The following is a 243,129-nucleotide window of genomic DNA, read 5'->3' as shown; positions in this document are numbered from 1 at the left end:
AAAGCTTATTAAAGCAACAGAATAAAATAAACTGACTTTGTTGAATAACAACTGTGGGACACAAAGTGTTGAATAATAGTTGACTCAATGTATTATTGGAATAATGAGACAAAAATTAAACACAACAAAATAAGCCTTTTGAAGTAAACCTGACAGAACATTAAAACACAGAAAATTGAAGCTGAGGAAAATTTTTATTGAAAAAAAGCATTGAAGGGACCATCATAAGTCAGTTTAATCTGTAGAGGTGATCAACTTTTCCATCGGTGAACTCACTCAGCTCCGTTGAGATATTCTTTTGTCTGATGACAATTATCTCAAACAATGTGACACAACAGCCAGAAATGACAAACCACTGTTTTGCAAGCTGAACAGCATACATTCTTATATTTTTCCACTATTTGCTACCGTAACACCTACATTTACTGTCTCTGAGATAAGTGAGACATGTCCACGTGGCTCAGAGGGAGCTAACAGAGCATCACTAGATGATCTCGTGCATGCAAACAATGCAGCGCATGCCTGCGAGTGCTCTGGAGATTACGGATGGTCACAATTTAATTTAGTTTAAACATCTTTAAGGTTAATGATACTAATTAGCAGACAATTGACAACATAATTTTCCATGTATAATCTTATCAAGGTTGAATAAAGTATCTTTCATTTCATTTAAATGGATTTCTTTTCATAAAATCCAGTTATCATGTTAAAATACACAAATAAAAACAGACCAACAATTAACCACAGGTCCTTTGCATTTCATATCTTGAAATTTAATTTAACAAATCATATTTCTTATGGTACTGTAAATATAAAAGCACATGCACAAATATAAGATAGTAAAATAAATTAGATAACTCATAACACCAATTGTCTGAATGTGTGTCTTTTGGTTAGTTGTATAAATGCTTATTATGAGGAAGGGAATTCCCATTTGCTGAATCATGGTGTTATATTTCCTTTTATCCTTTGCTCGATGTAATGCAACACTACTTCCAGAAATAGGAACATGTGAAACTCTATAGCAAAATTGAAATTGGAAGTAGTTCAGTGGATTGACAATATGCTCTGAGACAAAATATTTACAGGATCACAGTCTGAGATTAGATCATTTAACACCAGCATGTCAGCTGTAATGTATGAGTAAATTATGTAAGGAGTCTTTATTACTCTCTATTGGGATGTGGGAAGTAGCACAAAAAGCAGCCGCCCATTTCTGATGAAATAGTGATGTTGTATTTAAACAAAATGTCTTACAAAAGAACTACAAAAAAAAAAAAAAAAAAAAAAAATTATATGCACTGCTTCTAGCACTACATGACAGCACCTGGGTCCAACTGGACTCAAAGGAGTCTGACTGTCACTCAATTATGATGTCCCATCTTGTTTGAATTCTTGCTTGTGTTCTTACTCTCAAATGTAAGTCGCTTTGGATAAAAGCATCTGCTAAATGACTGTAGAATAGAATAGAATAGAATAGAATAGAACAGAATAAACACATGTCAAGGAAACCCAGAAATCAGGCTTCTGTTTACTTCACTGATCACCAACACAACAGAGATCAGAAGGATCCAGCTGCTCTTCAGCTGAGATGATGATCCGCTGAAGTCACAGGTGCATTTCTTTGGGTTGTGAGGAATTGTTGGCGTTGGGGTCGAAGAGGATGCTGGACATCTGAGCCAGTCCACTGCGATGGATTTGGGAGTGATGTCTTGGGTCAGTCCTCCACTCGTGATCCAGTAGAGGCTGTCCTTGAAGAAATATGCATCTCCTGAAGAAGATCAGCACATTTAGCACATAAAACGCTGCTCATAATGTTAATTTAGACCTAATATTTTAACGATTTCTGCATAATTATGAGAAATTAATTATTTGGGTGTATTTTTAACTTGTTGGAGGATGCAAAAGGAAAGGAAAACTTGTAACCTTGATCAGAATACGCAAAATACATATTGTGTATTTTTTTTTTACATTAACTGACTATGTCTACTCTATTTTTTACATTTTAGTAAAGACTTTAATTTTATTGTTCACCCCACTGGTAGAGTTTCATTACCTGACCACCATCAGGAGCTTTGCTAGGGAGTGGCCTGTACATAATAAGTCCTTTGTCTTCTAAGATCTTATCCTGAGGAACCCCCTAAAGAGTTGAAGTGTTAATTTAAGCAGAATACACATGGAGACAGAGTGCAACACTTTTTTTTTTATCTTACAGCTATTTTCTCCCTTCAAGATTAAATAATTTGGGTAAATCTTTCATTTTACACTTGATCACTCAAGTGCATCGGTATGCCGGGGTATCTCTTTGTCACATGTGTGCCACGCGCTACCCTTATCTTCATTTTCAACCTCTATTGTCTGGTTCCACAGGTGAAAAATTTCATCTAGCCTTTCTGGTTTAGTTTATCGCTCTACAACACGCGTCAGACATTCTTTGCATATTTATTTATCTATAGACAACACTACCTTCTCCCCAGCTGATAATGTCATCCATATGGGTGGGCATTCCTTCCCAGATGCCGTTGTCCCGTGGGTAGCCTTGTTCTGGCTGCCTGGTCACCTGCTCACTCTTGCGGCTCTCATCAAACCGCCAAAACTGACCCCCACTGAACATGTAGGTCTTGCCGTTGTGGGCCCAGATGAAGGCTGCCTCCACCCTGTCCACTAGCGCCCCATTTTTTGTCTTTATGCCCCAGTCAGAGAGGGGCCGTGGGTACCCACTCATGGCCACTGTGTCTTTGAAAACCCAGTACTGAGAACCTGGACAGAGGACAATATTACTGTGTTAAAATGGTTCTCTGGTTTGGGAAGTTTGTTAAATACTGGTATCTTTTTTTATTATTATTATTTTAGTTTTGCTGAATTGACTTGTTTATTTTTAAAGAGAAATATATATAGTAAATCAATCATACTATAATAGCAACAATGTTTTTAGAATTAAAGTACAATCAGAGTGAAAGAAAAGTCGGCCTTCAGTCACAGTCTAATATCTATCTGGTGATTATTATTAAAACAGAATATGTCTTGTACATAGATTATTTTTTGCACAGTTTCAACTATGAACATTATTTCAGTAGTGCTCTTTTTCTGCGAAAATGTTTAATCCTTTCTCAAAATAACCACACACACACATAGACACATACACACACAAAAATACCACCAAACATATTCAAACCTTTTCGTTCTAACTCACAGGTATGAAAACCAATTAACCAGAGCAACACCGTGACCATAAGGTTTTTTTTCTTACCAATAAAAAAAATGATCTTGCTGTCACTCCTTCTCTCATAAACTGCATCAATTTTTTTTGCTTCTCGTGGAAGGCCAATCCAGAATTTGTTGATCTGTGCAGGTTTTAAGGAAACCAAAGATCCGTCTCGCTTTGTTCTCCAGAAATGTGCACCTTTCCAAGAAAAGAGAGCACGCATGACACCAGTATGAATTATTCATTCAGAAAGAGTACAGCTGATAAAGACGATCACCAAGAGTAGTTTGTTCAAATTCACAGGAATTTAAATAATTTATTTTCTGTGTGCGTGTCCTGAAAGTTTTCTAACCTCTAAAGAAGAAGACCTCTCCTCGAATATTTGCTATTGCATCAAAGCCTCCGTGACACCGCTCATGGAATGAAGGATCAGAACTGGGACAGAAAAAAGTTTTTTTTTAAACCTGGTCAAACTATAGTCAGTATTATTATTGGATGTAGTTGGATAAAAAAACCACTAGAGGGTGCAACAAGTCCCAACAAGACCACACTGAGTCTTCAGGGCTCTTAACACCTTTTTAGTCATTTGACCATGAGTGGATGTAATTAGTGAGAGCTTATTGTCTGTGTAGAGGTGCACAATTGTTTTATTGGGTTAACTCACAACAGTGTGGGTCTTGGGGGCGGTGGGGTCGGAAGGCGTGGGACGTCAGGATTAACACCACCTGGTTGCCCAGCATTTCTCATTCCTGTAAAAGAATAATAATCACAAACAACACAATGCTGAGGAGGAACTGAAAGCTGATGACAGCTTAAGACAAATTTGGAACAAACCACAACCTTATCAGAAGTGGAGATGAGTGGCTTTTCTTTCATTGTCGGTGACACCTCAGTGGAAGTTTTTCAGTCATCGTTCCTACACATGTGCACACCTTTACACCTTTTATTAAAGAGTAGTAACTGTTTTAATGAGCTTTGACTTTTTTTAATGGATCTCTTGATAAGACATAGATATTAGTATTAGCATGAAGAAAATAAAGTAATTTATGAGAAAGGCTTTAACTTATATCTTCAAAAGGATTTTGAAAACAAAACCTCCGATCTGATTGGGTGAAGACAAAAACTGGAATGTTTAACCTTTCTAATATTAGTACATGTTAATCCATACTAATACACTTTAAAACCAATAAAATATCACTTCTTTCCCATAGCCTCAGTGACCTAGTAGCATAGTTTTAGCTTAAGAAGTTAGTTTTTCCACTTTTTTCAGCAATTGCTTCCAGTCAACTTTGGTTTTTGAATACATCACCTCCAAATTTCACATTTGTCAACACTTTGACATTGACATGCTGACAGCAGAGTAGTTTAAGCAAAACCAATACTGAAGCAGAGTTTTAAAAACATGGTTAACACAACATTTTTTACCAAAGTTATCAAAAGTCCCCCCAAATAATAGCCGTGGAAATGATCAGTGTTACACGTAAATATAAATGAAAAGTTCATCCTGACAAATACAAGGAATCACTACAGCCCAACAGGTCATGGATCTAGTCATTTCACAGGTTTTTTTTAACTTTTATTTGAAAGAGCTACTTTCCCACTGTGGACTGATGCACCCATTACAAGTTATGGAGTAAAACTACTTTAAGTTAAAATAAGGGGTCCTTCCGTAGCAAATGTTGAATGTCGATACATGCTTGAGGATGTGGCTTTTCTTTTCTATCAATAATAGTATATAAGGTGAGTAATGGAAAAGAGTTGTCATGATGCCATTTCCTGATCTGTATTGTTTTTAGCTCTAATCAGCTCATGGTAAAATACTACAGCAATGACAATAGTTCAGTCTTTGAATGTTTAGCTGTTTGGCTCTTATGCAAAAAAACTGGGACTGGACCATTTTTTTGCCTGTCTTCCCTACTTGTTGCTTCTACTAGCTTTTCCCAGCTTGCTTACCCACGCGTTTCCTCAATTTTGGCTTTCCTGATTGAATTTTTTGTTCATGTTGAGTTGCTGCTGTATTTCTTGTTACCTTTTCAAAGTTCAATTAAAAACAAACAAACAAACAAACAAAAAAAACCAACACCACATTTTAGTTTTTTTCCTTGTCTTTTTTAACGTCTGCATTCAAACCAGTCTTTTACTGTTTTGGGCCCTATCAATTCACCTTTACCCTGTTATTTCCTTAAACTTAAAATCTTAATTCATGAGAAGATTTCTTACTAGACAAACAGAAAGAGAAAATTTGTCAACAAACTTGAAATAAATAAATGACAATAACTGACCGTACAGCTGTTGGATGGCTAATATGTCATCTAGGGCCAGTTTGAATGTGGTAACATCTCCTACAGATCCCTGGTAATATGGTCTCATGATGGATGGATTAGATGAAGAATGAGACAGGCCCAATGCATGGCCGAACTCATGCACTGCCACTGTGAACAAGTCTGTGCTGCTACTGTCACCTGTGGAAGTTGGATACAAAAAAGCTACTGGGTCAAAACATGCATGGGAATTTTTTTCCCACTAGGTCACTTTGAATCATCCATCTGCCCATCATCATTACAATCAATAAGTACCTCCATAGCTCCAGATCTCATGATCATCAAAGTGTGTGTCACCAGAAACTTCATCCCTGCCAGGAAAAAAGGCATGAGCAAGGGTGCCCCCCTGCCCGTCGAAAGGGTACCCATCATCATGGAGCAAGCTGGCAAAAGACACTCGGATATCTCCTCCAGCTGTGGCCTCCGGGCTGTTGCGTTGCAGCTGCTGGAAATTCAAGGGGGCCACGTTACCCCATGCGTTTAAGGCGAGAGCCAGAAGGCTGTCCACCAAGTTGTTAGGGAGGCCAGGTGAGCTGGAGGGTGTTGGGTAACTATGGACGCTGCAGATATCACAACAAACCCAAAGTTTCAGTTAGCCTCTCTTTTGTTTATTAAGAAACTGGTCTGAGTTTTATTCATTTTTAGGATTTTTATTTTTTATTATTTACAGTTTTTAATCTTTAACATAACAATTTCTGCTCTTAATAGGAATATTTAATCCTAACATAATATTAAAATCAGCAACGGTTCTTGTACATTTGTCTGACATACAAGGATGATGGAAAAACCCTGAGCCAATGATTCATATGCAGTAAGGTAGTGGTAAAGCCACAATAGCATGACAGGAAACATACCTCCATGTGAGGTCTGTCTTATGCCACTTAAGGCCTGACAGGGCATATCTTTTTCTCCGCCTCCTCCTTCTCATGTCCTCCCCTCCAACAATATCAGGGAGAGAGCATCGTGGCGTAGACATGAGTTTTAGGGTTGTACTGTCTGTAGGAGAAGTTGATTACACACTTGAATGTTGAAACTGAAGAACAGATTAAAGGGAAGTAGCTGTCTTCATGACAGCAGACATGGGAATGTAATATACACATGATCTGCTGAATCAAGCGGCATAAATTATGAGGTTGTTACCAATCAACCCAGTTTCAGGGACCCCTCCGAATCTCTGCATGACACGGATGGCGTTCTCAATGCCCTCTTTGGTCTGCAGTTTGCTGGTGCGTGGGTCAGGAGGAGGGAGGTAGCCATATCTGCTCAGAAAGTCCTGGACAGAAAACAAAGAAAGGAAAAGAAATTAGGCAATTTCCCAGAAATAATTACAACATAAGCCATAGGACAAAAAAAAAAAAAAAAAAAAAAAAAAAAAGAAAGAAAGAAAGAAAGAAAGAAAGAAAGCCTTATTTTCTTTGCTGGTGAATTACTTCATTATCAAACCCAAAATCTAATTTAACCAACAACCCACTTTGATGACACAGAGGTTAATATTGCTCCAATCATGAACATAAACCATCGGCTTTCAGCCATACCCAGCACTTCCCTTAAAATGCAGCCTGTTGTAAACTTGTTTCATGTCAATATTACTAAATCACATCCTTTTTTGTCAGTTGCAGAAGGAAATCAAACAAAGTCAGCTTTTTCACAGTTCTTCCGAAACTTGAACTTTTCAGTCCCTCCCATTTTCAAACCATCTTACTACAATCAAAAGGAAAAGGTGTTGGCCGACTGTCAACTGTGTTTTTGTGGGTTTGACAAACAGCAGATATTGCGTGCTGTGATTTGTATATGACCATTATTGTAATTTCCTATTGGGGACCAGTACAGTTTTTGTTCTCTTTTTATCTCATTACATCTTAAAATACTTGAAATTTCCCTTGCAGAAGTGAAACAATACCCTTTACATATAAAAGCCACACTGATGCTCGGAAATAAAATGAATGTAGGTTTTGATACTAATTCTGAGGAAAAATGAGAGTGAACTTCAGCTGTCAGATTTCCAAATTGCATTGCCCTGTATTTTTTAAACACAGTCAATAATAATAATAATAATAATAATAATAATAATATTAATAATAAAAGAAATTCCTTTTGTTATACAATTAAAAGTAATATATAAAAGGCCAAAGGCAGTTTTCTCCTTAAAAAAAGTCCTAAAAAGTGTTTGCGTGCTAAACAAAATGTGCCTGTGAACCTCAGGAGTCATGTAGAAGCTGCCCTGCTTCACCATATGTTTCCGTTACATTACTCAACCCTGTCATGCCAGTCAGACGGAAGCCTGCATGTCTGACACAGACCTACAAATCCTCACATTTGCAACATAGCCTAAATATATGCAATTAAGCGCATTACTCCATAAAAATGCCAGTGAATGCATAAGATATAACTGATAGACACATGAGGAAGTAAAAGCTTTACTGGCACACGCGCAAAGAAAAAAAATCGTTCTCATTGAAAGTGATGTATCCTTCATTAATTCGAGAAATCTGTATTTCTTTCTAAATTTAAAATAGAAAATGATTAGCTATGCTGGTTAAACTTTTTATTCAGTTTACACAGCCATGCAAAAATGTAAAGCTGATATAAAGTATTTAAATTGTTGATATATCTCCACTCACCACCGCTCTGCTGTACTGGTTGGGCACTGCTGATGTGCTTCCCGTTAAGTTCCAAATCATCCACAGAAGAAGAGCAAACTCCATCCCTGTCGATGCAAATAAAGCACTCATTTACAAACATTTCTATGTTCTGTACATTTTTTTTCCAAACAGCAATCATGTCAAACTATAAAGCACCGACACAAAGCTCACCGTTGTTTCCCCCCTGAAGCTTCGCTGTCTCTTGAGACTAGGATGGGCTGATCAATAACCAACTCTCAGTCTGTGCGCTCAGTATAGCTCAAGAAGGGTTCGCGGTTTTCTTTTTTTCCTCCTCTTTCATGTGCCGTATATGGAGCTTTGTGCACCTTGCACGAATCAAAACGCCTCATTACTCGCATAAAATCATCCAAAGACCAAGAAACAACCGAAGAAGCAATAGACTGTAAATGCATTTGAATTAGTTTTTTATAGCTTCTAAAAACGGATTTAAATTGTTCCTTTAAAACTTTCTCTACCAGCCATCAATCAGCAAACACTAAAAATATGTATATTTCTTTTTTTTTTATTAGAAATACATATGTCAGATGATTTTATTAGAGATTCTTTCACATTATTTTTCGTTACTTTTTATGTTTCCGTTTGAACCATTAAAGAGATTTAGGATTTAATATGAAAACTTTGCCCTGTGCAGGTTGGCTCATGGTTAGTTGTAGTTCTTTATGATGAAGATGATAATGATGATGATTATTATTAGTATTACACAGTTATATTTCAAAATAACTGTGTAAAAATATAACATTTTAACTGAATTTCAGATATGTTTGATAGATATTATGCAAAGAATTTTGTCTGATTCCTGTTGCAGTTTGGTAACCTTTTCCAAACTTTTTGTTCCCAAAATGTTCCTACCATCTTTCCTTAACCTCCTTCTAGCAAGATAAAAGAGAGGTTTTTGGGGGAAAGAGTTCAAAGGAGGAAATCTTGGACAACTCACAGTGCCCTACTGTTTCTCTAAAGTGCTTGCATCTATCCCATTCTCATGAATGATGCCTCAGGAATTCTTCAATCTGGGACAAACATTCAGTGAAGAAATGATTAGATCTCACTCAAGTTCAAAGGTGAAAGGCTGCAGTCACTATGTCCTCACAAAACCAGCTTTTTGCCATCGCTCCCTAATTATGACAACTACCATACAAGTGTCTAATAGATTAAAAGATGCCACTTTATATCCAAAATGCTAAAGGCCAGTTTCTGTGACATCATAATGTCTTTTTGTAGTCATAATTCAACACTATCACCCAGAAACAGAAGGAAACGGCATTTGTGATGAAGGTTAAGCCTTCAACATTTACATTTTTATAATTTTTACTGCAACTATTTAGATAAATATTAAAAAATACTTTCAAAATTAATACTAATTTTCAACACAATCATCTGTGCTGCTCAAAGTAAAACACATTTGAAATGAACTGATGGTGCTGCATTAAGCTGGAGTGCTCTGGCATCTCAGAGTCCCATTATGTTTTGCTGGTGTGCATTTTCATTCTTGTTGCAAAGCATCACTGGTATTATCTTTCTACCTCCCTCCCCCTCTTCCTCTCCTCTCGTCTTTAATTTCTATTCATCCTCCAGGGCCCATATGAGTCACGCCATTAGCACAAAACAGAGCCCTGCTAATGGCTGGCCATTTTCTGACATGTCCAGTTCATGTCGCTGCCCTATGGAAAGTAAACAGTCTTTTCACTGCTCAGCGCTGATAATGTACCGTGTGATCCAGTCATACCGTTACCCTTTTGAAGGTGTGCATAACAATTCTAGGAAACTGAATCATTACCAAACAACCTTCTTGCAGAGTATGTTATTTGTGTTAAATCTAGACACTCACAACTGTAAGCCTTCATGATGTCATCCAGCATTTTTTCATTCTCTGTTCAGTTTCTTCAATTTATGGTATAAACTTTGCTCAAAATCCTGTTGAACACAATCTGATACTTGTGTTCTGTCCCCTAAAAAATTCCCAGAAGCAGAAAACCACATTATAATATTTTTCATGTATCACATGATAATAAATGGTAGAAACCCCCCCCCCCCCCCCCCCCCCCCCCCCCCCAAAAAAAACGTTATTTTCTTTGTTACATTTTGTTAAAGGGCCAAATTAAAAAACTGGACTTTTCTTGCCATTTTTTCATGGGTCAGGCCTTAATGGGTTAAATCTCTATAAGCAGAAGCATGCTGCACTGCAGTACAAAATTATTAATGTTTATTTATATGGTGGCTTTCTTTTACAAACAGATTCACACACTTAACAAAAATAAGTTAAATTTAATTTCTTTTTACAAGGTTTTACTGTAAAAAGCTCCTAAATAAAGCATCATATTTTTTTTTGTAAAATGCAGCATTTCAGATACTCCGCTGCATTAATGCAAAAAAATTTTTTTATTATTATTATTTATTTATTTATTTTATTTTTTTGAGAAAAGTTCAGATAATAACATTTTATTGCTCTAATTTCGCTGCTTTCTTGTCATAATCTGTTTTCTGTCTCATTCATTGTGTTATCCTCCTATTAAATGCCTGAGTTTAAACGTTGTGTTTATAGACAGTAACGACTATTCTTACATTCATGTGAATATTAAACCTGGATGATTGAGACATAAAGGGGCCTTTTCAAGGGATTAAGATTTCTGCCCCCAGAATATTGTTAGCTTACAGATCCTGCAGGTAAAATGCAGGTAAAATGGACAAAACCAGGGAAAGAATCCCTTAAAGGACCTTGGTTCCTGAAAAATGCTCCAGGGTTGTATTGCAGATTTAGCTTTTCTAGCTTGTGAACAACTTTCTGGTGTTTGGTAAATTGTTCTTCAACATCTTTACAATCTTTTTACTAAAAACAGCAGCCTGCTTTGAGTATAAACAGTTGCTGCTGCAGGAAAGCTAAAATTGCCCAAAGGTCTTCAAAATTGGCAGCTTGTCACAGTTTGGCACCATCTATTATTAAAGGGTTAGGTCTTAAAATGTTAGGAGGCACTAAAAGCAATAGTGTACACAGATCATATTGGACATAAATAGAAAATTAAATAAAAATACATTTAATTTTACTTGAGTACCTGTAATTACACTGTTTTATAATAGCCAAACATTGCTATCTTTTCTTTCCATAAGGAGATGGTAGTCACATTTTTTTTAAATATCACAAACACAGACCTTATAACTGAAGTCATTACACACAATTTTTATTTTCATTAAAGGGATCCAAGGCCTTCACAAAAGGGTTGACTCTTGGTATCTATACAGTACTAACACAACACGAGACAACAACAAAAACAACAACACAAATGACATGTGAACAAGTGAAAAGACAGTTAAATAAGAGCTGAAAGACATTTTATATGAGATGCATCAACAGAACCAATAGTCAGAGGAAAGTGAGCAGAGCTTAAAGCTCTGCAAAGTACAATAACGGCAGCTGTACAACATTTGATTCATTTCTGCAAGTAGCTGATTGTCAATAGCGCCTTCTTTTGGTCATGCACCATTAAAGGTCATGGCTGTTGTGTGGACAGTGTTGCAGTAATTTCACAGTTTTATTCATTTGTAACTCCTCTTCCTCCAGCTTTGATTGTCAGTCTCAAGAGTGCTTGCATTTGGTGGTTTTTGTTTGGTGTGAAAGGATGCGTGATTGTCATTGGTATAAAAGTTTCATTAGTGATGTACAAATTAAACTTGACAAATAAGTATAAGAAATCCCTGTCAGTCTCATTATGTATCATTTCTCATCCTGTTACAAAGCTGCTTTTGTTTTTTGTGTTAGTTTTTTTTTCTTCTTGTTTTGGATTGACTGGATAAAACATTTGTCCACATGTATATAAAATATAGGGTAGAGGAAATAAGCTGCTTTACTGTAGTTGTCAAAAATCTGCAATGTATGTAAATCTGTAACATTTGATCAACGTTTATTTTTCATGATTAGCTGAGTGTTAGTCGTTATATGCTATCAAAGTTGCCAGGGCAACAGCTTTATTCTGACAAATTCAACTTGTGCTTTGATCGGAGTCCACAGTGTGCTACATTCTTCCCTCTAATAACATCTGACAATAATCCACAGATATCTTCATCATACAACAGATGTCTGTACAAAAATATGAGGCTTCAGTGCTGGCAGGATAGACAGGATTTACACTTTTTTATGGTAAGTTTTTAGAGTTTTAGTACAAGTGATAGCCATAAGCGAGTCTAAAATCTTCACAGTAGCCTCACACAGCTTATGCTTAGGGAACAAGCTAGTCATCACAATATCACTGAGCTGCTCAAGTAACAAGAAACTATGGTTACACTTCACAATACTCCTGACATCTGCTGGCATTTACTTAGTACTGCTGAACTGCATTTTTCTGCACAATGATTAGAAATAATTTGCTCTGCATGCACGAGTAAAAATGTTGCGTTCAATCTGGATTTCTGAAATTGGATTCTGGATTTCTCAAAGCTAAGAGAAATGTCTGATGAACTTACTGAATACTCTATAGTTCAAACCTAAAAGCACTAGTTTGTCACTAAGAACTTGCCTGACAAAATAATGAAAACAAAAAAGTCTTTTCACCTCATGATACATGGATTTGTAACAGATGTGTCCGGTCTTATTCCCATAGATTTGTTTTGAGTAAGGAAATGTACAAAAATAAAAACAAAAATGTGAATTAAACATGTTAAAAATAACAGAATTAAACATGGTTAAATTTTAAAAGTTTCAGTCCTGAACTTATTTTAATCTTTCACCTAATTTAGATGGATCCCATTCCTAATCTCAGCTGTAACATTAACACAGCACCCAGAAAGTTGTGCAACCTGTTAATACTTAGATAATACCAGTATGACCAGAATACTGTTAAGTGCAACCAAAGCTGCTCTTGGCTGGAATTGTAAACATTTAATGCATTTCAAGGTCTGCAACCCATCGAGGCTTCTTCACAGTTCAACCCCCTGCTTCCTTAATACCCGTGTCCAAATATTATTTTTATGACACTTTTTTTTTTTACATGCCCTCACCCCCGCAAACCCCCATCCCTTTTTCTTCATTTACTAGTCAGCGATTGTCTAGAGCTCACTGTAATCTAGCCCAGTATTGACCCAGGTTCTGACTCATGCTTTGCGGCTCAGTTCCTGGGACCTGGACTGGCACTGAAACCCCGGGCGATATGAGCCCTGCATGAAGAGGAAGGACAGAAAAAAAAAAAGTCAGTTTTTGGGCTCAGCTCATCTCTACCACCTTTCTTTAATTGGATAACAGACAAAGCATACAGCAGGTGAGTCCAAATATGTCAAAATGATCACCCACCTGTATTGGAGTTGGCGGAAGGTGGGGTCTGCAGGTGGGGGGAGGAGTATGCCGATGAGTCAAAACTGCGCGGTGCAGAGGGGGATGGAGGTAACATGCAGGAGTAGGAGGAGGCCGACTGGGGAGGAATTGACTGAGAGTGGACACAGGAGTAGAGACATACTGATTAGACTGATATGAAGCAAGATTACATCATCATCTAAGATTAAATATGTAGCTGTGTGTGTAGGTGTATATGTGTGTGTTATGAGTACCACACCACATGACATAAAGGAAGTTTAAAGCAGTACCAGCAGTGTTACTGTTTAACCACATGGAGGTGCTAGAGTATTACAACACACAGTCTTTCTTTAACATAAGCAACAAATCCAACAAATTCTTGAGTTTCTACAGAATAAAATATCACATTAAATCATATTTTCTCAATGAGTAAGTGTTTAGTTTCTTTACAGCTCTGTTATAACACTCATTCATGACAATGAACGCAAACAGCAGAGTTGCATGCATATTTTAAGGCCTAAATGGGGGTAAAAATAGAAGCGATAGAAGCACACACCAATAATCTTTTTTCATTAAGAAATGTCAGAAAAAATCCTGTTATTCTGAGGACGCCGATTTTTAACACTAATGTCATATTGGCTTTTATTTCTGTTTCGATAAAATAGAAGCCAATATGAAATCATCCTTTCAAGTGGTACAAAACTCCCCCAAAACAAAGCCTGCCAATCTAACAGATCCTCCAGATATATGTTACAGTGAGTATAATGAACATTAAAATGCTGTCTGATAACATAATGACCATGGGAACAAGCAATCTCTACAAATAACCTGAAAAGGTGAAGTTTCATATCTTTGGTAAAATCTCTAAACCAAAGACATTATGAGGCCATATCACAGTTCAAGTGTGTAAATCTTTTTATTCTTGAGCTGGTTGTTTCTCAAACAGCTGTTTGAAGAAGCAAATTTACACAGCAGAAGGTTGGACTGTCAATGGTAGAATTTTCCTTCTTAAAAATAAATGAATTCAGTCTATCATCAAAACCATTTTTATTTTCTGATAAACCAAATCTTTTAGGGTTAACATATTTTTTTTAACATTTTTTTTTATCTCATTCATGAATAAATGGGTTTCTGTTTCTCAGTTTTTTTCTTTGTGTTTCTCATCCAAGCTTTTTACAAGTTGAATGAGCAGTGGTTTTATTTAGTTATGTATATGTTTTGGGAATAGGGTCTTCTTCTTCATGATTCTTTCACAGAAGTATCCTCAGTAGACTTCATTCTGTTCATGAGCAGAGCCCAAGTCACCACTGCTGCTGTCACAGGTGACGTCACAGTTTAGATAATATATCAATTTTGATAAATGTTGTGACCTCGTAATGATTCCTCACTATGACTCACTCATTAAAAGGTCACTAAATGTGACATGTACCTTTGCTGATGCTAAAACGCTTTAGATATTATTTAAATGATAATTATTGTGATAGCACCATTAAGTATATTGAATAATAGATTGTAATAGTAATTTGCAGTAATTTGACTCAGACAGCAGCGATAGTTGTACGAATAGATGTGGAAATAGTAAAAATAATTAATGTGATACTATTAAAGAGTTTGTTAGTAGTACTGGAAACTCTGTGCTGCTGATTTGCTTTGGTGTAGTTTGGAAGGTGGTGATGAATGATGAATGACGATGATGAATGTCCAACCTGGACTCCGGATGAGAAAACCGACAGCGAGCTGTAGCTGGGCAGGGACGACTCAGCCTGACTCAACATGGACCCTGGAGAGAGAAACAGAGCGCAGCCAGACAGTGAGCATCCACCTACCCACACACACAGAAATTTCCACAAATGTGTTGAGAGCATCTTGAGGTGGAAATGTTTAATATAGATGCACTCTAATGGAGGAACTCTAATGGTTTGCATGGCTGCAAATGTCAAGCAGCCCCACTCTAAGGTTTGTAATTATGAACTACTAAAATATTCCTGTCACCAAATGTATAAATCATGGAGAGCAAATGTAAACTCTTGCTTCTCGTATCACCAATGTGCTGTTTGAACAAGCTAATAAGTACATATGCTGTGATAACAGACGGTGATTAGGACTCTAAGTGAGCAGCCTGTGGTGATTGTGTTTACCTGAACTGCTGCCATGCTGCTGATGATAGACAGACGTGTTGAAGGAAGTGCTCAGAGGGGCTTGGCTCTGTGAACAGGAAGTCACACCGCCTGACCTCCTTTGGTTGCGCAGCTTCTCCTCCCTCCTCCATTTAGCTCTCCGGTTCGAAAACCACACCTGTCAGTCAGAGTCTTGTCAGACCTTCTTTATCATTTCATAATATAAACTACAAACCCTTATCATCTATTACAGGTTACATATCAGGGCTAAACAAGTCAAAGGTGATTGGAGGGTTGACAGCGAGCCCCCTTACCTGTATCCTGGCTTCAGGTAAATCAATCTTATTTGCCAGTCTCTCCCGTGCAAAAACATCTGGGTAATGTGTCCTTTCAAACTCTGTGGAAGATATTACCTCATGTCAAACACACAATGTAACTCCTGATTAAGGATGACAGGACTACTAGACAGCATAGTGCCCAACAGCTCTTCCTGCATGTGCTCACATACTTTGAATTCACTTCAAAGAATAAATGAGAAATAGATTTATAGATTTTCACTCAATCAAATGCAAACCTACATATCAGGTAATAACTACTTAATATCAGCATTACTAATGATCTTATCATGGAATATATAAATCCAGGAAGCTGAGCTGTATCCTTACAACCCTATTTGAAATATTTATCTGTTGCACTTTGTATAAATTATTTATCATTATGGAACACACAGAAAGTTCAAATGAAAGGATTCAAGTTGAGAAGCTGCCTAAGCACTTTATTTCAGAGGGTTGGTGAAAACCAAACAGCAGAAGACTCCTCACAGGCTTAAATGTTTCCATCTTGTATCATTTGTTTTAATCTGATCAGGTTTTGTGTTTCTCTTACTAGCATAAGTAAAAGTATGATTTCTACCTGATCACACATACACAATGACTCGATATGACGTATGAACTTTTTATCCTGGCGTTGGCTGAGCTGTACTAAGTTCACATCAACAACTCTTTCTGTTTCAGATAATCGTTTCTCATCATGGCAGTTAATTTAAAGTTGACAAACTGCTGACATTTTTCTTGTTGACAAGTTGAAACATGAATATGCCTCTTCTAAGTGGCAGTGTGAGTCATCCTCATGAACTCTGAAGTTTCAGGGCCTTCCTTGTACATCGAACATCTGCAATAGTTAAGTTAAACCCCAGCAAAAAGTCATGTTTTATTACTGGATATTATGCTATATCTAACAAGACAGCATAATTTATGATTGTGTTTGTCTCTATATATAGCTGTCAGATTATCATTACTGTAAATAACTATTTTTTAAGGTTCTACAGTGGTAACACATGGCTAACAAAAAGATAACAATGGATCTGTAAATTAATTTTGTCTTACAAATTGTTATAATTGGTTAAGTTATAATTGGCATCTGTGTCAACACGATTGTTTTTGTGTCTTGGCTGTGCACTGAGGTCAGTGTACCTCATTAATGTCATTTGCACAGAGTGACCACAGTGATACGTTTCCACTTGGCTGCACAGTGGACACTGCGTTCTTATTTAGCTCAAGGGCCTTCTGCAGCCACATCCAGTCAAGGGTGGCTCTCTGATCCCTCCCAGTGGATACGAGGCTATGAGAGCCAGATCCCACTGCATAATGCAGCCACAATAATGATGCATTATCAAAACTATGTTGTGCACATAGCCAGAGGCTTTTTTGGAGCACATCAGGAATATTTGTAGAGTTAAGATTGTGGATAATCTGCATTTGGAAGTGATCAAGGCAATAAATTTTACCCTGAAGGGAGTGATAAAGATCCAGTTCTGCCAAAATATGCACAGTCTGATCTAGTTTGTAGCCTAATTGTTTGTTTGCAATTTAACAAAAAGCCATAAACAATGTGTAAAGATTATGTTCTGATAACAAAAGGTGTTGGCAGGGGGGAAAAGCAGCAGGACAAGCTGCGTCATGCACACTGCTGTCTGGATTGTGCCCAATGGAGGGCAGCGATTGGCTGAAAAGCAAAAGCAGAGCTGTGCGTGCTTGCATGGCCTGACCTTTCTCCAGCGCCTCGATCTGCTCCTGTGTGAAGCTGGTCCTGTTCCTCTGCAGCTTCCTCTTGAGCTGCAACCTCAGCTGAGACTCCTCACCCTCGTCCCGCTCCACGGGGACTCCTCCCCCCCTGCCCGAACCTCCTCCCCCTGCCTCACCCCCCATGCTGCCCTCTGTGTCCAGTAGACAGCCCTCAGACACTGGCAGAGAGGAAGGTGACAAAAAAGATGGGTATGTGTCACAAAAATTCCTACAACCAAGTAGCACATTAGAGAATATAAGATGTATATAAATAGAAATTTCATTTTTTTTCGCCACAAGAATGTTGGTGAAACAGCCACAAGTGTCTTTTCATTTCTCTGCTGTTTAAAACTGGTGACATTTACCTGCTGATCTGTGTGCGTTGTGTTAAAAAATGTCATCTCACCTGTGCTGTGTTGCGTCTGAACGCCGGTGGGGTCATGGTACCAGTTGTTAGGCCCGCTCCAGTTTGAGCCACTCTGCAGGTTCAGCATGGTTAACTTCTCATACATACTATGAGTGTCCAAACCACCATGAAGAGAAATAAAAGAGTCCTGTCCTGTGTGTGTTTGCTCCTGTTTACTGTCACTTCGGCTCCTCTCTGCCTCTTTGAAACCTCCTATCCGTTTGGAGGCAGGAGCAAAAGGAAGAAGAAGAAGGAGGGGTTCATATCGCATGAGTTCACACATGGTTGGCATTGTGGTGAATTAGCTTCATGATGACAGACATAAATGGAGTTAGTAACATGCTCGCTGTCGTAACGTGTGTGTGTTATACATTGCTATGCTAGTATACCATGGGGAGAAAAGGTACATTAGAACCCACTCTGAAAGCCATAACATTTGACTTGCTTTTAGCTACCCAAGCATACATGCACACACATACTTATACACAAAAAAAACAAAGTATTTATACCCAGTCACAATCTGACATTGCACACAGTCACACACAGAGAGCGGCTACATGAGCGAGATTTCCCATAAAACATCCAGACCAAGCTCCCATACGAGCTCCCATATAAGCAGTACAAAGTGCTAAAATAAGCATAAAATATCATTATGAGCCAAAATTCATCTTTACCCAACTCTCCTGTTATCTTGTGTAAATTTAGGGTGGGGGGGTATTCTTTCCTCTGTGAAAAGCAAAGGTGGGCAGATATATATCTATACATACATATATAGTCAAAATCTTTCAAACTTCTGCAGCAACAAGATGTCAAAGGTCAAACTAAATTGATCTGGACAAGTCAGAATGACTAATTGATCAACTAAACTGCGGAAAATATTAATAGTGTTGACGAGGTTCCTCCTAAAGCCAGCACTAAAGTCTGTCTTGAAAATCAGCACCCAATAAAACATTCAGAAGTACCCCAAAGATCAGTTTTTTGCAAACTTACCAAGTGTCCAGGTGAATCGATGGAGGGGTCCTGTGTGTTACTCTCCTCCTCTGTGGACCTTGATTTCCCCAACGTCCCTTGTTCTCTAGCTTTGTTGACAATACTGTGTGTGTGTAAAGGAGAGAGTAGGAGAGAGATGAAGAGAGTTAGACAGGGTGAGATAGAGTGAAAGAGGAAGGCGGGGTGGAGGGTGGGGGTGGGGGGTGGGGGCTCTGGAGAGAAATGCGTCTGCGGGCACTCGTGTCCTCCGAGCGATGGGGAGAGAGGGAGAGAGAGAAAGAGAAAGAGAGGAAGGGAGAGGGAGCCACCGAGGGGTGACAAAGTGAGTCAACATCAGTGTCAAGTTTGAACTTAATGCCAGCGAGAGGAGGAGGGGAGGCCGAGAGAGTGGAGCATAAAGCACAGATAATGGAAAGATAGTGGATGATAAATAGATGATGGAGTTCAATTTTAGCAATAAATTACACATAGATACGGGCAAACAAGTGTTTTGCAACCAAAAGTTATATGATTTGTTCGCAGTTACAAAAACTCATTTCTCATTTTCATTTATTCTCTGGTGTATTCTTAAAATATATCTTTAAAACTTTCACAAAGCAGTGGACTTTTCACACTCACCTGCTATTCAGTTCTACTTCATATATGGTTATGCATGTAAGTGATGTTTATATATAACACCATTTCTAAGTTTTAAGGATGGGTATTTGGTTGGTATACAGTCCAGGTCAGAATTACTGGCACAGAATTTTAAATATCTTCCAAAATAAATGTTAATAAATCTAATTTTCTTAGCTCAGAAAATTCTAAGAAAATATTCAAAATTATGGGGAAACAATAATAAAAAGTATAAGTTGATTTAAACAGACTCAGTAATTTGCAGCTCATCAACCAGCTTAAACATTGGCCTGAATTCAAAGATTGGACAAGAAGAGAATGAACAAACAGGTCAGGAGGGCCAGCTCAGTCCTACAATGTCCTGTGGACTTCAAAGAGTAAGTGGTGGAGAGGAGGATGTTAGCAAAGCTAAAATCCATCATGGACACAACCTCTCATTCCTTATATTACACTGTGGGGGCGCCTTCAGAAACTGCATCCACAATGAAAAGAGGAACACCTTCACATGTCATATCAGACTCTTTGAAACCTGCACAACATAAGCTTTTCACTTCTTTTCTGTGATTTACCTCTGCTATGCTTGGACATCTTCTCCATATTTATTTATTTACACAACATGTGCCTCTGAGTGTTTGTTTTACAATTTATACCTCAAACTAGACACTAAAAGATACCTCTTGTTTATAGTGTGCATATAGCCTATTATAAGCCTAAGTATAAGTTACTATTATTATAATAACAAGAGACAGGAGAAGAAAAGGTTGACTGTTTTCACCTTAATGGGTAAACATATAAAATACACAAAAATACACAATTCCACGGTCTTCAAGGTAGATCTTTTTTTTCCATTAATTGGTAACATTATCAACTTTTTTCTAAGAACAAAGCAGCCATTAGGATGCATCTAAGAGGAAATCCACAACATAAAATGTCGATGTCTCCATAACTTGTATTAGGTGTCATCTTGGTCTGTTGATATCAAAATGTGATGAAGAGGACTGCTTAAATACAAACTGTCATTGAACCAGACCATTTAAACTTGATAATAAAAAAAGAAAAGAAAACTATTTAATTCTGACCAGCAATGAAATTCATACTTTTACTCATTTTTATACCTGCTTGAAACAATAATATACAGTAAAATGTTTTTAAACATGTCACATAGTAAAAGTCCTTTTCCCCTCACACAGGTGATACACAGGAGCTAGTTTGGGATTCAGGACCATCAAGCTTCCAGCTAATGGGTGGCTCGCTTTATCTGCTTAGCCACATCTTGTGAATTTCTTTTCACCCATGTTGTAATATGATGAAATGATGAGACTTCTCGTGTGATTAATAAAAAGGAAAATGTTCATATACAGGACACTAAATAGAATTGTTTCATTTGATATTATGGCAGCTAGAATGTCTTGTGGATTGTTTATCGCTTCATCTAGTTGTTAAAAAGGTAATTGTTGTTCAGTGATAGTTACACACTCTTCATCTCTCTGATGTTGTAAATTGGTGTGAATAATTTGGCAAGACACCAAAGATAATAAAACCTTTAAGATTAATTTAGAAGAAAAGATGTCATTGTTCATATTTTCTACTTATATGTGTATGGATATTATAATAATGTGAATAACAACAATAGTGTTAATAATTATAAGATAATCATCATTTTAGAAAAACGTAAAACATGCTGGTTTTTTTCTTTTCTTTTCTTTTCTTTTCTTTTCTTTCTTTTTTTTTTTTTTTTTTTTAGTAAAACCCTAAATCTTCAGCTTTTTAATAATTTATTAAAGAATAAATGTATTCTCTAAAATACAACAGGGCCTGTCAAGGGCACTTCTGTCATATTAACACAATTACTAACATCATTATTAGTTTTTTTATTTAGGTTTAAAAAAATTAGCAATGACAAAAATGGGATTTTTAACTAAGCTGCAGATGCATTTAAGATTTTCAAATAACAAAATAATTTCAAAATGCCACTCCAAGGGTGCGTACATTTTTTTAAAGCTAATTTTATGTTAAGGGCTGTATTAATTAAATATACTTTTTTTTTTTATCAAACCCATAGTCTGCATGTATTTGTTGGAATAAATGAAGATGTTTAAATTTTTTTGACTAATTGATGAATCTGTTGGTCCATAAAAATGCCAGATAATTGTGTGTCAAAAACCATTCAATCAGAAACATTTAAGACAAGAAAAAACAACAAATGTTCTCATATTCTCAGAAGCATTCAGGGTTTGTTAATAAATGACTGAGAAAGTATTCAAACTGACCTATTTGATCATTTTCTTTTGTGAACTGAGCAACACTGTTTTAATCCCTGTACTTAAGGCCTGTGAAGACTCAGATGCAACCTTTCTGAGACCAGACAGGTACTGTTTCTTGAACACAGAGGTATTGTTCTTTGACTTAAAGCTATGGTACAGTAAACAAAGGCATTGTCAGGCCCAGATCAGGTTACAGGAGCACCTAAAGAAACTCTTAGCAATGGACACATGAGGTCTGATGTGAGGAGTAAGTCATGACGCAGGTATGTATGGTGGAGTGAAAGAGCGACAGCAGAGAAGAACCATGGTTTAAATATATCTCTTTGCAGCGGAAGGGAGAGATGGAAGATGGAAGCAGGGAGGCAGAGGGGAGAAAAAGAGAGAGTGAGGAGGAAGTATGTGACTTTGGGGTGGGTGTAGGGGCTTGGGGATGGGGAGGGTGCCAGCTTGTTTTATTTCCGGTTGACAAGACTTTGCGCTCCCTTTCTCTCTGTCGCTCCCTCTCTTTTTCATACTCTGCTATTCTTTCTCTGCTGCCCCCATTGCACCCCCCCAACCCACCCCCCTCTTTCTCTGTTACTTTCCTCTGAGACGTGCCTTGGAGAAAGGAAAGGACTTGACAAGTTCAAAGGTAAAAACTAGTAAGAACATCGGTGGAAAATGCACGTAGACACTACATTTAGGTCAATGAATTATAATACTCAATTAAAAGAATATTTCCTGCGTTCAGAAGTTCACTTGTAAAAGTCAAAATTTTGAAAGAGCTGAATGTAATGCAAGACTTTAAATTTAATATGTTATTGTACTGCAATTACTTATGCATAAACAGTAACTACTTGAATGGGCGCTTAGTTAAACTACTTTCCAAGCTGCTGGGTAGGTCATCCTATTCAGCCTGAGGCTATTCTCTGAAACTTGAAAGGACAAATTTTAAAATTCAGAAAGTTAGTGTCTCACCACTTCAAGTCCAGACTTAACAGATTTGGGTTCTATGGATCAGATCAGCAAAAATACAGTGTGAATATATATATATATATATACATATATATATATATATGTATATATATATATAAACTCCAGCTAAAGTCTCTGACTCTGAAAACGAGAGTAAACAGACTCATTATTTTGTTAAATGTATGTTGCAAAAAATCCCAGCTACAGGCCTTCCAAATTTCCAATAAGAACAAAGCACAATGAATGACATATCCATTTTTCATAATTCAGCTTCCCTGTTACATTTTAATGTTTACTTATGCATACTGAGATTCTTGTGCTTGTCTAAAATGTGTGTAGTATAAAGTACCAAAAATTGAAAAAGATCATGTAGAGAACCTAAATATCACATATATTTGAGTACTTGAGCAAGTGTAGTTCAAACCCAGAAGTTGGGGGGTCACATCAGGGAAAGTTGAGTTTGATTATTCTATAAGGAAAAAACCTTAGAACATGTTTTTTTTACACAGCATGCAGCAATCCACCCCACCCCCTTGGTTTTAAGCTGCTAACCCTTTTGTTTTTCAAAAATTGTGGTTGCATCTTATTGTGTTCCAGTTGTTGGAATGTTGTTTAACCTATGTGATCCCTGTGTGCTGCATTCAGTAATACATGTGTGTGTGTGTGTGAGAGAGAGAGAGAGCGTGTGTGTGTGTGCGTATGTGTGTGAGGCGGCGCGTGCTTCACTGCAAAGATTCATGTAGCTCCAGGACATGCATTTTTTTAGTGCATCTTGTTAGTTCATTCCTGTCACCTCTCTCTCCCTCTTCCTCCCACCATCCCTTGCTTTTTCAGCGCTGAAGGGGGGATGGGGAAGGGAGAGGTGGACGAGGGCTGGGAAAGGAGGCGAGGGGGGAGGCAGTGGCGGTGGAGGCAGTCACCATGGTTACAATGCCATGACAAATATTCATCAAGTCGTTATAATAAAAACAAACGGGAGTGCATTATAATTGCTCTTACTGACTGGATCCAATAATGTGTTCATATATTATGAGTGAGCGGAGCAGAGTGGGAGGCCCGCACGCACAGAAATGCTGCTAGTGATAAAAAGTGAATATTTGCTGACCTCCAGGTGAACACACGAGACACGCATATCAGCACACATTTCAACTCTTTTGGTGCAACTTTATTTTCCCTTTACCTGCTCATGGAATTTCCTATGAGTACTTTCGTGAGTCTCTCCTCTCTTTTCTCTTTGTCCCTCCATCTCTCGCTCTTCCTGTACTGTTGTGTAGCCTCAGGCGATACTGTGATGTGTCCTCCCTCTGTCCCTCCCTCCCTCTCCCTTTCTCTCTGTCCCTGTCACCTTCAATTGCTCTGTGAAACTAGACACACTGCCTGGGGCAGGGAGGGAAGGGGGGAGGCAGGGAAGGAGAGATGTAGGGAGAGAAGGAAAAAAAAAGGGAGACAGACAGCTTTATAGACAGACAGAAGGAATAAGCATTTGGTGACATGTAGAAAAAAATAGGATTACCGAAGCCCAGATGTGTGGCACATAAAAACAATCAAGTCAGTTTTTTTTTCTTTCCCATCTAATCAAACAGTTTAACCATCACACAATGTGGTGCTTGAAAGACCAGAAATGTACATTTCCAGCCAATTTAGGCCAGTGTTTGACCCTTGACCTGGTTGTTTGTCAAAGTATTGCATTAGGATGCTGTTTACCTTGTGTTGTGTTAGTTGGCTTCTCTCATTTAGAGGCCTGTTAAACAGGTTTCTATCTGTAGTCATTGGCCATGGTTATATGATGTTTCTTTTTTTTAAATTAGAATTAAATAATTGAAATGAAAGTGTTCTTCTTCACGTTTACATGGAAATATTAATTCCAAAGTGAGGTTTACATTGCTTATGCTTAAGATCTGGGGGTTGGGAAGAGTTCTGATTGGACAGGGGGTGGATGTGACATATTTATGTTTACCTGCAGAAAACAAACTCCAGCTCCTGCTTCTTTTCTTTTCAGCTACAACATGGCAGACCACATAATAGGAACCATTTTCACTTTCATTTTGATTCCAGGTTGAAGCAGCAGCTCAACACTGACATAATATTTCACTTTGGTCAGCTGAGAAGGAAAAGGGAGATAGAGTACGGTATTGTCATCATGACAGGACAAAATCATGCCAAACACGACCTATCATGCAAAAAAAAAAAATAAATAAATAAATGAATGAAAATAAAAAATAAAAGAAATGCGCAGAATGACCGGCATTAATATAAAGTGGAAAGAACATATACATGATCGAGGACTTATTCACTTTGCAGTTCAAATCAGAATAAACCAGCCACTATAGATTCAAATTTAATTTGGAATAGTAATTTTCATTTGGAATTAGGTGTTTCCAAGGTCATCTTTAATCTTATTAAAGAGATTTCATTTTTATTCTGAATTAAAGGGGAATTAAAACTCATGGAAACATGTCCATTGTCCTTTAAACACATAGGGCACCAATGCAATCTCAAAGCTAATCAAAGTAAACAACTGGACCTCAGACAGGCCCTCTTTTTATTATAACTTCTGAGCTATAGATAATCAGTTTCACAATGCCCTTGTGTCCATACCTATTTGAAAATCAACAAGTCAGTATGAAAACTAAAAAAACTGGCTTTTAATTACTGAAATTCACACAGACCAGAAATAAATGTAAGTTCTGGATATGCTCATTTCTTCACATTTATTGGATTTCTGAAAGAGGAATTTTGTTAAATACAAAGCAAAACAGTTAATAGTTGTTGTTGTCTGATACTGTCTTAAAAATGTGAAATTTTCTTTAGGAAACCAGTTTGTACCACAAGCAGGCCAGACAAATGAAAACAGTCTCTGAGTCTATGAATCCATGCAGTTGTAAGTTATGTAGAATGAAGTCTACCAGACCAGGGTGAGAGACATTGGCTTTTCAAGGTACTACTGAACCCATGTGGAATATTGGCTTTTTTTTTTTTAAGTCAGTGCTTGTTGAGAACTCACAGATCACATGCATCAGTGTTTTTTTTTTGTCTTGGCCTTTAATCACTGAGACTTAACCACATTTTATACCAAATATTGACACCCCTACCATCACCAGTTGTTCTTCTAATTACACAATCTCTGCAGAAAGACCGTGATATTATATCTTTTGGACTTTGATTGCGTTTCTGGAATTATAGTTCAGATTTGTTTAGTGTTTGTAAATAGAATAAACAATTCCCAGTCATCGAAGAGAGTGAAAATAATTTCCTTTGAAATAAAAAAAACAAACAAAAAATATTTCAGAATTGCTAGCCTCATTGCCACAAATCCCTACAAGTGCAAGTTGTAGCTCAAATAACAGAAAAAATGCATTACAAAAATATTAGACTAATATAACTAGTAGTTGAATACAAGTAAGTGGCCGAATGCAACTCATGGATTTACTGTTACCACTGCAACAGTATTAAACATAAATGCAATGAGTGTCCTTTGAGATGCCAAAATTCTGTGTAGATAACCATGCTTCTTTTCTTTCTTCTACCAAGGCAAGTGACATCCAGCTTGTAAGTGTATTTCCACCACCCACTTCTCCAGATTGACTCTAAACTGCAAATTGTGGGATGACAGATTATCATCCCACAAGTTATCTTCTTACACATAAATTCAATTTCATGGAAACAAACTTACAGCTAAATGTTACATGTATGTATATTCTTTTTTTAAATATAAAAAAAATCTGCACTGATTTGCAGGTTATCAATATATCCATGCACACCTGACACAAATAATGGTTAAGCCCGTTAAGCCCGTTAAGCCCGGCCACCACCTGCTTTCACTGTGTCCAGAGTTAGCAATACCCGGTCTAGGGGGTGCACCGGTCCACACCTAAAATATAACTGATCGTTCAGGTGCCACTCAAGAAGTAACAATCAAATTCTAACAAAGATTTAATGTAGACCGGTCTTTACCTAAGTAAACTTGAGATGCTCAAGTGCAAGTGAATGCAGCATATGTCCTTTTATATAGTGATCTTCATCAACACTACAACACTCTTGATTGTTGCATTTACACAACATCATCTCACCATCGGCCTTTGCAGATGATAATATGTCTTTCCAAATATTTTAGATTTTATGAAGAGGATATAAAAGTCATAGCCACAAGATGTGAATACTGCAAATTTAAACAGCTAATAATTCTGCAGAAACACTGACTAAAAAAAAAAAAAAAAAAAAAAAAAAAAAAAAGTCTAGACCCGTTTTAGAAAGGTCTCATTCACATGTGCCACTATTTTCCTGGTTTTTATCCTATGGAGGACCGGGAGGGTCTTTGAGATAGCAATACAGCATTTTGATGAGTACTAAATTGCGAAATAAAAATATAGATTACTAAATATAATTTTAAATTCAACAAATAATTAATACAAAAATAAATCACATTACAAAGTGTTTTGCAGTTACACATTTTAAATTGAAATATTAGAGGAATTGAATATTGAAGAATGAATTCATTAATAAATACTGTGATCTAAATATTGTGTAATTCTAAAAGGAGAAATAAAAAACACAATACGTAAATTTGGTTATAAATATCTTTCCTACATACATTTACTAAGGTAATTCCCTTCTCCATATCCATTTTCTTTTATATTATATTTAGTTATATATATATATATATATATATACTGTATATATTTAACAATTAATTAGTCATTATCAAAATGCTGTGTTGCTATTTCAGAGACCCTCCTGGTCCTCCATAGTATACCTGCCTGGTCCCCCATAAAAAATGTTTTAGACCTTGAAAAATAAATAAAATAATCCAAACTAATCTCTTGTTCTCCCCTTTTGTTGAGATGAATTTCTCTGTTTTACAGTGTTGACATCCCGGTCCTGGAAGGTGCTGTCATGTGAAGTCTTGTGTAGACGACCTTATTCTTTAACCTAACCACACTTTGAGTGGGAAGGACCTTTCTATTAAGAAAATCCAACACACATGCAGGAAAATGTGATTTGTGCTTATTACATTCCTACAATTTCATTGGCTCAGGTAGTCTTTGGGGGCGGGACTAGAGGTTTGATTGGGCGTCGTTCACAGGTAATCAGCAGTTCGAAGAAACGTTTACCCGGAGTTCCCAGATATTTCGTGTTATCGCCGAAAACCTTGAATTTAAAAAGAGATGTAAAGAGGCTTCAATATAGCGATGTAACTTTTATAACTCAATGAACTACTGGATTTACTGCAGTTAGACATAAGAAATAAGAGGATAAATGTAGTTTTTAAAATATTTTATCAAATACTTTTTAGAAATATTAGCTTAAAGAGTAGTTAATACATTTTTGAACCACGAAAAAGCGCAAGATGTCGATGAATTTGTCGTTTACTGCCATTTTCTGCTTACTAGGTGAGTTTCGACCGTTACGCTATCTGTGTGCTCTCGCCATTTCGGTTTCATTGTCTACCTGAAAAACATGCACAGTGTACTCTAAGCTTATTATAACAAACTTATTTTTGTGTGTTACAATTAAAAAAAGTTAGCTTTGCTTGTTCAGATTGGGTCATAAATGCAATGTTTGCGTTTATTTAGGTATTTTGTGTTGTTACGCCCAAGAATGTGGTCGTCCCCCGTTAACGGAGAACAGGATTGTAGGAGGCATAAACGCCCAAGATGGGGCATGGCCATGGCAGGTGGACATACAGGTTTGAAATCCCTCTTCTTACACTGTCACCCACCGAGTATAATTGTATTTTGGTATAAGCGGCGCCGCGGTATAAACTATATGCGTGTATTAGTTTGGGTTTTGTTTATCCAACTGACCCGCTGAGAGGGATTTGCTCCGATGTTGAGGTGACTCATTGTTTTTCTCCCCCTCGGCCTCCAGAATTCTGCTGGTCATATCTGTGGAGGCTCCATCATCTCGGAAAACTGGGTCCTGTCGGCTGCACATTGTTTCCCAAAGTAAGAAATCTCTCCTCAGTCAAAAATCAGCAGGTAAACTAACAGCTGGTTTTGGACGTCTTTGGGTTATTATACCTGAATTTGGGCAAAATCCATTAATATTTGCTCAGGTCTTAAAGGAAACAAAGTTTTTTTTTTCAGGCTGGAATTTATTTTATATTATCACTTATTCAGAAGATTTTGGGTTCATACATTTGCTTTCCTACAGCTGCCATTTTTAATGAAAAGTTGAATATTTTTGTCCACATATAACTAAAATACTTGTGTCCTGCACACACCTGCTCATTCATTTGATTAACCATATTTTTTTCCTTCTAGTTTTCCTTAGAACATCACACCCATTGTCCTTGTCACTACACGTTTCACATTTCCGCTCTCCTTAGATTTCCCGTTTAGCAGGTTTAATTCGGTGTCCATCTGTTCCTTTTTAGTCCTTCTGATTTGAGCTCTTACCGCATCTACATTGGGCAGTACCAGTTGAATGGCTTCAGTCCATACCAGAGCACACATTCTGTAAGCCGGGTGGTGATCCCATATGGTTACGACCAGCCTCAAAATGGGAAAGATGTGGCTCTGGTACAGCTGTCCAGCCCAGTACCCTGGTCAGATCGTGCCCATCCCGTGTGCTTACCTGCTTCTGGCACCCTGTTCCCAGCTGGCATGATGTGCTACGTCACTGGCTGGGGCAACATCCGGGAAGATGGTAAAAACTTGTTAAATCTCTCATGATTTGTTTCAGCCTGAATATTTTACCAGTTGGTGGTTGTATGTGCTATTTCTATAATTAAATAAAAAATAAATCAGCTTTCTGTTAATGGAAAAGGTAAATCGTTTAATAAAACTATGCATTATTTTACAATTTGTGTTGCCTACGAATGCAAGCTGATTTATAAGTGTACGTATATGGGTCAGAATGAATAAATAAAACCCCAAAGGGAAAATATAATATGAATAAAGAAAGATTAGCAGGTTTTTCAGTAAAGTTTTACAGATAACTTTTTTTTTTTATTTTTGTTCTCCTCACACACCTGTCTATATCCACCTCAGTCGCTCTGACAGGAGTTGGGACTCTGCAGCAAGTGCAAGTGCCAATCATCTCCCAGAGTTCATGTCAGGAGATGTACCAAACGGACCCAACAGAGCAGGTGGACATCAAGTATGACATGGTCTGTGCTGGATACCAAGAAGGTGGCAAGGACTCCTGCCAGGTACTGTTAAGCAATTTATGTGTTTTACTTTCACATACCTTGGATTCTTTCTTTCTCTTTAATCATACATTACATAATTTGTAAGACCTCTGCTCTATAGTCTTGGTTACCCCCTAAGAGGATAATCTGAATAAGCGTGCATGTTTGTGTTGTCTCCTAAGGGGGATTCAGGAGGGCCTCTTGTCTGCCAGATGGTAAATGGGACCTGGGTGCAAGCTGGAGTGGTGAGTTTTGGACAAGGCTGTGCTGCCCAAAACAAACCGGGTGTGTATGCCAGGCTAACCAGCTACTCAGATTTCATCAGTAACACAATACCGGAAATCCAACTGTATGGCCGAGCTCATCACAGCTGGTGTGGGAGTTATGTTGTGTTGGTCAGCTGTCTGTCCACTTTGCTGATGCTGCTTCAGAGATGAACAGGAGGCAGAAAACATGGAGATATAACTTTAAATGTCTGGCTCAGTGGTCCCAAATATCTGACAGAAAATCTATTACTTGTATCTGATGTGCACATGAAGCCATATTCTTAGAACTTTAACTGTTATTAGCTGTGGTTCAGCATAGATTTAATAGTTTTGTCATTTTAAATCAAAATTATGAGATTGTCTTTTGTATTCCAAATAAATTAATTTGATTATTAAAATTTGATCTTTGGTCTGAGTTTGTATAACACTTGCACAGAATCTTTGTTCTTAAACTTAAAAAAAAATCACTTATACCACTAATGCGCCAATTTTAGCTGAAATTATACAATTTAAACCTGTAAAGGTTAAAAGTTCTGTTTTTGGTGGACAAACCACATGCTCTCATTTGACTTGTTTTCCCTATAAATAAATAAATAAATATTGTCTTCAAAGTGTAATTTAGACTTGTTATAGCTCATTAAACATCAGGACGCAAAGACTGTTAATGTTAAATGGTTTTATTAAAAAGCGCAGCATGTCATGATGGCTGGGGGAGGAAAAAGGGTCTGTAGTGCCTGTAGTGGACATTTGGAGTTAAAAAAAAAGTGCACACATCAGTGTTGTCTTAGAGGAGAGGGTAAGTCAGGCATCAGGCGGGGTGGTATCAGAGAGGATCATGGGAGAGCCGAGTTGTAGCTCCTGCTGCAGCGACTCCAGGTCCGCTGGCGTCATGTGGTGAACCTCGCTCCAATCAGATAAGAGGGAGGCCGAGAGGGGGGCTGAGTCGAAGCTGATGAAGACAAAATGAACGATGAAAGGATGTTTTACTGTCCCGAAGCATGTCAAATCCAGTCCATTTGGTAGTATTTTAAGAAAAGCTGGTAGAAATTTAACCCAGATGCTCAAACATTAAATATAGTTTCATATTAAATGCCTGAATAGTTTCGGGAAATCCCTGTAGTGGCGCTGGTAATGACATCCAAGCCGACAAGCCCTTATTAGCCAAAAGAGTAACTGGAAGTAGATTAAAAAAACTGGTTGTTCACACATGATGCCCAACTTCCATTCCCGAACTCTGCACCTTTAGTGTGTTTTAACAGCTGTCTAAAATACATGAGTAAAAGAAAATGATGTAACCTATATGCCATGTCCTTTAACAGTCACCAGAAAGAATAGGGTCAGTCACTGACTGAAATCCTACAAAATCTAGACTCTAAACTGGACTGATGCACCCAGATAGCTCATGTATGTTATGTGCTCAACCAGACTCAAAGAGGCCAGGGTGGCTGCAAAACTTTCAAGCATCTGTCTTTTTTCTTTTTGCATTTTTATTTAAAAACATAACAATTTATTACTAAGAAACAGACCTTTTTGCCAACTTGGAGTCATGCAAAGCAGTTCCAGACTGCTGGTTTTCTCTTGTAAAAATTGTGATTTTAGAACTGCAGCATCTCACAACTAAAAAATGATGTCTGCCCAATGAATTTGGCTGTACGTGCATGTACGATGATCTCTCTAAGAGAAAGTTAGAATATCTTCAACATCTTCTTTCACAGCCCACAGCATTGTGGCACTGAACGTACTGTGCTGAATAACTCAATTACCCTCTGTGCATGAACACTGGGCTAAGGAAGGTGGCCCATTTAAGCTGCCAGCTCAAACTCTTGCCATAGCTCAAATTAACTGCACATAAACACACAGAGTCAGTTACAAAGTGCATCAAATGTCTTACTAAGATACTCCCGTTAGCATTTCTTTCAATTTTCATTATTTTGTAGCTTCTTATAAAGAGATGGGTATTAATTTGTTTTACTTTGGCCCTTAAGTGAATGTTACTGGTGCTCAGATATTATTGGATATCATTAAATGCAGAGATACTTTGATAAGACTGTAGAGAATGGTTATATAACACAATCTTGATTTAACACAACAGAATATTGGCTTATATTTTGTGTCAATGTTGTTTGTTAGTTTTCCCCTCCCAATACTTTTATTAAATAGATAATATAGATAATAATGAATGGTGTACATATGAAGTTATAGTACCCCCCCAAAAATAAAATAAATAATTGCATTGCAAATAATATGGTGGGTTAGACTCTGGCAGAAAACATTTTTCTTTCTTTCCCATACAAACGGTCGTAGACCTCACCTGTCCCGGTCACAGTGTTGCAGGTCTGTCAGAGATTGGTTGAGAAGGTCATCCAGATCAAAGCCCACACCGTACCCTGCCCCGCTGCCCTTAGGGGTGACTGAGAACACAGGAGGTAAGACATCCTCTACCTGACAGAGGAAAAGTGAAAAAAACATTGGGTCAGCTGAACTTTGAATTTTTTAAGTCAGTTCAAGGCCAATAGAAGGTTGTGACTTTTAAACATGGTATGTGGACATGAAAATAATATTTTTTGAAGGCAGTGACGGTGCTATGTATAAATGTGCGACTGCCTGAGAATAAAAAAACAAATCACAATGCACACCTGGGACTTTGAGAGCTGAAGTGTCACCATATGGATGTCAGGGGCAATGGAGGGTCCTTGTTGCCCAGTATCTGTGAATCCAAGGCTGGGATGAGGCTGAGAGGGAACCCCCAAGGACCCACAGAGAGGGTTTGTGGTCTGTGCTGCTGTTTTCTCACCTCCAGAGGGACAAAGCTTCTCCATCGGTCCTGTACTGGCAGGCAAAGAGTTGAGATTATTTTGAGCTCTGAGATCCACACTGCCATTGGTCTCTCTGGTGATCAGTGTTTGAGCTTTGGACAAAAAACTCTCCAGCGGGAGCAGCTGAGACTGCGTCTGAGGGTCAGGTTGTGTTTGACTTTGAGGTTGGAGCTGGGGCTGAAGAAAGCTTGACGGTAGCGTCTGTGATGTCCTGTTTGGTAGTTGTTGTGGCCTCGTCTCTAACTGCTGGCCGCTCCAGTTCCCCAAACAGGTGAACCCACTTTGCCCATTGCTCTCAGCATGAGGTTTAAGTATGTTGTTTTTAACAAATCCACTTGTGATGGTCATTATGTCCATCCCTCCACTTACAGCAACTACAAAATCTGCAGGGGACTTTGCCTGGCTCATGGAGAAAGATAATGCTGGATTTTGGGTGCTAGGAGGCGGAAACAAGCTGGGCTGGTTTGGTTTTACTTGAGAAACTAACTGCTCATGAGACTGAATCTTCCTCAGTTCCTTGTCTGTTTTATTGTTCAGTGCTCCTTGAGTGTTATCACTGATAACAAAACCTCTGTGAGAGTTGAGGTTACAATCCTTGTTCTTTGATCCATCATTATTGGTGGTCTGAGATTTCTCATTGCAGCTGTCCATCATCTTTGTCCAGCGCTGCAACAGGCTTTTGTCGTCATCACTCAGCAAAACCCCACCCAGCGAATCTCCTTGTTTTCCCTCTCTTCTTTCCTTTTCCTTCATTTTTCTCTCCCTCTCCCTTGCTCTTTCCTGCCTCTTTCTTCTTTTCTCCTCTCTTTCTCGTTGACGCTCCTGGGCTGTGACAGGCCGACGCGACTCTGGAACAGAAGACAGCGAGGACGACGCACCACCTCCTGTACCAATGTCACTACCCAGAGCTAAAACACCACCATCTGCAATGAAGACAGCAAGTTAGTTCATTGCTGGTTCACAGGATGACATGTCAGTAAAACACCTACATATGGAAAATAATTAACTTACCACTCTTGGTTTTTTGTCTGAAAGATTTCATTAAAGCTGCTTTAAGGGCAGCTTTAGTATCTTCTGAAATGGCGCCTTCTTTTCTGGTTCCCTCTGCTACACACGGAGGAGGCCTCACATTCTTGGATAGTGACTCTGAAAGGGACTGAGAAAGTGAATGGGCCTGTGCCGCAGAGAGAGAAAGGGAAGGCACAGTGGTGGGTAAGGGTGTCATAGTCTGTGCTGGTGTAGCAGGGATGGAGGGGGGAGCCTGGGCTATGGGCTTGGCCTGGGTATTCTGAGCCTGTAGAGTCTGAGTGCTCGTTAGAGGCTCCTGTGCCTCCCTGTCTCTCATTGTTTCTAATGGAGCCTCCTGACTAGATACTGGTGTTGTTAAATCTATTGTCTCTGGCTGACCGCTGTCAGAGTTGGCACTGGGCATGTCTACATCAAGTGGACCACTTTCACTTTTACTAAGGAGTGGCAAATTATGGTTCACATGTGGTGGAGCAACTTCTAAAAGGTCTGTAGGCTTATTAAAGGTCTTCATATGGTTTGTAAAGGGATGGTTCGCTTCTGCTGGTGGGTGTTCTTGTTGCTGTTGAGACTTCACTTCTCTCATTTGCTGTTGTGTTTGTGGGTGCTGGGCCATGGGAATCAACAATGATTTAGTCAGGTTGACAGTTGCAGGCTGAACATTACGCTGGTTACTGTTTTGTGCTGTAGCTCCACTGTTCACCCTGGGCAGAGGTCTGAATTGCAGTCTTTGACGAGTGATTTGTTTCTTTCTATGAAAGTCCTGAATTTCCATCAGAATTGCTTCTTTAATTTGTTCCTTATTCATTGGAAACTTGTCAAACTCAAAGTCAAACGCTGGCACACAAATTGGCTCATCATCTGGGTCGTGATACTTGGCCAGGTAAGGATGCGCCAGTGCTTCCGTCACACAGATTCGTTCCCGAGGATCAAAGCGCAACATGGCACCAAGCAGATCTAAAGCCTCTGGTTCAGCTTGTGGGTACAGTCTGGCTAAAGGCATAGCTATCCGTGATGGAAGGCTCTGAACATAGGAGCGCACCCTGTCAGCCCTAATAGCACCAATTAAACCCTCAGGAGGAGTGCCTAACACGCTCAAAATGAGCTGAAGCTGGTGTACGTAGTGTTTTCCAGGAAAAAGCTGCTTACGTCCCAACATTTCAGCAAAGATGCAGCCCACAGACCACAAATCAATGGCCAAACTATAATGATTAAGAGACAGCAGGAGTTCAGGGGCACGGTACCATCGAGTTGCCACATACTCAGTCATGAAGGAATAAGACTCCTCAGGGTGTGAACTCAGACCCCTTGCCATGCCAAAGTCACCAATTTTTAGCTCACAGTTTTCATTCACCAACAGGTTGGAGGGTTTGAGGTCACGGTGGATGACGTTGGCAGAGTGCACATACTTAAGGCCACGAAGCAGCTGGTACAAAAAATAACGTGTATGCTCTGGGGTTAATGTCTGGGCAGAGTGTATGATCTGATGCAGGTCACTCTCCATCAGGTCCAACACGACATACCTGCACACACAGGAGTGGAGAGGTGAGGTGAGTGAGGCGCACAAACTGCCCACTTGAGTAATTTTGTTTTATTTACATATAAAAAAATATTCAAGACGTTATGTTTAGAGATCAACTTTAGAGTAGCATACTGAAAATAATTAGTGTTCTTATTATGAATGTCCTAAATAAGCATCTTTTGGTCAAATAAATTAACACATTGACTGTATTACGATAACAGAGCAGTAATACATTTAGTATTCAGTTAAAACTACAACATTTACACTTTAAATGGAAAATATAACTAGTCAAAGAATTGAGTATGGACTAAATGTACCTGTTAAATTAAATTTAATCAGTTAATAAAAAGGACAACACAATGAAGTGGCATCTAATTAGTAAATGTGCGAGTAAGATTCCAGATTTTAATGTTTTTCTTATAACTTAGGATTTGCAAATGCAACTTCCTGCTGGGATTAATAAAGTATTTCTTATTTCATTATCTGGCTTGAGGTGTTGGATGTATTATTTTCCATCTAAATTGCAATAAAAATTACAAGTACATACACAGACTTGAAAGCAGAGTGAGGGAGGTTTGGCTGAAGGATGTCCTTGATGGCAATAATGTTGTCATGTTTGAAGTGCTTGAGAATCTTCAGTTCTCTCAATGTGCGTTTGGCATTTGTGACCACTTCAAAAGCATTGGAGATCTTCTTTATTGCCACCTGCTGGCCTGCAGAGAGTAAATGTAGAGCAGAGTTAGAGGGTCAGTCTCAAACTATAATTGATTTCCACATTCAGTCATGACTTGTACAAAGAGTACATTTTCTCTCCTCTCTTTAATACATCAGACCTACCATTGTCCCTTCTTCTGGCAGAGGAAACAACACCATAGGCCCCAGTGCCGATGGTTTCTATGATGTCATACTCATCTCCAACATCGAACTTCACATCTAGAGAGTGTGCTTTAAGCAAAGCTAAGTTTTTTGCCGCTGTGCTGGTGTCTGTGTTGCTGCCTGTTGCCTCAACTTCACGCCGGTTCTGGTTTTCTCTGCTTTTGTCAGTGGACATCCTTTCAGGAGAAGCCACACCTTGGCCATTTTTACCATCTCCATCTTCTTTAGTTGACATTATTCTGTAAAGGTAAAATATCAAATTTAGAGGCATCCAGTGATTTAATCTAACAGGCTGTTCACTGCATTAGATATTACATTGCTGTACTGTTTGTTTGCTAGAACTACAGTTCTAACATCATGTAGAATATCCACACACCATTAACACTGGTCTCATAAAACTTACATAAACAACTTTATCTGTGATGTGTTTATTTCTACAGCTAATATTTGGTCCATTTGAGGGTTTTACATATGTGCTTGACCCGAGAGAAACTAAGCGGTTTCAGCTATACAACATAAACAGAGATGCTGACAAGCATGATCCTAAATGCGGGGCTGTCGAATTTAAAGAAATAGCCGCACAACTCTCCTTTTCTTTTTTTTTTGTAAACAAGTAGAAGCTTAGTTTCTGGATAGATAAGTTAAATTGAAACACAGATGTAAATGGAAAATGTGGCTATATATTAATGTTAACTGACAGATGGGCTCTGAAAATACAGTATTAAAAATGTTTTTTAAATACATTATGAAGACATCAAATATTTAAATTATGTCCTGAAATAACAGTTATTTCACTCGTAATTTTTTTTTCATCATCTGAGAGAAAATAATATATGGTAAATATTAATGAGTGGTGTAGCAGCATTTAGTGAGAACACCAAAACCATTAATGACTAATAGATTACAAACTGGAACAAGGACAGTCTTATATGCTGCTTTGATTGAAGCAATATGGACTTAATTGGTAAACTGAAGAAGAGTTGTGTTGTATTTTAATCTAGCTGTATCAAACAAGTAGCACAGGCCACCTAAATAATTGGAAAATCCATTTGTTCAGTAATCATTTCCAGGAGCCCCAAAGAGCGAGCAACCACATGTTGGGTCAGTCAGTGGTTTTTAAGTTGCACTAGTCACACATGTAAAATATGTTTAACATAGAAGAAAAGAGACAAAGAAACAACAACAACAACAAAATAAAATAAAATAATAATAATACAACTTATAATACCCTTCACTGTAAAGGCAGGCACATCCATTTTGAATGCCGATACACTTGATAATGAACCAAACAACTGAGATAAGGCGAGACCAATTAGCTGTTCAGCAACTTCACGCCGACAGGCCTGAAGTGCACATAACCTGTAGCTTTAAATTAAATGTCTTAAGCAGAATAGTAAGAGGGTGAGCTCACGAGTAGCTGTTGGAGGGGACATGTTTTTGTACTACACAGTCATTATGAGCTAGCTAGATGATAAAGACAAAACCTTACCCACTTCTTAACGCAGGGGCGTATGCTAGTTAACGTTACCTGAAGCTTTGGCTTTTAACAAGCTGTTAAACCACGTATTTTTCAGCTATATAACGAAAATGTACCGTATAAGTACGTGTTCTGAAAAAGCGTAACATACTTTCAACTTATACGGCAACCACAACATCCGTATAAATAATTTTTAATGCCGAACCAGCACGATTATCTCTTGTTTTGTCTGCCGCTTCCTCATAGAGTTCCGTGATTGGGTTTGAGTGCCATATGATGGACCAATTAGATGAGGGGACATAGGAGAGGCTATCCAATAGGGTTAGAGGACGTGTTGATAGGCGGGACATTAAGGTACACAGCAAGGTCTCTGTGATTTTATTTATTTATTTTTGGGTGGTGACGTCGTTTTAGACAATTTAATTGCTTTAGGAAGGCCCACATTTGGTAAAAAAAAAATTACGTAAAAGTTACTGTTTTTTTTTATTGCAAGATGAAAAGAAACCCACAAAAGAGGTTTAAAGTTAGAAAAGTGATATAGTATTTTCCACATAAAGCACTGTAGCATAAAGAAAATTACGTTAAAGTGTTAAAGTCTTTGAATGCTTCATTTTAAGCTGTGAATTGGGGAATCGTGGAAGTGCCTTAAAAACGCCCACATTAGTTGATACTGTTTTCTGTTGGTGCACATCCTTAAAACAATGACAGTAGCACAAAAGTAAATACCATAAATTAATAGTATAAAAATTCTCCTCTAATATAAATGAGCTATAACCTTTTTCAACTGGATTTCAATGCCACAACAGTTCCAGTATAAAGGCTCGTTAATTCACTTGCTTAACTGGCTGATAGTTACTTTACTAAATTGCTCTCATTAGTTAATTACGCTAATTGATTCATTTCTGAATATAGGATTTGTTCTTAAAATATATATTACTGTTTTTATTTGAGAAAAAGATATTCGTGTGTAATCATAATTCAGTCACATAATATGCTGCTGTAGCGCCCATGAGCTGTGGGGGAGTTGTTCCCGTTCTCCCAAAAGAAAATAGACTGAAGTCCACAGTGTAGACGCCCCTCTGTCTGGCTTAACATCTGGACTCCAGCGTCCAATGAGAACCAGGTACAAAACTCACCCAGACCAATCAGAAATGCCACACTGACTTTCAACACGTCAACTTCAGTGGGAGGACCATTCGATGAGAATCCTAAATAGATTGTGGAAGTTTTAGGATTTTTTTCAGTGCCCAGCGTTGCAAATTTTAGTGTTCACATGGCTGCGACTCAGGGTTTGCCGAGGTGGGAAAGAAAAGTGCGCGTTTTTTTGTGCCTTTTCGGCTTGGTTTTGTCCATCTATGCTCTCCATGTCGAGCTCTCCCGCGAGAGAGATCCAGATTACAGGGCAATGTGCGACCTGGGGGAGTCTGTGAGCTGCTCCAAGGTTTTCACTTCCAGGTATGAGTCCACTCCTCCGTTTGTTTTGGCAGGCCGCACATACCTGCAGAGTCCACAAACCAAAAGAGACACCTGGTGCATATTTTAGTGCAAATCTTTTCTTGCAAACTGATAACTTGGTAGTATATTTTATAGTTTTCCAACCCCCATTTATTGTTGCCACGTGTTACAAATTCCTTTAGAAATACACTCTGTGAGAAAAAGTGTAATCTGATATTTTCTCTGAGATTGCCTCCCCAACCCTGAATGTTGCTTTTTTTCTTGTTGGCAGATGGGGACGAGGTTTTGGTTTGATCCAGTTCTTTGTGGCCAAAGATAGCCCTCTGAACCAGCCCAACAGCGTGCTTGGCATCATATTTTACACACTGCAGCTGGGCCTTGGTTAGTCTGATTTGCCCTTTGAAAGTTACCATGTTTTTTAGACCGTATATCTTCAGTTTTTCATAGTTTGGCTTACATGTCAGCTATTTGAGATTTATATGGTGATGTTTTCATTTTTATTGAGAGTGAAATCTTCCATTTATTCTTAATTTCAGGATTCTCCCTGTCTAAAAAGGCAGCACTGGCTTTGGTCCTTTCTTCCTGGGTGTCCATGGCTGGTTCACTTTATCTTGCATCTATACTCGCCTTTGTTCTGGGAGATTTCTGTATGGTTTGTGTGTCAACATATATTGTCAATTTTGCACTGCTCTACACCAACCTGAAGCGAAGGAGAGCAATCGAAGAAATGAAGGAAAAGACTGGGTAGAAAATGCATCTTGTAAAATTCAACATGTTCTTTTTAGGGTAACCTGGGGCTACACTGGAAATAAAAAGTAAAGACTCTACTAAAGTTTTGTTTAGCTATTTCACAGTAGAAAAAATGTGAGGATCTCAGTTCAGACACTTGGGAAAATAACAGCTAGTTTTCTTTTTTATAATGTGTTTTTATGATACAGATTTCACATTTTTAGTGCTGCCTCTTGTCTGATGTGATTTAATTATGCCATACTAGAAATCCTTTAAGCCAGAGCTGTATTAGAGATGCAATTACTCAGACCTACCAGCAGATGGAGCTAAATGCTCAGTTTTGAGTTCAGTTAAATTCAAACCAGCCTTTCTTGTATGGATTTTAAAGTTTCAGTATTTGCAGTGCTGAATTATTATATTAAAGAATGAGCAAATAATGAGCTTTGCATTTATTCAAATTACACAGTAAATCCACAAATTATTAAACAAAACAGCACAGAAGTTTCCTGTTTTGTCTTATGTGTCACAGTTATAATTAACATTAAATGCATGATGAATCTGTTTGCAGGTTAAGTTTGATGTCTTTTCTAACATTTATAAATGACAGAAAATATATATAGACTTTAAAAAAAGTGGTAATTTTTTACAAATAACAATAGTAACACCTTTTGTACGTCCTCCAGTATAGAGTAAAATAAATCCAAACTCACAAGCTCACTTAATTTTTTTTTCATAAAGTAGCAACTGTTAATCAACCTTTTGTTCAGTAAGACACATGCTACTCTGCATCAGAGACCCTTTCATCATTTATCTAAGTTAAGTTTGGAGTGGAGCCATTACTGCAGCTTTATATACACCTCAATGTAACTACAAAGCAGCAAAAGTACGTAGTTCACAGTCACATAGAGAAGTGTAAACATTTTATAGAATGTAGAAGAAACACCTATAAAATGCATAAGTGTGGACACTCTACACTCTATGGGTAGGCTAGTTCAGTCCTAGAGAATGGCAGTCCTGCATGTTTCTCAGTTTCAACACACCTGAATCAAATGAATGAGTCACTGAGCAGAACTTGATAAGCTTTGAATTTGAATCAAAGGTGTTGTAGGAAGCTGGGAAACACTGAAACCTGCAAGACTGCTGCCCTCTAGGACCAAACTTGCCTACTCCTGTTGTAGTGAACATAAATTATACTTAATACACTTACGTGTGCTATGCGCATTGTCCTGCAGCATCCTGGAGCTGAGAAACTGCACCATGTCCCCGTTTGGGGCATCATGTGATAGTTGTGTTTTGCTTCATGGCACTGCATCACATGCCACCAACTGGATATCAACACAATAAAAGCATTATAGCGATGGACTGGTGACCTGTCCAGGGTGTACCCTGCCTCTCACCTGCTAAAATGCTGGGATAGACTCCAGCTTACACGCAACCCGTAATGGACTAAGTGGTACAGATAATAATGAATGAATAATTTAACTTGTTTTTCTCCCTTACCGGTGCTGGGGGGGGGGGGGGGGGGGGGGCTTGTGAAAGTTGGAGGGCAGGAGGGAGCACAAGCTGAAGGACAGGAAGTGCCACAGGCCTGTTCCAAGACAGCTTCCTCCAGAGGGGAGATCATTAGTTTATATTCTTTAAATCTTTAGATATGTTCTTTTTTATTTTGAGTAGTTTGCTTTATTATTTCTTTTTATTACTTCTTTTGTTTGGGTAATTATTAAATGGTTAGGTTCTGTTTCTTTGTTGTTTTGTTTATTTGTTAGTATTTGCTAACCCCCTCATGTGTTTAGACTGGTCAGATCAGCCAGCACTTTAGTTCCCCGCTTTGTTTCCTGTTTGTTCCTGCAATCTGCAGCTCATCCAGAACGCTGCTGCTAGAGTTTTAACCAGGACTAAGAGATCTGAACACATCACGCCAGTTTTGAAATCTTTATACTGGCTTCCTGTCAGTCACAGAATAGATGTTGAAACCCTTCTGATTGTTTACAAATCCCAGAATGGTTTAGGCCCAGAACCTAGCAGAGCTCTTAGATCCAAAGACTCTGGTCAACTAGTCCAGACCAGAGTCCAGACTAAACATGGAGAAGCAGCATTTAGCTGTTTTGCTGCAAACAAGTGGAACAAACTGCCAGTGGAGATTAAACTTTCCCCAAATGTAGACATTTTTAAATCCAGGTTAAAAACATTTCTTTTCTCATGTGCCTATGCATGAAATCTGCACAGTAACTTTTTAAACTTATCTTGCTTTTAATCATTTTAATGTAATTTATAATTTTATTGTGATTATGTGTTGATGCCTTTTACTATTCTAAATGTCTGTAATGTCTTTGCTTTATGTAAAGCACTTTGAATTGTCCTGTACATGAAATGTGCTATACAAATAAACTGCCTTGTTGTTAGGTCAGTTTGGTTCGTTGTTAGGTTAGTTGGGGTTCTTTTTCGTTACTTTTTATTTAAACAGTTTAAGTCATTTGACCTCTTTTAAGGGCCCTGATATTTTGTTGAACATTTTTTGGGTGAATAAAACTCATTCCTTTTGAAGCCACCAGCGTTCCTCCTTCTTCATCTGCTCAATTCCTCACTCCAGTGTTCCTGTTGCCAAATTAATAATTGCCATATATTACTCAAAGAATAACAACATTTTCAGTCTTAAACAAGTTTTCAATAAAGTCTGGAAGTCTGGGCTTCCCTGCTGCTTCCTCCGCAACCTGACCAAGGAAGTATGGATTAATGAATGGATGTTTATAATCACCTTTCTCTAAACTGGGCTGAACAGTGGAAAGAATATCCCTAATTTGATATGTATGTGGTGTCATGTGATTGAAATTAATCAGCAAATGTGGGCACTCTTCAAACACACATTGTTTCAGTCTTTTTACCTGTGATAAAGAAAAATGCAGCCATAAGTCAGGTCTGTACATAATATCAACCAAAAGTGTATTTAAAAGTCAATTTCTGGTAACTCTGCTACACTTTTAATGCAACACCTCCAACATTGACTAATAATGATGACAGAAAAATGACACTTCTCCATCTGTTTAACCACAAAGTTACTTGAGGAAGTAAACTATCATTTGAATCTGGTGTCAACTGTTTAAAATGATGGCATTCAGCTTGGTGACTAAAAAACATGAGAAAATAGTGTTTTATTGCACAAGAATTTCTGGCATGAATAATCAGAATGACTAATAATGACTATCAGGCTATTGCTTCAGGGTTTGCTGTTCAGGATGGATGGCTCAGTTGCAATGATGATCTTACACACCACCAAACATTTCAAAATACACTATTTGCTGAAACAGTTCCTGCATCATTTTTTACATCACAGTTCATCACTGATAAAGTTCTGCTAATGTCTTGCAAACACATAGTAAGTTTAACCAGGATTACAAACAGTTCTTCCTGTCACATACAAACATACTTTATGTGACCTAACAACAAAAGTTATACAAATATTCAGGAACTAACACTTCATAATCATTTCCTGTAATATACATTTTGAAACAAAGATAAGAGACCTTTTTAAAATGCTGTTAAGTGATTGTAATTTAACATTTCAAAACAACATAACGAGACATTTTTCTGTCTTTGTTTGTAACATGATCAATCTTTCTATCCACTGTCTTACTGTAAATAGAAAATACTTCTGTCTTGTGTAGCCTGTTCCTTTATAATTTGAGTTATTTCTTAATTATTAATTTCTTAAGTGGCACATTATTGGTTACTCATGTTTTTGTGGGTGAACAATTTTTTATTTTTTAAATAAGAAAGAAAATGAGACTCATCATGAGTGGTGGCTTGTCTCGCCTGATAATAGCTGGGATAGGCTGCTATCATATGATAACATCCTGCTACATCATGGAAGCTTGTCAACAAGTATGAGTAACATGGTTTTCAGGTTTTTTTTTTTTTTTTTTTGTTTTGTTTTTTAAATCCCATCCTGTCCAGCATACAACAGTCCACAGTGGGCAAGCGCCCACCCCAATGCAATGTGTGTGTGTGTATAGCAGTGGGAAGGAGCCTCACCTCATTGCCAGGAACAGTCCAAGTGGGCCAGAAGTCATCAAACCCCAGACCCAGTCCTGACGATAGGCCGCCAAGTACATGCACTGATGCACACAAATACCCCCCCAACACACACACACACACACACACACACACACACACACACACACACACACACACACACACACACACACACACACACACACACACACACACACACACACACGCACACACTCACACAAACGCACTATGCTACTCAACACAAAAGCCCATAAACCTAAAAATACACTTTTTCACAGATTCTGGCTCACACACTGAATCACACATACACACCCACTCAAATACTGGATAGCGGCTGGGATGGGCTGTTCAACAAATCACAACATCCTGTTATATCATAGCAACATTATGAAAGCGTGTCAACTAGCATGACTGACAGTCAGGAGGTGTTTTGTCTGTGAAAGATAATTTTATTAATTCATCTTTTAATAATAGGCCAAAATGCAAAACCATGCAGCTTACCCACAACCTATGACATCAAGCATCTTTGTAATATTTCTTAAAGTATCCTTCATGTTACGTTCTAGTATTGCAGATGTGACTGTTCAGGCTTTGAACATTTGTATCGGTGCAACTATTGTTTAAAATAGTGAAAAGGGCAGAATTCATGAAAACAATGTGATGAAGCAGACAATCTTTGTTAAAAATATTTTTAAAAAGGAAATGTTTAATCCAAAAATGTCTCTTAAACTTTCCTTTTCCAGTTGTGTGTTTGTTTCACCAGCTTCCTACAACCTGTCTTGGGCTCCTTGTGCAGCAATGACCCCTAAGTTTTGAACATTTAAAGTAAAATCTTAGGAAAAAGAAATTGTTAAGGAGCTTGGTTGTGAAGTATCTTTTGGGAGGAGCATGCATGGGGCAGGTGACTGGTAAAACCAAATATATAAATAGTGAGACACAAAGGATTCTGCAGTCACACAATGGCTTTGAGGAAAATGATACACCTACTGGTTCTTGTCAGCCTTCTGTCTGCAGGTATGTCACTCTGTAGGTCATGCATGAGATGATAAGATACTTAACTAGTTCATTTCTAAACTAATAGTGTTTGGTAAAACGTCACAAGTTAGCAGCTTTTTTCCCTTAAGGGTTTATAGTCATATTCTATTTAATGAAAAACTATGGTGTTATTTATAGGGCCATCTATTGTAAAAGATTATCACAGTTTTTTGTTCTTCACTCCTCATCCTCATCTTCATCCTACAGTGAAAACCATTTCTATATGACTGTTAATTTATATAATTATCAAAACTTTTTCCAATTATATCATTATATTGTGAAAACAAAACACAAAAGTCTTATCTCACCAAATAAAACCCTGAGGCCTGCACACGATTTGGTTAAAAAATAATGTGTACCAGATTTGTGGAGCATTTTTTGCAAACATCTTACTTAAAAGAATCACACTGATTTATTTGATCTTGTCTCTTTCCCAGAATCTAAAGCACAGCTTGAAGGTAGGTTTATGATTAAATCTCTGCTTTTCATTTAACTAATTTACATGCAGCTGTTTGAAAAAAGGGATTTGTTTACCATACCTTTTTCAAAGTTGTTCAAACTATTTTCTGTTACAGTATGTGGGACCACACTGCTTAACTCCAGAATAGTTGGAGGTGAAGATGCTGCTCTTGGAAGCTGGCCATGGCAGGTCAGTCTTCAGAGATATGACAGCCATTTTTGTGGTGGTTCCCTAATCAGCAAAGAGTGGGTGATGAGCGCTGCTCACTGCCTTTATGGGTAAGAAAGCAGAACTCTGTATATTTGTCTACGGTGGTTATTAGATGCTGGGCTGAACACTGAAATAGATTGCATCCTTGAAATGCTTTGCACACAAATATCAACATATTGCCTGTAACATTTTTTCCTTTAAGTTAAAACCCAAATGTTTGTACTTCCATGGGAAGTCAACAAAATCTTTTCCCAGAAGTTCATTATTATTTCTTCTGTCTTGTCTATGTTGAGGCACCATATCATCAGATGGTGTTGTCCTGGGTGGAGCCACAGTCATGTGCGTACTGGGTAAAAAGTTTAGGACTGAGACAGCAGACCTGTGATTATCCTGTGCTGACTGTTAGCTCTGCAGACACCCTCCCTCCTATTCTTACCACCTGCAGTCTTCCAGTCAGGAACTCCAATATCCAGTTACAGATGGGAGTCAGGATGCTGAGGTCTGCCAGCTTCTCAGTCCCCCTGCCTGGGTGGATGGTATTAAAAGTGGAGCTGTAATCCAGAAGAAGAGTCCTGACATATGTTCCTCTGCTGTCCAGATGTTGCAGAATGTGGTGTAAAGCAATGGCCACCACATCATGTACAGCAAATTGAAGGGAATCAGTTGTGTATGGAACCATGTGGTTGATGTGTATGGAAACCAGTTTTTTAAACACTTCATGGCAACTGGCATGTGTGCCACTGGCCTGAAGTCGTTCAGGGTGGAAGGATTTGTTTTTTGTTTTTGAAACTGGTACATTGATGGAGGATTTAAAAATTCGGGGACTACTGCTTGGCTTAAAGACAGGTTGAAAATGTTTACATACACACCTGTGAGTTGTTCTGCACAGGCTTTCAGGACTCTGAGAAGGACACCGTCTGGGCTCACAGCCTTGTGGGGGTTCACCTGCCTTAGAGCCTTAAGGACTTGTGTGGGTTTCACCTGAAAGGCAGTATCCATGGGGTTGCAGGGGGCTTTTGTAGGGTGTCAATTTTAAATGAAATGCCAAAAAATGTTGCAGAAATAATATTGTATTTTAAAATGAATGAGTTTTGTCTTTTTCCCCCCCAGAGCTACAACAAAAGAGTTGCAAGTTTCTCTCGGTATTCAGAACCTGCAGGGTGAAAATCCCAATGAAGTGTCCAGAGGTGTTGCCACAATCATTACACACCCAGACTATGACAACAGCTTCAACAATGACATTGCTTTACTTCAACTCTCCTCACCTGTTGAGTTCACCGACTACATTAGACCTGTGTGTGTGGCAGCAAGCGGCAGTGTGTTCAACAATGGCACCGAGAGCTGGGTCACTGGCTGGGGTAAAATCAAAGAAGAAGGTGGGTTTTGGTTAAATTCAGCTTTAATGTGTCGTGTTTTTGGTATGTTTTTCTTTGGATTGCCGCTAATGTTGGTCGTTTTGTTCCTTTATTTTTCATCCAAGTGTCGTTACCATCCCCTGAAACTCTTCAGGAGGTGAAGGTGCCAGTTATAGGAAACAGACAGTGTAACTGTCTGTATGGAGTCGGTACAATCACAGACAATATGATCTGTGCTGGTGTTCTGGCAGGAGGCAAAGGCCCATGTTGGGTAGGCTGCTTCGTTCCATTTGTCAGTTTTATGGTATAAACAGTTTCTACATTTCCAGACTGTCCTCTCTTTCATTTCAGGGGGACTCAGGGGGACTGATGATGAGTAAGCAGGGCTCCGTCTGGGTCCAGTCAGGAATTGTTAGTTTTGGTCGTGGCTGTGCTCAGCCCAATCTGCCAGGAGTCTACGCCAGAGTGTCCCGTTATCAGTCCTGGATCAGCTCTCACATTAGCTCTGACAAGCCAGGCTTTGTCCAGTTCGCCTCCAGTGGAGTGGATCCTGATAGCAGCTACACCTGTCCAGATCTGCCATCTACATAGCAAGACCCAGAACTACAAGGGCAACAACTCCTTCAAGAAATCTTTTTAAAATGCAGTAAAATAGAAAATTCTCTAAAGTTATTCACATCTTTCTCTGTCTTTTAACCTCAGTATTTCTGTTCTTGTGATCTGTTAATGAGGTGACTGAAGTAGTTTATCACTACAGGTAAAATTGATTCTGACTCCTAATAAAGACTTTAATGTTCAAGTGATGGAAATCTTCTTTAACTTTAACTTCTTTGAGGAAGGAAATGGAAAATTGCACTTCATTGCATTATTTTCCATGAACTCATTTTCCAGGAAAGTATCTTTCAAAATGTGCTCTGTTGAATCTTTTGAAGTGAAAAAATAACCCTTTATATTTTAATATTTACACATTTTTGTCTTTTTATGGTGCAAGATTATATGACACATGAAATATTTTTCTTGCTATTTTTAACCAAAATCATACCAGAGCAGCTTAACCTTAATGTCCATTTTATTTATATTCAGAACAAATAGCTCAGAATTACATATCACAATTTATTCTTTAAGTATTCCATGTTTAAAATAATAAAATAAAATAAAATAAAATAAAGAATGTTTTGAGCACATAAGCAGCTTCAAGCACATTACATTGCATCGCAGAGGTTTTACATTATAGTTTTAGAGGTGAAAACTACTGTGCAACCTATTAGACAGTATTGTATTTTACACAAATTTATCTATTCTCAGGTAAAATTAAAACAAGATTTTTGAAGAAATTTAAATGCAGGAACCCAAATCAAAATATGGTCCAAGACAAGTTTTATAAAATGAAAAAACATATTTTTACTAAGATCTTTTCTTTTCCTTTGCTTTATCAACTGGATAACATGCTCTGTACAATACATTACCTGAGCTATGCAACGCTTGACCATCCAAATTTCTCTATCTAAAAATTCAAATTTACTGTCAACTTAAAAAACACTAAGTAGTTTAATGAGTGTACACTGAGTGTTTAGTCATCAGTGCTTCACTTTTGTTTGATTTTGTTAAAATGTTCGTCCTAGTTTCACTGATAACTGAAAAGAGTGTTGCTATAGATATTTCTATCATAAAAACTTCCAGAAATGGTAAGATGGGCTGGTTTTGTTTGGTGTTCAGCTGCAGCAACAGGCCAATATTACAAATGTCCAGTACTGGATTCAGGAAACAGCTGGTGTCACTTAAATCTAGAATTAGTTAGATTTTTATTCTCCTGTGGGTGCACCTCCAACAGCTTGTCCATCTGCTGCTCCATCTGTATTTTCATTAATCATGTCCTTGTATTTGCTCTAAAAAAATCCAGCCTATGAATAAAAAAGATAAAAACAAGGAAGTAACATAAAAACACTGTTATCCTGGATGACTGTGGTATCATCAGTACATGGAAAGGAGCCAAAGAGGTGACTGAGAATGAACACAGAATAAAACAAAGAATAAAATATCTCTGGTCATGAAAGCAGTTTATTTTTCTTTTGAAATCTGTGTAATTTACTGAAGGTGAACAAAAAAGAAAGAAAATCACGTGTCCCACCTTATACAGACCAGCAGTGAGTAAAGCTAGAAAAGCCAACCCTCCCAGAGAACCTCCTACAATCTCTTTGGTGAAATCTGGTACAGGAAACACTTCTACCTCTGTCTCAATCTGGGAGGTGAGGAGACAGAGTTTTGGTTAATTCAAGCAGTTTAATTAATATAAATCTTAAAAAAAGAGTAATGTTTAATCACTTTGTGAACAGGTGGGTTGTTATTAGTTGCTACTGAGAAGAAGATGTACTGGTCTCTGTCGTACTCCAGACTGGCCGAGCTGGTTAAGAGGAATTTGGCAGATGGAAGTCCAATCTGTGAGAATAAATAAATAAATAAATAAACTAAAACAGCTGGATGAGATGTTTAATCAGAGAATAAGACTGAAATGATGCTGTTCAGGTCCAACAGCACTAGCAGGAAGCACTGCATCAACCTTTCCTCTCCAGATCTTAATGAGAAATCTATACTTACACAAGTAAAATTGGACCTGAGTCTAAAACTTAATAGTCATGTCCTGTTTTTTTTTCTTTTTTTTCAGTTGAGGGAGTTATCTAAAATTAAGCTGGTTTTGTCCAAATATAACCTTGAAACAGTGACACATGCTGTTATAATCTCTTGACTCGACCTTTGCAATGTGCTTCTTTTTCCAGGCCTCCATTGCTTTTCTACATCTAGTACAAAATGCTACTGCCAGATTTTTAACTAATACAAGCAGACAAAAGCATATATTCAATGTTTTTTTTTACTGAATCCAAAACCATGTAATGATTGACCATCTGGAAGACCATAATGTTAAATGTTGACTGTGATATTACTAGACTTTAATCTACCCTTTTATTATCATTTCTCATTCTTGTAGCATTATTTTTACTATCTTTGTTTTAAATGTTTTTAAAATTTGGTCCATGTGTCTGTTAGGTTTTAAAAATATCCTGGAGCACTTAGGTCATCCTCACAGTTGTTTTAAAAGTGCTTTAGAAATAAATTGGTATTGATTGATAATTAGATTTTTAGTGTCTAAAATTTCATGAACAGTCTACTGGTTCTGTAATCAGGACCAGTTGCACTTACCACATCCAGTTCATATTTACCTGCTCTATCCATGCTGAACTAAGGTTGGCAGAGATTGTATACGTCTTACTCTCCTTTCTTCCCATGAACCGGCTGCACCTAAACACTCTGCACTTGGCTACAGAGCAGTCCTGTGGTGGACACATGCATAGAAAGCTGCAGTGAAGTGGACAGTAATGTGCATTTATTAACATATACATTTAAACAAGCACATTATAAAAACATACTTACCACTAATTTCTTTTCCTTTGTCTGAGCAACAATATCAGTGACAACAGGTTCTTCATCTTTGTCTCGTTGACAGTCTGCAATCTGACAATAAAGTTGATTTATGTCACTTTACTGGAACTGCTCCTCATTTCACCACATACTGCCATGTCTAAGGTACATTTAAGGCTTTTTTAAGGTTAGTAATTAAAGGTTTCTCTATATTTACCTGCAGACTGCTCAAATCCACCCAAATATCTTTGTTACCGAGCTTTACAGGAACCCTGATCACCACAGTGAAATTAAATGCTCTGATGCTATTTGTAACCTGAGAAGGTGAGAAAGAAAAGTTTCAGAGTGTAATAAAGCATCAGGTCTGAAACATAGCAGTAAACTAGAAGATAGTACTGATACTACTGGAAGAAGTAATCTTTCACCTTGATTGATTGTTGGACTGGTTTCTGCAAATTATTTGTTCCAAAAGTGAAATTGCAGTAGTTGAAGGAGCTAAAGAGACATTTTAAACATTAAATTAATGTTATACAACAAACCAAAAAAAACAGTATTAACTTTAAGTTATATTATTTATATTTAACTATGAAACACAGACCTTTCAACTGAAACAAAAATGTTGTATTTCACATCGATCTCTTTCCTCTTGTAGAGTTCGCTTGAAGGGGAGTGCTCCTGATTCCCACTGAAAGATAAAGATGAAAATATTATTATTATTTTTTTTATTTGGTTCTTTCTCTCATAAAAAAAAAAAATGTTGTCTCGCCCTTCGTGGGCTGTCTCTCATCCATCCAAGCTCGGGTTCTCTACCAGAGGCCTGGGAGCTTGAGGGTTCTGCGCAGTATCTTTGCTGTTCCTAGGACTGCACTCTTCTGGACCGAGATGTCTGAGGTTTGTTCTGGGATCTGCTGTAGCCACTCTTCCAGTTTGAGGGTTACTGCCCCGAGTGCTCCAATGACCACGGGCACCACTGTTGCCTTCACTTTCCAGGCCTTCTCAAGTTCTTCTTTCAGGCCTTGGTATTTCTCCAGTTTCCCATGTTCCTTTTTCCTGATGTTGCAATCTCTTGGTATTCTGATGTCAACCACAACGGCTTTCCTCTGCTGTTTGTCCATCACCACAATGTCTGGCTGGTTTGCCATTACCATTTTGTCGGTCTGGATCTGGAAGTCCCACAGGATCTTAGCTCGGTTATTCTCTACCACCTTCGGAGGTGTTTCCCACCTTGACCTCGGGGCTTCCAGTCTGTACTCCGCACATATGTTCCAGTACACTGTACCAGCCACTTGGTTATGACGCTCCTTGTAAGCTTTTCCTGCCAGCATCTTACACCCTGCAGTTATGTGCTGGATTGTCTCAGGAGCCTCTTTGCACAGTCTGCACCTGGGGCTTGTCTTTTATGGTAGATCTGAGCCTCTATTGCTTTGGTGCTCAAGGCCTGCTCCTGTGCAGCTATGATCAGAGCCTCTGTGCTGCCTTTCAGTCCAGCCCTTTCTAGCCATTGGTAGGATTTCTCGATCTCACCCACTTCAGTTATCTGTCGGTGGTACATCCCATGGAGGGGCTTTTCCTCCCATGATGGTTCCTCCATCACCACATGATGTCATGGTTATGGACTTTATGTTTATGGATTTCTGGTCATGTTCAGTTTTTCCCTTGTGTGCTGTGGTTTTCTGTTCCTGCCTTATTAGTTCACCTGGTCTGATTAGTCATCCACTTCACCTGTGTCTTGTTACTCCCTCAGTGTATAAGTACCCCTGGTTTTCTGTTGTTCCTTGTCGGATCCTCATCATTCATCATCATTTTACCCTTGCCTGTTCCCTCTGGTTTTTGTTATGTTTTACCTGTTCTGGATCCTGGGAAATAAACCTTTTCCCTTGCACCGAATCTGCCTCCTGCCTGACTGCCTGCAATTGGGTCCTCACCTCCTCCGACGCCCGCCATTCGTGACAACATGATCTGTTTTCCACTGCCTGAGACATTTACCGAGCACTTTGTCTGTTGAGGCCATCTTCCTGATGTATTCAAGGATGTTGGATGTTTCATCCAGGATAGCGGTTCTGACACTCACTATTCCTCTGCCTTCTTCCTTGTGCTTAGTGTACAGTCTCAGGGTGCTGGATTTGGGGTGGAACCCTCCATGCATAGTCAGGAGCTTTTGTGTTTTCAGAACTGTGGTCTGAATCTCTTCCTTTGGCCCGCAGGGTATCTGATGACCGGCAGGGCATAGCCATTTGCTTGTGGGATTCCAAGGTACTTGTAGCTGTCCTCAATGTCTGCTATTCTGCTGTCTATATGTGAGAGATACAGATATTGCCGGAGTCAGATTACATTAGAAAATATAAGCTGTTATATTGTTATTGGTTCAAAGGTACCCCACATGTATTTTTTTGGGTGTATATTTTATTTGAACTGTTTATTTTTCATAGTACTCATAGTTACAAGATGGCATTGAACGCCCCGTTTGTGTATCAGAAATTTGATTTGACGTATGTTCCTTGAACGTGACTTCAGTTGAGTTATACCGCAGCATTAGGCACGGTGTCAGAGAAGAGCCGTTTGTATGTCAGTTTTAAATGTTTTTTGCCGAAATAAAGCATTTTGGACAAAAGGCTACTCCAGTGATCATCTCTGCCAAAAAGCTGCAACATATACATATATATATACATGACATATATATAAAGCTACACCTGTAGCTGAAGAACTGCACCTGTCGAAGTGGGCCAGAAGTCACCAAACCCCAGACCCAGTCCTGACGATAGGCCGCCAAGTACATGCACTGATGCACACAAATACCCCCCAACACACACACACACACACACACACACACGCACGCATGCACGCACACACACACACACACAAACGCACAATACTACGCAACACAAAAGCACATAAACCTAAAAATACACTTTTTCACAGATTCTGGCTCACACACTGAGTCACACATACACACCCACTCAAATACTGGATAGCGGCTGGGATGCGTTGTTCAACAAATCACATAATCCTGTTATATCATAGCAGCATTATGTTAGCGTGTCAACTAGCATGACTGACAGTCAGGAGGTGTTTTGTCTGTGAAAGATAATTTTATTATTTCATCTTTTAATAATAGGCCAAAATGCAAAACCATGCAGCTTACCCACAACCTATGACATCAAGCATCTTTGTAATATTTCTTAAAGTATCCTTCATGTTCCGTTCTAGTATTGCAGATGTGACTGTTCAGGCTCTGAACATTTGTACTGGTGCAACTATTGTTTAAAATAGTGAAAAGGGCAGAATTCATGAAAACAAAGTGATGAAGCAGACAATCTTTATTAAAAATATTTTTTAAAAGGAAATGTTTAATCCAAAAATGTCTCTTAAACTTTCCTTTTCCAGTTGTGTGTTTGTTTCACCAGCTTCCTTCAACCTGTCTTGGGCTCCTTGTGCAGCAGTGACCCCTAAGTTTTGAACATTTAAAGTAAAATCTTAGGAAAAAGAAATTGTTAAGGAGCTTGGTTGTGAAGTATCTTTTGGGAGGAGCATGCATGGGGCAGGTGACTGGTAAAACCAAATATATAAATAGTGAGACACAAAGGATTCTGCAGTCACACAATGGCTTTGAGGAAAATGATACACCTACTGGTTCTTGTGAGCCTTCTGTCTGCAGGTATGTCACTCTGTAGGTCATGCATGAGATGATAAGATACTTAACTAGTTCATTTCTAAACTAATAGTGTTTGGTAAAACGTCACAAGTTAGCAGCTTTTTTCCCTTAAGGGTTTATAGTCATATTCTATTTAATGAAAAACTATGGTGTTATTTATAGGGCCATCTATTGTAAAAGATTATCACAGTTTTTTGTTCTTCACTCCTCATCCTCATCTTCATCCTACAGTGAAAACCATTTCTATATGACTGTTAATTTATATAATTATCAAAACTTTTTCCAATTATATCATTATATTGTGAAAACAAAACACAAAAGTCTTATCTCACCAAATAAAACCCTGAGGCCTGCACACGATTTGGTTAAAAAAATAATGTGTACCAGATTTGTGGAGCATTTTTTGCAAACATCTTACTTAAAAGAATCACACTGATTTATTTGATCTTGTCTCTTTCCCAGAATCTAAAGCACAGCTTGAAGGTAGGTTTATGATTAAATCTCTGCTTTTCATTTAACTAATTTACATGCAGCTGTTTGAAAAAAGGGATTTGTTTACCATACCTTTTTCAAAGTTGTTCAAACTATTTTCTGTTACAGTATGTGGGACCACACTGCCTAACCCCAGAATAGTTGGAGGTGAAGATGCTGCTCCTGGAAGCTGGCCATGGCAGGTCAGCCTTCAGAGAAATGGCAGCCATTTTTGTGGTGGTTCCCTAATCAGCAAAGAGTGGGTGATGAGCGCTGCTCACTGCCTTTATGGGTAAGAAAGCAGAACTCTGTATATTTGTCTACGGTGGTTATTAGATGCTGTGCTGAACACTGAAATAGATTGCATCCTTGAAATGCTTTGCACACAAATATCAACATATTGCCTGTAACATTTTTTCCTTTAAGTTAAAACCCAAATGTTTGTACTTCCACGGGAAGTCAACAAAATCTTTTCCCAGAAGTTCATTATTATTTCTTCTGTCTTGTCTATGTTGAGGCACCATATCATCAGATGGTGTTGTCCTGGGTGGAGCCACAGGCATGTGCGTACTGGGTAAAAAGTTTAGGACTGAGACAGCAGACCTGTGATGCTCCTGTGCTGACTGTTAGCTCTGCAGACACCCTCCCTCCTATTCTTACCACCTGCAGTCTTCCAGTCAGGAACTCCAATATCCAGTTACAGATGGGAGTCAGGATGCTGAGGTCTGCCAGCTTCTCAGTCCCCCTGCCTGGGTGGATGGTATTAAAAGTGGAGCTGTAATCCAGAAGAAGAGTCCTGACATATGTTCCTCTGCTGTCCAGATGTTGCAGAATGTGGTGTAAAGCAATGGCCACCACATCATGTACAGCAAATTGAAGGGAATCAGTTGTGTATGGAACCATGTGGTTGATGTGTATGGAAACCAGTTTTTTAAACACTTCATGGCAACTGGCATGAGTGCCACTGGCCTGAAATCATTCAGGGTGGAAGGATTTGTTTTTTGTTTTTGAAACTGGTACATTGATGGAGGATTTAAAAATTCGGGGGACTACTGCTTGGCTTAAAGACGGGTTGTAAATGTCTACATACACACCTGTGAGTTGTTCTGCACAGGCTTTCAGGACTCTGAGAATGACACCGTCTGGGCTCACAGCCTTGTGGGGGTTCACCTGCCTTAGAGCCTTAAGGACTTGTGTGGGTTTCACCTGAAAGGCGGTATCCATGGGGTTGCAGGGGGCTTTTGTAGGGTGTCAATTTTAAATGAAATGCCAAAAAATGTTGCAGAAATAATATTGTATTTTAAAATGAATGAGTTTTGTCTTTTTTCCCCCCCAGAACTACAACAAAAGGGTGGCAGGTTTCTCTCGGTAGTCAGAACCTGCAGGGTGAAAATCCCAATGAAGTGTCCAGAGGTGTTGCCACAATCATTACACACCCAGACTATGACAACAGCTTCAACAATGACATTGCTTTACTTCAACTCTCCTCACCTGTTGAGTTCACCGACTACATTAGACCTGTGTGTGTGGCAGCGAGCGGCAGTGTGTTCAACAATGGCACCGAGAGCTGGGTCACTGGCTGGGGTAAAATCAAAGAAGGAGGTGGGTTTTGGTTAAATTCGGCTTTAATGTGTCGTGTTTTTGGGTATGTTTTTCTTTGGATTGCCCCTAATGTTGGTCGTTTTGTTCCTTTATTTTTCATCCAAGAATCGTTACCATCGCCTGAAACTCTTCAAGAGGTGACGGTGCCAGTTATAGGAAACAGACAGTGTGACTGTCTGTATGGAGTCGGTACAATCACAGACAATATGATCTGTGCTGGTGTTCTGGCAGGAGGCAAAGACTCATGTTGGGTAGGCTGCTTCGTTCCATTTGTCAGTTTTATGGTATAAACAGTTTCTACATTTCCAGACTGTCCTCTCTTTCATTTCAGGGGGACTCAGGGGGACCGATGATGAGTAAGCAGGGCTCCGTCTGGGTCCAGTCAGGAATTGTTAGTTTTGGTCGTGGCTGTGCTCAGCCCAATCTGCCAGGAGTCTACGCCAGAGTGTCCCGTTATCAGTCCTGGATCAGCTCTCACATTAGCTCTGACAAGCCAGGCTTTGTCCAGTTCGCCTCCAGTGGAGTGGATCCTGATAGCAGCTACACCTGTCCAGATCTGCCATCTACATAGCAAGACCCAGAACTACAAGGGCAACAACTCCTTCAAGAAATCTTTTTAAAATGCAGTAAAATAGAAAATTCTCTAAAGTTATTCACATCTTTCTCTGTCTTTTAACCTCAGTATTTCTGTTCTTGTGATCTGTTAATGAGGTGACTGAAGTAGTTTATCACAAAATTGATTCTGACTCCTAATAAAGACTTTAATGTTCAAGTGATGGAAATCTTCTTTAACTTTAACTTCTTTGTGGAAGGAAATGGAAAATTGCACTTCATTGCATTATTTTCCATGAACTCATTTTCCAGGAAAGTATCTTTCAAAATGTGCTCTGTTGAATCTTTTGAAGTGAAAAAATAACCTTTTACGTTTTAATATTTACACATTTTTGTCTTTTTATGGTGCAAGATTATATGACACATGAAATATTTTTCTTGCTATTTTTAACCAAAATCATACCAGCGCAGCTTAACCTTAATGTCCATTTTATTTATATTCAGAACAAATAGCTCAGAATTACATATCACAATTTATTCTTAAAGTATTCCATGTTTAAAATAATAAAATAAAATAAAATAAAGAATGTTTTGAGCACATAAGCAGCTTCAAGCACATTACATTGCATTGCAGAGGTTTTACATTATAGTTTTAGAGGTGAAAACTACTGTGCAACCTATTAGACAGTATTGTATTTTACACAAATTTGCTATAGATATTTCTATCATAAAAACTTCCAGAAATGGTAAGATGGGCTGGTTTTGTTTGGTGTTCAGCTGCAGCAACAGGCCAATATTACAAATGTCCAGTACTGGATTTAGGAAACAGCTGGTGTCACTTAAATCTAGAATTAGTTAGATTTTTATTCTCCTGTGGGTGCACCTCCAACAGCTTCTCCATCTGCTGCTCCATCTGCATTTTCGTTAATCATGTGCTTGTATTTGCTCTTAAAAAATCCAGCCTATGAATAAAAAAGATAAAAACAAGGAAGTAACATAAAAACACTGTTATCCTGGATCACTGTGGTATCATCAGTACATGGAAAGGAGCCAAACAGGTGACTGAGAATGAACACAGAATAAAACAAAGAATAAAATATTGCATTTATCTCTGGTCATGATAGCAGTTTATTTTTCTTTTGAAATCTGTGTAATTTACTGAAGGTGAACAAAAAAGAAAGAAAATCACGTGTCTCACCTTATACAGACCAGCAGTGAGTAAAGCTAGAAAAGCCAACCCTCCCAGAGAACCTCCTACAATCTCTTTGGTGAAATCTGGTACAGGAAACACTTCTACCTCTGTCTCAATCTGGGAGGTGAGGAGACAGAGTTTTGGTTAATTCAAGCAGTTTAATTAATATAAATCTTAAAAAAAGAGTAATGTTTAATCACTTTGTGAACAGGTGGGTTGTTATTAGTTGCTACTGAGAAGAAGATGTACTGGTCTCTGTCATACTCCAGACTGGCCGTGCTGGTTAAGAGGAATTTGGCAGATGAAAGTCCAATCTGTGAGAATAAATAAATAAATAAATAAACTAAAACAGCTGGATGAGATGTTTAATCAGAGAATAAGACTGAAATGATGCTGTTCAGGTCCAACAGCACTAGCAGGAAGCACTGCATCAACCTTTCCTCTCCAGATCTTAATGAGAAATCTATACTTACACAAGTAAAATTGGACCTGAGTCTAAAACTTAATAGTCATGTCCTGTTTTTTTTTCTTTTTTTTCAGTTGAGGGAGTTATCTAAAATTAAGCTGGTTTTGTCCAAATATAACCTTGAAAAGTGACACATGCTGTTATAATCTCTTGACTCGACCATTGCAATGTGCTTTTTTTTCCAGGCCTCCATTGCTTTTCTACATCTGGTACAAAATGCTACTGCCAGATTTTTAACTAATACAAGCAGACAAAAGCATATATTCAATGTTTTTTTTATTGAATCCAAAACCATGTTATGACTGACCATCTCTCATTTGGAAGACCATAATGTTAAATGTTGACTGTGATATTACTAGATATTACTAATCTACCCTTTTATTATCATGTCTAATTCTTATTAAAAATATCCTGGAGTACTTAGGTCATCCTTACAGTTGTTTTAAATTGCTTTAGAAATAAATTGGTATTGATTGATAATTAGATTTTTAGTGTCTATAATTTCATGAACAGTCTACTGGTTCTGTAATCAGGACCAATTACACTTACCACATCCAGTTCATATTTACCTGCTCTATCCATGCTGAACTAAGGTTGGCAGAGATTGTATACGTCTTACTCTCCTTTCTTCCCATGAACCGGCTGCACCTAAACACTCTGCACTTGGCTACAGAGCAGTCCTGTGGTGGACACATGCATAGAAAGCTGCAGTGAAGTGGACAGTAATGTGCATTTATTAACATATACATTTAAACAGGCACATTATAAAAACATACTTACCACTATTTTATTTTCCTTTATCTGAGCAACAATATCAGAGACAACAGGTTCTTCATCTTTGTCTCGTTGACAGTCTGCAATCTGACAATAAAGTTGATTTATGTCACTTTACTGGAACTGCTCCTCATTTTACCACATACTGCCATGTCTAAGATACATTTAAGGCTTTTTTAAGGTTAGTAATTAAAGGTTTCTCTATATTTACCTGCAGACTGCTCAAATCCACCCAAATATCTTTGTTACCGAGCTTTACAGGAACCCTGATCACCACAGAGAAATTAAATGCTCTGATGCTATTTGTAACCTGAGAAGGTGAGAAAGAAAAGTTTCAGAGTGTAATGAAGCATCAGGTCTGAAACATAGCAGTAAACTAGAAGATAGTACTGATACTACTGGAAGAAGTAATCTTTCACCTTGATTGATTGTTGGACTGGTTTCTGCAAATTATTTGTTCCAAACGTGAAATTGCAGTAGTTGAGGGAGCTAAAGAGACATTGTAAACATTAAAATAATGTTAGATAACAAACCAAAAAGATATTATTAACTTCAAGTTATATTATTTATATTTAACAATGAAACACAGACCTTTCAACTGAAACAAAAATGTTGTATTTCACATCGATCTCTTTCCTCTTGTAGAGTTCGCTTGAAGGGGAGTGCTCCTGATTCCCACTGAAAGATAAAGATGAAAATATTATTTTCTTTTTTTATTTGGTTCTTTCTCTCATAAAAAAAAAAAAATGTTGTCTCGCCCTCTGTGGGCGGTCTCTCATCCATCCAAGCTCGGGTCCTCTACCAGAGGCCTGGGAGCTTGAGGGTTCTACGCAGTATCTTTGCTGTTCCCAAGACTGCACTCTTCTGGACCGAGATGTCTGAGGTTTGTCCTGGGATCTGCTGTAGCTACTCTTCCAGTTTGAGGGTTACTGCCCCGAGTGCTCCGATGACCACGGGCACCACTGTTGCCTTCACTTTCCAGGCCTTCTCAAGTTCTTCTTTCAGGCCTTGGTATTTCTCCAGTTTCCCATGTTCCTTTTTCCTGATGTTGCAATCTCTTGGTATTCTGATGTCAACCACAATGGCTTACCTCTGCTGTTTGTCCATCACCACAATGTCCGGCTGGTTTGCCATTACCATTTTGTCGGTCTGGATCTGGAAGTCCCACAGGATCATAGGTCAGTTATACTCTACCACCTTCGGAGGTGTTTTCCACCTTGACCTCTGGGCTTCCAGTCTGTACTCCGCACATATGTTCCTGTACACTATACCAGCCACTTGGTTATGACGCTCCTTGTAAGCTTTCTCTGCCAGCATCTTACACCCTGCAGTTATGTGCTGGATTGTCTCAGGGGCCTCTTTGCACAGTCTGCACCTGGGGTCTTGTCTTGTATGGTAGATCTGAGCCTCTATTGCTCTGGTGCTCAAGGCCTGCTCCTGTGCAGCTATGATCAGAGCCTCTGTGCTGTCTTTCAGTCCAGCCCTTTCTAGCCATTGGTAGGATTTCTCGATATCAGCCACTTCAGTTATCTGTCGGTGGTACATCCCATTGGAGGGGCTTTTCCTCCCATGATGGTTCCTCCATCACCACATGATCTGTTTTCCACTGCCTGAGACATTCACCGAGCACTTCGTCTGTTGAGGCCATCTTCCTGATGTATTCAAAGATGTTGGATGTTTCATCCTGGATAGTGCTTCTGACACTCACTAGTCCTCTGCCTCCTTCCTTGTGCTTAGTGTACAGTCTCAGGGTGCTGGATTTGGGGTGGAACCCTTCATGCATAGTCAGGAGCTTTTGTGTTTTCACATCTGAGGTCTGAATCTCTTCCTTTGGTCCGCAGGGTATCTGATGACCGGCAGGGCATAGCCATTTGCCTGTGGAATTTCAGGGTACTTGTAGTTGTCCTCAGTGTCTGCTATTCTGCCATCTATACATATATATACATGACATATATATAAAGCTACATGTGCAGCTGAAGAACTGTACCTGGTGGCATTTGTAGTGACAAAGATCTTCCTGTCAAGTTGACTATTGGCTCCAATCCCATAGGAGACAATGAAGACAGCCTGGAAATGAAAGAAACCAGAGATCAGACGCCTCCTCTTCTGACTCAACAGTCTGCAGCAGTGCAACAAACCAACCTTGGAGTTGCTTTTGAAAACTGGTTTGTCAATAGTGCAGTCTGTCTTTCCTCGAGTTACTCCATCTTCACTGTCCAAAGAGTTGCACTGAATTCTTCCCTGTATTAAAAGACAAAGCATTGATGTGACTTGGAGAGCAGCTGATCAGAGAGGAAACAGACTTGATCCTGACGTCTGACCTGCAGAGCTGAAAACTTCCTGTAGGAGAGCCCAGCTGGGTATGTGAGAATAATAAGACTGTTGTATGAGTTTTCCTCCCTGTTCTCCACAGAGACCGTCACATCCAAAAGCTCATCAATGCCAACCACAATCAACGAGGACCTGAGAGTTTATGAGGATGAACAAAAATTAAAGAGAGCGGAAAAAAAACCCAAAAAACAGTATATACGTTTCAACTGATCATTGATTTGCTTAAGAGGATATCTTTTCCATTTGATGGTGTAGTGGTTAGCATAGTAGTCTCATAGTTAGAGTCCATGGTTCGAGCTTTGGCTGTGTGGGTCATTGGGTCGAATGTACACACATGTTTCTTGTAATGTGCTGGGCAGGCAGATGTGGCCCACATCAGGCGATGATATGGAAAAGATTCGGCAGCAATGCCCACATGTCAGCACCAAATATGGGTCATATGGTAATGCAGCCAAGTGTCCGTAGCCATGCTCACATAATGTCAGCAGTGCAAGTCAATGCTAAATAGGGGCCAAAACCACATTTCCGATGTGCACCACATCAGGTGCTGATGTGGCTGAGTTTTGGCAGCTACAGTCACATAGTGTCAATGCCATCAGTCAAGGCCAAATATGGGCCAAACCAAAACTGCAGCTATGGGTTAAATTTGGTCCAAACATGGTTTTCTATCGGGGTTCTACTTAAAGAGAAAGATAAAACTTCACTAAACACACATGCAAAGTTTCCTTTTTTAAACTTATCCTCACCTGGTGAAGTTGAAGTCCACTTTCAGATTATCAACACATTTCTCATCAGCACCACAGTTGATCTCAAACCTCAACTGTGAAAAAAACAAGAACAAAAAATAAGAGCATTGTGAAGCTCTTCAACTGGTTTAATGTCACATGGTCAATTATGCTGAGGGTTGACTTTTAAAAAAAGTAAGGACAAAAGCAAAGCTGTTTATATAAATGTGAAGTTAAAGAGGTGTGTTTAAAGGTTACTCACTGGATGAAAGGTTGTTGTTTGAGCCTGCTGGGCCAGACTTGGTTTAAGATTTGTGTCAGAAGGTAAACCTTCGAAGGTGAATCTGAGCTCGTTCATAAGTGGATTGTGAATATCTTCTGGACAGGCCTGCAACGAGAATAAGGAGACATAATTAATTCTGACTGTAAGAGAAATTATTTTTGCCAAATGAAGTTTGTTTTAATTGATACTGAGTACTCTAATCTTATTAGTCCCTACCTTAATAAAGAATTTCACCCTGCTGCACTTTTGATTACTTAAATCAACAAGAAGTGATCCAGATTCCTCTCGTAGTTTCTCAGTGATGTAAGCTCGGTTGTTTGGGGTCTTCCTGGTAGCATCCAGCGTAAAAGTGTAATTAATCTGTGCTTGAGCTGAAACAGACCAGAATTTCTCTCATACAGGAATGCACAAAAATACAAGGATATCAGTGTATGGGGGTATTAATAAGTATAAATAAGTAAGAATATATGCTATAGAACTATATAAATTTCAATAAGGATGTGCAAAATTAAATGTAAGAAAAACAAGTGGAAGGAAAGAGTTGCTGTATCTGTCTGTACGACAGCGGTGCGTGTCAGTCAGTTAGAGAAGGAGCTCCGCTGATGAAACCAGTGTGTGGTGGAGACGATGGTCGGGGTTATCCATGATGGAAACCAGTTTATTCAGCTATCTCCTCTCCACCACAGTTTCAAAGTTGTCCAGTTTGCTTGCTTGCTGAATGAGCTGTCTGTCAAACATCCTCCAGCCAGTAGAGTACGAGATAAAATGCTGACTAAGCAAATCGTCACCGCCTTCTTCAGGTTGCTAAATCCAACACATAATCAGCCACTTTATGTGCTTACATAAAGTCATCTTAACTGAGGCAGCAGCTGGTCACATAGATTTGCTAGAGACCCAATGAGCTGAAATATTGCTGACAATTAAGTGTCTACTTTAAAAAGTAAAGAGGAATATGATTAAATTATTATAATAAGCAAACTTTGGAAAAAGTTGAAAAAAAAAATGTTGTCCGGTGTCACAGTGTCAAGTAAAACAAGCGCATCTTGAAGAAGACAGTGATGATTTCCTTAGTTAGCATTTTATCTAATATTCTATTGGCTGGAGGATGTTTGACAGACAGCTCATCCAGCAACCCAAGAGAGGGGAAAAAGTAAGAGCAGAAGCTCTGAGAGCAGAGAATGTGTCCCAGTGTGAGGGAAAGAGACCAAGCTGAACCTGCAACACTAAACTTGAGAAAAGGAGCAGAGCTTTGAAAGGTAGAACAACATATCTGAGTAAGTGTGAAAGCTGAGTTTTGAGAGAGAGCAAAATGATATTTGAACATAAAAAAAGAAATCTTGCTCCCAAATCTAACAATTTCATTCTCGATTAAACATAGGGAAATACTCATATATCAGTGAATAAAAATGAGAAGGATGAACCTGTGTTCACTTCAGAGCGTCTGCTCATAATAAAGCAGATTTCAGCTTGGTTCTCCAGGGGATTTGAACAGTCCACATTTTGAGTTGGGATTTCATTTGGGTTGAAGGACACAGTTGCTTCCACCATCACTATAGGCCTTGACCTGGAAAGGACATCATTATGAGACGTGTCAACATCTTGTGGTTTTGTGATCAAATCAATGAGAATGAAAACTGACAACTAGTTTATCTACTACAACTTTATTTTTCTAAATAAGATTAGTAAGTAAAAAACATAAATTACCATAAATTATACATGCCCATACTACGTATGACTCACCTCAGTAAGACAACTGTGCCCTTTGAACCCACCGCTAAGTCAGGCAGACCATCACCACTCTGATCGAAACTCCACTGACTGATCGACATGCCAAAGAACTTTAGTCCTGACTGAACCTCAGAAGCAGCAATTCTCTGTGCAACAGTAGATTATTTAATTAATAAAAGTAGAAAATGGAAGAAATGTTATCAGTTTTTATTAACTTTTACACTTGCTCACCTGTGAGTAAGCAGGATTGATTCTTTGGCCTCCTTCAGCATGGAATATGTAGATGCTGCCTTGACCATCGTTCTCCAAAGGTGCTCCAACTGCCAAATCACTAAATCCATCTTTGTTTAGATCAGGCAGAACAGCGAGAGAAGACCCAAACCTTCCTCTGTCAGCAGCCCCTTTTAATACTAATGGAGACTCAAAATGGCAGTCGACATTCTGGTGAACATGTCAGGAAGAGGGAGAGTTTCAGCTTATTAAAAAGAAGAAAATATAACAACAACAATATATATATATATATATATAGACTGAATGGCTCTAGATGTGGCTGGCAGTTACCAAATGGGTCAATGTGCAAACGTAAACTCGTCCCTCTCGATCAGAGTCCTTGTACATCGGAGCAGATATGATGATTAGATCAGTGTTGCTGTCAAGATTCACGTCCACGGTACAAACCTCTGCCCCAAAATATTCACCAGCCTGGACCTGAGAGGGATTTTTTTTTAAATAAAATAAAATGTTTTAATGTGTTTCAGGTCTTTCAGGACCATCTTAGTGGTAAATACTCACCTCACGTTGATTTGGCTCAAGCATTTGCCAGAATGTGTCTCTGAAAACCACCATCACAACTCCTCTGTGTTGATATCTTGGAGCACCAATGATGGTCAGTTGTCCATCTGCAGTTGTAACCACAGCCATGGAGTAACCTAAAGTTTAACGATTACATAGTGAAAGGTAATGGTGAATATCCCAGTTCAGCCAGTGCAGACAAAGTGTTTTTATCCTGCAGAATCTTCTGTACATAATAACATTTTTATTACCTATAATAAGAACAAAATGGTCAATTTTTTAAAATGACCTATTAGCTTAAAAAATACCTACATGTTGGTTTTCTCCAACAAAATTCTGTGGAGTTTTTCATGTGTTTTACTGTAACATTCTCACCAAGATAACTGTCAGGCTCGATAGTCATGGGTTCATATGACACTCTTTGTATGCGTCCTATGTACCGCTTGTAGCCTCCCCTCCACTGATTAGCACCAACCATAGCCATCTGGATTCCCTGCAGGATTGACAGAAAAAAAGTATAAATGTGTGATTTATTTATTTATTTTACTTTGTATGAAAGTGTTAGTCCAGTTGAGATCCAGTAATTTTACCCCAGGCACAATAGCTGCTCTGAATCCTTCTTGAGACATTTCCAGTTTCAGTGACTCTCCACTTGTTTGAGATCCTGCAATAGCAAAATAAACAAGAGCTCAAGTTATTTAATGCTACACGATGCCATGTGCTGCAAGTAATTAATCTCATAAAATGCTTTTATATAGCAAGTTAATAGTGGCTTATAAAATAACTCTCGCAAGGCCAGCTACTTACAAGTTTTCACTTTCAAATCAAATACATGGGTTTTAGCTGAAAATGCAACAACTGATATGAATTTGTTTTGGTAAGATAACACCTGTACCTTCAATAGAAAAAATATTGTCTTGCAAATTCTGCTGAATCTTGTCAAGTGCTTCAAAGGTTTCCACTTCAAACACGTGGTTTTTTTGGGGTTGAGATGCAATAGTTCTCAGTTCTTGTAATGCACCAGGGTTTGAAGGGCTAAATGCACTCCCAACCTATGGATGTAAAAAAATACATGTGCAAAGGACTTCAGGGATTTATTTTAAAACAAATTGAAAATAAATATTAATTAAAATGTGATAAAGACTTTCATCTTCATTTTTGCCATTTTCATTGAACTCCTAGCAGCAGCTATACAGCAAAGCTGAAAAATACAAGGAATTAGTCTGCACACACAGACCACAAAATCAGTTGTGATTGACTTGTTACTTTATTCATAGAACCCATATGAAAGATTCAATAACATTAATACATTTTCAATTATATTTCATTACACTTTAAACTGGAACTAATCAACCATAATACCTCTTTTAGAAAATATTCTGGATCTCATGGCTCCACCATTCCTGTACACTAGCAACATCAAAAACCTAGCTTTCAATATTTCCCACAGGCTGTCAGAGTTGTTTAATCTTACACACAAGAAAATAGAAGATGACTATAAAAACACTGGACCAAACTCCCACTCAGAAGACTTGCTGCAGTCAAAATGAAAACCTTACCCCAGATTAATTAACTGTTCTTCCCCTTTACCCCCACAGATAACAAGTTTAAATCACTCAACTCATGCAACCCAATTTCATTTGAAAAATTTAAAACCTAGAATTTCACTTTCAATGCTAAAAAACAAGAGGTCACAAGAGAGACTGCTTCTATCAGATAATAAGTTTTGTGAGTAAAAAATAAGACAGAAGCTGTAAATTTGTAGAACTTACAGTAATTGTATTTCTAGACTTGGAGAAATGAACCATACTAGATTAGATAAAAGTAGAGGCAGAGCAGCAGGTAGACATAATAGTAAAACCTCTCATTTTTTTTAAATACATATACAGTACCAGTAAAAAGTTTGGATGCACTTTTCCACTGGAGTTAAGGGGAGAATGTGTCCAAACTTTTGACTGGTGCTGTATATTTACTTGTATAGAAACAACTTACCCCAATAGCGAATCGAACAATATTTTTGGATTCCGCTTTTTGTATTGCTTCTGCTAAGTTATTGCGGTCATTAGACGCTCCATCTGTAATGACTATTAAAATTTTCTTCACCTCTGACCTGGAACCTTTGGATGTTAGGAAGACATTGTCTCTGGGGGGAAAACAATTAACCTTCAATAAATGTTCTGACACAATGTTCTTACAATTTACAATGTTAAGGATGTCTACGCCAAATATGAGAAAAAAAAAATCCTTGTTTGTTTAAATCCTAACTAAAATACTTACTTGTCTCTAGGAGTACTTATGCTTAAAGTAGCTTATTTTTATTTTGTATTTGAGACTTCAGAATGACATGGACATATTTGTAAACTTATGTTAACGACAAAAGAAATCTGGCCAAATATGGTCCATGTGACTAAAAGACTTGTCCTGCTGCCACTTCAAAATATACAGACTCAAACTGAACTTAGATATGCTGTTTAAGCATTCTTTGTTTGAGTGTATCTTAGGAACTGAGACAATCTTTGAAATTATTTTACTGAAATCAATTTCCAGGTCACAGGAGATAAAGCAGATAAAGTAGAGAAGAGGTGAAATATAAGTTATAAAGGTCCTTGGAAACAAGTGCACTAAACAGTTCATGGTTGCATGTTGATGTGGTGATTAGCACATCATCTCATAGATTAAAACCTTTTGTTATGCTAGGGCCTTTCTGTGTGAAGTTCATATGTCCTCCCTATGAATCCACAGGTTCTCTGAGCACTCCAGCTTCCTGCATGTTGATCAGTGTTTCTAAATTTTTCCAAGGAGAGTGTGAGTGGTTGTGTCTCTCTGTGTTGGCCTGATGATGAACTGACAACCTTTCAAGAGTGTACCCTGCCTCTAGGGTTTAGACTCAAGCCCCCTTGTGACCTTGCATTGGAATAAGCAAACAGACAATGGATGGATAGAAGCAAAATAGTTCAGCCAAAGAAAGAGAGTACAGAAAAACTGGAAGACGAATCCCAGATACTTTAGGTAACAACAAACTGACCAAGCAAGACAAGCCCTAACAGTAAAATTTAGCTGTGGAAACTTTTTTAAACAGATTAAAAAACATTGTTCACTTCCTCTCTATACATTTTCAGCATACAGTTGATACTAAACATTGCTGACTAGAAATAATGAAGGCACTTACACAACATGTGTAATAGCTTTAGCAGTGAAGGTTGGTCCTCCGAACCGCGTTATTATCCTTATTTGATCTCGCCATCTATTAGTGTTAAACTCATTAAAGTTGTAATGGATTCTGGGGTTATTGGAGAACTGGGCAATGGCGAACTGAAAAAGAAAACATATTAACTGGAACTAGCTGGACGTGTGTATTAAAATGGCAGAATATCAGGTAAAAATAATGTAGAAAAGAAATCCCAAAAATACAAGTCGGTATTTAGAAGATGTTTGACTTAATTGAGTAAATAGTGATTGTAACATCAATATTTCTTCTGATAAGAAAATCTAAGTTCTTTATGTGCTTGCAGTTGCTATATTTGTATAATGTTATGAAAACATCTCACAGAAGTGGTGAAATCTGACAGAATGGAACTATTAGTTCATCCTGATGAATTGCAGAATGTTTCTTTTTTGTGTAATTTCCGTTAATAAAAGGATGTAAACGTAATCTTACTTGCGTATCTCTTCCCAAGAGTGACTCAATCAGTTTAGTAACAAAAGTCTTCATTTTGTCAAAATCAGGGAAAGTCACACTTCCTGAGCCATCTAACAGAAATGCAATGTCAGCTTGTGCTCGGCACTCTGTTAAGAAAAAAATAGAGATCCACATTTAAACAGGAGAATACAGTGTTTCCTCTAAATGGCTTGTACTTGTACGTCTACATGTTCATCTGTACTGTCATGATTTTCCACATGAAAATAGCTAATATTACATCCCCTGGCAACAAATATAGAATCACCATTCATGGAGGATGTACTTACATTTTATTTATTATGAAAATAAAATCCCAGATTTAACACAAAACTACTTTAACAGCTAAGATTTTTCTGCTAGAAGTTATATAATTTGAGCACTTGTGCTGATTTTAGACTGTGTGTGTTTGAAGTGGGATGTCACTGCTTTGTATTTACCTTCAATAGAAGACGGGATAGGTGGTCCAATTTCATTATTTTTGTCTATCTGAAAACAAACACCACTGTACGTGGTAATACTTTTGCAGTCTTTAGGAATGGTTGGACCACATGCCTAAAAACAATGAGAGAATCACATTTTTTGTACATTAGTTATTGTCTGGTCCTTTGAGCAATAGTCAATGATTTTCAAACTGCAGAGAAATGTTTCAGATGTTTTTTAATCTCTGCAGTTCCTCAACTCACCGCAGTTTTCTCTGAGCTAGGATCACTCATCATTGTCAAACCAAGGGACATGTTTACCGCAAACTCTGGAACTGTGAAAACATTCCACAATCCTTAATTCAGTCAGTCAAAACCCCTCTAGCAATTACAAAAGACTACAGCAATCACAACCCCATGTTAGGGAGTTGTTAGCAGCATTGTCTGTGTCGTATTTAAGACTCCATAACAGAGGCTGTTTACATACTACATTGTTTGTGGTGTCCTTAAAACAAGGTGGAATGAAAAACACAACTTAGTTAAAATTTTATTCATCATCTGATGCATAAGGTTCTGTACCAAGATCTGTTGAGACACTCCCTGGTGGAAAAATGCCTTTAAAATGTTAGGTTATTCTGTCAATAATTGAAGAAAATAATTGTTTCTTACCTGAAACTTTCAAATTTTGGCATGCTTGAGTGGTGCACCTAAATATTTGACCCCTTTGATTTCCTGCATACTGTTCAAGAGGGGCACTGACGAGTAAGCTAGGGTAATAAACCAGACAAACATTAGATAGCAGCAGCAGTGTTGTGCTTGTTACTGAAATAAAATAACAGTTACTTCATTAAAAAAGTAACTCAGGTGCTTTGTTGATTAATTACTTCAAAAACTTTTTAGTTAATTTTGTAAAACATTCTTAAAAATTCTCATTTTAATGTCCCTATAACTAAATTACAGTGTTGTACAAAATATAAAACAAAATCAAACACAAAGTAATTTTGCAACACTAATTTATTTAAGTCAGACCAGCAGATTAAAAAAAAAAAGAAAGAAAAAGAAATAATAAGTTATAACAGCTGCTCAAAAATTAAATTTTTGCTGCATGTTCAGACCTTAAATGCACCATCTTTCTCCTACTTTATATTATATATTTTTTTATTTATATGCATATATATTTAGTTATTCGTGGGCATTGTTCATGTCTTTCTGTCAAGTTAAAGGGGGGTATTCCAAAAAGCAGGTGTACTGGCTATGCTTACTTAGACTTAATGGTAATCTTGGGTTTTCTGTTCCAAAATAGCAAATCTAGGTAAGTTAATAAGGAAACATATGCTGTGAACATTGTAAGTTTTGTTCAGGCTATGCCCAACTTATGTATCTCCAACATAATAATTTTTATGGAAGGTCACAAGTGCACATACTGGCTACCGGAGGATTTTTTTCCTAAGATGCAGATGAGAAATTCTTATGAACCCTCGTATGAAGAATGTTTTTATAGTTTGCTCTCACGTGGACCCAGGTGGCTAACCCAAGATAGGTTACAACTGCTTGTAATATAATATAATATAATATAATATAATATAATATAATATAATATAATATAATATGCTCATTAGGTTTAGTAATTAGATGACACATGCTAACTGTAGGCTACCATGCGTTTTAAAATCAAATAATATAGCATCATGATTTTAGGGCTCAGTGAGTGATGCCTTTTATAGTTATTAACAAACACAGGTTTGTGATAGCTACTTCATAACACAGGTTAAGATGTCAGAGGATTTAACAACCTCAAGCACAGGCTTTATCCCAGGATTTGTTAAACCTCCTTTCTGGTGTACCACCCCCGCTGTGAGAGAATCAGGAGGGTTTCTCAAGGCAACTACACTTAAGAAAACAAGCCCAAAATCCCACATCAGATGATATTTACAAGCAGTGTCACAGAAAAACAAATGGACTTTGCAACACTACCCATAGCATGCTACATCACTGCTGCAAGCAGGAAGAAGCTCACAGCTGCTGGAAGAAATGTATTAATTTAACAAGTAACGGACAAACACACCATAGGGTGACACTAACTGTGTTAGAGTAGCACGTATATCGCGTCAAATTTTTGTCAAAACCAGGGAGAGCAAAATAAACATGCTCGCGCGCAGATTACACTACCATCGCGCAGAAATTCATTTACCGAGAGGACAAAAGATCCTCTCGCGTGACAGACGACCAACTCCCGCGCGCGTGTGGAAGGCCTCGCGCGCGCATTTTACGTTCCGAGCGCGCGAAGCTGGATCAGACGCGCGCGCGTTTCTGTCATGCCGCCCCCGCTTGAGGATGGCTGCGCTCTCGCCAGCGTCTCTGCCCTCGCGGTGACGTTTTCCTCGCGCGGATCAAAATGTGTTTTGACACATGGGGCGGGACAAATCTCCATTCTATAAGCCTTCTCCTGATTGGTCCGCGTACACAGGAAGTTGTGTCAGGAAGACCTTGACTGACAAGACGGCTGGAGCCGGGACAGTTGCGGTGGTTTTGGCATTTTGGCAACGATACTTTGCTTGAGGTAAGTGGAATTCACAGCAGTTCTTCCCGAAAAGTACGGATACTCCTCAGTAAACTATGCCGTTTTCGAATTAACAATTCTACAAGGACAAAAATCAATTCGATAACTTAGAATTATCTAAAAAACCAGTCTGTTTTTGGTTTCTGCAAGTGCCTTTTATACCAGGAAAACAAACTGTCAAAAAGTACCTTGGTCTATTGACATATTTTACTCGTGCTAACTACATATTCCTAAGCAATTCTAAGTTATCGAATTGATTTTTGTCCTTGTAGAATTGTTAATTCGAAAACGGCATAGTTTACTGAGGAGTATCCGTACTTTTCGGGAAGAACTGCTGTGAATTCCACTTACCTCAAGCAAAGTATCGTTGCCAAAATGCCAAAACCACCGCAACTGTCCCGGCTCCAGCCGTCTTGTCAGTCAAGGTCTTCCTGACACAACTTCCTGTGTACGCGGACCAATCAGGAGAAGGCTTATAGAATGGAGATTTGTCCCGCCCCATGTGTCAAAACACATTTTGATCCGCGCGAGGAAAACGTCACCGCGAGGGCAGAGACGCTGGCGAGAGCGCAGCCATCCTCAAGCGGGGGCGGCATGACAGAAACGCGCGCGCGTCTGATCCAGCTTCGCGCGCTCGGAACGTAAAATGCGCGCGCGAGGCCTTCCACACGCGCGCGGGAGTTGGTCGTCTGTCACGCGAGAGGATCTTTTGTCCTCTCGGTAAATGAATTTCTGCGCGATGGTAGTGTAATCTGCGCGCGAGCATGTTTATTTTGCTCTCCCTGGTTTTGACAAAAATTTGACGCGATACACGTATACTACCGAACACTGGTGAACAGTGAGCCATATTTTTCTGTTAAGAAACATGGTTATCTGCTTACTATTCTGAAATATTTATAGAGTTGTAAGTTGGTGGTGGGGAGACAAAGAAGCAGACAAGGCAGCCGTTATACTATGATGTATGTTCTGACTCACTCTGATCGTCTTTGCACCACCTGGTAGCCAAAACCTGCAGCAGGATTCTGCAGGGACTTCCAAGCCAGAGGGTCAATGTTGAAACAAAGTGCAGCTTTTAACACTGAGGAATGAAGAAGAAACATCCACACGATTTATCTAATCTAAAGTCATGATGTGGGTTTTGGCGAATGTTATTGTATAAATTTCAAATCTAATATTTATTATTTCAGACGTGTAAATTAACTGTTGGTTTTGGGTGTTTCTGGTGGAAAGATTGTTTCATTGTTTCATAATTGGAAAATACCAAATTATAAAAATAATATGGTTAAAGAAACTGGATTAATTAATAAAAATAAAAGAAAGAAAGAAATCGAAAATATCCCTGGCCCAAAATGAACAGAGCTGAAGTTTAAGTGTCTTTTTAAATACTTTAACTAACAGCTCTGGCTGTTCTCTGATTAAGAGTCTACAACATGTTACAGCTCTTAACTTTTTTAAATTTTTTCATCGGAACATATTTATCTGACTGGAGTTTGTATTTTTATCAAACTGCTTTATTTTACTTTACAATTCAGTCTCAGATTATCTTCTATCCCTGTTATTATCAAGCCTATATCACCTTTACACTCACTGCTGGATGGTTAATTCCTCTGTGAGATATGTTAACATCACCAACAATTGATGGACAGTCATATTTTAACATTAGTTAAAATATAGACATAGAAAGCATAATTATAGATAAAATCATTGTTGGATGTTGTTGGATGTTGTTGGATGTTGTTGGACGGTACACCACAGCAGCTCCAACAGTTGCAACTCAGAACTAAAGAAGGATTCAGAGAATAACTAAAGTCTAATTTAAAAGCAGAAGCTAGCCTCCATCTTTCCCCGTAGTTCCAGGATAAGTGTACACAGTCTGGAGAAAGAAGCTCAGAAAACGTGTCAGACTCACCAACAAGAAGCAGAGTTTCAATCACCAACTTATAGCTTATATGTCATAAATCTTAAGAACTTTTTTTTCGAACAGTTTACCACTTATTGTTATTTTTAATGAATGTATTTTTGCTTTTGGCAGGATGCAAATACAAATGACAGCTGAAAAATATTGACTTACCTGACATGGAAAGTATAGCTGTGATCATCCAATCCATTGTGTTGTTCTCGTGGAAGATATCCAAAAGTGTGTCTTTTCCTCATCTGCAAACTGTAAAAAGCTGCTGAAAGTGTCAAGAGAAAAATGTTGAAATCAGAATGCAGAACTCACATTGCTCAAATATAAGGCAATCATAGAGTCGAACCCTTGAGTAAGAGAAGTTACAGTGCTGCTTTTTTACCGGTTTTTTTTTGTCTGGGAAACCAAGATAAGGAGACGGAGCAGATATAATTAAAATAGAGAATTCTAGCCTAACCTAACCCTATTGGTAGGTGCAGAGCTGAAGTTTGGCTGAGACAAAATGAAGTACAAGAGTGAGAATTAAATTATAGATATTATCCATTATAACAGGACCGTTTGTTGCATAATGCTGATAAATCCAAACAAATGATTAAATGGTTCTCCTTTTTAGGAGTGCCCTTCCAAATCATCCTACCTTCAACAAGGATGTAGTACTCTTGCCCGATCCTGCATGGGATAAAGTGTGCAAACATAAAACAAAGAGAAAACTTCATGAAAGTGGCTACATTTTAAGTGCCTTTGAAATGAGAAAAGCATGGGACTGCAAGACAGAGATAAATAAAGCATTCAAGGATAGAATTCCTGAGGATTTCAGGTATGATATTGGTAGTTTACTAAAGATGCAACATACACTGAAGCTAATTTGTTGATGAAGACATATTTTGAAATTCTTTTTTTTCTATGTTTTTCAGTATACTGTTGATGTCATGTGGAAACAAACTTGTTTCACCAAAGTTACATGAAGGCCCGGAACTGAATGGCTTTATGATTCACAAGGTATTCAAATCGAAGGTAGTGTATATTAAGCCATCAAGTGGTCTTCCTTTTACGGTAAACTATCATAAACATTCAATTTAGACTGCAAATCACAATTTTAGTATAATAGGTTTCATGGATTGGTTTCGTGGATTCATTGATTTCATGGACACCCCAATATCTTCTAAATGCACGTTTGTTTTGCTTTAGCTTGACAGCACAGACTCGGAGGACAGCTGTGTGGAGCTTGACATGACATCTGCATCTAATGACCAGGGGACTAACACTCAAAGTCAGACAAGTGACTATATGATTACAAGGTCCAGAAGAAACCAGACTGCATCAACACAAATTTCCAGTTATCCTTTGACCAGAAGTACCACAGCTACTCCGCTTTTGGCAACACAGAAAGCAACCAGTGATCTCCAGACCAGACGTAACCAGACTCCACTGATGCACCAAGCAACTGGTGATGATCTGAGCAGACCATCCCTCTGTAGCATCACATACATCCATTGTCACTGGCTTGGAGAAGCAGTCTAGCCAATAATGGCCAGTCTCGAGAGTCATGTGTAACTGGTTACTGTGTTATAGACTCGACACAGGCAACTTTGACTGCCATTTATTTGTTGCAAACCTCACAAATCACCCTCTCCATAATATGAATTTCTGAAGTAAGCACCTAAAGATAAATAGTCAGAACCAATAAAAAATACAAGGGAAACAGTCTGCAAATGGTAAAAAATGACATGACAGTAGTGACTGAAATTATTTTTGTTTTCATTTAATTTATTTAATGGCTGCCTGTAAAAAAAAAAAAAAAAAAAAAAAAAAGACTATGAAGATCCAGTTTAAACTGCTTCTCTGCTAAGTTGTCTATTATGTGTCCAAGCAACTCTAGTTCATCCCTCTAGGATAGGTTAGGAGTCTCTTTGCAGCTTGAAAGATTCATAGGTCATAGTTGAGTGGCTTAACAAATAAAACACATTTCTCTGAAAGTGATCAGATAGGAAGACTAGAATGAAAATGTTGGAAAAAGAAAAAAAATGTTCAGAGAAAAATGACCTTCAGAAAGATGGAGAACTACAAGACCACATTAGTTTTGCAACAAAGTCTGACTTCTCTGAAGCAAAATGTAAATAAATTAGCATTGTGGCAAGACTTGCAAATTACTGTATGCTTATATCCGCACAAGACAGAAGAGCAAACATGCTCACATTTAGCATGTATTCAAACACTAACATTTTTTTTAACCTTTCAACAGGGCATCTGAACAGCCAAACATGAAGTCAGCACAGGAAGTCCTTCTCAGTCTGGCATCCCAAAATAACACTAACCAAAGATGCAGATTCAACATTAACAGGTCTTCGGTACTGGATGGTGCTCAACGAGGCTTCAAACGACTATCCTATAATCCCATGTAAGTTTTCAGATGACTTGGGAATGGACGAAGAGGCTGTGGACCTTGGTGGCCCTAGAAGAGAATTCTTGCGTTTGCTTTTGGAAGCTCTTGCACAGTCACCAATGTGTGAAGGATGAGATGGCAAACTGAACTTGGCTTTGGACAGTTTCGGTATATTTTGTTTTCATTTAAATATTTTTGTCATATTTTTTTTTCCCAACCTCAGTTTTTCTCTGGCTTTTCTACCATTCTATTGATTTCTACTATTTCTGCTGATCCTCTGTTTTGTCTTCCATGCCATGTGTGCTTTAGCTCTGAGAGAAGATCGATATTTTATTGCTGGGCGGGCTATGGCTGTAAGTCTTGTCAATGGTGGTCCTCCTCCAGGATTCATTTCACCAACGTTGTATTCTCGTCTAGTTGGTGGATGTTCCTCAGTGAAGCCTGTGTTGGAAGATATAGCTGATGCAGATCTTTATAAAAAGGTTAAAAAGGTAAAACAACAACAACAACAACAACAACAAAAAAAACACTCTCTACCATTTTATTTTTCTTCCTCTTAAATGAACCTTTTCCAGTCATGTTCATGAGCTTTTTAATATTCTGAATGTTTTACTATAGTTAACACTGTTTGGGAGTTTCTATGTTGAACAAACAAAAGACTATCCCAATTTATGGCTTAGATCCGATTTTCTGCAGTGCTGAATGATTCAGCAACACCTAACCCCCAGCTGATCTGAAAATGATGAGCAGCTCTGTTAAACAGTTTACTTTATTATATTTATTTTTACCATAAAAAATTATTTTTGCTACCATTTTCAACTATATAAATCCAGTGATTAAAAAAAAAAAAGAAAGCTTAAACTTGTCTTTGTTTTTTGTTGTAGAACAAACAAACACCATCAAAACTTGGCAAAATCCTGACTTTTGCGACGGGTGAAGTGTCATCCCACCGGTCGGCTTTTTCCCTCGGCCATCAATTGATTTCTAGCATCACTCAGTCACCCCTGGACGCCATTTGCCTATGGCAACCACTTGCATCAATTGCCTTAAGTTGCCACTGCCACATATGAGGATTTCAGAGAGAGTATGGACTTTGCATTAGGTAACTCACAAGATTTTGGAAGAGAATAATGTAAAATAATATGTACAAGTACTTGTTTTTTTTACTTTACTACAAACAGAAACATCTTGATTTTCATGCAAAATAAAATTTACCACAATGTTGCTATTTAAAGCAATAAGCAGAAGATTCATATTGTCTTTTTTGCTTTTTTATGTTTCACAATCAGTGCATTTAGATTTTGTTTTCCGTTACATACAGTGGTTCTGAAGAAATGTTTACGGAACAAACAAATGTTTGTTCCGTAATTTCTTAAGACAGATTGTTTATCAGTATGTCAGCCAAACTGTTTAAAAAAAATGCCACAATGTTTTAGTCCATTAACGACTTATTCAGTTACTGTTGTTTTAGAAAATTTACCAGGCCTAAAAATAACAATATACCATGGTTTCAGTCCTCTCTCAGTGGGTCTACAGTGTCTTGAATTCTGTTCATAACTGTTGGATTTACATTAAATTCATTAACTGGAATAACAATATTGTTTTCAGTCTCTACTTGTAGAGGTGTGTCCTCATTGATTTCCAAGTTCCCATTTCCTGCAAAAATGTCCTGAATTGCACTAGTACTGATACCGTTAAGAACCCCCCTCTGCCACAGCTGCAGAGGTGTTTGTCCTCCCTGTGTAGATAATCCATGGTGGTTCCACTGATTTCGGAATTCTGCAATTGCCCTCTGTACTCTTGGTAGGTAGATGTAGTATATGCAAAACAAATGTAGTTCATCAGTAGAATCTAGTATGCCTTCATTTTCCATGAAACTAAAGAGGTTTTTGAAGTGGAATGAAACGATTCCATTTAGCTCTGCCCACAGACGTTCAATCCTCTGGTTGTGGACACTGTGCCTCTGTTCAAGCCCCGTCTCTTCATCATATACCGAGCAACTTCTGTGTTCTCCATGCCATGGTCACAGCTTACCCCAAGGGGCAGTCCAAAACTGTCAATTCCTGTATGGAACAATTCTAGCAGAAGATTCTCTGTTGTTGTTAAGACACTGCAAGTATATGATCGTCCGACTGAAGCCATCAACACAGCTATGACAAACCATTCTCCATCCAACCAATTTGTGGTTTCCATCGATGTGCCTGTAAGGAGAAGCGTCACAATTAATTTTACTTCAATTTGCACTGTTGTCCAATGTTTGCAGACTTCAGAAAACAGGCTATTGCCCTGCAACTCTGCAAGACAAATTACAAAGCTATAATCTTATACAGCATGTTCATATCCTAGTCCATTAAAACATGGGTACAATTATTATGGGGATTTTTTTAATTTAATTTATTTATTCTTTTTTTTTTAATGCTTGATACTATGTATTCCACTCAAGTTTTTTTTTTTTTTTTTTTTTTTACTTTTCATCATTTATTTTCATTTTCATTTTGAGTCATCCCAACCTGTCTCTGAATATCAAGAGTCTAAACCTTTTGTTTACCATATTTGAAAGTAATCGCTACAATTCATTAATTCCTATTTTAATCTGGTTCTAAATGCCAGCCTTGTGCATTTTTGTAGAAATATTTTAAAGTTTCACAATTGGATTAGAAAGCATTTTAGAATATATTTGCTGTACAGTGATTTTAGGTTTAAAAAACTAAACAGTTTTGAAATGAAAAAAAAAAAAAAATACTTGGTGATTTTTCTGACCTGTGTAGTACCTGCTTTATTAACAGATGCTTGGCTCATGAGATAATCTTTCAGTCTTGTGTAGTGTGTTTATATCCTTTTGCTTGCGAGGTAAGGGTACGCAATGAAAAGTGAGAAACAGAATAAAATGTGAAAATCAGGCTAAATTTATGAAAGAAATACATGGTTCCAACTACTTTTAAGATTTAAAAGAAAGACTTTATTATTTTTGTTCTTTGTCCTTTGTGTATTTATACTAGTTTGCTGCTGTGTGTTAAATACTTGTATTAAAGTATTGCTGTTAGCACAACTTTGGTCTTTGTAGCCTACTTTTCTTAATATTCTTTTTATACTGAACATGAGTATTTTACTACTGCATAACTTGTGCTCATACCTGAGTACTTTTTTATTTTGAATTTGGATAGTGTATTTGTACATTGTGATCTTTACTTTAGTAGAACATCTGTGCCTTATTTACTACTGCCATAACAATTTATTCCATTGTCAAAGTAACAAACTTTTTGAAATATTACAAAATACTTACCATAACTGATTTGGAGTTTGAACATTGTAAATTCTTCGACGAATTGCATGGTGGCGTTGGAAGGCCCGTCCAATTGGATCAAGCTGTTACAGACAACGTCCCACACGCCGGTGCTACATTCTGATATTGCGGGATCGAAGACCTCCTAACACATACCATTCACCTGCATTTGGGGTAGTTTGAAGGATCTCTCTTACAATGTTTGCCAATTCTTCATCATCTCCGTATAGGTTAGTGGCCCAATTTGAAGTTGTTGCCTGTGCCTGTACAATGTCCTCCTGCTGATTCCAAAGCATTCAGCTATTCTTTGCCAAGTCATTCCCAGAGATAAACAGTACGTAATTTGATCATGTTCTATACCATACTCAGGATGACCCGGATGACCAGTTCTCACTGTTGGTGGTGTTCTCGAGACTATAAGATCTCTTTGTCTCATTTCCACAGGTCTTAAACTTACATATGAATTCATTATGGAACAAAAACATGCAAACAGCGCATCCAAGACGCCTACACTTTGATTGTTACCCCTTTCAAGTTGATGACTAATTGAGAGAAAGACAGAAATTGTCCTTGTATATCCAGTTAGCTCACTGAATAATCTGTCCATGAGCATGTTGTTATGTCCACCACTGTCACTGTTTCTATTCTATTCTATTCTATTCTATTCTACAGTCATTTAGCAGACGCTTTTATCCAAAGCGACTTACATTTGAGAGTAAGAACAGCACAAGTTTCCCTCACAATGTCCTGAACACATCTCCGTGCATGAGTAAAAAAAAAAAATAGTAATGTCAGCCTTGTTACAATTTACTTCCACAAAAATAAACGAACTTTGAAAAAGGAGAAAAATAAGTAACAATTTCCTTGTTATCTGTCACTGGTCAAATAAAGCTGTAAAACTGTCATTGAAAGGAGAGTTGCCTGTAGCTCAAATTTAGCTAGCAGTACTAAATGTAGGTGGAATATTTGTTTTCAGAGGTGTTAACCAATCAGGAAATGAGGATTTAAGTCATCTTCCTGAATGATTAAAATAACTTTCTATTTAATCATACTCGATCACACATAGCACCATTCCCTCCCACAAAAAACCATTAAACTTTTTTACACACACAATTATTTTCCCTTACTGAGACCATGATACTCTTTAAAAATAAATGCATATCCTGCTTTATAGAAAGCTATGAGGTATGCATGAGAGTATAATATAATTTGTAAATAAGAACAGTTGTATTTGTAAGAAAGAACAGTTGTGAGTATGCATGAACATGATTTTTAGCTCAGACAATGGAGTGTGTGAGAATATGGTTATGTATGCAAGAAACTATGCAAATACTTTTGAGAGAGTATACTATTGTTTGTATGAGACTATAGTAGCATGTGTGTATGAGTATAGTAGCATGTGTGAGAGTATAGTAGCTTGTGTGTGAGTATAATTTACTTCCTGCTTTGCTCTCCTTTCTGCTTGCATTTTTCTTCTTTTTTTTTCTTCTTTTTTCTTGTCTTTACCGGCAAGAAATTTAGGAACAAGGACTCCTGGTCACTTATAAATCAACGAACGAACGAATATATTTTTTGATAAATTTAGTTGATTGCCATCGGAGAACTAGTGGAATGATGTCTCCTTACCCTGCAGTATCAGTGAGCTGCGCTGAGTGTGAGCAACTTTCTTTGAGGATAACACAGCTGGAGAAGAGGATTGAAACACTGCAAGACATTTATGTAAATGAAGAATTTGTTGACTCTGTAGTAGCTTCTGTACATGCTACTGAGTTGTCAAATTGATTGGGTCACATCTTCATATGCGAAGGCATGTCAAATGTGGAGCCTCCCGCTACAGACCTGGCTGATACACTTCCCTGGATGTGTTCAAATGACATTGGAATAGCTGAGGAAAATCCCAAACCGGATGTTGGAGACCATCAGACTGATCTCTCCTTCTGGAACACTGTTGGTGCCATACCAAAGTCATCAAACCTGGCCAGAACCTGGTCTGATGTTGTTCATCGCAGAGGTAAATCCAGCAGGAAATTTAAAGCTCCAGCACTCACTCCACCAGCTGAAGTCTCACTGCACAATAAATATGATGTGTTGAGTCATATTAAAATGAATGATGATGAATGTAATGCAAGAATATATCAAAATTCAAGAAATAGCCCTAAAACTCAGCCCAGGGCTAACCAGACCAGGAGTAGAGGCCAAAATTCCACAAACAGGAGGACTAGAGAAGCTATCGGCACCTCCACACAAAAACAAATAGACACAATTCTGATTGGGGACTCCATAACACAGCCTGTGAGGATGGCAAAGACGGAAAATTTAACACTTTTTGATACATCAGTCAGGGAACTGACAGAGATGTTGCCGACCATTCTGTCTTCACATCCAGATGGTATGAAGATTATTGTCCACACAGGGTCTTTTGATATTCTGAGGAGGAAAATTTGCTCTGAGATCCTAAAAAAAGACTTTTCTCTGCTGTTGGAGAGACTGTGTCAGTTGGGAGCACACCATGTTTACATTTCAGGACCCATTCCTACAGCGGGTAAAGGAATTGAACTTTTCAGTAGACTTCTTGGCCTGAACACTTGGTTATCAAACCATGTATCACCCATGGGATAAAGTTCATTGATAACTTCAATATCTTTTGGAACTGTAAGGAGCGATTCAGACCTGATGGTGTGCCTCCAAATCTAACTGGATGCAGATTATTTGGTGCACACTTGCTTCATGCTGTTGGGACTGCAAACCCAAACATGAGTGTGCAGATAAGAGCGAAGGACACAGCAGAGAGGCGATCAACTCCCAGCTCTCCCCCCCCTTACCAGACCCTCTTCTCCACATCACCCAAGGTCTTCAAAGGATGTCTCTATCCCGGTCTGAACCCCAGCGACCACCATCTATCAAGAAATACAGGGCTCCTCCTCCTCATCCTCCTATTAGATCATCTGTCCTGACCGAGCAGGGCACGGGAGGATGTGCAGGAGGGTCCCAGAGCAGCAGAATTCACAACAAAGATAACATGCCATGATGCGTTCAGGGTCCTTGCTGTAGTTTTGCTACTACTGACAGCTGTTCTGAGATCAAGCCTGGACCAAGTAGGATTCCTGTGTTAGTTAGTAAAATAAGGAATCGAACACGGTCAGCTTGTGGGGTGAATCGATCTAATCTGTTAACTGTACCTTGTATAACTCAGAGTACAACAGAGACCAGTGTAAACTTCATAAAGCTAGCTGTACTTAATGTTAGATCTCTGTCCAACAAGTCACTGTTAGTTAATGACTTCATCATTTCTCACAGTTTGGATTTTGTTTTTCTGACAGAAACATGGTTAACAGAAGACGCAAGTGCTACAGTTCTTAATGAAACAGCACCCCCTCATTTTAGTTTTATGAATAAATGTCGAAACGGGAGGAAAGGGGGAGGAGAAGCTGCCTTATTTAAAGATTCATTCCGGAAAAATAAACTTCAAATTTACTATGAGCTGTACAAACAAAGTCTGCGTAACTATAACAATGAGCTGTGCAAGGCCAGAGAGCTGCATTTATCTGAAATGATTAACAGGAATGTCAACAATTCTCGCACTCTGTTTGCTATGATTGAAAAACTTACAAATCCTCCTACACAGATAAGCCCAGAGCTCCTTTCCACTGAGAAATGCAACCAATTTGCAAACTTTTTTTAGCCAAAAAATTAAAACAATCAGACAAAATAATAATTCCACACAGTCAAACAAGAAAATTAGTCTGTGTCTAAAACCTGGAAATAATTCTGATGTCATGTCGCAATGTAAAATGGTGAATTTAAAAGTCCTACAAGAAACAGTTTGGCATTTGAAATCAACAACATGCACTCTGGACATGATACCATCCGACTTTTTAAAAACTGTTTTTACCTCAGAAGAAAGTAATCTCCTACTGATAGTTAACAGCTCACTGGCATCAGGCATTTTCCCAAGTCACTAAAGATAGCTCCTATTAAGCCACTCCTAAAGAAAAGGACTCTAGACGCCTCTATAATGAACAACTATAGACCTGTCTCTAACCTCTCTTTTATTTCCAAGATTATTGAAAAAATTGTATTTCACCAGCTTCATGACTTTTTAAATGAAAGTGGAAATCTTGATAAATTTCAGTCCGGCTTCCGACCTCATCACAGCACTGAAACAGCTCTGGTCAAAGTGTTAAATGACATTAGGTTGAAAACTGATTCTGCTCAAGTATCAGTCCTGGTTCTGTTGGATCTCAGTGCTGCATTTGATACTGTAGATCACATAATCCTGTTGCACAGGCTGGAAAACTGGGTTGGACTTTCTGGAGCGGTCCTTAACTGGTTCAGGTCCTGTTTAGAAGGCCGGAGTTATTTTGTTACGATCAGCAGCTATGAATCTGAGTGAGTGGCCATGACTTGTGGAGTCCCCCAAGGGGTTAGTCCTTGGACCTCTTCTGTTTAACTTGTATATGCTCCCTTTGGGTAAAATATTACAGAACTATAGCATTAATTGTCAAAGTTATGCAGATGATACACAACTTTATGTCTCTGTCACCAGATGACTGCAGTCCAATAGACTTAATGTGTCAGTGTCTGGAACAAATAAACACCTGGATGAAGGAGAATTTCCTACAATTAAATGAAGACAAAACTAAGATTATTCTGTTTGGTAGCAAAGAGAAGAGGGTCAGCATTGGTAAACACCTGGAGACTCGGGCTCTTAAAATCACCAACCAAGTTCGTAACCTGGGAGTGTTGATAGACTCAGACCTGACTTTCAGCAGCCACATCAAAGCTGTCACTAAGACAGCTTTTTACCAGCTCAGAAACATCAACAGAATTAAAAGTCTAGTCTCCCAGAAAGACCAAGAGAAACTCATCCATGCATTCATCTCCAGTAGGCTGGATTACTGTAATGGTCTTTTAACAGGACTTCCTAAAAAGAGCATTAAACATTTGCAGCTCATCTAGAATGCTGCTGCTAGAGTTCTAACCAGGACTACGAGATCTGAACACATCACACCAGTTTTGAAATCTTTACACTGGCCTCCAGTCAGTCACAGAATAGATTTTAAAACCCTTCTGCTTGTTTACAAATCCCAGAATGGTTTAGTCCCAGAATACATCTGTGATATGTTCAGAGAATATAAACCTAGCAGAGCTCTTAGATCCAAAGACTCTGGTCAACTAGTCCAGACCAGAGTCCAGACTAAACATGGAGAAGCAGCATTTAGTTGTTATGCTGCAAACAAATGGAACAAACTGCCAGTGGAGATTAAACTTTCACCAAATGAAGACATTTTTAAATCCAGGTTAAAAACATTTCTTTTCTCATGCGCCTATGCATGAAATCTGCACGGTAACTTTTTTAACTTGTCTTGCTTTTAATCATTTTAATGTAATTTATTATTTTATTGTGATCATGTGTTGATGCCTTTTACTATTCTAAATATCTATTTTGTCTTTGTTTTATGTAAAGCACTTTGAATTGTCCTGTACATGAAATGTGCTGTACAAATAAACTGCCTTGCCTTGCCTATAATAGCACGTGTGTGAGAGTATAGTAGTATGTGTGTGAGAGTATAGTAGTGTGTGTGTGTGAGTATAGTAGCATGTATGAGAGTATAGTAGCATGTGTGTGTGTGTGTGTGTGTGAGTATAGTAGCATGTGTGTGTGAATATAGTAGCATGTGTGTGTGAGTATTGTAGTATGTGTGTGATCAAGTTTAACTTAACTCTCAAGGGGTCTCTCATAATTTGACCCTTGTTAAACACACTAACTCTTTTCCACGGGATGTGTCCTTCCACATGGTTGTTTAAGAAGTTACTCATTGCATCAGATGGGATTAAATAATTTGTTGCAGTGGAAAGATAATCACCCATGCAGTAATTATCCAACAGGAGACTCATACCTATTTGCTCAGTTATGTATGTGTGTGTGTGTGTGTATATATATATATATATATATATATATATATTAAAATGTAATTTGATGTAATTTATGGATAATTCCACACTACTCACACAAAGGGAAAATGTACATGCCACTGCAGTGAAAAAAGACAGTACAGGAAAAAAGAAGCTACGATTACTTAAAATAATCAGTATTTGCCTGTGATTCTTTCTTATTTTTTAAAAGTTAATAGGGATGGTTGTGAGAGACTTCTTCACTCAGTTTATTAATAGAACTTCCCCCAAATGTCTGAATAGGAAACTCATACTGATGTCAACGATTTATCAAGTAGCCATAATGGTTTTTCTTTAACTTCAGCAAGTGATGAGTAACAAATTTTCAGAAACTCCCTGATTCCCCCAAGTCCATTGATGGAGAAAAACCACTTAAGATCAATTCCAATTTCAGGATATTTATTTAGAAGCAAAGCGATTACATGAGCAATTTAGATATTTATCTGGAGACTCCACTCAGCACAAAGCAAGGGATGCGAAAACCAGTAAGAGTCTGAATCTATTCCCTAATGCTGTGATTTCTTATACTCTGTGTACCACCCACAACTAGAGTGTAAGCAGCTGTCCCAAGGTCGCTTCTCATGGGTGTGAGTGTGTCAGCATGACTGGTATTTCTTGTTTTGTCTGCTACTCAGCCCTTTTAAAGATAACCACTCACTCCTGCAGCCTTCATCTTTTAACAGAAATCTACTGAATGCTGACTCTTAACCATTAAGTCATTATTATACTGAAACAAATATAAAAATATAATATATATAATGGTGAAACAACCTCACAAAACACACAGGACACTAGTTTCACTAACTAAAATGTGGTAAATTGATATTCCTTTGCTGGATGCTTCCTGAAACAGAAAGATGTGTTGATCTAATCCTCTGTGGGTGCACCTCCATCAGCATCTGCTGCAGCTCTTTCTCCATTTTCATTAATCATCTCTTTGTATTTGCTCTTAAAAAATCCAGCCTATGAATGAAAAGGATAAAAAAGGAAGTTACATAAAAATGCTGTTATCCTGGATCACTGTGGTATTATCAGTACATGGAAAAGAGCCAAACCAGATGACTGAGCATGAACACAGAAGGTATTTTCAGTAAAACAAAGAATAAAACAATTGCATTTATTGATCATCTCTGGTCATAATAGCCATTTCTTTTCCTTTTAAAATCTGTGTCATATACTGAAGGTGAAAAAAAATCAAACAAAAAGAAGAAGAAGAAAAAAAATCAATCGTCTCACCTTATACAGACCAGCAGTGAGTAAAGCTAGAAAAGCCAACCCTCCCAGACAACTTCCTACAATCTCTTTGGTGAAATCTGGTACAGGATACACTTCTACCTCTGTCTCAATCTGGGAGGTGAGAAGACAGAGTTTTGATTAAGTCAAGCTGTTTAATTAAATGATATAAATCTTAAAAGAGAGTAATGTTTATTCACTTTGTGAACAGGTGGGTTGTTATTAGTTGCTGTTGAGTAGAAGATGTACTGATCTCTGTCGTACTCCAGACTGGCCGTGCTGGTTAAGAGGAATTTGGCAGATGGAAGTCCAATCTGAGACAAAACAAATGGAAGAATAATTTAATCAGATTTTTATTCTTATTAAATTACATAAGAGCTGCCTACTGGTTCTGTAATCAGGACCAGTTACACTTACCACATCCAGTTCATATTTACCTGCTCTATCCATGCTGAACTAAGGTTGGCAGAGATTGTATACGTCTTACTCTCCTTTCTTCCCATGAACCGGCTGCACCTAAACACTCTGCACTTGGCTACAGAGCAGTCCTGTGGTGGACACATGCATAGAAAGCTGCAGTGAAGTGGACAGTAATGTGCATTTATTAACATATACATTTAAACAGGCACATTATAAAAACATACTTACCACTAATTTCTTTTCCTTTATCTGAGCAACAATATCAGTGACGACAGGTTCTTCTTCTTTGTCTCGTTGACAGTCTGCAATCTGACAATAAAGTTGATTTATGTCACTTTACTGGAACTGCTCCTCATTTCACCACATACTGCCATGTCTAAGATACATTTAAGGCTTTTTTAAGGTTAGTAATTAAAAGTTTCTCTATATTTACCTGCAGACTGCTCAAATCCACCCAAATATCTTTGTTACCGAGCTTTACAGGAACCCTGATCACCACAGTGAAATTAAATGCTCTGATGCTATTTGTAACCTGAGAAGATGAGAAAGAAAAGTTTCAGAGTGTAATAAAGCATCAGGTCTGAAACATAGCAGTAAACTAGAAGATAGTACTGATACTACTGGAAGAAGTAATCTTTCACCTTGATTGATTGTTGGACTGGTTTCTGCAAATTATTTGTTCCAAAAGTAAAATTGCAGTAGTTGAAGGAGCTAAAGAGACATTGTAAACATTAGATACTGGAGCAAAAAAATAGCATCACTTTTAAATTTATTTTTATTTAACTATGAAACACAGACCTTTCAGCTGAAACAAAGATGCTGTATTTCACATCGATCTCTTTCCTCTTGTAGAGTTCACTGGAAGGGGAGTGCTGCTGATTCCCACTAAAAAATAAAGATGGAAATGTTTATAGAAAATATTCATATTCCAAATTGCTGCACCTGCAGCTGAAGAACTGTACCTGGTGGCATTTGCAGTGACAAAGATCTTCCTGTCAAGTTGACTATTGGCTCCAATCCCATAGGAGACAATGAAGACAGCCTGGAAATGAAAGAAACCAGAGATCAGATGCCTCCTCTTCTGACTCAACAGTCTGCAGCAGTGCAACAAACCAACCTTGGAGTTGCTTTTGAAAACTGGTTTGTCAATAGTGCAGTCTGTCTTTCCTCGAGTTACTCCATCTTCACTGTCCAAAGAGCTGCACTGAATTCTTCCCTGTATTAAAAGACAAAACACTGATGTGACTTGGAGAGCAGCTGATCAGAGAGGAAACAGACTTGATCCTGATGTCTGACCTGCAGAGCTGAAAACTTCCTGTAGGAGAGCCCAGCTGGGTATGTGAGAATAATAAGACTGTTGTATGAGTTTTCCTCCCTGTTCTCCACAGAGACCGTCACATCCAAAAGCTCATCAATGCCAACCGCAATCACTGAGGACCTGAGAGTTTATGAAGATGAACAAGAATGAAAGAGAAAATCAAAACGCTTGTCAATGCAGCATTGTTTCCACATGAATGCTGACAATCGTAATGCTATCATGCTGGTTAGAACTAGGTAGGGATGGGAATTGAGAACCGGTTCCCAGTTTGAGAATCGTAATTGTGCCCCTCTGAGCTAATTTACTCCTCTATCAGTACCAACATTTGGTGGTCAGCAACAATGTCGTGTTAACAGCTTTACCCGACATCTAATCAACATTGAGGTTTGGTTTAAAAGTTGAAAATTGAAAATATTTGTTTTTCTTTACTAAAGAGAATATGTTTATGAGGATGTCCACAGGTTGAAAAGACCATCCACTGTCATGGTGGCTGCCCTGCTGTGCAGCTCCGTAATCTGGCTAGCTCGCTCCACGTGGTGTCCCTGATTGCTCCCTCTTCCCCACCTGTGCTGCTTCTTACTTAACCCTCTCCAGTCTGTGTTTCCAGATGGTCAGTTTTACTAATCTTGTTCACATCCAGAGTAATTCTTATGTTTTCATACCCCTGTTATTCGATCCTGCCTTTTTTCCTGGACTTGCCTTTCCTAACCCACACCGGATGTTTCCTGCCAAGTGTCTACCCGGATATTGAACCCTGCCTGGACTGATTACAGAGTTTTGCTTTTCCTGAATAATTAGTCTGCTTTACGCCTCTGTGTATGACCCTTGCCTGCCCATGACCTCGTCTTTTGGAATATTGGACTTATTTTTGATATGTGAGTTTTTGCAGATTCTGGCGCTACACGCCTGTTGGACTCATCTTCATTCCCACGACCACATCCCTTTACTGCAATAAAACATATCCTGTTCAAACCAAAAGATTTGTGTGTGGCTGAACTTCCAGGTCTTCAGGAGTAAAACCTTACATCCACCCATTGCTCAGAATTTAAAATTTTATGTTTAATTTGTTTCACTAAAGGTGTTCAAGGAGTTTCCAGGTGTGCAGACAAGGTGCTGCCAAATCAAGGTAAGTAGGACCTTGTTTTGGTTTGACCACTCTTATAGCTTGGAGACGTTTATTATTAAGGATGGTATTTTACATCTTTTTTGAAGTCGACTAGTCAGGCCAATCAAATTCAGTTGGCTAATTAGTTGTTGCGTCATCAATAATGAAATGAAAAATACTTTATCTGCGTAAAGAAATTATACAAACAAGCATTAAAATGTAATAACATGGATTACTGAACTATGCCTACACAAAACATTGCATTTGAGTAAATTAGAACAGATTTAGAAACCATTATTACTAAAACACTAAAAGCATGCCCAACTGTTTATTTATGTTTCCAAGTTTTACTTTTTTACCTGGTGAAGTTGAAGTCCACTTTCAGATTATCAACACATTTCTCATCAGCACCACAGTTGATCTGAAACCTTAACTGTGAAAACAAGATGTTAAAAACATTAGATTGGAGGGTAATAAGAAACGAACACTGTTCAGGATTTATGATGAATCCTGGAGATGTTGGAGCCATGTGAAGCTCTTCAACTGTTTTCATGTCAACATATCAGTTATGCAGAAAATGTAGTGACAAAAAGAAAGTTGTTAATGGAAATTTAATGTTAATGAAGTGTGTTTAAAGGTTACTCACTGGATGAAAGGTTGTTGTTTGAGCCTGCTGGGCGAGACTTGGTTTAAGATTTGTGTCAGAAGGTAAACCATCGAAGGTGAATCTGAGCTCGTTCATAAGTGGATTGTGAATATCTTCTGGACAAGCCTGCAACAAGAGAAGGGAAACATTATGACGACGCAAGATAAGACTTAAAGCAAAATACTTATTTGAAATATTAAATCTGTTTTCTTTAAAATCAGTTATTCTGAACTCATTAGGCTCTACCTCAATGAAAAAATTCACACTGCTGCACTGTCGACGTTTTAAGTCCAGAACAAATGATCCAGTTTCCTCTCGTAGTTTCTCTCTGATGTAAGCTCGGTTGTTTGGGGTCTTCCTGGTAGCATCCAGCGTAAAAGTGTAATTAATCTGTGCTTGAGCTGAAACATACAAGAATTTCTTTCATTGTTAGCTTTATAGCATAAATGTCTAAGTCATATTTTGGCTAAATTACAATATCTGTCTAACTATACTCCCCTAATACTGCTGATTGACTTTCCATCATTACCAATAAAACCTTAAAATCTGACTTAGGCAATTATGCTAAGAGGCTAATGTTATATAGAAATGCACACAAATACAAGAATGCCAGTGGAAATAAAAATGAGGAGAAGGATGAACCTGTGTTCACTTCAGAGTGTCTGCTCATAGTAAAGCAGATTTCAGCTTTGTTCTTCAGGGGATTTGAACAGTCCACATTTTGAGTTGGGATTTCATTTGGGTTGAAGGACACAGTTGCTTCCACCATCACTATAGGCCTTGATCTAGAAAGGACATAATTATGAGACGTGTCAACATCTTGTGGCTTTGTGATCAATAATTAATTATAATAAAAACTGACTAGAGTGAAAATTTTATTGTTTAAAATATATTTTAAGATTGTAAAGGAAAAAACTAAAATAAATAAATTATATAAAGGCACTCTAATCCCAGATAAGTTGAGTTGAAACCTGTTGTCTTAAACCACTTTAGTTTTTAGAAATGCTGAAACTAAACATGTCAAGTTATATCAACTTAAGTGCCCATTAGACTTTACTCTAACCCATTAGTTCACCTAACTAATTTTAATTATTTATTTTCATCATAAAATTAGAATATCATAAAAAAGTTGATTTATTTCTGTAACTCCATTCAACAAGTGAAACTTGTAGTATAATGTAGACATTCATTCCTCACAGACTGACATATTTCAAATGTTCATTTCTTTTCATTTTGATGATTATAACTGGCAACTAATGAAAACCCCAAATTCAATATCCCAGAAAATTAAAATATTAAGACCGAAACAATAAAAGGATTTCTAGAGGATGAAAAGTATAAGCATGTACGGCACTCAATACTTAGTTTGGGCTCCTTTTGCCTGAATTATTGCAGCGATGTGGCGTGGCATGGAGTCCATCAGTCTGTGGCACTGCTCAGGTGTTATGAGAGCCCAGGTTGCTCTGATAGTGGCCTCCAGCTCTTCTACATTGCTGGGTCTGACGTATTGCATCTTCTTCTTCACAATACACCATAGATTTTCTATGGGGTTAAGGTCAGGCAAGTTTGCTGGCCAATTAAGAATAAGGATACCATGGTCCTTAAACCAGGTACTGGTAGCTTTGGCACTGTGTGCAGGTACCAAGTCCTGTTGAAAAATTAAATTTGCATCTCCATAAAGTTGGCCAGCAGCAGGAAGCATGAAGTGCTCTAAAACTTCCTGGTAGATGATGCGTTGATTGTGGACCTAAGAAAACACAGTGGACCAACACCAGCAGATGAGATGGCACCACAAACCATCACTGACTGTGGAATCGTTACACTGATCCTCAAGCATCATGGATTCTGTGCCTTTCCTCTTTTCCTCCAGACTCTGGGACCTTGATTTCCAAAGGACATGCAAAATTTCCTTTTATCAGAGAACATAACTTTGGACCACTTAGAAGCAGTCCAGTCCTTTTTGTCTTTAGCCCAGGCGAGACGCTTCTGACACTGTCTCTTGATCAAGAGTGGCTTGACACAAGGAAAGCGACAGCTGAAACCAAGTCTTGCATACGTGTGTGCGTGGTGGTTCCTGAAGCTCTGACTCCAGCTGCAGTCCACTCTTTGTGAATCTTCCCCACATTTTTCAGTGGTTTTGTTTCACAATCCTCTCCAGGGTGCGGTTATCCCTATTGCTTGTACACTTTTTCTACCACATCTTTTCCTTCCCTTCACCTCTCTATTAATGTGCTTGGTCACTGAGCTCTGTGTACAGCCAGCCTCTTTAGAAATGACATTTTGTGTCTTGCCCTCCTTCTGCAAGGTGTCAATGGTCGTCTTTTAGACAACTGTCAGGTCAGCAGTCTTCCCCATGATTGTGTAGCCAACAAAATTAGACTGAGACACCATTTAAAGGCCTTTGCAGGTATTTTGAGTTAACTAGCTGATTAGAGTGTGGCACCAGGTGTTTTCAGTATTGAACCTTTCCGCAATATTCTAATTGTCAGGGATACTAAATTTAGGGTTTTCATTAGTTGTTGTTACGTCCCTAGGGACGTGAGACAATTGATGATCATTGCTGACAGCTGGGGCTCGTTCATCATGAAAAGGCTGGGCCCTGGTGTCTCCTCGGACTGGCTAGATCAGATGCCCATCAATCTCCTTCCCGCTGATTGGCTCTACAACCAGCCAATCATCTTGCAGCTCAGAGGAGTCCAGGAAATAAAGGACGGCTGCAGGGATCATTCGGGAGGGAGAGGCCAGGCCAGGCGGGTTACCTCCCCTCACATTTGGAGGGAGAAGTAGACAGCGGGTGCTTCTTCCCCTCACCTTCGACCATCTGGGCAGACTTATGGTGGCGTGCTGTTGTGTGTACTTGCTGTGCTAATTGGTAGCCTTTTGTGTTGGGCTATTGTGGGTGCAGCAGGACGAGTCCTGGCTGTTCCAGTTCCCAGTGGGGGACAGTTTGATAGTCCTTTTAGGTTGGGCTTACCTTCGTGTTCCCATTGGGGAACGTTCTGGGCACAGGCTAAGTTTTGAGCAGCGCTTCCTTTTGTGTGTGTTCTGCCACTTCGTTCACTTTGTGTTAAAGTTTGGGTGTGTTGTGTTGGGCTATAGATTAGGCCATTTGTGTTGACACTTAGTTTATTGGGACTGCTGCCCTTTTGCCAATTAGTTATCACGCCAAGTTAAGAGCACCTTTTTGTTAATTGTATTTGGGATAGTTTACGTGGCGGGTTTCGTGTATAATTTCTGATTTAACTTTTGTTTGTTCTTTTCAGCAGTTCCGCTAACCCCAACACTTGAATCTCGGTTGACTTCCTGTTTTTATCCCCTTTATTTTATTCCCTCCACAATAAAATGATATGTTCCAACTTTACAACTGTCCGCAACTGTCTTCTGTGTTAAGTCCCACTCATACCTCTATAACGGGACGTAACAGTTATCAGTTATAATCATCTAAATTAATAGAAATAAATATTTGAAATATGTCAGTCTGTGAGGAATGAATGTCTACATTATACAAGTTTCACTTGTTGAATGGAATTACTGACATAAATCAACTTTCTCATGATATTTTAATTTAATGACGAGCACCTGTACAGCTCCTAGCTGTTTGAACTAACTCTTAAATCACATTTAAACAAATTGTTTGGTTCTTTCAAATAAAGAGTAAATCACATTAAATCATTATCATGGAAAGTCAACTTAAAAAACTACATATGGTTAGGAATTAAGGAGAGAACTGAGAAGGTGATTATACAATTTGAAGAAACTCGGGTTAGCGGTGTTTTTTTTTTTCTGTTTATTTCCGTCTCACTCATGGTACCAACTTTAAAATTCAAACAGGGCAGAACTTTCCAACATTCTCATAATTCAAAATTATGGCACAGCAATCAGAAAAGGTTAAATCTGCATTTCCCATAAGCCTTTGTGGTCCTGACATGTTTAGTTTTAAAAGTAGCCCCGCCCCCTCTGACATAAATGTAACATGTTCAATTATTGTTCAGTTACCATCACACTACACAATGTTGAAAACAATAAAAACAACTTATTTGTTTTAGTAATGACACACTGTTTATACATAACATCAAATTATAACTAATCACTATTAAAAAGTTTATGTTCAAACAAAATCTGGGCTAAGAGTAGGACTCACCTCAGTAAGACAACTGTGCCCTTTGAACCCACCGCTAAGTCAGGCAGACCATCACCACTCTGATCGAAACTCCACTGACTGATCGACATGCCAAAGAACTTTAGTCCTGACTGAACCTCAGAGGCAGCAATTCTCTGTGCAACAGTAGATTATTTAATTAATAAAAGTAGAAAATGGAAGAAATTCTTTCAGCTTTTACACTTGCTCACCTGTGAGTAAGCAGGATTGATTCTTTGGCCTCCTTCAGCATGGAATATGTAGATGCTGCCTTGACCATCGTTCTCCAAAGGTGCTCCAACTGCCAAATCACTAAATCCATCGTTGTTTAGATCAGGCAGAACAGCGAGAGAAGACCCAAACCTTCCTCTGTCAGCAGCCCCTTTTAATACTAATGGAGACTCAAAATGGCACTCGACATTCTAGTGAACATGTCAGGAAGAGGGAGAGTTTCAGCTTATTAAAAAGAAGAAAATATAACAAGTAAATTGACTGAATGTCTCTAGATGAAGCTGCTAATTACCAAGTAGGTCAATGTGCAAACGTAAACCCGTCCCTCTCGATCAGAGTCCTTGTACATCGGAGCAGATATGATGATTAGATCAGTGTAGCTGTCAAAATTCAAATCCATGGTACAAACCTCTGCCCCAAAATATTCACCAATCTGGATCTGTGAAAGACATTTTATATGTATAATATAGATTTTTAATGTGTTTCAGATCTTTCAGGACCATCTTAGTGGTAAATACTCACCTCAAGCTGATTTGGCTCAAGTTTTTGTTTGTCTTTGTCTCTGAAAACCACCATCACAACTCCTCTGTGTTGATATCTTGGAGCACCAATGATGGTCAGTTTGCCGGCTACAGTTGTAGCCACAGCCATGGAGTAACCTACAATTTAATGATGATGTAGTTAATAGCATTGGTGAATATCTCAGTTCAGCCAGTCAGGACAAAACATTTTTATCCTGCAGAACCTTCTGTACACAATAAAACTTTAGTACCTATAAAAAGAACAAAATGGTCAATTTCTTAAAATGACCTTTTACGTCAAAAAATACCTGCATGTTGGTTTTCTCCAACAAAATCCTGTGGAGTTTTTCATGTGTTTTACTGTAACATTCTCACCAAGATAACTGTCAGGCTCCATAACCATGGGTTCATATGACCCTGTTAGTGTGTGTCCTGTGTACCGCTTGTAGCCTCCCCTCCACTGATTAGCACCAACCATAGCCATCTGGATTCCCTGCAGGTTTGACAGAAATATGAATGAAAAATGAGACTATAAATGCATCATTCATCTAAAATATTTTGAGTTTTTAACAATGTAATCCAATTAACCCTCTAAGCATCAAATTCACAAAATTGCCACAAGCACCAGGCCATGTCTCCAGAAAGAAAGCTTAAATCTGTTACCACTTTCCACTACTAGATGGCAGATATGTAAATCAGCCATCCACAATCATTTTAACAACAACAACATAAACTCTGCTATCATAAAATATGGTTTATATTCATTTTTTTCTCATTTACAAAAATTTAAAAAACTCCTGAGCCTAAAATATTAATTTTATTTTACCTCAGGCACGTAAGCTGCTCTGAATCCCTCTTGAGACATTTCCAGTTTAAGTGACTCTCCACTTGTTTGAGATCCTGTATGAGTAAAAAAAAATAAAAATAAAAAATGGACACTTAACTTATTTAATGCAGCATTATGACATATGCTGAGTTTGAGAGTTTCATTGAGGCTTCCATGAGATTACAGATGTTTACCAAACAACTCCTACTTAGTTGTTTTGGTCCTGTGTAGACTAAAAAAATGGCACTTTGAGAAGTTGCGACTCGGAGTAAGTGGCTAGTTTTAAAAATCAGTTATGATTTAAATTTCATACATAATGTAAAAAAAGTATTAATTGTTTATGTTTTGCATGCACATCAAATACATTTTAGAAGATGGAACAACTGATTTGAATCTGTTTTGATAACACGTGTACCTTCAATAGAAAAAATTTTGTCTTGCAAATTCTGTCGAATCTTCTCAAGCGCCTCAAAGGTCTTCACTTCAAACACGTGGTTTTCTTGAGGTTCAGATGCAATGATCCTCAGTTCTTGTAATGCACTAGGATTGTAAGGGCTAAATGCATTCCCAACCTATGGATATTAAAACAAATATTTTATAAGTTAAGGGTTTAGATGCAAAGATCCTGAATCAACCCTCAGACAGGTGTATCACAATATATAAATGTTTGAAAAACGTACAAATCAAATCTGTGGATCAACTCTGCAAGACTTAGAATACAAGTAAATTTTGCAAGTGCAAACTAATGTCCTACCTTATATACATTTCAGTCAGTCTGCAATATGAAATGTTCAGTTTGACTTAACCAATCACCATCTGACTCATGGCTGCAGTATAAGTTTGGTTGTAGATACACACTGTTGCTCTCCTTCTAATCACGATTGGTTAACCATTATAAAGCTGCTATGTGAACAAAACTGATCATCTCCATCTGGTATACAGTTAAGTGTGTAAAAGGGCAAAAAGTTTGAACTTAAAGAATTTAATTGTATTTTAAGACTTGCATAATTAAACTATACACAATGATTTAATGAGTTCATATAATTACAACTTACCCCAATAGCGAATCTAACAATATTCTTAGAGTCAGCTTTTTCTATTGCTTCCTGTAAGTTGTCGTGGTCGTGAGACACTCCATCTGTAATGACTATCAAAATTTTCTTCACCTCTGACCTGGAACCTCTGGATGTTAGGAAGATTTTTTCCCTGAAAAAAGAAAGATTTTTCATTTTCAACCAAAGTTGTTGTTCAGCAGTAAATTTGCAAAGTTACAAATTAAAGAAACAAATTAAACAAACTAAAGAAACATCACTGAAAGGGTGGTTTGCTTGAATCCTAACTGAAATATCATTTTAAACTGATGTTAATCTAAAATAAATCTCTAGCTAAATACTGTCCATGTTTGTAGATGGCTTGTCTTGTCACTTCTAGACATACAGGCTCAAACTCAACTGTTCCAGATGAAAAGGTCACCACATTAATATGATTTAGTGTCATTAATATAATCTCTGTTTGAATGCATCTTAGACAGTCTTGAAATTTTTTTACTGGGATCCATTTAATGTCATAGGAACTAATGAGTTAGAAAAGAGGTGCCAAATAAAAGGAAAAAAAAGTGTCTGGAAAACAAAACCACAACAAACTGGAAGATGAAAAACTGACCAAGAGAGAAAAAAATCAACAAAGAAATTTCTAAATGTGGAAGCTTTGTCACTTACAAAAAAACACCCAAAGTTTCACCATACAAAGCAGACCAGAATAATAAAGGTACGTACACAACATGTGTAATGGCTTTAGCAGTAAAAGTCGACCCTCCGATCTGCCATATTTCTTTAATTTGTTGTCGCCAGGCATTAGGATCAAATCCTTTGAAGTCGTAATGGATTTTGGGGTCACTGGAGAACTGAGTGATGGCAAACTGCAAAAGAAAACATATTGAATAGATACAAGTTAGAAAATTGTTTTCTAAAGGCAAAATATCCAGTAGAAATAATATTTGAAATATATTCCTGATAAAGATATGAAGGTATTTAGTAGATGTGAAGCTTTCCATTTTAATACTACACCCTAATTTATATTCATTTGAACTGATTTTATTGAGTAAATGTGACTGTTACAGAAATACTTTATTTATTTTGTTAAGAAAATAATTTTGCTTTTTAGATTTTCCAAAATTATTTCCTCTTAGTTTTTTACAGTTTGATAAAATGAAGCTTTTGAAGTTTTCTGTTTTTCTGTCTATGAAAAATGTTCAAAATAAGTGTTTTCTGATGGCCTCGCTCATTAAAAGTAAACTAAAAATAAAGCATTACAGAATTTTCTTTTCTTATATTGTTTCTGCTGTTTAATAAAAATGGTAAACATAGCCTTACTTGTGTATTTTTTCCCAGCAGCGACTCGATCAGTTTAGTAACAAAAGTTTTCATTCTTCCAAAATCTTGACGACTCACACTGCCTGAGCCGTCCAACAGAAATGCGATGTCAGCTTGGGCTCTGCACTCTATTAAAAAGACAAGATAAATACACATCTGAACAGAAGTTTGCAGTTTCCCCTCAGGTGTAGGGTTAGTACTTGTATTTTTCACACACAGCAGGTGAAATAACGCAAAGTACAAGACAGCTAATGCTACAGCTCCTGGTAACAAATATGGAGGACTTTCTTCCAGCTGTTTTAATTGGTAGAAGACAAACATTAAAGATATGACACTAAACTACTTCAACAGCTTATTATTCTGGCTTTGTAAAAAATAAATAACAAATAAGTAAAATACGTAAAAAAAAAGTCTAGAAATTAATCAAATGTGTTTTAAAAACATGATCAAGTTTCAAAATGTTCGTATGTGGAACCTGCAAACGTCAGCTGGATGATTGTATGTTTGTGCAAACATACATCAGACTGTGTGTGAGAAGTGGGATGTCTTTGTGGTGACCTTCCATTAAAATGTATGTTTACCTTCAATAGAAGATGGTACAGGTGGCCCAATTCTATTAGATTTTTTTATCTCAATGCAAACACCACTGTACATGGTGATACTTTTACAGTCGTTAGGAATGGTTGAACCACATGCCTGGAGAAGAAATGAAAGGAATTTTATTGATAGATTATTTATTTTCTGTTTCTTTAAGCAATACATTTACATGCTGCAAGAAAAAGGGTTCAGAAAATTTGAAATCTCTGTAATTCACCAACTTACCGCAGTTTTCTCTGTGATGGGATCATATGTCATTGCCAAACCAAGTGACATGTTGACTGCAAATTCTGGCACTGTGAACATTTTCAAAAAGGCTTAAATAAATAAAAGCAAAAATAAATTCTAACAAAAACGACAAACCAAAGCAACCACATGTGAAAACCCTCCCTATGTAAGACAATTATTATGTTTAATCAAAGACTGTCTCTGAGGCGATTATCACATTGTTGTCCTTGTGGTATGCTTTAAAGAAAGTGGATTGAAAATGACAGTTTTCTTATTTAATTTCAGTTATATCCATCATCTCATCATTAAAGTTCTGTCCCAAGAACAGAAAGATTCATTGATGGAAAGATGTATTTGAAAATTCAGATTATTTTGTCAATACTTTTGGAAATGAATGGTTTCCTACCTGGAACTTGCAGACGTTGACATGTCTCAGTGGTGCACCTAAATATCTGACCGCTTCGATTTACTGAATACTGTTGAAGAGGGGCACTGACGAGCAAACTAGAAAAAACCAGACAAAAATTAAATAATGACAGGTTATTTATTTTTCTGTTAGGAAGCTTGATTTATTATTATGATTATGATGATTATTGTTTTTCATTTCTTTTATTTTCTTTTTTTGAGGTGATTCTATATTTAGGGTTACAGTTTAGGTCCATGGGGTGTACTTGTCCATTTGATCAAATATAATTGGTTATTATTTCAAACATTGACCAATTTTATTTTGGATATTTCTCTTTAATTTAATACAAAAGGTTACCAGGTTACATAATTTATTTAGTGAAAAATGCAAATTTTAAATCTAAATTTGCAGTTTTTGTGCTGTCCAATTTCTTAAATGTCAAGTTTGCTTTTATAACTTAACAACAGAATGCATGTTTTTATATGTAATTTCAGCATTAATTGATGAAAAAAAAAATTATTAATACATGATAAAGCTGTTTTCAGATCTATTTAAAACATTAAATTTTAAATTAAATTATTCACTTTATGTGTGTCCGAGAAATCATTGTCAGCTGTGTCACCCACTGATAAAACCCCTACAAATCAGCAATGGTTTACTCCAAAGTCACATGACTCAATTTGCTGGTGGGCACTAGTGATGGTAAGTTCGACTCTTTTCACTAACCCAGGTCTTTTACTCTCGAACAGTAAAGTGAACGAATCTTGAACGAATCATGTCGTTCATTTTTACTGCAGGTGGCGTTGTAAAAAAGTCTGCGATTCTCAAGCAGTAAATACTGAAGGCAACAAAACTATTGGTAATGCCACAAGCAATTCAAACCATGTGAAAACGTAGGGAAGCAAATACACACCACAATAAAGTGATTTGTGTCCTACATCCTCCCTGCCATTGTCTAACAGCGCAACAGTGACTCGGTAGCTATCACGTGACAAATGAACAAGAGACCGAGCCGAGAGCGAACGTACTGCTGAGCTTGATACAGCTTGAGCTGTGAACGAACGAAGGAAGACAAGTTCAGTGACCGAGTTGCCTGTCACGTGACAGAGAGAAGAACTAGAGAGACCAATCCGAGAGCGAACCTTGCTGCTCGCCACACAGCCTGAGCAGCCTGGCTGTCACGTGACAAAAGAACGAGGACCTGAGGACGGACCTGAGCGAGTCCTGAACGAATCATTTCTGTCTCCTGTCCTGACCTACTGACTGAGTTTATGCAGCTGCCTGCCATGTGGCGAGAGGAGGTACCGCATGAAAATGAACGAATCGCTCACTGAGAGGACCGGTTACTCCCGAGTTATATAAAGGATTAGTTCATACTGAACGAATCGTTTGTGACCGACACATCACTAGTGGGCACATCTTTTTGGTGGGAACTCTGGAAACAAAGTGGTAAATTTCAACCCCACTTTGTCAACATTTCATCAACATGACTGTCTAAACATGGAGCGGATTAATTGGTCATCAACTGTGTTATCAATATTTTCTTGTGTATTTACTTTAGATGTTTTAATGACAAAATATAAAGAAAGCACAAAGAAATATGAATTGATCATGGTCATGTGGTGACATCTTCAACATCTGTAGCAAGCACCAAAATGGAAAAATAGAGGAAATGTCAACTGTGTTACCCAGCAAGTGTAACAAGGGTGACAGGAAATGACATAGTTGACATTTTAGCAGGATTTATTTTTATAGTTCATGCCTTTTGAGCATAGTTGGTTTTAACACATTAACTTGATTAAATTGATATTAAACATAAATTGCATGATGAAATATATCCAAGTGTAAAAAGTTCATAATTACATAAATGCATGATTTAAAGGATACATTTTAGGAAATAACTGATCTGAAAGTATTAATTAACTATTACTGTTACATAGAAATGGCACTATGAATACATCATTGTAGATGTAATTACTTAATTAGAATAAATAAATCACGGTTGACATAAAGATGAACAGGGTGTTTATTTTGATTTGAATATTTAAAAAAACATTAGAGCTTGAGCTTGCCAATGAATGGATTTAGAATAACCCAGGGTTATAGTATGGAAACAAATAGAATAATAAGCCAAAACACACACTGATTTTTTTTTTTTTTTTACTTTTTAGTTGAACTGAAATGTACCTAAATGTATGTAAGGAGTAAAAAGAACCACAAGCAGCAAACATGGCAGCTGTTAATCTATAACAGACTATAATGTATTCTCTAACTCACTCTGATCCTCTTTGCACCACCTGGTAGCCAAAACCTGCAGCAGGATTCTGCAGGGACTTCCAAGCCAGAGGGTCAATGTTGAAACAAAGTGCAGCTTTTAACACTGAAGAATGAAGAAGAAACATTTAAAGTCATGACATGATTCTGTTTCATTTTATTGACCAAATCCAATATGGTATATTTATAATATAAATTTGAGGGTTTATGTCTGTGCTATGACTAAATACCACTAGAGAGCACTAAAGGAAGGACTTGACAAATTCAGAGCATTAAGAAATGTTGGTTTCCTTTGCATTTTGAACTGTTTGTGATCATAAAATAATGTTTTCTCATTGTTTCTAAAAGAACCACAGTGAGAGATTTTTTTTGTTCAGTGACACAGCCTTAGTTTTTATAACTTCAAACAATAGTGACGGAAACATATAGCTTTACCTCTTCAGCGCTAACTTACATTAATTGTCTTAAATTTAATAGCTGAGTACATTGGGGAAGGTGTCTAAGAATAAAAAGCAAGAAATCTCTTGGAAACTGAACTCTTGAAACTGTTTTTCTTGACACTATACATCTAATTATCGTTCATAATGGATGTGGTTTTTCTTCTGGCAAGTCACAAAAATATGACAGATAGCTGCAAAACACAAACTTACCTGAAAGGAAAAGTGTAGTTGAGATCATCCAATCCATTGTGTTCGTCTCATGGGAGACAGTCAAAGTCTAAGGTCAAAGAATTTTATCTGAAAATTCAAAAGCAATTACTTTCCCCTGCTGAAAGTGTCAAGTGGAAAAAGTTGAATCAGACTGCAGAACTCACTAATATGCAGTCATACAGAGGAACTGTGATGTAGGAGGAGTTACTATATTGATACTAGTTTTTAATGGTTTTTTTAACAATTCCATTACGAAATAAAAGTGTATGTATTTAAGATTTTAGTTAAAACTCTTCTTTTTAGGGGTTCGATGTTGCAAAATTGTTATTTTCTGGGCAATCAAGATAAAAAAAATCTAGCAGAAATGAGGATTAAAAATAGCAAGTAAATGTTACCATCTATCCTATTAAGTACTGGCCCAGCTGAAGTTTGACTGAGAAAAAGGAAGTGGGTAAAGTAGCTTTACCTAGAAAATGTATCACTTTAAATGGAAAATATTGACTGTACTATGAAAGCTTATTATAATAACATTGACAAATTATTTCAAATATTACATTTTGTTTATATATTAATATTGTTTCTTTTGTCCAAACTGTGTTGTGGCTCTTGTCTCCTTCCATGACCAGCAGGAGAGAATAAAAACTAAACTTTACGCTGTAGAAACATCTAAGTTGATTATCAGTCCTGTGTTTGCATGTGTGTGTGTGTGTGTGTGTGTGTGTTTGTGCTTAGCTTTATTATGCCCTTATTAAGTTGTGAAAACACATCTTCCTCTGTGATCATGTGACTTTGCTGGTCAATTATAGACTTTTTTTTTTACTCATTCCGCTCACTGACTTTCCTCAGGAAGTGAAGCTTTACCATTGCTACCACTCATCTGTCCTCTTCATCCTTATTCAGTACATTCATCATACTATATGTGACAGTATATATTCTGCGAACAACAACAGCTTCAAAAACCCCCTTTTTTTTAAGCAGAATCTAACAGGTGTTGGTGTGGCCAAATCTCTCTGTTGCAGTTTCACATCATCTTGAATGTGTTTTGTGCTGTGTTGCAATAAAAGTGAGAGATTTTGAAACAGATTTAAAATGTACAACTCAGTTATGTGCATGTGGAAAATTTGCCAAGCTGGCTGGCTGGTCTAAGGGCAGGTTTGCCATGTTGTTAAGTTACATTTCCTGTTAAAGTGTGTGGGCTATTAGTGCATTTGCCCCTCTGGCATTACAGTCAGAATCAAATCACATCAAATTTTATTTTTAGAGTCCTTTTCATGCACAAAGCAACATAAAGGGCTTTACATAATAAAAACAAATTATACATATTAAAAACAAAATTTAAAATTCTTCACACACCAGAGTATATGACAGGAAGTTAAAACTCACCTCATTGTAGTCTCTTTTACACACAATCTCACACATGCACTAACACACACACAAACACAGTTACACTCCCTCCACCTGCCCATACACCACTCTGTACAAACATGAACCCCCATCCCTAGTTACTGTCTCTTAACTGAATGTAAGTATAAAAAATATCAATAGAATAAAAACAACTGGTTTGATGCTGCTGTGAGGAAACTGTATCTTGGGGATGCAGACACACCGGAAGCCAGCCCACCCATGACCACAGAGTGTGTCACCACAGTAAACACCCAGATCAGTGTAGGCTGGTGTCCACACCACAGCCACAGGGCTGCAGTGCAGGACTGCAAGAGGCACCATAGGAACAACCCTGCGTGTACAAACCCACATACTCTGCATGCTGATACAGTCACTGAGTTGTCCAGTAGATTTATACAAGAGCTACTTGTTTTAATGAGTGTGTATCTGGTACTTTGGTTGTTGTTGTGATACATGGTTTTATTTATTTTTATCTTTTGTTGATTTAGTTATTTAGAAACTCATGATGGTCATCAGCTTTGTTTTTCTGTGAAAGCCGTAGGAAATATAGTTTGGACTGAAGGGTCGTTGCCTTCTATCTGTTGTGTTTTTATCTCTTTCTTCTTTCTGCTTTAGTTTTTACTTCTTTGTGCTGTCGCCCTCCTTTATCTGTCCCCTTCGGTCAGGTCCAGCAAAATTACAAAGATTTCATAATTCAAAGTAAATAAACAAAAGTGCATAAATAAATAAATAAATAAATAAATTAATAAATAAATAAATAAGTAAGTAAGTTTATCAAGAGGAGCCTTATACCCATAAAACTCCCCTTGGCAAAGCACATTTTTTCGGCACAGCAGCCAGACCATCATTCTGCTTGCTATGATGCTGGACAGGACAGGTTTAAAAAACATAAAACTTAAAATGTTTGACAATAGTGACCTTCTGGACATATTTACATCTTAGTTTACTTTCATTACCATAGCTCTGCCCACTGGTCAGTTTTTATCCCTAATTTACCTTTAAAAACTTTCACAATTGATCAAGACTGGATTAATAATATAACTGACTTCACAGAGTTTCCTGACTCTAATGGCCTTTTTTCAGATATCAGTTCTCAGCCATGAAACAAGAAGTTCCTGTAACTCTGGACTCTTTTGACTTAAGGAGCTGATATTTTTCAGTTCAAATCCCATCCTGAACATATTATCTCATAAGTACCCATCCAAAGTCAGAGCACCATCTAGTGGCTTTGTGGACTAATGTCAAAGCATTTATATAAATGTACCACAACATGTCAGAAACAAGGTTATAAACACCTCAGGTGTCATCACTGGGTTTGGTGGGGCACCGCTCGATCTTTGGGGGAGACGATGATGCAATAAACCCCTGGGGAAGTGAGGGGGTGGCTCTAGAGAAAGCTCCATTACAGGATGGTTGCTAGGAGGTGAGGGCCTTCACCACTGCTCTTATAGTAATTATCCAGCCCGTTGCTTGAGTTTTCAGTTAAGCTTACCTTCTCTTGTGTTACGTCTGTTTTATTGTTTCCTAATTCCCACACTTGCTTATTATTTAGTCATTCACCCCCTCTGTGTACACCCTGGTTCCCTTTTCTCCATGACTTGTCAATCCTGTGTGGGTTTGTTATTGTTTCTTACTATTTTTTTCTTTGTCAGTTGTTCTGAAGTCTGTAATTAGTTTTATTTTGTTTTGTTTCCAGTTCTTGTTAATCCTGCCATTGTAGCACCTTAAATTTTATTTATTTGCCTCCTGCTTCATACAACATTTAGGGCCTACTTCCTCACCAACTCTCCACAATGGCAGATAACATTGTTAGTGTTGCTTATGGCTGTACTCAGCCCAGTCTGCCAAGAGTCTACTCTATAGAGTGTTCCATTATCAGTCCTAGATCAAAACACAAGATGTCATAAACCAGGCTTTGTCCAGTTCACCACCAGTTGAGTGAATCCTGAAGGAATCCTGACAGATGTGTTACAAGCTGCAAAGTTTTATCTGAACATGACATGAAGATCACTAGTTTAGATTCCCCATGACCCTTTTTATGTAGCTGTCATAATGACCCTGGTACTGCTTGATGTCAAAACTTTATTCTGTTGTAAATGTTGCTTTTATATCTCCCATCAGCCTGCAGATAAAAACTACTGTATATCTCATTCCATATATTCCTTGGATACAGTATTTCCAACATGGGATATCCTGGTATAACCTGATAAAATATTGGTTCACATTATGTGCTGTGTTAAACTGACAGATGATTATTCTAATACTTGGGCTGTTTGGTTATACTAGTTTGTACACATATAATGTGCACAGCTGCCCTTGTTGAACTTAAGAACATTTTATTTTTATTTTATTTGCCAAGGTTAAATGTTGATGAGGGAACTTTTTGACTTAAACATTTTGTCAGTGTGTTTATGTGGCTGTGCTATAAATGATGTGGTTGCAGCTTTTTACTTGCTTGCTGGTTAATATTTTTAATGTTTGAGGTTTTGGTTCACAACTCCATTTGTTTTGTGAATTTGTTCCTTTTAATGACATGGCTTATTTTGCTGCATGAAATGTTTGGTGGGTCCTGCTGGACCAAACATACCTTCCCTACTCGAAAAAGTTTGGGAACCCCTCTTAAAGTTGCACTATGTAACTTTCTGACTTGTGTAAATGTGTTTCTGACTTGTTTGGTGGCACAGTGACATTTAGTATATAAATTTCCAAAGACATCATTTTTCAGCAGCATCCTGAAGTTGCTCAAAAAATTTTGCTTTAAGGACAGGTCACATAACAGCTAAGTTTTGCTTTACATACCAAGTTACTTGCTAGTACCAGATATCAAGATACTGGCCTTTCTAAACACACATCTCGGCTGATTCTTCAAAGAAACATAGGAGGACATTGTGGGTGAAAGAAAAATCTAGAAAGAAACAGCAAGAGATAAGACAAGAATCAACATCAGACTGACTTCTACTGGAGAGAGCTCAGAGTACAGGTAGGATGAAAGATGGATGCAGAATTAATCGTCATTAGGGAGCATGTCACTGATAAAGTCGGCAAAAGCTGCTTCTTGTTTTAACTGTTGTATGGATATTGGTGTTAGCATATTTAGCATCTAAATAAATTGCTTAAAAAATAATATATAAACATGTTTAGCTCAACATAACACCATATCATTAACATAGGACAGTGACTATTGTCACTGTAGTATTCAGCCTGTTGATGAGGGTAGGGGAGAGGGTTTATAGCAGGGGTGCCCAAACTTTTTGCATCCATGGGCCAAAGTGAAAATGTACCAGTGAACCGCAGGCCAAACACAGTGATTTTAGGGGTGAAACACAAATAAATGCATATCGTGGTTCTTTTAATTATTGTTAATGCATGCAAAAGAATTCTTGTCCTCACTGCAAATAACACACTACAAACATCAATATGGCAAAATAACAATAAAGACAAATTGCAGACAGTAAATTGTAACTAAATATAGTGCAAAATGCCATCAACAAAAGAAAAACACTGCATGTTCATCAAATCCAATTGCTAACACTAGAGAGGTGACTGACAAGGTGAGTATGTCATTGAGATGTGAGCCAATATTTCCAATTAGGCCCGCAGGCCCTACTTTGCGCACCCCTGGCTTATAGTTTTGTGTGAAAGTTGGTCGACAAAAAATAATGAGCTCTGGTGATTACTTAAGCTATATGTGTGTTTGCAAGTGTGAACTTGTGTGAGTGTAAGCATGTGTGTACAGTATATGAGTTGGGGTGGCCTGAGGGAGTTTATGCCCGACTTTAGTCCCAGTCTGCCCCAGTGAGAGATTTCACAAACACACAGGCTGGTTTCTTAAAGTGGTGGCATAGATATTTCATTTATAGAGATTTCCTGAAATAGTAAGATGGGTTGGTTTTGTAGTCAACTGCAGTCAACAGGTTAATGGTACAAATGGAAAATACTGGATGTGGGGAATGGGTGGTTTCTTTGAGATGAAGAATAATAAGATTTTTCTTCTCCTGTGGGTGCACCTCCATCAGCTGCTGTCTCTGTGGCTCCTTTTCCATCTTCATTAATCATCTCATTGTATTTGCTCTTAAAAAACCCAGCCTATGAGTAAAAAGAAGAAAATTCATTCATAAATTCATGTAAATAAAGAATGGATTTTAAAATTCAAAGATATATAGATGAATGAATCATCTCTGACAATATATACAATTTACTTTATTTGGAAATCAATGTAATTAACAAAAAAAGTAACAAACAAACAAACAAATAAATAATTGTGTCTCACCTTATACAGACCAGCAGTGAGTAAAGCTAGAAAAGCCAACCCTCCCAGAGAACCTCCTACAATCTCTTTGGTGAAATCTGGTACAGGATACACTTCTACCTCTGTCTCAATCTGGGAGGTGAGGAGACAGAGTTTTTATTAATTCAAGCTGTTTAATAAATAATATAAATCTTAAAAGAGGGTAATGTTTAATCACTTTGTGAACAGGTGGGTTGTTATTAGTTGCTGTTGAGTAGAAGATGTACTGGTCTCTGTCGTACTCCAGACTGGCCGTGCTGGTTAAGAGGAATTTGGCAGATGGAAGTGCAATCTGAGACAAAACAAGTGGAAGAATAATTTCATAAGAGCTGCCTACTGGTTCTGTAATCAGGACCAGTTGCACTTACCACATCCAGTTCATATTTACCTGCTCTATCCATGCTGAACTAAGGTTGGCAGAGATTGTATATGTCTTACTCTCCTTTCTTCCCATGAACCGGCTGCACCTAAACACTCTGCACTTGGCTACAGAGCAGTCCTGTGGTGGACACATGCATAGAAAGCTGCAGTGAAGTGGACAGTAATGTCCATTTATTAACATATACATTTAAACAGGCACATTATAAAAACATACTTACCACTATTTTATTTTCCTTTATCTGAGCAACAATATCAGTGACAACAGGTTCTTCATCTTTGTCTCGTTGACAGTCTGCAATCTGACAATAAAGTTGATTTATGTCACTTTACTGGAACTGCTCCTCATTTCACCACATACTGCCATGTCTAAGATACATTTAAGGCTTTTTTTAGAGTTAGTAATTAAAGGTTTCTCTATATTTACCTGCAGACTGCTCAAATCCACCCAAATATCTTTGTTACCGAGCTTTACAGGAACCCTGATCACCACAGTGAAATTAAATGCTCTGATGCTATTTGTAACCTGAGAAGGTGAGAAAGAAAAGTTTCAGAGTGTAATGAAGCATCAGGTCTGAAACCTAGCAGTAAACTAGAAGATAGTACTGATACTACTGGAAGAAGTAATATTTCACCTTGATTGATTGTTGGACTGGTTTCTGCAAATTATTTGTTCCAAACGTGAAATTGCAGTAGTTGAGGGAGCTAAAGAGACATTGTAAACATTAAAATAATATTAGATAACAAACCAAAAATATATTATTAACTTTAAGTTATATTATTTATATTTAACTATGAAACACAGACCTTTCAACTGAAACAAAAATGTTGTATTTCACATCGATCTCTTTCCTCTTGTAGAGTTCGCTTGAAGGGGAGTGCTCCTGATTCCCACTGAAAGATAAAGATGAAAATATTATTTTCTTTTTTTATTTGGTTCTTTCTCTCATAAAAAAAAAAAAAAAAAATGCCATCTTGCCCTCCGTGGGCGGTCTCTCATCCATCCAAGCTCGGGTCCTTTACCAGAGGCCTGGGAGCTTGAGGGTTCTTTGTATCTTTGCTGTTCCTAGGACTGCACTCTTCTGGACCGAGATGTCTGAGGTTTGCTCTGGGATCTGTTGTAGCCACTCTTCCAGTTTGAGGGTTACTGCCCCGAGTGCTCCGATGACCACGGGCACCACTGTTGCCTTCACTTTCCAGGCCTTCTCAAGTTCTTCTTTCAGGCCTTGGTATTTCTCCAGTTTCCCATGTTCCTTTTTCCTGATGTTGCAATCTCTTGGTATTCTGATGTCAACCACAATGGCTTACCTCTGCTGTTTGTCCATCACCACAATGTCCGGCTGGTTTGCCATTACCATTTTGTCGGTCTGGATCTGGAAGTCCCACAGGATTATAGGTCAGTTATACTCTACCACCTTCGGAGGTGTTTTCCACCTTGACCTCTGGGCTTCCAGTCTGTACTCCGCACATATGTTCCTGTACACTATACCAGCCACTTGGTTATGACGCTCCTTGTAAGCTTTCCCTGCCAGCATCTTACACCCTGCAGTTATGTGCTGGATTGTCTCAGGGGCCTCTTTGCACAGTCTACACCTGGGGTCTTGTCTTGTATGGTAGATCTGGGCCTCTATTGCTTTGGTGCTCAAGGCCTGCTCCTGTGCAGCTATGATCAGAGCCTCTGTGCTGTCTTTCAGTCCAGCCCTTTCTAGCCATTGGTAGGATTTCTCGATATCAGCCACTTCAGTTATCTGTCGGTGGTACAGCCCATGGAGGGGCTTTTCCTCCCATGATGGTTCCTCCATCACCACATGATCTGTTTTCCACTGCCTGAGACATTCACCGAGCACTTCGTCTGTTGAGGCCATCTTCCTGATGTATTCAAAGATGTTGGATGTTTCATCCTGGATAGTGCTTCTGACACTCACTAGTCCTCTGCCTCCTTCCTTGTGCTTAGTGTACAGTCTCAGGGTGCTGGATTTGGGGTGGAACCCTTCATGCATAGTCAGGAGCTTTTGTGTTTTCACATCTGAGGTCTGAATCTCTTCCTTTGGCCCGCAGGGTATCTGATGACCGGCAGGGCATAGCCATTTGCCTGTGGAATTCCAGGGTACTTGTAGTTGTCAGTGTCTGCTATTCTGCCATCTATACATATATATACATGACATATATATAAAGCTACACCTGCAGCTGAAGAACTCTACCTGGTGGCGTTTGCAGTGACAAAGATCTTCCTGTCAAGTTGACTATTGGCTCCAATCCCATAGGAGACAATGAAGACAGCCTGGAAATGAAAGAAACCAGAGATCAGACGCCTCCTCTTCTGACTCAACAGTCTGCAGCAGTGCAACAAACCAACCTTGGAGTTGCTTTTGAAAACTGGTTTGTCAATAGTACAGTCTGTCTTTCCTCGAGTTACTCCATTTTCACTGTCCAAAGAGCTGCACTGAATTCTTCCCTGTATTAAAAGACAAAGCATTGATGTGACTTGGAGAGCAGCTGATCAGAGAGAAAACAGACTTGATCCTGATGTCTGACCTGCAGAGCTGAAAACTTCCTGTAGGAGAGCCCAGCTGGATATGTGAGAATAATAAGACTGTTGTATGAGTTTTCCTCCCTGTTCTCCACAGAGACCGTCACATCCAAAAGCTCATCAATGCCAACGACAATCAACGAGGACCTGAGAGTTTATGAGGATGAACAAAAATTAAAGAGAGCGGAAAAAAAAACAAAAAACAGTATATACGTTTCAACTGATCATTGATTTGCTTAAGAGGATATCTTTTCCATTTGATGGTGTAGTGGTTAGCATAGTAGTCTCATAGTTAGAGTCCATGGTTCGAGCTTTGGCTGTGTGGGTCATTGGGTCGAATGTACACACATGTTTCTTGTAATGTGCTGGGCAGGCAGATGTGGCCCACATCAGGCGATGATATGGAAAAGATTCGGCAGCAATGCCCACATGTCAGCACCAAATATGGGTCATATGGTAATGCAGCTAAGTGTCCGTAGCCATGCTCACATAATGTCAGCAGTGCAAGTCAATGCTAAATAGGGGCCAAAACCACATTTCCGATGTGCACCACATCAGGTGCTGATGTGGCTGAGTTTAGGCAGCTACAGTCACATAGTGTCAATGCCATCAGTCAAGGCCAAATATGGGCCAAACCAAAACTGCAGCTATGGGTTAAATTTGGTCCAAACATGGTTTTCTATCGGGGTTCTACTTAAAGAGAAAGATAAAACTTCACTAAACACACATGCAAAGTTTCCTTTTTTAAACTTATCCTCACCTGGTGAAGTTGAAGTCCACTTTCAGATTATCAACACATTTCTCATCAGCACCACAGTTGATCTCAAACCTCAACTGTGAAAAAAACAAGAACAAAAAATAAGAGCATTGTGAAGCACTTCAACTGGTTTAATGTCACATGGTCAATTATGCTGAGGGTTGACTTTTAAAAAAAGTAAGGACAAAAGCAAAGCTGTTTATATAAATGTGAAGTTAAAGAGGTGTGTTTAAAGGTTACTCACTGGATGAAAGGTTGTTGTTTGAGCCTGCTGGGCCAGACTTGGTTTAAGATTTGTGTCAGAAGGTAAACCTTCGAAGGTGAATCTGAGCTCGTTCATAAGTGGATTGTGAATATCTTCTGGACAGGCCTGCAACGAGAATAAGGAAACATAATTAATTCTGACTGTAAGAGAAATTATTTTTGCCAAATGAAGTTTGTTTTAATTGATACTGAGTACTCTAATCTTATTAGTCCCTACCTTAATAAAGAATTTCACCCTGCTGCACTTTTGATTACTTAAATCAACAAGAAGTGATCCAGATTCCTCTCGTAGTTTCTCAGTGATGTAAGCTCGGTTGTTTGGGGTCTTCCTGGTAGCATCCAGCGTAAAAGTGTAATTAATCTGTGCTTGAGCTGAAACAGACCAGAATTTCTCTCATACAGGAATGCACAAAAATACAAGGATATCAGTGTATGGGGGTATTAATAAGTATGAATAAGTAAGAATATATGCTATAGAACTATATAAATTTCAATAAGGATGTGCAAAATTAAATGTAAGAAAAACAAGTGGAAGGAAAGAGTTGCTGTATCTGTCTGTACGACAGCGGTGCGTGTCAGTCAGTTAGAGAAGGAGCTCCGCTGATGAAACCAGTGTGTGGTGGAGACGATGGTCGGGGTTATCCATGATGGAAACCAGTTTATTCAGCTATCTCCTCTCCACCACAGTTTCAAAGTTGTCCAGTTTGCTTGCTTGCTGAATGAGCTGTCTGTCAAACATCCTCCAGCCAGTAGAGTACGAGATAAAATGCTGACTAAGCAAATCGTCACCGCCTTCTTCAGGTTGCTAAATCCAACACATAATCAGCCACTTTATTTGCTTACATAAAGTCATCTTAGCTGAGGCAGCAGCTGGTCACATAGATTTGCTAGAGACCCAATGAGCTGAAATATTGCTGACAATTAAGTGTCTACTTTAAAAAGTAAAGAGGAATATTTTATTATTGATTGATAATTAGATTTTTAGTGTCTATAATTTCATGAACAGTCTACTGGTTCTGTAATCAGGACCAGTTACACTTACCACATCCAGTTCATATTTACCTGCTCTATCCATGCTGAACTAAGGTTGGCAGAGATTGTATACGTCTTACTCTCCTTTCTTCCCATGAACCGGCTGCACCTAAACACTCTGCACTTGGCTACAGAGCAGTCCTGTGGTGGACACATGCATAGAAAGCTGCAGTGAAGTGGACAGTAATGTGTATTTATTAACATATACATTTAAACAGGCACATTATAAAAACATACTTACCACTAATTTCTTTTCCTTTATCTGAGCAACAATATCAGTGACAACAGGTTCTTCATCTTTGTCTCGTTGACAGTCTGCAATCTGACAATAAAGTTGATTTATGTCACTTTACTGGAACTGCTCCTCATTTCACCACATACTGCCATGTCTAAGATACATTTAAGGCTTTTTTAAGGTTAGTAATTAAAGGTTTCTCTATATTTACCTGCAGACTGCTCAAATCCACCCAAATATCTTTGTTACCGAGCTTTACAGGAACCCTGATCACCACAGTGAAATTAAATGCTCTGATGCTATTTGTAACCTGAGAAGATGAGAAAGAAAAGTTTCAGAGTGTAATAAAGCATCAGGTCTGAAACATAGCAGTAAACTAGAAGATAGTACTGATACTACTGGAAGAAGTAATCTTTCACCTTGATTGATTGTTGGACTGGTTTCTGCAAATTATTTGTTCCAAAAGTGAAATTGCAGTAGTTGAAGGAGCTAAAGAGACATTGTAAACATTAAAATAATGTTAGACAACATACCAAAAAATACTATTAACTTTAAGTTATATTATCTATTTTTAACTTTGAAACACAGACCTTTCAACTGAAACAAAGATGCTGTATTTCACATCGATCTCTTTCCTCTTGTAGAGTTTACTTGAAGGGGAGTGCTCCTGACTCCCACTGAAAGATAAAGATGGAAATGTTTATAGAAAATATTCATATTCCAAGTTGCTGCACAGTCAGCTGAAGAACTGTACCTGGTGGCATTTGCAGTGACAAAGATCTTTCTGTCAAGTTGACTATTGGCTCCAATCCCATAGGAGACAATGAAGACAGCCTGGAAATGAAAGAAACCAGAGATCAGACGCCTCCTCTTCTGACTCAACAGTCTGCAGCAGTGCAACAAACCAACCTTGGAGTTGCTTTTGAAAATTGGTTTGTCAATAGTGCAGTCTGTCTTTCCTCGAGTTATTCCATCTTCACTGTCCAAAGAGCTGCACTGAATTCTTCCCTGTATTAAAAGACAAAACACTGATGTGACTTGGAGAGCAGCTGATCAGAGATGAAACACACTTGATCCTGATGTCTGACCTGCAGAGCTGAAAACTTCCTGTAGGAGAGCCCAGCTGGGTATGTGAGAATAATAAGACTGTTGTATGAGTTTTCCTCCCTGTTCTCCACAGAGACCGTCACATCCAAAAGCTCATCAATGCCAACCGCAATCACTGAGGACCTGAGAGTTTATGAAGATGAACAAGAATGAAAGAGAAAATCAAAACGCTTGACAATGCAGCATTGTTTCCACATGAATGCTGACAATGGTAATGTTATCATGCTGGTTAGAACTAGGTAGGGATGGGAATTGAGAACCGGTTCCCAGTTTGAGAATCGTAATTGTGCCCCTCTGAGCTAATTTACTCCTCTATCAGTACCAACATTTGGTGGTCAGCAACAATGTTGTGTTGACAGCTTTACCCGACATCTAATCAACATTGAGGTTTGCTTGAAAAGTTGAAAAGATGTCTTTTTCTTAACAGAACAGAATATGTTTATGAAGATGTCCACAGGTTGAAAAGACCATCCACCCATTGTTTATACCCTTAAATTCCAATATAGGGTCACTGGGGGCAGAGCCTATCCCAGCAGCTACTAGGTGAGACATGGCAGGATGCACTGCTCACAGGTCCACCATGGGTCCACCACAGACATGCACACTCCTTTCCTAGGACCACCACTTATCCCAGAGAGGACCCACCCATGTGTGTCCTCTTTACACATGGGTAGAACATGCAAACACCACACATCATTGCTATGAGGCGACGCTAACCACACATCACCATGCAGCCTGACTGAAAGCTGAAAAGATTTCTTTTTCAAAATAAAGAACAGATGTCCTCTTTAGATTATTTCAGTAACTCTGTGATCAGGAATTAAAACTTCATGTTTAATTTGTTTCACTAAAGGTCTTCAAGGCATTTCCAGGTGTGCAGACAAGGTGCTGCCAAATCAAGGTAAGTAGGCCCTTGTTTTGGTTTGACCACTCTTATAGCTTGGAGACGTTTATTATTAAGGATGGTATTTTACATCTTTTTTGAAGTTGACTAGTCAGGCCAATCAAAATCAGTTGGCTAATTAGTTGTTACGTCATCAATAATGAAATGAAAAATAATTTATTTGTGTAAAGAAATTGTACAAACAAGCATTAAAATGTAATAACATGGATTACTGAACTATGCCTACACAAACATTGCATTTGAGTAAATTAGAACAGATTTAGATACCATTATTACTAAAACACTAAAAGCATGCCCAACTGTTTATTTATGTTTCCAAGTTTTACGTTTTTACCTGGTGAAGTTGAAGTCCACTTTCAGATTATCAACACATTTCTCATCAGCACCACAGTTGATCTGAAACCTTAACTGTGAAAACAAGATGTTAAAAACATTAGATCAGAGGGTAATAAGAAACGAACACTGTTCAGGATTTATGATGAATCCTGGAAATGTCGGAGCCATGTGAAGCTCTTCAACTGCTTTCATGTCAACATATCAGTCATGCAGAAAATGTAGTGACAAAAAGAAAGTTGTTAATGGAAATGTAATGTTAATGAAGTGTGTTTAAAGGTTACTCACTGGATGAAAGGTTGTTGTTTGAGCCTGTTGGGCGAGACTTGGTTTAAGATTTGTGTCAGAAGGTAAACCATCGAAGGTGAATCTGAGCTCGTTCATAAGTGGATTGTGAATATCTTCTGGACAAGCCTGCAACAAGAGAAGGGAAACATTATGACGAAGCAAGATAAGACTTAAAGCAAAATATATTTTTTAAAACATTAAATCTGTTTTCTTTAGATCAGTTATTCTGAACGCATTAGACTCTACCTCAATGAAAAAATTCACACTGCTGCACTGTCGACGTTTTAAGTCCAGAACAAGTGATCCAGTTTCCTCTCGTAGTTTCTCTCTGATGTAAGCTCGGTTGTTTGGGGTCTTCCTGGTAGCATCCAGCGTAAAAGTGTAATTAATCTGTGCTTGAGCTGAAACAGACCAGAACTTCTTTTATTGTTAGTCATATTTTAGCTAAATTACAATATCTGTCTAACTGTACTCTCCTAATACTGCTGATTGACTTTCCATCATTACCAATAAAACCTTAAAATTTGACTTAGGCAATTATGCTATGAGGCTAATGTTATATAGAAATGCACACAAATACAAGAATGTCAGTGGAAATAAAAATGAGAAGAAGGATGAACCTGTGTTCACTTCAGAGTGTCTGCTCATAGTAAAGCAGATTTCAGCTTTGTTCTCCAGGGGATTTGAACAGTCCACAGTTTGAGTTGGGATTTCATTTGGGTTGAAGGTGACAGTTGCTTTCACCATCACTATAGGCCTTGATCTAGAAAGGACATAATTATGAGACATGTCAACATCTTGTGGCTTTGCGATCAATAATTAATCATAATAAAAAAGAGTGTCTATAAAAGATTAAATGAAAAACTCTTTTTTAATCCTAAAGTTAAACTGCAAAACTTCATTTCTGAAAATTTAATTGTTCAAAATATATAATAAGATTGTAAAAGAAAAACTAAAATAATCCTAAATTATAAAAAGACACTCTAATCCTTTGCGTGAAAACCTGTTGTCTTAAACCACTTTAGTTTTTCCAAATGCTGAAACTCAACATGTCAAGTTATATCAACTTAGGCGTCCATTAGGCTTTACTTTAACACATTAGTTCACCTAACTTTAAGTTGCATAACACCGGTTCTCTGAGTAGCATGAATGAGTGTTTCACTATGGGAACACTCTGGGTGTGACCTCATCAGAAGCTTCTATTGCACTACTCCAGCCAGGATTAGCTGGAGCATGACTGTCAGTGCCAGGAATTGCGGAGACCCTTTCCATATAAAAATCAAGTTCAAAGACCACTTGACAAGCAGGTTATTTGAAAAACACTCACCTCTTCCTCTCAACGAAAGAACAAGGAGGGTGGCCTGTTGAGACACTAACTCATGCTACTCAGATAACCAGTATTACACAAGTAACCTAAAGCTCTCTTTCATAGCATTCGTTTCGTATCTCACTATAGGAAAAATACTGACTCCCGGACTGCATGAGCAGAAAGCTATGGATAACATACTGTTGAATTTATAGAACCTATCGCCCATGGCCTTGTATGGCAGGAGTCAGACTGAGCACCGAATGGGCCAGTGGTGGCACAGTGACGTCAAGCTTGTAAAAGCAAGTAAAAGTGTTGGGGAGGCCCAGCTAGCTGTGGCACAAATTTCCTGAATGAATACTCCCCTAAACAAGGCCCAGGAGGTAGTGAGGCCCCTGTCAGAGTGGGCACGCAGGCCCTCTGGGGCCTGCAGTCCCTTGGAGCTGTAGGCCAAAGAGACCACGCCCACTATCCAGTGAGACAGCCACTGTTTGGACACTGGCTTTCCCAAGTGGGCTTTAGCCCACGACACAAAAAGTTGGTTGCTTTTCCTGATGGTTTTAGTTCTATCCATAAAAACATGCAGAGCTCGGCCTGGGCAGAGCACAGCCGCTGCACCTCAGACAGGAAAGGCAGGGGATTGAAGGACACCAAATCATGGCCCCAACACTTTAGGCAAGAAAGCGGGGTTAGGGATTAAGCTCACCCTTTCACCACCCACAGAGAACTTTGTGCATGCTGGGTGTACTGAGAGAGCATGTATCTCCCCCACACACTTGGCTGAAGCAAGAGCCAACAGCCATACTGTCTTCAAAGTTGCCACCTTCAGATCCGCCTGATCCAGCGGTTCAGAAGGAGGATCCGCAAGGGCATCCAGCACCAACGGAAGGTCCCATGATGGGGCCAAGGGCTTGGAGACAGGGAGCCTGCGGCAAGCTCCCCTCATGAACCCACCCACAAACGGGTGCTGTCCCACAGTGTTTCCATCAAAACCAACGTGGCAAGCTGAGATTGCTGCCAAATACACTTTGATGGTAGAGAAAGCTTTCCCCTGATCAACCAGATCCTGGAGGAAGGCTAAAATCACAGCCGCGGAGCACTTATATAATATATACTTATACTTATATATTTTTCAAAAACTGACCATTTGCATCCATACAGAGACCTTGTGGAAGGGGCTCTTGCACCCTGGATTGTCTCAGTGACATTCTGAGAAAGTCCAACAGACTTTAAGTTGAACCATTCACGGGCCAGGCCCATAGAGCTAACCTCTCTGGGTGGAGGTGAAAAATTTCCCCCCAAACTTGAGACAACAGATCTCTGCACACTGGTAGAGGCCAGGGCTCCTCCCATAGGAGCTGGGTTATCTCCACTTAACCAGTGTTTTGATGGCCAGTGGGGTGCAGTGACAATCATTGACAGACCCCCTGCTCACACCCTGGCTAATATCGGTGAAATGAGCGCTATGGGCAAGAACACGTACAGAAGAACACATGGCCACTGGTGGGCAAGGGCATCCACTCCCAGCAGAGCACTTTATTCGTGCAGAGAGAAGAACAGGGGGCACTGAGTGTTCTCTCGATTTTCAAAAAGGTCCACCAACGGTTGACCAAAATGCTGCCAAACCTGTTTCGCCACATCTGGGTGGAGCTTCCACTCTGCGTACAGAGAACGCCACCTGGAAAGCAGGTCTGCTCCCTGGTTCAGAGCCCCTGGCACATGAGTGGCCCTCAAGGACAGAAAATTCCTGCTGGCCCAAATTATCAGCTTGTAGGCCAGCAAATGCAGGTGAAGAGATCTCAAACCCCCCTGCCTGTTGATATAATTAACACATGATGTCCCCTCAAGAAAGGGAGAAAATGCTCCAGTGTTAAGAGGACACCCAACAGTTCCAGGTACTTTATATGGGCGGAGCGCATGTGAGGGCTCCATGTCCCATTCACAGTTCTTCCCTTCAAGATGCTGCTTCTAGGACACACATCAGTTAAACCCACAAACACTGCACACTCTCCAAGACGATGTAGAAGGGATCAGCTGAGGAAAGAGACACTGCAAGCAGCAGAGATGGAGTCTACCAGGATGCAGACACTGGAGAGCTACAGACCATGAAGAGGACACCTGATGCTGGAGAGGAAAGCGTCAGCTACAGACCATGAAGAGGGCACCTGATCCTGGAGAAGATGGTTATCAGCTGATCAAAGAGGATGAGACACATGATGATGGAGATGTGTACAGTCAGACAGTTGGAAGTTTCTTTTATATTTGTGCAGCAAAAATGTGCATTTTTTTGTTTTTGTACATGACTTAAACATGAATAATAAAGTGTGTGAATGGCATTGTTGACGTATTTTGACTTTTTGTTGCCTTGTAAGCACATAAATAACTAGTGTCAGTTTTGATAATGAAAATGACATTAAAATAAATTTTATTTACATTAAAAAATCTTGTGGAGATAAACACTGAATAGAAAACATGATTGTTAACCAGATGAGAAGCTTGACAGTTTTACTTTTTCATATAAATTTCTATTGACATTTTTAGTCAGAATAAACAGTAGCAGCACAAGGGTAAACGGATAAAATTTCTATAAAAGAAAATAGAGACTATGCACATGCAATATAATAAAAACACTGAAGTTGTGGCATAATATCTTCAAGTAATGTAGTGAGAGAATTTTACATCTTTGCATGGCAATTTCAACACTGAAACAATAAAACGTGCAATTGTGTTAAAAATAGTGCAAAATATGTGCAAATTAGTCAACAAGAGGAACTCCAGGGTAGTTCATTATGCAATGTTCTGCAGCCTTACTTTAAGAAATACAGAGACAACTAAGGACAAAAGCATGAAATGGCGGTTCTCAATTCCGAGCTGGGTTTCAGCAATGTGGGACCATCAGCCCACCATTGTGTTTCAGCTGAAGTAGGTGGTAGCTCTGGTCAAGGGATGAGGGTGCAGCAGCTATGACGAGGCTTGTAGGGTACACCTCACAGGACAGATTTTCTTTTGGTACATTTTTGACAACAAACCCTAAAATGTAGACTAGAACGCTGTCCACAAGACCACTAAAGCTGACAGGCAGGTAACTGTGGTCACATATGGTGGCAGAAATGCTTGCAAATGGGGAGGGGAGCTCTTCCTGATCTGATCAGGAAACAGTCTCATCTTCTGTTGCCACATTGTCTGACCCACTTGTTGTGCCACCACAATGGACCATCAGATGGCAAAAAATGCCCTGGAACTGCCCTGCAGTGGGATTGTTATTTCAGCCACCCAAATAATTAAATAAATAAATAAAAAATAATAATAAATAAAAACATTAACACACTTAGAGAGCTGTTTGGTGGGGACAGTGAGAGTCGTAAATCATTTGAGGGTAAGTAAGGAAACTTATTATATAATGTTATATTATATGTAATACACAATAAATCAATAATTCCTAGACATGCAAAAAGAACTGACGGTTAAAAAAAAATAAAAACCTTAGCCTACTTCTAAAAGGTAATGTCACGTGAACAGCTTTTAATATTGCGCTTCTTATTGCAACTGTAGGCTGCACAAAATACGGGCATAGTTGCTAGAACTGTCATGACTCTGGTTAGTTCTGAAGCTATCGTGGAATGCGGACATCCATCCAATATGGCGGCAACACCGATCATGCCCTGTATCCTCTGCTTATTGTGTTCAGAATCCATCTCGAGTCTGTGTAGCCTTTCCACTACTCCACTCTTGAGCGACAGGGGGCTGACAGGCTGGTCTGCAATTTGTGGAGTCAGATCGCCGTCTTGTGGCGCTGTGACGCTGGACAAGACATTCTGTACTGGGCATGTGTAGGGACATTGATCCTCCGCAGTATTGTTTATATTGGGAAGAGGTCCCACTCCGCTCGGGAAATGCGAGATCAGTTCCCGTTGTGTTGAAGATTTTTTCATGTTTTGCAACATATTTAACTGCACCCTCAGCACAATGCCTGGATGCAACAGTTTGCAAACTTTTAATGTTTTGAACAAAAGTTCTTGTGAGACAAGGCTGGGGTCTCCTCTGGATCTCCTCTCCTCTGTTGAAACCAGTCTCTGCATTGTTTCGAGGCACGCTGTGCAGGCTCGAACATCCTGTCATCCATGCGCTGAACTTGGCCATCTCCACCCAGCAGCTGATGTGATGGAGAGAACGGATCCAGCACAAGCTTTCCCTCCCGACTGACTATCAGGCCAACCGTATCCTCCTCCGAACAGTCTGATTGGAGGTAGGCAGTGGCTGATCAGGGCGCAAGCCTTCAGACCTCTTCTGCCACTGGCCCTTGGTGGTGGGACCTTGTGAAGGTGTCTGGGCGACGGGCTGTGTCTACGTCAGCTTGGGGATTTTGAAGGTCGGGGGCGGATGAGCCGCTGCCTCTGCAAAGGTTTGGCGGTGGGGCGGTGCTGTGGGGGTGGGCACCTGCCTTGTGGAGGTGAAGCTCAGAATTGGAAGCGGAGGTCATCTCCTTCTCCAGCTCCGCCTGATAGGCCATAAGCAGGGATGAGGCATTGAGTATGCGGACAGTCAGCGCAGCCACCTTGAAGGATTTCTCCATCAGGTTGGATTGAAAGCGGTCCGAGCTGAGGGGTAGGGCGGGCCACCCCACCGCTGGTGAAGGTACACTGCCACTGCAGACTTGACTGGGGGCATCTGGCGAAGGCTGAACTTTTCCATTCCCTCGCAGTTGAGTACAGAGCTCCCACTCACTGGGTGTTTCTCCCTGTAGGGTTTGTTCCACCAGGAGACGGAAAACTTCTACAATAGCTCTGGGAAAAACGATAAAAACTGCTTCCCCGTTCTCTTTGCTTTTGGCAGCTTCTTCCCATCCTAACGAGACTGGCTGGCCTCAGTTTGAACTTCAGGCCACTAAATTAGTTCCGTAACAATTACCACAATCCTTGATGCAATACTAAGGAACTGGGGTTAGTGGTAACATGTTCAGTGATCTTTGTTGCTCATTATTATCACACCCATTATTATGCACAATGGTGAAAATATTAGAAACAACTTATTTGAGTAGTGAGACACTGTTAATACATAACATAAAATGGTAACTACGTAATCACTATTAAAAAGTTTATGTTCAAACAAAATCTGGGCTAAGAGTAGGACTCACCTCAGTAAGACAACTGTGCCATTTGAACCCACCGCTAAGTCAGGCAGACCATCACCACTCTGATCGAAACTCCACTGACTGATCGACATGCCAAAGAACTTTAGTCCTGACTGAACCTCAGAGGCAGCAATTCTCTGTGCAACAGTAGATTATTTAATTAATAAAAGTAGAAAATGGAAGAAATTTATTTCAGCTTTTACACTTGCTCACCTGTGAGTAAGCAGGATTGATTCTTTGGCCTCCTTCAGCATGGAATATGTAGATGCTGCCTTGACCATCGTTCTCCAAAGGTGCTCCAACTGCTAAATCACTAAATCCATCGTTGTTTAGATCAGGCAGAACAGCGAGAGAAGACCCAAACCTTCCTCTGTCAGCAGCCCCTTTTAGTACTAATGGAGACTCAAAATAGCACTCAACATTCTGGTGAACATGTCAGGAAGAAGGAGAGTTTCAGGCTTATTACAAAGAAAAAAATATAACAAGTAAATTGACTGAATGTCTCTAGATGAAGCTACTAATTACCAAGTGGGTCAATGTGCAAATGTAAACTCGTCCCTCTCGATCAGAGTCCTTGTACATCGGAGCAGATATGATGATTAGATCAGTGTAGCTGTCAAGATTCAAATCCATGGTACAAACCTCTGCCCCAAAAAATTCACCAATCTGGATCTGTGAAAGACATTTTATATGTATAATATAGAGCTTTAATGTGTTTCAGGTCTTTCATGACCATCTTAGTGGTAAATACTCACCTCATGTTTGTTTGGCTCAAGTTTTTGTTTGTCTTTGTCTCTGGAAACCACCATCACAACTCCTCTGTGTTGATATCTTGGAGCACCAATGATGGTCAGTTGGCCATCTGCAGTTGTAGCCACAGCCATGGAGTAACCTATAATTTAATGATGATGTAGTTAATAGCATTGGTGAATATCTCAGTTCAGCCAGTGCAGACAAAGCGCTTTTATCCTGCAGAATCTTCTGTACATAATAACATTTTTAGGACATATAAAAAGAACAAAATGGTCAATTTCTTAAAATAACCTATTACTTTAAAAAATTACCTACACGTTGGTTTTCTCCAACACAATCCTGTGGAGTTGTGAACACACACACAATACACATTTTTGTTGTTTTATTTTGAAGATTTTTTTTTGTTTATACAAATATTTTTATTACCTCTGCAGAGAACAAAATTACCAATTTGGTAAACTGATCAAAATGACCAGTCTTCCCTAACACGGTACTACGTGTTGAAGCTCTCCAGGTCAAAATATTACTTCAGTAGTAGAGCCATAGAGTTGTGTACATATACAGTCAAATCTAACATTCTCACCAAGATAACTGTCAGGCTCCATAACCATGGGTTCATATGACCCTGTTAGTGTGTGTCCTGTGTACCGCTTGTAGCCTCCCCTCCACTGATTAGCACCAACCATAGCCATCTGGATTCCCTGCAGGTTTGATGGAAATATGAATGAAAATTTAAACTATAAATGCATCATTTATCTAAAATATATTGTGTTTTTAACAATTCAATCCAATTAACTATGCAATCAAATTAACCCTTTAAGCATCAAATTCGCAAAATTGCGACAAGCACCAGGCCATGTCTCCAGAAAGGGTTTAAATCTGTTACCACTTTCCACCACTAGATGGCAGATATGTGAATTAACAATGAATAATCATTTTTATAAATAATAATAATAACATGTACAAAAATCACAAGTAATGAAATCTAGTACAACTGCAAACCTGTAATGCCACAATATTAAAATAAATGAGTAATTTTACTGCAAACATAAACTCTGCCATCATAAAATATGGCTCATATTAATTTTTTTCTTCTCATTTACGAAAAGTTTATACTCTTGAACCTCAAAGATTAATTTTATTTTACCTCAGGCACGTAAGCTGCTCTGAATCCCTTTTGAGACATTTCCAGTTTAAGTGACTCTCCACTTGTTTGAGATCCTGTACGAGCAAAAAAACAAACAAACAAACAAAAAAAAAAAAAAACAAGAAAACAAAAAAGAAAGCTTAACTTATTTAATGCAGCATTATGCCATAATTCTTGTATGAACAGAAAAAAATGTAATAACATGGATTACTGCTGCAGAAAATGGATGGATGATAAGCAAAAAAATGGAAGCTTAAGTCATTTAATGTGACATTATGACATACGCTGCATTTAATTTAAATTCAGAGTTTCACTGAGGCTTCAATGAGATCATAGATGTTTACAAAACAACTCTTACTTAAAAGTCCTGTGTAGACTAAAAAAATATGTCAGTTTAAGAGGTTACGACTCGAAGTATGTGGCTACTTTTAAAATTAATTTCAGACATAGTATAAAGGTATTATTGTTTACTTTTTGCACACAAATCAAATACATTTTAGAAAATGGAACAACTGATTTGAATCTGTTTTGATAACACGTGTACCTTTCATAGAAAAAATTCTGTCTTGCAAATTCTGTCGAATCTTCTCAAGCGCCTCAAAGGTCTTCACTTCAAACACGTGGTTTTCTTGAGGTTTAGATGCAATGATCCTCAGTTCTTCTAATGCACCAGGGTTTGAAGGGCTAAATGCACTCCCAACCTATGGATGTTAAAAAAATATTTTATAAGGGTTTAGATGCAAAGATCCCAAATCCTGTTTGATGGCAAAGCAACCCTCAGACAGGTGTATCACAATATATGAATGTTTGAAAAACGTACAAATCAAATCTGTGGATCAACTCTGCAAGACTTAGAACACAAGTAAATTTTACAAGTGCAAACTAATGTCCTACCTTATATACATTTCAGTCAGTCTGCAATATGAAATGTTCAGTCTGACTTAACCAATCACCATCTGACTCATGGCTGCAGTATAAGTTTGGTTGTAGATACACACTGTTGCTCTGCTTCTAATCACGACTGGTTAACCATTATAAAGCTGCTATGTGAACAAAACTGATCATCTCCCTCCGGTATACAGTTAAGTGTGTAAAAGTGCAAAAAGTTTGAACTTAAAGAATTTAATTGTATTTTAAGACTTGCATAATTAAATTATACACAATAATTAAATGAGTTTCATATAATTACAACTTACCCCAATAGCGTATCTAACAATATTCTTAGAGTCAGCTTTTTTTATTGCTCCCTGTAAGTTTTTGTGGTCATTAGACGCTCCATCTGTAATGACTATCAAAACTTTCTTCACCTCTGACCTGGAACCTCTGGATGTTAGGAAGATATTTTCCCTGAAAAAAGAAAGATTTTTCATTTTTAATTAAAGTTGTTATACAACAGTAAATTTGCAAAGTTACAAATTAAAGAAACAAATTAAACAAACTAAAGAAACATCACTGAAAGGGTGGTTTGCTTGAATCCTAACTGAAATATCATTTTAAACTGATGTTAATCTAAAATAAATCTCTAGCTAAATACTGTCCATGTTTGTAGATGGCTTGTCTTGTCACTTCTAGACATACAGGCTCAAACTCAACTGTTCCAGATGAAAAGGTCACCACATTAATATGATTTAGTGTCATTAATATAATCTCTGTTTGAATGCATCTTAGACAGTCTTGAAAATGTTTTACTGGGATCCATTTAATGTCATAGGAACTAATGAGTTAGAAAAGAGGTGCCAAATAAAAGGAAAAAAAAGTGTCTGGAAAACAAAACCACAACAAACTGGAAGATGAAAAACTGACCAAGAGAGAAAAAAGTCAACAAAGAAATTTCTAAATGTGGAAGCTTTGTCACTTACAAAAAAACACCCAAAGTTTCACCATACAAAGCAGACCAGAATAATAAAGGTACGTACACAACATGTGTAATGGCTTTAGCAGTAAAAGTCCACCCTCTGATCTGCCATATTTGTTGAATTTGTTGTCGCCAGTTATTAGGACCAAATTCTTTGAAGTCGAAATGGATTATGGGGTTTGAAGCGAACTGAGTGATGGCAAACTGCAAAAGAAAACATATTGAATAGATACAAGTTAGAAATTAAGTTTCTAAAGGCAAAATATCCAGTAGAAATAATATTTGAAATATATTCCTGATAAAGATATGAAGGTATTTAGTAGATGTGAAGCTTTCCATTTTAATACCACACCCTAATTTTTATTAATTTGAACTGATTTTATTGAGTAAATGTGACTGTTACAGAAATATTTTATTTATCTTGTTTAGAAAATAATTTTGCTTTTTAGATTTTCTAAAATTATATGCTCTTTGTTTTTACAGTTTGATAAAATGAAGCTTTTGAAGTTTTCTGTTTTTCTGTCTATGAAAATGTCCAAAATAAGTGATTTCTGACGGCCTTGCAGCAGGATTCTGCAGGGACTTCCAAGCCAGAGGGTCAATGTTGAAACAAAGTGCAGCTTTTAACACTGAGGAATGAAGAATGAAAATTTAAAGTAATGATGTGATTCTGTTTCATTTTGTTTATCAAATCCAATATGTAATATTTATAATGTTAGAAACTTAGACACTTAACAATACATGTTAGTTATGAGGATTTATGTCTGTGCTTTTTTTAAATACCACTAGAGAGCACAAAAGGAAGAACTTCTCAAATTCAGAGCACAACAACTCAAAGCCTTTATGAAAAAAAAGTAAAACATACTGCAGGTGTAATTTCAAAGCCCTCCTTTTTTTTAACAGCAGAACCCATATTTTATGTCATCTTATATTTCTATTTCTATTTTTAATTTATTTTCTTATTTCCATTTACCTTTTGTAATTTACTTATTTTTAAGAGAAAACTTTAAAAGGTTTTAAAAAAGAGAAAATCCAAAGAGGGAAAAAAAGAACTGAAAGAGGAGTCACTTCATTTTTGTTGTAGTTGAAATTTATGAAGATTTAAATCATTATGGTATGAAAAATTGTTCTCAATGTTAAAAACTTTAGGGTTAAAAATTGGTTTAAAAGACCAGTGACCTTTACATCCGCTGGACATTAAGCAATGTTGGTTTCCTTTGTATTTTGAAATGTTTGTGATCATAAAGTAATGTAATCTCATTGTTTCTATAAGAACCACGTGAGAGATTTTTTAGTTCAGGGACACAGCCTTAGTTTTTATAACTTCAAACAAGAGCGTGTGGTGGTGGCTGCACTACTGGGCCTTCAGTCCATTGATCAGGCTCATTGGCTCCACCTGGAGCTCCCTGATTGCTTCCTTGTCTCACCTGTGCTCTGCTCTACTTAAGAACCCTCCCGTCTCAGTTTCCCTGCCAGATGATCCATGTCCAAAATAAGCGATTTCTGACGGCCTTGCTCATTAAAAATGAACTAATAATAATGGATTGCAGGATTTTCCTTTCTTTTGTGTTACTTCTGCTGTTTAATAAAAAAGGTAAACATAGACTTACTTGTGTATCTTTTCCCAGCAGCGACTCGATCAGTTTAGTAACAAAAGTTTTCATTCTTTCAAAATCTTGAGGACTCACACTGCTTGAGCCGTCCAACAGAAATGCGATGTCAGCTTGGGCTCTGCACTCTGTTAAAAAGACAAGATAAATACACATCTGAACAGACGTTTGCAGTTTCCCCTCAAGTGTAGGGTTAGTACTTGTATTTTTCACACACAGCAGGTGAATCCACACAAGGTACAAGACAGCTAATGCTACAGCTCCTGGTAACAAATATGGAAACTTTCTTCCAGCTGTTTTAACTGGTAGAAGACAAACATTAAAGATATGACACTAAACTACTTTAACAGCTTAATATTCTGGCTTTGTAAAATAATAAATAACAAATTAAAAATGTAAAAAAAACAAAAAAAAAAGTCTAGAAATGAATCAAATGTGTCTTTATTTTTATTCATTTGAACTGATTTCATTGAGTAAATATGACTGTTACAGAAATATTTTATTTATCTTGTTAAGAGTAAAGATTTTTAGTTTGTCCAAAATTATAGTTTTTACAGTTTGATAACATGAAGCAAGTTTTCTGTTTCTCTCTGTCTATGAAAATATCCAAAATAAGTGATTTCTGAAAGCCTCGCTCATTAAGAACAAACTAAAATTAATGGATTGCAGAATTTTCTTTTCTTGTATTATTTTTGCTGTTTAATGAAAAAGTTAAACATAGACTTACTTGTGTATCTTTTCCCAGCAGCGACTCGACCAGTTTAGCAACAAAAGTTTTCATTCTTTCAAAATCTTGAGGACTCACACTGCCTGAGCCGTCCAACAGAAATGCGATGTCAGCTTGGGCTCTGCACTCTGTTAATAAGACAAGATAAATACACATCTGAACAGAAGTTTGCAGTTTCCCCTCAAGTGTAGGGTTAGTACTTGTATTTTTCACACACAGCAGGTGAATCCACACAAGGTACAAGACAGCTAATGCTACAGCTCCTGGTAACAAATATGGAAACTTTCTTCCAGCTGGTGGATTGGTTTAAAAGACCAGTGACCTTTACATCCGCTGGACATTAAGCAATGTTGGTTTCCTTTGTATTTTGAAGTGTTTGTGATCATAAAGTAATGTAATCTCATTGTTTCTATAAGAACCACTGTGAGAGATTTTTTAGTTCAGAGACACAGCCTTAGTTTTACTGCACTGCTGGGCCTTCAGTCCATTGATCAGGCTCATTGGCTCCACCTGGAGCTCCCTGATTGCTCCCTTGTCTCACCTGTGCTCTGCTCTACTTAAGAACCCTCCCATCTCAGTCTCCCTGCCAGATGATCAACTGTTCTTGTCTTGTTGAGATCCAGCCTTGCTTTATGTTCCAGATTCTCCGTCTCTCCCACCCAGTTACGCCATGGATTACTCTTGCCTGACCCTCATTGGATTATTTTGCCCCAAGCCTACTTGGATATCGTACCCTGTTTGGAACAACCACGGATTCTGGCCTGCCCGGGATAAGTAGTCTCATTTCTGCCACTCTGTGTATGACCTCTACCTGCCCTATATGACCACGCTGTTTGGATTTTGGATTAATGCCAAATTTTGTTTTTGCAGATTCCTGAGCGCCGCAGTCTTCCTGGACCCTCCCTCATCCTGGACCCTCCCTCATCCTGTCGGATTGTTCCAGTATTCCCCTGTGGTCAAGCCAGCCGCCACTGTAAGTGCGCATTTATTCTCAACTTTGTGGTAAAGGCAACAACCACCAATGAATACTTCTGGATTTCAAAGTAATGCATTTTTCTTCCTTTTCGGTCTTGTCTTGAAGTCCCTTACAGATAGCAATAACATGCAAATCTGTCTGGCATTAAAATAAATGAAAATATGCATTAAGTACTTCCTATACTACTTACACAATTAATATGAAACACTTTACTGTGTACTTTTCCAGTAGTATAATGCCGAAGTCCTTTACAGACAGCTAAAACAAGCATTATCATCTAAATCTGAGGTCAAATAAATTACTTTCTTCCATAAGCAGCCCCTTAAACCTATACTTTTGTACTAGGTACATTACCACTTATCACTGCAAAAATACTATGAAGTACTTCTTCTCTGTATTTTGTGGAGGAACTAATTGTAAAAAACTTTACAGATAGCTCAAAGAAGGATTCATATAAATTTGAAGTGCAATAATTTCTTCCATAAACATTCCACAATACCTATACTGCTGTTCTACATACATAGACAACTACTTACAAAAATACTATGAAGTGCTTTTACTTTATTCTTTTGGAGTAATTCATTGTAAAATTATCTTATGGACAGTAAAAAGCAATCCCTAAGGGATTTTGACAATTACTCCAAAAGTACACAGTAAAAACACTTTATAGTATTTTTGCAAGTAGTTGATGTACTTAGTGCAACAGTAGAGGTTTTGCGAACTACTTATAGAAGAAATTTTCTTCCTCTCTGAGCAGCCACCTTACCATGGTGCAGGAGTTTAAGCTTTGTGACTCTCCTAGTGTCATGGTCAGAGACCAGAGCTAGGAGGTGGACCCAAATGCAAAGACACAGGGGGAAATAAGGTGAGAAAGAAACATCTTTATTAATACTTGGGATCTGTGGGAGGCTTGGTCTGGGTGCAGATTACTCCTCCTGAGAGAGGACAGAGGATTAACAAAAGCCTTATGAAAACTCTTTATTGCAGACAGAATCAGCAGCTTACTCGGATCCTGGGGTGGCTGATTGTTGGTGGGGTTAGTTTTAAAATGTTCTCTGTCTGCAAGTGTTGAGTTAGGCGGCAGGCAGGTGGACAAGCGAGGCAAGGCTTGGTCGAGACTGGAAGACCTGATTTGGCATTCCCCTCTGCGGATCTCAAACGGCTTCTTGAGGCAACAGGGAAAACTGAGGGAAATACACAAAAGCCAAGCAAAGCTGCTTGAAACCACAAAGATAATTTACGAAGGAAGACCAGATTTCCACGCAGTCAAGAGAGATAATCCGGCAAAGACTGGCGCTCCTGCTGGTCTTTAAAAAGCAGCCTGATGAGCAGCAGGTGGCTCCAATTGTCACTCCAGACTCTGCCCAGAATCTCCCTGGAAACCTACTCACCCCAACCTGGAACACTCTCAAAACACACAGCCAGAGCACAATCATGACACCTAGGAGCTATGTTGTCGGGGGCTTTGTGCCAACTTCAACTTTTATGGACAGAATTTCTAGGCGCAGCAGAGGTATTGAGGGGATCCAATTTGAAAGCCTCAGGATTGAGTCTCTGCTCTTTGAGGATGATGCAGTTAAGTTGGCTTCATCGGGCTGTAATCTTGAACTCTCGCTGGAGCGATTCGCATCCTAGTGAAGTGGCTGGGATGACAATTGGCACCTCCAAATCCGAGACCATGGTCCTCAGCCATGTAATGGAAAAATTATACATATACCCTTATAGTTTGTAGCCTAAACTTTGTATGTCTGTGTACTTAGATAAGAATGTAGTGAGCTTCTCCCTTCCCCCTTTTTACTCCTTAACATTAGATAAGAATTTAGTGAGCTTCTCCCTTCCCCTTCCCCCTTTCACTCCTTACATTTCCCTACAATGTTATCAGCTATGTAGAAGAATTTACTACAATGACCTTTGACCTCGATGTTATCAGCTCAGGCTCTAGCTATATTAACCAAGCACCCATGTATCTCTTCAGACTCACGCAGCCAAACCTTTGACTGTGTGATTCTCATTGCTGATCAGCTCTTAATAAAATACTTTGTTTGATTCTCACTTAGTGTGTGATCTTTGATAACTAAAATTCCACAACAGCCAGAAAGGGTGGAATGCTTTCTCCGGGTTGGGAATGAAGTATCTCGGGGTCTTGTTCACGAGTGAAGGAAGGATGGAGCGGGAGGATTGGTGCAGCGTCTGTAGTGATGTGGACTCAGCATTGGTCTGTCATGGTGAAGGAGCTGAGCCAAAACGCAATGCTCTCGATTTGACTTATTGTTCTACATTCCTACCTGTGGTCACGAGCTGTGGGTAGTGACTGAAAGAATGGGATCGTGAATACATATCGTCAAAATTGGTTTTCTCCGCAGGGTGGCCGGGCTCTCTCAGAGTGAAAAGCTCTGTGATCCTGGAGGGCTCAGAGTCGAGTCACTGCTCTATCGCATCGAGAGGCACCAGATGAGGTGACTTGGGCCTCTGGTCAGGATGCCTCCTGGACGCCTCCCTGGTGAGGCGTTACAGGCATGTCCCAGTAGGAGGAGGCCCCGGGGGAAGACCCAGGACATGCTGGACAGACTACATCTCTAGGCTGGCCTGGGAACACCTTGGGATCCCCCCCAGAGTAGGCTGAATGTGGCCCGGGGGAGGGAAGTCTGGGATTCCCTGCTTAGGCAGCTGCCCCTAAGACCTGACCTCGGATATGTGAAAGAAAATGGATGGATAATGTTGTTCCACTTTAAATTTAGACGATGATGCATCTTTTAGAATAAAGACCTTGACAATGAGTTACTGTAAAACTACACAGTATCTTTTTAGTAGTTTTGTCAGTACTTGATGATGTAATTAGTACAATAGTATACATTTTGTGGACTAAAGAAGACTGGATTAATTTTATTCCACTTCAAATTTAGATGACAATGCTTGTTTTAGCTGTCTGTAAAGGACTTTGTCATTATATTACTGGAAAAGTACACAGTAAAAGTGTTTAATATTAACTGTGTAAGTAGTATAGAAAGTACTTAGTGTAGAAATACAGGTTTTATGAACTACTTATGGAAAAAAGAGATTTGAATTCCAAAGTTAGTTAGTCGATGATGCTGCTTTTTTGCTGTACATAGGCACATTGACATTGAATATCTAGAAAAAGCACACAGTAAAAGTATTTCCTATTATGTATAAGTAGTATAGGAAGTACTTAGTGCAACAGTACAGGTTTCATGAACTACTTATGGAAATAGGATTTTATTCCACTTCAAAATTGAAAGATAATGCTGCTTGTTGCTATTTATAAGGCACTTTGACTATATATATATATATATATATATATATATATATATATATATATATATATATATATATATATATATATATATATATATATATATATATATATATATATATATATATTTTAATGTCTCTTAGAGAATTTGTGTGTTATTGCTATCTGAAAGGCACTGCAAGACAGAAAGAAAAATGCTTTATTTTGAAATCCGGAAGTATTGCTTGATGCTTTACCACAAAGTTGAGAGTAAATGCACACTTGAAATGTAGTGGCGGCTGGCTTGATCACGGATACCTGAGTGGCGGCTGGCTTGACAGCAGTTGTTTCACTGCACTTCCACTCCTGTACAATAAATCATTTTTTGTTATATCATTATTCCTGTGTGTGGTCGAATTATCGGGTCTTCAGGGAAAACCTTTACAGAGCTACAAACTTAAAGCTTTACCTCTTCAGAACGAACTTACATTTATTGTCTTAAATTTAATAGCTGAGTACGTTGGGGAAAGTGTCTAAGAATAAAAAGCAAGCAATCTCTTGGAAACTGAACCCTTGAAAATGTTTGTCTTGACACTGTACCTCTTATTATCATTCATAATGGATGTGGTTTTGCTTCTGGCAAGTCAGAAAAATATGACTGATAGCTGCAAAACACAAACTTACCTGAAAGGAAAAGTATAGTTGTGATCATCCAATCCATTGTGTTCGTCTCGGAGACAGTCAAAGTCTAAAGTCAAAGAAATTTATCTGAAAATTCAAAAGCAATTACTTTCCCCTGCTGAAAGTGTCAAGTGGTAAAGATTGAACCAGACTGCAGAACTCACTAATATGCAGTCATACAGAGGAACTGTGATGTAGGAGGAGTTACTATAATTATACCAGGTTTTAATGTTTGTGAACAACTCCGTCAAGAAAATAAAAGTGTATGTATTTAGGTTATTAATACTCTTCTTTTTAGGGGTTGGATGTAGCAGAATTGTTGTTTTCTGGGCAATTATGATCAGATCTAGCAGAAATGAGTATTAAAAATAGCAAGTAAATGTTACCATCTATCCTAATTAGTACTGGCACAGCTGAAGTTTGACTGAGAAAAAGGAAGTGGGTAATGTAGCTTTACCCAGACAATGTATCACTTTTAAATGGTAAATATCTACTGTTCTATGAAAGCTTATTGTAATATATTGACAAATTATATCAAATATTACATTTTGTTCATTTATATTGTTTCTTTTGTCCAAACTGTGTTGCGGCGCTTGTCTCCTTCCATGACCAGCAGGAGAGAATAAAAACTAAACTTTACGCTGTAGAAACATCTAAGTTGATTATCAGTCCTGTGTTTGCGTGTGTGTGTGCTTGCTTAATTTTATTATGCCCTTATTAAGTTGGGGAAAAACACATCTGCCTCTGTGATCATGTGACTTTGCTGGTCAATACAGACTTTTTTTTTTTTTCACTCATTCTGCTCACAGCCTTTGCTCAGGAAGTGAACAAATGTCCACTACAGAAGACAATTCTCAAACTCATAAACGTTGTGGTAAAATGTTGTTATATTCATTTAGAAAATGGTTTAATGTGTTCTCAAGAGATATCATAAAGAAATATTACAATAATACTTCAGGACTACATTTGCACAAAAAGAAGTTATGCACTTACTTTTCCTCTTCTTATGAAATGTGATTGTGGTAATGAATGCCATTTTCCTTGAAGAAAAATAGAATGTTCCCAAAGCCCCACCCCTATAAATGTGGTACCATTCAAAAGCACTGGATGTCCTTTTTAGAGAACAAAATAAGTGGGTTTAATAGCGTGCAGGGGGATGGAGATATTCAGGTTTACAAATGTCTTCCACAGAGGACAAATTTATACTACTGGTAGTCAGGAGGATATTAAAAACAAAATTTAAAAATCTTTACACACCAGAATATATAACAGGAAGTTAAAACACACCTCATTTTTCTTTTACACACAATCTCACACATGCAAACACAGTTACACTCCCTCCACCCACCCATACACCACTCTGTACAAACCCATCCCTAGTTACTGTCTCTTAACTAAATGTAAGTATAAAAAATATCAATAGAATAAAAACAACTGGCTTGATGCTGCTGTGAGGAAACTGTATCTTGGGGATCTTCAGCCTGTTTTTGAAAGATAGCAACAGTCTTTGCAGAGCTGTTCAACAGTAAAGGCTCATAGTGATGGAACAAGACCCCACCATAAGTTTTGGTTCTGACTTTGGGAACAATTAAGAGCCCAATATCAGAGGATCTCAGGGTCCACAAGGGTTCATAATTTAAAAGCAGGTCTGATAAATAAGAAGGCACAAGGCCATTAAGACATGTACATTTACATAAACATCTAAAAGAACCTTATCGGGTCCATGATGCCCTTGTTCCCGGGGTATGCATCTCGGGGGGCCTGGTCCTACTGGGCCCTCTGCCTTGTGGGGGGATGCTTCTGGGCTTTTGGGGCCCTGAATGGTTAGTGCCTGGTGGGGTCAGTGGCTATGGATCCTGGAGGGCTCTGGCTGGGGCTCTCCTCTGCCACTCTCTGAGTGGGTATAGGGTCATCTTCATGGTGGGGTGGCTTGGGTTCGTGCTTCGGGATTGCTGCTGATCGCCCCGGTCTCTGGGCTGCCCTAGTCTGCCTCTAGCGTCCGTAGCATGGTCGCAATCATCACACTCATCTCTGATGACTCCTCATTCTTCATACTCTGCATGCTGACACAGGCACTGAGTTGTCCAGTGGGTTTATACACTAAGATCTACTTTTTATTCTGTGAGTGTGTTTCTGGTACTTTGTTGTTGTCGTGATACATGTTTGTTTTGTCGTTTTTCATTATTTATTTTAGGAGGTCCTGGTGATTGTCAGCTTTGCTTTCATGTAAAAGCTGTAGGAAATTCTGTGTTGTGTTTTTGTACAGGTGTAGCAGTTGGTTGTCTGGTGATAGTTTGGACTGAAGGATTGTTGCCTTCTATCTGTTGTGTCGTTGTCTCGTCTTTCTTCTTTCTGCTTTTCTTTTTGCTTCTTTTCGATGTCTTCCGCCTATTTCTGTCCCCTTTGGTCAGGTCTAGCAAAATTGCAAAGATTCAATATTTCAAAGTAAATAAAGTGCATAAATAAATAAATAAATAAAGAGGAGTCTTATAGCTATAAACCTGCCCTTGGCAAAGCAAATTTGTTCGGCACAGCACAGCCAGACTATCATTCTGCTTCCTATGATGCTGGACAGCACAGGTTAAAAAAACAAAACAAAAAAACATCCTGAACATGTTATCTCATAAGTACCCATCCAAAGTCAGAGCACCATCTAGTGGCTTTGTGGACTAATCCTGATGTTAAAAGCATTTATATAAATGTACCACAACATGTCAGAAACAAGGTTATGAACACCTCAGGTGTCATTACTGGGTTTGGTGGGGCACCACTCGATCTTTGGGGGAGACGATGATACAATAAACCCTTGGGGAAGTGAGGGGGTGGCTCTAGAGAAAGCTCTGTTGCAGGATGGTTGCTAGGAGGTGAGGCCCTTACCACTGCTCTTATAGTAATTACCCAGCCCGTTGCTTGAGTTTTCAGTTAAGCTTACCTTCTCTTGTGTTTCGTCTGTTTTGTTGTTTCCTAATTGCCACCCTTGCTTATTATTTATTCATTCACCCCCTCTGTGTTCCCTTTGTTCCATGCCTTGTCAGTCCTCTGTGGGTTTGTTATTGTTTCTTACAAGCTTTTCTTTGTCAGTTGTTCTGAAGTCTGCAATTAGTTTTATTTAGCCTTGTTTTGAATTCTTGTTAATCCTGCCACTGTAGCACCTTAAGTTTATAAAATGAATCCCTTTGCCTACTGGCTCATACAACATTTAGGTCCTACTTCGTCACCGACTCTCCACAATAGCTTATAGCTTAGTGTTGCTTATGGCTGTACTCAACCCAGAAATTAAATGTTGATGAGGGAACTTCTTCACTTTAACAGTTTGTCAGTGTGTTTTTGTGGCTGTGCTATAAATGATGTGGTTGCTTTTCATGTGCTTGCTGGTTAACATGTTTAATGTTTGAGGTTTTGGTTCATAACTATTTGTGTTTTTGGATGAAAATGATGAATGAATGAGTTTTATTGTATGAAATGTTTGGTGGAAAAAACATATCTTACCAACCTGAAAAACTTTGGGAAACCCTCCTAAAGGTGCACTCTGTAAGTTTCTGACTTGTGGATATGTGTTTCTAACTTGTTTGATAGCACAGTGACATTTATTATATAAATTTCTGGAGACAATGGTTATGTGTAGGGGGCAGAGGTCAGGAAATGCAGGCAGTTCAGGCAGGAGGCAGAAAGCTGCTGGTAACAAAGGCTTTAATCCAGAAACTCAGTAACAGAAGACCATATAGTACAGGGATGAACCAAAAGGATCTGACGAAGAGTAATTGAAAACCTGAATTAAATACACAGACTGACAAATTAAACACAGGTGATGTGCATGAGCAATCAGACAATGTGCACTAATGAACAGAAACCAAAGAAACACAAAACTAAGCCCTGAACACCAAAAACCAGCAACAAAAATTAGAAAGATGACCAAAACTAAATACATAAAGTCAGAACAGAAACCATAAACCATGAAAACATCATTGCTCAGCAGCTCCCTGAAGCTGTTCAATAATTCTTGCTTTTAGGACAGGTCACATAACAGCTGAGTTTTGCTTTCTAGGTCACTTGCTAGTACCAGATGTCTTCGACTGATTCTTTAAAGAAACATACAGTAAGAGGACGTGGTTGGTGAAAGAAAGTGAGAAAGAAACAGAGCAAGAGATAAGATAGAACATCAGACCACTGGAGAGCTCAGAGTGCAGGTGATGAAAGATGTATGCTGAATTAGCCGTCATTAGAGGGCAATTACTGAAGAAGTCGGGAAAAGCTGCTTCTTGTTTTTACTGTTGTATGAATATTGCTGTTAGCATGTTACACATCTAATCAATTTGCTCAAAAAATGATACAAACATGTTTAACTCAACATAACACCATATCATTAACACAGGACTCCTATTGTCACTGTAGTATTCACCCTGTTGATGAGGGTAGGGGAGAGGGTTAATAGTTTGGTGTGAAAGTTGGTCGACATAGAATAATGAGCTCTGGTGATTATTTAAGCTATATGTGTGTTTGCAAGTGTGTGAGTGTGAGCATATGTATACAGTATATGAGTTGGGGTGGCCTGAGGGAGTTTATGCCCGACTTTAGTCCCAGTCTGACCCAGTGAGAGATTTCACAAACACACAGGCTGGTTTCTTAAAGTGTTGGCATAGATATTTCATTTATAGAGATTTCCTGAAATAGTAAGATGGGTTGGTTTTGTAGTCAGCTGCAGTCAACAGGTTAATGGTACAAATGGAAAATACTGGATGTGGGGAATGGGTGGTTTCTTTGAGATGAAGAATAATAAGATTTTTATTCTCCTGTGGGTGCACCTCCATCAGCTGCTGTCTCTGTGGCTCCATTTCCATCTTCAGTAATCATCTTATTGTATTTGCTCTTAAAAAACCCAGCCTATGAGTAAAAAGGAGAAAAAAAAAGATAAATAAAAATATAAATCTTAGTTCATAAAATCAGGTAAATAAAGAATGGATTTTTAAATTCAAAGATATATAGATGTATGAATCACTGACAATATATACAAATTCCTTTATTTGGAAATCAATGTAATTAATAAAAAAGTATATATATATATAAAAAAATGTCTCACCTTATACAGACCAGCAGTGAGTAAAGCTAGAAAAGCCAACCCTCCCAGAGAACCTCCTACAATCTCTTTGGTGAAATCTGGTACAGGAAACACTTCTACCTCTGTCTCAATCTGGGAGGTGAAGAGACAGAGTTTTTATTAATTCAAGATGTTTAATCTTTTTTAAGATTTATATTGTTTAATTAATGTTTAATCACTTTGTGAACAGGTGGGTTGTTATTAGTCGCTGTTGAGTAGAAGATGTACTGGTCTCTGTCGTACTCCAGACTGGCCGTGCTGGTTAAGGGGAATTTGGCAGATGGAAGTCCAATCTGAGACAAAACAAGTGGAAGAATAATTTAATCAGATTTTTATTCTTGTTAAATTTCATGAGAGCTGCTTACTGGTTCTGTAATCAGGACCAGTTGCACTTACCACATCCAGTTCATATTTACCTGCTCTATCCATGCTGAACTAAGGTTGGCTGAGATTGTATACGTCTTACTCTCCTTTCTTCCCATGAACCGGCTGCACCTAAACACTCTGCACTTGGCTACAGAGCAGTCCTGTGGTGGACACATGCATAGAAAGCTGCAGTGAAGTGGACAGTAATGTCCATTTATTAGCATATACATTTAAACAGGCACATTATAAAAACATACTTACCACTAATTTATTTTCCTTTATCTGAGCAACAATATCAGTGACAACAGGTTCTTCATCTTTGTCTCGTTGACAGTCTGCAATCTGACAATAAAGTTGATTTATGTCACTTTACTGGAACTGCTCCTCATTTCACCACATACTGCCATGTCTAAGATACATTTAGGGCTTTTTTATAGTTAGTAATTAAAGGTTTCTCTATATTTACCTGCAGACTGTTCAAATCCACCCAAATATCTTTGTTACCGAGCTTTACAGGAACCCTGATCACCACAGTGAAATTAAATGCTCTGATGCTATTTGTAACCTGAGAAGGTGAGAAAGAAAAGTTTCAGAGTGTAATAAAGCATCACGTCTGAAACATAGCAGTAAACTAGAAGATAGTACTGATACTACTGGAAGAAGTAATCTTTCACCTTGATTGATTGTTGGACTGGTTTCTGCAAATTATTTGTTCCAAAAGTGAAATTGCAGTAGTTGAAGGAGCTAAAGAGACATTGTAAACATTAGATATTGGAGCAAAAAAATAGCGTCACTTTTAAATTTATTTTGATTTAACTATGAAACACAGACCTTTCAACTGAAACAAAGATGCTGTATTTCACATCGATCTCTTTCCTCTTGTAGAGTTCACTTGAAGGGGAGTGCTGCTGATTCCCACTGAAAAATAAAGATGGAAATGTTTATAGAAAATATTCATATTCCAAGTTGCTGCACCGTCAGCTGAAGAACTGTACCTGGTGGCGTTTGCAGTGACAAAGATCTTCCTGTCAAGTTGACTATTGGCTCCAATCCCATAGGAGACAATGAAGACAGCCTGGAAATGAAAGAAACCAGAGATCAGATGCCTCCTCTTCTGCCTCAACAGTCTGCAGCATTGCAACAAACCAACCTTGGAGTTGCTTTTGAAAACTGGTTTGTCAATAGTGCAGTCTGTCTTTCCTCGAGTTACTCCATCTTCACTGTCCAAAGAGCTGCACTGAATTCTTCCCTGTATTAAAAGACAAAGCATTGATGTGACTTGGAGAGCAGCTGATCAGAGATGAAACAGACTTGATCCTGATGTCTGACCTGCAGAGCTGAAAACTTCCTGTAGGAGAGCCCAGCTGGGTATGTGAGAATAATAAGACTGTTGTATGAGTTTTCCTCCCTGTTCTCCACAGAGACCGTCACATCCAAAAGATCATCAATGCCAACCGCAATCACTGAGGACCTGAGATTTTATGAAGATGAACAAGAATGAAAGAGAAAATCAAAACGCTTGACAATGCAGCATTGTTTCCACATGAATGCTGACAATCGTAATGCTATCATGCTGGTTAGAACTAGGTAGGTCCTATCCTAGGACCACCACTTAACCCAGAAAGGACCCACCCATGTGTGTTCTCTTTACACATGGGTAAAACATGCAAACACCACACATCGTTGCTATGAGACGACACTAACCACACATCACCATGCAGCCTGACTGAAAGCTGAAAAGATTTATTTTATAAAATAAAGAACAGATGTCCTCTTTAGATTATTTCAGTAACTCTGTGATCAGAAATTAAAACTTCATGTTTAATTTGTTTCACTAAAAGTCTTCAAGGAGTTTCCAGGTGTGCAGACAAGGTGCTGCCAAATCAAGGTAAGTAGGACCTTGTTTTGGTTTGACCACTCTTATAGCTTGGAGACGTTTATTATTAAGGATGGTATTTTACATCATTTTTGAAGTTGACTAGTCAGGCCAATCAAAATCAATTGGCTAATTAGTTGTTATGTCATCAATAATGAAATGAAAAATACTTTATCTACGAAAAGAAATTGTACAAACAAGCATTAAAATGTAATAACATGGATTACTGAACTATGCCTACACAAAACATTGCATTTGAGTAAATTAGAACAGATTTAGATACCATTATTACTAAAACACTAAAAGCATGCCCAACTGTTTATTTATGTTTCCAAGTTTTACTTTTTTACCTGGTGAAGTTGAAGTCCACTTTCAGATTATCAACACATTTCTCATCAGCACCACAGTTGATCTGAAACCTTAACTGTGAAAACAAGATGTTAAAAACATTAGATCAGAGGGTAATAAGAAACGAACACTGTTCAGGATTTATGATGAATCCTGGAAATGTCGGAGCCATGTGAAGCTCTTCAACTGCTTTCATGTCAACATATCAGTTATGCAGAAAACGTAGTGACAAAAAGAAAGCTGTTAATGGAAATGTAATGTTAATGAAGTGTGTTTAAAGGTTACTCACTGGATGAAAGGTTGTTGTTTGATCCTGCTGGGCGAGACTTGGTTTAAGATTTGTGTCAGAAGGTAAACCATCGAAGGTGAATCTGAGCTCGTTCATAAGTGGATTGTGAATATCTTCTGGACAAGCCTGCAACAAGACAAGGGAAACATTATGATGAAGCAAGATAAGACTTAAAGCAAAATACTTTTTTGAAATATCAAATCTGTTTTCTTTAGATCAGTTATTCTGAACTCATTAGGCTCTACCTCAATGAAAAAATTCACACTGCTGCACTGTCGACGTTTTAAGTCCAGAACAAGTGATCCAGTTTCCTCTCGTAGTTTCTCTCTGATGTAAGCTCGGTTATTTGGGGTCTTCCTGGTAGCATCCAGCGTAAAAGTGTAATTAATCTGTGCTTGAGCTGAAACATACAAGAATTTCTTTCATTGTTGGCTTCATAGCATAAATGTCTAAGTCATATTTTGGCTAAATTACAATATCTGTCTAACTGTACTCTCCTAATACTGCTGATTGACTTTACATCATTACCAATAAAACCTTAAAATCTGACTTAGTTAATTATGCTATGAGGCTAATGTTATATAGAAATGCACACAAATACAAGAATGTCAGTGGAAATAAAAATGAGAAGAAGGATGAACCTGTGTTCACTTCAGAGCGTCTGCTCATAGTAAAGCAGATTTCAGCTTGGTTCTTCAGGGGATTTGAACAGTCCACAGTTTGAGTTGGGATTTCATTTGGGTTGAAGGACACAGTTGCTTCCACCATCACTATAGGCCTTGATCTAGAAAGATCATAATTACGACAACTGGAGTGAAAAATAAATTATAAAAAGTCACTAATCCTTGATTAGTTGAGTTTACTAGAAATTTGTGTGGAAACCCGTTGCCTTAAACCACTTTAGTTTTTACAAATGCTGAAACTAAACATATCAAGTTATATTAACTTAAGCGTCCATTAGACTTTACTCTCACCCATTAGTTCACCTAACTCATTTTATTTATAGCGCCTAGTTATTTGAATGAACTCTCTTAAATCACATTTACACAAATTGTTTGATTCTTTCAAATAAAGAATAAATCACACTAAATCAGTTTAATGGAAAGTCAACTTAATAAACTACAACAGATGAGGGATCCAGGACTGCAATCAGCAGAACTAAGAAGTAGAAATGTGACGTTCATGAACGAATAGATTCTTTTGAACGACTCTTTAAAATGAACGATGGGAACCGATTCACAGCTGTGAGAAATTCTTTTTATATACAAATTTTTGACACTGCCTTCATAAAATCAAACTTTATTTATAAAATGCTTTTCATGCCATAGACAACACAAAGTTCTTTATATGATTAAAAACATTTATGCATATCTCAGATCATATGTCATTGTTCAATAACACAAGCCTTTACATACATCAGAGTAGAATAAGAATATTTAATAATTAAGAATAAGAATAAGAGAATTTTATAATAATAAAACCACTCATTGAAGTCTTTCACACAGTCACATGCACACACGTATACACACACATGCAAGCCAAGACCACCCCTCCCAGTTAAAAAAGACTGAATGAATAAATAAATAAATAAATAAATAAGTAAATAAGAAGTAGTATAGTTGAGTAAAATGAAAATAAAATAAATAACATTTGTGACATCATAGAAGTCTGATGTCCAACACACTCCATTCATGTGAAGCATCTATGGGCAGAGATTATTGTTTGGAAACAAATACTGTGTGTTCAAATCAAAACATTTACTAGAATTTGCACTGACTGCTCAGGTTTATTCTTTTTTACCTATATTTTTCCTATAGTTTTTTTAATCTTGTATAGTAGATTTTATATATGTACATATTTTGATTGTTTGCCATTCTAATACAATGCGAAATTTTGTAAGATATTGTAAGAACGAACCAGTCTTTTGAAAGGCTCTTTGAAAGGAACGGCTCTTCAAGATCCAGCTCCAGCTAAAGAGCCATAAATCCCTTCTCTAGCGGTAGTGGGTCTTTTTCTGCCTGTTTATGGTACTCATGGTACCAACTTTAAAATTCAAACAGTGCAAAACTTTCCAACATTGTCTAAATGTAAACATAAAACAGGAAGTAAAGCACATAACTCAAATTCATAGCACAAGCAAAAGGTTAAATCTGGCATTTCCCATGAGCCTTTGTGGTCCTGATAAGTTGAGTTTTGAAAGTAGCCCAGCCCCCTCTGACAGAAATGTAACATGTTCAATTATCTTTCAGTTATCATATCATTTTTATCACACTGCACAATGTTGAAAACAATAAAAACAACTTATTTGTTTTAGTAATGGACACTGTTTATACATAACATTAAATGATAACTAATCACTATTAAAAAGTTTTTGTTCAAACAAAATCTGGGCTAAGAGTAGGACTCACCTCAGTAAGATAACTGTGCCCTTTGAACCCACCGCTAAGTCAGGCAGACCATCACCACTCTGATCGAAACTCCACTGACTGATCGACATGCCAAAGAACTTTAGTCCTGACTGAACCTCAGAGGCAGCAATTCTCTGTGTAACAGTAGATTATTTAATTAACAAAAGTAGAAAATGGAAGAAATTCTTTCAGCTTTTTATTAACTTTTACACTTGCTCACCTGTGAGTAAGCAGGATTGATTCTTTGGCCTCCTTCAGCATGGAATATGTAGATGCTGCCTTGACCATCGTTCTCCAAAGGTGCTCCAACTGCCAAATCACTAAATCCATCTTTGTTTAGATCAGGCAGAACAGCGAGAGAAGACCCAAACCTTCCTCTGTCAGCAGCCCCTTTTAGTACTAATGGAGACTCAAAATGGCACTCGACATTCTGGTGAACATGTCAGGAAGAGGGAGAGTTTCAGCTTATTAAAAAGAAGAAAATATAACAAGTAAATTGACTGAATGTCTCTAGATGAAGCTGCTAATTACCAAGTGGGTCAATGTGCAAATGTAAACTCGTCCCTCTCGATCAGAGTCCTTGTACATCGGAGCAGATATGATGATTAGATCAGTGTAGCTGTCAAGATTCAAATCCATGGTACAAACCTCTGCCCCAAAATATTCACCAATCTGGATCTGTGAAAGACATTTTATATATATAATATACAGCTTTAATGTGTTTCAGGTCTTTCAGGATCGTCTTAGTGGTAAATACTCACCTCACGTTGATTTGGCTCAAGCATTTGCCAGAATGTGTCCATGAAAACCACCATCACAACTCCTCTGTGTTGATATCTTGGAGCTCCAATGATGGTCAGTTGTCCATCTGCAGTTGTTGCCACAGCCATGGAGTAGCCTACAATTTAATGATGATGTTGTAAAATAGTTAAGGCGTACATGGACCGTATGGTAAATGGGATGTTGTGGGTGTGTCCCTGGAGTGTTGGTCAGAACATAAGGAAAGGCGATTCATACAGGTTCATCCAGTCCAAGATTTGCTTCTCACTCAGGTTTGGTACAGCACAGCAACACAATGAGTACAAATAATAATTATAGCCACTTTGTTCTTGTATGTCTGTGTGTGTGGTTTCTTGAACACAAGGCACACAAGTCTGCTCACCCTCTGGAATGTGCTCGCTGGCGCCTAGACACCAGAGCTGTCTTTCTAACAGTTGTAGTTAATAGCATTGGTGAATATCTCAGTTCGGCCAGTCAGGACAAAGCGTTTTTATCCTGCAGAATCTTCTGTACATAATAACATTTTTAGTACCTATAAAAAGAACAAAACGTTCCATTTCTTAAAATAACCTATTGCCTTAAAAAAATTACCCATATGGTGGTCTTCTCCAACACAATCCTGTGGAGTTGTGTACACACACACAATACACATTTTTTGTTGTTTTATTTTGAAGATTTCTTTTTTATGTACAAATATTGTTATTACCTCTGCAGAGAACAAAATTTCCAATTTGGTAAACTGATCAAAATGACCAGTCTTCCCTAACACGGTACTACGTGTTGAAGCTCTCCAGGTCAAAATATTACTTCAGTAGTAGAGCCATAAAGTTGTGTACATAAACAGTCAAATCTAACATTCTCACCAAGATAACTGTCAGGCTCCATAACCATGGGTTCATATGACCCTGTTAGTGTGTGTCCTGTGTACCGCTTGTAGCCTCCCCTCCACTGATTAGCACCAACCATAGCCATCTGGATTCCCTGCAGGTTTGACAGAAATATGAATGAAAAATTAAACTATAAATGTATCATTCATCTAAAATATATTGTGTTTAACAATATAATCCAATTAACCTTTTAAGCATCAAATTTACAGAATTGCCACAAGCACCAGGCCATGTCTCCAGAGAGTTTAAATCTTTTACCACTTTCCACCACTAGATGGCAGATATGTGAATCAGCCATACATAATTGTCATAATAATAATAATAATAATAATAATAATAATAATAGTTTATTATTATAGCTTAAAAAATATATATATACAAAAATCGCAAGTTATGAAATCTAATACAACTGCCAACCTGTGATGCCACAATATGAAATTAAAAGATTAATTTTAATTCCATCATAAAATATTGTTTATATTCAACATTTTTTTCTCATTTGCAAAAGTTTTTAAAACTCCAGAGCCTTAAAGATCCATTTTTATTTTACCTCAGGCACGTAAGCTGCTCTGAATCCCTCTTGAGACATTTCCAGTTTCAGTGACTCACCACTTGTTTGAGATCCTGTATGAGTAACAAAATAAATAAATAAATAAAAGAAAGCTTAACTTATTTAATGCTGCATTATACCATAATCCTGTATAACCAGAAAAAATGTAATAACATGGATTACTGCTGCAGAAAATGGATGGATGGATAAGCAAAAAATGGAAGCTTAAGTAACTGAATGTGACATTATGCCATACACTGCATTTAATTTGAATTCAGAGTTTCACTGAGGCGTTAGTGAGATCATAGATTTTTAAAAACAACTTTTACTTACAAGTCCTGTGTAGACTAAAAGAAACATGTCAATTTTAGAAGTCATGACTCGGAGTAAGTGGCTACTTTAAACTTCAATTATGATTTTAATTTCATGCATAATGTAAAAAAGTATTAATTGTTCACGTTTTGCATACAGATCAAATACATTTTAGAAAATGGAACAACTGATTTGAATCTGTTTTGATAACACGTGTACCTTCAATAGAAAAAATTTTGTCTTGCAAATTCTGTCGAATCTTCTCAAGCGCCTCAAAGGTCTTCACTTCAAACACGTGGTTTTCTTGTGGTTTAGATGCAATGATCCTCAGTTCTTGTAATGCACTAGGATTGTAAGGGCTAAATGCATTCCCAACCTATGGATATTAAAACAAATATTTTATAAGTTAAGGGTTTAGATGCAAAGATCCTGAATCAACCCTCAGACAGGTGTATCACAATATATGAATGTTTGAAAAACGTACAAATCAAATCTGTGGATCAACTCTGCAAGACTTAGAATACAAGTAAATTTTACAAGTGCAAACTAATGTCCTACCTTATATACATTTCAGTCAGTCTGCAATATGAAATGTTCAGTCTGACTTAACCAATCACCATCTGACTCATGGCTGCAGTATAAGTTTGGTTGTAGATACACACTGTTGCTCTCCTTCTAATCACGATTGGTTAACCATTATAAAGCTGCTATGTGAACAAAACTGATCATCTCCATCCGGTATACAGTTAAGTGTGTAAAAAGGCAAAAAGTTTGAACTTAAAGGATTTAACTGTATTTTAAGACTTGCATAATTAAACTATACACAATGATTTAATGAGTTCATATAATTACAACTTACCCCAATAGCGAATCTAACAATATTCTTAGAGTCAGCTTTTTTTATTGCTCCCTGTAAGTTGTTGCGGTCATTAGACTCTCCATCTGTAATGACTATCAAAATTTTCTTCACCTCTGACCTGGAACCTCTGGATGTTAGGAAGACATTTTCCCTGAAAAAAGAAAGATTTTAATTTTGTTGTTGCAAGTCACAGCAGTAAATGTGCACAGTTACAAATTTCACAAAAAACTGGATGATAAATAACTAACCAAGAAAGAAAAGACTCAACAATGAAATTTCTAAATGTGCAAGTTTTTTTATTTTCAAAAAAAAAAAAAAAAACAAAAAAAAAAAACAAGTGAAAACGTTTTCTCTACACATGAATTTTTGCTATACAACGTAGACCAGAATGATAAAGGTACGTACACAACATGTGTAATGGCTTTAGCAGTAAAAGTCCCCCCTCTGATCTGCCTTATTTGTTGAATTTGTTGTCTCCAATTATTAGGATCAAATCCTTTGAAGTCGTAATGGATTATGGGGTCACTGGAGAACTGAGTGATGGCAAACTGCAAAAGAAAACATATTAAATGTATACAAGTTAGAAATTAATTTTCTAAAGGCAAAATATCTACTAGGAATAATATTGGAAATATATTCCTCAAAAAGATATGGAGGTATTTAGTAGATGTGAAGCTTTCCATTTTAATACCACACCTTTATTTTTATTCATTTGAACTGATTTCATTGAGTAAATATGACTGTTACAGAAATATTTTATTTATCTTGTTAAGAGTAAAGATTTTTAGTTTGTCCAAAATTATAGTTTTTACAGTTTGATAACATGAAGCAAGTTTTCTGTTTCTCTCTGTCTATGAAAATATCCAAAATAAGTGATTTCTGAAAGCCTCGCTCATTAAGAACAAACTAAAATTAATGGATTGCAGAATTTTCTTTTCTTGTATTATTTTTGCTGTTTAATGAAAAAGTTAAACATAGACTTACTTGTGTATCTTTTCCCAGCAGTGACTCGACCAGTTTAGCAACAAAAGTTTTCATTCTTTCAAAATCTTCAGGACTCACACTGCCTGAGCCGTCCAACAGAAATGCGATGTCAGCTTGGGCTCTGCACTCTGTTAATAAGACAAGATAAATACACATCTGAACAGAAGTTTGCAGTTTCCCCTCAAGTGTAGGGTTAGTACTTGTATTTTTCACACACAGCAGGTGAATCCACACAAGGTACAAGACAGCTAATGCTACAGCTCCTGGTAACAAATATGGAGGACTTTCTTCCAGCTGTTTTAATTGGTAGAAGACAAACATTAAATATATGACACTAAACTCTTTAACAGCTTATTATTCTGGCTTTGTAAAATAATAAATAACAAATAAAAAAGTCTAGAAATGAATCAAATGTGTTTTAAAAACATGATCAAGTTTCAAAATGTTCGTATGTGGAACCTGCAAACATCAGCTGGATGATTGTATGTTTGTGCAAACATACATCAGATTGTGTGTGAGAAGAGGGATGTCTTTGTGCTGACCTTCCATTAAAATGTATATTTACCTTCAATAGAAGATGGTACAGGTGGCCCAATTCTATTAGATTTTTTTATCTCAATGCAAACCCCACTGTACATGGTGATACTTTTACAGTCTTTAGGAATGGTTGGACCACATGCCTGGAAAAGAAATGAAAGGAATTTTATTGATAGATTATTTATTTTCTGTTTCTTTAAGCAATTCATTTACATGCTGCAAGAAAAATGGTTCAGAGAATTTGAAATCTCTGTAATTCACCAACTTACCGCAGTTTTCTCTGTGATGGGATCATATGTCATTGCCAAACCAAGTGACATGTTGACTGCAAATTCTGGCACTGTGAACATTTTCAAAAAGTCTTAAATAAATAAAAGCATAAATAACAAAACAAAAATGACAAACCAAAGCAATCACATGTGAAAACCCTCCCTATGTACGACGATTATAATTGTGTGTAATTTAAGACTGTAGCTGAGGCGATTATCACATTGTTGTCCTTGTGGTATGCTTTAAAGAAAGTGGATTGAAAAACACAATTTTCATATTTAATTTCAGTTATACCGTGGTCTGGGTGAAAACTCAATTCTGATTGGCTGGAGGGTGTCCTTTAAAAAGTGACAATGGACGCCTATAAAATAAGTTCTGGCTCAATAGACTTGTTGTAAATTGGGGGCTTAGGAGCATGATCTTGCCACTCTCCAGTGAGAGGAAGAGCCCTCCTGCACTCAGGGAAGGTGTCTTGCAGGGCTGGACCGGCTTTCCCCGGAACTGTCATCTCTGTTTGGCCGGGCCAGCACCCCGGGGGAGGGTCTCGAAACCCGGGTGAGTTAAGTTGTTTTTTATCTTTATTTGTTAATAGGTGTGTGTGCAGGTGTGTATGTGTGGGAGGGCAGGGTTTTACTGGTTTTAGATACAACAGCCATTTAGCTCCCCGGTGTGGGAAGCAGTAGTAGAGTGGAGCGCTGGGCCATATGCGCACGTAGCTTGCCTGTGTTCCACAAGTGTGTTAGATTCTTCCGGTTCAGTGTAGAATCCTAAATGGCGGGTTGATGTGTAATGGATGTGCAGTGCAGTGCTTCGCTTTATAGGGGTGTGGTGTGACATTGGGTGGTTTGCAGTGTACCCTAAATCAGGTGAAATGTGTGTTAGGAAGCAGCATGTCTCCTACTATTAATACTGTGGACTCCCCGAGCAATCGCGAGCTGTTCTTATATGCTTTGAAATAATAAAGTGTTGTTATTCCTGTGACCTCATTGTGTTCTCTGCTCCTGGTGTAATAATCTTCAGAAGGGATTCCTGGAAATTACTGAGTATTACAGTTGTAAAAGCAGCTTGCAGGCTTATTGGGCTCCGTCAGTCCCGGAGAGACTAGAATGGAGAAACATTTTGTTGTCCCACAACGTCCCAACCAGCAGTAGTCAGGGTCCACAAACATTAAACTCCGTCCTTCAAAGGCTACTATGGACATGCCAGCATCTTTATGAGATGTCGCAATCAACGGCAATGTTGCATTTCATTTTAAATAGGTCATCGCCTGTCTTTCTTCCTTGATTACCTTATGTGTTGGAGTGGTGTTGGTAAGGTGAAATAGCAATAATACGTTTAAAACCCCCAGTAAACCTAAAAAGGGTAGGTTAAAATAAAATACACCTTGGCAGGTGGATTCCCATAAAAATAAAATTTTATTTGGACAATTTTTTAAAACAATTAATAAAACAGAAAAAATTTCCCAAAACAACCCTATATGCCAGGGTTAAATCGTATACGGAGGGTCGATGAACTGAAGGAGCTGGTGGAAATCCAAGCAGAGACAAAACAGCAACCTCTCACGCACAGTATAGCTTAGGGCACGCTCACGTGTCCAAAAAAGAGGAAAACACACCAATCATATGATGTAGATTAATGTCCCACTCCGTCTGACAAGCGAAAGCAGTCTTACCAGTACATCCCGAAAAGGGGAGGGAGAGAGATTATTTGTATTATTGATCTGAATTAATTTTTTTTTTCTAATAACATCTGGTAGGAACCAAAGTTATGTTCCTTGGTGCCCATCAACCCGTTTTTTGGTTGTTAAACTGCTCTCCAGAAGCACGAGGCATAAGAGGGTTTCATGCTGAAATAAGATGCATGTTTTTTAAGATTTCCTTTTTTTGTTGAACTACTTAATTCCCTCTTGGTTATGTGCAGCCAGCAAGGTATGTGTTACAGCCAGTCATGCCACTCGCAGCCAGTCATGCCACTCCTCCACCTGCAGTCCCCTGATCCTCCACACCTGTCCCTGATTCTCTCACTACAATCAAGTCAGATCAGCCACACCTGTTTTCCTTTCACCAGTCAGCCCTTATATACCCCAGCACCACAGTCACTCCCTGTCGGACCTTAAGGTTCATCCCTGCATGGACCCGTCTATGTTCTATACCCCTTGAATCTCCTTCCAGTCCTCCTGCTGCCTGTGGTAGTAAGAATGACTTATCTCTCTTATCTTAAATAAAGAAGATGTTTATGTACCTTTGTCTCCGAGGGGTCCATCCATAACAGTATGTTATTTAAATCTTTGATTATGTGCATTTATAGAACAATTCAGTGTCTTTAATTCAATGTCATTTGTATATTTGAATGCTGACAGTTCGACGGTGGATTTCTTTTTGCCTGCTAAGGTGTACTTGAATAAATTCATCAGTGAACAAGAACTATGGCGTGATGTTTATCCCGGAGGGAGTGACAGTCAAACTCGGCACCTGTGTGCGCAACCCAGCTCCTGCTTGCCACGGAAGACGGCTCGTTAAAACGGTGCTCGTTAAGGCCGCTCGTTAATGCGGCATGACACTGAAGTACTCACAAATCAATCTGTTTCCACGACGTCCATAAGTCAGGTACTAAAGTGAAGAGTGTTCTGAAAGGTGACACAAGAAGTGGAAACTGAAAAGGACTTTGTGAAGCATAAATATAATAGCAGTGTGTCTTAAGATATGAACGGAGCATGATATTTGATTAAGGTTTTAGGTGTTTTAACAATACTGCCACTCTTAAGTGTTATTGATAAAGGGTTGTTTGTTTATTTCAGTGTTTTAAGTGCATTTAAGTCCAGAAATTAAGAGAAGTTTTTTGTGTTGGTGTGTTGGAGCACGGAAATCTGGAAAACCTGCCAGATTGGTGCCTTCGAGGACCGACGTTGGCTACCCCTGCCATATAGTTTATTGTTATAAGTAACATTTCAACAGTAAGTTTTTGTAATGTTTTCATCTTGTTAGTTGCCTGCTTTTAAAGGGATTTTTTCTTTGGAAGCTGCAACCTTAGCTTTCTCAGTATTGCTTAGTCTTAGCTAAGTATTCTTGTTGAAGATACTGTTTATATAAGACAACTTTAGTTACACAGAAGATTTCAAATAACGTAAAATGTCCCAAAAAGGTGAAATTTCTCAAGTTGTTGCACCTATCACAGAGCAAACATTAGAGCCACAGCAGACAGATGAGTCTAGTGCTGTAACACAAGCACTGCAAGCAAAGCAAACTGCTGAACAATCAGAAGAATGCCGTCGATGTGAAAGAACCCAGAAGTTAACAGAAAAGGGAAAGGAATTTATGGAAGAGAAACTCAAAAGATTATTTCTTTACTTTGAAAGTATTTATGAACGATGGAAAGCTCTGATTAAAGTGGCTAAAAGATCTATCGTGAATCAAGATCCTAGTGACATCATACAAGAGCAACACTGTTTAAAGAGAGATGTCTGAACTGCATGTTGTCTATGATGCATACAGAAAGACTGACAGTCCACCTCATGACATGTGACACAAAATGGATAATTGTACATCAATCACTGATATTGTTGCACAGGATGCACAATCTGAAATTGAAGGATTGAAAGAGATGCTGACTTGGCCAGATGCTGCTTCCATCTTTGCAACATCAACTTCCAGTGTTTCACTTCCAGGCTTTAGCTGTTCTATAGCTAATTCCACTCATTCTGATAGTTCATAAGTAGAAAGACATGAAGCTGCTGTTGAGTTAGCAGCTACGCAGGTTGTGTTGAAGATTATGGCTGAAGAAGAGTATCACCAGCAGGAGTTGCAGAGGCTTGAAACTGAGCACAAGTTAATAGCTGTAGATCAAGAAGCTGCTGCTGTAACTCGATGTCTTCAAGAAGAAAAAGAAGAAATGGAACGAAGGCTGGAAAGAGGGAGACACAAAGCTGTTCTCTAAGGAAACAACAAGAGGAAAATGCTGCAAGAAAAAGGAGTATAGAAGACTTGAAAAGACAACTTGAACGTCTGGGGGAGATAAAAAGGCTGAATGCAGCCAGAGCAAGACTGCAGGTTTATGATGGAAAGGAGCTTCATCCTGACCAAGAATCTAAACCAGTGACTTGTGAACTTCCAGCAGTCAAGCAACCAGTTCCTGAAATGACTACCATGTATCAACTGCCAGATCCACCAATAAATGTGGCTACAAGAACTGTCGTTCAAGATGACAAAGTGGACTTTTTGGAGGTCTTGGCAGAGGCAATGACTAATAGCTTACCCATTCCAGAGTCAACTATCTTTTGTGGGGATCCACTCAAGATCAACCAGTGGAAGGCATCCTTTAAAACATTTATTGAGAGGAAAAATATTCCAACCACTGAGAAAATCTTCTTCCTTCAGAAATATGTGGGAGGAACAGTCAGAGATGCAATAGAAGGTCATTTTTTGACAGATTCAGATGAAGCATATCATGCAGCATGGATCCTGCTCAGTGAAAGATATGGTGACTCCTTTGTTACTGCCAGGCCAAAAATAGCCTCAAGGGAGAGTGCTGACCTAAGGAGATTTGTGGACTTCTTACGCAGTTGCAAATCTGCCATGACTCATAATGAGCATCTCCATATTCTCTCTCTGCGTGCATTTATAAGAGGAAATGTCCAACAGTTGAGGTGTGATCAAGGCACAAACTTTGTAGGTGCGAAACGAGAATTCATAAATGCAATGAAGGACTTAAAACCATGAGCAGCTGAAAAAACATTGATGTGAGGTCATAATGAACATCCCATCATCAATTCATATGGGTGGTATTTAGGAAAGACAAATAAGGACGATCAGAAATATTCTTACAGCAATCCTTGATCAGTCAGCTAAAAGGCTGGACAGTTCTTCACTTAGAACCTTTCTGTATGAAGTGATAGCAATTGTTAACAGCAGACCACTGACAACAGAACATTTTAATGATCCAACAAGCCTTGAGCCTGTCACACCCAACCACATTCTTATGATGAAGTCTGTCATAATAGCGCCACCTCCTGGTGAGTTTGTAAGTCACGATTTATACCTGCGCAAGAGATGGCGTCAGGTGCAGTTCTTGGCTAATGACTTTTGGTCAAGATGGAAGAAGGAGTACCTCCTCAATCTTCAGCAAAGACCAATATGACAAAAGAACAGAAGAAAGATGAGGGTGAGTGACATTGTCATCCTTAGAGATGAGAGTTCCCCACAGTACCAGTGGAGATTAGCAAGAGTGACTGAGGCCGTTCCTAGTTTTGATGGAATAGTCAGAAAGGTGAAGTTGCTGATGAGGGATTCTATTGTTGATGATCAGGGATATGGTATTACAAAACCTGTTTATCTTGATAGACCTGTGCATAAAACTGTTTTACTGACTGAAGCAGAGTAGTTAAGGGGATTTGTGACCCTAATTTAAGGCTCATTTATGACAGAGTGAAATTGTGAATATAGTGTACTGAAATCCCCGGTTTGTGATTTGGTGGGAGTTTAACTGCCATATTAGGGTCAGTGTATATAATTTTATTTGTATCATTGATCTGAATTGATATTTTTTTTAAATAACATCTGGTAGGAACCAAACATGTTCCTTGCTGCACATTGACCCATTTTTTTTTTTGTTAAACTTTTCTCCAGAAGCATGAGGCAGAAGAGGGTTTCATGCTGAAAGAAGAAGCATGTTTTTTAAGATTTCCTTTTTTTTTATTTTTGCAGTTGAACTACTTAATTCCCTCTTGGTTATATGCAGCCAGCAAGGTATGTCATTTAAATCTTTGATTATGTGCATTTATAGAAAAATTCAGTGTCCTTAATTATATGTCATTTGAATATTTGTATGCCAACAGTTTACCACTGGATTCCTTTATGCCTGCTAAGGTGTACCTGAATAAATTCATCGGTGAACAAGAACTATGGCGTGGTGTTTATCGTGGAGGGAGTGACATCGACTATAGGGCTGCAACCATTTTATTTTATAAATTCTAGTATATCTCAAGTAAACCATCATATTTATATTTTATCAATACATATGATCTTGAATAACTGTAATCAGTAATTCGGCTTTTACCCCTGTCAAGGAGGTGGCTGAGGTTATATCTGCCGCCTTCAAATCAGTGCCAAGAAACTGTGGATTCATTATCAGTGCATGTAGGAATTTAATAGTGGGGTGATAAATTGGGCCACTCTAAGGTAAATAAATTAGAAAACAAAAGAGAAGTATTGAGTAACAATGAATTGTGTTTTTTCATTGTTACTATAGATCGTTTTCAATGTGCTGAATTTATATATAAGTATAATTGTTCAGGTCCTATCAGCTGTCCTTTGGAGAACAGCCGTGTTCAGGTAAAGTGGTCCACCCCCTCAGCTAAAATGATAATGTAATGATACCAGGCTATTATGAATGAATATTAAAATAAGATGAGCTTTTCAGTTCTTACAATTGTAAGTGAGTGCCTCACCAACCATAAACTTCACCACACCTCACTGGTCCAGGACTAGCCGTAAGCTCGGAGGGAACCAGGCTTTTGCGATGGCAGCACCTAAACTGCAAACCAGCTGCCTTTATAGACAGGCATCCTATAGATCTGTTTTTAAATCTCTTCTTAAAACCCATCTGTTTAACACCAAATGAGATGATGACATTAAGATCTATTTTAGATTCATATGATTTTATTTATTTGAATTATTTAATTTAATTTAATTTTATTGTATTTTATTTTATTGCATTATATATGTTCAATTGTTGTTTGTATGCTATTTATTTTAAGTAAGATGTTATGTGCACATTGTGGCATTTTGCTTCATCTACCTGGTGTTTTAAAGTGTGTTATAAATAAAATTGCATTTGCAGCAGTGATCCCCTCTGGATCGAGCTGAAAATAAAAGTCTGCCGCCCTGTGACTGGACCCGGCCGGGAAAAGCGGAAGAAAATGGATAAGGGGTGGATATTAGCAGAATGATGTTATTAGTGAGTTAAACCTTCGTTGTGTATGTTCATTTGCTAAAATTACAATAAAGATCAATATTCCAAACGTTTTTTCATCCTTATTGTTTAAAATAACCTGCCGCAGATGTTTAAATAAGTGTTTATTCCTACAATTTTGTTGAGAGACCTGAAAGAATGTACACCGAAAAGAGGGCATTTTCCCTCACTTATATCCATCATTTCATCGTTAAGGTTCTGTCCCAAGAACACAAAGACTCATTGATGGAAAAATGTGTTTAAAATTTCAGATAATTTTGTCAATACTTTTGGAAATGAATAGTTTCCTACCTGGAACTTGCAGACGTTGGCATCTCTCAGTGGTGCACCTAAATATCTGACCCCTTCGATGTCCTGAATACTGTTGAAGAGGGGCACTGACGAGCAAACTAATAAAACCAGACAAACATTAAATAATGGCAGGTTATTTACTTTTCTGTTAGGAAGCTTGAGTTATTATTATGTATTTGATTATTATTGTTTTTTATTTTATTTTATTATTGTGAAGTGTATATATGACTGAATTCTAAGTTAGAAGTAAAAAATCACAAGCAGCAAACATGGCAGCTGTTAATCTATAACAGACTATAATGTATTCTCTGACTCACTCTGATCGTCTTTGCACCACCTGGTAGCCAAAACCTGCAGCAGGATTCTGCAGGGACTTCCAAGCCAGAGGGTCAATGTTGAAACAAAGTGCAGCTTTTAACACTGAGGAATGAAGAAGAAACATTTAAAATTATGATGTGATTCTCTTTCATTTTATTGATCAAATCCAATTTGTCATATTTAAAATGTTATAGATTTAAACATTTATGTTGGTTATGAGGGTTTATGTTGTTTTTTTTTTTTAATACCACTAGAGAGCACTAAAGGAAGAACTTGTCAAATTCAGAGCATAGCAGTTCAAAGCCTTTATAAGAAAAAAGTAAAACATACTGCAGGTGTAATTTTAAAGCCCTTTGTTTCCCCAGCAGAACCCATATTTTACTATTATCATATTTATTAAAGCAAACCTGAATAGCATTTTTTCTATTTCCTTTTATTTTTATTTATTTACTTATTTTATAATAGATAATTTAAAAAAAGTAAAATCAATAATGAATAAATTAAAATAAAAAAAAAATAAAAAGGAAAGTGATGGAAAATTCTTGTATTGAATACAAGATGATTCTGTTTCATTTTATTGATCAAATCCAATTTGTAATATTTAAAATGTTATAACTTTAAACACTTAACAATACATGTTAGTTATAAGGGTTTATGTTGGTGTTGTTTTTAAAAAATACCACTAGAGAGCACTAAAGGAAGAACTTAAAAAGTAAAACATATCATTTTAAAGCCCCCTTTCCCCCACAAGAACACATATTTTATTATTACCATATTTATTACCATATTTATATTTATTACCATATTTATTAAAGTAAACCTGAATAGTATTTATTTATTTTTTCCAGTTTCCATTTATTTTTATTTGTTTATTTATTGTAATAGATAATTCTTAAAATTAAAATAAATAAATAAAAAATTAAAAGGAAAGTGATGAAAAATTCTTGTATTGATGATATTGCGATAGATCTGTGAAGACACAGCTAGTCATTAAAGATTGTTGTCAGAGCTGTTTTTACAGGACAAAGTTATCTTTAGTGCCCCCGGAAGTGAATATAGTTGTAAAACACATCAAAGGATTTTATTGCATTCTGCTGTGGTTGGTCAACATGAAGCCTGACTATGGAGTCCCACATCAGTGGACATGACAACTGTTCTCAAGGGGGTTGGACTATATAAGGATGTGTCCTGAGACTGGACTCTAATTCTAACACTGTCGGCTGGCCTGCGTTTAAAAGCACCTGCACGGTACCTGGGGGAGGTCAGGGACCTCCTAACTGAGAAGGAACCCAGTCTGAATTGACTGTGTTAAAAGGGGCCAAGACCATCGATCCTTGGAGAGTGTCGGGAATCAACTGCCGAACCACGACTTCAGATATAGTGAGAAGCAGACTTTGTGAATTTATAGAGAAAAGAATTTGCAGAGGAATTCTTAACTAAATCCACATGGGGATTTAGGTGTGTCTGGGACACACATTATAGTCTGGGACTATTTTAGAGGTTCAGGGAACCTCATTTGAGTGTCTGGGATACATATAATAGTCGGGGACTATTTAAAGAGGGTTCAGGCAACCTCAGTAAGAGCTCTTGTCACCATGAAACAAGGTAGTTCTTTATAGTTGGAAGGAGATGTGAAGTTTATGTTTTGGTGAGATTTTGCAAAGTGAGAAGTGGAAGAGAAAGTTTAAGCTTGATGAGAAACTGAATGTGGATGGATGTCAAAAATTAGTGGATGAACCAACAAAGAAAAAAAAGAACTGAAAGAGGAGCCTCTTCCCTTTTGTCGTAGTTAAAATTTATGAAGATTTAAATCAATATGCTATGAAAAATTGTTCTCAGTGTTAAAAACTTTAGGCTTAAAAAAATTTGTTTTAAAAGACCGGTGACCTTTACATCAGCTGGACATAAAGGATTGTTGGTTTCCTTTGCATTTTGAAGTGTTTGTGATCATACAGTAATGTTTTCTCATTGTTTCTAAAAAAAAAAGCCACCCTGAGGTTCTGCTTTTTTTTTTTTTTCAGTGACACAGCCTTAGTTTTTATAACTCCAAACAAGAGTGACAGAAACATATAGCTTTATCTTTTCAGAACAAACTTACATTTATTGTCTTAAATTTAGTAGCTGAGTACGTTGGTGATGGTGTCTAAGAATAAAAAGCAAGCAATCTCTTGGAAACTGAACACTTGACACTGTTTTTCTTGACACAATACCTCTAATTCTCATTAATAATGGATGTGGTTTTTCTTCTGGCAAGTCAGAAAAATATGCTGCAAAACACAAACTTACCTGAAAGGAAAAATGTAGTTGAGATCATCCAATCCATTGTGTTCGTCTCATGGAAGACAGTCAAAGTCTAAAGTCAAAGAAATTTCTCTGAAAATTCAAAAGCAATTACTTTCCCCTGCTGAAAGTGTCCAGTGGAAAAGATTGAATCAGACTGCAGAACTCACTAATATGCAGTCATACAGAGGAACTGTGATGTAGGAGGAGTTACTATATTACCAGGTTTTAATGTTCCTGAACAACTCCTTCAAGAAAATATGTGTGTGTATTTAAGTTTTTAGGTAATACTCTTCTTTTTAAGTGTACGATTCAGCCGAATTGTTATTTTCTGGGCAATCAAAATAAGAAGATCTAGCAGAAATGAAGATTGAAATAGCAAATAAATGCTGCCATCTATTCTATTCTTTACTGAGAAAAAGGAAGTGGGCAACGTTGGTTTCTTTTGTCCAAACTGTGTTGTGGATCTTGTCTCGTTCCATAACCAGCAGGAGAGAAAGAAAACTAAACTTTACGTTGTAGAAACATCTAAGTTGATTATCAGTCCTGTGTTTGCATGTATGTGTTTGTGTGCTTACCTTTATCATGCCCTTATTAGGTCGTGAAAAACACATCTGCCTCTGTGATCATGTGACTTTGCTGGTCACTTATAGACTTTTTTTTTTGCGACTGATTCCACTTACAGCTTCTGCTCAGGAAGTGAAGCTCTACCTTTGCTACCACTCATCTGTCCTCTTCACCCTTATTCAGTACATTCATCATACTATATGTGACATGTAAGGAAAATCCAAAGGATTATCATTATTTTCATCATATTTCATTGTGATTGATAATTATTCAATATTATACTTTGAACTAATAATTTATTAGTTTTATAAATTAATTTAGTATTTACTTTATATTAACTCTGTACCACTTTGCATTTTAATCATTAAGAAGTAGAAAATGTCTTCAGCTGCATTCTTTCTCAATGTGTGTGGAACCAAGGCCGAACCATGACAAGAAGAAAAGATCACCGTGGCCCTGACTTCCTATACCTTATCTTAGTAGAAAACACTGAAGCCTGTAAATCCTGAAATTGGGTAATTCTGTGTTTTATGTACAGGGGAAGGACTTTGTTAATCTCTCCTATAAATGCCTTGTAATGTGTGAAACAACTCAGTGTGTGTATCACATCGTATGGTGCATACACTCCTTGCAAGTAAAATTGTATACATGAAGTAATGCTCTGTGTTCTTCTTGTGTTGAAAGGTTTAGCTTTGCAGTGCTTGTGTTGGGGATAATTTCCCTAACATATTTGGTCTTTCGAGCCGGATCCCAAATACCCATCCGAACCCAGTGTGGAATCGTCAAGAGACTGAAGACTGCACAGCCAGGTCTGGGACCTGTAAAAAGACCTCTACCTCAATGTTAGGTGAATAGAGAGGCCAGTCATCTGGGGTTCTGAATCTGGCGTCGGATGATTACGGGAATCTGCATTCGACAAAGCGAGACACAGTAGCAGTTGAGTATAAATTGTGTGATGAAATAAGGTTGTGTGACTGGGTCACCGCGAGAAGACCTTAGAAGAACCTCCCCTATAAATGCCTTGTAATATGTGAAACAACTCAGTGTGTGTATCGTACTCGTATGGTGCATACACTCCTTGCAAGTAAAATTGTATACATGAAGTAGTGCTCTGTGTTCTTCTTGTGTTGAAAGGTTTAGCTTTGCAGTGCTTGTGTTGGGGATAATTTCCCTAACATGACAGTATATTTTCCGCTAACAATAACAGCTTTGAAGACACATTTGCTTTTTTAAGACAATCTAACAGACGTTGGTGTGGCCACACTCACCCCACCCGCCCATACCCTTTTCTGTATGAACATGAATCCCCATCCCCATAATATATAATACATAATACATAATTAGACAAGTGAAAACCTAAACAAAATCAAGTAAAATTCAGCTATAAGCTAAGCTAAAAAGAAAGGTCTTCAGCCTGTTTTTAAAATATGGCAACAGTCTCTGCAGCCCTGAGGTTCTCTGGCAGGCTGTTTCACAATCAAGGCTTGTAGAGGCCTCACCATAAGTCTTGGTTCTGACTTTGGGAACAACTAAGACCCCAATACCGGAGGATCTCAGGGTCTGCAAGGGTTCATAATTTAAAAGCAGGTCTGATAAATAAGAAGGCCCAAGACCATTAAGACATTCATAAACATTTAAAAGAACTTTAAAATCAATCCTGAAATGCAGAGGGAGCCATTGCAGCGATTGTAAAACTAGTTTATTGTGTTCCCGCCCTCGGGTCCTGAGTTCTGGAGTAATTGTAGGTTAAAAATAGACTTTATGGGAAGACCAGAGAGCAGGACATTACAATAATCTATTCTACTAGAAATTAAAGCATGCATCAGCACCTCGGTGCTTGCAAGAGAGAGGAAAAGCCAAACTGGTGATGTTTTTAAGATGGTAAAATCCTGTCTGTGTGACATTTCTAATGTGTGTATCATCAGCACAGCTGTGAAAATCAATGGTGTGCCTCCTGATGACATCCTCAAGAGGCAACATGTACAGATTAAAAAGATGGGTCTAAAATTGATCCTTGGGGAACACAACACTGTATTTTATGGGTCTTTTAGAACCATGTATCCAAACTTACATAAAACTGTCGATCTGTGATATAGGAGTAAAACTAATTAAGTACAGTACCTGAGAGGCCACCAGACTTCTGACCAGACCAGACGTCTGTTTCATAAAATCTGGTGATAAGGCAGTGCTTGGATCCAGTAGAAAACCTTAGTAGCTCTTAGTGTACAAACCCACTGGACATACTCTGCATGCTGACACTCACTGAGTTGTCCAGTGGGTTTATACAAGAGATACTTTTTTTTATGAGAGTGTGTATCTGGTACTTTGGATGTTGTTATTAGATTAGCTTAGATTAGATTAGATTAGATTAGATTAGATTAGATTAGATTAGATTAGATTAGATTAGATTCAATTTTATTGTCATCACACACATCTAACCAGAAGTGCAAAAGCAGCAACTGCAGATATAAGAAATTAAATATGTACACGGTATGTTATGAGAATATCTTAGTGATTTATAGAATGGACTATGAACATATTATCCAGATTAATATGGGCTTTAAATAAACAACTATAAACAAACTATGAACATAATTTACAGGATAAAATATGCAGATGATAAATTATGCTATACAAAGCTACAGGTGGAATGACATGAAATATTGCAATAGTATAGGGAGTAGCTACCTAGGATTGCTAAAACTTGTGATATGCATGAGTGCAGGATAATCAAGTGGTCCAGTGGTGGCGGAGTACAGTTTCTGATCCAAGGAGGAATGGGGGGTGGGCAGTGAAGTTATGTGTCTGGGTTAGCAAGAATTCAGTAAGGACACAGTTCTGAGGAAGAAGCTATTCCTTAGTCTGCAGGTCCTTGTCCAGAAGCTCCTGAAGTGCTTGCCCGAGGGCAGTAGGGAAAACAGTCTATGGGCAGGGTGGGAAGAGTCCTTAAGAATGCTGTTGGCTCGTTTCAGACAGCTTTTCTTCTGGACATCCTCAATGGCTGGAAGTGGAGTTCCTGCAATTAGTTGGGCAGTTTTCACCACCCGCTGCAGTGCCTTGCGCTCCGCGATCGAGCAGCTTCCATACCAGACTGTGACAGTTTGTTAGGATGCCTTCGATCACACAGCGGTAAAAGTTCACCAGGATGTCTGAAGACAAGTGGTTCTTCCTCAGTGACCTCATGAAGAACAGGCGCTGATGAGCTTTTTTGACTAGACTGGAGGTGTTGGTGGTCCAGGACAGGTCCTCTGAGATGTGGGTCCCCAGGAACTGGAAGCTGGAGACACGCTCTACGGCCTTCCCGTTGATCCAGATGGGGTCTTGTGTGCCTCTTTTCTCCTTCCTGAAGTCTACAATGAGCTCCTTGGTCTTGCTGGTGTTGAGGAGCAGGTTATTAGCAGTGCACCACGTGGCCAGGTGCTGCACCTCTTCTCTGTAGGCGGTCTCATCATTGTGATGAGACCAATCACCGTGGTGTCGTTCGCAAACTTGATGATGGAGTTGGATCCATGCACAGGTCTGCAGTCGTGGGTGAAGAGAGAGAAGAGGAATGGGCTCAGCACACAACCCTGTGGCACCCCAATGTTGAGGGTGATGGTGGTGGAGCAGGTGTGGCCTGACCTAACGTGCTGTGGTCTGTTGGTCAGGAAGTCTATAACCTAATGGCAAATTGATGTGTCGGTGCCCAGATCTCCAAGTTTAGTGATTTACTTGGATGGGTTGACGGTGTTGAATGCTGAGCTGAAGTCAGCAAACAGCAATTGTGCATATGTGTTGCTGTTGTCCAGGTGTGTGAGCACAGAGTGCAGCGTTATGGAAAGTACGTCGTCTATGCTCCTGTTGCTGCGGTAGGCAAACTGGTGTGAATTCAGTGTGGGTGGGAGGGAGTTCTTCAGGTGTGCCAGGACCAGCCACTCAAAGCACTTCATAATGATGGATGTGAGTGTTACTGGGTGGTAGTCATTTAGGCAAACAGGGTTGGAGTGTTTCAGCACCGGCACAATGGATGTCGTTTTGAAACATGTTGGCACAACTGCTTGGGCAAGGGACAGATTGAAAATGTCCGTGAAGATCCCAGCAAGCTGCTCCGCACATGCTCTGAGCACACGTCCAGAGGTGCCATCAGGACCAGCAGCCTTGCATGGATTGATCCGGCTCAGCGCTGTGTAGACATCAGTGGAGGACAGTGTAAGGGACTGGTGGTCTGCTGACAGTGTGGTCTTGGCAGCAGTGTCTTTGTTTTTGTTGTCCCTCTCAAAGCGAGCATAAAAGTCATTAAGCTTGTTCAGGAAGTAGGTGTCCATAGCTGTGGGGGTGGGGTTGCTGGGTTTGTAGTCTGTGATGGCCTGAATACCTTGCCACATACGTCTGGGGTCACAGCTGGAAAAGTGATCCTCTATCTTGAGTTTGTAGCAGTACTTGGCCTTTTTGATGCCCCTTCTCAGGTTTGCCCTGGATGTGCTGTAGGCCTGTGCATCACCTGATCTGAAGGCAGTGTTACGGGCCTTCAGCAGGAGTCGCACCTCCTTGTTCATCCATGGCTTCTGATTAGGGTATGTGGTGATCTGCTTCTTTGTCGTGATACTGTCAATTGTGGTGGTGATATAATCCAGAACCGAGGAAGTATAAGTGTCAATGTCCGTATGTGAATCGCAAGTGACCTGGGAAGCAAACATACTCCAGTCCGTGTGATGAAACCTGTCCTGGAGTGCAGAGTCTGTCCCCGCTGGCCACACTTTTATGATCCTCACTGATGGTATGACACGTTTGATGAGGTGTGAATATTTGGGAGTGAGGAACAAAGAAAGGTGGTCTGATTGTCCTAGGTGGGGGAGGATGGGTCGCAGTGTAGGCACCTGCCATGTTAGAATAAACATGGTCCAAAGTTTTGTTTCCTCTGGTGTTGCAGGAGACATGTTGGTGGAATTTGGGGAGCACTGTCTTTAGGTTTGAGTGATAAAAATCACCTGCAACAATAAATGCAGCCTCTGGGTGGGCAGTCTGTTGTTTGCTAATAGCCGCATGTAGTTCATTCATTGCAAGCTTGGCATTAGCATCCGGGGGAATATAAGCTGCGGTTATGATGGTGGATGTGAACTCCCGTGGCAGATAAAACGATCTACACTTAACCATGAGTGTGACGAAGCCGTCTCGTCACTGACAGCTGTCCCTACTGAGTCCATAAACGTGCACACACACACACATACACACACACACATACACTTACATACTCGCCTGTTCAGTTCCCTGGGGACAAACTCCCGCCAAAGTCCGACAGTCATATTACAACAGTAAACCACACAGGAATGCAGTCTGCCTCACGTAGCGACTTATTAAGGGTGCACACTTAATATTTTGCTAGGCTTATTGATTATATGGCGTTTGCTGGTCACTTACCGTCCTCTTCCTGTCACTGCTGTGGCTTTGGTCAAAACCGAGGCCATATCCAATCCACTGTTAAGTAGCCGACCTGGCCGACATCCGGAAGTGACGTCACGACCGTGATGTGATCACTCCGGTTCGCGCCAAACATTTTTATTTTTAAAAACCATTTATTACTTTGCTGTTTCTGCTACTGTGATTAATAAGTATATACGAAACGAATGTGTAGAATTTGTGTTATTTTTGTAATTATTTTATTTATGTGAAAACATAACAAGAACTTAACTAAAGTGATTTATTTGTAGAAATTAAGGATTATTGAGCATAAGGGGAGGGGCTTAGCATATTTAAAGGGAAGCCTGAGAAGAAGGGGGCATTCATTCATTCATTGAGTTGCATTGCTGGCAACTGGAAGGACTGTTTGGAGACAGAAGGTTGGATTATTTTTGGCTGGTCTAGAGAGAGACAAAAGTCATATGTTTGTTATTTTTCTTTTTTTTTCCATTCTTTTTGTAAATATGTAAATATAATTGCACTGGAGTTTTTGGACATTTCTCGCACTGCTGAGCACAGTTTGGGAGCCGCAGGCACAATAAATCCACCACAAACTGACAAACGACTTGCCTGTTTTATTGGTTGGCGAAGAACCCCGCCACAATGAGAAACTCTAGGTTGGCTGAACAATGTCTCCCAAGAGTAATAGAGTCCGTACACCAGGCCTTGTTGACATGAATGCACAATCCTCCATCTCTGGTCTTACTGGAGTCATCAGCTGATCTATCTGCCCAGTGTATGGAGCTTCCGGCAAGCTCAATAGCACTGTCCGGTACACCGCCATGTAGCCATGTTTCTGTGAAGATTGTGATGTTGTAGTCTAAAAGTCTCTTACTGCGGCTGAAGCAGAGTCCTATGGTTTTATTTATTTATTTATTTTTATCTTTTGTTGTTGATTTAGTTATTTAGAAACTCGTGATGATCATCAGCTTTGTTTTTCCGTGAAAGCCGTAGGAAATTCTGTGTTGTGCTTTTGTACAGGTGTAGCAGTTGGTTGTCTGGTGATAGTTTGGACTGAAGGCTCGTTGCCTTCTATCTGTTGCGTCGCTGTCTCCTCTGTCTCCTGCTTCTTTTTGATGTTGACCTCCTTTTTCTGTCCCCTTCGGTTAGGTCCAGCAAAATTACATAGATTCCGCAATTAAAAGTGAATAAACAACAGTGCATGAATAAATAAATAAATAAATAAATAAATAAGTTTATCAAGAGGAGCCTTATACCCATAAACCTCCCCTTGGCAAAGCACATTTTTTCGGCACAGCAGCCAAACCATCATTCTGCTTGTTATGATGCTGGACAGGACAGGTTAAAAAAAAAATAAAATTTAAAATGTTTGACAATAGTGACCTCCTGAACATATCTACATCTCAGTATGCTTTCATTGCCATAGCTCTGCCCACTGGAAACAGGATGTTTTTATCCCTAATTTACCTTTAAAAACTTTCACCCTTGATCAAGACTGGATTAATTAACTGACTTCACAGAGTCTCCTGATTCTAATGGCCTTTTGTCAAATATCAGTTCTCTGCCATGAAACAAGAAGTTCCTGTAACTCTGGACTCTTTTGACTTAAGGAGCTGATATTTTTCAGTTCAAGTCCTATCCTGAACATGTTCTCTCATAAGTACCCATCCAAAGTCAGAGCACCATCTAGTGGCTTTGTGGATTAATCCTGATGTCAAAAGCATTTATATGAATGTAACACAAGGAGTCAGAAACAAAGTTATGAACGCCTCAGGTGTCATCACTGGGTTTGGTGGGGCACCACTCGATCTTTGGGGGAGATGAGGATGCAATAAAGCCCTGGGGAAGTGAGGGGGTGACTCTAGAGAAAGCTCCATTGCAGGATGGTTGCTAGGAGGTGAGGGCCTTCACCACAGCTCTTATAGTAATTACCCAGCCCGTTGCTTGGGTTTTCAGTTAAGCTTACCTTCTTTTGTGTTACTTTTGTTTTATTGTTTCCTAATTCCCACACTGGCTCATTATTTAGTCATCCACCCCCTCTGTGTACGCCCTGGTTCCCTTTGCTCCATGACTTGTCAATCCTGTGTGGGTTTGTTATTGTTTCTTACAAGTTTTTTTTGTCAGTTGTTCTGAAGTCTGCAATTAGCTAATTAGTCCTGCCATTGCAGCACCTTAAATTTTATCTTTTTGCCTCCTGCTTCATACAACATTTAGGGCCTACTTCCTCACCAACTCTCCACAATAGCAGATAGCATTGTTAGTGTTACTTATGGCTGTACTCAGCCCAGTCTGCCAAGAGTCTACTCTACAGAGTGTTCCATTATCAGTCCTAGATCAAAACATAAGATATCATAAACCAGGCTTTGTCCAGTTCACCACCAGTTCAGTGAATCCTGAAGGAAAGATCACTAGTTTAGATTCCCCATGACCCTTTTTATGTAGCTGTCATAATGACCCTGGTACTGCTTGGAGTCAAAACTTTATTGTGTTGTAAATGTTGCTTTTATATCTCCCATCAGCCTGCAGATAAAAACTACTGTATATCTCATTCCATATATTCCTTGGATACAGTAGTTCCAACATGGGATATCCTGGTATAACCTGATAAAATATTGGTTCACATTATGTGCTGTGTTAAACTGACAGATGGTTATTCTAATACTTGGGCTGTTTGGTTATACTAGTTTGTACACATATAATGTGCACAGCTGTCCTTGTTGAACTTAAGAACATTTTATTTTTATTTTATCTGCCTACATTAAATGTTGATGAGGGAACTTTTTGACTTAAACATTTTGTCAGTGTGTTTATGTGGCTGTGCTATAAATTATGTGGTTGCAGCTTTTTACTTGCTTGCTGGTTATTGTGTTTGATGTCTCAGGTTTTGGTTCACAACTCCATTTGTTTTGTGAATTTGTTACTTTTAATGACATGGCTTATTTTGCTGCATGAAATGTTTGGTGGGTCCTGCTGGACCAAACATACCTCCCCTACCCAAAAATGTTTGGGAACCCCTTTTAAAGTTGCACTATGTAACTTTCTGTTTGGCTGATTCTTCAAAGAAACATAGGAGGACATTGTGGGTGAAGAAAAATCTAGAAAGAAACAGCAAGAGATAAGACAAGAGTCAACATCAGACTGACTTCTACTGGAGAGAGCTCAGAGTACAGGTAGGATGAAAGATGGATGCAGAATTAATCGTCATTAGGGAGCATGTCACTGATAAAGTCAGCAAAAGCTGCCTCTTGTTTTAACTGTTGTATGAATATTGGTGTTAGCATATTTAGCATCTAAATAAATTGCTTAAAAAATTATATATAAACATGTTTAGCTCAACATAACATCATATCATTAACATAGGACTGGTATTGTCACTGTAGTATTCAGCCTGTTGATGAGGGTAGGGGAGAGGGTTTATAGCAGGGGTGCCCAAACTTTTTGCATCCATGGGCCAAAGTGAAAATGTACCAGTGAACCGCAGGCCAAACACAATGATTTTAGGGGTGAAACACAAATAAATGTAAATCGTGGTTCTTTTAATTATTGTTAATGCATGCAAATGCATTCTTGTCCTCACTGCAAATAACACACTACAAACATCAATATGGCAAAATAACAATAAAGGCAAATTGCAGACAGTAAATTGTAACTAAATATAGTGCAAAATGTAATCAACAAAAAGAAAAACACTGCATGTTCATCAAATCCAATTGCTAACACTAGAGAGGTGACTGACAAGGTGAGTATGTCATTGAGATGTGAGCCAATATTTCCAGGTAGGCCCGCAGGCCCTACTTTGCGCACCCCTGGCTTATAGTTTTGTGTGAAAGTTGGTCGACAAAGAATAATGAGCTCTGGTGATTACTTAAGCTATATGTGTGTTTGCAAGTGTGAACTTGAGTGAGTGTGAGCATATGTGTACAGTATATGAGTTGGGGCGGCCTGAGGGAGTTTATGCCCGACTTTAGTCCCAGTCTGGCCCAGTGAGAGATTTCACAAACACACAGGCTGGTTTCTTAAAGTGGTGGCATAGATATTTCATTTATAGAGATTTCCTGAAATAGTAAGATGGGTTGGTTTTGTAGTTAGCTGCAGTCAACAGGTTAATGGTACAAATGGAAAATACTGGATGTGGGGAATGGGTGGTTTCTTTGAGATGAAGAATAATAAGATTTTTATTCTCCTGTGGGTGCACCTCCATCAGCTGCTGTCTCTGTGGCTCCTTTTCCATCTTCATTAATCATCTCATTGTATTTGCTCTTAAAAAACCCAGCCTATAAGTAAAAAGGAAATAAATAAAAATATAAATCTTAGTTCATAAATTCAGGTAAATAAAGAATGGATTTTAAAATTCAAAGATATATAGATATATCAATCATCACTGACAATATATACAAATTTACTTTATTTGGAAATCAATGTAATTAACCAACAAAGTAACAACAAAAAAAGTGTCTCACCTTATACAGACCAGCAGTGAGTAAAGCTAGAAAAGCCAACCCTCCCAGAGAACCTCCTACAATCTCTTTGGTGAAATCTGGTACAGGAAACACTTCTACCTCTGTCTCAATCTGGGAGGTGAGGAGACAGAGTTTTTATTAATTCAAGCTGTTTAGTTAAATAATATAAATCTTAAAAAAAGACTAATGTTTAATCACTTTGTGAACAGGTGGGTTGTTATTAGTTGCTGTTGAGTAGAAGATGTACTGGTCTCTGTCATACTCCAGACTGGCCGTGCTGGTTAAGAGGAATTTGGCAGATGGAAGTCCAATCTGTGTGAAAAAATAAATAAAAAAAAAAATAATGTGGTCATGTCCTGTTTTTTTTGTCTTTTTTTTTTTTTTTCAGTTGAGGGAGTTATCTAAAATTAAGCTGGTTTTGTCCAAATATAACCTTGAAACAGTGACACATGCTGTTATAATCTCTTGACTCGACCTTTGCAATGTGCTTTTTTTTCCAGGCCTCCATTGCTTTTCTACATCTAGTACAAAATGCTACTGCCAGATTTTTAACTAATACAAGCAGACAAAAGCATATATTCAATGTTTTTTTTTTTTTTACTGAATCCAAAACCATGTAATGATTGACCATCTGGAAGACCATAATGTTAAATGTTGACTGTGATATTACTAGACTTTAATCTACCCTTTTATTATCATTTCTTATTCTTGTAGCATTATTTTTACTATCTTTGTTTTAAATGTTTTTAAAATTTGGTCCATGTGTCTGTTAGGTTTTAAAAATATCCTGGAGCACTTAGGTCATCCTCACAGTTGTTTTAAAAGTGCTTTAGAAATAAATTGGTATTGATTGATAATTAGATTTTTAGTGTCTAAAATTTCATGAACAGTCTACTGGTTCTGTAATCAGGACCAGTTGCACTTACCACATCCAGTTCATATTTACCTGCTCTATCCATGCTGAACTAAGGTTGGCAGAGATTGTATACGTCTTACTCTCCTTTCTTCCCATGAACTGGCTGCACCTAAACACTCTGCACTTGGCTACAGAGCAGTCCTGTGGTGGACACATGCATAGAAAGCTGCAGTGAAGTGGACAGTAATGTGCATTTATTAACATATACATTTAAACAGGCACATTATAAAAACATACTTACCACTATTTTATTTTCCTTTATCTGAGCAACAATATCAGTGACAACAGGTTCTTCATCTTTGTCTCGTTGACAGTCTGCAATCTGACAATAAAGTTGATTTATGTCACTACTGGAACTGCTCCTCATTTTACCACATACTGCCATGTCTAAGGTACATTTAAGGCTTTTTTAAGGTTAGTAATTAAAGGTTTCTCTATATTTACCTGCAGACTGCTCAAATCCACCCAAATATCTTTGTTACCGAGCTTTACAGGAACCCTGATCACCACAATGAAATTAAATGCTCTGATGCTATTTGTAACCTGAGAAGGTGAGAAAGAAAAGTTTCAGAATATAATAAAGCATCAGGTCTGAAACATAGCAGTAAACTAGAAGATAGTACTGATACTACTGGAAGAAGTAATCTTTCACCTTGATTGATTGTTGGACTGGTTTCTGCAAATTATTTGTTCCAAAAGTGAAATTGCAGTAGTTGAAGGAGCTAAAGAGACATTGTAAACATTATATACTGGAGCAAAAAAATAGCATCACTTTTAAATTTATTTTGATTTAACTATGAAACACAGACCTTTCAACTGAAACAAAGATGCTGTATTTCACATCGATCTTTTTCCTCTTGTAGAGTTCACTTGAAGGGGAGTGCTCCTGATTCCCACTGAAAGATTAAGATGGAAATGTTTATAGAAAATATTCATATTCTAAATTGCTGCACCGTCAGCTGAAGAACTGTACCTGGTGGCGTTTGCAGTGACAAAGATCTTCCTGTCAAGTTGACTATTGGCTCCAATCCCATAGGAGACAATGAAGACAGCCTGGAAATGAAAGAAACCAGAGATCAGACGCCTCCTCTTCTGACTCAACAGTCTGCAGCAGTGCAACAAACCAACCTTGGAGTTGCTTTTGAAAACTGGTTTGTCAATAGTGCAGTCTGTCTTTCCTCGAGTTACTCCATCTTCACTGTCCAAAGAGCTGCACTGAATTCTTCCCTGTATTAAAAGACAAAGCATTGATGTGACTTGGAGAGCAGCTGATCAGAGAGGAAACAGACTTGATCCTGATGTCTGACCTGCAGAGCTGAAAACTTCCTGTAAGAGAGACCAGCTGGGTATGTGAGAATAATAAGACTGTTGTATGAGTTTTCCTCCCTGTTCTCCACAGAGACCGTCACATCCAAAAGCCCATCAATGCCAACCGCAATCACTGAGGACCTGAGAGATTATGAAGATGAACAAGAATGAAAGAGAAAATCAAAACTGTTGTCAACGCAGCATTGTTTCCACACGAATGCTGACAATGGTAATGCTATCATGCTGGTTAGAACTAGATAGGTCCTATCCTAGGACCACCACTTAACCCAGAGAGGACCCACCCATGTGTGTCCTCTTTACACATGGGTAGAACATGCAAACACCACACATCATTCATATATTATTTCAGTAACTCTGTGATCAGAAATGAAAACTTCATGTTTAATTTGTTTCACTAAAGGTTTTCAAGGAGTTTCCAGGTGTGCAGACAAAGTGCTGCCAAATCAAGGTAAGTAGGCCCTTGTTTTGGTTCGATTGCTCTTATAGCTTGGAGACGTTTATTATTAAGGATGGTATTTTACATCATTTTTGAAGTTGACTAGTCAGGCCAATCAAAATCAATTGGCTAATTAGTTGTTACGTCATCAATAATGAAATGAAAAGTACTTTATGTGTGTAAAGAAATTGTACAAACAAGCATTAAAATGTAATAACATGGATTACTGAACTATGCCTACACAGAACATTGCATTTGAGTAAATTAGAACAGATTTAGATACCATTATTACTAAAACACTAAAAGCATGCCCAACTGTTTATTTATGTTTCCAAGTTTTACTTTTTTACCTGGTGAAGTTGAAGTCCACTTTCAGATTATCAACACATTTCTCATCAGCACCACAGTTGATCTGAAACCTTAACTGTGAAAACAAGATGTTAAAAACATTAGATCAGAGGGTAATAAGAAACGAACACTGTTCAGGATTTATGATGAATCCTGGAGATGTTGGAGCCATGTGAAGCTCTTCAACTGCTTTCATGTCAACATATCAGTTATGCAGAAAACGTAGTGACAAAAAGAAAGCTGTTAATGGAAATGTAATGTTAATGAAGTGTGTTTAAAGGTTACTCACTGGATGAAAGGTTGTTGTTTGAGCCTGCTGGGCGAGACTTGGTTTAAGATTTGTGTCAGAAGGTAAACCATCGAAGGTGAATCTGAACTCGTTCATAAGTGGATTGTGAATATCTTCTGGACAAGCCTGCAACAAGAGAAGGGAAACATTATGACAAAGCAAGATAAGACTTAAAGCAAAATATATTTTTGAAATATTAAATCTGTTTTCTTTAGATCAGTTATTCTGAACTCATTAGGCTCTACCTCAATGAAAAAATTCACACTGCTGCACTGTCGACGTTTTAAGTCCAGAACAAATGATCCAGTCTCCTCTCGTAGTTTCTCTCTGATGTAAGCTCGGTTGTTTGGGGTCTTCCTGGTAGCATCCAGCGTAAAAGTGTAATTAATCTGTGCTTGAGCTGAAACATACAAGAATATCTTTCATTGTTAGCTTTATAGCATAAATGTCTAAGTCATATTTTGGCTAAATTACAATATCTGTCTAACTGTACTCTCCTAATACTGCTGATTGACTTTCCATCATTACCAATAAAACCTTAAAATTTGACTTAGGCAGTTATGCTATGAGGCTAATGTTATATAGAAATGCACACAAATACAAGAATGTCAGTGGAAATAAAAATGAGGAGAAGGATGAACCTGTGTTCACTTCAGAGTGTCTGCTCATAGTAAAGCAGATTTCAGCTTTGTTCTTCAGGGGATTTGAACAGTCCACATTTTGAGTTGGGATTTCATTTGGGTTGAAGGACACAGTTGCTTCCACCATCACTATAGGCCTTGATCTAAAAAGAACATTTTATTGTTTAAATATATATTAAGATTGTAAAGGAAAAGCTAAAATTATCATAAATTATAAAAAGACACTCTAATCCTTGATTAGTTGAGTTTACTAGAAATTTCTGTGAAAACTTGTTGCCTTAAACCACTTTATTTTTTACAAATGCTGAAACTAAACATCAAGTTATATCAACTTAAGCGTCCATTAGACTTTACTCTAACCCATTAGTTCACCTAACCCATTTTATTTATATAGCGCCTATTTGTTTGAACAAACTCTCTTAAATCACTTTCACACAAATTGTTTGATTCTTTCAAATTAAGAATAAATCACACTAAATCAGTTCCATGGAAAGTCAACTTAAATAACTACAACAGATTAGGATCCAGGACTGCAATCAGCAGAACTAAGAAGGTGTTAATAAGTATGTCAGTAACTATGACCACTACCCCTGATACAGTGTCAAAAGGTTTTGACTGGTGGTCGGTCTATCGTATAAGATAGCTGTCAAAAAGACGTATGCATGATTCTAAGATTTGTAGTCGTATTTTTGTGTTAATAAAAGTTTTGTGCACAAATCAAGGCTCTCATATATGTGCGTCTGGTCAATTTTGTGGATTAGGAGTTGTTTTATGTGAGTATGAATCTTAAAGCTGTGAGTGCAAAATCTTGTGAATACAACTCCAATTTCTACGAAGACAAAGTCTCCTATTCTGTGTGGACACGAATTCACGTTTTTGGGTACGAGTAGAAAAGTATTCAGATGACGTCACAAGGGAGGAGTAATCGATCTGCCGATTGTACAAAACACAACAAGCTCCAATTTCAAAGATGGCTGAAGAAATTGCAGCGGGAGGAGCTACCGGCTCAAGTGAAGCATCACAGGTAAGATGTTCAAGCGGTCTTTATTTATATATTAAAGAAAAACATACTATTTTCAATAATATTCTTTGATTTAAAGACGTACTGCTATAGTTTGCCATGTCGGGTAGTGCTAGCATTAGAAGCTGGCTTGTGCTATTAGCATTGATGTAGCGTGGAAACTATAAAATGTTTATTCTTAGACAATGTCGATTGAAATGCGACTTTTATGGATTTATTAATTACGCTATTTAGTCAATCAGTCTGTCCTCGCCAATCCTCTTTTCCATTTACCCCACTCCCTTCGCCCGCCGAAGCTGAGGATAAATCAATCCATGTACCGGTGAATAACCGTATTTATTATATATGTCATGATATGCATATTTATGTAATCTTCTCTGCCATAAACACGATATTGCGGGGGTTGCGGGGGCGTTTGAGTGACGTGACCTGGGACGCCGATGGAGTGAAGAGACTTAATTCCTCCCAGTAGAAAGTTGCAATGGATTTCTTTAACCATCACTATTACTCTGAAGTTGGTTAAGTACCGCGTAAAACCTCATAGGGCAAATATCTGGCATATTTCCTCCCTGAGCATCATCTTTGTCATCTGATCAACCAGCGGAGCACCGTTGCTAGGGACGCCAATGCCCCTAGCAACGGTGCTCCGCTGGTTGAGGAATTAAGTCTCTTCACTCCATCGGCGTCCCAGGTCACGTCACTCAAACGCCCCCGCAACCCCCGCAATATCGTGTTTATGGCAGAGAAGATTACATAAATATGCATATCATGACATATATAATAAATACGGTTATTCACCGGTACATGGATTGATTTATCCTCAGCTTCGGCGGGCGAAGGGAGTGGGGTAAATGGAAAAGAGGATTGGCGAGGACAGACTGATCGACTAAATAGCGTAATTAATAAATCCATAAAAGTCGCATTTCAATCGACATTGTCTAAGAATAAACATTTTATAGTTTCCACGCTACATCAATGCTAATAGCACAAGCCAGCTTCTAATGCTAGCACTACCCGACATGGCAAACTATAGCAGTACGTCTTTAAATCAAAGAATATTATTGAAAATAGTATGTTTTTCTTTAATATATAAATAAAGACCGCTTGAACATCTTACCTGTGATGCTTCACTTGAGCCGGTAGCTCCTCCCGCTGCAATTTCTTCAGCCATCTTTGAAATTGGAGCTTGTTGTGTTTTGTACAATCGGCAGATAGATTACTCCTCCCTTGTGACGTCATCTGAATACTTTTCTACTCGTACCCAAAAACGTGAATTCGTGTCCACACAGAATAGGAGACTTTGTCTTCGTAGAAATTGGAGTTGTATTCACAAGATTTTGCACTCACAGCTTTAAGATTCATACTCACATAAAACAACTCCTAATCCACAAAATTGACCAGACGCACATATATGACAGCCTTGATTTGTGTACAAAACTTTTATTAACACAAAAATACGACTACAAATCTTAGAATCATGCATACGTCTTTTTGACAGCTATCTTATACGATATCGGTCTTTTTCTTCCGGTTTATGTCCGTCTCACTCATGGTACCAACTTTAAAATTCAAACAGGGCAGAACTTTCCAACATTGTCTAAATGTAAACATAACATAGGACGTAAAGCACATAACTCAAAGTTTTAGCACAGCAATCCCAAAAGGTTACGTTTCAGCTGAATCTGCATTTCCCATGAGCCTTTGTGGTCCTGATATGTTGAGTTTTGAAAGTTGCCCCACCCCCTCTGACAGAAATGTAACATGTTTAATTATATTTCAGTTATCATGTTATTATTATCACACTGCACAATGTTGAAAACAATAAAAACAACTTATTTGTTTTAGTAATGGACACTGTTTATACATAACATTAAATGATAACTAATCACTATTAAAAAGTTCATGTTCAAACAAAATCTGGGCTAAGAGCAGGACTCACCTCAGTAAGACAACTGTGCCCTTTGAAGCCACCGCTAAGTCAGGCAGACCATCACCACTCTGATCGAAACTCCACTGACTGATCGACATGCCAAAGAACTTTAGTCCTGACTGAACCTCAGAGGCAGCAATTCTCTGTGCAACAGTAGATTATTTACTTCACAAAAGTAGAAAATGGAAGAAATTCTTTCAGCTTTTACACTTGCTCACCTGTGAGTAAGCAGGATTGATTCTTTGGCCTCCTTCAGCATGGAATATGTAGATGCTGCCTTGACCATCGTTCTCCAAAGGTGCTCCAACTGCCAAATCACTAAATCCATCGTTGTTTAGATCAGGCAGAACAGCGAGAAAAGACCCAAACCTTCCTCTGTCAGCAGCCCCTTTTAGTACTAGTGGAGACTCAAAATGGCACTCGACATTCTGCTGAACATGTCAGGAAGAGGGAGAGTTTCAGGCTTATTAAAAAGAAGAAAATATAACAAGTAAATTGACTGAATGTCTCTAGATGAAGCTGCTAATTACCAAGTAGGTCAATGTGCAAACGTAAACTCGTCCCTCTCGATCAGAGTCCTTGTACATCGGAGCAGATATGATGATTAGATCAGTGTAGCTGTCAAGATTCAAATCCATGGTACAAACCTCTGCCCCAAAATATTCACCAATCTGGATCTGTGAAAGACATTTTATATGTATAATATAGATTTTTAATGTGTTTCAGGTCTTTCAGGACCATCTTAGTGGTAAATACTCACCTCATGTTGGTTTGGCTCAAGTTTTTGTTTGTCTTTGTCTCTGGAAACCACCATCACAACTCCTCTATGTTGATATCTTGGAGCACCAATGATGGTCAGTTGTCCATCTGCAGTTGTAGCCACAGCCATGGAGTAGCCTACAATTTAATGATGATGTTGTAAAATAGTTAAGGCGTACATGGGCCGTATGGTAAAGGAGATGTTGTGGGTGTGTCACTGGAGTGTTGGTCAGAACATAAGGAAAGGCGATTCATACAGGTTCATCCAGTCCAAGATTTGCTTCTCACTCAGGTTTGGTACAGCACAGCAACACAATGAGTACAAATAATAATTATAGCCACTTTGTTCTTGTATGTCTGTGTGTGTGGTTTCTTGAACACAAGGCACACAAGTCTGCTCACCCTCTGGAATGTGCTCGCTGGCGCCTAGACACCAGAGCTGTCTTTCTAACAGTTGTAGTTAATAGCATTGGTGAATATCTCAGTTCGGCCAGTCAGGACAAAGCGTTTTTATCCTGCAGAATCTTCTGTACATAATAACATTTTTAGTCCCTATAAAAAGAACAAAACGTTCCATTTATTAAAATAACCTATTGCCTTAAAAAAATTACCTACATGGCGGTCTTCTCCAACACAATCCTGTGGAGTTGTGTACACACACACAATACACATTTTTTGTTGTTTTATTTTGAAGATTTCTTTTTTATGTACAAATATTTTTATTACCTCTGCAGAGAACAAAATTTCCAATTTGGTAAACTGATCAAAATGACCAGTCTTCCCTAACAAGACAAAACGTGTTGAAGCTCTCCAGGTCAAAGTATAACTTTAGTAGTGGCGCCATAGAGTTGTGTACATATACAGTCATATCTAACATTCTCACCAAGATAACTGTCAGGCTCCATAACCATGGGTTCATACGACCCTGTTAGTGTGTGTCCTGTGTACCACTTGTAGCCTCCCCTCCACTGATTAGCACCAACCATAGCCATCTGGATTCCCTGCAGGTTTGACAGAAATATGAATGAAAAATGAATCTATAAATGAATCATTCATCTAAAATATTTTGAGTTTTTAACAATGTAATTCAATTAAACCTCTAAGCATCAAATTAAAAAAATTGACACAAGCACTACGTGTGGCTCCAAAAGAAAGCTTAAATCTGTTACCACTTTCCACCACTAGATGGCAGATATGTGAATCAGCCATACATAATTGTCATAATAATAATAACAAATATTAATTATTACTATAGCTAATATATATATATATATATATACAGTCATGGACAAAATTGTTGGTACCCTTCGGTTAATGAAAGAAAATATCACAATGGTCACAGAAATAACTTGAATCTCACAAAAGTAATAATAAATAAAAATTCTATGAAATTTAACCAATGAAAATCAGGCACTGCTTTTCAACCATGTTTCAACAGAATTATTTAAAAAAATAAACTCATGAAACAGGCCTGGACAAAAATGATGGTACCCTTAACTTAATATTTTGTTGCACAACCTTTTGAGGCAACCACTGCAATCAAACAATTCCTGTAACTGTCAGTGAGACTTCTGCACCTCTCAGCAGGTATTTTGGTCCACTCCTCATAAGCAAACTGCTCCAGTTGTCTCAGGTTTGAAGGAAGCCTTTTCCAGACGGCATGTTTCAGCTCCTCCCAAAGATGCTCAATACGATTTAGGTCAGGGCTCATAGAAGGCCACTTTAGAATAGTCCAATGTTTCGTTCTTAGCCATTCTTGGGTGATTTTAGCTGTGTTTTGGGTCATTGTCCTGTTGCAAGACCCATAACCTGCGACTGAGACCAAGCTTTCTGACACTGGCCAGCACATTTCTCTCTAGAATCTCTTGATAGTCTTGAGATTTCATTGTACCGGCACAGATTCAAGACACCCTGTGCCAGATGCAGCAAAGCAGCCCCAGAACATAACAGAGCCTCCTCCATGTTTCAAAGTAGGGACGGTGTTCTTTTCTTCATATGCTTCATTTTTCCATCTGTAAACATAGAGCTGATGAGCCTTGGCAAAAAGTTCCATTTTTGTCTCATCTGTCCATAGGACATTCTCCCAGAAGCTTTGTGGCTTGTCAACATGTAGTTTGGCTTTTTTATGATTTGTTTTCAACAATGGTGTCCTCCTTGGTCGTCTCCCATTAAGTCCACTTTGGCTCAAACGACGACGGATGGTGCGATCTGACACTGATGTTCCTTGAGCTTGAAGTTGACCTTTATTCTCTTTAAAAGTTTTTCTGGGCTCTTTTGTTACCGTTCGTATTATCCGTCTGTTTGATTTGTCATCAGTTTTCCTCCTGCGGCCATGTCCAGGGAGGTTGGCTACAGTCCCATGGATCTTAAATTTCTGAATAATATGTGCAACTGTAGTCACAGGAACATCAAGCTGCTTGGAGATGGTCTTATAGCCTTTACCTTTAACATGCTTATCTATAATTTTCTTTCTAATCTCCTGAGACAACTCTTTCCTTTGCTTCCTCTGGTCCATATTGAGTGTGGTACACACCATGTCACCAAACAGCACAGTGACTACCTGTAGCTTATATATAGGCCCATTGACTGGTTACAAGATCGTAGACACCTGTAATGCTAATTAGTGGACACACCTTGGATTAACACGTCCCTTTGGTCACATTATTTTCAGTCTTTTGTAGGGGTACCATCATTTTTGTCCAGGCCTGTTTCATGAGTTTATTTTTTTAAATAATTCTGTTGAAACATGGTTGAAAAGCAATGTCTGACTTTCATTGGTTAAATTTCATAGAATTTTTATTTATTATTACTTTTGTGAGATTCAAGTTATTTCTGTGACCATTGTGATATTTTCTTTCATTAACCGAAGGGTACCAACAATTTTGTCCATGACTGTATATATATATATATATGTACAAAAAATCGCAAGTTATGAAATCTAAAACAACTGCCAACCTGTGATGCCACAATCTGAAATTAAATTATTCATTTTAATTCCATCATAAAATATTGTTTATATTCAACATTTTTTTCTCATTTGCAAAAGTTTTTAAAACTCCAGAGCCTTAAAGATCCATTTTTATTTTACCTCAGGCATGTAAGCTGCTCTGAATCCCTCTTGAGACATTTCCAGTTTCAGTGACTCACCACTTGTTTGAGATCCTGTATAAGCAAAAAAAAAAAAAAAAAAAAAAAGATGTTTAAGTATTTTAATGTGACATTATGCCATACACTGTATCTGTGAAAAAGGCCCCCTCTAGCGGCCATACTGCATAATAAAGGCAGCCAAGCTCTCTCTCCCCACTTGCACTTCACTCAACTGCCAACCAATCAGAGCACAGCAGCAGTCTTGCCTGTTAGTTAGTCCGGAGTCTGCCCAGTAACAAGATGCTTCGGTGCTGAAACACCACGACTTATCCAAGAGCATTCTTGTAACAACAGCTGTCATCTGGTAGAAGTGCGTATAGTGCAAGTGAGTGTGAGACTGTTTGCCGAGTGTAATAATTGTTTCGGTTAAGCACTGTTCTGGTCGCATATCTGTAGAGCTAAGTATGTTTGTTAGGTAAACTTTGTTGTAGCCGCTAAGTTCATCAATACTCGGGTTATCATGCACATTCCTTTGACGTTCGGGTTATTATGAGCAACAATTGGGTACTGTAACCAACCAGGGTTCAGAAGTAAAGCCGTGTTTGACACGGGTATGACTCAGCAGTTTGGGGAGGTTGAGGGAATGTTCTGCACGTGGCTTCTGGGCAGTAGGTGGCGGTGTTGCCTCAGGAATGATATTGTGCTTCACTAGATCATGAAGCCATTTCTGTCTGTAGCTCGCCAGTTGCTCCCTTGTGTTTTGTTTATGTGACACTATGTTCAGAGTGATTATAGCAGCTATGTTTTCTCATATTTGTTTAATTTCTGTATTACACGCCACTAATATTGTACTTTTTGGATTGCTTTGATTCATTCAGAACCACACTGATTCACCAGACGGCTGTAATACCAGATTGGATTTGTGGTGTAATAAAGAAGTGGTCAAGAACATCTGTGTGATTCTTATCGATCCCCTCCGGCGGGCTCTAATCTTCTGATCCAGTAAAATTAAACAGCAGGAGAGCACTCGCTCTCCCACATTATCTAATTTGAATTCAGAGTTTCATTGAGATTTTACTGAGATCATAGATGCTTACAAAACAATTCCTACTTACAAGTCCTGTGTAGACTAAAAAAATATGTCAATTTGAGAAGTCACAACTCGTAGTAAGTGGCTACTTTTAAACTTCAGTTAGGATTTAAATTACATACATAAAGTAAAAAAAAGTATTAATTGCTTGCGTTTTGCATGCAAATCAAATACATTTTAGAAAATGGAACAACTGATTTGAATCTGTTTTGATAACACATGTACCTTCAATAGAAAAAATTTTGTCTTGCAAATTCTGCCGAATCTTCTCAAGCGCCTCAAAGGTCTTCACTTCAAACACGTGGTTTTCTTGAGGTTTAGATGCAATGATCCTCAGTTCTTCTAATGCACCAGGGTTTGAAGGGCTAAATGCACTCCCAACCTATGGATGTTAAAAAAATATTTTATAAGGGTTTAGATGCAAAGATCCCAAATCCTGTTTGATGGCAAAGCAACCCTCAGACAGGTGTATCACAATATATGAATGTTTGAAAAACGTACAAATCAAATCTGTGGATCAACTCTGCAAGACTTAGAATACAAGTAAATTTTGCAAGTGCAAACTAATGTCCTACCTTATATACATTTCAGTCAGTCTGCAATATGAAATGTTCAGTTTGACTTAACCAATCACCATCTGACTCATGGCTGCAGTATAAGTTTGGTTGTAGATACACACTGTTGCTCTGCTTCTAATCACGATTGGTTAACCATTATAAAGCTGCTATGTGAACAAAACTGATCATCTCCCTCCGGTATACAGTTAAGTGTGTAAAAGTGCAAAAAGTTGGAACATAAAGAATTTAACTTTATTTTAAGACTTGCATAATTAAACTATACACAATGATTAAACAAGTTCATATAATTACGACTTACCCCAATAGCGAATCTAACAATATTCTTAGAGTCAGCTTTTTTTATTGCTCCCTCTAAGTTGTCGCTGTCCTGAGACTCTCCATCTGTAATGACTATCAAAATTTTCTCCACCTCTGACCTGGAACCTCTGGATGTTAGGAAGACATTTTCCCTGAAAAAAGAAAGATTTTTCATTTTCAAGCAATGTTGTTGTACAGCAGTAAATTTGCACAGTTACAAATTTAAATTACAAGAAAAATCACTAAATTAAATAAAAGTCTATCGAAAATAAAGCTTCTTTATTTAAAAAAAAAAAAAAGAAAAAACTTTTTCTCTACACATGAATTTTTACTATACAAAGCAGACCAGAATGATAAAGGCACGTACACCACATGTGTAATGGCTTCAGCAGTAAAAGTCCCCCCTCCGATCTGCCATAGTTGTTGAATTTGTTGTCGCCAATTATTAGGATCAAATCCTTTGAAGTCGTAATGGATTTCGGGGTTTTCAGAGAACTGAGTGATGGAAAACTGCAGAAGAAAACATATTAAATTTATACAAGTTAGAAATTAATTTTCTAAAGGTAAAATATCCATTAGTAGAAATTATATTTGAAATATATTCCTGAAAAAGATATGAAGGTATTTAGTAGATGTGAAGCTTTCCATTTTAATACCACACCTTAATTTTTATTCATTTGAACTGATTTCACTGAGTAAATGTGACTGTTACAGAAATGTTATATTTATCTTGTTAAGAAAACAGATTTTTACATTGTCCGAAATTATATGGTCTTAGTTTTTACAGTTTAATTACATGAAGAAAGATTTCTGTTTCTCTGTCTTTGAAAATGTCCAAAATAAGTGATTTCTGACGGCCTTGCTCATTAAAAACAAACTAATAATAATGGATTGCAGAATTTTTTTTTCTTTTGTGTTATTTCTGCTGTTTAATAAAAAAGGTAAACATAGCCTTACTTGTGTATTTTTTCCCAGCAGCGATTCAATCAGTTTTGTAACAAAAGTTTTCATTCTTTCAAAATCTTGAGGACTCACACTGCCTGAGCCGTCCAACAGAAATGCGATGTCAGCTTGGGCTCTGCACTCTGTTAAAAAGACAAGATAAATACACATCTGAACAGAAGTTTGCAGTTTCCCCTCAAGTGTAGGGTTAGTCCTTGTATTTTTCACACACAGCAGGTGAATCCACGCAAGGTACAAGACAGCTAATGCTACAGCTCCTGGTAACAAATATGGAGGACTTTCTTCCAGCTGTTTTAATTGGTAGAAGACAAACATTAAAGATATGACACTAAACTACTTTAACAGCTTATTATTCTGGCTTTGTAAAATAATAAATAACAAATGAAGAATATAGAAATGAATCAAATGTGTTTTAAAGACATGATCAAGTTTCAAAATGTTTGTATGTCCAAGTGGAGCCTGCAAACGTCAGCTGGATGATTGTATGTTTGTGCAAACATACATCAGATTGTGTGTGAGAAGTGGGATGTCTTTGTGGTGACCTTCCATTAAAATGTATATTTACCTTCAAAAGAAGATGGTACAGGTGGCCCAATTCTATCATATTTTTCTATCTCAATGCAAACACCACTGTACATGGTGATACTTTTACAGTCTTTAGGAATGGTTGGACCACATGCCTGGAGAAGAAATGAAAGGAATTTTATTGATAGATTATTTATTTTCTGTTTCTTTAAGCAATTCATTTACATGCTGCAAGAAAAATGGTTCAGAGAATTTGAAATCTCTATAATTCACCAACTTACTGCAGTTTTCTCTGTGATGGGATCATATGTCATTGCCAAACCAAGTGACATGTTGACTGCAAATTCTGGCACTGCAAACATTTTCAAAAAGTCTTAAATAAAAGCATAAATAAATTCTAACAAAAACGACAAACCAAAGCAACCACATGTGAAAACCCTCCCTATGTACGACGATTATAATTGTGTGTAATTAAAAACTGTCGCTGAGGCGATTATCACATTGTTGTCCTTGTGGTATGCTTTAAGAAAGTGGATTGAAAAACACAATTTTCTTATTTAATTTCAGTTATACTGTGGTCTGGGTGACTATTCGGTTCTGATTGGCTGGAGGGTGTCCATTAAAAAGTTACGGTGGCTGAGAAGTGCAAAACACAACAACAAATTAAAAAACACAACAACAAATTAAAAAACAACCGGAAAAGGTTGGTACCAGAGTACAACATGAGACATCGCTGATTAGACGACGACGCCGGTCAAGCTTTGAACCGGAAGTTATTCTGACTGTGGCGCAATTATACAAACATGAACGTTACCAGTGAGCCAAACGTAGCTGCTGCTATCCAAGAATAATTTGATTCAGGACATACATACGAGGTGATACTGGATATGCTCAGGACCAATCATGAAATCTCAATTAGTATGCATACACTGAAGACGCATTTAAAAGAAGCTGGACTGTACAGACGAGGCAACTACTCTCCACTTCCTAAGGTGAGGCGTGCTATTTTGACCGAACTGCGAGGACCAGGGCAATTGTTCGGCTATCGGACCATGTGGCAAGTTCTCAAACAAAAACACAAACTGCATGTTAAACGTAATGTAGTCATGGGGCTGCTGAGGCAACTGAATCCTCAAGGAATTGCTTTGAGAGCTCACAGGAGATTTACAAGACGCACATATCACTCCATGGGGCCCAATTATATATGGCATGTAGATGGCTACGACAAACTGAAGCCCTTTGGCTTGGCCCTTTCAGGCTGTATTGATGGATTTTCAAGAAGAATGATGTGGCTTGTTTGTGGAACAACAAACAACGATCCGAGTGTCATTGCTCACAATTATATTAACTGTGTCAAGAGTCTTGGTGTGATACCAATGAGGCTACAAACAGACCTTGGGACGGAGAATGGGACTATGGCAGCAACACAATGTACCTGGGTCATGTGCACACAGACTATTATGCTGGGTCATCAAGCCACAGTTATGGATCATCAACAGGAAATCAGCGCATCGAGTCATGGTGGTCTTTTCTCAGAAGAGGAAGGTGGGTACATTTGTACTGGTAGAAGAGATTTACAATGGAAGCTGATCATTGCTGAGTTTTCTAACATTTTGTCGTTTCATTCCATATTGTATTTGCTACCTAAATTAACTATTTACCATTAGCAATTACTTGGTCAAAATGAGTGGTTTCATTGTAAAGAGTACTCCAACCTGTTCTTGCTTTTTTTCTTTTGTTTTATTTGACTGCCTGGAAAAGAAAAAAATCATTATTGTGTTTATTTGTAGCACATTTTAAATATGACCTCAAATAGAATAGAGGAGACATTTCTTAAATGACCATACATTGAACAAGAATAAAGCTCCTTTGAATCTAATGTATCTTCAGGTCTCAGTTTTGGATGGACTTGTTTGGAGACCTGAGAGACTCTTGAGACTTCAGTGGAAGCCATGAACACCAATGCTTGCTAAGATTCTGCTTCACCAGTGTTCTGCAGAAAGACCTGGATCAATGCAAAGACCTCTGGAACAAACGCAGAATCCGGCCAAGCAGACTTGCACCATGTCCTGGGGGACTCCAAATGAACTTTATCTCTTACCTCACAGGTAATTGGCATCTTCACAAAATGGAATAACTTTTTGGATTATACAAAAATGCAAAGTGTTATTTTATAGCTTAAGCTAGAAGATATGTTGATCATTGTACACATGGGTAAAATATGGCTGTTTTATAAGCTGTCACTGCTATCATTAACTTATATAGTTCCATATTTTCAGCAAACAAATCTGACTTTTCAAACTGTTTGTAATAAATGCTAAAAATCCTTTAGCTTTATTCTCAACTCCAAATTGATTTTGCAGATACGGTTCAAGGGACTGTGGACTTGCTGTTGAGGAGAGGGAACTGGATGTGTTCCCTGAAGCTAGGCAAGCACATGGACTGTGTGGTGATCCAAACATTGAAGAATACCTACAACAGGCTGTACAGCAAAATGGACTACAGCAGCCACAAGACTGGTAATCAGCTTCAGAACTGTACTTAGCTCTGAAAGACATATCTGGGTTTTAGACCAAAACTTGAACCCATTTTAAGTCTTATTTGTTTCCTGTCCTTGTTGCCAAATTAACAAGAGATATTGATCATATTCATCACTACATACAGTGACAGGTATGTATAAAACATTAACACCGAACCTTTTGTACAATCTAAACTATTAGGAAAAACTTTACACTTGACATTCTAAATAAAATTTTGTAAACAGTGTCCAGCATTTGTGTTAACATTTGTTATTGTACACACAAGCTCAGAACCAAGAAATTGCTAAATGTGTAACAAAACTGTCAATTTGCTTATTACAAATGTGTTACAAAGGTAGCTTTGCAAAAGAAGTGTCAACAGCAGTTGAGCTGACACTTGTAGCCATAAACATTTAAAAACATCCAAATCCTGGAGCATTTTGTATTCCAAAGTCCATATTTTCCTTAAACACACTGTAGGATCCCAAGAGAGGAAGCTTCAATGTATTTGCACAGGTGTTTGCAACTGGAAACGGCAAATCGCTTAAAAACTGAATGCGTGGAGGTGGAGTCATGCCTGCTGGTGGAAGTGCTGCCAGGCCTGTGGCAAACATCAAATCTTCCAGGGACACAGCCGTCACTTTCTCTGAAAAAAGGTGGTCAAAATTATAGTGCATTTTTTTTTACTCTTATTAATGAAAATTCATTTCCTTATATCTGCTTTCTTTTCAACAAAACTAAAACCTACAATTTATGAACACATTTTAATAAGAAAACAAAAACAAAAACCTGTATATACAAACCTTCAGAATCAAGGAGATAATCTGCCCAGAAGCCAAGTGTTTTGCCCTCCTTCTCCCGACTGTTGCTTCCTTCTGGTCTGAGATCTGGTTTGAACATGTTCTCCTTATCTGAAGCAGTCAGGGCTTTGGCAGAGAAGCATAAAACTGGGACCAGAACACTAGAATGCTGCTGCAGTCCAGCAAAAAACTGAAGACTCGCCAGTCCATCTTTGAATCTGTTAAGGATAGATACATTAAGGATTTGCATTTCTTTTAATTTTGATTAAACCAGAAGGGGACAAAACATGAAGGTATCATCTGAAAGAAAAAAAGCTAGCAAACTTTGTCTGATTAGGTAATAAGTTGTTATTGCTCATAATATCGCAGGGATGGTGCTCGATCAGCATTTTATTAAATACATAAGGGTTTCACAATGTCAGGAATGGACAGGTATGAATAAATTTGAGAGCTGTGTGTGAGTCTCTCTCTCTCTATATATATATCTTATTATCGTATAATTGCTGATTGTGTTCGTGTGTCGGATGGTTTGGTCATGCAGCTATGTTTGGACATGTGACAGCGATGCAGCGCTACATTGTGGGATGTAACTGAAGCAAGAAGCAATTTCAGCTGTGTGGTAATTTGTCAGGGTGTAAAAAGAAGGTACTCAAAAAGCAGTATGCAATATCTGCAAAGTCGAAGTAATGCGAGGAGGGTTCAACTCATATAGCACTACAAATTTGATATGTCATCTGAAAAACTGCCATCCAGAACTTCACAAACAATGGTGGGAAGCTAACACCCCTAATGTTTGCCTTATTTTCACTTTGTACAGAATTTGATAATCTTAAACCTTTTAAAACAAAATACATATATTGACATCGGTAAATATCGGTTATCGGCCATAACAACAATATTAATATCGGATATTGGTATCGGCCAAAATTTTCATATTGGTGCATCCCTAATATATATATATATATATATATATATATATATATATGAACACACACATACATGCATGCCCACAGCAGCAAGAAAAAAATAAATAAAATAAATATATTTCTCGTCCTTTGGAATTTTGCATGGTTAGTTCCCTTCACTTTACCCAGCAGTGGTGAAGCAGACACGAAAGTCTGCTGGAACTAGAAGGGCTGTGTTGTGTTTATTGCTAAAGCTGGGAGCAAAACATAGCTAAACAAGTGGTTTCTCACAGCTAGCTTAGCTTTCTCTGCTCAGATGTTCCCACCGCTCTCCCCTCCCCTATGCGTCTCTCTCCTTTTCCAGCTCGACCTGTTCTTTTAACGTAGTGCTGTAAACAGCACCTTGTCTCTGTAATTTGATACATAACTCTTGCAATCTGTTTATTAATTTAAAAAAAAAATCATTTTAATCTGGAGGGCAAAATGTTTTTGGCGGTAGCCAGTTGTTGACCACCATGCTAACATCTAGACAACCACTAATGCGAGAGAGTTACTAAATACATAAGCAAAAAAATAATTTCTCCATGCTTATTAACTTACCAGAAGGATGTGGAGTGTCTCTGATACTAGATATTTCTTGACGCCTCTTGCCACAGCCGCTGCAAAAGTTTGGTGATTCCTCAACCAGTTTTTTTCCACAGTTTGTGCAATACATTATGCAGTCTTCATAGTCATCCCTCTTCCCCAAACCACGAACGAGCGAAAAGCAGAATAACTTCCGGTTCGTCGTCCAATCAGCGATGTCTCATGTTGTGCACTGGTACCAACCTTTTCCGGTTGTTTTTTAATTTGTTGTTGTGTTTTTTAATTTGTCGTTGTGTTTTTTAATTTGTTGTTGTGTTTTGCACTTCTCAGCCACCGTAAAAAGTGACAATGGACACCTATAAAAAAAGTTCCGGCCAAATAGACTTGTTGTAAATTATTGCGCTGATTAAACGGTAGTTGGCAACTATGCCAAAAGAAACTCAGATGCAGGGCTGCAGACGAGCATGTCTGTGACGGCGCATTGTTGTAAAAGCAGCTTGCAGGCTTATTGGGTTCCGTCAGTCAGGAGAGACTATGGGAGAGGGGGTTGTTGCGAAAATGATGGTCTGGTCCAGAACAAGGTCCGGACCACTGTGATGAGTGGTTCCTGCCACTAGGAGACATTTAAATCAGTGATAGCTACATACTATGCATTTTAGATACCAATGTAAGAAAAGCTAATTTTATTATTATTTTTCTTTTTTTTTTTTACATTTTTTATGGAAGAACAAAATTCATCATAAATAAAAAAGGTTTTTTCATCCCTATTGTTTAAAATTACCTGCCGTGGACATTTAAATAAGTGTTTATTCCTACAATTTTGTTGAGAGACCTGAAAGAATGTACACCGAAGTGAGGGCATTATCCATCATCTCATCATTAAGGTTTTGTCCCGGGGGCGGCATGGCTCAGTGGTTAGAGTGGTCGTGCTGTAGCCCGAGGGTTGCCGGTTCGATCCCATCCCATCGAGCTGATGTCGAGGTGTCCCTGAGCAAAACACCGAACCCCTAATTGCTCCTGATGGGTCGTGGCTAGCGCCTTGCATCGGTGTGTGTGAATGGGTGAATGTGATGTACAAGTAAAGCGCTTTGGATAAAAGCGCTATATAAGTACAGACCATTTACCTTTTACCAAGAACACAAAGACTCATTAATGGAAAAATGTGTTTAAAATTTCAGATTATTTTGTCAATACTTTTGGAAATTAATAGTTTCCTACCTGGAACTTGCAGACTTTGGCATCTCTCAGTGGTGCACCTAAATATCTGACCCCTTCGATGTCCTGAATACTGTTGAAGAGGGGCACTGACGAGCAAACTAATAAAACCAGACAAACATTAAATATTGGCAGGTTATTTACTTTTCTGTTAAGAAGCTTGAATTATGTATTAATTATGTGTTTGATTATTATTGTTTTTATTTTATTTTACTATTGCGAAGTGTGCATATGACTGAATTCTAAATTAGGAGTAAAAAGAATCACAAGTAGCAAACATGGCAGCTGTTAATCTATAACAGACTATAATGTATTCTCTGACTCACTCTGATCGTCTTTGCACCACCTGGTAGCCAAAACCTGCAGCAGGATTCTGCAGGGACTTCCAAGCCAGAGGGTCAATGTTGAAACAAAGTGCAGCTTTTAACACTGAGAAATGAAGAAGAAACATTTAAAATTATGATGTGATTCTCTTTCATTTTATTGATCAAATCCAATTTGTCATATTTAAAATGTTATAGATTTAAACATTTATGTTGGTTATGAGGGTTTATGTTGTTTTTTTTTTTTAATACCACTAGAGAGCACTAAAGGAAGAACTTGTCAAATTCAGAGCATAGCAGTTCAAAGCCTTTATAAGAAAAAAGTAAAACATACTGCAGGTGTAATTTTAAAGCCCTTTGTTTCCCCAGCAGAACCCATATTTTACTATTATCATATTTATTAAAGCAAACCTGAATAGCATTTTTTTTCTATTTCCTTTTATTTTTATTTATTTACTTATTTTATAATAGATAATTTAAAAAAAGTAAAATCAATAATAAATAAATTAAAATAAAAAAAAAATAAAAAGGAAAGTGATGGAAAATTCTTTTATTGATGATATTACGATAGATCTGTGAAGACACAGCTAGTCATTAAAGATTGTGACTCCAGTTCTAACACTGTCGGCTGGCCTGTGTTTAACTTGTCTTCTGGTTATGTTGTGGACTCCTGCGATCGCAATAATCGGCCATGTCTTTTCACTGATCTGAGTGTCTGTCGTTCATTGAGGAATTTTCCTAACAACTTGGTCCTTCGAGCCAGATCTCCCAACACCTCTCCAATGGAAGGAAAGCGCCTGCACCGTACATGGGGGAGGTCAGGGACCTCCTAACTGAAAAGAAACGCAGTCTGAATTGACTGTGTTAAAAGGGGTGAAGACGCACCGACCCTTGAAGAGTGTCAGGAATCAACTACCGAACCACGACTTCAGATACAGTGAGACGCTGAATTTGTGAATCTAAAGAAAAAAGAATTTGCGGAGGAATTCTTAACAAAATCCGTGTAGGGATTTAGGTGTGTCTGGGACACACATGATAGTCTGGGACTATTTTGGAGGTTCAGGGAACCTCATTTGAGTGTCTGGGATACATATAATAGTCAGGGACTATTTAAAGAGGGTTCAGGCAACCTCAGTAAGAGCTCTTGTCACCATGAAACAAGGTAGTTCTTTATAGTTGGAAGGAAATGTGAAGTTTATGTTTTGGTGAGATTTTGCAAGTGTGAAGTGGAAGAGAAAGTTTAAGCTTGATGAGAAAATGTCGTAGTTAAAATTCATGAAGATTTAAATCAATATGGTTTGAAAAATTGTTCTCAATGTTAAAACCTTTAGGGTTAAAAAAATTCTTGCAAAAGACCAGTGACCTTTACATCAGCTGGACATCAAGGAATGCTGGTTTCCTTTGTATTTTGAAGTGTTTGTGATCATACAGCAATGTTTTCCTTTTTGTTTCTAAAAAAAAAAGCCACCCTGAGGTTCTGCTTTTTTTTTTTTTTTTTTTTTTTTTAATGACACAGCCTTAGTTTTTATAACTTCAAACAAGAGTGACAGAAACATATAACTTTACCTTTTCAGAACACGTACATTTATTGTCTTAAATTTAATAGCTTAGTATGTTGGGGAAGGTGTCTAAGAATAAAAAGCAAGCAGTCTCTTGGAAACTGAACACTTGAAAATGTTTTTCTTGACACTTTACCTCTAATTATCATTTATAATGGATGTGGTTTTGCTTCTGGCAAGTCACAAAAATATGACTGATAGCTGCAAAACACAAACTTACCTGAAATGAAAAGTGTAGTTGAGATCATCCAATCCATTGTGTTTGTCTCATGGAAAACAGTCAAAGTCTAAGGTCAAAGAAATTTATCTGAAAATTCAAAAGCAATTACTTTCCCCTGCTGAAAGTGTCCAGTGGAAAAGGTTGAGTCAGACTGCAGAACTCACTAATATGCAGTCATACAGAGGAACTGTGATGTAAGAGGAGGTACAATAATGATACCAGGTTTTAATGTTCCTGAACAACTCCTTCAAGAACATATAAGTGTGTGTGTTTAAGTTTTTAGTTGATACTCTTCTTTTTAAGTGTTTGAGTGCTACCACTCATCTGTCCTCTTCACCCTTATTCAGTACATTCATCACACTTTATGTGACAGTATAAATTCTGCTAACAATAACAGCTTTGAAGACACATTTGCTTTTTTTTTTTAGCACAATCTAAAAGATGTTCGTTGTGGCCATACAAACAAAGCACAGGTACACTCACCCACCCGCCCGTACCCTTTTCTGTATGAACATGAATCCCCATCCCCATAATATATAACACATAATACATAATTAGATAAGTGAAAACCTAAACAAAATCAAGTAAAGTTCAGCTATAAGCTAAGCTAAAAAGAAAGGTCTTCAGCCTGTTTTTAAAAGATGACAACAGTCTCTGCAGCCCTGAGGTTCTCTGGCAGGCTGTTTCACAATCAAGGCTTGTAGAGGCCTCACCATAAGTCTTGGTTCTGACTTTGGGAACAACTAAGACCCCAATACCAGAGGATCTCGGGGTCTGCAAAGGCTCATAATCTTAAAGCAGGTCTGATAAATAAGAAAGGCCCAAGACCATTTAGACATTTATAAACATCTAAAAGAACCTTAAAATCAATCCTGAAACACACAGGGAGCCAATGCAGCGATTGTAAAACTAGTGTATTGTGTTCCCGCCCTCTGGTCCTGAGTTCTGGAGTAATTGTAGGTTAAAAATAGACTTTATGGGAAGACCAGAAAGCAGGACATTACAATAATCTATTCTACTAGAAATTAAAGCTTGCATCAGCACCTTGGTGCTTGCAAGAGAGAGGAAAAGCCAAACTGGTGATGTTTTCAAGCTGGTAAAATCCTGTCTGTGTGACATTTCTAATGTGTGTATAATCAGCTGTGAAAATCAATGATGTGCCTCCTGATGACATCCTCAAGAGGCAACATGTACAGATTAAAAAGAAGTGGGCCTAAATATTATCCATGGGGAACACAACACTGGATTTTATGGGTTTTTAGGACCACGTATCCAAACTTACATAAAACTGTCGATCTGTGATATAGGAGTAAAACTAATTAAGTACAGTACCTGAGAGGCCACCAGACTTCTGACCAGACCAGACGTCTGTTTCATAAAATCTGGTTATCTACTGTATTAAAGGCAGTGCTTGGATCCAGTAGAAAACCTTAGTAGCTCTTAGTGTACAAACCTACTGGACATACTCTGCATGCTGACACTCACTGAGTTGTCCAGTGGGTTTATACAAGAGCTACTATTTTATTATTATTTTTTTTTATGAGAGTGTGTATCTGGTACTTTGGTTGTTGTTATGATACATGTTTTTAATTATTTATTTTTATCTTTTGTTCATCAGCTTTGTTTTTCTGTGAAAGCTGTAGGAAATTCTGTGTTGTGCTTTTGTACAGGTCTAGCAGTTGGTTGTCTGGTGATAGTTTGGACTGAAGGATTGTTGCCTTCTATCTGTTGTGTTTTTGTCTCCTCTTTCTTCTTTCTGCTTTTGTTTTTGCTTCTTTTTAATGTCGTTATTGTTTTTCTGTTCCCGTCGGTCAGGTCCAGCAATTCCGTAATTCAAAGTAAATAAACAGGGCATAAATAAATAAATAAGTTTATCAACAGGAGCCTTATACCCATAAACCTCCGCTTGGCAAAGCACATTTTTTCGGCACAGCACAGCAGCCAGACCATCGTTCTGCTTGCTACGATGCTGGACAGGGCAAGTTAAAAAAAATAAATAAAAAACTTAAAATATTTGAAATAGTGACATATTTACATCTCAGTATGTTTTCATTGCCAAAGCTCTGCCCACTGGACACAGGAAGTTTTTTTTATCCCTAATTTACCTTTAAAAACTTTCACCCTTGAGCAAAACATGATTAATAATATAACTGACTTCACAGAGTTTCCTGATTCTAATGGCCTTTTGTCAGATATCAGTTCTCAGCCATGAAACAAGAAGTTCCTGTAACTCTGGTCTCTTTCAACTTAAGGAGCTGATATATTTCAGTTTGAGTCATGAGTACCCATCCAAAGTCAGACCACCATCTAGTGGCTTTGTGGACTAACCCTGATGTCAAAAGCATTTATATGAATACATGAATATGAACACAGTGTGTCAGAAATTAGGAGGTGAGGGCCTTCATCACTGCTCTTATAGTAATTACCCAGCCTGTTGCTTGAGTTTTCAGTTAAGCTTACCTTCTCTTGTGTTACTTCTGCTTTATTGTTTCCCAGTTGCCACACTTGCTTATTATTTAGTCATTCACCCCTTCTGTGTACACCCTGGTTCCCTTTTCTCCATGACTTGTCAATCCTGTGTGGGTTTGTTATTGTTTCTTACAAGCTTTTCTTTGTCAGTTGTTCTGAAGTCTGCAATTAGTTAATTAGTCCTGCCATTGTAGCACCTTAAATTTTATTTATTTGCCTCCTGCTTCATACAACAATTAGGGCCTACTTCCTCACCAACTCTCCACAATGGCAGATAACATTGTTAGTGTTGCTTATGGCTGTACTCAGCCCAGTCTGCCAAGAGTCTACTCTATAGAGTGTTCCATTATCAGTCCTAGATCAAAACACAAGATGTCATAAACCAGGCTTTGTCCAGTTCACCACCAGTTGAGTGAATCCTGAAGTAATCCTGACAGATGTGTTACAAGCTGCAAAGTTTTATCTGAACATAACATGAAGATCACTAGTTTAGATTCCCCATGACCCTTTTTATGTAGCTGTCATAATGACCCTGGTACTGCTTGATGTCAAAACTTTATTCTGTTGTAAATGTTGCTTTTATATCTGCAGATTAAAAACTACTGTATATCTCATTCCATATATTCCTTGGATACAGTATTTCCAACATGGGATATCCTGGTATAACCTGATAAAATATTGGTTCACATTATGTGCTGTGTTAAACTGACAGATGACTATTCTAATACTTGGGCTGTTTGGTTATACTAGTTTGTACACATATAATGTGCACAGCTGTCCTGGTGGAACTTAACATTTTATTTTATTTGCCAAGGCTAAATGTTGATGAGGGAACTTTTTGACTAAAACATTTTGTCAGTGTGTATATGTGGCTGTGCTATAAATGATGTGGTTGCAGCTTTTTACTTGCTTGCTGGTTATTGTGTTTGATGTCTCAGGTTTTGGTTCACAACTCCATTTGTTTTCGTGAATTTGTTTATCTTAATAACATGGCTTATTTTGCTGCATGAAATGTTTGGTGGCTCCTGCTGGACTAAACATACCTTCCCTACCCGCAAAACTTTGGGAAACCCTCTTAAAGTTGCACTATGGCACAGTGACATTTAGTATATAAATTTCCAAAGACATCATTGTTCAGCAGCATCCTGAAGTTGCTCAAAAAATTTTACTTTAAGGACAGGTCACATAACAGCTGAGTTTTGCTTTATATACCAATATGAATATTGGTGTTAGCTTTATAGGCATCTAAATAAATTGCTTAAAAAAAATGATATAAACATGTTTAGCTCAACATAACACCATATCATTAACATAGGACTCCTATTGTCACTGTAGTATTCAGCCTGTTGATGAGGGTAGGGGAGAGGGCTTATAGTTTGGTGTGAAAGTTGGACAACATAGAATAATGAACTCTAGTGATTATTTTTACGCATGGACCTCACAGAGACTAAAGACAGTTAACATATCTTTATTGGATAGGCAATAAACAGGAATCGTCTTACTTCACAGGAGAGGAGATGGGTCCATGAAGGTAACAGCATCAAGGTCCGACAGGGAGTGAGTGTGGTGCTGGGAAATATAAGGGCTAGTGAGTCCATAGGAGACAGGTGTGACAGGTTGACTTGATTGGAGTGTGAGGATCAGGGACAGGTGTGGAGGATCAGGGAACTGCAGGTGGAGGAGTGGCATGACAGGCTGTATGTGGCATGACAGGATGTAACAGTAATCCCCCCCCCTCCTCCAGGGGCCGGATTCCAGACGGCCCGGGAGGACGGCCAGAAGACTGAGACTACAGGATCTGGATCTTGGGCGTCCTGGAGGACGGGAAAACCCGGTCCGGACTTCCGGAGGTCGGGCAAACCAGGACTGGATCTCGTGAGGACGACTAGGATGACGAGCAGACCAGAACTGGATCTCGGGAGGACAAGCAGACCATGACCAGATCCTGAGAGGACGACCCGGAGGGTGATTAGACCAGAGCCGGATCTTGGGAAGACAACCCTGAAGACGAGCAGACCAAGATCGGATCTTGGTAAGATGACCCGGAGGGCGAGCAGACCAAGACCGGATCTTGGGAGGGCGAGCAGACTTGGGCCGGGTCTCTGGAGGACGACCCGGTGGGCAAGCAGGTCGGGACCCTGATCTGACCTCTGGAGGGCGACCCGGAGGACGAGCAGACCTGGGCCAGGTCATGGAAAGAGGACCCGGAGGACGAGCAGACCTGGGCCGGGTCATGGAAGGAGGACCCGGAGGACGAGCAGACCTGGGCCGGGTCATGGAAGGAGGACCCGGAGGACGAGCAGACCTGGGTTGGGTCATGGAAGGAGGACCCGGAGGACGGGCAGACCAGGGCCGGATCATGGAAGGAGGACCCGGAGGATGGGCAGACTTGGACCAGATCTCTGGCGGATGGCCAGAGGGCTACACAGAGAGGTGCTGGATCTCCTGCAGGCGCGCTGACAGGATCTCTGGCGGTTGAGCTGGGAGGCGAGCAGGCTGGATCTCCGGTGGCTGAGCAGGCTGGATCTCTGGTGGCTGAGCAGGCTGGATCTTCACCTCAGGCGGATGGCCGGAGGGCTGTGCAGGCTGTAGCTCAGGCGGACGACCTGAGGGATGCGCGGGCTGGAGCTCAGGCGGACGGCCTGAGAGATGCGCGGGCTGGAGCTGGAGCTCAGGCGGACGGCCTGAGGGATGCGCGGGCTGGAGCTGGAGCTCAGGGGGACGGCCTGAGGGATGCGCGGGCTGGAGCTGGAGCTCAGGGGGACGGCCTGAGGGATGCGTGGGCTGGAGCTGGAGCTCAGGGGGACGGCCTGAGGGATGCGTGGGCTGGAGCTGGAGCTCAGGGGGATGGCCTGAGGGATGCGCGGGCTGGAGCTGGAGCTGGAGCTCAGGCGGAGGGTCTGAGGGATGCACGGACTGGAGCTCAGGCGGACAGCCAGAGTGGAGCTGGACCACTGGCAAGCTCGCAGAGTGGAGCTGGAACTCAGGGATGCAAGCTGATTGCAGCACTGATTGGAACTCTGGAGAACAGACAGATGGTAATATAATGTTCTGCGGACGACCAGGCGGTCGCTGTGTTTGGTCTAGAGTTTCTGAGAGGAGTGCTGCATAGATCAGCTGGAGCTCAGGGAGCTGCACTGGCTGGAGCTCCGGGAGGCGCACTGGTTGGAGCTGCTGAAGTACAAGGAGGCGCACTGACTGGAGTTGGAGCACAGGAAGGCTCGCGGACTGGAACTCTGGAAGACAGAGACATGTTAATAATAATTTTGGCGGGCGACCGGGAGGTCGCACAGACAGGAGCTGAGTCTCTGGCGGGCGACCGAATATAAGGGGTATGTTTGGGCGTAACAAAAAAAAGAACGTTGAGGACAGATGGTTAATTAAAATAAGCAAATTTTATTAAAACCTGTGAACGGCGAGTGAAACCTGTAACAGAAAGGCAAAGTGTGCTGGGGTTAGCGGACCTGCAGAAACAAACAAACAAAACCCTATACCAAACACACACCGAGTGCAAACGAAACACAACCGCCACTCGGTGGTGAAACTAAAACCAAACAAAAAAGCAGCAGGCCCATAAACTAAAGTGACAGTCGTCACAACACAATAAAACACTAACCTAGCCCAACACTGAAAACAATCACACAGTAAACTTAACTCAACACTTAATGCACCCGTTGTGGAAAAGTTGGTGGTCGCGACAATCACACACCCGGTGCACAACATGAGGGGGAGAGCGGCCGGAGCCATTATGGCTTCTCCCCCTCCAGACCTGCCTCGGCTGCAGCCTTTTCAGCCTGAGCTTCCCCGTAGGCTGCAGCCTGACTGGTCCAGAGGGGTGCCAGTCACACAGGGGCGGGGACAAAAGCGCTGGCCTTAGCCTCTCCGGGCAGCGCTCTGCCGCCCCTAATCAAACACAAACAGCCACAGCTGTCTGCAAACAGCAGGGGCTGTAACACACAGACAGGAGCTGAGTCTCTGGCGGGCGACCGGGAGGTCGCACAGACAGGAGAGGGAAACAGGAAGGACCCAGAGGCTGAAGAGGAGCGTCCCGCTTGGAGACCCCCACGGAGACTGAAACCACTGGTCGGAGAAGAGCGCCGAGACCGTCGACCTCCTCGGAGACAGGAACTGACAGGCTGGAAAGACCCAGGGGCTGGAGAGGAGCGTCTTGCTCTGAGACCCCCTCGGAGACTGGAGCCACTGGCTGGAGAGGAGCGTCAAGACCAACGACCTCCTTGGAGACGGGAACCAACAGAGGTTGCGTGGACCTTGGAGCTGACCTCGGACATTTAAGCGCCGGGCAGGACCATTGCGCTTGCGTCGGAGGCAGAACTGGAGCAGCCCGTGGAGCAGGCGTTGGAGGCCGAGCCAGGGCAGGCCGTGGCATTCGCGTCGGACGTGGGAGAGCCAGTGAAGACTGGGGAGCAGGCACAGGAGACTGCAGGACTGATGCTGACCGTGGCTGTGGTGTCGGACGCTGTAGAGCCGGGACTGACCGTTGCGGTGGAGTCGGACACTATAGAGCAGGGCAGGACGGGAAAGCAGGCGTAGAAGGCTGCAGGAATGGTGCTGACCGTGGCTGTGGTGTCGGACACTATAGAGCCGGGACTGACCGTTGCTGTAGCGTCGGACGTTGTAAAGCCGGGCAGGACTAGGAAGCAGGCATAGGGAACATGAGCCTGGGAGCTGGAGGCGACACTGGGGACGTGAGCCTGGGAGCTGGAGGAGACGCAGAAGACACTGGCGTGGAAACCGAGGAAGACACTGGAGACATTGGCGTGGAAGCCGGGGAAGACGCTGGACACACTAGCGTGGAAGCCGGAGGAGACGCTGGAGGCTTCTTGGAGTGTGGAGCCCGGGACTGAATTTCATTAGTGGCCACAATGGATACCACCCATGCCTCTGACATCAGGTCAGCCAAAAAGGGAGAAGAGAGAAGGTTAGGCCTAATATCCAGCTGTGACATCAGGTCTACTGCCACTCTCAACCTGTCCTCGGGCCCAGGGTACACAGCCAGAGTGTCAATATATCTTTTGGCTGCTCTGTGTACGACCTGAAAGTCCTCAGCTGACAGGAGAGCAACCGGGTCCAGCTCTGGCTCTGGTTCCTCCAAACGTTTTCAGGTTGTGCCGCTCATTCTGTTCAGGTTGGACCTTCTGTTACTCGTGGACCTCACAGAGACTAAAGACAGTTAACATATCTTTATTGGATAGGGAATAATCGTCTGACATCACAGGAGAGGAGATGGGTCCATGAGGGTAAGAGCGTCAAGGTCCGACAGGGAGTGAGTGTGGTGCTGGGAAATATAAGGGCTAGTGAGTCCATAGGAACAGGTGTGACAGGTTGACTTGATTGGAGTGTGAGGATCAGGGACAGGTGTGGAGGATCAGGGAACTGCAGGTGGAGGAGTGGCATGACAGGCTGTATGTGGCATGACAGGATGGAACAATTACTTAAGCTATATGTGTGTTTGCAAGTGTGAACTTGTGTGAGTGTGAGCATATGTGTACAGTATATGAGTTGGGGCGGCCTGAGGGAGTTTATGCCCGACTTTAGTCCCAGTCTGGCCCAGTGAGAGATTTCACAAACACACAGGCTGGTTTCTTAAAGTGGTGGCATAGATATTTCATTTATAGAGATTTCCTGAAATAGAAAGATGGGCTGGTTTTGGAGTCAGCTGTAGTCAACAGGTTAATGGTACAAATGGAAAATCCTGGATGTGGGGAATGGGTGGTTTCTTTGAGAGGAAGAATAATAAGATTTTTATTCTCCTGTGGGTGCACCTCCATCAGCTGCTGTCTCTGTGGCTCCATTTCCATCTTCATTAATCATCTCATTGTATTTGCTCTTAAAAAACCCAGCCTATGAGTAAAAAGGAGAAAAAATAAAAATATAAGTCTTAGTTCATAAATTTGGGTAAATAAAGAATGGATTTTAAAATTCAAAGATATATAGATATATCAATCATCACTGACAATATATACAAATTCCTTTATTTGGAAATCAATATAATTAACAACAAGAAAAAAAAAAACGCCTCACCTTATACAGACCAGCAGTGAGTAAAGCTAGAAAAGCCAACCCTCCCAGAGAACCTCCTACAATCTCTTTGGTGAAATCTGGTACAGGATACACTTCTACCTCTGTCTCAATCTGGGAGGTGAGGAGGCAGAGTTTTTATTAATTCAAGCTGTTTAGTTAAATAATATAAATCTTAAAAAAGAGAAATGTTTAATCACTTTGTGCACAGGTGGGTTGTTATTAGTCGCTGTTGGGTAGAAGATGTACTGGTCTCTGTCGTACTCCAGACTGGCCGTGCTGGTTAAGAGGAATTTGGCAGACGGAAGTCCAATCTGAGACAAGACAAGTGGAAGAATAATTTAATCAGATTTTTATTCTTGTTAAATTTCATAAGAGCTGGCTACTGGTTCTGTAATCAGGACCAGTTGCACTTACCACATCCAGTTCATATTTACCTGCTCTATCCATGCTGAACTAAGGCTGGCAGAGATTGTATACGTCTTACTCTCCTTTCTTCCCATGAACCTGCTGCACCTAAACACTCTGCACTTGGCTACAGAGCAGTCCTGTGGTGGACACATGCATAGAAAGCTGCAGTGAAGTGGACAGTAATGTGCATTTATTAACATATACATTTAAACAGGCACATTATAAAAACATACTTACCACTAATTTCTTTTCCTTTATCTGAGCAACAATATCAGTGACAACAGGTTCTTCATATTTGTCTCGTTGACAGTCTGCAATCTGAGAACAAAGTTGATTTATGTCACTTTACTGGAACTGCTCCTCATTTTACCACATACTGCCATGTCTAAGATACATTTAAGGCTTTTTTAAGGTTAGTAATTAAAGGTTTCTCTATATTTACCTGCAGACTGTTCAAATCCACCCAAATATCTTTGTTACCGAGCTTTACAGGAACCCTGATCACCACAGTGAAATTAAATGCTCTGATGCTATTTGTAACCTGAGAAGGTGAGAAAGAAAAGTTTCAGAATGTAATAAAGCATCAGGTCTGAAACATAGCAGTAAACTAGAAGATAGTACTGATACTACTGGAAGAAGTAATCTTTCACCTTGATTGATTGTTGGACTGGTTTCTGCAAATTATTTGTTCCAAAAGTGAAATTGCAGTAGTTGAAGGAGCTAAAGAGACATTGTAAACATTAGATACTGGAGCAAAAAAATAGCATCACTTTTAGATTTATTTTGATTTAACTATGAAACACAGACCTTTCAGCTGAAACAAAGATGCTGTATTTCACATCGATCTCTTTCCTCTTGTAGAGTTCACTTGAAGGGGAGTGCTCCTGATTCCCACTGAAAGATAAAGATGGAAATGTTTATAGAAAATATTCATATTCCAAGTTGCTGCACCGTCAGCTGAAGAACTGTACCTGGTGGCGTTTGCAGTGACAAAGATCTTCCTGTCAAGTTGACTATTGGCTCCAATCCCATAGGAGACAATGAAGACAGCCTGGAAATGAAAGAAACCAGAGATCAGACGCCTCCTCTTCTGACTCAACAGTCTGCAGCAGTGCAACAAACCAACCTTGGAGCTGCTTTTGAAAACTGGTTTGTCAATAGTGCAGTCTGTCTTTCCTCGAGTTCCTCCATCTTCACTGTCCAAAGAGCTGCACTGAATTCTTCCCTGTATTAAAAGACAAAGCACTGATGTGACTTGGAGAGCAGCTGATCAGAGAGGAAACAGACTTGATCCTGATGTCTGACCTGCAGAGCTGAAAACTTCCTGTAAGAGAGCCCAGCTGGGTATGTGAGAATAATAAGACTGTTGTATGAGTTTTCCTCCCTGTTCTCCACAGAGACCGTCACATCCAAAAGCCCATCAATGCCAACCGCAATCACTGAGGACCTGAGAGTTTATGAAGATGAACAAGAATGAAAGAGAAAATCAAAACTGTTGTCAATGCAGCATTGTTTCCACATGAATGCTGACAATGGTAATGCTATCATGCTGGTTAGAACTAGGTAGGGATGGGAATTGAGAACCGGTTCCCAGTTTGAGAATCGTAATTGTGCCCCTCTGAGCTAATTTACTCCTCTATCAGTACCAACATTTGGTGGTCAGCAACAATGTCGTGTTGACAGTAGGGCTGCAGCTGATCACTATTCTGATGGTTGATTAGTCACCGACTATTAAAACAGCTAGTCGACCATTCGGATTATGTATCTCATGATTATTATAAATGGCTCTTATTTGACTTTCAGCTTTGAAATCTTTCATGAGGTTATGTAAGTCTGACCTGCGTCCTCTTTAAGTGTTTGAGCATTGCAGAAATACTTCCGTGGTATGCAAGGTCCACTTTACAAATCTCACATGTATTTAATTTATTTTATAAGTTTAACGTGAAGTTATCCCAGACTTTTGACGTACTCTGTCGCCGTTTTGCTCCCTAGTCCGCTGCCATATTTTTCCCCTGGCAGACTTCATGTGCAACTCTCAGCAGAGATAAAAAAAAAAAAGAAGACGATGTCTCACTCTTCAGTTTTGTTTGTTTTTTTCCCCCTCTTTGCGCATGTGCTTTGTGCATCTCTCAGCAGAGATAGGATTAAAAGACCATGTCTCACTCTGTAGTTTTTTTTTTTTTTTTTTTGCCGACAATAGGCGACGGCTAAATTCGTTGTCGACTATTTTTGTCGACGTCGACTAATCGTTGCAGTCCTTTTTGACAGCTTTACCCGACATCTAAACAACATTGATGTTTGGTTGATATGTAAAAAAGATGTTTTTTTCTTAACAAAACAGAATATGTTTATGAGGATGTCCACAGGTTAAAAAGACCATCCACCTATTGCCTATACCTTTAAATTCCAATATAGGGTCACTGGGGGCAGAGCCTATCCCAGCAGCTACTAGGTGAGACACGGCAGGATGCACTGCTCACCGGTCCACCTTGGGTCCTATACAGACATGCACACTCCTTTCCTAGGACCACCACTTAACCCAGAGAGGACCCATCCATGCGTGTCCTCTTTACACATGGGTAGAGCATCGTGAGGCAACACTAACCACATCCTCTTTAGATTATTTCAATAACTCTGTGATCAGAAATTAAAACTTAATGTTAAATTTCAATAAAGGTCTTCAATGAGTTTCCAGATAAACTGGTGTGCAGACAAGGTGTTTCTAAATCAAGGTAAGTAGGACCTTGTTTTGGTTCGATTGCTCTCATAGCTTGGAGACGTTTATTATTAAGGATGGTATTTTACATAATTTTTGAAGTCGACTAGTCAGGCCAATCAAAATCAATTGGCTAATTAGTTGTTACAACATCAACAATGAAATGAAAAATATTTTATCTGCTTAAAGAAATTGTACAAACAAGCATTAAAATGTAATAACATGGATTACTGAACTATGCCTATACAAAACATTGCATTTGAGTAAATTAGAACAGATTTAGATACCATTATTACTAAAACACTAAAAGCATGCCCAACTGTTTATTTATGTTTCCAAGTTTTACTTTTTTACCTGGTGAAGTTGAAGTCCACTTTCAGATTATCAACACATTTCTCATCAGCACCACAGTTGATCTGAAACCTTAACTGTGAAAACAAGATGTTAAAAACATTAGATCAGAGGGTAATAAGAAACGAACACTGTTCAGGATTTATGATGAATCCTGGAGAAGTCGGAGCCATGTGAAGCTCTTCAACTGCTTTCATGTCAACATATCAGTCATGCAGAAAATGTAGTGACAAAAAGAAAGTTGTTAATGGAAATGTAATGTTAATGAAGTGTGTTTAAAGGTTACTCACTGGATGAAAGGTTGTTGTTTGAACCTGCTGGGCGAGACTTGGTTTAAGATTTGTGTCAGAAGGTAAACCATCGAAGGTGAATCTGAGCTCGTTTATAAGTGGATTGTGAATATCTTCTGGACAAGCCTGCAACAAGAGAAGGGAAACATTATGACGAAGCAAGATAAGACTTAAAGCAAAATATATTTTTTAAAATATTAAATCTGTTTTCTTTAGATCAGTTATTCTGAACTCATTAGGCTCTACCTCAATGAAAAAATTCACACTGCTGCACTGTCGACGTTTTAAGTCCAGAACAAGTGATCCAGTTTCCTCTCGTAGTTTCTCTCTGATGTAAGCTCGGTTATTTGGGGTCTTCCTGGTAGCATCCAGCGTAAAAGTGTAATTAATCTGTGCTTGAGCTGAAACATACAAGAATTTCTTTCATTGTTAGCTTTATAGCATAAATGTCTAAGTCATATTTTGGCTAAATTACAATATCTGTCTAACTTTCCTCTCCTAATACTGTTGATTGACTTTCCATCATTACCAATAAAACCTTAAAATCTGACTTAGGCAGTTATGCTATGAGGCTAATGTTATATAGAAATGCACACAAATACAAGAATGTCAGTGGAAATAAAAATGAGAAGAAGGATGAACCTGTGTTCACTTCAGAGTGTCTGCTCATAGTAAAGCAGATTTCAGCTTTGTTCTTCAGGAGATTTGAGCAGTCCACAGTTTGAGTTGGGATTTCATTTGGGTTGAAGGTGACAGTTGCTTCCACCATCACTATAGGCCTTGATCTAGAAAGAACATCATTAAGAGACATGTCAACATCTTGTGGCTTTGTGATCAATAATTAATTACAATAAAAACTGACAACTAGAGTGTCTATAAAAGATGAAAATTTATTTTTTAATCCTAAAGGTAAACTGCTAAACTTTTCTTTTCATTTCAGAAAATTTCAAAATATATAATAAGATTGTAAAGGAAAAACTAAAATTACCATAAATTATAAAAAGGCACTCACACACTAGAAATTTGCGTGGAGACCTGTTGCCTTAAACCACTTTAGTTTTTCCAAATGCTGAAACTCAACATGTCAAGTTATATCAACTTAGGCATCCATTAGGCTTTACTTTAACCCATTAGTTCACCTAACTTTAAGTTGCATAACCCCGGTTCTCTGAGTAGCATGAGTGAGTGTCTCACTATGGGAACACTCTGGGTGTGACCTCATCAGAAGCTCCTATTGCACTACTCCAGCGAGGATTAGCTGGAGCATGACTGTCAGTGCCAGGAATTGTGGAGACCCTTTCCATATAAAAATCAAGTGCAAGCACCACTTGACAAGCAGGTCATTTAAAAAACACTCACCTCTTCCTCTCAACGAAAGAACAAGGAGGGTGGCCTGGTGAGACACTAACTCATGCTACTCAGAGAACCAGGATTACGCAAGTAACCTAAAGCTCTCTTTCATAGCATTCGTTTCGTATCTCACTATAGGAAAAATACTGACTCCCGGATTGCATGAGCAGAAAGCTATGGATAACATACTGTTGAATTTATAGAACCTATCACCCACAGCCTTGTGTGGCTGGAGCCAGACTGAGCACCAAATGGGCCAGTGGTGGCACAGTGACGTCAAGCTTGTAAAAGCAAGTAAAAGTGTTGGGGGAGGCCCAGCTAGCTGTGGCACAAATTTCCTGAATGTATACTTCCGTGAACAAGGCCCAGGAGGTAGTGAGGCCCCTGGCAGAGTGGGCACGCAGGCCCTCTGGGGGCTGCAGTCCCTTGGAGCTGCCAAAGAGACCACGCCCACAATCTAGGAATGCATACAGAAGAACACATGGCCACTGGTGGGCAAGGGCATCCACTCCCAGGAGAGCACTTTATTCGTGCAGAGAGAAGAACAGGGGGCACTGAGTGTTCTCTCGCTTTCCAAAAAGGTCCACCAACGGTTGACCAAAATGCTGCCAAACCTGTTTGGCCACATCTGGGTGGAGCATCCACTCTGCGTACAGAGGACTCCCCCTGGAAAGCAGGTCTGCTCCCTGGTTCAGAGCCCCTGGCACATGAGTGGTCCTCAAGGACAGAAAATTCCTGCTGGCCCAAATTATCAGTTTGTGGGCCAGCAAATGCAGGTGAAGAGATCTCAAACCCCCCTGCCTGTTGATATAAGCCACCACAGTGGTATTGTCTGTCTTCATTAACACATGATGCCCCCTCATGAAAGAGAGAAAATGCTCCAGTGTTAAGAGGACAGCCAACAGTCCCAGGTAATTTTATATGGGCGGAGCGCATGTGAGGGCTCCATGTCCCATTCACAGTTCTTCCCTCCAAGATGCCCCTGAACTGAGTTTAGAGACAGACCTATAAAGGAAATGATCTGAGCTGGGAGAAAAACACTCTTCTCCATGTTTATCGTGAAGCCCAGATCCACCATATGGTCTGATAACCGCTTTGTGTGATCTGCCGCCTCCTGGCGAGAGGATGCTGCTAACAGAAGTACAAGGTACTCGTAGCATCTCCCCAGAAATGCAAACCTGAGGTACTTCCTGTGCGGAGGATATATGGGGATGTGAAAATATGCATCCTTCAGATCGAATGAAGTGAACCAATCACCTGGGCAAAGGAAATGCATCAGAGCAGCTTTTGTTAGCATCCTGAATTTGTACTTCCTGAGCTGCTTGTTTAAAACCCGCAGGTCCAAAACTGCAGGCATCCCGTGATCGCCTTTCTTTAGCATGAGGAAATATCTTGAGTAAAAGCCACTCTGACTCTGTACGTGGGGAATCAGTCTGTGTCAGCTGTTGTTGCTGTTGTTTTTTTGTGTAAGTAATGTTAATGAATAAGCTTTATTTGGCTTTTTAAAGTCGCTATATTCACATGTGCTAACTTCACTTGTAAACTACAGGCAAAGAGGGAGGGAAAAAGAAATGGGTTCATCTGTTTGTATTTGATCAATGTTTACTTTGTTTAATCATCTTTATATCAAAACGTCACAGAGTGAATGATTTTAAAGATACAGGTAAATACCAAGAGTGCTCTGTGAGATCTGATGGGATGGTTAACTGGTTGAATTAAGTAGTTAAGGTTGTGAAATGTAATGGAAGCATCCAATGTTAACTAGTTTTTTTTAATAACACCAAACATGTGATTGCAGGTAAACCAGCTTAAGAAATGATGGGGGCTGGCTCAAACTGGGCACCATCCATGCTTCTGGGACACACATCAGTTACACCCACAAACACTGCACGCTCTGCAAGACGACGTAGAAGAGATCAGCTGAGGAAAGAGACACTGCAAGCAGCGGAGATGGAGTCCACCAGGATGCAGACACTGGAGAGCTACAGACCATGAAGAGGACACCTGATGCTGGAGAGGAAAGCGGTCAGCTACAGACCAGAGAGGAGACACATAAAGCTGGAGAAGATGGTGATCAGCTGATCACAGAGGATGAGACACATGATGACGATGATGTGTTTGTACAGTCAGACAGTTGGAAGTTTCTTTTATATTTGTGCAGCAAACAATATAACATACAATTGTGCTAACCACAATGCAAAATATGTGCAAATTAGTCAACAAGAGGAACAATGAGAGCAGATCCAGGAGTCTTCTTTAGCTGTTGCATGATGTAGACTTCCATGATGACCCAGAGCTTCAGTGGAAAGTCAGTCAGGTGCTGGGAGAGCAGGACCTGTAGACACACACTGGCAGACAGACAACAACCGTTTACACCAGTGTTGCTCTATTTAGCTTAATTTATAATGTTTTAATTATGTTATTACAGTTTCTGGTTTACAGGCTGATGCCAGACTGACATATTAGCTTGAGTAATTAAGTTGTATGAAAATGTGGTAGGATTATTAAGTCATTCAAAAACAAATTCTGACTTATGTAATATAAATATGAAGCTGTTTCTTTTACAACATTGTAATGCACATGAATCATTTATGATCAGAGTTTAAATAAGTAAAGTAACCCCTAACCACCAGTCATAACTTCACTAACAGCAGGTGAGCTTACCTTTGCAGTAAGATTGTGTTGTGCAGTCCTGCTGTGGAAATGTGAACAGATCCTGCACCCAGCATTTCCTGAAATGTCCGTGAGCTTCCATTTGTCGTTTCTGAACTGTTCATACATGTAAGCACTGATACCATAAACGAGGTAGTTTATGTCCAGCAATGAGGTTGGAGGTAGTAATGTAGCATTGAAGAGCCATTCCTTAGCTGTGAGGTCGTAAGGATCTATGTTATTGATTGTTGACAATTTGGCCAAATAAAGATCCCGGGCCTCCTTGAGAAGCTTGTCCCTGTACGGTATCCTCTCATCATTCTACTTTTTCTCCATACTGGCGACTGAGTAAACACTTTTAAAATGTGCTACTAACCAAATACTGCTCTTCCTGTTGCTTGTTTATATCCACGATGCAACCAGCATGACGCGGGAGACATATATACATAGACGCCTCATAGACTGATGCTGCATATTGGGGCTGACGATCATCATGTCCGCCATCTTGGATGGGTGTCTCTACTCCTCCAATGCATTTATTCCTAAGGAGCATGCCCAACTACAATAATCATAGCTCCACAAATTTTTACCCAATTTTCTCACGGTTTGCTTTGTTACAAACAGCAGAGATGTAGTTATGATACAGGTCACCATTACACATTAAAAATATCTGCTTTCATGCTGAAATCAGTTTTATTATGCTCTTTAACAAAGACATGGTAAGATACTAATAAAAGTATAAACCAATCAATCAAACTTTATTTATAAATGAATTGACTCTTTAATAAAAAAAATGTTTGATCATCTGAAATATTTTGTCACACGCTCACACACACACACACACACATACTCATGTATCTAAAACCCTTGAAAAAGAACTGTTTTCTACAGCTTCTTGTGTGTGCTGACACTCTGTAACTCCAGGGTATAATTTTGCAATGTTGTGTAGTCTTACTTTAAGAAATACAGAGACAACAAAGGACAAAAGCAGTTCTCAATTCCGAGCTGGGTTTCAGCAATGTGGGACCATCAGCCCACCATTGTGTTTCAGCTGAAGTAGTTGGTAGCCCTGGTCAAGGGATGAGGGTGCAGCAGCTGTGACGAGGCTTGCAGGGCACAGATTTTCTTTTAGTACATTTTGACAATAAACCCTAAAATGTAGACTAGAACTCTGTCCACAAGACCACCAAAGCTGACAGGCAGGTAACTGTGGTCAAATATGATGCTTGCAAATGGGGAGGGGAGCTCTTCCTGATCTGATCGGGACCCAGTCTCATCTTCTGTTGCCACATTGCCTGACCCACTTGTTGTGACACCACAATGGACCATCGGACAGCGAAAAATGCCCTGGAACTGCCCTGCAGTGGGATTGTTATTCCAGCCACCCAAATAATTAAATAAATAAATAAGAAAATAATAATAAATAAAAGCATTAACACACTTAGAGAGCTGTTTGGCGGGGGCAGTGAGAGTCATTAATCGTTTGAGGGTAAGTAAGGAAACTTATAATATAATAAAATATTTTATGTTATATTATATTATATTATATTATATTATATTATATTATATTATATTATATTATATTATAATCACTCCGCTTGTGATTGGATCATTCCCTGTATCCTCTGCTTATTGTGCCCAGAATCCATCTTGAGTCTGTGCAGCCTTTCCACTGCTCCACTCTGAGTGGCAGGGGGCTGACAGGCTGGTCTGCAATTTGTGGAGTCAGATCGCCATCTTGTGGCGCTATGCCTCCGGACAAGACGTTCTGTACTGGGCATGCGTGGGGACATTAATCCTCCGCCTTCAGACCTCTTCTGCCACTGGCCCTTTGTGGTAGGACCTCGTGAAGGTGGCTGAGCGGCGGGCTGAGTCTACGTCAGCTTGGGGATTTTGAAGATCGGGGCGGAGGAGCCGCTGCGTAATAGCCGCTGCGTAATAGCCGCTGCGTAATAGCCGCTGCGTAATAGCCGCTGCGTAATAGCCGCTGCGTAAAAGCTCACCCTTGGCGATGGTGAGGCGCTGTGGGGGGTGGGCACCTGCCTTGTGGAGGTGAAGGCAGTGACCGGTAATAACACACACTTCCTCCCACAGCACAGAATCGGGAGTGGATGTCATCTCCTCCTCCAGTTCTGCCTGACACGCCATGAGCAGGGATGAGGCATTGAGTGCGCGGACCGTCATTGCAGCTGCCTTATAGGATTTCTCTGTCAGGTTGGATTGAAAGTGATCCGAGCTGAGAGGTAGGGCGGACCACCCTGCCACCGGTTAAGGTGCGATGCCACTGCAGACTTGACTGGGGGCATCTGGCGAAGGCCGCACTTTTCCATTCCCTCGCAGTTGAGTACAGAGCTCCCACTCAATGGGTGTTTCTCCCTGTAGGGTTTGTTTCGCCAGGAGACGGAAAATTTCTACAATAGCTCTGGGAAAAACGATAAAAACTGCTTCCCCGTTCTCTTTGCTGTTGGCAGCTTCTTCCTGTCATAACAAGACTGGCTGGCCTCAGTTTGAACTTCGGGCCACTGGATGTTGAGCTTTACTGCGGCGCATTTGCACACGTCCTGCCGGTCTGATTCCTGAGCAGGTGAAGATGAGGTCCCCTCGCCGACGCTTTGGGCCTTTGCAGCCAGACCCGATTGTCCTAATGGCAGTGACAACCACGACTAACTTGGTGTGGCTAGGTGAGAGAAGCGTTGCAGCTTCCCCGTAGATAGCTGGCACAACGGGAGTGTCACTACTCTGGTTCCACCAACGCTCGCTTGGAGGGCTGGCGTTGGCTCTGGTTGAGTGTTGCCACTTGCCACTTAAGATACTACCAGGAGTAGGGCTAGTTGTGGTATTGCTACCATGAGTATGGCTACTTGAGATGGCTAACAGCAAAGTGTATTGCTACCCTTAGCAATTAGCGACTCACACCTCTGTTTTGCAACAGGTTAGTGAGAGGTCTCCGCCATTCCTGGCAGTGACAGACATGCTCCAGCTAATCCTGGCTGGAGTAGTGCAATAGGAGCTTCTGATGAGTTCATGCCCAGAGCATTCCCATAGTAGGACACGAAACGAATGCTATGAAAGAGAACTAAGTATATTTATAGTGCCTAGTTGTCAGAAACTAACTCTCATAAATCACATTTACACAAACTGTTTAGTTTTTTTCAGATAAAGAGTAAATCACACTAAATCCGTTTCAAGGAAAGTCAACTTAAGAAACTACAACAGGTTAGGAATTCAAGAGAGAACCAAGAAAGTTATTATAAATTAGCTCAGTAACAATCATCACAATCCTTGATGCAGTACTAAGAAACTGGGGTTAGGGGTGTTTTTTTTTTTTTCTTTGCTGTGCTCTCACTCATGGTACCAACTTTAAAATTCAAACAGGGCAGGACTTTCTAACATTGTCTAAATGTAAACATAACACAGGACATAATGCACGTAACTCAAAGTTTTAGCACAGCAATTCCAGAAGGTTACATTTCAGCTGAATCTGCATTTCCCATAAGCCTTTGTGGTCCAGATATGTTGATTTTTGAAAGTACCCCCACCCCCTCTTACAGAAACATAACATGTTCAGTGATCTTTGTTGCTCATTATTATCACACTGCACAATGTTGAAAACAATGAAAAACAACTTATTTGTTTTAGTAATGAACGCTGTTTATACATAACATTAAATGATAGCTAATCACTATTAAAAAGTTTATGTTCAAACAAAATCTGGGCTAAGAGCAGGACTCACCTCAGTAAGACAACTGTGCCCTTTGAACCCACCGCTAAGTCAGGCAGACCATCACCACTCTGATCGAAACTCCACTGACTGATCAACATGCCAAAGAACTTTAGTCCTGACTGAACCTCAGAGGCAGCAATTCTCTGTGCGACAGTAGATTATTTAATTAAAAAAAGTAGAAAATGGAAGAAATTCTTTCAGTTTTTTATTAACTTTTACACTTGCTCACCTGTGAGTAAGCAGGATTGATTCTTTGGACTCCTTCAGCATGGAATATATAGATGCTGCCTTGACCATCGTTCTCCAAAGGTGCTCCAACTGCTAAATCACTAAATCCATCGTTGTTTAGATCAGGCAGAACAGCGAGAGAAGACCCAAACCTTCCTCTGTCAGCAGCCCCTTTTAATACTAATGGAGACTCAAAATGGCAGTCGACATTCTGGTGAACATGTCAGGAAGAGGGAGAGTTTCAGGCTTATTAAAAAGAAGAATATATAACAAGGAAATTGATTTAATGTTTCTAGATGAAGCTGCTAATTACCAAGAAGGTCAATGTGCAAACGTAAACTCGTCCCTCTCGATCAGAGTCCTTGTACATCGGAGCAGAAATGATGATTAGATCAGTGTAGCTGTCAAGATTCAAATCCATGGTACAAACCTCTGCCCCAAAATATTCACCAATCTGGATCTGTGAAAGACATTTTATATGTATAATATAGATTTTTAATGTGTTTCAGGTCTTTCAGGACCATCTTAGTAGTAAATACTCACATCAAGTTGATTTGGCTCAAGTTTTTGTTTGTCTTTCTCTCTGGAAACCACCATCACAACTCCTCTGTGTTGATATCTTGGAGCACCAATGATGGTCAGTTGGCAGTCTGCAGTTGTAGCCACAGCCATGGAGTAACCTACAATTTAATGATGATGTAGTTAATAGCATTGGTGAATATCTCAGTTCAGCCAGTCAGGACAAAACATTTTTATCCTGCAGAATCTTCTGTACATAATAACATTTTTAGTACATATAAAAAGAACAAAATGGTCAATTTCTTAAAATAACCTATTGCCTTAAAAAATACCTACATGTTGGTCTTTTCTGACAAAATCCTGTGGAGTTGTGTACACATTTTTTTTTGTTTTATTTCAAAGATTTTATTTGTATACACATATATTTTTATTACCTCTGTAGAGAACAACATTTCCAATTTGGTAAACTGATCAAAATGACCAGTCTCCCCTAACATGATACTACGTGTTGAAGCTCTCCAGGTCAAAATATTACTTCAGTAGTAGAGCCATAGAGTTGTGTACGTATACAGTCAAATCTCACATTCTCACCAAGATAACTGTCAGGCTCCATAACCATGGGTTCATATGACCCTGTTAGTGTGTGTCCTGTGTACCGCTTGTAGCCTCCCCTCCACTGATTAGCACCAACCATAGCCATCTGGATTCCCTGCAGGTTTGACAGAAATATGAATGAAAAATTAAACTATAAATGCATCATTCATCTAAAATATTTTGAGTTTTTAACAATGTAATCCAATTAATAATGTAATCCAATTAACCCTTTAAGCATCAAATTCACAAAATGTCCACAAGCACCAGGCCATGTTTCCAGAAAGTACGCTTAAATCTGTTACCACTTTCCACCGCTAGATGGCAGATATGTGAATTAACAATGAATAATCATTTTATAAATAATAATAATAATAATAATAAATCACAAGTAATGAAATCTAGTACAACTGCCAACCTGTGATGCCACAATATTAAATTAAATGAGTAATTTTACTGCCAACATAAACTCTGCCATCATAAAAAAAAAAATTTTTCATTTTTTTTTCTCATTTACAAAAATTTTAAAAACTGAGCCTAAAAGATTAATTGTATTATACCTCAGGCACGTAAGCTGCTCTGAATCCCTCTTGAGACATTTCCCATTTCAGAGACTCTCCACTTTTTTGAGATCCTGTATGAGCCAAAAAATAAATAAATAAAAAATAAAATAAAAATGAAAGCTTAACTTATTTAATGCAGCTTTATGCCATAATCCTGTATAAACAGAAAAAAATTAATAACATGGATTACTGCTGCAGAAGATGGATGGATGGATAAGCAAAAAAAATGGAAGCTTAAGTCATTTAATGTGACATTATGCCATACGCTGCATTTAATTTAAATTCAGAGTTTCATTGAGGTTTCAGTGAGATTATACATGCTTACAAAACAACTCTTACTTACAGGTCCTGTGTAGACTAAAAAAATATGTCAGTTTAAGAAGTCACGACTTGGAGTAAGTGGCTACTTTTAAAATTAATTTCAGACATAGTATTAAGGTATTAATTGTTTACTTTTTGCATACAAATCAAATACATTTTAGAAGATGGAACAACTGATTTGAATCTGTTTTGATAACACGTGTACCTTCAATAGAAAAAATTCTGTCTTGCAAATTCTGTCGAATCTTCTCAAGCGCCTCAAAGGTCTCCACTTCAAACACGTGGTTTTCTTGAGGTTTAGATGCAATGATCCTCAGTTCTTGTAATGCACCAGGGTGTGCAGGGCTAAATGCATCCCCAACCTATGGATGTTAAAAAAATATTTTATAAGGGTTTAGATGTAAAGATCCCAAATCCTGTTTGATGGCAAAGCAACCCTCAGACAGGTGTATCACAATATATGAATGTTTGAAAAACGTACAAATCAAATCTGTGGATCAACTCTGCAAGACTTAGAATACAAGTAAATTTTACAAGTGCAAACTAATGTCCTACCTTATATACATTTCAGTCAGTCTGCAATATGAAATGTTCAGTTTGACTTAACCAATCACCTTCTGACTCATGGCTGCAGTATAAGTTTGGTTGTAGATACACACTGTTGCTCTCCTTCTAATCACGACTGGTTAACCATTATAAAGCTGCTATGTGAACAAAACTGATCATCTCCATCCGGTATACAGTTAAGTGTGTTAAAGGGCAAAAAGTTCAAACTTAAAGAATTTAATTGTATTTTAAGACTTGCATAATTAAACTATATACAATGATTAAATGAGTTCATATAATTACAACTTACCCCAATAGCGAATCTAACAATATTCTTAGAGTCAGCTTTTTTTATTGCTCCCTGTAAGTTTTTGTGGTCATCAGACTCTCCATCTGTAATGACTATCAAAACTTTCTCCACCTCTGACCTGGAACCTCTGGATGTTAGGAAGATATTTTCCCTGAAAAAAGAAAGATTTTTAATTTCCAATGAAAGTTGTTGTACAGCAGTAAATTTGCACAGTTACGAATTAAAGAAACAAATTAAACAAACTAAAGAAACATCACTGAAAGGGTGGTTTGCTTGAATCCTAACTGAAATATCATTTTAAACTGATGTTACCTAAAATAAATCTCTAGCTAAATACTGTCCATGTTTGTAGATGGCTTGTCTTGTCACTTCTAGACATACAGGCTCAAACTCAACTGTTCCAGATGAAAAGGTCACCACATTAATATGATTTAGTGTCATTAATATAATCTCTGTTTGAATGCATCTTAGACAGCCTTGAAATTTTTTTTACTGGGATCCATTTCATGTCATAGGAACTAATGAGTTAGAAAAGAGGTGCCAAATAAAAGGAAAAAAAAAAGTGTCTGGAAAACAAAACCACAACAAACTGGAAGATGGAAAACTGACCAAGAGAGAAAAAAGTCAACAAAGAAATTTCTAAATGTGGAAGCTTTGTCACTTCCAAAAAAAAAAAAAAAAAAAAAAGGAAAACCTTTTCTGAACACCCAAAGTTTCACCATACAAAGCAGACCAGAATGATAAAGGTACGTACACAACATGTGTAATGGCTTTAGCAGTAAAAGTCCACCCTCTGATCTGCCATATTTGTTGAATTTGTTGTCGCCAGTTATTAGGATCAAATTCTTTAAAGTCGAAATGGATTATGGGGTTTGAAGCAAACTGAGTGATGGCAAACTGCAAAAGAAAACATATTGAATAGACAGAAGTTAGAAATTAAGTTTCTAAAGGCAAAATATCCAGTAGAAATAATGTTTGAAATATCTTCCTGATAAAGATATGAAGGTATTTAGTAGATGTGAGGCTTTCTATTTTAATACTACACCCTAATTTATATTCATTTGAACTGATTTCATTGAGTAAATGTGACTGTTACAGAAATATTTTATTTATCTTGTTTAGAAAATAATTTTGCTTTTTAGATTTTCCAAAATTATTTGCTCTTGTTTGATAAAATGAAGCTTTTGAAGTTTTTTAAATGAAGTTTTCTGTTTTTCTGTCTATGAAAATGTCCAAAATAAGTGATTTCTGACGGCCTCATTAAAAACAAACTAAAAATAATGGATTGCAGAATTTTCTTTTCTTTTGTGTTATTTCTGTTGTTTAATAAAAAAGGTAAACATAGCCTTACTTGTGTATCTTTTCCCAGCAGCGACTCGATCAGTTTAGTAACAAAAGTTTTCATTCTTTCAAAATCTTCAGCACTCACACTGCCTGAGCCGTCCAACAGAAATGCGATGTCAGCTTGGGCTCTGCACTCTGTTAAAAAGACAAGATAAATACACGTCTGAACAGAAGTTTGTAGTTTACCCTCAAGTGTAGGGTTAGTACTTGTGTTTTTCACACACAGCAGGTGAAATAACGCAAGGTACAAGACAGCTAATGCTACAGCTCCTGGTAACAAATATGGAAACTTTCTTCCAGCTGTTTTAATTGGTAGAAGACAAACATTAAAGATATGACACTAAACTACTTTAACAGCTTATTATTCTGGCTTTGTAAAATAATAAATAACAAATAAGTAAAACACGTAAAAAAAAAGTCTAGAAATGAATCAAATGTGTTTTAAAAACATGATCAAGTTTCAAAATGTTCGTATGTGGAACCTGCAAACGTCAGCTGGATGATTGTATGTTTGTGCAAACATACATCAGATTGTGTGTGAGAAGTGGGATGTCTTTGTGGTGACCTTCCATTAAAATGTATATTTACCTTCAATAGAAGATGGTACAGGTGGCCCAATTCTACCAGATTTTTCTATCTCAATGCAAACACCACTGTACATGGTGATACTTTTACAGTCGTTAGGAATGGTTGGACCACATGCCTGGAGAAGAAATTAAAGGACAACATTTTATTGATAGATTATTTATTTTCTGTTTCTTTAAGCAATACATTTACATGCTGCAAGAAAAAGAGTTCAGAGAATTTGAAATCTCTGTAATTCACCAACTTACCGCAGTTTTCTCTGTGATGGGATCATATGTCATTGCCAAACCAAGTGACATGTTGACTGCAAATTCTGGCACTGTGAACATTTTCAAAAAGTCTTAAATAAATAAAAGCATAAATAAATTTTAACAAAAATGACAAACCAAAGCAACCACATGTGAAAACCCTCCCTGTGTATGACAATCATAATTATGTGTAATTAAAGACTGTAGCTGAGGCGATTACCACGTTGTTGTCCTTGTGGTATGCTTTAAAGAAAGTGGATTGAAAAACACAATTTTCTTATTTAATTTCAGTTATATCCATCATCTCATCATTAAAGTTCTGTCCCAAGAACAGAAAGATTCATTGATGGAAAAATGTATTTGAAATTTCAAATTATATTGTCAATACTTTTGGAAAGAATGGTTTCCTACCTGCAACTTGCAGACTTTGGCATCTCTCAGTGGTGCACCTAAATATCTGACCCCTTTGATTTCCTGAATGCTGTTGAAGAGGGGCACTGACGAGCAAACTAGGGTAATAAAACCAGACAAACATTAAACAATGGCAGGTTATTTATTTTTCTGTTAGGAAGCTTGATTTATTATTATGATTATTATTATTGTTATTTTACTATTGTGAAGTGTATATATGACTGAATTCTAAGTTAGAAGTGAAAAATCACAAGCAGCAAACATGGCAGCTGTTAATCTATAACAGACTATAATGTATTCTCTGACTCACTCTGATCGTCTTTGCACCACCTGGTAGCCAAAACCTGCAGCAGGATTCTGCAGGGACTTCCAAGCTAGAGGGTCAATGTTGAAACAAAGTGCAGCTTTTAACACTGAGGAATGAAGAATGAAAATTTAAAGTAATGATGTGATTCTGTTTTTTATTTTTTATTCATTTTATTGATCAAATCCAATATGTAATATTTATAATGTTATAAACTTAAACACTTGAAAATGCATGATGTTTATGAGGGTTTATGTCTGTGCTTTTTTTAAATACTACTAGAGAGCACTGAGGGAAGAACTTGTCAAATTCAGAACACAACAACTCAAAGCCTTTATTTAAAAAAAAGTAAAACATACTGCAGGTGTAATTTTAAAGCTTTTATTTCTCAGTAGAACCCATATTTAAATATCATCTTACATTTCTATTTCTATTTTTAATTTATTTTCTTATTTCCATTTACCTTTTTTAATTTACTTATTTTAATATAAAACTTTAAAAAGTAAAAAAAAATGTTCTCAATGTTAAAAACTTTAGGGTTAAAAATTGGTTTAAAAGACCAGTGACCTTTACATCAGCTGGATATTAAGGAATGTTGGTTTCCTTTGTATTTTGAAGTGTTTGTGATCATACAGTAATGTAATCTCACTGTTTCTATAAGAACCACCGTGAGAGATTTTTTAGTTCAGAGACACAGCCTTAGTTTTCATAACTTCAAACAAGAGCGTGTCGTGGTGGCTCCACTGCTGGGTCTTCAGTCCATTGATCAGGCTACCTGGATCCTCCTTCATCCTGTCAGACTGTTCCTGTTTCCCTGCACTTCCACTCCTGTACAATAAATCATTTCTGCCATATCCTTATTCATGAGTGTGATCGAATTCTTCAGTGGAAACTTTTACATAGTGACAGAAACATATAACTTTACCTCTTCAGAACAAACTTACATTAATTGTCTTAAATTTAATAGCTTAGTATGTTGGGGAAGGTGTCTAAGAATAAAAAGCAAGCAATCTCTTGGAAACTGAACATTTGAAACTGTTTTTCTTGACACTTTACCTCTAATTATTATTTATAATGGATGTGGTTTTGCTTCTGGCAAGTCACAAAAATATGACTGATAGCTGCAAAACACAAACTTACCTGAAAGGAAAAGTGTAGTTGAGATCATCCAATCCATTGTGTTCGTCTCATGGATGAGAGTCAAAGTCTAAGGTCAAAGAATTTTATCTGAAAATTCAAAAGCAATTACTTTCCCCTGCTGAAAGTGTCAAGTGGAAAGGGGTGAACCAGACTGCAGAACTCACTAATATGCAGTCGTATAGAGGAACTGTGATGTAGGAGGAGGTACAATAATGATACCAGGTTTTAATGTTCCTGAACAACTCCTTCAAGAAAATATGTATATGTATTTATTGATACTCTTCTTTTTAGGGGTTGGATGTAGCAGAATTATTTGCTTAATTAAGATCAGATCTAGCAGAAATTAGTATTAAAAATAGCAAGTAAATGTTACCATCTATCCTAATTAGTACGGGCACAGCTGAAGTTTGAGAAAAAGGAAGTGGGTAATGTAGCTTTACCCAGACAATGCATCACTTTAAATGGTAAACATTTACTGTATATGAAAGCTTATTGTAATAACATTGACAAATTATATCAAATATTACATTTTGTTTATATATTAATATTGTTTCTTTTGTCCAAACTGTGTTGTGGCTCTTGTCTCCTTTAGATAACTAAACTTAACACTGTAGAAACATCTAAGTTGATTATCAGTCCGCTGTTTGCATGTGTGTGTGTGTGTGTGTGTGTGTGTGTGTGTGTGTGTGTGTGTGTGTGTGTGTGTGCTTAGCTTTATCATGCCCTTATTAAGTCGTGAAAAACACATCTGCCTCTGTGATCATGTGACTTTGCTGGTCAGTTATAGACTTTTTTTACTCATTCCACTCACTGCCTTTGCTCAGGAAGTGAAGCTTTACCATTGCTACCACTCATCTGTCCTCTCCACCCTTATTCAGTGTTTTAATCACACTTTATGTGACAGTATAAATTCCGCTAACAATAACAGCTTTGAAGACACATTTGCTTTTTTTTTTTAGCAGAATCTAACAGGTGTTGGTGTGGCCATATCTCTGTTGCAGTTTCACATCATCTTAAATGTGTTTTGTGCTGTGTTGCAATAAAGCTAAGAGAGTTTGAAACAGATTTAAAATGTACAATTTGCCAAACTGGCTGGCTGGTCTAAGGGCAGGTTTGCCATGTTAAGTTACATTTCTTGTCCAAGTGTGTGCGCTCTTAGTGCATTTGCCCTTCTGGCATTACAATCAGAATCAAATCACATCAAATTTTATTTATAGAGCACTTTTCATGCACAAAGCAACATAAAGTGCTTTACATAATAATAAAAAAAATTGTGCACAAACAAATTTTAAAACCCTTCACACACCAGAGTATATAACAGGAAGTTAAAACACACCTCATTGTAGTCTCTTTTACACACAATATCACACATGCACTAACACACACACACAAACACAGTTACACTCCCTCCACCCACCCATACACCACTCTGTACAAACATGAACCCCTATCCCTAGTTACTGTCTCTTAACTGAATGTAAGTATAAAATATCAATAGAATAAAAACAACTGGCTTGATGCTGCTGTGAGGAAACTGTATCTTGGGGATCCAGTCACACCAGAAGCCAGCCCACCCATGACCACAGAGTGTGTCACCACAGTAAACACCCAGATCAGTGCAGGCTGTTGTCCACACCACAGCCACAGGGCTGCAGTGCAGGACTGCAAGAGGCACCATAGGAACAACCCTGCAGACAGAGCGTGTAGAGCTATCGGTGTGGAGGATCTACAAAGTAAAAACAAGATTAAATAAACTTATAAACAATAAGAACTGATAAGAGCCAGCCGAATAAAAATACACATACAGAAGTTCAGGAAAATAAAATGAAGTCAAGGAGTTTATAAAATTTGTGCACTTGGGTAAAACAAAACAATAAAAATGGAGAGCCACATAAATAGGTGGTATTTAAAATAAATAAAAAAATGATTAGATATTAGAAAAACTAAATATCAAGTAAAATTCAGCTATAAGCTAAGCTAAAATGAAAGGTCTTCAGCCTGTTTTTAAAAGATAGCAACAGTCTTTGCAGTGCTGAGTTTTTCTGGTAGGCTGTTCAACAGTCAAGGCTCATAGTGGTAGAACAAGACCTCACCATCAGTTTTGGTTCTGACTTTGGGAACAACTAAGAGCCCAATACCAGAGGATCTCAGGGTCCTCAAGGGTTTATAATTTAAAAGCAGGTCTGATAAATAAGAAGGCACAAGGCCATTAAGACATGTACATTTACATAAACATCTAAAAGAACTTTATCGGGTCCATGATGCCCTTGTTCTTCTCTGCCACTCTCTGGGTGGGTATAGGGTCAGTTAAGTTTACCTTCTCTTGTGTTACTTCTGCTTTATTATTTCCTAATTGTCACACTTGATTATTATTAATTATTCACCCCCTCTGTGTACACCTTGGTTTCACTTGTTCCATGCCTTGTCAGTCCTGTTTGGGTTTGTTATTGTTTCTTACAAGCTTTTCTTTGTCAGTTGTTCTGAAGTCTGTAATTAGTTTTATTTAGATTTGTTTCAAATTCTTGTTAATCCTGCCACTGTAGCACCTTAAGTTTTATTAAATTAATCCTTTTGCCTCCTGCTTCATACAACATTTAGGGCCTACTTCCTTACCAACTCTCCACAATAGCTTATAGCTTAGTGTTGCTTATGGCTGTACTCAACCCAGTAATTAAATGTTGATGAGGGAACTTCTTCACTTAAACAGTTTGTTAGTGTGTTTATGTGGCTGTGCTATAAATGATGTGGTTGCAGCTTTTCATTTGCTTGCTGGTTAATATGTTTAATGTTTGAGGTTTTGGTTCATAACTATTTGTGTTTTTGGATGAAAATGATGAATGAATGAGTTTTACTGCATGAAATGTTTGGTGGGTCCTGCTGGACAAAGCATACCTTACCAACCTGAAAAACTTTGGGAAACCCTCCTAAAGTTGCACTATGTAACTTTCTAAATTGTGTATATGTGTTTCTGACTTGATAGCACAGTGACATTTAGTATAGAAATTTCTGGAGACAATGGTTATGTGTAGGGGGCAGAGGTGAGGACACAAATGCAGGCAGTTCAGGCAGGAGGCAGAAAGCTGCTGGTAACAAAGGCTTTAATCCAGAAACTCAGTAACAGAAGACCATATATTACAGGGATGAACCAAAAGGATCTGACGAAGAGTAATTGAAAACCTGAATTAAATACACAGACTGACAAATTAAACACAGGTGATGTGCATGAGCAATCAGACAATGTGCACTAATGAACTGAAACCAAAGAAACACAAAACTAAGCCCTGAACACCAAAAACCAGCAACAAAAATTAGAAAGATGACCAAAACTAAATACATAAAGTCAGAACAAAAACCATAAACCATGACAACATCATTGCTCAGCAGCTCCCTGAAGCTGTTCAACAATTCTTGCTTTTAGGACAGGTCACATAACAGCTGAGTTTTGCTTTCTAGGTCACTTGCTAGTACCAGATGTCTTCGACTGATTCTTTAAAGAAACATAAGAGGACGTGGTTGGTGAAAGAAAGTGAGAAAGAAACAGAGCAAGAGATAAGACAAGAGTCAACATCAGACCACTGGAGAGCTCAGAGTGCAGGTGATGAAAGATGTATGCTGAATTAGCCGTCATTAGAGGGCAATTACTGAAGAAGTCGGGAAAAGCTGCTTCTTGTTTTTACTGTTGTATGAATATTGCTGTTAGCATGTTACACATCTAATCAATTTGCTCAAAAAATGATACAAACATGTTTAACTCAACATAACACCATATCATTAACACAGGACTCCTATTGTCACTGTAGTATTCAGCCTGTTGATGAGGGTAGGGGAGAGGGCTTATAGTTTGGTGTGAAAGTTGGTCGACATAGAATAATGAACTCTGGTGATTACTTAAGCTATATGTGTGTTTGCAAGTGTGTGAGTGTGAGCATATGTGTACAGTATATGAGTTGGGGTGGCCTGAGGGAGTTTATGCCCGACTTTAGTCCCAGTCTGGCCCAGTGAGAGATTTCACAAACACACAGGCTGGTTTCTTAAAATGGTGGCATGGATATTTCATTTATAGAGATTTCCTGAAATAGTAAGATGGGTTGGTTTTGTAGTCAGCTGCAGTCAACAGGTTAATGGTACAAATGGAAAATACTGGATGTGGGGAATGGGTGGTTTCTTTGAGATGAAGAATAATACGATTTTTATTCTCCTGTGGGTGCACCTCCATCAGCTGCTGTCTCTGTGGCTCCTTTTCCATCTTCATTAATCATCTCATTGTAGTTGCTCTTTAAAAATAGAAATGGGTTCATCTGTTTGTGTGTGATAAGTGTTTATCTTGTTTAATCACCTTTATATCAAAACGTCACAGAGTGAATGATTTTAAAGATACAGGTAAATACCAAGAGTGCTCTGTGAGATCTGATGGGATGGTTAACTGGTTGAATTAAGTAGTTAAGGTTGTGAAATGTAATGGAAGCATCCAATGTTAACTAGTTTTTTTTAATAACACCAAACATGTGATTGCAGGTAAACCAGCTTAAGAAATGATGGGGGCTGGCTCAAACTGGGCACCATCCATGCTTCTGGGACACACATCAGTTACACCCACAAACACTGCACGCTCTGCAAGACGACGTAGAAGAGATCAGCTGAGGAAAGAGACACTGCAAGCAGCGGAGATGGAGTCCACCAGGATGCAGACACTGGAGAGCTACAGACCATGAAGAGGACACCTGATGCTGGAGAGGAAAGCGGTCAGCTACAGACCAGAGAGGAGACACATAAAGCTGGAGAAGATGGTGATCAGCTGATCACAGAGGATGAGACACATGATGACAATGATGAAACACATCATCATATTTAGCTTAATTTATAATGTTTTAACTATGTTATTACAGTTTCTGGTTTACAGGCTAATGCCAGACTGACATATTAACTTGAGTAATTAAGTTGTATGAAAATGTGGTAGGATTATTAAGTCATTTTAAAAAAAATTCTGAGTTATGTAATATAAATATGAAGTTGTTTCTTTTACAACATTGTAATGCACATGAATCATTTATGCTCAGAGTTTAAATAAGTAAAGAAATCAGACATAACAAATAAAGTAACCCTATCCAGCATCATAACTTCACTAACAGCAGGTGAGCTTACCTTTGCAGTGAGATTGTGTTGTCTAGTCCTGCGGTGGAAATGTGAACAGATCCTGCACCCAGCATTTCCTGAAATGTCCGTGAGCTTCCAGAGATTTGTAGTTTCTGAACTGTTCATACGTGTAAGCACTGATACCATAAACGAGGTAGTTTATGTTCAGCAATGAGATTGGAGGTAGTAATGTAGCATCGAAGCTCCATTCCTTAGCTGTGAGGTCGTAAGGATCTATGTAATTGATTGTTGACAATTTGGCCAAATACGGATCCCGGGCCTCCTTGAGAAGCTTGTCCCTGTACGGTATCCTCTCATCATTCTACTTTTTCTCCATACCGGCGACTGAGTAAACACTTTTTAAATGTGCTACTAACCAAATACTGCTCTTCCTGTTGCTTGTTTATATCCACGATGCAACCAGCATGACGCGGGAGACATATATACAGAGACGCCTCATAGACTGATGCTGCATATTGGGGCTGACGATCATCATGTCCGCCATCTTGGATGGGTGTCTCCACTCCTCCAATGCATTTATTCCTAAGGAGCATGCCCAACTACAATAATCATAACTCCACAAATTTTTACCCGATTTTCTCACGGTTTGCTTTCTTACAAACAGCAGAGATGTAGTTATGATACAGGTCACCATTACACATTAAAAATATCTGCTTTCATGCTAAAATCTGTTTTATTATGCTCTTTAACAAAGACATGGTAAAATATTAATAAAAGTACAAACCAATCAATCAAACTTTATTTATAAATCAATTGACTCTTTAATAAAAAAAAAATGTTTGATCATCTGAATTATTATTGTTACACACGTGCACACACCCATACTCATGTATCTAAAACCCTTGAAAAAGAACTGTTTTCTACAGCTTCTCGTGTGTGCTGACACTCTGTAACTCCAGGGTAGTTAATTTTGCAATGTTGTGTAGTCTTACTTTAAGAAATACAGAGACATGGTGGAGAGAGATGGTTCTGGGCTCAGCTGATAGATCTAGTAACACTGTAAATCATCGAAACTGGCAATCCGCAAACACTGTAAAACAATATATGGAAGATTTTGGACTTTGCGATATATGGAGGTCTTATCACCCTAATATCAGAGAGTACACCTTCTTTTCCTCAGTTCACCATTCATACTCTAGGCTAGATTATTTTCTGGTTAGCAGCTCTTTGGTGAGTGAGATTTCAGAGACCCAGATTCACTCCATCACTATCAGCGACCATGCCCCAGTTTCCTTTACTTTGAGGAACACGAGAATCACACCACCGACTAAAAGCTGGAGTTTTAATACAGTGTTGCTTAAAGATCCCGACTTTATCAGCTACTTCACAAAAGAATGGGCTATATACTTAGAAAACAATGACAAACCAGCAGTCTCAGCATGTGTTCTGTGGGAAGCAGGAAAAGCGGTAATGCGAGGCAAAATCATCTCTTTTGCGTCACATAAAAAAAAGAACGAAAACTCAAAATATTAGAATTAGAAATAAGAATTAAATCATTAGAGGACGCCTACAGTGCTTCACCAGATGAACCAACGATGAACCAAATAAGGAAGGCTAGACTGGAATTAAATGAAATAATCAACAAGAGAACAGAATTTCTGGTGCAAAGATTACGCTTGGAGACATTTGAACACAGTCATAAATCCGGAAGATTTTTAGCTAACCAGTTAAAAATAAATAAGGAAAAATCTACCATATCGGCTGTTAAAGATTCAGTAGGTAATATTACGCATGACCCAGATGCAATAAACAACATCTTTAGAGATTTCTATAAAACTCTGTATACATCACACTTAGATCCATCAGACAATGATATCCATCATTTTCTTAACAACATAGATCTTCTAGGTTTACAGCAGGAACAAGTCACGGCCTTAGATTCCCCCCTCACAGTGGAGGAGCTACATGAAGCCCTTAAACATATGCCCTGTAAAAAAGCCCCAGGTCCAGATGGCTTCCCAGCAGAGTTCTATAAAGAATTCTGGTCAATACTGGCCCCAACATTTTTCAAAATGGTGACACAAATAAAGGAAAATGGTTACTTACCCCCAAACATAAACTCTGCCACCATTACTGTACTATTAAAACCAGGTAAAGACCCCACAATACCATCTAGCTACAGACCCATATCACTGATAAATGCAGACCTTAAAATAATTTGCAAAGCATTAGCTGGAAGGTTAGAGAAAGTAACTCCTCTCATTATACACCCTGATCAAACAGGCTTTATAAAGGGCAGATATTCCTCTGTTAACATGCGGAGACTAATTAATATAATAGATTATTCTACCATCAATAACCTGGAAACAATAATAGTTTCTTTAGATGCAGAGAAAGCTTTTGATTGTGTTAACTGGAAATATTTACTAGCTACTCTAAACAGATTCAGCTTTGGCCCATCTTTCATTAACTGGATTAAAATCTTATACAGTTGTCCTAATGCGAGTGTTAGAACAAATGACCAGACCTCTCCAAGTTTTAATCTACAAAGGGGTACCAGACAAGGTTGTCCACTATCTCCCTCACTTTTTGCTATATTTATTGAACCGCTAGCCGCTGCAATTAGACAAAATAAAGCTATTAAAGGCATTCAGTCCAAAAATATATTTCATAAAATAAGTCTTTATGCTGATGACGTTTTACTATTCCTCCAGAACTCACAAACCTCTCTATCTGAAACAATCTCACTAATTAATAAATTCTCATCACTGTCGGACTACTCCGTTAACTGGTCTAAGAGTACAGTTCTACCCATCAACTGTAGCTTTCAAAATCTACCCAGCATCACCTTAAAATCAGGTAACATTAGATACCTGGGTGTAAATATTCCCTCCAGGCTCTCAGAACTAACAAAACTTAATCACACTCACCTTCTTAAGACTATAGAAGATGATCTTGCTCGCTGGAAATCTCTACCCATTTCACTCATGGGGAGAGTCGCCACCATAAAAATGATGATTCTACCCAAAATCAACTATTTGTTTTCTATGATTCCTATGAAACCCCCCTCTACCTGGTTTAAATCGCTAGAATCACACATCTCCCGATTTCTCTGGAAAAATAAACCACCCCGGATCAGTTTAAAAACTTTACAGAAGCCGAAAGATAGAGGAGGATTAGACTTGCCTAACTTTCAACATTACTTCCTAGCTAATAGATTGCAATATGTCCTAAAATGGCTCAAACCTAGTCCACTAGATGACCTGTGGATAGACATAGAACAAACATTTTGTGACAATTTGGAAATTTCTGATCTTCCTTTTTTCAGCTTAAGTATAAAAAAGCAAAAGTGCTTTAAAAGTGTCAACATCAGCACTTCTCTGACAGCCTGGTGGGAATTTCTCAATAAAACCAACTCCTCAATAATACCATGTAAACTCACACCCATCTGGAACAATCCTGATATTCTACTAAACAAAAATATGCTAAACTTTAACCAATGGATTAACAAAGGAATTAAATACTTTGAACATATTATCCATAACAGAAACATTTTATCTTTTAATACACTCTCATCACAATATGGGATTAACAGCAACAGATTCTTAGAATATCAACAGCTCAAAACCGTAATACACACAAAATTCCCCCTTCACCGAACAGATCTGGAACTTCCTCCAATAGTAGCAGATTTTATGGACCTCTGTACCCCCAAATTACTTTCAAAAATATACAGATTAATGTTAAAAATAGATGACTCAAATTCCCTACCTACTTCAAAATGGGAGATAGATTTATCCATCAATCCTAGTCAACCATTTTGGTTACAAATATGTCTTAATGCCTTTAATATAACAGACAGCCCAAATTTACAACTCATACAATACAAAGTCCTCCATAGAACGCATTATACAGGACAAAGGATGTTCAAGATGGGTCTTAATCACTCCGATATCTGCACACAGTGCACAGGTAACACAGCAGATGATTACTTACACGCTTTATGGCTTTGTGCACCTGTCCAGAAGTTCTGGAATAAGGTTTGTGAGGATTTATCAACATGGGTTAGATGTAACATTCCTGCATGTCCAAAACTTTGTTTACTGGGTGACCTAAGTGACATTAATATAGACACTAACAAAGCACATATGGTCCTCACGGCCTTATGTATCGGGGGGCTGCCTCCCTCCAGCTCGGTGGGCCCTTCCTGGGCCTCGGGGGGGCTTGGTCGCCCTGGGCATGCCATCGGGGTCAGGCTGATCCGATGCCGGGCAGGTACCCTTGGGATTACAATGTGTCCGTTGGGTCTAAGGGAGGGGTAGGGGGTAGGGGGAAGGGGGGCGGCGGGAGTCCTGGGTAAGGGTTGGGGTAAAGAGGGTTTTTTTTTTTTTTTTTTTTTTTTTTGGGGGGGTGGGACCTGCGGAAATGTTCTTGTCCCTGGGGTGCCTAGCCTTGGTGTTGGGTTGGCGTGGCCCACGGTAGTTTTGCCTGCAGCGGTCGGGCCCCGTCGGGTTCCTGGGTGGGGCTTTGCTGGGGGGAAAGGGTGGCCCTTGGGCCTGTGGGGCGCCTGCCCTCTGTGCGGCCCGCGCCGCAGCGCCCAGCGCCCGCTGGGCCTGCTCGCCATCACCCTGGGCTGCCCGGTGCCCCTGCCCCGTCGCGCCGGGGGTTCCGGTCTGGGGACCCCTCTGCTCTGGTCCGGGTGGGCCACTGCTCTGTCTGCTTTTGCTGTCCCGGGCTTGGTACTCTGTGGATCTGCTTGGCCTTTGGGGCCTCGGGCTCCCCCAGTCCCCCGCTGATTCTTCGGGGTGCGGCGTGATCGCGGCCCCCTTGCGGGTACACATTTCCTCCTTGTTGCATGGCCACACATGCATATTAACACGTGCATGCTCACAAACGTGCTCGTCTCTCCATCCGCTTCTCACTAGATGTAGCTGATGTTTGTGTGTTGGTACGTTCATCTGCAGGTACGTTTGATGACTATTGTACTTTTTTATATCATCATCATTCTATCTTTCTTTCGGAATCATGTAGTACTGTGGTAGTTTATGTTGTTGTTTTTTTTTTGTGATGTGTTCTGGGCAGCATAGACAACTGTTATTTCCACATTTTAATCCTGTCCTTTTCTCCCTTTTTTTTTTTTTTTTTTTTTTTTTTTTTTTTCTTTCTCTCTCTCTTCCTCTATCTCCCTGTCAGGTTCGGCACTGACATATAAGACTAAAGAAAATAAGATTACAATAAAAATAATAAAAATATCAAGGGCAGCCATGTATATAACATGTCTCCCTTGGTAGAGCAAATCTGTCAAGCAAAATATGGCACACAGACCACCGTTCTGTATGTTAGGATGCTGGACAGGACAGGGTGAAAAAAAAAAAAAAAAAAAAAAAAGAAATACAGAGACAACAAAGGAGAAAAGCATGAAATGGCGGTTCTCAAATCCGAGCTGGGTTTCAGCAATGTGGGACCATCAGCCCACCATTGTGTTTCAGCTGAAGTAGGTGGTAGCTCTGGTCAAGGGATGAGGGTGCAGCAGCTGTGACGAGGCTTGCAGGGCACAGATTTTCTTTTAGTACATTTTTAACAACAAACCCTAAAATATAGACTAGAACGCTGTCCACAAGACCACCAAAGTTGACAGGCAGGTAACTGTGGTCACATATGATGGCAGAAATGCTTGCAAATGGGGAGGGGAGCTCTTCCTGATCTGATCGGGACACAGTCTCACCTTCTATTGCCACATTGTCTGACCCACTTGTGACACCATTATGGACCATCAGATGGCAAAAAATACTCTGGAACTGCCCTGCAGTGGGATTGTTATTCCAGCCACCCAAATAATTAAATAAATAAATAAGAAAATAATAAATAATACTTAGAGAGCTGTTTGGTGGGGACAGTGAGAGTTGTAAATCGTTTGAGGGTAAGTAAGGAAACTTATTATATTATATTATATTATATTATATTATATTATATTATATTATATTATATTATATTATATTATATTTATTACACAATAAATCAAAAAGCAAAAAAAGAAGCAAAAAGAACTGACGGTTAAAAAGAAAAAAAAAATCTTAGCCTACTTGTAAAAGCCAATGCCACGCGATCAGCTTTTAATGTTGCACTGGTTATTGCAACCGTAGGCTGCACAAAATACAGGCATAGTTTTCTAGAACTGTCCAGTTAATTCTGAAGTTATCCTGGAATGCGGACACCCATCCGCATCTACACATATATGTCTATGGGGGGGCGTGTTGGTAAGTTAGGTCACATGTCTGACACTGACTGATTACACGTTTCGATTCTTTCTCCAACAGAGAGGAAATTTCCTCTTGTAGGAAGAGCCAGTTGCCCCTCCGCTTGTGATTGGATCATTCCCTGATCATTCCCTGTATCCTCTGCTTATTGTGCTCAGAATCCATCTTGAGTCTGTGCAGCCTTTCCACTGCTCCACTCTGAGTGACAAGGGGCTGACAGGCTGGTCTGCAATTTGTGGAGTCAGGTCGCCCTCCTGTGGCGCTGTGCCTCCGGACAAGACGTTCTGTACTGGGCATGCGTGGGGACATTGATCCTCCGCAGTATAGTTTATATTGGGAAGAGGTCCCACTCCGCTCAGGAAATGCGAGACCAGTTCCCGTTGTGTTGATGATTTTTTCATGTTTTGCAACATATCCAACTGCACCCTCAGCACAATGCCTGGGTGCAACAGTTTGTAAACTTTTAATGTTTTGAACAAAAGTGCTTGTGAGACAAGGCTGGGGTCTCCTCTGGATCTCCTCTGTTGAAACCAGTCTCTGCATCGTTTCAAGGGGCGCTTTGCAGACTCAAATGTCCTGTCGTCCATGCGCTGAACTTGGCCATCTCCGCCCAGGAACTGAGGTGATGGGGAGAGCGGATCCAGCACAAGCTTTCCCTCCCGACTGACTATCAGGCCAACCGTTTCCTCCTCCAAACAGTCTGATTGGAGGTAGGCAGTGGCTGATCGGGGTGCAAGCCTTCAGACCTCTTCTGCCACTGGCCCTTTATGGTGGGACCTCGAGAAGGTGTCTGAGCGACATTGTCTGTGTCTGAGCGGCTGTGTCTCCGTCAGCTTGGGGATTTTGAAGGTCGGGGCCGAGGAGCCGCTGCCTCATAGCCCACCCTTGGAGGTGGGGAGGCGCTGTGGGGGTGGGCACCTGCCTTGTGGAGGTGAAGGCAGTGACCGGCAATAACACACACTTCCTCCCACAGCGCAGAATCGGGAGCAGAGGTCATCTCCTCCTCCAGCTCCACCTGATACGCCATGAGCAGGGATGAGGCATTGAGTGTGCGGACCGTCATTGCAGCTGCCTTATAGGATTTCTCTGTCAGGTTGGATTGAAAGCGATCCGAGCTGAGAGGTAGGGCAGACCACCCCGCCGCCGGTGAAGGTGCGCTGCCACTGCAGACTAGGCTGGGGGCATCTGGCGAAGTTTAGTACAGAGCCCCCACTCACTGGGTGTGTCTCCCTGTAGGGTTTGTTCCGCCAGGAGACGGAACACTTCTACAACAAAAACAATAAAAGCTGCTTCCCCATTCTCTTTGCTTTTGGCAGCTTCTTCCCGTCATAATGAGACTGGTTGGCCTCAGTTTGAACTTCTGGCCACTGGACGTTGAGCTTTACTGCAGCACGTTTGCACACGTCCTGCCGGTCTGATTCCTGAGCGGGTGAAGATGAGGTTCCCTCACTGACGCTTTGGGGCTTTGCAGCCAGAACCGATGGTCTCAATGGCGGTGACAACCACAACTAACTTGGTGTGGCTAGGTGAGAGAAGCGTTGCAGCTTCCCCGTAGATAGCTCACACAACGGGAGTATCACTACTCTGGTTCCACCAACGCTCACTCGGAGGGCTGGCGTTGGCTCTGGTTGAGTGTTGCCACTTGCCACTTAAGATATTACTACCAGGAGTAGGGCTAGTTGTGGTATTGCTACCATGAGTATGGCTACTTGAGATTGCTAACAGCAAAACGTATTGCTACCCCTAGCATTTTGCAACAGGTTAGTGAGAGGAATTTTCTCTTTGAAAAACTGTGCAAGCCCAGAATAAAACGCCCGGCGACCGAGTTTGCGCTTGTGTCTGTAGACAGTTAAGCTAGGTCCCGAGGGAGACAGTTGGGTCGAGTGATTTTGGGACTTCTGCTCGTAGCGAGAAGAGGTTTTTGAATGACCTGCTTGTCAAGTGCCAGCCCTTTACATGGGGGAAGGATCTCCGCCATTCCTGGCACTAACAGACATGCTCCAGCTAATCCTGGCTGGAGTAGTGCAATAGGAGCTTCTGATGAGGTCACGTCCAGAGCATTCCTATAGTAGGACACGAAACGAACGCTATGAAAGAAAACTAAGTATATTTATAGCACCTAGTTGTCGGAAACTAACTGTCTTAAATCACATGTACACAAATTGTTTGATTTTTTCCAGATAACGAGTAAATTATGCTAAATCAGTTTCATGGAAAGTCAACTTAAGAAACTACAACAGGCTAGGAATTCAAGAGAGAACCAAGAAAGTGATTATAAATTAGCTCAGTAACAATCATCACAATCCTTGATGGAGTACTAAGAAACTGGGGTTAATGGTGTTTTTTTTGTTTTTTTTTTCCCCTGTGCTGTCCCATCTCACTTATGTTACTTTAAAATTCGAACAGGGCAGGACTTTCTAACATTGTCTAAATGTAAACATAACAGGACATAAAGCGCGTAACTCAAAGTTTTAGCACAGCAATCCCAGAAGGTTACATTTCAGCTGAATCTGCATTTCCCTTAAGCTTTTGTGGTCCAGATATGTTAAGTTTTGAAAGTACCCCCACCCCCTCTGACAGAAACGTAACATGTTCAGTGATCTTTGTTGCTCATTATTATCACACTGCACAATGTTGAAAATATTAGAAACAACTTATTTGAGTAGTGAGACACTGTTTATACATAACATAAAATGGTAACTACGTAATCACTTATAAAATGTTTATGTTCAAACAAAATCTGGGCTAAGAGCAGGACTCACCTCAGTAAGACAACTGTGCCCTTTGAACCCACCGCTAAGTCAGGCAGACCATCACCACTCTGATCGAAACTCCACTGACTGATCGACATGCCAAAGAACTTTAGTCCTGACTGAACCTCAGAGGCAGCAATTCTCTGTGCAACAGTAGATTATTTAATTAATAAAAGTAGAAAATGGAAGAAATTCTTTCAGCTTTTACACTTGCTCACCTGCGAGTAAGCAGGATTGATTCTTTGGCCTCCTTCAGCATGGAATATGTAGATGCTGCCTTGATCATCGTTCTCCAAAGGTGCTCCAACTGCCAAATCACTAAATCCATCATTGTTTAGATCAGGCAGAACAGCGAGAGAAGACCCAAACCTTCCTCTGTCAGCAGCCCCTTTTAGTACTAATGGAGACTCAAAATAGCACTCGACATTCTGGTGAACATGTCAGGAAGAGGGAGAATTTCAGGGTTATTAAAAAGAAGAAAATATAACAAGTAAATTGACTAAATGTCTCTAGATGAAACTGGTAATTACCAAGTAGGTCAATGGGCAAACATAAACTCGTCCCTCTCGATCAGAGTTCTTGTACATCGTCCTGTGTACCGCTTGTAGCCTCCCCTCCACTGATTAGCACCAACCATAGCCATCTGGATTCCCTGCAGGTTTAACAGAAATGTGTTTGGCAAAATGAAAGTCTAAATGCAGTATTCATGCAGTACCCTAAATAAAAATAAAAAGAAATAATAATAGAAAAATAGAAAAGAATTTGTCATCCAGTTTTTGGCCAACAATTTTACCTCATTTACAATAGCTGCTCTGAATCCCTCCTGTGACATTTCCAGTTTCAGTGACTCTCCACTTGTTTGTGATCCTGTAATAGCAAAATAAACAAGAGCTGAAGATAATTACGTAATGTCATATGCTGCATGGAAACTTCAGATTTTTAGAGTTTTATTGAGGCTTTTAGTGAGTTTCATATTTGCAAGTACTGTTTAGTCTAAAAAAACATACATTTAAGAAGTCATTGCTTGTTTAATTTGGTTGGTTCATTTTAAATTTAAAATCTGAATCACACACGCTCACATACAAACACACACACACACATATGCCGTTACATCGCTGCCAAATACCTTGATGAGCGTACCAAATACCCTGGTGAGCGTATTTATCAATTCAGCAGCGCATTTCTTAATCGAGCGAGCGCATTGCTCTGATCGCTGGAGTTTTTAATTACTCACCAGTACGCTCTCGTAGGAAAACTCTGCTCGCTCTCTCTGTTCGGTGGGGGTATTTGTCAGTCGGGGGCGGTAACCTTCTGATTAATCTGATTGGCCAGGATTTTCAGTTCCAATTCGGTGACAGCATGGGACTTGGCTGTATTCTTTTTTTTTTTTTTTTTTTTTTTTTTAATAGCTTGGTGCAACTTTATTGCCCCAATAGTAGGGAAACATTTACAAACACGACAGTTTAACCTGAAAATAGCGGAAAATCCTATTGAAGCACCAGGAAGATTCTAAATGACAGTTTAGAAAACAAATATAATACAGAGAGGTAAAAGCGAGCAGATTACTGAGGGTTAAAACTAAATAAGCATATTAATACTGCACATATGTTTTACGCTCGCTGTGCTGCGTTCACGGGCCCGCGAGTAATTAAAAACTCCAGCGATCAGAGCAATGCGCTCGCTTGATTAAGAAATGCACTGCTGAATTAATAAATACACTCACCAGGGTATTTGGTACGCTCATCAAGGTATTTGGCAGCGACGTAACGCCATACACACACACATATATATGTTATATATATATATATTAGTGCTGGACAACGATTAAAATTTTAATTAATCGCATGACATGCTGCGATTAATCGCATCGTTACGCGCAAAATGTCTCTTTCCTTTAAAAGAAGGCCTACAGCTATATAAAGAAAATGCAGTAAATTTTGGTTTACTAACACACATCAGGGGTGTTTAACCTGCGACTCTGGACCTTCCACTATGCCTCTAAATACGTGGCTAAAATATATTTTTTTAAATCTATCTTTCTTGTCATTAGGTTGGAAACCAGGGACTTTTTTTTTTCTTTTACAGCATTTTCCACAAATATCTACATCCCTTAGAAGAAAGTCTGTCTATCCTCTTTTTATAAAGGTTTTATGTTTTTCCTTTATTTTAAAACCTTAAAAATTTAAATTAAAAATGTGGTTCTTCAAAAAATTACAAATATCCTTTAGTGGCTCTTTATTAAAAATATATATTAAGCTGACTTTTTGAAAAGTCTTGTAACATTTGCATCTCTAAAGGAGTTTTATTTAGCTGGCTGAGGGAAAAATGGCTTTTTGGATTGGAAAGGCTGCAGACCCCTGCACTAAACACAAACAGGTTTAGCATCAGTTTTCTCTTTAAACAGCAACAGTTAAAATATTTCTTCATATATATTTATAAAACTAAATATTTATGAGAAAGAAGGATGAAATGTCCAGGATTTACTAACTAAATGGTAAAATGTCAGCAGGATGGATTTAAAGCTGTGAAGCTGCTTCCTTCTAAACACAGAAGGAACAATATGTGATGAATATCAGCATCAGGTGACAGAAAGCAGGATGAGAATCTCACAGCTTCTAGATGGTGAGGAGAGAGAAATATTCACAATATGCACAATAACTTCCATCCACGCACCTTCACTGCTTCATTATCCAGATTTCTGGATATAAATTCTCTAAACTTTCATTCTTAGCTTGACTGTTTAGCTTCACCTCTGCACCTGCAGCCTCCGCTACCGGGAGTTAAGGGGTTAACATATCATTCCGGCTGTAACGTCAGGTCTGTAGATGTAACTATAAACATGTGTGGTATCCACAGAAAGTCCAGAATCTCAGCTACCAGCTCAGCAAAACCATTTCTATCACCAACAAACACAGTTAAGACAACAAACAATTTAAAGAGCAGCTGCACAAAGTCCGAAAAATATGTAAACACAAATTATATCTCCCCGTGTCCACCCCGCGGCATGAACATGAACAAACGACTCCTCTACTGAAAGCTCACATCTCACAAATTCCACAGCTGGAAGTTTCATCTCGTTATGACCAAGATTCACGGAACCAGAGGCAGAAGAAGACCCGATTAATGCTGCACGCTTGGAAAAGTCAGAAAGCCTGTCTTACCTTTGCTGTCTTGCATAAATTAAAACCGTATTAAAAATAATAATACATAAAAAGTTTTCCGTCCAAAAATCACGATGTTCTGTCCATCTGCATGTATTTTGACAAAGAGAAACATCGGTTCTTCTTCTTCTTTCTTAAGTTCCAGACCGAAAACGTCTCTTCAGTTTAATAAACCCGCTCTCTCCTGATTACATCAGACACACTGCTGCAGCAGGGAGGGGAGACACTGACGCCATGTTTTTGTCATCAAAGCCAGCGGCCAGAAAAAAAAAAACAAAAAAAAAACGAGGGATTAAAAAAATGAATGGCGTTAATTAAGCGTTGCGTTAACGCACGATTAACTGTTAACGTGCCCAGCACTATATATATATATATATATATATATATATATATATAATTTTAGTATGTACCTTCAATAGAGAAAATTTTGTCTTGCAAATTCTGTCGAATCTTCTCAAGTGCTTCAAAGGTCTCCGCTTCAAACACATGGTTCTCTTGGGGTTTAGAGGCAATCATCCTCAGTTTGACTCACCATTCACCAATCAATCGCTATCTTACGCACATCTGCAGCAGAAGAATTCTTCAAGGCAGGGATGGACTGGCCATCTGACATACAAGCATTTTCCTGATGGGTCGATGGGTTTTTTTTGGGCGAACACAGTTTATTTATTGGTCTGACGGGTCTATAAAACTCAATAGATCACAGGCCCAGCTAACAATGACCTGCTCAAATTTTTAAACAACACTTCCTTTTCCTGTGGTTCTTGTTCCTGAGTAATCCATTCATTCAAACAGTCAGCACAGAACTTTCTCTCCTGACCACTGGCCCATTAAAAAACACTGATCTGTTCTTTTCTTAACTGATATTAGGCTGAACCAATCAGATACATTAAAACCCTTTCGGTTCTTTACCAGTGGATGCAGCTACCTGTCAGAACCTGCAGAAGAAGCTGCAAAGAAACTGTACAAGAAAAGAAAAGCAGAGGATGCCAACAAATGATTGACATTTTTGACACAGTAGGACCTTCATCAGCTGCCATGGGTGATGATGATGGTGGTAGAAGCTGTGGTAAGTTGCACTGCTTTCACATTACTGAGGTTCTGTTCTGAGTAAAGAGACCCATTAAACCCAGTAAGTGTAGCTGTTTGCAAAGTTATGATAAAGTGATGATTACACGTCATCAAAACAGCTGTTTTGTTACCATGTCAGTTTGTGTCCTTACATTCATGAAATTAACTGATGTCAGAGTATCCGGCAGGAGAACAGTAGGTTAACTGGTTGTGTTCACTGGTTAACTGGTTGTCTTCAATGGTTATAACAGCAGATCTTGTTTTATGTCTTCCTGAACTAAATTCTTTTTTAGCCTATTTGTTATTGGTTGTGGGCTGATAGTTCAAACTGGGGACCTTCTTGCTATGAGGCCACGGTGCTAACCACCACACCGCCATGCAGCCCGTCATTATGTTAAAGGAAATGAGGCTCCATTCAACCATTAGTTAAATTTGGTTAATAAAACAGTTAATGTGATGTTTTCTTGTCATTTTTACATTGGTCGGGCCTTAGCACGTGTCTGCTCTCACTGATTTCTGCTAACTCACTGCATGGACTTAGTGGTTTTAAGGAGTTGCATGGTTGATATTAACATTTAAAGAAGAACAACGACTTGTGGATGATCATAAATGAGCTGGTCTCTGATAAAAAGCTTTTTTTTTGTTGTTGTTGTCCCAGTCTGCCTCTGCTTCAAGGTATAAAGTTTTTTTTTTTTTTTTTTTTAATGCAGACTTTGTATTCTCTTCTGTTAACTATTAATTAAATCAGTTTTGTGAAGGAAAGTGAACATTCAAGTGTGTAAAACGTGAGACAAAAGCTTTTATAGTTATATAATTCTATTTTCAGACTTGCAGAATTGAACTATTCTTAACTGAAAAAGGTTTGAGTTAAACTAAAAACTATTACTTTTATAAATACATTAGATTAAATATATTTATATAGATACAACTTACCCCAATAGCAAATCGAACAATATCTTTAGCTTCAGCTTTTTGTATTGCTGCTTGTAAGTTGCCGCGGTCATTAGACTCTCCATCTGTAATGACTATCAAAATTTTTTTCACCTTTGACCTGGAACCTCTGTATGGTGAGAAGACATTGTCCCTGGAAAAAACTTGTTACTATTCTGAAGCCTATTTATTTTTAATAAAAGGGTAGAAAAAAATCACAGGATGCTGACAAGGCAGCCGTTGAGCTACAACAGACTATCATGTATGTTCAGACTCACTCTGATCGTCTTTGCACCACCTGGTAGCCAAAACCTGCAGCAGGATTCTTCAGGGACTTCCAAGCCAGAGGCTCAATGTTGAAACAAAGTGCAGCTTTTAATACTGAGAAATGAAGAATGTGATTCTAGTGAATTAGATTGTTTAAATCTCATATGTAATATTTACCATTTCCTTAATGTAAACAGTTAACTATAATATTGGTTTGGGGTGTTTCAGGTGAAGAGATTGTGTCATTGCATCTTTTATTTCCACTAGAGTGCATTAAAGAAGCAATTTTCTAAATGTAGAGCAAATCAGCTGAAAGTTGTCATGAAGAGGAAAAACATACTGCTGGTTCAGTTTCTGGTTTCAAGTTTTCTGATTGCTTGTTTGTTAGCATTTTTTCTTTTGTGTGTGTGTCTCCCCAATTTCTAAATTGAATTATATTTGGTGGTGGTTTTTTAAAGTGAAAATAAAAATGGTTTTGAAGTTAAGAACTGTGTTATTAAAAACTTAAGTAATAACAATATACTTCACGGATAAAAAACCTTTTCCCTATTTCCAAACATTGAGTGATTTTTGGTGCGCAGTTAAAACAGCAAAGATTAAGTCTTTATAACAATGTTTGCATCACCCCATATATCTTACTCATTGAGGCCAAGTCTCTATTCTATGTAGGGCTACTACATTTCTAAATAGTTTTTTTTCTCAACTGGCAAGTCAATGTTCATCAGTGCCAAAGTCTTTTAAGAACTCATTTAATTGAGGGTGGGCCAAAACATCCTTCTGTCCCCATTATTGTTTTATTTTTAGCATCACTGCATCTAATGTTATTACTTTGTATTCTTATCATATTTTCAATTGTTATGGTTTTTTTCGGTGGAGGCTTTAGATGAGCCAGAATTGCTTTCTGCCTCTTCCTGCACTGTACTCAAATTATATATTCTGTCTCTCTGATGTAGTTTTACTCTGTGCAAATAAACTAACAACTAAAAAAGAAACATAATTGTCATCTAAATAGAGGTGGGTTTGTTTCTAACAAGTCACAAAACATGACTGACAGCTGGCAAAATATTGATTTACCTGAAAGGAAAAGTGTAGCTGAGATCATCCAATCCATTGTGTTCGTCTCATGGAAGACAGTCAAAAGTGTGATGTCTCCTCTGAGGTCAAAGAAATACGATCTGAAAATTCAAAAGCAATTACTTTCCCCTGCTGAAAGAGGGAAGAGGAAAAGGTTGAAAGGAGAATGCAGAACTGAGACTAATACAAGGCAGTCATAAAGAACTCTGGTGTAGGAGGAGTTACAATACTCATACAAGTCTATGTTGCTTTGAGCAACTTCAAGAAAAAAAAATCTATTTTAAGTCTGAAGTTATTTTCAGGTTTTTCTTCTTCTTACTTCACTTTCTGGATGGAGCAGAATTGGTGTTTTCTGGGCAACCAAGATAACATTGAGCAGAAATGATGACTAAAAAAGAAAGTATATGCTTTCATCTCATATTATTAGCAGGTGCACAGCTGAAGTTTGAGAAGAAGGAAGTGTGTAGTGATGTAAAGTAGCTTTACCCAGACAACATACTTTAATCACTCTAAATGGCAGATATTATGTACTGCAAAATAATAGCTTATTCTAATATACTGACAAATTACTGCAAATATTGTGTTTGTTTAGATAATAGTGTGGTTACTTTTGTCTAGATAGTGGCTATTGTCTCCTTCCATGACCAGTGGGACAGACAGAAAGCTAAACTTTACACTGTAGAAACATGTCCTGGTCATGTGTGCTGTATGTATGTGTGGGTGTAGGTGTGCGTGTGTGTGTGTGTGTGTGTTCGTGTGTGTGTGTGTGTGTGTGTGATAGAAGGCTTAGTGTGATTATGCCCTTATTAAGTAATAAAAACACAACTGTCTCTGTCCTGTGATCATGTGACTTTGCTAGACAATTATAGACTTGCTTGCTTTGTCCTTTACACTATATATCTTGACTCATGCAGCCCACAGCCTCTGCTCAGGAAATGAAGATCCTCCCTTGCAACCACTCATCTGTCCTCTCTACCCCTATTCGATCGAGACAGACAGACGCATTTCCTGAGTCTAAATCTACTGGAGTTTTTTCCTTCCTATTAAAAGGCAGTTTTGTTCTTTCCACTGCATCTAATTTATTATTATTTTTATTTGGCTAGTAACACAGTTATTATGAATTGGATTAATGTGAAACATGTAATGGATTTGTTTGAATTGTATTGCGATTGAACTACGGTGAATTGTATTAAATTGGATTATATCTGTATACATGACTTTGTTGTGAGCTGGCTCTATTAAAATTAAGCTTAGCTGAAATGAACTGAATCAGTATATATGACACTATGTGGGAGTATATGAACAAATATGAAGCGTGTTTTCTATTTTGAACACAAGGTCTTGAGCAGATTTGCAATGTTCTTATATGTTTCCTGTCCAAGTGTGTGTGTGCAGACACTCCTTATACATAGCTTTTAAAATTACATCTGTGTACTGAGATGCAGTTTCAACTGAAGAGTTTAAAAAATATAAAAAGACATGCTCTTTGATTTCTTTTCCTAAATCATTGCAAACACGACCATATGTTAAGTTTTTCTCACTCATCACAACCTACAGGGTAAAAAACCAAATGAATTACACACAATATGATATTTTAACTAGCACCAATGACATTTTTCTGCTCCGACTCTGTTCAACCAACAAGTTTGCAAACTACCAGATGTGTGTGTCTGGCAGCGAGTTGCCTGATACTGCTGCTAGGATGGCTGGTGAGTTTTGGTTGAGATCTGTGTTCATGCGTCCAGTGTTATGAATATTTATCCACAAACTGCATCTAATACTGAGCTTTTATGATATTTTTTTCTCAAAATACCATGACTATTCCCTCAATTTTTTCAAGAACTGAAGGACCACTTATAGGAAACAAGTACTGTAACTGTCTGAATGGAGGCTCTCTCAGGAGGACCAGTGGCAGGGCCCTGTCTTGGTCCAGTCAAGGCTTTTGTAATGATCTGTGAGTTTCAGTTCTGTTTTTCTTTGAGTTTTTGTTACATTTCTGTCTATTTCCTTGTTTTACATCCTTGGCCTGTTACTTGAACATTCAGTTTATGGGGTTAAAACACAACTAGCTCAAATTGATGCTGAAAATAAGATTTGGCTTTGAAAAAAAATGCAACTTCAATTTAAAACAGAAACTGGAACAAGTCACTAACTATGTTTTAACAGTTTAATTAAGGATGTTGGTTTGAAGAGATTTGCTGGAAAGATAAGTTCAGCTAATGTGTGACGCAGATCTGCCAACAGGTCCATAGTATGTGCTTATGAAATCAGGCTGCCCATGAATATTTAACATTGCACCCCATTACTGAAGATGTTTTCATGTTATGAAACCTTGTGCAGCAGCAACACTGGTCTTTAACTCATAGGGGAGTGAAGGTAATCACAAAGTCAAAATTTAAATAGGCTACATATTAGCAAGCTAACAAACTTTTAAGCTGAGGTTCTTTTTTTTTCAGTGAAAAACGGTTATTTTGATCTCCCATTTAAGCCTCAAGTCATTCCATGAACAAAGTTCAGCTTTATTTCATCCAGACTGATTCAAGACATATTTTAATCAGTGCATGCACTTGAGATATTTAAGAAGCCCCGTTGACAGATGAAAAAGTTTAAAAAATGTTTTCACAGAAGTGCTCTCATTAAAAAGAAAATAGTTCTGTGAACTAGTTATCCAGAAGGTGTCTTTCGAAATGTACTATATAAACTTCCTAAATGAACTTTGTTTGAATTCTTCTCTCCAATAAATATCTTGTTGTAATTTTCTTTTTCTAAGACAAAACAAATCCAATTTTACTGAAATAAATACCAGTGCAGCTCAACCCTAGTCTACATTTAAGTCACCAAAGGAACACTTTGTTCATACATTACATTTTAATTGTAGGTAGCAGTTCACATTCTCCTCACAAGTAAAAGCAATATTCCTCTGGAAACCTGCTGAAGCCTTTCCACCAGTTGCCATTAAGGACCTGCTGTTGCCAGAGTGAAACCTTTCCAAGATCACCCTCCATTGAGCCACACCTGCATTCACATTGTTACTGAGGCAGTTCCTTGGATCACATTCTCCATCTCTGAAAACCAGACTTGAAAATTGAAACTGGTACTCTCTATCTGGAGTACCAGTCTGCCTTTTCACCCATTCTGCCATGTTCAGTGGAACTTAATTTCATTCACTGCTTCTAATTCCTGTTTAAACTACACTGAACTTTCACTTTAGTATTGTCTGCTCCTTGGGTCCCACTATGTGACAAGTGGTGAATAAGGTGAGATTTCATTATTGAAAAAGCAGGTTGTTAACTTCACTGAATAAAATGTGCAGGCACAGACATTTCTATAGACACTTCCGGAAATGAGAAGTTGGGCTGGTTTTGTTTTGTGACCAGCTACAGTCAACTAATACGTATGGAAACTGCAAGTGGAAAGCAAGTGGTTTTTATGAAACAGAATTAGATTTTTTCCTTCTGCAGGTGCATCTCCATCAGGCTCTGTCTCTGCTGGTCCTCCTTTTTCATTATTAATATCCTTGTATTTGCTCTTAAAAAATCCACCCTATGAGTAAAAAAGAAAAATGTTGTTTAAAAACACTATATAATAAAAGGAAATATTCAAACCAAATGAATACAAAATGCATATTAGAATAGAAAGATACATTCATACATTCATTGATCATATTACAATTTCTTTTTCTTTTTGATATATATATATATATATATATATATATATATATATATATACACCATGGTCTGGGTGAAAACTCAATTCTGATTGGCTGGAGGGTGTCCATTAAAAAGTGATAATGGACACCTACAAAAGAAGTTCCGGCCAAATAGCCTTATTGCTGTAAATTATTGCGCTGATTTAAACGGCAGTTGGTAACCGTGGCAAGAGA

The 243,129-nt window shown here is 38.6% G+C and overlaps 14 protein-coding genes and 3 long non-coding RNA genes across 22 annotated transcripts; 7 read left to right on the top strand and 10 right to left on the bottom strand.

Annotated features, from left to right (window-relative positions):
* Positions 1–1,389: 1,389 nt before the first annotated feature.
* mmp25b (matrix metallopeptidase 25b) lies at positions 1,390–8,412 on the bottom strand. Its single transcript, XM_041974563.1, has 11 exons — positions 8,340–8,412; positions 8,148–8,233; positions 6,667–6,799; positions 6,381–6,522; positions 5,782–6,086; positions 5,488–5,667; positions 3,870–3,954; positions 3,558–3,640; positions 3,251–3,403; positions 2,467–2,760; positions 1,390–1,771 (listed from the first exon to the last, which is right to left on the bottom strand). Exons 2-11 carry the CDS (start codon positions 8,229–8,231, stop codon positions 1,503–1,505), a joined length of 1,728 nt encoding a protein of 575 aa, XP_041830497.1. The 5' UTR covers positions 8,232–8,233; positions 8,340–8,412; the 3' UTR covers positions 1,390–1,502.
* Positions 8,413–11,351: 2,939 nt separating this feature from the next.
* Positions 11,352–24,116, bottom strand: pax10 (paired box 10). Its single transcript, XM_041974576.1, has 9 exons — positions 24,054–24,116; positions 19,041–19,143; positions 18,051–18,263; positions 17,629–17,823; positions 15,896–15,978; positions 15,603–15,759; positions 15,171–15,244; positions 13,465–13,597; positions 11,352–13,331 (listed from the first exon to the last, which is right to left on the bottom strand). Exons 3-9 carry the CDS (start codon positions 18,154–18,156, stop codon positions 13,231–13,233), a joined length of 849 nt encoding a protein of 282 aa, XP_041830510.1. The 5' UTR covers positions 18,157–18,263; positions 19,041–19,143; positions 24,054–24,116; the 3' UTR covers positions 11,352–13,230.
* Positions 24,117–27,957: 3,841 nt separating this feature from the next.
* Positions 27,958–31,025, top strand: zgc:92313 (uncharacterized protein LOC436869 homolog). The gene is made up of 6 exons (XM_041974573.1): positions 27,958–28,263; positions 28,447–28,559; positions 28,742–28,818; positions 29,250–29,521; positions 29,866–30,026; positions 30,188–31,025. Exons 1-6 carry the CDS (start codon positions 28,221–28,223, stop codon positions 30,440–30,442), a joined length of 921 nt encoding a protein of 306 aa, XP_041830507.1. The 5' UTR covers positions 27,958–28,220; the 3' UTR covers positions 30,443–31,025.
* A 47-nt stretch (positions 31,026–31,072) lies between these two features.
* On the bottom strand, positions 31,073–38,240 carry mapk7 (mitogen-activated protein kinase 7). 3 transcript variants are annotated; one of them, XM_041974558.1, is made up of 7 exons: positions 38,001–38,240; positions 36,473–36,750; positions 36,183–36,348; positions 34,099–35,636; positions 32,908–34,010; positions 32,583–32,713; positions 31,073–31,220 (listed from the first exon to the last, which is right to left on the bottom strand). In XM_041974558.1, exons 2-7 carry the CDS (start codon positions 36,744–36,746, stop codon positions 31,073–31,075), a joined length of 3,360 nt encoding a protein of 1,119 aa, XP_041830492.1. In that variant the 5' UTR covers positions 36,747–36,750; positions 38,001–38,240. The 3 variants fall into 3 exon arrangements, with proteins under 3 accessions (XP_041830492.1, XP_041830495.1, XP_041830493.1); XM_041974561.1 differs by having other exon boundaries at positions 38,040–38,240; XM_041974559.1 differs by having other exon boundaries at positions 38,140–38,240.
* A 922-nt stretch (positions 38,241–39,162) lies between these two features.
* On the top strand, positions 39,163–40,733 carry vkorc1 (vitamin K epoxide reductase complex, subunit 1). Its single transcript, XM_041974579.1, has 3 exons — positions 39,163–39,443; positions 39,715–39,824; positions 39,980–40,733. The coding sequence occupies exons 1-3, from the start codon at positions 39,262–39,264 to the stop codon at positions 40,189–40,191; spliced, it is 504 nt and encodes a 167-aa protein (XP_041830513.1). The 5' UTR covers positions 39,163–39,261; the 3' UTR covers positions 40,192–40,733.
* Positions 40,734–43,527: 2,794 nt separating this feature from the next.
* Positions 43,528–47,982, top strand: LOC121633013 (testisin-like). The gene is made up of 5 exons (XM_041974871.1): positions 43,528–43,579; positions 45,812–45,974; positions 47,017–47,282; positions 47,387–47,532; positions 47,613–47,982. Exons 1-5 carry the CDS (start codon positions 43,528–43,530, stop codon positions 47,850–47,852), a joined length of 867 nt encoding a protein of 288 aa, XP_041830805.1. The 3' UTR covers positions 47,853–47,982.
* A 900-nt stretch (positions 47,983–48,882) lies between these two features.
* Positions 48,883–52,686, bottom strand: LOC121633011 (integrin alpha-M-like). Its single transcript, XM_041974870.1, has 9 exons — positions 52,601–52,686; positions 51,274–51,360; positions 51,101–51,170; positions 50,893–50,991; positions 50,688–50,768; positions 50,477–50,587; positions 49,584–49,697; positions 49,390–49,500; positions 48,883–49,162 (listed from the first exon to the last, which is right to left on the bottom strand). Exons 1-9 carry the CDS (start codon positions 52,684–52,686, stop codon positions 49,148–49,150), a joined length of 774 nt encoding a protein of 257 aa, XP_041830804.1. The 3' UTR covers positions 48,883–49,147.
* A 1,583-nt stretch (positions 52,687–54,269) lies between these two features.
* On the top strand, positions 54,270–57,117 carry LOC121632834 (serine protease 27-like). The gene is made up of 6 exons (XM_041974591.1): positions 54,270–54,330; positions 54,790–54,810; positions 54,928–55,090; positions 56,135–56,400; positions 56,506–56,651; positions 56,732–57,117. Exons 1-6 carry the CDS (start codon positions 54,276–54,278, stop codon positions 56,969–56,971), a joined length of 891 nt encoding a protein of 296 aa, XP_041830525.1. The 5' UTR covers positions 54,270–54,275; the 3' UTR covers positions 56,972–57,117.
* A 323-nt stretch (positions 57,118–57,440) lies between these two features.
* On the bottom strand, positions 57,441–102,620 carry LOC121632804 (integrin alpha-M-like). Of its 2 annotated transcripts, none has more exons than XM_041974555.1 (30): positions 102,397–102,620; positions 101,750–101,852; positions 99,473–99,570; positions 99,064–99,134; positions 98,823–98,937; positions 98,242–98,369; positions 97,645–97,787; positions 96,925–97,075; positions 96,285–96,441; positions 95,870–95,943; positions 95,419–95,536; positions 95,045–95,181; positions 94,815–94,961; positions 94,504–94,713; positions 94,295–94,428; positions 90,796–90,938; positions 90,400–90,554; positions 90,154–90,279; positions 89,867–89,940; positions 88,381–88,522; positions 88,202–88,300; positions 88,047–88,126; positions 87,883–87,969; positions 87,726–87,795; positions 87,518–87,616; positions 87,313–87,393; positions 87,102–87,212; positions 86,865–86,978; positions 58,151–58,261; positions 57,441–57,914 (listed from the first exon to the last, which is right to left on the bottom strand). In XM_041974555.1, exons 1-30 carry the CDS (start codon positions 102,431–102,433, stop codon positions 57,816–57,818), a joined length of 3,414 nt encoding a protein of 1,137 aa, XP_041830489.1. In that variant the 5' UTR covers positions 102,434–102,620; the 3' UTR covers positions 57,441–57,815. The 2 variants fall into 2 exon arrangements, with proteins under 2 accessions (XP_041830489.1, XP_041830490.1); XM_041974556.1 differs by lacking the exons at positions 57,441–57,914; positions 58,151–58,261 and adding exons at positions 86,244–86,394; positions 86,668–86,778.
* Positions 66,243–78,833, top strand: LOC121632840. The gene is made up of 3 exons (XR_006008976.1): positions 66,243–66,303; positions 71,109–71,116; positions 78,822–78,833. It is a non-coding gene; the product is annotated as an uncharacterized LOC121632840 (long non-coding RNA).
* Positions 74,358–76,348, top strand: LOC121632819. 3 transcript variants are annotated; one of them, XR_006008970.1, is made up of 4 exons: positions 74,358–74,627; positions 74,725–74,824; positions 74,999–75,257; positions 76,053–76,348. XR_006008970.1 is itself a non-coding variant. In XM_041974577.1 (3 exons), exons 1-3 carry the CDS (start codon positions 74,407–74,409, stop codon positions 75,329–75,331), a joined length of 639 nt encoding a protein of 212 aa, XP_041830511.1. In that variant the 5' UTR covers positions 74,358–74,406; the 3' UTR covers positions 75,332–75,438. The 3 variants fall into 3 exon arrangements, 1 of the variants encoding a protein (XP_041830511.1); XR_006008969.1 differs by lacking the exon at positions 76,053–76,348 and having other exon boundaries at positions 74,999–75,438; XM_041974577.1 differs by lacking the exon at positions 76,053–76,348 and having other exon boundaries at positions 74,725–74,809; positions 74,999–75,438.
* A 4,966-nt stretch (positions 102,621–107,586) lies between the features above and the next one.
* Positions 107,587–124,804, bottom strand: LOC121633010 (integrin alpha-M-like). Its single transcript, XM_041974869.1, has 22 exons — positions 124,798–124,804; positions 124,254–124,327; positions 123,690–123,807; positions 123,109–123,245; positions 122,879–123,025; positions 122,567–122,776; positions 122,357–122,490; positions 116,537–116,679; positions 116,163–116,317; positions 111,998–112,123; positions 111,757–111,830; positions 111,002–111,143; positions 110,823–110,921; positions 110,668–110,747; positions 109,274–109,360; positions 109,102–109,171; positions 108,894–108,992; positions 108,688–108,768; positions 108,477–108,587; positions 108,267–108,380; positions 108,071–108,181; positions 107,587–107,886 (listed from the first exon to the last, which is right to left on the bottom strand). The coding sequence occupies exons 1-22, from the start codon at positions 124,802–124,804 to the stop codon at positions 107,716–107,718; spliced, it is 2,490 nt and encodes an 829-aa protein (XP_041830803.1). The 3' UTR covers positions 107,587–107,715.
* Positions 124,805–137,058: 12,254 nt separating this feature from the next.
* On the bottom strand, positions 137,059–149,017 carry LOC121632808 (integrin alpha-M-like). Its single transcript, XM_041974562.1, has 27 exons — positions 148,913–149,017; positions 148,672–148,786; positions 148,107–148,234; positions 147,528–147,670; positions 147,123–147,273; positions 146,483–146,639; positions 145,952–146,025; positions 145,378–145,495; positions 144,496–144,632; positions 144,266–144,412; positions 143,955–144,164; positions 143,735–143,868; positions 141,968–142,110; positions 141,572–141,726; positions 141,327–141,452; positions 141,040–141,113; positions 140,143–140,284; positions 139,964–140,062; positions 139,809–139,888; positions 139,645–139,731; positions 139,488–139,557; positions 139,280–139,378; positions 139,075–139,155; positions 138,864–138,974; positions 138,627–138,740; positions 138,430–138,540; positions 137,059–138,233 (listed from the first exon to the last, which is right to left on the bottom strand). The coding sequence occupies exons 1-27, from the start codon at positions 148,991–148,993 to the stop codon at positions 138,135–138,137; spliced, it is 3,186 nt and encodes a 1,061-aa protein (XP_041830496.1). The 5' UTR covers positions 148,994–149,017; the 3' UTR covers positions 137,059–138,134.
* Positions 149,018–156,170: 7,153 nt separating this feature from the next.
* LOC121632835 lies at positions 156,171–158,939 on the bottom strand. Its single transcript, XR_006008971.1, has 3 exons — positions 158,775–158,939; positions 156,488–156,590; positions 156,171–156,268 (listed from the first exon to the last, which is right to left on the bottom strand). It is a non-coding gene; the product is annotated as an uncharacterized LOC121632835 (long non-coding RNA).
* Positions 158,940–168,660: 9,721 nt separating this feature from the next.
* On the bottom strand, positions 168,661–218,686 carry LOC121632831 (integrin alpha-M-like). Its single transcript, XM_041974587.1, has 30 exons — positions 218,640–218,686; positions 189,752–189,854; positions 189,429–189,526; positions 183,683–183,753; positions 183,442–183,556; positions 182,871–182,998; positions 182,281–182,423; positions 181,915–182,065; positions 181,264–181,420; positions 179,950–180,023; positions 177,745–177,862; positions 176,863–176,999; positions 176,633–176,779; positions 176,321–176,530; positions 176,112–176,245; positions 173,152–173,294; positions 172,756–172,910; positions 172,511–172,636; positions 172,224–172,297; positions 171,416–171,557; positions 171,237–171,335; positions 171,082–171,161; positions 170,918–171,004; positions 170,761–170,830; positions 170,553–170,651; positions 170,350–170,430; positions 170,139–170,249; positions 169,391–169,504; positions 169,193–169,303; positions 168,661–169,006 (listed from the first exon to the last, which is right to left on the bottom strand). Exons 1-30 carry the CDS (start codon positions 218,674–218,676, stop codon positions 168,908–168,910), a joined length of 3,414 nt encoding a protein of 1,137 aa, XP_041830521.1. The 5' UTR covers positions 218,677–218,686; the 3' UTR covers positions 168,661–168,907.
* On the top strand, positions 200,177–205,168 carry LOC121632838. The gene is made up of 3 exons (XR_006008974.1): positions 200,177–200,188; positions 200,895–200,897; positions 204,893–205,168. It is a non-coding gene; the product is annotated as an uncharacterized LOC121632838 (long non-coding RNA).
* A 14,595-nt stretch (positions 218,687–233,281) lies between the features above and the next one.
* LOC121633005 (integrin alpha-M-like) lies at positions 233,282–236,508 on the bottom strand. The gene is made up of 3 exons (XM_041974853.1): positions 236,315–236,508; positions 233,537–233,610; positions 233,282–233,395 (listed from the first exon to the last, which is right to left on the bottom strand). Exons 1-3 carry the CDS (start codon positions 236,418–236,420, stop codon positions 233,282–233,284), a joined length of 294 nt encoding a protein of 97 aa, XP_041830787.1. The 5' UTR covers positions 236,421–236,508.
* Between the last annotated feature and the right edge of the window lie 6,621 nt (positions 236,509–243,129).

This window comes from Melanotaenia boesemani, chromosome 21, assembly GCF_017639745.1.
Source record: "Melanotaenia boesemani isolate fMelBoe1 chromosome 21, fMelBoe1.pri, whole genome shotgun sequence".
NCBI lineage: Eukaryota > Metazoa > Chordata > Actinopteri > Atheriniformes > Melanotaeniidae > Melanotaenia > Melanotaenia boesemani.
The sequence above is the reverse complement of the archived record's forward strand: the minus strand, read 5'-3'. Positions and strand labels throughout refer to the sequence as shown.

What these genes read in the sequence shown, in the direction of transcription:
- LOC121632834 (XM_041974591.1), top strand. Translation starts at nt 54,276, where the DNA reads ATGGCTTTGAGGAAAATGATACACCTACTGGTTCTTGTGAGCCTTCTG. An exon ending in GCTGCTCACTGCCTTTATGG is followed by an intron (nt 55,091 to 56,134) that starts GTAAGAAAGCAG and finishes TTTCCCCCCCAG; the next exon opens with AACTACAACAAAAGGGTGGC. An exon ending in GAGGCAAAGACTCATGTTGG is followed by an intron (nt 56,652 to 56,731) that starts GTAGGCTGCTTC and finishes CTTTCATTTCAG; the next exon opens with GGGGACTCAGGGGGACCGAT.
- LOC121633005 (XM_041974853.1), bottom strand. Translation starts at nt 236,420, where the DNA reads ATGATTGCCTCTAAACCCCAAGAGAACCATGTGTTTGAAGCGGAGACC. An exon ending in CAAAATTTTCTCTATTGAAG is followed by an intron (nt 233,611 to 236,314) that starts GTACATACTAAA and finishes TTGCTATTACAG; the next exon opens with GATCACAAACAAGTGGAGAG. An exon ending in GAGCAGCTATTGTAAATGAG is followed by an intron (nt 233,396 to 233,536) that starts GTAAAATTGTTG and finishes TTAAACCTGCAG; the next exon opens with GGAATCCAGATGGCTATGGT.
- zgc:92313 (XM_041974573.1), top strand. Translation starts at nt 28,221, where the DNA reads ATGTCGATGAATTTGTCGTTTACTGCCATTTTCTGCTTACTAG. An exon ending in GCTGCACATTGTTTCCCAAA is followed by an intron (nt 28,819 to 29,249) that starts GTAAGAAATCTC and finishes GTTCCTTTTTAG; the next exon opens with TCCTTCTGATTTGAGCTCTT. An exon ending in GTGGCAAGGACTCCTGCCAG is followed by an intron (nt 30,027 to 30,187) that starts GTACTGTTAAGC and finishes TTGTCTCCTAAG; the next exon opens with GGGGATTCAGGAGGGCCTCT.
- vkorc1 (XM_041974579.1), top strand. Translation starts at nt 39,262, where the DNA reads ATGGCTGCGACTCAGGGTTTGCCGAGGTGGGAAAGAAAAGTGCGCGTT. An exon ending in TCCAAGGTTTTCACTTCCAG is followed by an intron (nt 39,444 to 39,714) that starts GTATGAGTCCAC and finishes TCTTGTTGGCAG; the next exon opens with ATGGGGACGAGGTTTTGGTT. An exon ending in CACACTGCAGCTGGGCCTTG is followed by an intron (nt 39,825 to 39,979) that starts GTTAGTCTGATT and finishes TCTTAATTTCAG; the next exon opens with GATTCTCCCTGTCTAAAAAG.
- mapk7 (XM_041974558.1), bottom strand. Translation starts at nt 36,746, where the DNA reads ATGTCAACTAAAGAAGATGGAGATGGTAAAAATGGCCAAGGTGTGGCT. An exon ending in TGCCAGAAGAAGGGACAATG is followed by an intron (nt 36,349 to 36,472) that starts GTAGGTCTGATG and finishes TACTCTCTGCAG; the next exon opens with GCCAGCAGGTGGCAATAAAG. An exon ending in TTCAGCTCTCAAAGTCCCAG is followed by an intron (nt 32,714 to 32,907) that starts GTGTGCATTGTG and finishes TTCCTCTGTCAG; the next exon opens with GTAGAGGATGTCTTACCTCC.
- LOC121632831 (XM_041974587.1), bottom strand. Translation starts at nt 218,676, where the DNA reads ATGGATTGGATGATCTCAACTACACTTTTCCTTTCAG. An exon ending in CCATCACAGAGAAAACTGCA is followed by an intron (nt 183,557 to 183,682) that starts GTAAGTTGGTGA and finishes TTTCTTCTCCAG; the next exon opens with GCATGTGGTCCAACCATTCC. An exon ending in GTCACTGCAAACGCCACCAG is followed by an intron (nt 171,005 to 171,081) that starts GTACAGTTCTTC and finishes TTAATCTTTCAG; the next exon opens with TGGGAATCAGGAGCACTCCC.
- LOC121632808 (XM_041974562.1), bottom strand. Translation starts at nt 148,993, where the DNA reads ATGTTCACAGTGCCAGAATTTGCAGTCAACATGTCACTTGGTTTGGCA. An exon ending in GTGTGAATTTTTTCATTGAG is followed by an intron (nt 141,453 to 141,571) that starts GTAGAGCCTAAT and finishes GTCTTGTTGCAG; the next exon opens with GCTTGTCCAGAAGATATTCA. An exon ending in TTTTCAAAAGCAACTCCAAG is followed by an intron (nt 139,889 to 139,963) that starts GTTGGTTTGTTG and finishes TTTCATTTCCAG; the next exon opens with GCTGTCTTCATTGTCTCCTA.
- LOC121633013 (XM_041974871.1), top strand. Translation starts at nt 43,528, where the DNA reads ATGTCTTGCAAACACATAGTAAGTTTAACCAGGATTACAAACAGTTCT. An exon ending in GATTACAAACAGTTCTTCCT is followed by an intron (nt 43,580 to 45,811) that starts GTCACATACAAA and finishes TTTCTGTTACAG; the next exon opens with TATGTGGGACCACACTGCTT. An exon ending in GCTGCTCACTGCCTTTATGG is followed by an intron (nt 45,975 to 47,016) that starts GTAAGAAAGCAG and finishes TTTCCCCCCCAG; the next exon opens with AGCTACAACAAAAGAGTTGC.
- LOC121632804 (XM_041974555.1), bottom strand. Translation starts at nt 102,433, where the DNA reads ATGGATTGGATGATCTCAACTACACTTTTCCTTTCAG. An exon ending in AAAGCCATTACACATGTTGT is followed by an intron (nt 97,076 to 97,644) that starts GTACGTACCTTT and finishes TTCTTTTTTCAG; the next exon opens with GGAAAAAATCTTCCTAACAT. An exon ending in GTGGACTTCAACTTCACCAG is followed by an intron (nt 88,523 to 89,866) that starts GTAAAAAAGTAA and finishes ATAAACTCTCAG; the next exon opens with GTCCTCAGTGATTGCGGTTG.
- mmp25b (XM_041974563.1), bottom strand. Translation starts at nt 8,231, where the DNA reads ATGGAGTTTGCTCTTCTTCTGTGGATGATTTGGAACTTAACGGGAAGC. An exon ending in ACCAGTACAGCAGAGCGGTG is followed by an intron (nt 6,800 to 8,147) that starts GTGAGTGGAGAT and finishes TTTTCTGTCCAG; the next exon opens with GACTTTCTGAGCAGATATGG. An exon ending in CCCCCAAGACCCACACTGTT is followed by an intron (nt 3,641 to 3,869) that starts GTGAGTTAACCC and finishes TTTCTGTCCCAG; the next exon opens with TTCTGATCCTTCATTCCATG.
- pax10 (XM_041974576.1), bottom strand. Translation starts at nt 18,156, where the DNA reads ATGTATGAGAAGTTAACCATGCTGAACCTGCAGAGTGGCTCAAACTGG. An exon ending in TACCTGAAGCCAGGATACAG is followed by an intron (nt 15,760 to 15,895) that starts GTAAGGGGGCTC and finishes TCTGACTGACAG; the next exon opens with GTGTGGTTTTCGAACCGGAG. An exon ending in TTTTCTCATCCGGAGTCCAG is followed by an intron (nt 13,598 to 15,170) that starts GTTGGACATTCA and finishes GTCCACTCTCAG; the next exon opens with TCAATTCCTCCCCAGTCGGC.
- LOC121633010 (XM_041974869.1), bottom strand. An exon ending in AAACAACAACCTTTCATCCA is followed by an intron (nt 111,831 to 111,997) that starts GTGAGTAACCTT and finishes TTTTTTTCACAG; the next exon opens with TTGAGGTTTGAGATCAACTG. An exon ending in ACAACCCACCTGTTCACAAA is followed by an intron (nt 108,182 to 108,266) that starts GTGATTAAACAT and finishes CTCACCTCCCAG; the next exon opens with ATTGAGACAGAGGTAGAAGT.
- LOC121633011 (XM_041974870.1), bottom strand. Translation starts at nt 52,686, where the DNA reads ATGGCCTCAACAGACAAAGTGCTCGGTAAATGTCTCAGGCAGTGGAAA. An exon ending in CAGTCCAACAATCAATCAAG is followed by an intron (nt 50,992 to 51,100) that starts GTGAAAGATTAC and finishes TCACCTTCTCAG; the next exon opens with GTTACAAATAGCATCAGAGC. An exon ending in GTTCAGCATGGATAGAGCAG is followed by an intron (nt 49,698 to 50,476) that starts GTAAATATGAAC and finishes TTATTCTCACAG; the next exon opens with ATTGGACTTCCATCTGCCAA.
- LOC121632819 (XM_041974577.1), top strand. Translation starts at nt 74,407, where the DNA reads ATGGTTCTCCTTTTTAGGAGTGCCCTTCCAAATCATCCTACCTTCAAC. An exon ending in AGAATTCCTGAGGATTTCAG is followed by an intron (nt 74,628 to 74,724) that starts GTATGATATTGG and finishes TATGTTTTTCAG; the next exon opens with TATACTGTTGATGTCATGTG. An exon ending in ATGGCTTTATGATTCACAAG is followed by an intron (nt 74,810 to 74,998) that starts GTATTCAAATCG and finishes GTTTTGCTTTAG; the next exon opens with CTTGACAGCACAGACTCGGA.